At 30.5% G+C, this 287,036-nt stretch overlaps 2 protein-coding genes and 2 non-coding genes across 4 annotated transcripts; 3 read left to right on the top strand and 1 right to left on the bottom strand.

The window, feature by feature from the left end:
- Window positions 1-4,179: 4,179 nt before the first annotated feature.
- Window positions 4,180-4,251, top strand: TRNAE-UUC (transfer RNA glutamic acid (anticodon UUC)). Its single transcript has one exon. It is a non-coding gene; the product is annotated as a tRNA-Glu (tRNA).
- Window positions 4,252-4,255: 4 nt separating this feature from the next.
- On the top strand, window positions 4,256-4,327 carry TRNAQ-UUG (transfer RNA glutamine (anticodon UUG)). Its single transcript has one exon. It is a non-coding gene; the product is annotated as a tRNA-Gln (tRNA).
- A 4,632-nt stretch (window positions 4,328-8,959) lies between these two features.
- Window positions 8,960-18,177, top strand: LOC107449529 (muscle-specific protein 20). The gene is made up of 4 exons (XM_087165227.1): window positions 8,960-9,140; window positions 13,759-13,868; window positions 14,353-14,560; window positions 17,926-18,177. The coding sequence occupies exons 1-4, from the start codon at window positions 9,093-9,095 to the stop codon at window positions 18,124-18,126; spliced, it is 567 nt and encodes a 188-aa protein (XP_087021353.1). The 5' UTR covers window positions 8,960-9,092; the 3' UTR covers window positions 18,127-18,177.
- Window positions 18,178-64,193: 46,016 nt separating this feature from the next.
- On the bottom strand, window positions 64,194-263,132 carry LOC107449530 (monocarboxylate transporter 10). Its single transcript, XM_016065084.5, has 7 exons — window positions 261,436-263,132; window positions 127,413-127,570; window positions 123,466-123,641; window positions 120,759-121,035; window positions 74,714-75,095; window positions 70,232-70,433; window positions 64,194-64,640 (listed from the first exon to the last, which is right to left on the bottom strand). Exons 1-7 carry the CDS (start codon window positions 261,857-261,859, stop codon window positions 64,229-64,231), a joined length of 2,031 nt encoding a protein of 676 aa, XP_015920570.3. The 5' UTR covers window positions 261,860-263,132; the 3' UTR covers window positions 64,194-64,228.
- Window positions 263,133-287,036: the final 23,904 nt, after the last annotated feature.

The following is a 287,036-nucleotide window of genomic DNA, read 5'->3' as shown; positions in this document are numbered from 1 at the left end:
ATGCGTTAACAAGTATAAAATGTTCTGAAATATTTTGGGAAATAGGGAAAGTAGATCTCAAAGAAAAGTTCGTTAAATAGAAAATTCACTTCGCTATTTGGAAGTTATTTTACGAAGAAATTTCCAAAATGGAAGTTCGTTATATAGAAGTCCGACTGTATATATATATATATATATATATATATATATATATATATATATATATATATATATATATATATATATATATATATATATATATATATATATATATATATATATATATATATATATATATATATATATATATATATATATATAGCATTTGCCGCAAACGCTTATAAATCACTTACTAAATATTCCTGATTTCGTACGCTAGGCTTTTAATAAGTGCACTTCCTTGATAGATTTAAATAATCTTTATTCAAAACAAAGAAAATGTTTTTATTTTTTGTAGCAATGTTTCAACTTATCTTCTGTCAATCTGTCATACTTCGATATTTACGAACACAACATGATCCGCAAACTGTACCATAAAATATACATAAACTTCGTTCCAGTCAACCTTAGTTCAAATGGGCACTCTGATTTTGCAAAACAACTAACAAAACAATAATCAAATATCTTCACTGCTGCGAAACTTAGAAGCTTCTTCGCAAGATTATCAGTTTTTTTTTTTTACATTTGAATCGGATTGACTATATATTCTGTTTGAACTCCTTGTACGTAATAAGAATCAAAATTAAATTTAATATTCAAGAATGAAGTGTAAAAAAGCACCAATAATATTTACCATATGCAAACCTGATAATTCACTTATTTCATTATATATTGACCCATTGATTTGCTGATTCTTTGATTTCTAGATTCATAAATAGATTTCTATTGATTGATTTAAATTGATTACTAATTTGAATATTTAATGTAAAAACGGATTTTCGGCTTTTTGTGGTTAACATGCATAAACCACTTCATAATTTTTTTAACAGAAAAAAAAAGAATGGTAGGAAGCTCTGCAACCACCGAGATTGCTAATAATTTATTAAAAAAAAGAATGGTAGGAAGCTCTGCAACCACCGAGATTGCTGATAATTTATTTAAAAAAAAAAAATAAGAATGGCAGGAAGCTCTGCGACCATCAAGATTGCTGATAATTTATTTAAAAAAAAAGAAAAAAGAAACGGTAGGAAGCTCTGCAACCACTAAGATTGCTGATAATTTATTGTCTTTTTCTCCTCCAAAAAAGTTCAAATTTTTCACAAACGAAAAAAAAAAGAATATTAATAAAATATATACTTACTATTTTTAAAGCTCATAAGAATCATAAAAATTTATTAAAAAAATTCCTTTCACTTCAATTATTCCTTTTACTTCTGATTAAACCTGAATATATTATATTTTTTAAAATACTATTTAATTACGTTCACTATTACAGTTACATTAAATTCGTCAGACTCAGTTTTATATCACGATCTTAAAGTTGTAAAACAAATTGGAATACAAAAAAAAAAAAAAATTTAAATGGTTGATAACGCAATATGGCTTTATAATCTTTTTTAAAATCCATTGGTCTCGCAGTTTTGTTTTAATTTCTCTATCTCTAACTGTTATCTTCCGGAAAATGTTTTTCTTCTGCACTAATATCCTTTAGACATCAACGGCGACATTATTTTTGATTATCTGTATAAACTGATACAAAAGAATACAATTCCTCAACCAAAACAGACAAGTTTATTTCGATTTTCTTTAAGGAATTGTGAATTTGTCTATTCAAAACACTATAACGATTTTATCGTAAAAAAATACTACGCCCCCTCCGAAAAAGAAAGAAATTATTATCTTCCTTTAAAGAAAATTTCCATAAAATATCCCATACCTAAAAGGAATTTAAGAAATAACCCATTGTAAAATTAATTTCCCATCTCCGTTCAAGTAAAGGAATTCCGTAATTTCGTATTTAACTTGTAGTGTTGCATAAAAGATAAAATAAATTTGGCTGAAATATTTTTTAGCAAAATATAGCAAGTATCCCTTAAATAATCGAGAATATCTACTAAATTTTAATCTAAGAGCTACATGCATAATCAAGTTTTATGAAGGCATATGAAGTTGAAGCTGCATAATCAATGGCCAACAAAGAGGAGATTTGCCCTCTGCTTGTCATTTGCAAACATTCAGCTATAATTATTCAGCGGTTGCTGCACTAAATATTTAAAATTGAATTCAATCAGAAACAATAGAAAAGAAATTGCGACTGAAAAACAGAATTTATTATTGCAAAATTAAATCAATGAATGTTTGAATATTTTTTATAGAAGGCAGGCCACAGGAAAAACCGGTTTAAAATTATAGAACTATGATTAAAGATAACGTATAAGACTCCAACGGTGGGAAATTTTAAATTGTTCCTTATTTTATTAAAGAATATTTATTTTTTATTTATTGCACAAATATGAAGATAGAATAGCATCTCTCCCATAATTAACCTTTACAGATAAATTATGGGTTAACATGGGCTATTCCTTTGACGTGCCGATCAAAAAATCTTGCAAACGCCATGACTACAACAAAATAAATGTTATTTTCTTTATATGATTTCCTTTTTATTTCCGTTTGTATATTGAAGGTTTTATTGTTATTTATTTAATTAATTTTTATTCTCCAATGCACCAAGCCGCAATGCGTTATGTTTTTTACAGCCTATTATACAATGAAAAGTTAGATAATAGGAAGTGTTGTGCAAGATTATGTAATTCACATGAAAAAGCGTTATTTTGATTAATTTTTCATTTTTTTTATATTATTTCTAGTTTGATTATTAAATACAACCTTTTGAAATGCAATTTAAAACTACCAAAGTTAAGAATAAAAATTTAAATCAAAAGCTTTTAAAGAAACTCAAAGAAATTTAAATTGATTTATTTCATTTTTATCCGGTACCTTGAATTATCAAATTCAACATTAAGATATTTAAAAAAAAAAACATATACATATAAATGTTTAAAAATTGAAATAAAATGAATTAAAGAAAGGAGAAGGAAATGATGCTCTTACGTCACACAGGCGACGTCACTTACAGGCGAGGTGAAAAAGAAAACGAAAGCATAGAGGCAGATACAGAATCGAAAAAATCTCGATATTATATATAAGTGACACCGAGTCCCCTAATATTTCTAATAAAGGTAATAATTCTAATAAACAATTTTAAGAAAGGGGAGTATTTTGTTTTGACTCTGTCAAAATATAACAATAAATACATTCATAAAAGTGTATTATTTGTTAACCATCGAAGTTTTACAACATATTAACTCCTTTTATAAAACTTATTAAAACTATTATTTTTTTCTTATCTTCAGTCAAAAGGATACGTGAGTGCAAAAAGTTATAAAATTTTAGTGATTTCATTTATTTTACATTTAAAATAAAAATTACAAAAACGTCAGTATAAACTATTTAATCTCTCAAAAACTAATTCGAAATTTTAAAAACTGAGACGAACTATTCAATTTCAGAAACTATAAGAGTGGTTAGCTTCAAAACAATAATAATTCTCCGGCTAACAGTTTTCGCTGAACTGGTTTATGCGACGTAAAGCAGCAATTTTTATCGTGAAGTAAAATATGTCAGATAAATATTGTTGATTATGTAGTCATTATAAATGACTACATAATCAATATTTTGTAACCAAATTTTTTTAAAAACATCTTTATATAATTATGTTAAGTCTCATATTATTTTATCAACTAGTTTAGTATTTGAAGCATTTTATTACCTGTTTATTAATATGTTAATTTAAAGTATAAGAGATATTACTATAAAGCCAGGGTTATTCAACAAAGCGAGCTGAAATAAGCTGTCAAGCAATTAGTTCAGGTTTTCCTTTTTTCCGATTAAATGAAGATGCGTCAAATACGTCTTAGTTTATTCAAATTTTTAATATCTTTTGGAACAAAAATATTGCATAGCTACTGAATTCCCTGATTTTTTTCTTATAATTAAAATATAAACGAAATGAGCGCTTATTAACTATTTTCGTAGATTTATAGGATTTTTCTTAAATTAACAATGTTAATTTTTAATTTTTTCCATCACATATAACTCGTTTCAATAAATATAAAGCATACATACTTTCAAATTTTGAACTATTTAAAAAAACAAAATTATGTGAATTTATACTTTAAATAAATTTCTGATGTCAAGTCCCATGTGGTCTAGTGGTTAGGATTCCTGGCTTTCACCCAGGCGGCCCGGGTTCGATTCCCGGCATGGGAAGATGGGTTCCATGGTGTAATGGTTAGCACTCTGGACTTTGAATCCAGCGATCCGAGTTCAAATCTCGGTGGAACCTACTTTTTTAAAAATTTTATCAAATTTATTAAAATTTATTTATCATAAATTGTTATTTAATTTGTTTTAGTGTAAAATTATTATTTTCCCCCGAGAACTCCATAGCTTATTCTAAAGCTACAAAATATTTTCAATCAGTCGCTAATTGTTTACCTACTTACATAAAAATTAAACATTTGTTTGCATTATTAAAGCAGATCGCAGAATTTTTTTTTTTTAAATTCAAGCATACATGTGGTAGCATACTTTTTCGGTGTTAGAAATTTTAAAATTAAGTACAACGTTAATTTGACTTTACAAATCTTTTCATTGATTTTTAATTTTCATTTTATCTTCTATTATAGTTTACTAACAATAACTTATTAATTAGAATTGCATTCAATTAGAATGCCAGCACTAATTATTGTGTAACTCAAGGTACCCTAATTGCTGTCCTTCTTCGCTAACTTCATAATTCATGCGTATTCATACGTATATTTTTCTAGTTCATCATGATATGAATTGTATAATAAATAAGAAAAAATATAGTTATTTACATTAATTCCATTTAATGCGTAAAAAGAATATATATAAAAAAATACATTAAAAAGAAAATCGTGATAAATGAAAATTCTTTAATAACATTTAAAATTAAAAGATAACCTACTAAATGTACCTTCATGATAACCTTTAAATGTGAGCATTATAAAATGTACAGCCCCCTTTTAAGTGAAACCTTTTCCTTGATCAGTTCTTATGTTACATGGAGTTACATTGCATAACGCTACATTGCATTACAAGATGATTGGAGTGCTAGAGGAATCGAATTTAAAAAAACAAAATTTAAAATTGAATTAATAAATAAAGACTTTTGCATTAAAAAAGGTATAAAGAGCGAAAATTGAATTACATATTGTTAAAATAATATGCGGAATTAGAAAGAGCTTTAAAAAAAATAAAATTTAATGAACCTCGGTTAGGTTTAAACATGTCAGAAATGGGTACTAGTTTAAATCATTAAGTCTTAAAATTTTTGTGAACGTTAAAGATTTTTTTTTACGTTTTAAAATATTTTTATAAGAACAGTAATTTTAAAAAGTTAAATTAGTGTAGTTTCATTTTTATAAAAAAGGGGAGAACGGAAAAAGACATTAAAAAAATGCAACATGTGAAACAGGTTGTATCATTCTTTTAGTGTTAGAAGTTCGTGCATAGGGAATTTTCATAAAAATTTTAATAAAATTAAAAGGTAGGTTAGATTATTTAGATTATAAAGGATTTAGATTATATAGGCTAGATTTTATTATCAATATTTATCATTTTAAACTTTTTGGGCAGAGTGAATGTTTAAACACGCTATTAATTTGAATGAATTAAACACAACGCAATACATCATTTTAAAAATTATTGAATCTCCTGTATTTAGGACAAAAAACTAATTGCGTGAAAATAATAATAGTAATAAATAAGAAAAATTCAAACGAACCTAACAAACTCTGTTTTATACACACAAAAAAAAAGAAAAAAATCAGTAAAAAAATAATAATGTATTATCAACTTTGCGCCTTTTACATATTATTCTACCATCTTTTGCTACCTCAATTTGTAGTTTGAAAATATTTTAATAGATGACGCCAAAGCTTCAGCAAATTGAGTTTGAGGAAATGATTTCGTTATCAAGCTATCATTCTCTTTTCCGTACTTAAGTGTTTAATGCTGCCATCTGTCGACGTCTATATATTTACTGAAAACTAAAAGGGTTTTTTAAAAATCCATATCTTATTATTTGAAACTGAATTCATCATAAATCTTATTCTTATTTATCATAATAAGCAGGGGCGCCAGGATAGGATCTCCCAAACATTCCATTAATCGGCAAATTTAGTTTAGCGAGAATATTAAAAAAAAAAAGAAAAAAAGAATTATGAACAACGCGTCGTATTAGTTCAAATTTCTAAATTATTATGAGTAACTAATTGTAGGGCAAAAAATAGCAAAAGGCGTATTCAATAATGCAATTAAATGAAACACATCAAGACAAAAATATTTGGGTATTAAATAAAACTTCGAAGAAAAGAATGAGAAACTAAACTCGCTCGGAAGGAAACTATAAGAACTTTGTTCCAATAAAAATTACTTCCCCATTAAATTGGTGGGAGACTCTTACAAAATTCCTTCGATTTTATGCGAAAAAAAGAAAAAAAAATTAATTTAAACTTTGAATCATCAATAGCAATTTCAAAATAATTATTTTTATTATATTACTTGCTGGTTTGATTTTATTTATTGAATCATTATTAACTATGATTTATATATAAAGTGGAAAAATTCGAAGTTGAAGAGTCACGTTCTTTCCGTATCTTCTTTTCATTCTCTCTTTAATATCTTCACGTTCGCTTTTTAAATTCAACAAATAAATATTTTTTAAATAAGTTCAGCAATCTTTTTTATAATTTTTTTTTAAGCTTTTAACTTCTGAAACTTTATTTTCATTTTAAAGCACGATTTTCAGAATACCTACTTTACTTTTCTCCGTTATTCGACGAGATTAATTACTATTGTTATTTGATTCTCAGGTTTGTGAAAAATTTGCCTTCATCTTCGCTGAGAATGTATTTATTTCATTTTTCTTATACTTCTTTATCAAATGGTTAGTTATTTATTTTCTCTATTGACAAGAATAAATATAACGCATTCCCGCAATAGCCTTTTATGTTCTAGATGGTTCATGGAGGTTAAGGCTGCATGATTTGAAACTAGTAGCTGAGTGTGACAATATGGACAGCATTGCGCACGGGCAGCATTTATTTCCCAGACAAACTAGTACCCATCTATCTGAAGCTAAGTGGGCTTTAAGCTGACACTGAAGATCGAACCCCAGTTCTTCAAAATAGTTCAATGCTTTACTAATCGCACCTTATAACCGTCATTGAACAGCTGACCCAAATTTGGGTGAACGAATACTAGTGTTCAACTCCGTAGCCTAGTAATTTTGAACCCACTCCAAAAGACAAGGAAACTCTTGGATCAAGTATTGGGAGAAATTTGCATTCGCGTAAGACTTTATTGATGGAATTAACCCGCATTTGATTTACAGGAATAGGAAAACCACGAGAACCTCCCACGGTTTGTTAGTCAGACAGCAATGGGATTCTAACCCATAATCCGTCTACCACTGAGGATATTTCACGTCAGCACTGTGGTCGGTGTAAGCCGGATGCAGAATTCGTATAGACCAGCCATCGCTGAGATTCGAACCAGGTTCACCTCATTGGAAGGCTCTATCCCTTGAGCCATCGCCACTCAATATAATATATCGGAGGGAAAAATTAGCATTTTTTTGAAAATATTGGCAAATGAATTACATATTTACTAATGATTCGGTCAAATTCGGAAATTCCATCGGCAAATTTCAACCTTCCCCAAAACGCACCGCCCCTAATAATAAGTAGGAGTTATTAAAAAAAATTTTTATTTATATTATTTTATAGTAATTTCTGAAGTGAAATCATATTCTGCTCAGACTAATATTATACAAATTTTATAGAAAATAAACCGGAAATTATACTGATCTGCATTGATTGAAAGATGGGAAATTTAGTGGCAGGAAGTCAAATCTCAGTAAATTGCAATACTTTCATGTATAGTGAAGTTTTTATTTTCCCTCATTGCATCTATCTATCTTTCACCTAATAAAAACATTTGCAATGCTATTTTCGAATTTTTTTTTTCATATTTAAGCACAAAAATTTTAAGGAAGATTTCAAATATCATTTAATTATAGCTCAATATGCATTGAGTGAAACTGAGTATATATAAAATGCGTAATATTATTTCCGTGAATCTACACATATATATATATATATATTTCTTTTTACTAAAAGTCTGTTTTTATCCTACGGCAAAAAAAAATCTTTTACTGTTTTCTAATTATAATTTTAGTTTTAAGTGCAAACATTTTAAGAAAAATAATAAATATTATATGATTGAGCTTTAATACACGATGAGATCAAATTAGCAATTTCCAATATTGGAGGGAATATCTTTTATTTAAAAATATATTTTTTTAAGTAACAAATAAATATTACTATTTTCTGATAGTGATTCTATTTTTTTTAAATATTTTTTTCTAAAACTTAATATCTTATTAAAGGCAAAGTATTATCATCTTAGTCAAATTTTTATTTACTCTCTGAGATGAAATCATGATGAGTTTCAATCAAAGAAACAATTCGTGTACATTAAATACAGAAAATTTTTTTTTTCTTTTTTGTCAATAACTATGATTTAATCTGAAAAAAATTTTTTAAAAATGTGTACAGTTTGATAAACACATTTTTGCAACTGAAAATTTTTACATTCAATTTAATAATAATTTTTTTTTTTTTTTTAAATCTCGGAAGACAAAATCTTCATAAGAAAGATGCTAAAAATTTTTTTGTTTTATTAACGATAAAAATTTTATACCTTTTAATTCGAAATATTTCCCTTCCTTGAATAATGAAATAAAGAAAATATTATCACACGCTATGACCCGATTTAAAAAAAAATACCTTTCGATTTTATTTTCCCCACCCAGAAGTTTAGAATTGAAACAGCAATATTTTAACAGCCCCTTTGCATACTTCTTTGCGCTCTGTTGAATTTCTTTTTCTCTGAAGAAGTGCGCAAGCTTAACGATTCTAGTGGTTCGTAAAAACGCAGACAACACTCAATTCCATTAAGATTTTGGATAAACATTTCAAACTTTTACATTACAATTACATTTTAATTGTTATTTTCTAGTTATGCCTGAAGATAAGGAGGAAACTGTTCATAATCTGTTACCCCACGAGGTATGATATCTTTCCTTGATAAATTTATTTATTTTATATAAAACACATTTATAAATATCTTGCCCCTTAACCCTTTGACGCAGAATTTGTACTAAACATATTTCTCATATTTTTTTCATTATTTTGTATTTATTTAAGCCAAAATAAGTGAAAAAATATTGTATTTGGCAGTTTAATAATTTATGGTTATGAGACGCAGAATGTGTCTTTTTCTGCGTTAAAGGTAAAATCTTCCAAATAATAATTTTCCAATTTTGCACTTATTTAGATCTAAGAGAAGCAGTTATCCATTATTGAAATACCTTTAATTTACAAAATCAAATATTGATAAATTTTTGAACATAAAAGGCACAAAATTCCAACTATTTTTTTGGATTTTATATTTTCGTACAAATATAATTCCGATAATCTAACAGGTTTTTTTAGTAATTGTTAGACAGATTTTTATAATTAAAAAATACCAAAATTATAATTTTTCTTTAATTTAAAGCGTCAGAAAACATACATAAATGGAACACCAGTGTCCCATCTTTATCAAAGGGTTAAACAATCATTGATAACTAATAAAATATTTCAATACTATAATATTTCCAAAATTATACTATATTTGTTTACTTAAAAACAACATTGTTTTAATTTTTATACTTTGTCTGACTTACAAGACTCTATTGTTTCTTTCCTTATTTATTTTTCCAATTTTTTTTTATTTTTATATATAATATATTTGCTAACTTTTTTTCCTAACAATAGTTTATGATTGAAAAAAAGTATATATTCGCGGAATGATTTTTAAGCAAACAGAAATGCAAGATGTTTAACTAAACTTTGTTATTATATCAGTGTATTTTCTTAAACATGTAATTTAAAATTGCAAATAAAGTCAAAAATTGTTCACAATTTACTAAGAGAAATTTAATTTTATTTAAATAAATTATTATTATTTCTCCATCTCTCTTTGATTGTGAGAAAGTTTTTTCTTTTTATTTTATTTATTTATTTATTTTTTGTATTTTTTATTCTCCCAGATGTTAAACTAATCAACTTATAATTGTCATGCATTACTAATACAAAAAACAATATTCAGAAACATAAGAATTCGCTTCTAGCCTATACATCACATGCCCTATAGGCGTTTAAAGAATTATTTAATGAGCATTATAGGAATTAATTTTTATGACATTTCCATCTTCATTGTCATACAAATTTTAAATCAATTTATAGACATTTGATTCTAGTTCATATCTAAAAACAAAGGTTACAATAGTTCTGTACAATGTACTAATAGGGTGGCCCCATTCTGCAACATTTTATATTTAATGGGAAAGAAATAAGAAATAAAATGTTTTAACTAGAAAATAATAACTAAATATTAACACTGCTTTGAAGAATTCCTAAAATTAAAATAACATTAAAATCTATAAAATGCTCAGAAGACTGATGAAAAGATAGTCAGTTTATGTAAAATTTCACAGTGACTGGAATCATCTCAGCATTTTCTTTTGAAAAAAAAAATGTATCGCAAAGGGCAATTTCAATGAAAAAATTTACTGATATGTCTTGCAATTTTTTTCCCTCCATATTTATAAAAATCCGCCTTTCAAAAAGCTTCATTAAAAATGTACTCTCTGACGAATGAGTTACGATAAGTTTGAGACTAAATTCGTCAATCCTTAGCAATTTTAGAAGTCTTCTTTCACTTTTGTGAGCATGAGACAGTAAATATTACTAATATATTTTACAATTATTATCTTCATTTAATAAATGTTCGTAAAAAGTAAATGCTTAATAATTTCAGCAAGTCTTCTGGATAAGTTCAGTTATTATTGTTTTATTTTTCTTTCTTCTGTTATTTTTAGAAAATTTAAAAAAAAACGATTTTTGATTTTTTTTTAATGAAAGTAAAACTTACAAGCAATTATTTCCATCATTTTTGAAAGAAAAAAAATTAAAAATTGCCACGTACCATTTTTTACCTTCTCTGTAATTAGTTCACAATATTTTTTAATGTAACATTTTGACAAAAAATTTTTTATATGGTCAAATTTACCTAACATTGTTGGGAGGAAAATAGATAATACTTAATAGATTTTCGGAAATAGTTTTGAAATTTTAACTCTGTTTAGTCTAAAACATAAATTTAAATTTTTTTAAAAGAGTAGACATGAAATTTTTTTCAGTTCTCAGAGGATTCCTGAGAATTTCGAATTCTCAAAAAAAAAAAAAAGTTTAAAAAATGTAAAGAACTGTAAAAATTTATGATCCAATGAAATACTAAAAACGAAAACTTGAATATGAAAATGCATTTTTGCTCTTAAATGCAATCTTTATGTATACAGATTTTAGGTTAGATTATGCTTTTCATATGCGTTAAGAAAGATACATTTTAAAGATATGTCTTTTACTGTTACTTTACATTCTAAATATATTTATTTTTAAATTTAAAACCTAATTTTTTTAAAATGTAAAATTTTTTTTTATATCTATTTTTTTTTAAATTAATAATACGTCATTTGACCCTCAAAAAGCGAAATTTCCTCCACTGCGACCAAATATTTTTCAATTCAGCTGAAATATAGTGTAAGAAATCTGTGACGAATATCACACCTTTTTATTAACTTAAAATTTCGAAAAAAATAAAATAGTGAATCATGAGATTAATTCTATCTTACAGATTATTATTTATTGTTTCTTTTTAATTATTTGAATTAATAATTGCTTCAATTTACATAAATTGCATGTTCAACGAAAAAGTTGAGTTCCATCTGGAAGTAAACCAGAAGAGCAAGATCTCAAAATAGACTCTTACTTAGCTCTTTTCCCTTCCCTAAATTCAATCCCAAACAAAGATTGCGTCATCATTTTTAACGTTACGTACTTGATCACCTGACTGACAACTGGGGACTTTTCTCAAATAAATGATTTAATTTTTGAAAGATTTTTTGTCTGAAATAATTAGCCTTATTTAGTCTATTTCTCGTACAATATTTTCAAATTCTATAATTATTTTATAGTAGTAATTCAGGTATGAAAAACCTCATCTCGTTATTCAGACCAATAAAAATATTTAATTTTTTTGGAAGAAGAGAAAAAAAGTGAATGAGTTAAAGAAAAAATAAATTAAACTCTCCATTCACAAATTTTTATACAGATGAAATGTTTCTAAATTGATTGAACTTACTAGTTTGCTTATCTATATCTGCGATTATAAACTTTTTTTTTCTGTTATGGAACCCTTTTGGTGGTACCCCAATGTAGAGAAAATTGAATAGAAGGTATGAATATACTACCCCCCCCCCCAAAAAAAAGAAGGAGACTACGAATTATTTTGATATTATTTAATGTGAAGAATAATTATTTATGAATTTTTTCTTGGTATTTGCGTACGTGGAAAATTAATAAAATAAGCTGATTTATGGAATTAAAAATAAAAAAAGAAATCCTATAAATCTAATAAAATAATATATAAAATAATAAATCTAAATCTGTGATTATAAATTTTTTTTCGACTATGGAGCTCTTTTGGGGCTCTAAAAACAACTCACTGCACAAAAAAACTCTAAAAACAACTAAATAAAAAAAAAAATAAATAAATTAAAAAAAAAAAAAGGAGATTACTAATTATTTTGAAAATACTTAATGTGAAGAATAATTATTTATGAATTTTTTTCTTAGTATTTGCGTATGTAGAAAAAAGAAAAAATTCAAAAAAGGAAAAAATGTTATGAAAGTTCCGAATATTTATGAGAGATATGTATATCTTGAATTTAAATATTTTATTTCGAATTAAAATGCCTCCGTGAGAAATGATGATGATGCATATTATAGATGCATTTTTTTTTTCATAATTATTTCAATATATTGTTCTTTAATTTTTTTTTCTTTGAAAATTTTACTATTTTTTCATAGACATTTTAAATAATTAAAGTTATGAAAACAATTGAAATATTAAATAAATTGTAAATTATTGTTAGAATATAAATATAATTATATCTGGCTAAAAAAAAATCTTTAATTTCTGAAACCGTGGTTCTGTGGAACACTTTTTGGAACAACTGATATAAATATTTATGTAGTTGTATAAAACTAATTTTTTATTAGTTCAATTTTTTGCATTTGCAATTAACCATGAATAAAATATGTATCACAGTTCAAGTGCAAATAATTTATTTTTATTTTGCTGTTCCTTTCTTTTACGCCTTCATTTCATAGAATCGTTGTCGAATCGCTTTAATTATCGATAATCAATGCTTTTGTAATTTTTCGTAAATAATCGCTAATTTCTTTTAATTTCAATAATAAAGAGAATTTATATGAATAGATCATTTCTGAATCTTCCTGAATCTTTTCCTTCCCTGAAATATTCTTTTTTATTCATGGTCTTTTTGTGCTTTAAAATTAATAAATGTAAATAGAAGAATAAGAACCATGAAAAAGTAGAGATATTTTGTCAGAGTCAAAGATTTCAGTTTCAGTTGTCTAGTTTGTGGCCTGCTTTGCATTCTAAGTCACACCTCCGTTAAATCTAACACTTTTTTTTATTGATTCATTTATTTTAGGGAAGTTCAATTATAAAAATATTTATTTTTTACATAATTGTAATTTTGTTCTTTCCATACAGAGAGACAATACAAAAGAAAGTCAAATCCTGCTGTGGATTTGGAACTGTTTAGGAGAGATAAGTTGCTTCGATTTTGACCAGTACACCAGAGATGGAGTTGCTTTCTGTAGGTTGGTAAACAATATTATGTGTTGTCTATTGTGGGACATCTAGTATAGTGCGGTTTTCAGGAGAACTCCTCCACACACGTCTCGCGTCGTGGCGGTCACTATGGTTACGAGGAGAGGTCACTTCCAATAGGGGGGAGAGGTGAATAGTTTTGCCTTAATCTTAGCGTAAGTCGTCGTGAGTAAATCAATCGACGCTTTCTTTCCTCCATTTCACCCCCATTAGAAATGTGCTCTCACTTGTTACCATAGCAGCAGACAGCCCCAGACTTTCTGTCTGGAGGAGTTCTCCGCAAACCCGCACTATATATTTGTTAATATCATTCCTATTGTAATTTCTTATTGAATACTAATAGATATTTCCTTTTGACTACTAATAGATATTTTCTTTTGAATACTAATAGATATTTCCTACTGAATACTAATAGATATTTAATATTGAATGCCAATAAATATTTCCTGTTGAATACTATTTTTTTTATTAAAGGTTAATGAATTACATCAAATCAAATTCTATTCCGGGTGAAATCAAATCAGGTGGAAACTTGAAGCAAAAGAGAGAAAATATAGGCAAGTTCCTGAAAGCCTGTCAGAATTACGGAGTTCCCAAAGAGTATCTTTTCGAACCAGATGACTTGCTTTTGCTTCGTAACTTGCCCAAAGTCACAAGGTGCCTTTTCAAGCTAGGAAAACTGGTAAAATATTTTCTCTGTTAGAATAAACGTTCGAATCGTCTTTTTTTCTTTTATATTTATAGAGTGTAATAAAGGTGAACATTATCTTTGGAATTAATCAAAGAACCCGTTTCATAATTCAAAACAAATCCACATAAAATAATTCTGAAATAGAAATGTATTTTGTGTAACTGGAATTAGAGCTGCACAATGGGCTATTGGTGACAGTCAGGGAAACATCCCTGAGGTTAATCCGAGCACAAGTCATCACAATTTTGATCCTTCTTTTATAACTCGACAACCTGCGCGTGAAGTCGGCTACTTTACGATACAACAGTTTAACGACGATCGATACCTCCCACATTCGGTCACTTCGCAGGCTGATCAAAGTGGTCACCCACCTGCTCTCTGATAGCTGCCAGTGATACACTGGGAATCGTGTTCTTACGATTCTTTGACTGCAAAGTCACTGTGGGACAAATTAGTTCTAAGCTGTTGAAAACCAATTTCTTATGAAAAAATTCCCAATTTTTATAAAACTTCGAAAAATCGTTTAAATTTTTTTTATTATGAAGTTTTCATTTAGTTTCTTAATCTTGTAATTATTAATTATGTGTTAAATTATATCTTCGTTCGAACAATGTAGTTGATAAGGCTCAGTACATCTTTCGTGAAGTGTTTTCGTAATGTAAACTTTTCTAATTGTTTTATCTTTTTGTTTAAGCTAAAATGTTTCAGTTTCACAAGATTCAGGCAGGCTAAAAAACTTTTCATAAATATATTGCCCTAAAATGTCCCTGCACTAGGCATAAAAATGTTTTTAGAAGTCCAAGCAATTTAAATAGTTACTAGAAACTAGATTTTCTATGACATTTTTTGAAAAATTATAATTATATATATATATTTTTTTTATACAAGGAAACGCAAATTCTCATAACTGAAACTTCAAAAAAAAAAAGCAGCATTCAAAACTTTTTTTATCAATTTTTTTTTATTGTATTGAAAACAGCAAACCAGCTGCATGTAGTAAGTTTAATAATTAGGTGTTAAATACAGTGTCCAAATGAAAATTTATATTTTATTTTTTATTTCTGCAATTTTTTTCCCGCTAAAAAGAAAGATCTTTAATTATGAAGATAAAGACGGTTTCTGTTTAATGTTTTTTAATGATTTCTCTGTATTAAACTGCATAAATATTGAAAAATTAAAATAAATGACATGATGAGTAAAATTTAATATAGATTTATTTTTAAATTTTTCTATACAGATCTATCATTTAAAAAAGAGTTTTTTATCTGCAAAATATTTATTAATCATTACTGCTAAAAATCTTAAAATTATTTAGAGTATATACGAAAGATAAAACAAATTATTTAATATTAGTATTTGTATGTTCAGTTCCTAATAATATTTTTAATGGAACTGAAATTGTGAAGAAAAAAATTTTAAAGGTCTGAATACTTTGAAAACTGCTTAAGAGATGGCAGCACAACCTTTTCCTACGATCTCAGCTGGAGAATTTACAAGATGCATTTTTAAATTTGTTTTACAGTATATACTTGCGCCATCTTTGATCTGCTGATTTTACTAAAGTGTTTCAACTTTTGCTCTAATGAATCAGAGCTGCCTGATTTTTTTTTTCCATTCATATTCAAAAATTTATCAACAATTATTTCGTAAATTAAGGAAATATAAATGATGAATAACTGTTTCTCTTAAATCTTAAAAACTGCAAGTAAGTGAAAGTTTGAAAAATTATTGTTCTGAAGTGAGTTGCGTTTGGAAGATTTTACCTCTAACGCAGAAAAGGAAAACACTGCTTTTTCATATTGTATTTTATACCCATAAATTTTTTAAATGCTAAATATAATATTTTTTACTTATTTCGATCTAAATTAATGCAAAATAATGAAAAAAGTATGAAAAATATACTTAAAAATTATGCGTCAACGGGTTAACATCAATCTATACTTATTTAGTTTAACGTGAGTTAATGGTATATAGTTTAATGAGAGTAATTTTAAAAGATGCTGTTGATGTTTTGACAAAAAAGTTACAAATACATTTTTTTAGCTTCCGTTTTAAAAGCAAAGAAACTGCTAGATATATTCACAAAAATATATTGAGCGTAGTGGTGAATGCGAAATTATGAAAGCAAACATGTTCTCTTAATTTTATCACAATTTCTTTATATTTTAAGAGAACTATACAAACCCTGAAATTTTTGAAAAAAAAAACGAATTTAAGAGGGGGTAACGAAATTAAGAATAAAAATCCGTACGTTAAATGGTAAGTATTTAAAGTACTTAATAAAAGGAAGTTGTACTTACTTTTAAATTAAACTTTCTTAAGCAATCAATTGAAATCTTTTGTTTGAAATTTTTAATATTATAATATGGTCAACAACAAAAAGTAGAGTTTAAAAAAGTACCCAATGCTTAGTCAAGAATTATCATCTTATTTATATTATTTTATATTTTGAAAATATTTTTGATAAATTTAAAAATTATTTTATTTATATTTTAATTTTATATTTAATTTAAATCGTTTTTTTTTACACAATCTTAAAGTGTTAAAATAAGAATCTAAGAAATTCTTTTTCACATAAATTGCGTGTTTGTCTAAGTATGTTTGAATATTTTGGTTTGTATTTTTCACAAGAAATTGAGCTAGATTTTTACACTATTATTCCGAGGAAGTGATAGATTTTTGGGTCTTGTACTTTAGGGAGTTTTCAGAGAGAAGTTTCGATAGTTTAACTTGTCCCAAAAAAGGTTAAGTAAAAAAAAGGGGGGAGGAGATAAAAAGTTTTCAAATAATTCATGCAAGCACATTATTTTAATAATTCAAGACGCAATAAAAATTTAAAAAATTTGTAACGAGTAGTAAAACTTATTCAGAGATATTAAAAACCGAATGCTCTATCCTATGAGCCACCACTGCCCTTGCTGAACTTATTTAGTTATTTGTAAAAGAATTGCCACGAATAATTAGAATATTTTCTAATTAATTTCATTTTTAAATTTAATTTCCTTTTTAAATTTTTTTTAAAACCGATTGATGTAATTCCTGGTAGTTACGAACATATTCTTCTCTTATTCTTACTTCTCATTGAAATTTGATATTCACAACTCGAGAAGAAGTGAAATTACGCCTAAAAATGTAAATTAAATCGGATTTTATTGGACATCTAAAAACGACGTCACGCAGTGTGTCGATCCTGATTGGTTTCTGCATAGACAAGTGCCACGATTTAGCAATTATGACGTCACTTGCATGTATCCAATTATTGACGAAGTCCATGCTTCAAAATTTAATTACATTTATTTATTTTTCTACTATGCATATAATTTCATGCATTTACGTATCATTCTTTTTTTTTTCAGTCCGAACAGGATAGCTCCTTCAGTGGACCCTATTTAGGTGATGAGCCTTACGAAGCTGCCAACAAGTCTGGCCGCAGAAGAGGAGGATTGCCCGTTGGTGACGATATTTATATCGCTCATGTGAAATTAGAGAATGTCATTAAACAGTTACATACACCACCAAAGAAGATTATCGATTTTTACCGTCCCCTAATTTTTTAAACATTTTATCATGTATATTTTAAGAATTAAAAGCTTATTCTACAAAACTAATTATTCTTACAAACTTATTCTACAAAAACTTATTCTGCACCTCTATTTACGACCACTTTTGGGCTGCACAAATTTTTTTCCATAGGCTTTGTGTTGAAGAAACCTTTTAGGAGAGACCATCATAATCTTTCTCTGTTACTGGCAAAACATCTGTACCAAATGCGGTAATAAGGAAACATTAAAAAATATCAAAACAACAAATTTAACAAACTAATAAGTGGATTAAAATTTATTCAAAATATTTGTGTGAGGCTCTTATTTAGAGATCTCTTTTTGACGATATAACCTCATGTTGCAGTCACAGTGCAAAGACAATGCTATCAATGATTTATTATTAGAATTGAAAGTTAAATTAGAAAAAAAAGTTAGTTTAGAAAAAACGACCCTCTCAAATAAACTAACCTCTTCTCACTTTTTAAAGCTAACTAGCTATTATGACATAAAATTAAATGCAAACTTAAACGAAAAACATGATTGTTTAATTATTTAAAATAACTTTATCATTCATAATTGGTAAATCTGTTTTTACGCATAATTATATTAGTTGGGATCATTTTTATAGACGTTAAATTTTATTCATCCTTTTCATGACGCCTACAGAAGTGGCATAGGGTTATATGCACTATATAACCCTATCCTATGCATTATATAACCCTATTTTATGCACTTTATGTTTCAATTAAAAATATACATGTAATTGAAAAACAAAATTGTGTTTTCTATTTAATTCAAATCATGCGTAAATTCTGGGTCAACATCTATAAAAAATATAAAAAGAAAGTTCCCAAGCATATTTAGTTATCTGAAGAGCTGCCACTACGGATACACTAGCTTTACATAACGCTATTTATAAAATCATGGAAATTCAAATCCACGAAGAAAATTTTTTTTAAATTTTGCCAGTATTTTCTAACAGAAATAGTAAACACTGCATCATTGGATCTGCAACCGATGGCTGCACCTACAGTTCCATAACTGGGTATTCATTATTTATCTAATTTCATTACTCATACAATTATTCATTATAAAGTAAGTCGTTTTTAATCACAAAATGGGAAACGAATTTATTTAAATAGTCAAGACAAATTTGCAGTTTAAGCCGGACAGTTTTTCATGGCTGTATATCCGGCAGGCAGAACAATCAGTTACGAAATTCTCGCTTTCTATAATATTAATAGTGATAGTGAGCAAATAATTAAGTAAGTGCAAATTTTTTTTTCTACGCTTACATTATATTAATTACATTTTTCATTTACTCATTAATTATTTGATTATCCTGGTAGTCAAAATATTTGTGATTCAAGCGTCAAATCGTTAAATTGGCACTGTTTACTTTCGAGTTAAGAGTACAATGAAATATATATGAATTAAAAGTTAATGAAAGTTTTTTTTTTTTAGAAAATTCTGAGATAAAACGACTTTTTAAAAGTAACGGTACTTTAAACTTGTCGTAGAAATACAAAAAAGAGTACTGTTTTTTAAAAGCAAAAAAAATCATCATTGATTTATCTGTTCCGCTTTGACCCACATTTGAGGATTTTTAATTGAAATTTGATTTAAATAATTTTACAATAAGTAATCATAAATTTAAAAGAAAAAAATCGTTTTATTTTCAAAAAAGAATAACGAAATTGAAAGTTTACCCTAAGTTATAACATATTGAAAACACGAGCATAATTGACCATCATACATTTTCCATTTGCTTTATAGTAATCCATCAGTGTTCGATTTTCTATCAACTTAAATAAAATCATTAAAACTTTTATAAGAGAAAGGATAAATAAAAAAAAAAAGAACGACCGAAATTGAGTGTGACGAATCTGTAATCATCATAGAGGGACCTTTTTTTTCTTCGATTTGCCAAGAACCAGCTGTAATAAATTGTGGCTTTACCGAAACTTCATGCTGGCTTGGTCTGGTACTATTCGAAACGTGACTGTGCCATTGACAGAAAAGTAGGCGCAATCGATAATATTAATTCGTTTCTTTCAGAATTACACTGCGTAGGTCTACTCCCTTAAACAATACCTCCATTACATTAATCTTACTGTTAGAAGTTAAATGCAAGGTGGGTAAATTGTTTCATTTCTGCTTTAGATGATTAAGATATTCTCAGAGTTCGTATCTCGTTGTTTTGATTGTTCAATTCTGAGTACTTGATTGTCTGTGTGCAAACATTACCAGATAGAATCTAAGCTATCGTTTCACTTGTTCAAAAAATACAGGTTTTACAACATTTTAAATCTAAACTAGTAGCATTACTTGTGTTTTCTATTTAGTTTTTAAATACATAAATTTAAAATAAAATGATTTTGAGCATCATTATGTCTAAATAAATTAAATGTACTCATAAATGCATGATTATATCGTGAAATGCGGGAATGGCAACAGCTCTATTTTCAGCAAATTATTTTATAAGGTGGTAAAGTATTTGAGAATAAGATTTTTGGAATTTTGTTAAATTTTAGAAACTTTTTTAAATTACTTACGAGGTATTGGTAAAGAAAATTTACTCCCTTTTAATTTATTAGATAAAAGTTAAAATTTTTAATCTCAAATTTTGCTACATAACGAAAAATATTTTTCAAAAAGCTGATCATATTGTTATTGCTAATGTGTTTAGGCTCGGACATCTAGCATAATAAGAAAACATTTCTGTCTACAATTGGGTACTTGCACTTCAAGAAGAAGAAGATCACAAATACACACACTTGTGACCGATGATGTCAGCTCCAGCTGATCGTTTGTAAGCAAAATTGAGTTTTAAAGTGGAGTTAAGCTTCTCCACATAAGTTAGAATGTTAATTAATGTGAAGTTAATTTAATACATAGCCATGTCAAATTTATTATTTGTTTATATCTTTTATTGTAACCGTGATATATTTTTACTTTATATACCTGGCAACTTCGATACATAATTAATTTGTTTATGACTAAATGGCTTCGTGTCTGTCTTTGTGTTAAGAAATATATAGTGAAAGAATTGAAATATTTGGGAAAGAATCTTTGCGAAATGTAGAATGTGTCATTTAAGGGAGTAAATACCTGACGGGCTTGACTTACTCGAAATTGAATGAAAAGAACGGTTGCTAACGTAAACAAATGCCACGTTTCAGCAACAAATCAGGATCGAGAATCCCACACTACGTCTCTTGCAGGTATTCTAATTAACCAACCTATTGTAATTAACCAATAGCGCTCTGAAAAATAGAAAGTTCTCCCCCCCCCATATGCCCAGTTAAAAGATCAGGAAATATAATGGGCTTAATAAGAAATAATAATAAGCTTCATTATTTGATAGAAAAAAATATAAAAACGGATATAACTGCTTCAAAGTTTAACTTTTATTTTTGTTATGCCTACAAAATTATGCAAATACTTCTACACTAACTCTGTGTAAACAGTCTTTTTTCTTCTTCTTTTTTTTCGGCCACAGATATTATGGAAGATTTTACATGGCAAAACTCAGACTTACTACGAACTTTTCGTAGTTTCAGAAAATAATATTTTTGGTGGTAAAAAAGGAAATGTTATGATATTTTAATAAATTTAAATATTTTGGGTGCCCGCTAGGCACCCATGTTTATACTGTTGCTTCAAGCTAAGCATAACAATCTATGAATACTATTATTTGTTAAGATATAAAACTTATATATTTAGTGGTAAACATTCCTGATAAAGGGGTGCCGCTGGCAATTAAAGATGTACGAAGTGGTAGAAGTTCTTTTTTTTACTTTTATTTATTTAATGCATTTAATTTAAAAATCGTAACTACCCCCATGACTAACATTCCAACGTATTCAGGAGTAACGTACGCATAAGCTGCAAGTATACAGAATTCATAAAATGAGCTAAAAATGTAAAGAAAACATGAAAAATAATAAATATTAATGGAAAGAGAAGAAAAAAAGCGACTTAATAATTGACTTAAAATATTTTTAAAAGCTTTTATTTTTTTATTTAAAAAAATTATTAAAAAGCCGGAAAACAAAATAATGAAGAGATATAATCTCTTTATCAATTCACACGATTATATTCGCAAAAAAAGTGCTATATTGATACAATATTAGAAAGCACTCCCTTTTTGCGGATATAATCGTGTGAGATGATGAAGACATAATACCTTTTTATAATTTTGTTTTCCAAATTTTTAATAATGTTCTTAAATATATAAATAAAAGTTTTTTAAATATTTTAAAATTATTTTATTTATCTTTTCATCATTCTTTATTATTTTCTCAACATTTTTAACTTAAATATATATAAGGAATTATTGGAAAAGCTTACAATTAAATTTAAGGGGCAAAATTTTAAATTTTTTATTATTTGCAAAACTTTTAGCCATGTGAAAACACAAATTATAAGTAACCTTTTACTTATCTTTTTAATTGAAAATTTTTTTTCGTAAGTCTGCATCTCTGCGCAGAATATTTCACTCAAAAAAATATTGAATATTTAAAACTATCATGCTACAGACATTGTATCACTAATATTGTTGAATAGTTTGAATGCTTTAATCCTAATAGAGTACATTGTAATGGAAAACTAGAACACAAAATTTAACCTAAGCTTCAGTATGTGGAAAGTGGCCTTCATTTACCACATCTCCCTTTCTAGTCCTTCAATAGGCCCTTTTCAAATTAGGAAACCTGATTGAAAGATAAAATATAGCCCTGTTGAAAGAGGGGCAGTTAAGATAGTTCCCTATTTTCTGCTAGCCTATTAATCGCTCTGAGTGCCTCGAGAATTCATTAAATAAGGCGCGTGTCAAATGTACAGGGATTGGACTTGGAAAGTAATTACAAAGCAATGAAATAGGGTTCTTTTTCATCTCACAGAAAAGAGATTGAGTTTTTCAATCAGTATTTACGATAAGATTTATTTTGCTAATTAAGAAATTAAAAGGCATCATCTTTTACATTTCTGTGCTTGTTGAAGAAACAAAGGGTATTTTTAGCTGAAATAAATTTTTCTTTTCAATTATGAGTTAGATTGTGAAACATTTTTTTTTATGTTTTTGAACAAAATCTTAATATTACCATATATAGCTAAAAATCAATGGCTTTGATTAATAGCGTTAAACAATTAATCTTAGGTGTCGTTTTTTTAAAAATCTAAAGCTTTGTAATTGAATTTAATGCATTCATATATTTTTAAACTAAACTAACTTAACTAAACAATGTGACTTATTAAAGAAAAGTCATTTTTAATAATAATTATAATAAAAATGATTTGTTTTCAAATATTAAATTATGCAAAATAGAGCGTGGTTGAAAATTTAATTGATGGTGTTCACAGGCTATAATAGCTCTGGTTAATGGGTCAAAACGAAATATATATATATATATATATATATATATATATATATATATATATATATATATATATATATATATATATATATATATATATATATATATATATATATATATATATATATATATATATATATATATATATATATATATATATATATATATATATATATATATATATATATATATATATATATATATATATATATATATATATATATATATATATATATATATATATATCAGGGATCGAAAAACCACTTGTCCTCGGCGGTCAACAAATTTCTCGAATCCAGCGTCCGCGCGGGCGGCCATTTTCCCGTTAATGTTCGTGATACATTTTCTTTGTTATCTTTCAAGAGTCTAACGCCTCACTTCTAAAATGACCCTCTAATCTCGAAATACAGCAACATACTGCGCTTGGTGGAATTGATGTTTTCTCTGACTGAGAGTACTGCAGCGGTTGAATGGGGATTTTCAGCAATGAACTTACAAAAAAAAACACACTACTTACTGGTCTTAAACAAGAAGCGTTAAACGCATATATGAACATCTACCTAAATGGAAAACCTCTTTCAGATTTCGGTGCAGAAACCTCTGTAAATCATTGGCTTGATTGTGGAATTGGCAAACATCATATTTGATTCAGTTAAAAAACGCAGTACCATCGGATAAATTGATATGATAAATGACAGATAACTTAACCTTTGTAATTTAAATTATTTCATCAAAGAAATAAATTATTCCATAATAGAAATACTAGGTTTTACTATTATTAACATAGTATTTCTTTTATAACTGTATAATGTAATCCTAGTATTTGTAATCCTAGTAACTACTAACTCATTGTGCAATTTATATAAATGTTTGTAATAAATAAGAAAAATTATATTTTTATTTATTTAGAAGCGACGGGTTTGTTTCATAGGAGGACGGGTACATTGTTGGACTAGCCGCCCTCGGGGACGGGTAAAATTTCTAAGTTCTTTCGAGCCCTGATATATATATATTTATATATATATATATAACACTGAGAATTTAAATTCTAGATTTTGCCCCGTAGTTTTGCTTAGGGTAAGATAATATTATCTTTTTTTTTCAAAATCATTTCACGATTATTTTTTACACTTGCTCTTACTTTCAGAAATTATTTTATGGTTTTGAGCACAGTATAAATTAAATAGCGATTCGACTTCATTGTCCAATTGATATAATTAAAAAGTTATCAGATTTTTTAAAATTTCGTTTTCTTTCTTTTACTGTAGCGAATTTAATATCTTATTGAACAAGTGGTCAGACATCAGCTCAAAATTTATAAATCGAGTAAATAACCTATTATATAATTTAATGCTGAATCTAATGCTAAGCAGAATAATTCATCTTTTTTATTTCGTTTTATTATAGTCTAATTATATGGAAACTATAGGGTTTTGCTCTAAATTCCTATTATATTATTTTAAAATTTTAATCAGATTAAATTATAGTAAATAGTGATTAATAAGAAATAAAAATAAAAAATAAAGAAAATAAAATAAAAAATACAGTTGAACGGGAAAAGCGAAATAGGCCGAATCGAGAAATAACAAAGAAATATCGGACAATAACTTGTCCGATATTTATGTAAGGGAAGTGTCGGAAAAATCATTAGTGTTAAATCAGGTAGAGATATGACCTCACGGACGATTTCAATTGAAAAATTCGATTTAATTTATTATTTGTTGTACAGAAAAACATCCTGAATATACTAGAACAAAATTCAGAGCGTTAACTATGTTAAAAAGAAGAAAAGAGAACGGAAATAAAAATAAATCATAAAAATTTTCTCTTCGTTTAGGTAACAAAACGAAAGCTTAAGTGATAGAAAGTTAAAATTAAAAGAACAGCATATTATTAGCAATTAGCGTTGTCAAACGCATTGCAAAAAATTGCAGATTAAATTACGGTATAATATTCCGGCACTTTCTATGCATTTTTCAAAAACTCCATTTCACCCTAAAATCCATTTTTCCCTCATAATATTATACTATATATTATTATATATTTAAAGCAATAGTTATTTTATTATAATGATTCAGTGATTTCACTGTTATTATTGCTGTAAAAATTATGGTACATCATAATTTTTATTCCGTCACATGTTCTTGTAAAAATGGATTTTCCAGTAAAACGCATAGACACCCTGAGTGCCGGTACTTTTTACAATAACTTAATCTGGAAATCTTAACAGTGCAGTTGTTCTTTCACGTTATATTTCTTTTTATTTTATATAGCACCACTCAGTAGATAAATTCGAAATTGTTCTTTTTTATGGGGAACTTCCGCAGCATAATTTGCTAAATATTTTAAAGGATCTGATTCAATAGATCAGGAGCTTCGAATCTCCTAATACCTTTAATTACTTTATATACCTATCGTCGTAACAGTTTGATTTAAAATCAATTTACTTTGTTAATTAATTAAAATAATATAAACATCAACCAATCAACCATTTTTATCAATTACAAGCTTCAATTTATTATTAAACAAAATACTTAGTTAAAATAAAAGTATTTATCTAATGCGATAAGTCAAGTAAGTTTGTTATTAAATTAAAAGCATCGAATTTTTGCTTTAGTAAATGCACAAATGATAATTAATACTCTCAGCTTGAAAACATAAATTAAATTTCAGTATTGCGTTTCTTTATTAACTTAAGAGCATAACGAAATTGCTAAAGAAGAAGCAGTCTTTCTGTAATCATATTTAGTTACTCGCGAAACAATTAAGTTCTTTTGTGAACTTTATCTAGTCATTGTTGCAGTGTTTAATACTTGAATCCATCTTTTTTTTATAACAAAAAAAGAAAAGTTTTTTTCCCATTAGACTTATGCAGATTGTTCACACAACTATGTCATCAAATATACATATATATTAATAGAAATCTAATGTATTATAGAGAGGAGAAGGAATGTTTGGGGAGGGTATATAGATAGTTTTTGATATTTATCACACGCAATTTAATGAGTTTTGGCAGATTGACAATTCTGCGCTACACTTTTATATATACTTTCATGACAAAGTACTGTCAAGACGAAGTACTAGATTGTTAAGGGAAAAAAAGACAAGGTTTTAATGATGGAACAGTAGCTTCGTAATTTATTTTTTAATTGCCATATTAGACAATTTTCATTCAGTTAAAATAAATGAAAATGTTTATTGCATATTTAATAGTTTAATGTTTTGCTGTCGCTAATATTTAAATGTTTTGTTTGAAAAACAAATAATTAATTTAATGCAATTAGTAATTCTATAATAAATATAACTATTATAAAGATGATTCTTTCTTTTAAAAGTTTAATAAACCTTCCACTAATATATATATAAATTTAAGCAAAAACTTATAAAATGTATTGTTTATGCTTTACTTGAAAAGCAAAGAGTTAATTATCATAATTTATAACTAGTAATTCTCTTATAATTTTTTTATTTTAATTTTAAATAACCCATCATTTACGACAGAACAATATTTAGTCAAGAAGTTATAAATTTTAATAGTAATGTTTTGAGTAGAGAGCATTAAAATGGTATTATTGCGTAACTAGAAATTATTATTTTTTTAGACAATGTTCTACCATTTGTAAAAATTATATGTAAAATATTATGTGGAACGCAAAAGAAAAATAAATAAATAAATAAAATTTCAGAAATGATTGCCATGTACGTTTTTATTGTGAATTTTGGTACTCTAACTCATTATCGTACAGTGATTTATCATCGTTTATAATAATTGAAAGTCAATCAATTTCTATTTTATTCCATTTTTATAAATCTTTCTTTAGTTGAATCTCTCTTAAGAAATTGAATTACCGACATGTGTGGCATCATTTAAAGAGTTATGATTACCCTCAACTACTCATTTGCATAATATTTAAGATACTTTCATCCTTGTTCTATCCCACTTTTTAATTTCAATCACATCATATCCTTTTTTTCCTTCTATTTTGTGAATGGTAATGTGGGATTTTGATTTGTGACAGTTTATTATTGGGTGCGACTTAATAATCAAAGTATTAAAAGAGTCGAAAACGTAGATTATCATATCATTTGTTCTTCATTCTTCATCTTCGATGCTTAAAGCAACTCCGAAAAATTACACTCTTCCGATAAATAAATCGAGCTGTGACGCGCGTTTGCCTGAAGTCATATTCTTAGATATAGATGGCGCCACTGAAAAACAAGGAACGCACTCTCTGCCTTAAATTCGCTTGGTTTCAGACTTACTGATATTGGCAAGGGGCATTAGAAACAACAACAATTAAAATTTGAATAATTTTTGACCGTAATCTCTGAATTGCTACTTCCGCCAAACAGCAATCGCATCTCAGAAATCTTGATTAATGTAAGTCTTAGCTAGTAACAAAATTCGCCAAAATTTTTCCTCACATAACAAATATTGTAACATGACTTTTTAACTCACAGAACAACGAAAATCCATTAAAAATCATAATATTTATAATATATAATTAGTTATATATTTAGCAGATAAGAATATAATTTGTATATAATATTAAAATATAAAAAAATTTATGTAGTTTGAATAATTATTGATCGTAATCTTCGAATTTCTCCGCTAAAGCAGTATTCTCAACTATGAAATCCATCGTTAATGAACATCTCAGCAAGCGACAAAAGTCTCCAATAAATATCCTCACATTACGGACGGATATTGTAACATGACCGCTTTATCCACAGAACAACGAAAATCCATTAACAATCATAACATTTATAATATATAATTATGTAATTAGTATATAAGAATTAGTATATAATATTAACATATAATTTATTTGTGTAGTTCGAATAATTATTAATCTTAAATTTTGAATTCCTCCGCCAAAACAGTAATCACATCTATGAAATCCAGCATTAATGAAGATCTCAGCAACCGACAGAAGTCTCCAATAAATCTCCTCACATTACGGATATTGTAACATGACCTCTCAAATACAGAACAACGAAAAGCCATTAACAATCACAATATTTATAACAAATAATTAATAGATAAGAGGAAGTATATAATATTAATAATAAATTTATGTAGTTTGAATAATTATTAATCTTAAATTTCGAATTCCTCCGCCATAACAGTAATCACATGTATGAAACCCAGCGTCTCAGCAACCGACAGAAGTCTCCAATAAATCTCCTCACATAACGAATTGTAACATGACGTTTCAATTCACGGATTAACAAAAATCCGTACTCAGTCATGATTTTTATAATATATAATTAATATATAAGAATTAAATAGGTATAAGATATTTATATATAATTTTAATATGCAATATTAATATGCATTGAATTTATGTAGTTTTAATAATTATTTATCGTAATCTTCGAATTTCGCCGATAAAGCAGTAATCACATGTATGAAACCCAGCATTAATGAAGATCTCGGCAAACGACAGAAGTCTCCAATAAATATCCTCACATTACGGATATTGTAACATGACCTCTCAATCCACAGAACAACGAAAAGCCTTTAACTATCATAATATTTATAATAGATAATTAGTAGATAAGAATAAGTATATAATATTAATAAATAATTAATTTATGTAGTTTGAATAATTATTAATCTTAAATTTCGAATTCCTCCACTGAAACAGTAATCACATCTATGAAACCCAGCGTCTCAGCAACCGACAGAAGTCTCCAATAAATCTCCTCACATAACGAATTGTAACATGACGTTTCAATTCACGGATTAACAAAAATCCGTACTCAGTCATGATTTTTATAATATATAATTAATATATAAGAATCAAATAGGTATAAGATATTTATATATAATTTTAATATGCAATATTAATATGCATTAAATTTATGTAGTTTTAATAATTATTTATCGTAATCTTCGAATTTCACCGATAAAGCAGTAATCACATGTATGAAACCCAGCATTAATGAAGATCTCGGCAAACGACTGAAGTCTCCAATAAATATCCTCACATTACGGATATTGTAACATGACCTCTCAATCCACAGAACAACGAAAGGCCTTTAACTATCATAATATTTATAATAGATAATTAGTAGATAAGAATAAGTATATAATATTAATAAATAATTAATTTATGAAGTTTGAATAATTATTAATCTTCAATTTCGAATTCCTCCACCGAAACAGTAATCACATCTATGAAACCCAGCGTCTCAGCAACCGACAGAAATCTCCAAAAAATCTCCTCACATAACGAATTGTAACATGACCTCTCAATCCAGGGAGCAACGAAAATCCATTAACAATCATAATATATATAATAAATAATTAATAGATAAGAATAAGTATATAAGAATAAGTAAATAAGAATAAGTATATAAGAATAAGTATATAAGAATAAGTATATAAGAATAAGTGTATAATATTAACATATAATTAATTTGTGTAGTTTGAATAACTACTAATCCTAAATTTGGAATTCCTCGACCAAAACAGTAATCACATCTATAAATCACAGCATCTCAGCAACCGACAGAAGTCTCCAATAAATCTCTTCACATCAATCATAATATTTATAATAAATAATTAATAGATAAGAATAAGTATTGAAGAATAAGTATTGAAGAATAAGTATATAATGTTAACATATAATTAATTTGTGTAGTTTGAATAATTACTAATCCTAAATTTGGATTTCCTCGACCAAAACAATAATCACATCTATAAAACACAGCATCTCTGCAACCGACAGAAGTCTCCAATAAATCTCCTCACATCAATCATAATATTTATAATAAATAATTAATAGATAAGAATAAGTATAGAAGAATAAGTATATAATGTTAACATACAATTAATTTGTGTAGTTTGAATAATTACTAATCTTAAATTTGGATTTCCTCGACCAAAACAATAATCACATCTATAAAACACAGCATCTCTTCAACCGACAGAAGTCACCAATAAATCTCCTCACATCAATCATAATATTTATAATAAATAATTAATAGATAAGAATAAGTATAGAAGAATAAGTATATAATGTTAACATATAATTAATTTGTGTAGTTTGAATAATTATTAATCTTAAATTTGGAATTCTTCGACCAAAACAGTAATCACATCTATAAAACACAGCATCTCAGCAGCCGACAGAAGTCTCCAATAAATCTCCTCATATAAAGAATTGTAACATGACCTCTCAATCCTGGGAGCAACGAAAATCCATTAACAATCCAATAATATCCAATTGAAGGGTGAGAAAAAAGAAGGAAACTTAATTCATCATCTAATAAATGATTTTTTTCTGGGGGTGGGGGTGAGGAGAAGGTTGGTAATTCAGATAGATAAAATGCCTTTTTTTATGTTCAACGAGATGTGTTAAAAGAATAGTTATAAAAACAAAAAAATTTCTTTTGATGATTGAACAATTCGTTTTATTCATATATTTCATTTTATTCATATTCATATTTGAACAATTCATTTTCATTATATTTATTCTCTGAATTAAATGAAATGTAAAATAAATTAACTACAATTCGAATTTAATTCGTTTGATAGTCATTTTTTTCCCTGCTGATTGGCAAAGTGTTTTGTGACATTTTTATTTTGTAACAAAAAAATCCCTCTATTGTTGGAGCTTTGTTTAGACCAGATTGATAACCTTAGTAGTAAATAATTATCCTTTAAATTAATCTCATGCGCAGAACTGCCAACAGCTACGCTTTTTGCAAAATTTTTTATATTGTGATAGAAGTAAAATAAAATTAAAGCTTTAGAAAATTTCGGATAATTTGGCGGACATTTTAAAAATCTTTCTACGAAAGATCGGAATCAAAGTAGCTTTTTCATACGAACTTTTTAATCATTTGAGTATAGTGCTGGGTAAATAACTTTTAATCAAATTTACAAACCAAGGACTATACATTAAAATATAAACTTTGCTACCAATAAATTTTCCACAAAGAGCGTAATTGGGTTCCTTCATAGATTTTGTATTTCATTGCATAGATTAAATAACCTGAATTTGTTATAGTCACTTTAAAGTTGTCGTTTTTTGGACTTTTTCTCCATCTAGATTTTTTTTTATCAAAACGTCAAGTTTATTATAAGTTTTCAAATATATAAAAATATAGGATAGATAGCCATAGTTTTTTCAAAAAGAAATGAAAGCACTAAGAATAGCTATACAAGAAATGTTTATGCATATTTAAAATTCTCATACTTGCACTCCGGGGTCGAGATACCCAGGTTGGTAGGATGTTGGGCCCATGCCGAGAAGTCGTGAGTTCGATCCCCGCCCACCGAAAACTTTCATGTACAAAATGGTGACTGGTGCACGCAAAATCTGTCAGGGTCACAAAGTCCTCCGACTTCCCATTACAAATCAATACCACTAGGGATAGTGCATCGGAGATTGATTGTGCTCTGGTTCAGATCGAAATTCGGATGATGTGTGATTGTGCTCTCCCTGTAAAACGGGATGTGACGTATGTTGTCCCTGTAATACGGATGTGACGTATGTACGTATGCTGTCACCGAAGGATCATTATGTTATCTCCTTATCATCCCTTCCGAGAACGTCGCCAATAGCCCACTGTGCAACTCTAGTTTGACGTAAATGAACTACAAAAGCGTACATGCACTCAAAATATTTTGAGCAAAAAATAATAAAATATTCGAAGCAAAATATATAAAAAATGTATAAAACATAGAAGAGGTCATCTATCTTTCATGTGGCCATCGGATACTGTAATTAAAAAGTAAAGTCAAAATAAGGAAAATAGCATATTTTAATTATACAACTTAAATTTCGATGCTATTCAACTGATTTAGCTCATATTTGTATTTTGACATGTAAAATTATATACTTTAAAAAGATGCAAACAATTATATACCTTACAATTCAAAAATTACTGTTGTTAAATAAAGTAATAAATAATAACAACTAAATTTATTTTTTGCATGGAATTTTCTTTGGATAAACGAATCTTACAATTGTATACAAAAAATTTTAAATTCACTTATAAAGTTCTCGACATAGGGAGAAATAAGCAAGAAATGAAATTAACATTATAAGATCCAAACTTTGGACAGCTCTCCTGACCAAACCATGGGAGACCATATTTCCCAGATTGCGGTTACGCCGATATTTTGGGGAAGGGAAATCAGAATCCATTGAAAAAAAGGTATGTTTATTCAGAGAAAGTGCGTTTTTGTGTCTGATTTTGTAACTTAAAATATTGTCTGGACTAATTAATTAACATATTTGAGGTCATCCCTTCGAACCATTAAGATTAAGTCCTAAAACATGAAAATCCGATCTTCAGATCAAAAATTATTCAAGGCGGTTCATTTTTGTTTGTTTTTGGTGCACTTTACATGTTTCATGAAGTCACTGCATGCACCTTACCCTGTTATCATTTTTAGTAATGGTATTGTATTCTTCTCCACAACTAATAAACAGATATTCATTCAATTCTGAGTACATAGAATCGGATAATTTATAAGGTTTTATAGAATAATATGTTAGACCTGTAGAATCAGTATGTAATGTGTACGTTTTTATACGATACTTAAAAAAATTTAAAAAAGAGGATTCAATATTATTTTTCTAAAAAAAACTAAGGATTTTTTTTTATTTGCAATTATCGTAAAATCTCCAAACGAAATGAAACTATTAACGAAACTAATTAAACATGACTGAACTAAACGAGAATATCCTTGTGCTAGAAGTTTACCTGCCACCCTTTAATCATATATCCTGATCTGGATCGATGTGGTTGTTCGATGAGTTGGAGGGAACGCATAAAAAGAGTATTCTTGATGGCAGATAAGCATCAAAATATGAGTTACGTACAATCTGGTGGCAATACACGAAGCTAAAAACTTTGTAACTGGATTTATTTATAAAATATTAAGCGTCGCGGGAAAATGTATTTCATGCGCACCACGTTTTTCGTTTTTCAAATTTTGTCTTTTAATTATTATTCTCCACTACAAAAACGTGTTTTTAAAAAATATTGCTTTTTATTTCGATTCATTTGTACTCATTTCCAAAATTTCAATTTTTTCACTCACTGTACAGGCAAAAATTTTCAACTGACATGTGACACTAATTTGAAATAATTGAATTGACAACAGAAGACAATAGCGAAAATATTAATTTTTCTTTCATTTTATTTTACTTTGTATGTCTTTTTTCTCTTCATTTTCATACATTATCATCCAATTCTGAATTATGTGCCAAATTTGAAGTCAGTAGCTAGTCGGGAAGTTAGTTTTAAATCGATTACAAAATTCCACCTGAACAGACATACACGAAAGCAAGTTGATATAAACGTGGTAAAAACAACAAAATAAGAAATTCTCAAAACTGCTTGACACCTAAATAAAATAAATGATATTTTTTTAAAAATAATTTTCGCTGCCATGAAAAGCAACACTCTATAACCGTGGTTGAACAACCGACCCAATTTTAGGATTATGACTACTAATGTTCAACTCCGTAGCCTTGTCATTTTGAACCCAGCCCAAAAGACAAAGGAACTCCTGGATTGGAAGAAGTTTACTTCCACGGAGGACTAATCGGAACTAATCAAAAACTAAATCGGAACTAGACTAGATGTCGCTCCAGCTCATCGAATTCAATTGTCTGAAAGAAAATCTAATTTTAAAACAATTATTGGTAAACGATGAAAAAATCTCTCTCTTCAGGTAAAATATATTTTCAAAACAATTAGTAGTCCATTTAGAATAGTTGGTAGTACTACAATTAACTTATCTATTCATATATTCACAATTGATAATGGACTTGATAAATAAAATCGGGGTTCCGATGAAAGAAGGGTATTTATCTAGGGTTCCATAAACGAAATAAATTGGAAACCGCTCCTCTATGACCATAGAATTACCCTATACTTTGATTCTTTATATTTTATTTTTCACTCTGGAATTTAATTAAATTTTTACTCTTCCTATAACTTAATTCGTTATGACCCAAAATAAGTTGACATTTGAGGAAGAGTCGTTTTTTTTTTATTCAAAAAGGTAACTGGTATAAGAACCGCGATTCAATGGAGACAAATTTTTGTTTTAAACCCAGATATTACAATCAACATCTGATACCTTTTTACAATATTGCAATATAAATCTTCTGCCATTGAATATTTCATATGTTTCTTGACTATTCGACGGAAAATTAAATATTGCAAACATTTGATGAAAAATATCTCCGATGCTTGTTTGCTTAATTTAAATGAGAAATGCATTTTTTCTTTCAATTCATTTTCAATAAAAGTAAAAATACTTTATGCACAGTATTTAATACTTTAACCCCTTAACGCACAGATTTTTCGAAAAAAAAAAAACGGCCAAAAAAAACATCAATTTATTTTAATGTAAAAAAACACACTTTTCTTTTGGTGGACAATTTTGATATACTGCGCTTTTGTTCCATGGAAAAAGGCTATATTCAGAGATGCCAACTGCTCCGGACACGCCAAAATAATTTTAAAAAAAATAAGTAAATAACGACAACGTAAATTTTGCAAATATTTGACTATTTTTGCTTGCTTTTTAAAAGGCATGCATGAATACTATACAGCATGACATGAATACTATAACATTCTGCCAACTTTTACGCATTTGGCGTAAAATTTTATCTTTATATTTAAAGTGGTAGTAAAATGTATGCTTTCTATATATTCCTAGCATTTATAAACTTAATTTATAATCTTTCTGACCACCACTATTTTTTTAAAAAAATAAGCATATATACTAATATGTAATACTGCCATGTAGTTCGCATAAGCATTTTCGAATTACACCGTATGTTTCTGCCTACAATTGTAACTTAAAATCCATTTTACTACCACTGTGGAAAATCATCCTCGAAAGGATTGAAGATTGGCAGGTATACGATAGAGTGGTGAATTATATAAGCTTACAAATTATTTAGTATTAGTGGTGGATAAAAATCTATTAAATTGAATTTATTAAACCAGGAATCACAATTGCATAAATGCCAACTGCTCCGGATGCGCAAAAATAATTAAAAAAAACGGTAAATAGCTACAAAGTAAATTTTACAAATATTTGACTATTTTTGCTTGCTTTTTAAAAGGCATAGCATTACATAAGTACTATAAAGTGATGAATTATATAAGAAAACGAATTATTTAGAAATCGTGGTGGAAAAAAATCTACTAAATTGAATTTATTAAACCAAGTATCACAATTGATAAACTACCACTTTAAAATATATATCTGCTGTACGGAGCAAGTTGGCATCTCTGCAATTGATAAACTACCACTTTAAAATATATGTTTGCTGTTCGGAGCAAGTTGGCATGTCTGTCTTGAATAAATAAGTGTTATAGCTTAAAATCCTATGTAAATGATAAATATCAATAAAACAATTTATTATTTTTTTTTTGCTTTCACATTATTTTAAATTCTTGATTATATTCGAGAGTGAAAATTATAGCAGCATAAAATACAAAGTCGCTCGAAATATCTGGAGTGTGCACAGTTTGGCCTGTTTATCGCGCTCGAATTAACTCGAGAGCACAAGTTAAGGGGTTAATATTGAAGAAGCGCTCAAATTAATCTCTCATTTGAAAATACTCGTTTGTTTGCATAATTACACCTAAGTTTTATCGATGATTTAAGACATTAATTTTGTAATGATTATCTCCATTCGTCCAAAATCGCTTTAAGCAAAAACAAATATAGATTGATCATGATAGGAAGGAAAATAATTCATAGCACAGAACAGATCGCAATATAATGAAACACATGTTTCATACAATTTGTCAGAGATATTGTCATTGGCGCGGATATCATTCATGGTTGTCTCACTATTATTACACGTCACCACGTAGGTTAACAATGCATTAATCAAGACAAGACACAGATTTGGCGACATTTTAAACAACTATTTCTAGAAATTCTGATCAGGTCAAACCATTTAAGACCTTCCATGTGATCACCATGTAATGACAAAGTTCGATCTCGAAAGGAAGATAAAAAAGCAATGGGAGTGTGTCCCAAGATATCCGATCGAACTGTTGAAAAGTCATTTAAAGACAACCGACCAAATTGGCAGCAATTTTCTTGGCGATATCTGATCGCCGGCGAAGAGCTTAATTATAACAGGCTACTTTCGAACCTCGCCAATTAAGTCTGCGTTGTCCCCCCTGTTCTTTGTTTGATGGATCTGATGGGGAATTGGTGGGTATTTTTCAAGGTCAAAGACTGTGGGGTGCTGATTAGGTGTCGATCCGTGATCTGTAGCTTAGTTGAAGTTAATAGAGCTTAATAATGCCTTTGATGCACTTGAAACTATTTGAAAATTGTCTCGATGTAAACCTTAAATATAACCATCTATCTTATTTTTCGTATTTGTTGGTGTAAAATAGGATTTATTCTCATAAATCAGGGGAAAAAACTGATAAAATAAATTAAAAAGCCATTTTATTCGGTAATTATTTTTCTTCCTCTGTTTTCTATCAGTATTTAAAGCACATTTAAAGAACGCCAGTAAATAGTATTCATGCGAATATTATCATATAAATTTAAATTAAAAAAAAATCATTTGGCAAGATTTTTGGTAAAAACTGTGCCAAATTATCATAATTTTATTAACCCGCTCAGGAATATGATCATACGTGATCAAGCGATTCTCCCTTTGTGGCCCACGTAATCATTATGAGACAAGCATTTCTGTTTCCAGAGGCCCATGATCGCAAGCACGTGATCTCAATTTAGTTCTCTTAAATTGGTTCGTACACGTACTTTATATGAAGGTATGTTCTCTGTGGTGTCGTGTCTGGGAAACCTTTCACCGATCTTAAGGGCGCTAAACAGAAAAAAAAGAAAAATGTATTTGAGAAATCGTACAAAAATTTAAAATTATGTACAATAATTAGAATTGAATAATGTTCTTTAACACGTTGGATGCCACGCTAATTTTACATGGCTTTCCGTCTGGCCACAACGGTAAATAACTACAAACTATATTTGCAAATGTTAGACAGATTTTTGCTAGTTTTTAAAAGGTTTAGCATGATATATGAGAGAAAAGTGGTGAATTACAAAAGCCTACACATTGTTTAGAAATAATAGTGGATAAAAATCTACTAAATTAAATTTATTAAACCGAGAATCACAATTAATAAACAACCACTTGAAAATATTTATTCGCTGTCCGGAGCAAGTTGGCATCTCTGTATATATAAATAAAATTATTTTTGTATGTTCTATATTGCATTAATTTCTTCAAACCATTTTAATAGCGATGGTAATGTAAAAAATTTAAAAATTTACTCGAATTATGTGCTCCTAATAACCTTGGTTTCGCCGGTTACCGGTGACCCCCGTGGCGCTACGAACAAACTCAGTGCCGGTCACCGGTGACCCCCATGGCATTCAATGTGTTAAATACCTTACTCGATATTTATGTTACCACCAATTTATGAAATAAGTCGTTATATCGCCGTACTCCCAAACTTTTTATACTCCCATGATTAGTTAACGTTTCACAATTATGTAGCGGCCCTCCAAAGCGGGAAGACTTTGATTGTTTAGATTTAAATTGTTTTGATTTAACAATTTTAATTTAATTTGATTTAAACATGCTTGAAAAATAAAATACTATTGCATGCGTGGTTACAAGTGTAACCTCTCGTCCATGCAAAGTCGTGCAAACTTGAGAGAAATACACCACGGTAAGTAAAATGAAAATAATTTAATGTTCATTGAGCGATAGCCCGGGTATTGGAGACCACTGATCTGTAGTATGCCTAAAATCGACTGACGAACTAGCGATTCTATAGAATTGTTAAGGAAAAGTTGGAAAAATAGAGCCGTGGTGGTTAAGTCGATAGAGCGTTTGCCTTCCAATGATGTGGATTGGGTTTAAATCCCAGAGATGGCTGGTCGATACGAATTCCGCACTCAGCTCGCACCAACCACAGTACTGACGTTAAATATCCTCAGTGGTTGATGAATCATGGGTTAGAGTCCCCTCGCCGTCAGGTTACCGTGGTGGTTTTCGTGATTTTTCTCTCCATGTAACGCAAAAGCGGGTTAGTTCCATCAAAAAGTCGTGGAGGTCTATTGATGGAAACGAAGGGACGAAGGATGGATACGAAGGAAAATTTCTCCCAATACATGATTCAGGAGTTCCGTTGTCTTCTGGATTGGGTTCAAAATTACAAGGCAATGGAGTTGAGCATTAGTGGTCATAAACCCAAAGTAGAGCCAGCTGTTTAACGGCTGTTATAAGAAGTTGGAAAGGTAGAAAACATTTAATATTTTACACATTTTCTAGTCATTGTACAAAATCACAAGTATTCTATACACCGGGAAAGCATGATTAGTAGGGCACTGGGCCCATGTCCAAGATGTCGTGGGTTCGATCCCCACAGGCCGAAGACTTCCCGTGTAGAAAATGGTGACTGATACACTTTAAATCTGTCGAGTCACAAAGTCGTCCACGTTCCCATAACAAGTCATACCTCGGGTAGGGGGAGGGGTTCTGATCCAGGAGTTTCCTTGTCTTCTGGATTGGGTTCAAAATTTCAAGGCTACGGAATTGATCATTAGTTGTTGTAAACCCAAAATTAGGTCAGCTGTTCAACGACGGTTATAAAATAAAAAATAAAATGACTAGACAAAGTATATTATAATTCTCATTCATGATTAACTTGAAACAGCATTTCATACTGTGATGGTAACATATATTTTAAAATCATTGAAAGAATTATGTTCATTATTTGATAAAAATGAATCAAAAGTTTGTCGCAACAAAAAAAGAAATCGAAGACTTTTGAAAACTAACAAAGATTTTATTTTTAAATTAACTAAACAAAATCAAATAAGGCAGCCTTTCGACTGCATCTAAAAAATAAAATATCAACTACATTTTTATTCACTTTCTATGTCCATGCTAAAATAAGAAACAAACTGGATTTTATTACGACTTCAAATCTTAACTACGTGACTCAGAAAAGCTTAACTCTCCTCGACAGGAAATTTATCAAACATATCATGTTTTGATATCTTTATAAATTAGTAAATATGGAAACAGAGACGTGACGTTCAAAAAGAAGTATAGAAAGTAACGTTTCAGTTAAAATTGACAACATAATTTGATTTAAAATACTAAACTCTGATTTCTTGGCAGAATTTAGAGTTCGAGCCAAGGTTTTGAAATTGTGCCAAGCTTTTATTGTCAAGCTACGTTTCATACAAGAATTCTTATGAAACCTAAGTCTTGACGGAAATAATTGAATTAAGGAATAGGCATAATTTTTTTAAAAAATGACATTGATTTATTCCTGCATCAAAAATATTCATAACTTTTAGTAGACTTAGTGTGTGATTTTATTAAACTTTTCATTTTGTTGGAAAAAGTGTATTCGGTAGGTTAAATTATAACTGCGCAGAAAAAGAAAAAAAATAATCTTAGACGCTGTGCTTGCTGATTTTTATGCAAAATTGCCTCCTTATCCCGAAAATGATTCCCCCTTTTCTAGAAAGTCCCCATTCTACCTCACCGTTTTCTAGAATGCCTCTTCTCTCTACGTTTACCACTTTTCGATAATTGTACGGCGATAAACTTATTTTTAAGGGGGTAAAGTGAATTGTTTTAAACTTTATATTTCTTATAATGTGCTAAAGAGGAAAAACTATTCAAAAACATGGACAGATGTAATGAGGAGGGAGATTTCGGGAGAACTTTCTTCTTGGGGGTGGGGGAGAGATTTTGTTTCCAGACCTGCCAACTACTATGCTTTTTACAAAATATTCTATATAATGGTAAACATTCAAAAACCAAAGCTTTCTGAATTGTTGATAATTTTGACAACATTTTAAAAGCATCACCACGAAGAATCTCAAACAAAGTGGCATTGCATGTGAATTTTTGAATCATTTATATGTAGTGGTGTGGAAAATAAGTTCAAAGGAATTAAAATTAATACATAAAAACGTAAACTTAGTTACCACTACAATAAATTTTTACAAAAAGCGTAAAAAGTTAGCAGCCTAGTGTTTGCATTTTGTAAACTTATTTTTTATATATTTCAGGTTCCGGTCCCCCTTTTTTTAACCCATACCCCTAAGATTGAAAATAATTAGCGACAACAATCTCGGCTAATAGTGGGTGAAGCTTAATACGGTGAATTACGACTATCTAATATAAATTTTCTTTAAAGAGCTTCGGGGCTCTTTCAATGTGAGGAAACGATATAATAACTTTTACGGACTTTGCGAAGTATTTTATGTATGTGATATCAAAATTTATACATTCACGCTTCGTTCCTATTTTAACAATTTTGATTTGAGCCGCGATGGTTCAGGGGATAGAGCGTTCGCCTTCCAATGAGGTGAACCGAGTTCGAATCCCAGTCGATACGAATTCTGCACCCCTTTTGCACCGACCAGAGTACTGACGGGAAATATTCAGGCTAACCGTGGGAGGTTCTCGTGGCCTTCCTCTCCATGTAACGCAAACGCGGGTTAGCTCCATCAAAAAATTACAAGGCTACGAAGTAGAACATTAGTAGTCGTTAACCCATAAAATTGGGTCGGCTGTTCAACATTAGTAGTCGTAAACCCATAAAATTGGGTCAGCTGTTCAATGACAGTTATAATTATAATATAATATCACTACATTTAGGCTTGGATAGCCTGGTTGGTAAGGCACTGGAACCATGTCCAAGAGGGCGTGGATTCGATCCCCACCGACTGAAGTCTCCCCGTGTAGTAAATGGTGACTGATACACGTTAAATCTATCGAGTCACAAAGTCCTCCATGTTCCCATAAAAAACATACCTCTGAGGGTACTGATCCAGGGGCTTCCTCGTCTTCTGGATTGGTTCAAAATTACAAGTCTACGGAGTTGAACATAGACCCAAAAATTGGGTCGTCTGTTCAACGATGGTTATAAAATAAAATTAAATCACCTAACTTTGATTCTTTCCGCTTAATAGATAGAATCTTTGACAAAAATTGCAGCGAATAACATCTCTGGGCTTTTTTATTGAAGGAAATTAGAATACTGTAACTTTATTAGACTGGAACTAACTTTGTTTGATATGATCAAATATTATTAGCTTCGTAAATTTATTTCGCTTGAACAAATCTTAATAACTTAGGCAACTTTATTGGACTTGAAGTATCTTTACAAACTTTATTTGTCTTGAAATATGAAATGAATAAATTAATGAATAAGTAAACCAAAATGATGCTAAATTAAGTCTTAAACGTCTTCTACTTATTTATTTTCAAACTGATAAATTTTTATTGTTTATATTTTCTATCTATTTCATAAAATATAAATCCAATTTTCATTTGTTAAATGACACAGGTATAGGAACTCAACAATTATTAAAATATAAAAGAATATCTTTTTCAGCACTGCAAAGAGCATAAACTGCCTTGTTTATAGCAATATTGCATCTGATACCATCTTGGCTTCATTTCAGCCTTCGATACAATCTTTGATTCATTGTCTCATATTCTGGTTGGACAGCATAGAATAAGAGACAATTCGGATGGAGAGTCCAGTCATGGCACTCCATGTATCCATCTCCATTTGCATTTATTGTTTCCGGAAATACTCTTCATCAGATAGTGAAGATCTAGTTTCCCATTTGATAGATAGCTCATTTCACTTCAGGAAGTCACCCCCCTGCGTCCTTCATTTATCCAAAGGAAAGGAGGCAATAAATTTTGGAATATTGACCGCATCGTTTTTGTTTGAGAGTGTTTTAACTTATATTTATTATCCAGTTATGGAATGCTATTTTGAGTCAAATCTGACAAGACATGGTAAGAACTTACTGAACTATTGATCACTAAAAAATAATTAAGTCAGTTTAAGTGACTTTGAGTAGCGCTTAAATCCCTTTAATAGCTGTATTCTATTTAGAATTATTCCTTTTAAATATCTCACGCGAATAAATGCCATGATTCATACATGTAGAAAGCCTTGAAAAATAAAGTGAAAAAAAAGGTTGCAGCCATGTTTTTTTTTAATTTCCATTGTAATGCATGAGCATGCTTATCTTAAAATGGCAAGCAAATTACATTTAAACCATGATAAGTTTGGTAAAGGTTTGAAACAAGTTTTCAAAATATTTTTCAGAGTTAAATAGTATTTAATAGTCAGTATTTTGACTAGATGGCATTTTTAGTCAGAGTCATTATATGATTCCTTCAATTTTAACGCTTCCCTGGTGATAGTGATTTGTTTTTATCTGGTGATAGTGAAATGCTGATTGAGTTGACGTTGGGCTGAATTGTTCTGATTACTTAGTGCGAGCCCTGGTGGACCCTCACTGATTCATCGGGTCTGACATGACTCAGATAAGATTAGGACATGTCTAAGCATATAGTCTAGTATATGTACGACACAAATATTAATGAAAAATTGCAATGATATAGGTACCGGTGGACCAACCTCTTCAACGGCTGTTCTCAGCATCTGGTGGGTTGCTTCTGTGTTACACCAGTGAGATATGTAAGTATAGTAATAAAATGAAAAGAAAAGTATTGAACAATATCTACACTATTTACAACACTTCTGGGACAGTATACCATCCGCTAAGAAATAGGCTGTGGGTTGACGTTATAAGCAGGTTTATCACTTATAATTAACCACATTAATAATGAGGCTAGTAGTAGGCCATTGATAAATATGTCTGAATTACTGGATTGTGGTTGCGTGTCTTCCGATTTCGTAAAATCAACATGACTGAATCCAAAAGTTGTAATTGCATTAAAAATTATAAGAAAAATGTGTACATTGTATAGGAAAATCTTAACGTGAAGATGCGGATGATATGCAATGCTCTAAATATTTTGAAAAGCAGTGCTTTGAATATTTTAGAAAAAAACTTAGACACGAAAGAAACTGTTTTCCAAATGGGTGTCACGTTTGCTCCCCGTGGAACAAAAACAACAGCTTGTTCATGTTGATGATTCAGAATACTGTGTTGAACTGGATTAAATGAACAGTACTTTTTGCAGAAATCCGAAACACGCTACACTATACTACAAAAAAAAGTATAACAGATTTAAATAAAAAATGATTTTTATTTTCCGTACGCTTAAAAGTTATTTAAAAAAAAAGGACAGAAATTATGCTTAAATAAAATCCATTGAAAACAAACATTCTTTTAGTAAGGACATACAGTGGGAAGCAAAAGATGATAAGAAAAGGTACCAGCCAAGGACACAAGGACTGATGAAGATGTACTGTGCTTGGAAATTGCCACGCTGAATTCCACGCTAATTTTACATGCCTTGCCCGTCTGGACAAACGGCAAATAACTACAAACTAAATTTTCAAACATTAGACAAATTTTGCTTGTTTTTTAAAAGGTTTAGCATGACATATCTGAAAAAAGTGGTGAATTATACAAGTCTACGAATTGTTTAGAAATCGTGGAGGATTATGTATTTCTTATAATATTGGCTTCAACGGTCACCGGTGATCCCCGTGGAGCTACGAACAAGCTCAGTGCCGGTCATCGGTGACCCCCATGGCATTCAACTTGTTAACTTGCACTCAAGTGGAAAAATACTGGACTGAATACTCGAAGGTAAACAGTTGAAAGGAAGAGTAGAACCACTTTCTTTCATCATGCTTTGCTGAAATGAGAAAAAAATTAAGGTAGAAGAGATCTAACGATCTCGAAAACCTTTAGAGAGCCTAGTTAGAGCATTCCTGCCATATTTTAATGTTCTCAAGGATGATATTCGTAAGTGATAGTTAAAAGGCATTCGAATTTAAATAGTAGACGGAGATAACTTAACACTAGGTTTACGGGACGCGTCATTTTGACGCATTTCGAGTTTTGAAAGGAAAATTATAAAATCCGCTTGAAATTTTATTTTATATCTTGTAATGACTTTTAACCATTGATCGAGGTAAATATATATTGAAGGCTATTTTCCTCAAAAGCGTTGAAATATTGAAATTCTCTATGTGGTATACCTATCTCTACGGATATACGTCAATTTGAGGGGGGTCAGGACCCTTAAAACTCTCAAAAAATCGATTTTTCAAGAATCATTTTTTTTTTATTCCTTGCATTATTCTGCGCATTTTCATATCTTACATTTCGAAATCTTTCAATTGGTTCAAAAGTTATAAGGGTTAGAAGACAAGTCACTCACCAACAATTGCTTTAGTGGGCGTGGTCGCGAATTGCTTCATTTTGGGCTTATCTTATAGTTTCTAATAATAATCTGAGATTTAAAGTGTCTACAACTCAACTCTGCTCCAACCCTTTGCAGATTTTATTTGTTTATATTCGAATTGCATGCGTTTTTTAATCTTAGATTAATATTTGTACATTCGTCTATTAACTTTCATTTTAGTCAAAAATCTAGTTTCGGTTTGATTTATTTATTATAAATAATCATGAATAATCCTCGTAGATCTGGTCAGAGACCAAAAAAGAGAAGATTTCGTGGAAATCAATTTCGGCAAAGTGTAAATGTGGGCAGTTGCAATGTTTTTATTGAAAAAGAGGATTTTAAAAGTGCTTCTAAGAAAAAGCTTTCGATGTCATGTTCCAGTTTCAAGGATATCGAAACTGAAACTAAAGAGACTTTTGATGGTTATCGCCTTATTGATGTTGCTTCCTTGATAAGTTTTTTCAATAATGTAGCTGCTTGTGGAATTTGTCATGCTTCCTTGAAAATGACTGAGAAATCCCAGTGTGGATTGTTGTCTTCTTTTGAAATAACATGTCAAGCATGTCAGAAAAGGGATGTTTTTAAAAGCTGCAAACTGATAGGAGTGAATAAGAACATTCCAGAAGTAAACAGAAGATCTGTTTTTGCAATGCGGTGCATTGGTGGTGGACTTTCAAGTCTGCAGACATTTTGTTCTGTGATGTGCTTGCCCAAGCCCATAACTCAGAAATCTTATGATAAAATTAATTCTAAAATATTGGAAGTATCAAAAGAAGTTGCTTTGTCATCCATGGAACAGGCAGTTAACGAGGAAAAGTGTCTATCAGATAATCCAAACAGTCTAACCGTCAGTGGAGACGGCACCTGGAAAACCAGAGGTCATACGTCTTTAATAGGCGTATGTACCCTGGTAGGCGGCGAGACAGGAAAAGCTGTTGACATAGAAGTAATGTCGACATTCTGCAAAGGTTGTGCTTCGTACAAGGGTCCAAAGTTTGGCTTGAGATATCATAAGTGGCTATCTTCTCATAAAACAGTGTGCCAGAAAAATCATGCCGGCTCTTCTGGAAAAATGGAGGTTGACGGCATGAAGAGGATTTTCCAAAGATCTGAAGAAAAATATGACGTCAAGTATGAAACATACATTGGCGATGGTGATTGTAAAACTTTCCAGGCTATTTGTGAGGCAAAGCCATATGGAAAAGATGTTTCGATAACCAAAGTGGAGTGTGTGGGACACATACAGAAGAGAATGGGCACTCGTTTGCGAAAACTCAAAACTTCATATGGCAAAAAAAGGCTTTCAGATGGTAAGACGATAGGTGGTCGGGGAAGACTGACAGACGTAACAATAAATAGAATTACAAGTTATTATGGCAATGCAATTCGCCAAAACAGCAATAACTCAGTCAACATGCGAACAGCGATTTGGGCCATATGGGCTCATACTTGCAGCACGGATAAAGAGCCGATGCACTGGTTTTGTCCGAAAGGCGAAAATAGTTGGTGCAGCTATAATAAAGCTGTGCATAACAACAAAGTGCATGAGTATAAGCACCCAATGCTGGTTGCTAAAGTTGTTATGGAGGCAATAAAGCCAATATTTAAGGATCTGTCTCATCCGTCTCTTTTGAAAAGATGTTTGGGGGGTAAGACCCAAAACCCAAATGAGTCGTTGAACTCACTCATATGGAAGTTTTGCCCTAAATTTGCTAGTGCTGGCAAAAATGTTGCCGAAATAGCTGCATGTATGGGTGTTTGTGTTTTTAACGATGGAAAAAAGTCTTTGATGTCTACTATGAAACTGTTGGAGCTACAAATCAACAAAAAAGCAAAGCAAAACTTTCATGCTCAAGATAAACTCCGCGTAACAAAAGCTGAAAAGCGAGCTAGTGAACAGTCTATTGTAGCTCGTAGAGTGAAACGACAAAAAAAGATTTGTGAAAATGAGAGAATGAAAAAAAGTGAAGGGGGGGATATGTATATTTCTGGTGGCTTTTAATTTTTAAATGTTTTTTTTTATATTGATTTTATTATAAAATAATAAAATGTAAGAAATTTATTCCTTTATATCTATGTCTTTGAGGTTACTTAGGATTTCTAGATAAACATAAAAATGGATATTGTTATAATAATCAAAATTTTAACTTTGTGGTCATTTTTATAAACAATTTTTTAAAAGTTACTAATTTGAAAATCTTTTGTTTGCTTTTGAAAATTTATTTTAAAACATCGTCTTTTAGATTTTTATAAATCTCAAAAATCTATCATTTAGGTTGGTTTGGTTTTTGTATCAATCATTTCTAATGTTTGAAAAGTTGATTACTATTTGACTCGATGCTCGTTATGTGACAAGTCGTTGTGAAATGTTACTTTATTTTGTTTATAAGTCAAATTTAGTTAATGTATTACTGTTTAAGTTGTATGTAGGTATTGTAAAATGATTTATTTTATTTATTTAGGCATTTTTAGAAAAATATATTGAGTGGTATTCGAAAAAAACAAATTTTTAACTTTAAAGTCATTTTTCTCAAAATGTGATATGTTGAACTTGTGCGCACTGCGTACAAAGAACTAATTGATAGAATTGTACGAAACTTTAGGAAAAATTTTATGATATGGTTTGCTACAACTGGTACCTACTATAAAAACCATTACTCTCTTAAAATTTTTTTAAATAATTGTGTAATGTGCCAAAAATATAGAAATTTGAAAAACTTAAACTTTTTTAATTTTTAGAAAATTAAAATATATGTATATCAAAATAATATTAGGTAACACAGGTTTAGGGTAATTATAACTTTAATTTAAAATTAGTTTGACATTATTTTGATGATATTTGACTCGTACGCTTTGCGCGCAATGAAACTCACTTTTTCGAAAATAAAAAAATTTCACTATATTAAAAAAAGTCTGTAATTTTTTTTATGAATGATTTTTTTTGAATTTAGCTATTTAATTATATTGATAATAGTGCTAGTAAATGATAAAAAAAATTTCATAGCTTTAGGATAAATTCAAAGATAGTTACAGTGTGTCGAAAATATGGTATTTCATTGTATCGTTTAAGGCGTTAAAGGGTCCTGACCCCCCTTGACGCGATCATAATTTAGACAAAGTTTTGAGTACACAAGAAATTATCTCAAACGCAGAATGTCAATTGATGTCAGGTTTTGAAGGTTTCAGTTGCTTAGTTCGAGTATTGAAACATACAATACTAGAATATTTCATAAATATATATCTCATATCTTCATTTTTTTCTTATAGCATACAATTACATTGGTTTCTAAGTGCAGAGATGCCAACTGCTCCGGACCAACGCCTCCTATAACTGAAAGCCAGGGGTGAAAGCGAGACGGAAAAGAGAAAAGGCTGGTAGTAAAACCATTTCAGTTTACTCATTCTTTTTTTAAACTACTCTACAATATCTATTTTATCTCGGAAAAGAAGCAGTTTTATATATACATCACAATTATGAAAGAAATCTTGGTAGTTACAGGTATTTTATTTTTCTCGAATAAAATGCTATAATAAAATGTCTTTCGTACCAGTTTTTCATCTTTTCCGTCTTGCTATATAAGGGCTTTCACCCATGCTGAAAGCCTTCACACGGTTTTTTATAGGTAGTCTGATCAGACCACCATGAAGGATATCCACTTGCCGAACGAGTTATTTAATACAGAATATAGTTAAAATACGACTAAAAGTTTATTTTATTTATGAATATTATAAGTTTGCCTTATTCACTTGTCAACCACTACAGATTCAATTCTCAAATATATAAGATAAATTTCTCTCAATTACTTTTATAAAAGAGTTTGGGTTCATGTGCACAACTGGTTCACTTTTTAAACAGTGTGCGCGGACTACTTATAAAAGACCGTGTGGAGGCTTCTTGATGTTGGAGGTGATGTCCGGACACGCCAAAGTAATTAAAAAAATGGTCAGTAACAACTATGTAAATTTTGCAAATATGAAGTGGTGAATTATATAAGCCTACGAATTATTTAGAAATAGTGGTGGATAAAAATCTACTAAATTGAATTTATTAAATTAAGAATCACAATTATATGTATTCTTTCATGCGTCAAATTGACGCGTGTTCGTAGAGATAGGTATATAAGAAACGTCCGTAAACCTAGTGATGTATTGATTCATGCGTCAAATTGACGCGTGTTCGTAGAGATAGGTATATAAGAAACGTCCGTAAACCTAGTGATGTATTGATTCATGCGTCAAATTGACGCGTGTTCGTAGAGATAGGTATATAAGAAACGTCCGTAAACCTAGTGTTAAATACAAGAACCTCAACACACCATCGTAAGGTCATCAAATTTTATGTATTAGTTTAATTTATTAATGCGGAGAGCTGATTAAAATTATTTTAAATGAACATTATAAATTCAATATATGAGAGGATAAACAGTATACTCTCGATATCTGGAACTTATATAGCTCGAAAACCTTGTTATAATGTCAAAAAAATATTTTTCTCCTTGGCATTACATATCCACATAATGCTAATTTGAATTCCTATGTCGAAGAGATTCTTTTCAAAACCTTGTTATGTCGCATATTTTTCGAAATGGAATATGACTTTTTTCAGAAAAATAGCAATGTAAGCTTAAAGAAAACCAATTATTTTTGTTTTACTTTTAAAAATAAAGTTATCGTTACCGTATTTAGACTTATGCTCAACTATCATTACATATTTATCAGTAATTTTTTTTAATGTTTCATGACTCTACCCAACGCCTCCTATAACTGAAAGCCTCCACACGGTTTTTCATAGGTAGTCCGATCAGACCACTGTGAAGGATATCTACTTACTGAACTAGTCATTTAATACAGAATATAGTTAAAATAAGAAAGTGGTAGTAAATATATGACAAAAAATTTATTTTATTTATGAATATTACTGGTTTGCCTTATTCACTTGTCAACCACTACAGATACAATTCTCAAATATATAAGATAAATTTCTCTCAATTACTTTTATAAAAAACGAATTCACGGCCCTATATGCCGACGATACAGCAATTATCACGAAATCTATGAGTCATTTACAAGCCTTCAAATGCATGCAAAAGAAGATCTACAATATCGAAAAATGGTGCTCACAATGGAAGATAAAACTTCACCCGGATAAGTGCCAAATGATAATTTTCAATAGTAAAAAGAAAGGTAGAACTATTCCTGATATAGTCCTATACAAGCAGATCATTAAACCCACAAGGAGTGCAAAATATCTAGGAGTCACCATCACCTCTAATTTAAGTTGGAAACAACACATAAATATAATTATTAAAAAAGCGAATGGTGCCTATTGGGCCCTCAACTCCATATTTTATTTTATTTTATAACCGTCGTTGAACAGCCGACCCAATTTCATGGGTTTACGACTACTAACGTTCAACTCCGTAGCCTTGTAATTTTGAACCAATCCAGAAGACAAGGAAACTCCTGGATCAGTACCCCCAGAGGTATTGATTTGTTGTGGGAACATGGAGGACTTTGAGACTCGACAGATTTAACGTGCATCAGTCACCATTTACTACACGGGGAGTCTTCGGCCGGCGAGGATCGAACCCACGACCTCTTGGATATGGGCCCAGCGCCCTACCGACCAGGCTATCCCGGCTAACTTGAAGTCATCTTTAGACTTAAAATGCAAGCGCACTGTCTATCTAATGGCAATTAGGCCAATTCTAACTTATGCCTGCCCCGCCATTAACACTCTAAGTGATCATTTAAAAAATAAACTCTCTATGACAGAAGGGAAGATTATAAGAAGACTCGTCGGCGCCCCTAAATGCATTAGCAATAATAGTATAAAAAGGGATCTTAAAATTGATGACATCAACGTCTATATAAAAATTTTAAACAAAAATTTCAACGATGAAGCAAAAACCTGTACCACCAGCAATTTTAACTCATTCTTAGATATTGAATTAATTGACGACAACACTAAATATAGTCCAATCACTGCCTTTTTCCTTAGGAATATGATGTTGCCCTAGCACACGAAATACACTCTCGATTTTTGGTGCTAAGCACCCCCTCTTCCCCCCATCTCCATTCCACCTCACTACTCCTCATCATCCATTAAGTAATACAGATGAATCGGTTAATGCCGCTTCGCGGCAGCGCACCGAGATTTATATGATTTCTACCATTCTACTTTTATAAAAGGTTTTGGGTTCATGCGCACAACTGGTTCACTTTTTAAACAGTCTGCGCGGACTACTTATAAAAGACCGTGTGGAGGCTTCTTGATGTAGGAGGTGATGCTCTATCCCTTCAGAGTAATCTTAGAATATGTTTTTCTTTTTTAGAACATACTTAGTTTTGAATTTGTTATCTCGAAATTTTTTAGCGTACCTTAAACTTTGAGATATACTGCACGGTGTTTTAAACGAAACTATTCATTACCCTAAGACTGATGTTAGTCTTAGGTGTACCTATCCACGAAGCGAACACCTTATTTGGAGATAACCCTTCAGCGACCGCAACAAGTAGAAAATCTGTGTGTGAGTAATTTCTGAAAGATAAGCAGACACTAAGTTTATACCAATTGTCTGTCTTCAATTAGTTACAAAATGTTCTCTGCATGTAAAATGAAACAGTTCTTAATTAAAATAATGTTTTTATTTTAATATTCAGAGTGGTAGTAAATTTTGGAAATTAGGCATAGATATACATATAATTACAAATATATATACAGGGTGATTCTAAAAAGATGGGAAAATTTTGAGGAAGTGATAGTACACACCCAGACAAACAATTTTTATCAAAGAATGCTGTCGAAAACAAAACCCAAAACAGCTAGAGGGCGTCAAAGTTTATGTTCTTATATGAGGCAAAAACACACAAAGAACGATGAAGTTAAGTTATAAAAGCAAATTTAATGGCATGTGATTACAATAAGTGTTCAAAACAGTGGCCGGCAGCAGCTATGCTGGTACAACGGCGAAGAAAAGATAGGCGAACTTTCCCTGCAGCGGCCGAAAGCTTGGCGACAAATAACGTAGCACAGTAAATCGCAATAGGAATGGAGCTTTCTCGTTTGCATGAAAAAACTTTCCAAATGCGCCAGCACCTTTGCGTTTTGTTTTCGCAATGCATTCTTCGATAAAAATTGTTTGCTTGGGTGTGTACTATCACTTCCTAAAATTTTTCCCATCTTTTTAGAATCACTCTGTATATATTTTTTCCAATGCCCGCCTGTGTTAACATCCGTCAATTCAGGCATTTAAAGGGCAGATTTGTTGGTCTCTCTCTCAGGGGCACCGTATTAGGTGGGTCAACGTTGCTCCCACAGTAAGGACAGATAGTACAGAGAAGGAAAGAACATCCATGTCTTGCCCGGGATTCGAACCCATAACCTTTCTGATGTAAGAGCAGTTTCCTAACTCCTACACAGGCCAGTCGGCTTACATATATATATAAATTATGTTTACATAGCTGCGAACTATATATATATATATATATATATATATATATATATATATATATATATATATATATATATATATATATATATATATATATATATATATATATATATATAGTTTGCTGCTATGTAAACATAATTTTTCGAAAAATTCTTATAAGTTGACAATTATGACTTAGTATTCTTCATACTTCTTAAATTCAGGTTGTTAAAAAATTTCTTAAAATTCTAAGCATATCTTCTACGTTATAAGCTTAAGTTCAGTTTAATCAGCTACAATCTAACTTTGCAAATAGTAAACAGATTTTGCTAGTTTTTTAGAAAGGTTTAGCATGACATATTTGAGAAAAGTGGTGAATTATATAAGCCTACGAATTGTTTATAAATAATGGTAGATAAAAATCTACTAAATTGAATTTATTAAACCAAGATTCAGAATTAATGAACTAAAAAGAAACTTTTTTTTAGACTAAGCGGAAATGGTTAAAAAATTTTTAAATGATATCATAACAAAAATTTTAACAATTGAAAAATGCTCGTTGTTTTGAATGTCCAGTAATTTTGTGTCTAGTCTGCATTAATGTCCCGTCTAAAACTTTTGAATATAGTTACTATCACTCAATTTGTTTGAGTTTTGAGAAGGGAATACTTTAGTTTCATCACCCTAAACAAGATATTACTTGAAATAATTCCAGGAACATACAGCGTTTTCCGATCTTGATAGTCTCGTAAAGTATCGTCCCAGACTAAAATAATCCCTTTGTGGCGTTTAGACTATTTTATGAAATGGTAAATGACGCGACATCTATTTATAGTCATAAATTATGGGTGCTAATGGATTGAAATATTGGCAGTATATGTCAGCAGATTACATTCGAAAATGTCAAATCCAACTTATTTACATAAATATGCTGCTGCAAATACGAATAGAAAAATATTGCTTTCTAAATACTTTGTAGAATGCTTCTTATGAATGAATTATTTTTAAAATATATTGAAAATTCGTTTGGATAATTTGTTTGCAGTTATTAACAAATGTATAAATGAAACCATGTATAAATTCTGCAAAACAATTTTGGAGTCATTAAATTTTTGTTTTATAAACGCATGTATAAATTCTACTAAATAATTTCGGAATTATTAAATTTTTGAGTTATTAACGCATGTATAAATGAAAGCATGTATAAATTCTACTAAAAAGTATAATTTCTCTAATTTTGCAAGAGCAATAATGAAATGATTATTGATTTTAAAATGAAACATGGACATTTTTAAATGTTTAGGTGGAGAATAAAAACGAAAAATTCCCTGACACTAGTGTTTAATGTGCCTCAATTATATTTATGACTCAATCTAAAAACGAATGCCAAATAATTTAAAAGTATATTTGCTTTGAAAATTTAATTTTATGTTTTAACAACAAATTTTAACATAGAATGATATACATAAAAAAATAATAAATAAATAAAGTGAGAGAATGATATGTTGAAAAATTTTATTTTAATGTTCGAGAAAAGTAAGGTAAAAAAATGAAAAAAATAATTTAAAGAAACTGACATTTCTAAAAAGAAAATCAAATTAAAGAAAAGGAATAATAAAATAAAAAGATAATAACGAAGTAATTGATTATGTTAGGTACTAGAATATATACTTTTATGGGAATCCTCCATTAAAGGAAACATTATAGTAGTTTTATCTAATTGCACATCGAGACTTGCGCAACCATTGTTTGAGAAAATGGGTGCTCAACAAAAAAAAATTTCCTTCTCAGAATACCGATCTAAATCCCATCGAAGACTTTTAGAATGAAATAGAATGCAATTTACGTAGCCAGCCAAATTGACGATCCTCACTTCACTATAGTTCGTTCACCAGTAGTTGGCACTTGGCTACGCCTTCATCACGTGGTATCCAACGATACTATTTCGCTATTTTTGGGAGAAGGATGTGAACTATCCTGAACGAGGCGGCTATATGGCGATTGTATGACAAAAATATTTATTTTGCAATCTTTATGTTCATTTTTTTAACATTAAATACACACTATAACAAAAAAAATCGACGCACCAAGAACGCACTAAGACGCGCAAAATCGACTCTCGATCGGGCTGGAATGATGCCAACTGGGGACGTATAGTCTTTAGCGACGAATCCCGCTTCCAACTGCGTCCTGACGATCATCGAAGACGTGTTTGGAGACGCACAGGGCAGAGGGGGGATCCTGCCCTCACTATTACACGCCACACCGGCCCCCAACAAGGCATTATGGTCTGGGGTGCCATTTCCTTTGAAAGCCGGACCCCTTTGATCGTTATTAGAGGTACACTTACTGCACAGCGGTACGTCGACGACATCCTAAGACCTGTTTTAGTACCGCTCCTTTTGCAGCTCCTTGGGCTGGTTTTTCAGCAGGACAAATGCCAGACCACATACGGCACGTGTTGCTATGAACTGCCTGCAAGCTTGTCAAACTCTTCCTTGGCCTGCCAGATCACCAAATTTCTCTCCCATCGAGCATGTCTGGGATAGGATGGGAACGCGATTACATCTGGCACGGAATGTTGATGACCTCGTTCGACAATTGGATCGAATTTGGCAGGAAATACCGCAAGAGACCATCCGGGAACTTTATCGGTCGTTCTCACGCCGTGTGGCAGCTTGTATCCAGGCTAGAGACTGGTTAAAAAATGAACTATTTAAAAAGTGAACCAGGCGCAGACTATTTAAAAAGTGAACCAGTTGTGCGCATGAACCCAAAACCTTTTATAAAAGTAATTGAGAGGAATTTATGATATAGATTTGAGAATTGAATCTGTAGTGGTTGACAAGTGAACAAGGCAAACCAATAATATTCATAAATAAAACAAATTTTTGGTCATATATTTGCTACCGCTATCTTATTTTAACTAGATTTTGTATTAAGTGACTCGTTCGGTAAGTGGATATTCTTCACAGTGGTCTGATCGGACTGCCTATAAAAAACCGTGTGGAGGCTTTCTGTTATAGGAGGCGTTGTCCGGACACGCCATAACAATTTAAGAACGGCAAACAACTACATACTAAAATTTGTAAATATTTGACTAATTTTTGTTTACTTTTTAAACGGTGTCGCATGGCTTAAACGTAAAAAGTGGCGAATTATATAAGCCTTTGAATAATTTAGAAATAGTGGTGGATAAAAATCTAATAAATTGAATTTATTAAACCAAGATTCACACATTAATAAACTACCACTCGAAAATATTTATTTACTGTCCAGAGCAAGTTGATATGCTTATTTCTGTGACATTATGAATATGAATTTGGTTATTTCTGATTATCCTTCATTGCAAAAACAGCTTTAATTTGGGAAGCTCCTTTATTTCTTAGGGTTCCTTATTGCAATTCTCAAAACTATCTCTATAAAGACCCGCAGCTTAACGTCATGTTTCTGGTTTTCGATATGAATATGCTTATTTCTGAGACATCATATGCTGAATAATTGTGTAATCACCCTTGTAGTCTGTAATTTATAAATCATTAGCACGTGCCTGATTTGAAGTTCGGCAACGAACGTCCACTAAAAATAAGTTTTTAAATAAGCGGTTCGAATGAGAAATGAGAGCATTAACTTTTCCATAGACAGCGTTTTGCAAAATTTAGATATCAAGTTAGGTTATTTATTCTAATAAAGATAATCAGAGCTATTTTCTCCAAGACAGACAAAAACAATTTTCTTCGAGCACCCATCAGGGAAGTAATAATTTCCTGAAAAGTACATCTTCCTGCTTTTTAATTAAATACTTCCATTTTGTTAATAAGTATTTTAATGCCTTTCGTCGCGTTGTAATCACTCCTATGTGTGAATGTATGAATTAGATTGCGATTAAAATGGAGTAATTTCAGATCTTAATCGTTTAGATATTATAATCTACTTTCATAATCAGTTATCATATTTCTTTAATCATGGTGATTATTGAATAGTTTGGTTTGAGGCTTTTAATGATTTATTTGTTCTGGGTCTTAATGACTTTATGATTTCAGTTGGGTGTCATTCAGCAAATTGTTTGAATATATCAAGGAATCTAACTATCGAAACTGTTGCTAATGCAGATCAAATGCTTCGTATTTGTTTTGAGAAAAATTGATTTTTTCTTACGAAAAAATTTTAAAATAATGAAATACTTTGAATTTTATACTTTGTATTTCATACTTTGATACTTTGATATTTTATTTTTTGTTTAATAAATGTGATTAAAAAAAATTTGATCATCATTATACTTAGTTTAAACATATAATAACTATCAGGGGATAAATGGTGTGATTTTCACTACCACTAGAAATTACTCTTAGAAAGCTTACAACTAAGTATGGGTTGTCTAATATAGTATCAACAAACAAGCATATATTTTAAAGTCTAATCCATATTAAACCAAGTTAATTATACGAATTACATATAATTACTGATAAGAATTTCATTTATACATTATTCGAAAAATGAACAATGTGATGTTTAACGCATATTAAGTCCAAGTTCACTAACAGCTAAGGAAATAGATTTGCAATATCCGAAGTAAAATAATTTTTATGCGTAAAAGTCAATAAAACTTTTAAGAATTTCATTTATATATTATTCGAAAAATAACAATTTGATATTTAATGCATATTAAATCCAAGTTCACTAACAGCTAAGGAAATAGATTTGCAATATCCGAAGTAAAATAATTTTTATGCATAAAAATCAATAAAACTTTTAAGAATATCATTTAGATATTATTTGAAAAATGAACTAATATGTTAATGAAATGTTATTGAAATGAAAATGGACTTCTAAATGGCAAGGAGGAGTTGAGATTTGTTGAGGAATATATATGAATGGTGAAACGAGTAGTTGAAATGATACTTGTATTTTTCATCTCAATTTGAAAAACATTAAATAAAATTATAATAATAGCTTATTTCTTTTGTGTATTCGAAAATAAAGAGTAAATACACGAATGGTCAGACAAAATCTGTCGAACAGTGAAAATTCTTGGGAGGTCACAGTGACCTCCCACTCCGTCTCCCCTGTTTACATTCTCTTCCTTTAGAAATACCTCTCTTAATAAGGAAAAGAAGTTTACTTTTGCTACTTCTAAGATAAAGAATGAAAACCAAAACATGTCTAATGTAAGTCTCGTCTGTTTTATTAACAAAATATTACAACAGTGTAATTAATTAGACATGGTTTAATTTGATTTTCAAAGGTTAATTAGATATTTTAATGATAAATATTTGAAAAAAAATTGATGGGTGACAATGTTTGGGTCGCATAAAGGTTACACTAGCGTGCTATATTTACAATATATACATTGTTTTATTTTTTATCAGATTTTACAAGCGTGTTCCTTTCTGTGTTCAGGAGAACATTTGTTTTTGAATCAGTTATCAATAATCCTGATAAGTTTTAGAAATCAATTTCAAGCTTTGACATCGTTTATATTAGAAAATGTTTCCCACACGTAAACTAACAGGGTTTCTAGATTTTTTTTCTTTCGCTTTGGACTTGCCGACGCAAGTTTATTCGATTGACATTAAAATTAAAAGAGTTGAGTCAAGTTAATGAGTTAAGAGTTGAGTTAATGAAGTTAATTTAGATTATTAGAATTGCTATCAATGTGTTTTTTCACCAAATTAATTACATTCTTCATACTTGTTAAAATTTTCTTTTGCTGTGCATTAATTTCTAGATTTATCTAATCACTTCATAAAATAACGATTTGTTTAATTTCAGCTGTTTTGGTTCGAATACAGACAAAAGTACATTAATTTACCCAACAGTTCCAAGAAAAACCTTAAATTATCGCTTAAGACAACCTAACAAAATGAATATAGTGTTGCCATTAGATATAGAAATACCCGAGTTTATGGTGCCATTATAATTAAATATATAATTGTTTTTATTGAATTTTCAATTTACATTTCACTACCACTTCAGAAAATCAATTTTGAAAAAAACGAAAGTTGGCAAATTTGAGAATGTCTTGTTGTCTCGAATTAAATTTCAAAAAATAAAATAACTGAGTTACAAATCTGAATTAATCTGTAAAAGTCCTTAGAAACGATTTGATTACTAAAGCAGGGATGCCAACTGCTCCGCTTTTTACAGAAGTTTTATAAATTGGTAGCAAATTAAATAGTGAAACTTGTAGAATAAGTATCAGGGGTGAGAGCGAGACGGAAAACAGTAAAAGCTGGTAGCAAACCCATTTCAGTCACAGCCAGTTCCAGGAGGAGTAAATCTACTCCTTTTTTTTTCTCTAATCGTAAATCTACTCCGGCAACAGTGAGCCGTAATAGCTCAGAGGACTGAGCTTTCACTTCCAATGGGGGGGGGGTTCGAATCCCAGGGATTGCTTATTGATACGAATTCCGCATCCGGCTTGTACCGGCCACGGTGCTGTCGTGAAATATCCTCAGTGATAGACGGATCATGAATTAAAGTCCTCTTGCTGTTAGGCTAACCGTGGTAGGTTTTCCTCGTTATGTAACGCAAATGCGGGTTTGTTTCATCCACGAGTTCATCAAAAAGTCCTTCACGAAGGAAAATTTCTCCCAGTACTTGATCCAGGAGCTCCCTTGTCTTTTTTATTGGGTTTAAAATTACAAGGATACGGAGTTGAACCAGGGTTTAAGCTGAGTCTAAAAATTCATTAGCAAAAAAAGCTAAAATCTGAAAAAAAGTTTTAGCAAAATGCTAAAATGCCATTAGGCTTATAAAATTACTTTATATCAAACAAGTACTGTAAGTTATCTGACAAAGAATAGCTTAATGTACAAGAATATCAAAAAGAATACCTATAACAAAAAAAAAAACACATTTATTATTTATCAAAACATTTTGGTTTATAATTAACAATCTTCCTTTCTTTCATGTTTGCCCATTTTACAAATGCTTCTTGAAAGTTAAATGCACTTTCAGGGCCCTCAATATTAATCATTAACAAATTGTTTACATGGTTGATTAACAACCTGTTTCGAATATTAGTTTTAATCAAATTAAGGCAGCTAAAGCCCCTTTCGCAGTCAACAGTGTGCATTGGTATTGTTGCACAATACTCTATAACAGAAGTTATTAATGGGTACTGTTCAGACACATCATTGGTATATAAAAATAAAAGTAATTCATTAAATGACATGTTTTTACATCGTTGCATTAAGATGTGTTTAAATAATCCCCATTCACAAAGTAATTCAGTTTCTGTAAACTGAAAATCTTTTCTGGGAGATTCTGAAAACAAATTGAAAATGCAACGGATTTCCTTTACACCATAATGTTGTAATTCTTCCGAACTATGGGGCATCCTGCTAGGTATAAATATATTGAACATTTCGATTTTATCCAAATCTCCGAATCTATCAGTAATATTTTCAATGATACAGTTTAAAAAATTGTGCATCAAATTACGGAATCTTTCCCTCTGTTTCAGTCCATCTAAAATTATATGGCCCTGAAACTCAAATTTTTCACTTTCCTTCTTAGGCACATCATCTAAAAAACTCATATAATGAGTGCCGGTGCCATTTTTTATTTCTTCTAAACTTGAAATACAAGCCTTCACACTTGATTGAACATATTCAAAATTTAAATTAGATTTTTTGAAATATGAGGCTTAATTTAGTAATGTTGAACATGATATCATTCATGATGGCAGTGGTTGCTAAAAACAAAAAGTAGTTATATTTTTTAAGGGGCCTCCCTGGTCGAGCGGTATCGCCGGTCCAAACACTCTGTTAAGCGTGGAGGTAGCGGGTTCGAATCCCGCCGTAACCCTGGATGTATTCTTTGTGTTGTCTTTCTCTGAATTGTTCTATCTGTATTTTCTACTTGACAATGACTTATAAGCCTATATTGAGCACACAAGTCAGCAAATGTATGTAATTTCAATTCAATTCAATATTTTTTAACAACCCTTGAGCAACAGGACGTTTGTCTTCCATTAAAACACTAACAAGAGCTTGCCAGTTGCAATCCAGAGCTGTAACTGAATTCCCCAAATCCTTTAGCAAAAATGCGAAAATGCTTTGTTGAATTTTAGCATTTTTGAGGGGTCTTTTCGCATTTTGCGAAAAAAGCTACCGTAGCGGAAACCCTGAGTTGAACATTAGTAGACGTAAACCCACAAATTGGGTCGTTTGTTCAACGATAGTTATATAACTACTTAGCAGTAGAAAAATTACTGTTTTATGTATATGATATATTTGTATAAAAAAAACTTGATAGCTACAAAAATTTTTTTTTGTAAGAAATGTTAGTATGAAATATCTTCTGTACCAGTTTTAGCACTTTGACGTCTGGACATAACTACGCCTATTTTTTTTTAATATGTCACTGCAGGGCAGAAAGCCCATATATATCAAGACAGAAAAGAGTAAAAACTGGTAACAAATAAATTTCTATTTTTAGCTTTTTTTCGGAAATAATAAAAATACCGAACCACCAACTGTTTTTAAGGGATACAATTATCATATTGAATTGCTTCTTCGACGACAAATACTTAATTACAGTGAATTGTTTATTGTTGAGAATAAATTAACTCCTCCCGAATATTATGTAATATTGAAATAGTTCTATTACCAATATTTTTTCTTTTCCGTCTCGCTTTCAGGCCTGTGTCACCACTGAATAATTATAAAAAAATAGTTTTTAAAATGTTATTTTGAATTTTTAATATGTAGTGGTGACACAAATTAATTAAAATGAAAATTATGAACCGAAAAAAATTAACCTTCATTAACCCTTTCGCGCCGACTGTCACAAATACGTGCCAGCATAAAACCGTATCAATCAGGGTAAAAAGATAAAACTGGTAATCAAAGTATTTCTTTAGCAGTTTATTTGTGGGCGGAGTTATAATTGTTTGATTTATTTAATTCACCATTACTTTGTTCAAAATAAAACTATTTAGTTATACTTTGAATTAACATTGATTATATATATGATTAAACTGACAATAATTAAAGTAAAAGCAAAGTAAGTCTGTCAAATCAGCAACGACTGCATTTAAGTTACCGGTTTTAATTTAATTACAACTTGATTCTGATTTTGTACGAATGCTTTTCTGAATCACCAGTCCCCAAGGGGTTAAGTTACTATTAGAAAATATTTTTTAACAAAGCGAAGAAAGTAAACATTTTAACACGTTCACGCCGGGAAAAGTGAAAATACTGGTAGAAGAACTATTTCAATATTAGATAATATTCGGGGGGAGTTAATCTATTCTCAGCAATAACAATTCACTGTAAAGTAATTTATCACGGCGAAGTAGCATTTCAATATAAAAATTGTACCCGTTAAAAACAATTGGTAGTTATGGATTTTTATTATTCCCGGAAAAAAAACTAAAAAATGAAATTTATTGTTACCAGTTTTTACTCCGGTGCGCTGCCAAGATGAGCCAAACCAGCGTGACCCACCGGTGGGTCACCCCGGCGTAAACGTGTTAAGACAAAGATTTTTTTAGAAACGGCTTGAATGAAACTTATTAGATTTAATTAATGTAAAACTAGTAATATGTAATGTAAAACTCGTGATTAGTAAGGAAACGTTTAATAAACTGTATGTTAAAAGTAAAAACTATCTATCCATAATTATCCAAAAAGTATGATCCAACTTACACAGCAATATCAGTAACACACAGTAACTCGGGTGAGGCATTCTTTCGTTGAGAAACTTTTATTCCTTGTTTCACATAATGGTTTTTTTCTGTTCTTTTATAAGAGCAAACTAAACATTTACTTTGCCATCAGTTTTTTCTTGCTCCCCTTGAACTTTATCCCGTCTTCAAAACTTTTGTCTTTATTTTGATTTTAGAAAGCCTGCATTTGGTACGGCCGTTTTATATTCCCAGACAATCTTAGAAAGACAAATTAAGCGAACAATTTATAATTTTTTTGAAAAATAGTTTTATTATGAAGATGACAAAAAGCAAACATCCCATCTATTGTTTATCTTAATTTCCTTTATATCTTTTCGTGTAGAAATTAGTTTGCATATGTTGCTACAGTCTTGCTGTTTTATTGTGTTTTTTGTATAGAGTATAGTAATATGTAATGAAAACTTCTTACAAAATTTTTTATCCGTGAAATATAACAAATTTTTTAATAAGTTTAACTGGATTTACTTTTACTGGCAAAACACATTTTGAAGATACCTTTTTATGATTGGTCATTAGTAAAGTTTTACGTTTTGAAGGAAACTATTTGACTTTACATCACTAATGATTAGTTTAGGAAGTAAATAAAATCAATTGATCCGAAAAATTTATTGCTATCAAAAAAACTGGTTTACGATTAACCCAAAATATGGCTCAAATTTTTTGCCATCTTAATTAGGTGTTAAATTAAACCCTATTTCTATTTAAATTTAAGCGAAGTATTATATAAAAAAGTTTATAAATTGCTATAATATTGTTCAATGTATCGCAATAATAAAGTTACAGTAAATTTGAACGCTGCTGTGCACATACAATTTGATCATACTCAAAATTTCAAACAGTATGGAGGTTTATTTCCTTACTAAGAACATTAATATGTAGAATAAGGCAATATAAAAAATATTAAATATAAAGAAATATTTAATTGAAAATTTAAATATAAATAAAAGAAGAAGACATTTTAAAAATATGGTAATAAACTTCTTTTAAAAATTAAATTTAATAATTTTTTTTTTTTTTTTTTTTTTTTTTTTTTTTTTTTTTTTAAATCTTGACAAAACTTACTTGTTCTTACAAAATTTTATTAAATACATAATTTGTACTACGCTTTTTCTCAAGTAGCAACATTTTAATTGTATTGATTACATTTTAAATTATCACCGAATTCTTGTTCAATCCTTATACATGTGCTTCAATTTATTAACTTAATTAAGTAAATTTAATTATTACATAAGTACGTTTAATTATAACTTAATTACTAAATTAACTTAATTTACTAAGTAAACGTAATTGACTTAGTTAACTTAACGACCAAGTTAACTTAATTATCTAAGTTAACTTAACTGAACTTAGTAATTTTAATTATTTAATTTTACTCTTTTAATTTATCCGTTTAAGCAAGTTAACTTTATTACTAAGTTAACCTAATTTTCTAAGTCAGCTTACTTTTAGTTTGTGGAATTTTTTCTTACATAACTTGCATCAAAGACATAGTTTGTACCAACACTTACGTAAAAAGTTTCTTTTTTCAATAGTAGCAACAATTTCATTTGCATTGACAATATCTAAATTTATCATCGAATTCATATTCAAACCTCTCATACATGTGTTTTAATTTATTTATATTTCACTCTGAGCAAAATAATTGTAAACTATCCCTAATAAATTAATCGCCGGGGTGACCCACCGGTGGGTCACGCTAGATTGTCTCATTGGGCGGCGCACCGGAGTAAAAACTGGTAACAAATAAATTTTATTTTTTAGTTTTTTTCCGGGAATAATAAAAATCCATAACTACCAATTGTTTTTAACGGATGCAATTTTTATATTGAATTGCTTCTTCGCCGTGAAAAATTTCCTTACAGTGAATTGTTATTGTTGAGAATAGATTAACTCCTCCCGAATATTATCTAACATTGAAATAGTTCTTCTACCAGTATTTTCTCTTTTCCGTCCCGCTTTCAGGCGCAACACCCGGCGTGAACGTGTGAAAAAATCCAATATTGGTACATAAATTCTGATTCAATTTAGGAAAAATAGCAAAAAGAGAAAAGTTAGGCACATATAGAGTTACAAATGGAATAATGTAAGTGAATCTGTCTCAGAAAAAAGGTTATATTTTAACCTGAATTGATATTAACAGTATAGCATAATTTGGAATATTTAATTAGAGTTTTTTTTTCTATTTACATAGCATATGTAATTAAATTTCCCTCGTTTTTTTCCCTTAATGATGCTGCAGTGTCTGTTTTTATCGATTTTTCCTGGGAATTAATTTTGTAGCGAAATGTTTTTATGCCAACCAAGTTTATTAAATTTTTTTGTCAATCCGTTTAAAAAAAAGCTGTAACTTTGTTGTGAATATTCAAATAAATTTGAGCAAATGTACAATTTAATTTATTAAATACTTTATACACTACTGGTCACTTCTTCAATCACTGTCATTTGTCTTCTAGCTACAGGTGGGGCAATAGTGTCCACAAATTCATCCTCCAAATGTCCACACATATACCGATTCACAGGTTTCCTGTCTTCCAATATAACACCAGCATTGTTCATTGGTGTCTCTATATCTGTATCGTAACATATCACAATATTTTCGTCGATATTATCGACATCGACATTCTCCTCGACGACTTCCTCGGCCCAATTGTCCGGTATTGTGTTGTGTTGTGGTGCCAAGATGTCATTTTGGGATTCGAATCTCTTTCCTGTGTAGGGATATCGGCGTGGGCTTTCCTCATCGGCGACATCAACAGTGTCACTAAAAGATATCGTTTTCTGGCACTTTGGGTGGTGACTTCCGGATGACCCCGGGCGGCTGCAACACAAATACATATTCAGTTATTTTCAATAATAAATTTATTTTTTATTTAATAAAAATGTATTGCCTGTAACTACCCAAGTCAAAATTTTTGATGGTTTTACATTGATGGACCAACATAATCTTGATGGTAACCATCCAAAATTCCATCATGATGGTAAACAACTTATACTGTATTTTTTTTTTTGCTTATTGTTCATGGTATTACAAATTTATATAATATTTTCTCTAACAGGGAAGCCACAGGTGACTATAAATGTAAAAAGTGATAGATACTCAATTCACTTTTATTCATTTATTAGCTTTTAATTTAGTTAAGCGTAACTATCACTATGACTTACATTTTAAATTATTCATATTTTAAATAAAAGCATTCTTTTCATTCACTTTCAATACTAAACAAAAAAATATATGCAATAAAAATTGCTAATTTAAATTTCTTTTAATAAAATTTAGAATTTTGTTAGTCACCACTTTTGCATTTTTAGTCGCCTGTGACAATGCTGCCATAAAGTTTCATAATTTTACGATTCATCAGAAAAAGGTTGTCCCCTATCGTAAATATAATAAATTGATTACTAGAAGGCTACATATCAAATAAAATGTAAATGAATAGTTCACATTTCTTGTGTGAAATAAGATACATTTGCACACTAACACATAAACATTTTTGCCTCAAAATTTATTTAACACGTTGAGCGCCGCGTCAGCTATCGGTGGCTGACACTGGATTTTCCATTTAGACCGCGTCAACCACTGGTGGCTGACACTGAAATTACATTTAGGCCGCGTTAACCACCGGTGGCAGACACTGAAATTACATTTAGGCTGCGTCAACCACGGGTGGCTGACACTGAAATTACATTTACATGCCAACTCTTCCGGATTTTCCCGAAGATTTTATTTTCATATTTAAAGTGGTAGCAATACTCAGGTTATTCCAATTAACTTTTTGAATTATAAATGAGTTTGACCACCACTACATATAAATAATTTCAATAAACATATAAAAGCATAATAATCTTTGCGCAAACTCCTTTACCTTTTCAAAGAATATTATTATTTTTTAAATTTTATTTAATTTCGAGAATCTCTGTAAAAGTTGTTCTTTTCTCGGAATATCTCCATTATTTAATTGTGCAGGTAAAATAGCGAGTCTTTTAGTATTCTTTTAGAAATTTTACAACTAGTTTATATATATATATATATATTTCAGTTTTCCCGTCACATTGGACAACTTACTCAACCACTATCAAAGCTCAAAGGAGCACTGTGTCATTTTTTTCTTCAAAATATTCCGTATTTCTTTATTTCTTTGTGAAAAAGCGTTATTTTTATATTCAAAAACGTATCAGATTTAAAAAATTTATAATTTATACGATTTCAAATAAATTTTACCACTATTTCATCTAAAACATTTGATTGGAAAAATTCGAAAAGAAATATAATTAAAAAAAATTTGATTAGAAATATAACAAAAAAAAAGTCGAATAGAAATATAACAGGAATAGAAATACAGATATTTCAAATGCTCCGGATTCGAGAAAGTATTTTAAACCAAGGTATAGAACTGCAAACTAAAATTTGCTGATTTTTGGTTAACCAGTTAACGCCCAGCGTCATATATTTAGGACAGTTCCTTTTTTCAAAGACATTAATTGTGGTGGGAAACTTTTTTCAGCATTCTCATTAATCTGGGTGAATTAAAAGATTCTCAGATACCACAATGATTTAGTTATTTCTGACTAGATCTAGAATTATAAGGAGCAAGTACTTTTTGATCTATCAAAGACTTTTTGAATGCCCTAACAGTAAAACAATGAATTAATTTCGATAATATATTCTACCACTTTTTCCATAAAACCACTTTTTGTATCGTTTCAATATATAAATTCAGGACAAAACAGGTTAATTTTGCCAATTTTTCAAAAGATTCAACATCGCTTAATTGCATTCGAACATAGTTCAAATCTCAGTGCACTACCGCGAAGCAGCAGTAACTGATTCGTCAAATTTTTGAGGTATATAATTCGAGATATTCGTCAAATTTTTGAGATATTGGGGGAAGAAGGGGTGCTAAGCACCAAATACTAAAGTTGTGAGTGGGAAACCAATCGGTTGAGCGTGTAATGAAATGAATAGGAAATTAAACATAAATGAGATTTAAATTAAGTATATATAGGAGTCAGAACATTATTCAGATAAGCGTAGGTGTAAAAAAATAGAAAATATATACAAGTATTTACATAACACTTGAAATATCTACTTTTCTTTACTTGAAAGTAAAAAACTAACCTTAATATTTAAATATTGCTATTTTCATTTAACAATTTTATTCACCAGCACACTTTTAATGCCAGGAACGATTGCAATTAATATTAATTGGTTTTTTATCATCAACAACTAACAGAAAATTTAATTCTTTGATAAGTTATTTAGCAACTTTAAACTGGTAGATATTTTTACTTTTGACCAGAGAACTATGATTTTACCCAAGGTTGTTTGAGGAATTCTCACAAGAAAATGAAACTGAAGTCCATATTTTAAGACTTATGTAATTATCACTAAATATTTTTTCTCAATGATTACATGCACGCAAATCCTATTATACAAAATCCCTAAATAATGAAAAAGTAGCCTAAAGTATAAGCATGAGATTCTTGCAATTCTACGTATATAAATTTGCAACTATATTTATTTTACAAGAGACCCGCGGGTATTTTGGGTAATAAACCCTGAACTATGACAAAAACTGGTAGTAAAGCTATTTTATCCTTGTTCATTTTCAAAATTCCTTAACACATTGAGCACCGAGTCAGCCATCGGTGGCTGACACTGAACTTTTCATTTAGGCTGCTTCAATTACCCGGTGGCTGACAGTGAAATTAGATTTAGGCTGCGTCTGCCACCGCTTACTGACACTGACCTTTCACATAGGCCGCGAAAAACAGCTGGCTGACAGTGTATAACATGATATAGAACTATAAAATTTACTCTCTTTTATGGAATTGCAGAAAATTTATTAAAAATTTACTTAATTATTGTGATTATTTTTTTAATAAATTCAATTTAGTAGATTTTTATCCATCTCTATTTTTGAACAATTCGTAGTCCTATATAATTCACCACTTTTTTTTTGTTAATGTCATGCTAAACCTTCAAAAATTAGTAAAATCTGTCTAATATTTGCAATTTTAGTTTGTAGTTAATTACAGTTTGGTCAGACGGGCAAGCCATGTAATATTAGCTTGGCATTCGACGCGTTAACTTAGTAATGATGCATCTTCCATAGCTCTTTTTCTAAAACAAATGTAAATACTTTATGACTGAAATCTTTGTATTCGTATTTTCGTAAATTTATAACAAAGGGTTTAGTTAGGCTTTGATGGATTTCGATAGTGGTAGTAAGTTTAAGTTAGTGTTAGTAGAAATTTCGTTTTTCTAATTATCATTTTATTACTTAGTTAATTATATGGAACAATTCTTGTGCAAACATATTTTCTTTAAGAAATAATATTGAGAGAGAATGCTCATATATTAAAAAATCGACGTTTTTTTCTTCATATCGTTTTAAAACATTCAAGGCTCGTGGGAGGATTTACATTTTGTCATTTACATAAAATGTTTGTGGAAGTTTTCGTTACTTTTAATTATAAACTATCATCTGTTTTTCAAATGAAGAAACAGTCTTGCATACATTAGGGCTGCCAACTACTAAGTTTTAGCAAAATATTTTACAGAGAAGAAGACAACAAGAAACTACAGCTTTCAGTATTTTGATTAACATTTAAAAACCTCACCTAGAATGAACTGGAAAAATGTGGGTTTTTTTACGAACTTTTATATCCATCACATAAAATTGTGCAAAAAAATTTAAATCAGATCTTAATAAACAAAGGATCGTACATTGAAAAAGAAATTGCTAATACTCGAAAACCTTTTCAATAAATTGAAATGAAATTTGAATAAAGGATAACAGAGTCAAATGAATTGAAATGAATAAATGAAATTTGACAGCTGTGATATATGAGTTTTTAAATAATCAAAATTATTCAAAGGCCAAATTTTTTAATGAAATATTTATAACCATAGATACTTCATAAACCGAAAACATGTAACTACAAGTTTCTCATTAGCTCGCAGCGCTGTTTGTGTTCAACAAAGCTTAGAGAGTTAATTTCAAGCAGAATTATTCATATTTAGAATTAGTTGGTAGATCTATTATAATCGTTTTTTTTCCAATGCCTGTCTGGAGAATGACCTGGTCATACAGGCATCTGAAGGGCACTCCTTCAGGGGCACCATATTAGGTGGACCAACGTTGCTCCCACAGTAATGTCAGATAGTACAGAGAAGGAAAGAACATCCATGCCCTGGCGGGATTCTACCCCAGAACCTTTCTGGTGCAAGAACAGTTCCCTAACCCCTACACAAGCTGGTCGGCCTATTATAATCGTAAATGTCATTAAAATTACCGGACATCTACAAGAGATTGATGAAAAAAAATTTTCATCGACAAAAAAAAGGTTATACAAGCGATAGATAATCAGGCAACTACCTTGTCTGTAACCTTGTTGACTCTGTTATAGTGCTAACCAAGGAGTCTCGGCAATGCCACTCGCTTCTGGGTAGCTCATCTTACTAAATTTATCAATTTATCGTCCCCACGAATGTGACCTACTTGGGTTGCTCGCGACTGCTTACCGATGAACTGGCGTGCTTTAGACTGTGAGTGTTTATTTGAGACTAAAGAGTGAGAAATTTGGAAAAAGGGCCACGCCTGTATCACCTCAGGAAGCACGCTGGCATGTAGTTTAATTGCAAAAAAATGGTGAATTACATAAGCCTTTGAATTACTTGCAAGCAAAATCCCTATAAATCTAATTTACTGAACCAAGAATCATACATTAAAAAACTGCCACTCGAAAATAATTACAATTTTCAATTCGATTTTCATTTCCCTACCAATATGAAGAGTCTTTTTAGATTTGAGAGCAAAAGTAGGCAGCCATACATAACAGATACAATTAACACGTTGAATGCCACGCTAATTTTACATGGCTAGCCTGTCTGGCCAAGCATTAAATAACTTCAAACTAAATTTGCAAATATTTGATAGATTTTGCTAGTTTTTTATAAGGTTTAACACGACAAATTTATTTAAATTGGTGAATTACATAAGCCTTTGAATTGTTTAGAAATAGTGGTGGATAAAGATCTACTAAATTGAATTTATTAAACCAGGAATCACAATTAATAAACTACCGCTTGAAAAAATTTATTCGCTGTCCGGAGCAAATTGGCATCTCTGTGTTTTATAAATAAAACTATTTTTGTGTGTTCTGTATTGCATTAATCTCCTCAAACCATTTTGGTAACGATAATAATTAAAAATAATTTACAATTTACTCAAATTATGTGTTTCTAATAATCTTGGCTTCGCCAGTCACCGGTGACCCCGTGGCGCTGCGAACAAACTTAGTTCCGGTCAGCGCTGAACCCCATGGCATTCAACGTGTTAACATTCTGAACAATCAATTGTTGCCCTCACTCAATATGGAACTTAAGGATTCTAAACAATAAATCACCTTTGAATGTTGAATTCTTGAGTACTACAGCAGCAGGAGGGTGATTGAGATGCGCAGGTACTACAGGATCCTTGTCCCCTACTCCGACCTGCAGGAAATCTAGATGTGATATTGTTGAGCAGCAGAACTGCAGCTCCTGCAAATGAGCAGGCAGCAGTAAAATAAAATCCTGCTTTTGATCCTTGGCTGTTGTTTATGTAGCCTGTAACAGAACAAAGCAAAATTGAAACGGTTCTGAGGCAAATTTTTTTTTATTTGACATATAGTACAATGTATAAACACGACCACAATTATTGATCTCGATTTTTTTTTTCTTTAGCAGACTTCTTCTTTTCTATTGCGAAATTTTTGGTAATATTTATTCAATTAAAAATGAATGAAAAGTTTATTTCTTAAGATTAAAATGCTCTTAATCCTCTGCTTGCCCGTACGCTAATTTACAATCCAGCGGTCTTAAACGACAAGCTTCTTTTTTTTTTTTTTTTTTTTTTTTTTTTGGTTGTAGTTGGCCGAAATTATAACGCAAGCTTTTATTTCTTCAAAAATTTTTTACCTGACCTAAAAAAAATTCACGAATTGTTAAATTTTTTTTAATTAAGAAAATGTCATATGGAAGAGCTGGTCGTTAAACGCTGCTGCAGTGGAAAATAGCTACCCTCACAGTGCGCAAAAAAATTAAATAAATAAAAATACAGACCCCTCTTAATAACTTTTGATCTAATGATCGGATCTTCACGTTTAAGGACTCAATCTACATGGCTGGAGAGGGTGACCTCAAATATGCTAATTAATATGCGTGCGGACGACATTTTAAGTTACGAAACCAGACACAAAAACGTACTTTCTCTGAATAAACATGCCTTCTTTTTTCGACGGATTCTGATTTCTGACCCCAAAATATAGGTATATAACCCCAAAATAAATCAAAATCAATTTAAATGGAAATAAAAAATTTTAGAATTAGAAAAATATTATTTAATTGCAACTTTAAATACAAAAACGAAATACTGTGTGGAATTCGTAGTTGTTATCTCATGGCTGCTATGTTACTACCTTCAGTTGGCACCAACCGGCTTACCCGTGTGCTCTTTCTTTTTTTTTCTTTGCTGAAATTTCTGGCATATTTATGCTAAAATAATTGTCACAGAAATTTGATGTAGTACTTCTAAATTGAATTCGTAAAAACTGCATTTGATTGTATAATAATCATAATAACAAACTCATGCAATCACGAATATTTATCAATTCGATCCATCATTCTTCAATTGCTATACAAGAAGCTCTAACGAAACTTTAACCTTATTTGATATTGACGTATGCATATGCACGACAGTGCATGTTATTTTCTATACATAGAATTATGTTTATATTCTACATATAATGTTCTGAAACAGAAGAATTTTAATTACATATTATTACATTTGCGAAATAATGTAAATTATATTTACGTTTCCAACCTTATTTTGTAGTGAAAATGTGGCAACACGTCAAACAGTTCGTAGAATAAAGTTTCGATATTATCACCCTTGTATTACAGGTTTAGCAAAATTCATGTTATTAAAGAATCAATCCTTCTGAATCAGGATTGATCATTCGAACTGACTGCTAATGTCGGAATAGCTTGTTTATGTAATTCACACATAACAAAAGTTGATGATGGCCTGAGGGTAAAAAACCATTCCTTCTGCAGTTCCAAGGCTTAAAAGAATAATGACAGTACACACCTATCCCTCGGTAATAATTGAAGATAATTGTAATTTTCTTCCAATCAATTCTGCCTTTTTCCTTAACTGCTGCAGACGATCTGCCCACTTTTGGGTGTTAGGAAGAAAAAAAATAAGAGCAAAAAGAACTGAACTAGAAATCGTTACCCTTCGCTATCAGTAAAGCCGCGTGAAACAAAAAAGAGCAGACGATAAAAAAAAGTATTGATTATTGGATTAGCAGCATCTGGCATCATGCTGAACAAGTGAGAATGAGACTGCTATGAGAAAGGAATATACAAAACTAAAAATATGTCAGCCATAAATTCAACAGTCGTTTTCTAGTTAAGGAGGCGAAAAATCATTCTGCTATGTTGTGACAAAGAGAAGCAAATATATATTTGGTTAAATACTAACTAATATGGTTTAGAGACTATAAATGCGTGAGTAAAGCATGAGTGTGTTAGAGGTAACGTGTAAGTGTAAAATAATTACTATTTCAAGAAAATTTATTCTAGCATTGTTGTTTAGAACATTTTGGCCTTTCTATGAAATTAAACATTAGTAAATAGTCAATTTAGTATACTTTAGTTGTTATTCTGTTATTTTATTCCATTTTGTTTATTTAATGTTTCTGAATTCCTATTACAAGTTTAGCAAAGAATATATAAAATTTAAATCACACGCTTGCACTATATATTAAGAAAGAAACTTACTATATTAAAAAAGGAACTAAATAAAAAAAAGACATCTTCATTGCCAGAGTAGGAGAATTTCATTTACAAAATATGTTCCTTTTTTAAATATTCCTTGCAACAATTTTATCTTGACCTCAGTTGGGCTCAATACAGGTCTTATAAGAACATCCACCGATTAACCAATATTGGGATGTAAAGATTTTTTAATATTGACCCTAAAATGGCATATACAGGGCCTATATTGGTTGAATAATAAATATGAAATATCCAGTGAATCTGACTATTCTATATTATATACGATCAATATCGATTGTAGAGTAGCTGTAAAATATCAGGTGTTGTATTAACACGTTCACGCCGGATGTTGTGCCTGAAAGCGGGACGGAAAAGAGAAAATACTGGGAGAAGATCTGTTTCAATATTAGATAATATTCGGGAGGAATTATTCTATTCTCAGCAATAACAATTTACTGTGAGGATATTTATCATGGCGAAGAAGCAATTCAGTATAAAAATTGCATCCGTTAAAAACAATTGGTAGTTATGAATTTTCATTATTCCCGGAAAAAAACTAAAAAATGAAATTTATTTGTTACCATTTTTTACTCCGGTGCGCCGCCCGATGAGACAATCTAGCGTTACCCACCGGTGGGTCACCCCAGTGAGAACGTGTTAAAGTATCAAACTATGTAAAGTATCAGGCATCATATTTCACGCTATTTAAAAAGCTTCAGAGACGTATTTCACGAAAAACAAATTTTTCAAGTTCAATAATTTTCAAGTTGTTGAAATCCTTTACTTCTAACTCGGACAAATACACATTATCTGATTTCCAATGAAAATTGTATATTTAAAATGAAAATTGTATATTTAAAATGACATTACTAAGGAATTACGCAGATTTGTTTAACTTTTTATGTAGTTAAGATATAAAGAAATTTATAATAATTTGAGGGATTTCGATTGTCAAATTAGATAGTTTTAAGGAACTTCAATTTTATTAAAAAAATTGGAGCATAAAAGAAAATGCATACATTAAAACTTTTGGTTTTTCGATCCAAACTTAATATTCACTGAGGCTGCTGGTTTTCCCCCTTCCACAGCAAATAAAGCTTCATCTTAGAAAACTTATTCAGGCGACATTTTGCTTTATATTTTTATTATTGGACTTTTTTCAGAATTCAGATTTATTCCACAATCTAGGGGTGAAAAAATCTTAAAATTTACTTATTTTTCAGGCTTTAAATTAGCCTAACCGTTTAATTTTTAATAAATAATCATTTTATTGCCATGTAGTATATCGTCTATATGCATCGTATATGATGTGGAAAATAAAATTAACCCCTTAACGCACAGATTTTTTGAAAAAAACCGACCGAAAAAAATTCTTTTTTTTTTAATGTAAAAAACATACTTTAGAGCATTGTCTTCTCTTTTGGAGGACAATTTTGATACACTGCGCTTTTGTTCCATGGAAAAAGGGTTATATTCAGAGATGCCAACTGCTCCAGACATGCCAAAATAATTAAAATTACGGTAAATAACTACAAAGTAAATTTTGGAAATATTTGACAACTAATGCTTGCTTTTTAAAAGGTATAGCATGACATCTGTTACATAAAGTGGTAAAATATATAAGTCTACGAATTATTTCGAAATAGTGGCAGATTAAAATCTACTAAATTTACTTTATTAAACCAAGAATCACAATTGATAAATTACCACTTTACAATGTATATCTGCCGTCCGGAGCAAATTGGCATCTCTGTATACTATTTTATTCATGAATAAATAAGTGTTATAGCTTACAATCCTATGTAAATGATAAATATCAATAAAACGATTTTTTTTACTTAGCTTTCACATTCTTATTTTCAATTCTCGATTATATTCAAGTGTGAAAAATTATAGCAGCATAAAATACAATGCCGCTCTCGAGTGTACACTGTTTGGCCTGTTTAGCGAGCTTGAATTAACTCGAGGGCACAAATTAAGGGGTTAAAAAATAATTATTCAGAATCTCTTCACGAAAAAAAAGGGTATGAAAGAATTATATAATCTGAACTTCCGTATTTATGTACCTGTCACAGGAATTCCAATAAGAATTGGAATGCTCTGAGCCCATTCTACATAAGCCCAAGCTCTACTGAAACTCTTCGCTCTTATCTTCTCGAAGACCAACATTTTCAGGGAGTAATGTAGTCCTCCGCAAGGCACACCATACATCCAGGAAAATAACACAAAACCATAATAGTCCTGGGCTGTTTGGATTGACAGGAAACTCAAACCAATGGCGATCATGGCGGCCAGGCATAAATACTGTCTGCCAACTATACAGTCCGCGTTTCTTTTTATGAGTAGAAATCCAAATATACAGCAGCCTACCATGAAAGCGATGCCTAGATGTAAGTGGATGAGAAGTAAGGAATCTATCTCGAGGCCTTCGGACGAGACTAATAGCATCTGAAATGTAATGAAAGTATTTATTAATAATGGATTGCAATTAATTAATAAGTAATTTTATTATTAAAAAATTGTTTAAAATTAAAAGTTTTTTTCGATGAATTTTGTTTTGTGAGAAAATTATGCTTTGAGGCGGTTATCCGCAGTTTCAAACTGAACATAGATAGAGCGTCAACTTTCTGTTTCGTTTGTAAGCTTTTTTACTTCCATTATTATCCTGTTTTGCTTATAGCGTTGTTGTTTCCAACTTTAATGAACGATCTTCAATAGGGTTATGAACATGAAATAATATGAATATGAAATCCGGCATTCCATAGAATGCCTAGGTATTGTATATAATGCCTTAAAAATAGCCGGAAATGTATGAAAGGATTCATATTTCACACATTTCTAGGCATTCTATAGAATGCCAAATAAGAAACTAGCAAAGGATAAAATACATTTGCGATTCATTTCGAGTATCACGTGACTTTTAAGAAGCTCAGTCCAGTGGAAGCGGATTCGCCAAATGTATATGTAAAACAAAATAACAAAATATGAAATGTTTTTGTGTGAAAATGTTTTAAAATGTCATTTAAGTCTACCATGTTTAAACAAGTAGGTTAATTTTAATAAATTTTTTTAATGACAATTTTGTTACCCTTAATGAGAAAAGAATAAATTTTGCTTTGAACAACTTTCATTTTTTTTCATCTGTCACTTTCCTCAACAACTTTCAGTTGTATTTTTGAGAAGTACACATCATTTATACAATAGCCTTATCATGACCTTTTTTTCATACTCTGCCTAACCCTTCAAAAAAAAGTACGGGGTTTTCAAAGTTGTTTTGAGGTTAACAGATGTAAAAAATTACACCTTAATTAGAAAATGAGGTTATCATACCAAAAATAACCTCATTTATAAACATCAATTTCAACATCATTTACATCTCCTAAAATCATCCTCATATATAACTCAGCAATACTTTTAGTTGAGATTGGGTGAAATCTATATTTGTTCACACCTCAAAAATACTTATTCGCTTGAAGTGTAAAAAAAAGTAGTCTGTACACCTCAAAAATAATCTCTTTAAGCTGGTTGCTCTAAAGTAGATTTCCAACCCCATCAAATGTGAATAAAACAATTCATACACCTTGATTACACACCTTGAGAGGTTCATCCTTTAAGGTTGTTTTTAAAGTCAGCTTCAAATAAACCTTAAATAAACCTTGACACTTCAAAAAAGCCTCAAATAAACCTCAAAACGACCTAAAATTTTTGTAAGGGAAGTAGCATTTGTCATTCTATATAATGCCTATTTATTATATACCTGTACAATACCTAAGCATTCTGCATAATGACGGAGTTTCATACTTTGCCAGTAAGATATACATTAATGTTTCCATATGCATGCATAAACCTGTAAATATTAATCGCAGTGCTTAGCCGATAGTTGTTATTTGATAAATGAATAAAATAAACACTTTTTTTAAATAATAACAGGAAGGAACAAGCAGCGTATTATTTGGCAGAAAACATCGTCCACTACTTGATTGATTAACAAGGTCAATCACGAAAAGTGACATTCATTTTTCAAAGGAAAAAACCCACAAACACGAAAAGAAAATCAATTTCTCAGAAAAGAGTCCGGCGATTCTCCTTTTAAGAGAAGATCTTCCAAAGGAAGAATCTTGCCAAAGTAGATTTATGGTTCGCTTTATTTGATTTGGGTCACATTAAGATCCAAAAGAATTACCGAACCTTATTTATCAAAGAGCGAAAAAGTTGCAATTATCATACATTTCACACTTAATACATGTCTATTTTGGTGGCGCTTACACACCTTTCTTTTCTACAAAGCCCAACCCAAGGCTGAGATAAAGCGTTAATTTCTTTGACAGGATATTAAGTTCCTCCAGGCATTTATCGGTGCTTTATATACCCAAGCCGATAAGTTTGTCATATTCATGTCCTAACTAATCGGCAGTAAAGATGATTGCAGGTTTTGTGCCTGAATGTAAAAAACGAATAATGCAGTTCGTTATCATCATCGAATTCGCTTTCAAAGATTAGTTATTACACGCCTCGACATTTTAAGTAGAAACTTCTTATAAATATTTTAATTTCCAAAGTATTGCCTGAAACTTAATCATATATGATGAATTTTGATGTTCCATTAAAGTTAAGAAATGATTTCTGAACTTTGCCCGAAGAAAAAATCAAAAATTTCAGCGCAAAAGAAATATGTATGCTGATTTGTGTATATTAACTAAGGAGAAATCTGATGTTTATGTAAATTGAACATGTTCCTTCCAACTTGACTTATGGGAAATTACGAGTTTAAGTTCTTATAAATGACGGATTAAATACGATAACAAAAATATAAGCTTTTTAAAACAGATATTAGTTAAATGACTAAAAAATGATTCCGACTTAATATTGAATTTTTTTTAAAAATGATAACTGAGCTAGTTTTTAAGCTTTGTACTCTTGATATCTTCGGATTTCAAAAATTCAATGTTTTACTATCCCAGGACAAATAATAATCTTCAAATAATCTTAAAAACAATTTTGTTTTTATATTAACAAAAACAAATCGATGAGTATTACGAATCATTTCAGATTTATTAAGATCAGCTACAGCTGAGTAGAAAATTTATTTGTGAAAATGAAAACTATTTGGGATATTATTTTTTAATACTATAAGAAGTACTTCAACCCTGCATTGCTTGCCCGCACAGAAATACGCAAAAGCCAAGAATTATGTATCGGTTTTAATGACACATGAATTTTTAACCATTCGTAGGGTAGAAAAATGTGAACCAAATTTATGTTAGGAAGAGCTATAAGAATTGCAATCATCTTATGCACCCCAAAACTTAGGTGATCTTTGATTTTGTGATGAACTATACTTAGTTAAAAATTCATAACTTTATACCAAAAAACTCCTTAGTGTATCTACAAATCATTACAAATTCAGTGATTTGTATAGTTAGAAAGATTTCGTATTTTTACGTTACATTCCGTACCCTCTCCCGGATGCTAGATTTAAAAAAATTGCGCATGCACACTTAAAGTGCCCATGCGTCAATTCTGATGAAATTCGCATACCGTCGTGAAAAATATCCAACATATAAGAAGGAAAATATAGGTCATTTTGTAAAAACCCTTAAGTATTTATCGCTAGGTAGTGGATTATCTTAACTTCGATCACAAAATCAAAACAAACATTTGCAATGGATGTGGATCTTATGGAAGTTAAACTTCTTTCAACTAAATTGAATAAATGGAAAAAATGTATTCCATAATTTTAGATATAAAAAAAGATTTTCACTTTTTTATGGACCTAGTGCAATTAGAGAACTATAATTCTAAATTAAAACCAATTAAATTTTTTATAAAGTGCATTCATTAAATACTAATACTATTATTTGTAAAATCACACGATTCGTTTTAGCATTTCGTAATAACGAATCCTCCTTCTTCATTTGGCGTTGGCGTTCGCCTTAATCTATGAGCAACACATCATTTAATTTATTTTACCTGATAACCATCGTTGAACAACAGACCTAATTTTGATTTTACGACTACCAATGCTTTGTAATTTTGAACCCAATCCAGAAGACAAGGTTACTCGAGAACAAATAGTGACAGTAAGTTTGCCTTCGTGGGGGATTTTCTTGATTGAATTAACCACATTTGCGTTACACATGGAGAGAGAAACCACTAAAACCTCCCACGGTTAGTCTGATGGCAATGATTCGTTTACCACTGAAGATGTTTTACGTCAGCGCTGGTCGGTGTGAGCTGGGTGTGGAATTTGTATCGACCAGTCATCGCTAGGATTTGAGCCCGGTTGAGACGAACGCTGCAACCCATGAGCCACCACGGCTCCAGTAAAATATTATTAATGTTAATTTAGACTTAATCAAGCTTAAAGAGAAAACAACATTCAACAGCTATGCAGAGCATGCTTGTAGCTTTGTAAAAAGACCTCTACAAAACGTAAAAATACATAGGAACTTAAACTAAAAAGAAATGAAATAAAATAATAATAATAAAGCAAACATGCGCTGTAACTTCAAATTTTACGTATGGGAGCGTATGGAATCTAACGCGAATTTCCAAAATATCCCTATTATTAAGAGACATCTTTATCCCATCCCTCTAGAAAGGGTTTAAAGCTTTTAATGCTGAGTTGCTAGATTGAAAAACCTTACAAAATTTAGTTTTATTTTTTAAATTTTTTTAGCCATTTTTAACAATGTATATTTTTTAAAATTAAAACTTTACTACAAATTTAAGCTGTAGTTTTTTTAATATATTTGTTTACTCACTAATGAAAGGTCGGTTGTTTTCGAAAAACAATTGCATCAAATAAACCTCCAACTTTTGATCTGCTTTCATTAAAAAGTTTATAAGAGATCCTTTCAGCACATTTTGAGATAAAATTTATATAAAAAAAAGACATAATATAAAATAAAATACAAAAAAAAAATCAAGAAAAAAAATTGAAGAGCATTTTTAATGATGTTTATCCTACACGACGATTTTATTATGTATCAATTTTGTACGAATAAGTAGATAGCCGCTCTCAAGCAATTAGTACATAATTAACAATTTTTTGAAATATTCTATTACCGTATCATGTTTCACACAAAATTTATATTTTGTTATATTAATACCACACCACGTATTAGATCACAAAACAAAATTTGCAATTCATGTCTAGCAATTCAATACTAAAACAGCATCACTTTTGGCACAAAAATGCTTTGTAAATCACGTTTCAGCAATTATTGGCGATCATAAGAAACAAAAAATCACGTCTTATGAACAATAAAATTTAAATACTCTTTAATAAATACCCCTAATTTCGCCCTCTTATGAACAGTCCTACCTGAAGGCATCAAACGTTTATATACAAGTTCCCTATAATTCGCAGTTATTATGCCCGCCTTGGATAAACGTGACTGCCATACAGCATTGCATTTATACCATCCACAATAATCAGTCCCACACATAGTTTCAAACGGGTGAAGAAATTTATGGCACTCTTTATCTGTGAACTGTTCACTTAGTAAAGTCAGAGACATCTTTATAAAGAACTATCTTCAATGGTTTTCTTTGAAACCATCATTTGGCAAATAATTGCGAGTTTCGCGGATGGCTTTATCAATGGCCCGAATAGAAAAGAAATAGGTTTGATCCTGCAAAGACTTTAAAAGATAGGATTTATTTTTTAAACAATTATATTTATCTTGCAAGATTCATCAACAACAACTAAATTTTTGCCACTATTATTTATAGTTATCACTTTTTTTTCCAAGTTTTAAATTGTTTAGGTTTTAAATCGTTATAAGACAAATAAGTTGGGTTTTCTGTCTGGCTTAAATAGTCAGTTCTACCAGAAAGTTTTGCACGCGAAAGTACATGCCTCATTTTACAGTAATGCAAAATGTTGGTTTATAAAAGAAAGTGGTAAGGTATTTATCATTTTATGTTCCAGCTGAACCATTACCTCCTACATCGGAAAGCCTCCACACGGCTTTTTAAAAGTAGTCTGCGCAAACTATTTATAAAGTGAATCAGTTGTGCACATGAATCAAAATTCTTTTTTAACCCTTTCGCGCCGACTGTCACAAATACGTGACAGCAAAAAACCGTATCAATCAGGGTAAGAAGATAAAACTGGTAATCAAACTATTTCTTTAGCAGTTTATTTGTGGGCGGAGTTATAATTTTTTGATTTATTTAATTCACCATTACTTTGTTCAAAATAAAACTATTTAGTTATACTTTGAATTAACATTGATTATATATATGATTAAACTAACAATAATTAAAATAAAAGCAAAGTAAGTCTGTCAAATTAGTAACGACTACATTTAAGTTACCGTTTTTTATTTAATTGCAACTTGATTCTGATTTTGTACGAATGCTTTTCTGAATCACCCGTCCCCAAGGGGTTAAAAGTAGACTGTTGACTGTTGATGATGATGTGGGGGGATCTCTGCTACTCGCTTTTATCCCCCTTGCTGTAATTTTTAAAAGTACTTGAGAGAAATTTATGATACATATTTGAGAATTGAATCTGCAGTGGTAGACAAGTAAATAAGACAAACCAATCATGTTCAAAAATCAAACAAATTTTTAGATATATATTTACTACCACTATTGTATTTTTACTAGATTTTGTAATAAATGCTTGTTCCGTAAAATTGTTTACCTTCATAGTGGTCTGATCAGGCAATCTACAAATCACCGTGAGGAGGCTTTCAGTTATTAGACGCGTTGGCTGAACCATCACCTCTTATATCAGAAAGCCTCCACAAGGTATTTCATAAGTAGTCTGCGCAGACTACTTAAAATTGTAAACCAGTTGTGCGCATGAATCGAATTCTATTTTTAAAGTAATTGAGAGAAATTCATCACATGTATTTGAGAATTGAATCTGTAGTGGTTGACAAGTGAATAAGACAAATCAATTACATTAATATTTTTTTTTTTTAAATTTAGAAATATATTTGCTACAACTTTCTTATTTTCATTAGATTTTGTATTAAATGGCTCTTTCGTTAACTGGCTTGTCTTAATAGTGATCTATTTGTACTACCTATAAAAAAAAACGTGTGGAGGTTTTCAGTTGTAGGAGACGTTGGCTGAATCCTTTGACACAGGTGGGACACCGGTGTCCATTTTATACATATGTATTTTTCTTACGATCTAATTAAAAGCTAAAATATATAATTGTATATTTTAATTATAAATAATATTCTAATAGATTTCAAAAATAGGATTTCCTCTACCTGAAAAAAATTTGTGACAGCTTAAATTTTTAAAGACTACTGAAAAATGCAAGATTTCACTTTAGCATTACAAAATTATTTTCAAGGCATTTTTTGCAAACACCATACCTGCCAACTCTTCCGGATTTTCCGGAAGATTTTATTTTCATATTTAAAATGGTAGTAATTATATACTATTTTTTTCTTTTATAATCTTAATTTTTAAATGATATTGATCACCACTATTCTTACAAAAATTAAGCACTTATATTCATATGCGTTACCAGACCTGCCAACTTTTAATCCCTTCCATTATCATTTTTCCCAGTGGTATTAAAATGGAATTAAAACATCAATTTTAAGCAAACAAATACGCTGTATTTAAAATAAATTAAGTTGACAACCATGATAGTAACGCATATTAATATATAAGCTTAATTTTGTAAGAATAGTGGTGATCAAAATCATTTAAAAATTAAATTTATAAAAGAAAAAATAGTATATATTTACTACCACTTTAAATATGAAAATAAAATCTCCCGCAAAATCCGGGAGAGTTGGCAGGTATCCGTTACGAATTTGGTTGTGAAAATAAGTTTTCTCAAATACAACGTATTTGTTTTCTTAAAATTGAAGTTTTAATTCCATTTTAATACCACTGGGAAAAATAATAATGGAAGGGATTAAAAGTTGGCAGGTATGAAACACGAAATATTTCCTTGAAATTACAGATTTATTGGTAGGTAAAAACATCTAGAGTAATATCACTTTAGTCGCCACTTTCCAGACCATGGGAATCCCGTTTAAAAAACCGTAAGATTATCAGAATTATCTTTGTACTAAAATATAAATTCCAAAACAAATAGTTTGAAAAAATATTATTCATGTTCAATAATTTATCAATAATTGATTTCGCAAATTAAATATATTTCAATGATGAATAACTGTCTCTAAATAACTACAAAATTGAAAAAAATTTTCGTAGGAAGTGTGCAGCGTTTGGAAGATTTTACCTTTATATCAGCTTAGTTATATAGCTTAATTATATATATATATATATATATACAGGGAGGGAGAGAGCTCCTCCCCCCACTCTTGACATACCCTCGCGGTCACTGCATTTATAATGGATGTTGATTCCACATTAAAACAGAAATTTTCTCACAAACCCTCCAATAAGTGTAGAAAACGAGGGAGACTCAGACTGAAAAAGATGAAGTCAATGGAAACAGACTTTCTTGGAGTACGAGGAAAGAAATGGGGCACAAGTATCAAGAATAGAATTCTGTGGAGTGGAATTATAAGGAAGGCACTGTCCCTCCCAGGGCTGTGTGGCCAAACATACTGATGATGAATAACTCTAAAATGTGTGCTTATTAAGAAAACTTACGTTTGATGTCTAGTTTCGTACTATAAAAAGGATAATTAATACAAGTGATTAATTAGTACTTTTTAAATATCTTTCTCAAAATAAGAAAATTTTGAATCTTGATGGTTTAATCAAGTCTTGCAATCGATAAGCTATTAAAGTCTTGTGAGCTATTTGATTTTATGATTATAACTATAATTTTTTTAATTTAATGTATTACTTTTTTTTATCAGAGTAATGATAAAAATAATAAGGGCCGTAAGGCCTCAGACGCCCAGTTCCACTACAACGAACGAACGAATGATAAAAATAATAAAACATTAAATAACAATAAATAAAATAAAATTTTAATGATTCTTAATCACTAAGTAAATGAACTATTTTGATTTTATGATTTTAACTATAAACTTTTTATTTAATGTATTAATATTTTATAAAAGTAAATTAAGAAATAATAATACATTAAAAAAAATAATCCAATCGAATAAAAGTTTAATGGAAATTAATTTTTTATCAATTAGTTGCACTAAATCGTGAGAAAATAATGCCTTTGAAAAAAATTTTGGTTAACTTTTCAAATGCTTAACAGCGTATGTTGAAGAGGCCCTTGAAGTTTTCGACAGCAAAAAATTCCACGTATTTATTTTGGAGAAGAGCAAACTAAATTTTTTCAAAAATTATCATGCTTAGACGTTAGTAAGTTCACCAAGATACAGTGCTACCGACAGACTGGTTATGTAGCTAGATAGTATTCATGTACAAAATTCATGGTTTAATGTAATTTGAATTTATCAAAAGAAAAACAATTTTATTTACCATCGCAAATCAATAATTGAAACATATGTATGTAATGAGTTAAAAAAAATTAATTTAAATTGTTGGAAAGTTTCGTAATATTCGTAAAATTCTTCCATCTTTAGTTTTTTTTTCACTCTAAATCCTTCCCCCACAAGCATACAAGTTGGCAACTGTAAACCAATTCCAATATTAAAATTTTTTTTCTTCATGTAATGACTAGTTTCTGAGCATTCTTCAACGCTATGCTACACAAAGCAAATTAATTTAAAGTTCAATGCACTGAAAATCATTGAAAAATCGACGAAATGCTAAACTATTTAAGTATTTGATAAAATCAGTATTACAAATCATGATCAATTTTGCATGAAAAATAAGACATCACGATTCTACGCTTAATGTCGAAGAAAGCATACACTCGTTCTTCCAATCAAAACAAAAAAGATTTCAGTCTGAACTAGATTCACGATTCGGCAAGTATAATTGTAGGTTCCTTTCAGAAACTCTATCGATTACGATGCAAAATCAATCGATCATTCTCTTCCATCAAAATCAGCTCAGTTTTTTAATTCGTGTATTCGTTTGCAGTTTAAGTGTAATTTCATTGCTCAAAAGCGTTAAGCTTAACACCGTGAGTAGAATATGATTGAAGGAATCGAACAACTCAGCATTTGATTCGATGTCACGATATGGCTGTTGCCAGATGGCGGCGTTTAGAAAAAATAATAATCGTTTGGCATTCTTACTAATGATTACTTAGTGTCAGGATTATACATTTAAATGAATTCAAACGTAAAAGAGCATTAATGTTCGCTCAAAAAGAAATTGAATAAGGATGTGTTTTAGAAGGAAATTTAGAATTAATCTGGGATGTTGAGTTTAGTCGTTAAATCAAATATTCGACACGGGTCTTTTCAAAGCCCCGTCGCTCATTCCAAGAAGAATTTTTCTTACTCTTTTTATTATCTTGTACTATATCAATACATACAGGACTGCGAACTTTATACACATTTCGGGTAGGTTTCTTCTAGTTGTAGCTAAGTTTACGTATTTTTTACATTTATAACCATTGAACTGCCGACCCAATTTTGAATTTACGACTACTAATAACTAGCTTAGCCCCGCCAACGCCTCCTATAACTGAAATCCTCCACACGGCTTTTTATAGGTAGTCCGATCAGACCACTATGAAGTATATCCACTTACCGAACGAGTCATTAAATACAGAATATATTTAAAATAAGAAAGTGGTAGCACATATATGACTGAAAATTAATTTTATTTATGAATATTATTGGTTTGCCTTATTCACTTGTCAACCACTACAAATTCAATTCTCAAATATATAAGATACATTTCTCTCAATTACTTTTATAAAAGGTTTTGGGTTCATGCTCACAACTGGTTCGCTTTTTAAACAGTCTGCGCGGACTACTTATAAAAGACCGTGTGGAGGCTTCTTGATGTAGGAGGAGATGGCCCCGCCCGACCACGCAAGTTTGCATCCGGGTGACAGTTCAATCCCATAAGCAAATATATTAAAAAATTTTAGATTACAGTTTTAACAAATAGGAAGAATATTAAATATGAAATACAGAAGACAACGTTACTTAGAAATGAACTAAATACAAACAAACATTACAAAGAAAATAAACAGTATCAAACAGAAGAGATCAGTAGGGGTACAAAGTTAATAAAAAGAAATAATTAGACATGGCTAAATATAAGATGTTTGTAACTCAAAATATAATCACAGTTGACAGTTAAGGTATCAAATTCCAGGAAAAGATTTTTTTTAACACAATAAATGTATAATTAAAAGTACGTAAAAATGTACAAGCATAACAATGAGTATGTACATTGAAAGACAGGTGAATAATTTATGACGCCTGGTGCAAAGGCCAGCAGTCTCTCCTGAAGACAAAAATGTCATACTCTAGGAACACTAGTGATTAAAAGTTCAAAATGAGGAATCACGTAGGGGCAAAGATCGACAAAAAGCATGAAATTAAAATGCAAAAAAAAAAAAAACAACAAATAGTTTAAGAGAAAATTCAAGTAAAAATCAAACCATAACAGGTAAATCAATAAGAGATTTAAAGTATGTCTTTCCCGACAGTACGCAGCAAGAGGCCATCAAGATTCAGAGAGGTGCCTTACTACAAAACATTTTTCACACTATTTCCTCAATTACTTTTTTTAATTTTAGGGTTTGACCAATGTTGCCTAATAAACTCATAAGTGGTTTTCGAATGAAAAAATTTCTCTCTAGTGTGTTTAAAATTTGCACAATCGATTAATATATGTTCCCAATCCTCAACAAGTTGACAGGTACGGCACAGCTGAGCTCCCTCGAAAAACCTGGCCGGAGCTTACGACTACTAATGTTCAACTCCGTAGTTTGGTAACTTCGAATCCAATCCAGAAGACAAGGGAACTCCAGTATCAAGTATTGGGAGAAATTTGCCTTCGTGGAGAACATTTGGATGGAATTAACCAGCAGTTGCGTTACATGGAGAGTAGAACCAGGAAAACCTCCCGCGGTTAGTATGACAGCAACGGGACACTAGCCCATGATCTGTCTACCATTGAAGATATTTTATGTCAGAACTTTGTTTCCACTTGCCATCGCTGGGATTCGAGACCGTGTCTTCCATTGGAAGGCGAGCACTCTATCCCCAGAGTCACCACCACTACGTTATTAACATATGAATTTTAGTTTTATAAATCTAATTAAGCTATTTTTTAAACTTTATTCATACAACCGTCGTTGAACAGCCGACCCAATTTTGTGTGTTTACGACTACTAATGATTAACTCCGTAGATTTGCAATTTTGAACCCAACCCAGAAGACAAGAGAACTGGGAGAAATTTGCCTTCATGGAGGACTTTTTGATGGATGCGAACGCTATATCCCTTGAGCCATCGCGGCTCTAATTAAGTTATTGTCCACCCCACTGCATCAAAATGATTCAAAAATTCATATAAAAAGTTACTTTGTTTCAGATTTCTCGCGCCGAGGCTTTTAATTCACATTAGGCAATTCGCAATTCTTGCTGATGCTTTAAAGTTATCATGTTGATAATTTTGGCTACTCAGGAAAGGTAACTGTCGGCATTAACTCTTTCTGATGCAGGGTAGTCAGTCTGGCGACACTAAATCCACAAATGTTGCAAAGCATTAGAAATATGATACTAATTGCGTTTAAACGTTTAGTAACTTCTAAACTTTAAACAACAAAGAGATAAAGTTTGTTGGTTTACATAAAATGTATTGTTTAAAAGAGCACTTGCTTATGTCTTGCCTGACAAAAAGTTTCTTTCGAAATTTGTTGATCTGGAAAAGGACTAAGCAACTCAGCGCGATTCGAAAGTATGAAAATAAATTTTTTTCAAAGGATTACCTTTACGACGACAATTTTTCTTTCATTTAAACAATTAAAAAGTATTATCCTGATTTCAAATAGCTTTTAGCTCTATTTATTAAAGAATAAGTTTAATTGAGAGTCAATTGCACGTTTTTAATAATTATTCGTCTTCGGTTTCTTACGTCAAGTCAACAAAATTTAAATTAAGGCTCCTCTATTAGGAGAGCTGAACAATTCGCCATTATGAAGCAAACAAGTTCGCTAGTTAGGTAGTGCTAACATTAGCATGAGAGTTTGAAGACCATTTAGATACTTAAAAACGTTGATAAAGGTAGATGTGCAGCGATGAAAGAAGAGTAATTTCGTTGATGTCATGGATCACTTCGGCGTTGGCAATATATTTCAAAATCGCACCAAGCGTATAACGTATACCAGGGGGATTATTAAACAGCTTTCTGATTTTGAAATTGCGTTTAGAATTTTCTTTTAGGAAACTGTATTTATTTATTTACCATAATTACAATTTAAAAATGATAATTATTTTTTTTTCTAAGAGCTTATTTACATACTGTAGAAGATATAATTTAATATTTCTTTGTAAGTATGAATATACTCTTTCTTTATGAACTAAACCAATGGCCAAATTTTCCCGAATTCACGGAGAATCCATCGAGTAGGTAATTATCATGTCTTCCTTACTTAATAAATAGCCTTCGTGATCTTCACTAATTTTTGCTGACACAATTTTTTCGTTAACTCCTTTTTGTTCATTTTTTACTCGTTTTCAAACATGATATACCCATTATACGTCTATTTATTTTACTTCACCTTTTATGTTTCCATTTTGCTTGTAATGTGTCTTAGAAATGACATGAAAAAGGCCTCTTTATTTCTAGAATTTATCGGTTGTAATTTGGCGGTAAATAATTGGCAAGCATTTTTTTTCTTCTTCTGTGAAGCTTTTTTTTTCTCATCTACCAATTATGCGTATGAATACAATGATATATTGAATGGATAAATTTTACCTTCTGTTTCTGACATCTGCGTATTTTCTCATTTTCTGGGTTCGGCTCTAAGTTGTTATTATGTTATTTGTTACACCAAGTTTGTGATTAACTAGTTTTACCATGTTGCAACAATGACTCTATTATATTTCATAATTAATATTATGCATCAGAAATGGTTAAATACATTATATAACATTCATGAGCAATTTAGATTTGATATATGTCTCCATTAAACTCAGCATTATTCATATTATATATAAATATACACAGGTTTAAAAAGTTTAAAAGCCTCTTCTGTTGATTTATTTATGGCAATCAAATATGCAGATGGTAGATATGATGCCTAAATTTTTTAGTATTTTTAGCTACTTTCTGTTTTTAACATAAACGGTCAGCTAAAATTAAATAAAGATTTTTCGTACCAAGAACACTTGATATCTTAAATCATAATAACTTAATATTTTAGCGAAATAAAATATTTGAAAAAATAATAATAAATTTAAATGTTTACAATTTTTTTGTAAAAGGAATCATGTTTCGTATCTTTATAAAATATTTGGAGCTCAGTATTTTCAGGCAAAATTAGGAAGAAAAAGAAACATGCATACATTAAGATCTTAGTGGATGATGTAGGAAAGTTACATTTTTGAGAGTATTTATGAATCAGGGAAAATAACATAAAATGGTCGCATATATGGTTATGTTTAATGTAACGTAATTGATTTTGATTTCACTTTAATTTTAACATAACTAATCAGCATAAGTTTTGAATATGATTGCATGATTTTTATTTCCAATTAAGTAGTGGCAAATAAAGTAAGGCAAAGGATTAATAGTCCCGTCTTCTAATGAATTTATTTTATTATATAACCGGTATTAAACAGCCGACCGAATTCTGAGTTTACGATTACTAATGTTCAACTCCGTATCTTTGAAATTTTGAGCCCAATGTAGAAGACAAATATACTTCTGGATCAAGTATTGGGAGCATTTTGCCTTGGTGGAAAACTTTTTAATGGAACTAACCCCATTTGCTTTACATGGAAAGGAAAACCACGACAACCTTCTACGGTTATTCTAGTGGCAAGGGGACTGTTTAATACTACAGTCCACAGATGGCGCTTTGCGCATCCTAATTAATTATTCATTGAGCTTGAGAAAATAAATAGTGTATGTGTATCGATTCCTGTGTGTGGAGTGTTTCAATGTTTTCGATGTATATTTCAATATTCTAAGTCATCTCCGATTCCAGTAAATTGTGACAAATTCTAACTGATTTGTGAGATGTCTAAACGTTCCACCGTTAATTTTATAGTTCCAAGTCCATACAACAACCGAGTCAGGTAAAAATTTATGAAACATTCTTTTTCCCGCTATTTGCTAAATCATTTGGTCAAGTCTCGCCGGAACCCAGCTGAAATATTCTAATTCAAAATTCCTGGCTTGTTGTTGTTTCGGCAAATATTTTTTCTAAAATATTGTCATAATTCAATAAAAAAGTAACATTCGAATTTTATTCATACATGCTAAGCTTTAAAACGAAAGAAATGTTCGAAGTGTAATATTTCAAATTCAAGTGTATTCAAAAGGGTTTAATCTGCTTAAATGTGCTTATTTACTTATTTGATTGATTAATTACTTATGTGCTAAATTACTGATGTATTCTGCCATTGTCATTCCTGTAATATAATTTACAAAAAACTTTCGTTTTCCCCTTCCTTTTTATTATTGTTTTCTTTATTACTGTTTCGTTTTATACCGCTTTAATTCTTTTTGCAATTTCGCATTCTCCCCCGTTCACGTTCACAGGCGTCAGTGGAATCATTTTGTTTGGGCTAGACAGTTAGACTTTAATAAACAACTCTGTTCTGTGGTTTTGATTTAATAAATTATTTTTCTTATTCTAATATATTCTAATGGATATGGAAGCCTTGTTAAAGAAAAAAAAGAGTATTAAATCATCGATTACTAAATTGCAAAAGAAAACAGAAGAGGAAATTGGGAATTTAAACAATGCGGGTTTATTGGCTCGGAAAAATAGATTTTTGGAATTTAGAACTGAGGCAAAATATATTTTAGATTCTATTATAAGTATTTGCGAGGAAAAGGATGAGGAAACTTATTCTACGGAAAAGGACGACATTTTAGATGCGTTAGAGTCAGTACTTGTCGATATCGACACCCGGCTTTTGCCTCCCGTAGTGAATTCCAGTTTTGAGGTTAAAAACCAAAGTTCTGGCCAAGCTTCTGCCTCATCTCAGTTTGCTGAAGTGAAACTTCCTACGTTATCTTTACCTTCATTTTCTGGTGCAAATGAGGAGTGGCTTGCCTTTTCCGATCTTTTTGAAGCTGCAGTTTCGAACAATCAAAATTTGACGGGAGCGCAAAAATTGCAATATTTAAAGGGGAGTTTAAAATCAGATGCCTTAAAAATCGTAAACTCTTTATCCATTACAAATGATAATTTCGAAATCGCTTGGAAATTGCTAAAAGATAGATACTTTAACAAAAGAGAAATTATGTCCTCCTTAATGAAAAAGTTTATCAATATAACGCCCTTGAGTGGAGAATCATCCACACAAATTTTAAATTTGATAGATTCCACTAAGGAATTCGTAAGAATGTTAGAGTCCCTGGAATACAAGGTTGATCCAACTACAGATACCCTTTTAATGCACATGATATTGTTCAAGCTTGATGCAAATTCAAGAACTTGGTTTGAAAGAACCTTTCAAACTGACGTCATTCCAAAGTTGGACGAACTGTTGCAATTCCTTGCAACACAAGCTAGATCTATCCCGAGTTCAACTACTAAGAGAAACATTCAAAGAAAAGTGACTTTGGTCGCGTCCAACGCCCAGTCACGATGTCCTCTATGTAATGGAGATCATACATTGTCGAAATGTGATACGTTCTTAAAATTATCAGTTCAAGGCCGTTTAGATTTCGTTAAATCGAATAATGTTTGTTTTAACTGTTTAACTCGATTTCACAGTGTGAAAACTTGCAACAGCAAGTTTAGATGTAAAAGGTGCAAAAAAACCCCACCACTCTTTACTTCATATCGAAAATGTTAGCGATAGGGGAAAACAGGGTGCTATAAATAAGTCAAATTCTAGTGAACTTTCTATCAACGCTCCTGTGTTTTCGCCTGCCCTTATTCCAAGTACTAGTCAATTAAGTGATAATTCTAGAGTGGTAGATGTTACATCGTGTATTTCGGGTGTGGGGCCAGACGTTCAAACTCTCCTCTGCACTGCTCTGATTCAGGTGAGAGATATTTGGGGTAACTATCAGACCTGTAGATGTCTTCTGGACAGCGGTAGCCAGGCTTCGCTTATTACAAATGAGTGTATTGAGAAATTGGGCTTGCAAAAGGAAAAGGCCAATGTTCGCATTTCGTGCTTAGGCGCATCCAATACGCGTACAAATGGGTTTGCTGAGATTCAATTCACCTCACATTTTTCATCTCAAAATTCCTTTCATGCATCCGTCTATGTGATTAACAAAATTGTAGGCATGATTCCACATCACGACTTAGATTCCTCAATGCGCGAATTATTTGGGGATATTTCTCTGGCTGATCCAGCATTTTACAAGAGTGCTCCGATTGATGTACTCCTTGGTGTTGACCTTACTTTGCCATTGCTAAAGGGTCAAACATTATCGTTAGGTAAGGATAAGCCATTTGCCATTCGTTCAGAACTGGGTTGGATAATTGGTGGTAAGGCAAATTCTGGTGGTCAAAATTCTCTACATGTCAATTATATTCAGTTAGAATCGGATCTTCTAATCAATAAATTCTGGGAATTAGATTCTGTACCATGCGTCAAACCCTTAACTTCTTTAGAAGAGGCTTGTGAAGATCATTTCGTAAAGACACATTCTAGGGATGAGAATGGCAGATACACAGTAAGGTTGCCCTTTCACACTTCTCCCACGCGGTTAGGTAATTCAAAACAAAATGCAATTCGTAGGCTAATCAGCGTGGAACGTCATCTCATTTCTAATCCTGAGAAATACAACCTCTATCGAAAATTTATGAAGGAATACCGTGATTTAAATCACATGGAACTGGTTCCGGACTCTGACATTAATAAAATCGAAAGTTTATACCTTCCTCACCATGGAGTTGTCAGAGACACTAGCTGCACAACAAAGCTTCGTGTAGTTTTTGATGCTTCCAGTAAAACTTCATCCGGATTCTCTCTCAACGATCTGCTCCTGGTTGGTCCAAGAGTGCAACCAGAACTTTTCCCTATTCTCATCCAGTTTCGACTTTTCAGTGTAGCCATTTGCGCTGATGTTGAAAAGATGTTCCGCCAGATTAAAGTTCATGAGGAAGACGTAGACTGGCAAAGAATTCTTTGGAGGGATTCTCCAACCGAACAAATAAAGGAGTATCGTCTTATTACCGTTACGTACGGGACGTCCTCGGCACCATTCCTCTCCACGAGAACCTTACGACAGCTTGCCATAGACGAACAAGAAAATTATCCAAACGCTTCAAGAGCCACCCTTTGTCATTTTTACGTTGATGATTTGCTGAGCGGGAGTGCAACAAAGGAGGGAGCCATTCAACTGGTGTCCGAACTGCAGGAGATGATGAAGAGAGGAGGATTTTCTCTACGCAAATGGGTGTCAAATGATCCTGACGTACTAGCAAACGTTTCGGAAGAGTTAAAGACCGTTGATTCCAAACACATGATCAACGACGACCAACCGGTCAAGATTCTGGGAATAGCTTGGCTTCCAGATGTTGATACTTTCACCTTTACCATCACCGTCAATGAGAGCGACGTATGGACTAAACGCAAGGTACTTTCCGAAGTCGCAAAAATCTTTGACCCCTTGGGCTGGTTGGCACCTACAGTTATCACTTCCAAAATCTTCCTCCAAGAGCTTTGGAGTCATCATCTAGGCTGGGATGAGGAGCTACCAGACTCTCTGGCAAGTCAATGGAGAGTATTCCAGAAACAGCTTCCTCTACTTACAAATATCAAGATTCCACGCTATATCCTCATTGCACAGGCTACCGTCGTACAAGTACACGGATTCTGTGATTCTTCAGAAAAGGCCTACTGTGCTGCTATATACATTCGTTCCAAAGATGCAAACCAAGTCGTGACATCTAGACTGCTAACTTCCAAGACACGTGTCTCTCCAGTGAAACCACAGTCTCTACCTCGACTGGAACTCTGTTCTGCCTTACTTCTGGCCAATTTGTTACAAGCTACCTTGCCAACACTAACTGTACCAATCTCTGAGACATTTGCATGGTCTGATTCCAAGATCACACTGGCATGGTTGAAGTCCGAACCAAGAAGATGGCAACCGTTCGTAGCAAATCGAGTAGCACGAATTCAAGAGCTGACTCCTAACGTGCACTGGAACTTTGTGAGCGGTTTGGAGAATCCAGCTGATTGTGGAACGAGAGGGATACCACCAACTAAACTAGAAAAGTGCGACTTGTGGTTCAACGGACCTGATTGGTTAAATAGTTCTACCTTTCCTAATGGAAGGTTTGAAGATGATCCACAATTAAAAGAAAACATGACTGCCGAAGCCAAAATTACCAAGCTGGTAATGTTGAATGTAGTTGATGCTACTTTCAAGGCAGAGTTTTTTCAAAAATTCTCGTCTTGGAACAAACTGAAAAGAGTAGTTGCCTATTGTTTTAGATTCATGAAGAACTGTTCTGTCGCTGCAGATAAAAGAAACAAATCCTTCTTAACAACGGCAGAATTGAATGAAGCCGAGAAGAGAATTGTCAAATTCATCCAACAAGATCATTTTCCGACGGAAGTCTCCTATCTTTCAACAGGCAAGCAACTTCCTTCGAATAACAAGCTTATTCCCTTGACTCCGTTCTGCGATGATTCCGGAATAATTCGTGTCGGTGGTAGACTGAAAAATTCAATGCTTCCAGAATCAAGGAAGCATCCCATCCTGCTTCCTAAAACCGACCATGTTGTGAACTTACTTATCACGGATTATCACTTGAAACTTCTTCATGCCGGACCGCAACTTCTCCTAGCAACTCTCAGAGAGAAATTTTGGATTCTCTCAGCCAGAGATGCAGTTAGAAGAGTGGTGAGAACATGTATCCCATGCTTCAGAAATCGTCCAAGGCTCGCCGAGCAAATCATGGGAGATCTTCCAGAGTCCAGAGTTTGTCCCTCTTCTATTTTCCAACGAACTGGTCTGGACTTCGCCGGCCCATTCTTAATACGGAGCTCCAAGGGAAGAGGCAGCCGCAATACTAAGTGCTACATATGCGTCTTCGTCTGCCTCGCAACGAAGGCAGTTCACCTTGAAGTCGTCAGCGACTTAACCTCAAAAGCATTTATTGCTTGTGTAAAAAGATTTGTGGCACGCAGAGGTAGACCTTCAGATATCTTCTGCGATCAAGGGACCAATTTCTACGGAGCTAGCAGAGATCTCAAAAAGGAGTTCCGGCAGTTGATGAAGGAAGATGCCCTTCAACAATTCCTGGTAACAGACAACATCGCCTTTCACTTCAATCCTCCATCTGCTCCCCACTTCGGAGGCATTTGGGAGGCTACAGTGAAATCGTTCAAATTTCATTTGAAAAGAGTTGTTGGAGATGCTAGTCTCACCTTCGAAGAACTGGCCACGCTGTCATGCCAAATCGAGGCATGCCTTAACTCAAGACCACTATGTGCATTATCTAGCAGTCCAGATGATCCGTCTGTTCTGACACCTGGATATTTCCTGATAGGAAAGGCATTGACAGCTATTCCACAACCTACGGTTCCAGACGACATCCGTCAATGCGACCGTTGGCGATTACTTACAAGAATGACCCAACATTTTTGGAATAGATGGTCTTCTGAGTATTTGACATTGTTACAATCAAGATCGAAGTGGCGTATCTCTAAAAAGAACCTTGACATCGGAGATCTTGTCTTAATCAAAAACGACAACTTACCCCCACTACAATGGAAGTTAGGGAAAGTCACGGAAACGTTCCCTGGTAAGGACGATAAGGTTCGTGTGGTTAAAGTAAAAACTCATACTGGGGAACTTGTGAGACCTATAGCAAAACTGTGTCCTCTTCCTATAAACACTTGAACATTTGAAATTATGTATGTAAAACCAGTTGCCTAATTTTATTAATTGAAGTGTGCTTTATTGTCAATCGATTACTTAATTATTGTTTAACTAAATTCATTAATTTGAAACCCCTCCGTGTTTCAAGGGGGGCGGTATGTTTAATACTACAGTCCACAGATGGCGCTTTGCGCATCCTAATTAATTATTCATTGAGCTTGAGAAAATAAATAGTATATGTGTATCGATTCCTGTGTGTGGAGTGTTTCAATGTTTTCGATGTATATTTCAATATTCTAAGTCATCTCCGATTCCAGTAAATTGTGACAAATTCTAACTGATTTGTGAGATGTCTAAACGTTCCACCGTTAATTTTATAGTTCCAAGTCCATACAACAACCGAGTCAGGTAAAAATTTATGAAACATTCTTTTTCCCGCTATTTGCTAAATCAGGGACTCTAACCCATGATCCGTCTACCACTGGGGATATTTTAAGCCGGCGCTGTGGTCAGTGCGAGTCGGGTGCGGAATTCGTATTAACCAGCCATCGCTGGGATTCGTACCCGGTTCACCTCGTTGGGAGGCGAGCACTCTTTCCTCTGAACTACCACGGCTCTTATAAATCTGTTTTATAACCGTAATTGAATAGCCAACCCAATTTTGAGTTTACGACTACCAATGTTTAACTCTGCAGCCTTGTAATTTTGAACCGAATCTAGAAGACAAGGGAATTCATTGATTAACCCCTTGGGGACTGGTGATTCAGAAAAGCAGTCGTACAAAACCAGAATCAAGTTGTAATTAAATTAAAAACGGTAACTTAAATGCAGTCGTTGCTAATTTGACAGACTTACTTTGCTTTTACTTTAATTATTGTCAGTTTAATCATATATATAATCAATGTTAATTCAAAGTATAACTAAATTGTTTTATTTTGAACAAAGTAATGGTGAATTAAATAAATCAAACAATTATAGCTCCGCCCACAAATAAACTGCTAAAGAAATACTTTGATTACCAGTTTTATCTTTTTACCCTGATTGATACGGTTTTATGCTGGCACGTATTTGTGACAGTCGGCGCGAAAGGGTTAAGTATAGGGTGAAATTTGACTTCGTGGAAGACTTTTTGATGGAACTAAGTTTTCCTCCTCACGGTTTTTTGTAGGTAGTCCAATCAGAACACTGTGAAGGATATCGGCTTTCCGAACGAGTCACTTAATACAAAATCTAGTTTAAATAAGAAAGTGGTAGCAAATATATGACTAAAAATTTGTTTTATTTATGAATATTATTAGTTAGCCTTATTCACTTGTCAACTACTACAGATTCAATTCTCAAATATATATGATGAATTTCTCTCAATTACTTTTATAAAAGGCTTTGGGTTCATGCGCACATCTGGTGCACTTTTTAAACAGTCTGCGCGGACTACTTGGACCGTGTGGAGGCTTTTTGATGTAGGAGGTGATGGGCTGACGCTAAGATAACTATCACATATGAGAACGTGGTTCATTCATTCAGCTTTTCAAATCTTCAATACAAATAAGTAATATTTCAAGTCCTTTTTTTTCATACTTTTCAAATTTAAACTTGTGCTCCAATTAACGACATTGGCATACGTATTAGTTTATGCTTATTAACTTACTTATTTAAACTATTTCCATAATAATGTTCCAAAAACGATATTCTTCACGTCTCTTCGTGTTAAAATGACAATAGCTTCGTTATTAAACATGAATCAAAAATTTTAAAAAAGTTTTCTGGAATTCACGAAGAAAACTTTGATAAAACCAATATCATTTAAAAAATTATATTTTTCGATATTTTGCCCTCTGTGTGTGAGGAATTGTTATATTCTTATAAAAGTATTAAATTCAGGAGATTATATCTGAAGGATTATGAAATTTCCAAAAAAGAGTAACTGAAATAAAACCTGGTACTCCCAATCTAAAATAAAATAGCGCAGTTTATATCCTATAGTCAATAAAATTTTATGGTTTCTCTATTGATTGCTTCTTTTAGTTTTTAAGAACTTCTAAATGTAGATAAAAAAATTCTCTTAGGTTTTTCATTTTCATAGTAAACCTAAGGACGTGCAATACAGCTTTAAAGGGATAGAAATAGGCATACGTATATTTTAAATAACGGTCAGATCTGAAAATCAGGTGGAAGAGAGTAAAAAAAAATGGCGGTGAAGTGATTTTTAATTATATCTAGTTTTCTAAAGAAGTAAAATAAACTCCCGTTTTACTTTTAAAAAAATATTCCATAGTATTATTTACTTTTTCTTGGGTAAACAAAATTCCTGTATAAATGTTATTGCTGTTAAAATAATCTTGGTAGTCATATATATTTTACTCTGCCCTGTACAAAATAGAATGAAATGATTTTTTTTACCAGATTTTTGCTCTTTTCCGTCTTGATATATAATAAATATAAGTACCGATAATGAGTTAACTTATCGAAAGAAATTGAATGGATTTTTATGCCTGACAACTACATTATTGAAGTGATTTTGAAGACAAATGCTTAATTCATTTAAACGACAAAAACAAAACCAGCCTGTCTTCTTTATGTACTTTTAGGAAGGTTAGACAATTGCTTAATTCACTTGAATGACAAAAAATAATAGCCAGTCTTCTTTATGTAAGCTAGACAAATGCTTAAATCGTAACTTAAAACATCCAGACAACAACAAAACTAACCAGTCTTCTTTATGTACGTTTATGCATGTTAGACAAATGCTTCATTCATTTAAAAGACAATAACCAAACCATTCTTCTTTATGTACATTTAATCTATTTAAATGTTAGGGTTGTTAAAATTATAATAAATCAAATTTATTAAAACAGGTATCAAGTAGTAATATAAAAATTTTATTACCACATTAAATGTGAACGAAAAATCTTCCGGAAGAGTTGGCAGAGTTAATTGAAACTAAGTCCAAAGAAGGAGTGCACGGCTTTCAGCTACTAAACTTTTTGCAAAATATTTTATAGAGTGATAGACAATTAACGCCTAAAGCTTTCAGAATGCTGGACATTTTCTAACATATTCTGAGCCTCACAACGAAGGAGCGACACCAAAGTGATATTTTATATCAACTTTTGAATCAATTACATGTAATGATGTGAAAAAAAACTTTAAAATAAATTTCCTGGACCAAATATCACACATTAAAACATAAACTTAACCACCCCTAGAAGAAATTCTCCCTTAAAGTATAAAAAGTTGGCAGCCTTGGGAGTGTAGTTAGAGTATCTTGGATGAGTATAAAAATTGACCCATAGACAGATGTAATTCATTCTAGTTTTTGCTATAACGCAATGGGGGAACATTTTTATAGTTTTAGCATATATATATATATGACGAATATTTTTTTGCATGTGTTTTTCATCAAAATAAATCATGTAAATAATATTATTATTGGAATAATATTATTTACACGATTTATATTTTAGATAATGCACGCAACTTGAAAATTTTTCAAAAGTGAAAGGTGGCGTGAAAACATGTTAACCCTTTCATGTACCATTTATTTTTAGTAAAGATAAATTAAAGTATTTTTTGAATTGAAATTGTTTTAAGAATAGTAATTGATGTAAGAAAGAAAAAATCCATTTAGTTTATAAAAAGGCAATAAATTTTTTTGGTGGTAAATATATTTAACGCGACCTTATATTATTTATTGACTTTTATTTTTCTTTATTTATTAAAAAAATTTATAAATGCTACAAACTTCAAAAAGAATTATGTATTTTATAACTTTTATACGTTTTTTTAAAATAACAAATGACTACCAATTTAATTCAAACGCATTTCAGGAAAGCTGTAGTTATTAACAAATGGAAAACTAAATTAAAAGTGGTGGGAAGAATACTTCCCACGGCCTTCGAAAGGGTTAAAACAAGACATGAATTTGAAAAAAAGTATGCTTTGTCACATAACATCCAATATTCCTCAGTCAAAGCTTTTGACAGCGTATAACAAGTTAACAAACGATTTACATGTTGGCATACCATACATTTTCTTGCCAGCAAATTTGCATACCATGCACATTTTAGTCCTTACATTTGAGTGGAATCTTAAATAATGCTGTTTCTACAAAACTTACAACTGTATCGATCTGATTCAGAAAAAACAGTGTAAATTATGTAAAAAAAAATGTTGGCAAAAAATCACGCAGAGAATATATTATAATGTATTTCCTAAAAAAGTACGAACACATTCAAAGCTTATTTAATTAGACAATTTAAAATTCGAAAATGGGTTTAAATTTGATTTGAAATACAAAATTTGCATCACTGGGAATCTAAGCTTCATTAAAAAAGCAAAACTGAGATCTCAGCTCTTTTTTCTTCGTATTAAATCGGTGAACCAACCAATCCTTTGAACTGAAAAATTCGCTAACTCAAACCTTATAAAGTTTTACGTTTCTCTGGAACCATTTAACATTCTTTATAACTTTTCCCCACGTAGTATTTTATTACAACTTTTCATGTAAAAAGGAAGGAAGAGTAATTTCTCTTTTCCCCATAAAATCCCTTTTTAAATAGAACCCATTTATATTTTTATGGGTATCATGAACTACTTGGCTAAGGAACAGAATTTTAAATCATTTTCTTTTTCATATAAATTGTAACTTTTTCACTGGCCAAAAAATAAAATAAGATTTGAATAGATATTAAAATTTAAGTGAAAAAAAAATATATATATATAAGTTAAAAATATTATGAAAACAAGGAAAAATGTATAAAAATTTCCCCCAAATAAAGAAAAAATATTGCAAAAATATTTTTCAAAAATATTTTTTCGGAATTAAAAAGAAATTAATATTTAAAGATGAATTATAAATTTTTAAATTTGTGAATATTTTTTTAAAAAAAATTAAAAATGTTTTTTCTTTAACTTTGGGAAATCTTTATATCTTTTTCCATGTTTTCTCTATATTTTTAATTTATTTTATGAGCTCTATATTCTTGCAGCGTATGCGCAGTAAATGAAACTTATTATTTTTCTTAATTTTCTTCTTTAATATCTCCTTTGATTTATTATTTTTGTCTTTATTATGTTACTATATAAACACAGAATATATTAACTTATCCCTTCAAATTTCTTTTTCCTTGTACTAAATTCTCCTTTTCTTTACTTCTTTTACGTGTTTTATTCTTTTCTTATACTTAAAACATTATCAAAAATTTTGTTATTGGTGATGAATTCAATGTAACAAAATAAATTCAAAACTATTCTGACCTGTACTTTGTCCGATGCGTAAAATAAAAACTAAATAAATAAAATGAAACGGAACAACTGAAATAGCTTTTTATCTAGCAATCAGATTTTCACGTATTAAGTAATCTTAATGGAACAAATCTTAATTGTACATCTTAATGGTACCTTTACGTGAACGTGTACGTGGAGAATTTTAGCAGAGTCCTAATTTTTTCCGGTACTAAATGGATTTAACTGAATCATTGAAAAAGAATTATCTCCTCTGAGGAGTCACTATGGCTTTGGCGTCCAATCCTGAGAGTTCAAGTCACTCTTTAAATTTAACCTATGAGTAGCATTACTTATTTAAACATTAACTTGCGACAAGAACTTATGAGTGAATCGATTATTGCATCTTCCATTACTTTTCTCTTCTCACATTTTTGAGTAAAATATTGAGCAGACAACATTCCTGAGTTGGGAGCTTCTATCCTACAGACATCCAAAAGCGCCGTCTCCCTTAACAATTTTAAACTACTCGTTAAAGAAAGATGAAAGGATTTATTTTAAATCAACATTCTAATAACAATTTCCACAAACTCTATGCGTAAATAGCCTCCTTTATGTCCAAGGCGTTAAAACGTTTTCAAGTTTTACCCTTGTGCAAGCTCTGCGACTTTTGGTGGGAGATAGATTCTAGCCTCCTTCGTTGTTCGGTACAAACGACATTTATTCGACTATTTTGGCTGGACAAAGTAAATTTTTGGTTCCTAGATTTATCTGTCACCACGCTTGTTATATTTTATTTCTATCGTGTTCCGCTTCATATTGTTCCCTTTTACTTTCTGTTGTCTGCCTTGTTTACTTTTTGTTGTATGGAGCAGACATCTTCGGCAATCGGAAATAATAAGAATAAGAAGATTTCCATCATCAATTTGATTCTGAGAAGGAAAAAAAACATTCAGAAAGGATACAATTATCTAAAAGTAACATCTTTAAGGAGACTTGCGGGTGGGAAAATCCTTTGCGCTCAGCATTTTTGCAAAAATAATCGAGTTTTTCCTCGTAGCTAAATCTCATAACTTCTATAAATAACTATTTTCTTCAACATATCAGTACGATTGTTGTTGTTATTACCCATTGGAAAGATGGATGTTGTTCAAAGTTTTTTTCATGTCTGCACTTTTTGATTCGATCAACTACTGCGCCATAATCACAAAGAAAGTTTTGTAAGAGTCATTAAAAAATGATGCTAACATAAGCATTAACACAAGATCAAATAAAAAAAAATCAGACAATAATTTTAGAACTTTTTAGAGTTGATTGTTTTCCAGACTGAGTTTCGGATTTTTATTTTCCCCGCCGAACGTTCTTAATATTTTTACATAATGCTAGTTTAAACTATTATGGATCTTTCCGTATCGTGATCTATCGCACCAAATAGATTTAAAACTTGCAATTGGAGGGGGAAAAAACATGTAACGATTTACCCGGAGGTGGCTGGGAGTTAATATACCCTTCGCGTTGATCCCCTTCTGTGATGTTTTTTTTTTCTCTCTCTCTTTTTTAGTTTTTTGCAGGACGCTGACGGGAAGTTGCCAAGATTTGGCAATTATTTTGCTTCAAGACACAAAACAAAAATCATCTCTAACTATTTTTAAGTTACAGTTTATGATTAACTTAATCATAATTACTGCCTTAACAACGATTTGAATAAAAATTTGAATACCAAGGAAGGAATAGAGTTTTGTGACGTCTTAAACATATATAACGTGGAATTGAATACCGACCCAGCCCATTGTTCGACAAGAGTACAAACATTGATTGATGCAGCTTTTACATCCCATGACGAGAAATGTTTTAGCGTTTATGAAAGTCTATCCAGAACAAAAATAAAAAAAACATTTGACTAATAGGTATTGTGTTCTTTTGTGGTGGCATAAATTATGATAGCAATAATACAATAATGAGTTTATATCTTTTGGAATTTTCGTTGCTATTGTTGTGGCTTATCCTACAAATGCCTGACGAAGTCAGAAAAGGTCCATCAGACCGTTGACCCTAAGAAAATCGAGGACCACAGGAAGGGATGATCATAAGGAGGAGGAGAGGTGCAGCTTCTGTTGATCCGGGGATCTGAGCATCATATAGGTAGAAGTCTGTCTTGGCTCCTGTTGGTGTTCTTTTTCGTCTGGCACCTACCCTTCGGCCTATCCGGCTTGGGAGACTCTACCGGTAGCAAGCTACCACCGGCATAGCCCTTCGGGTCATTGGTACACGCAAGCCTCACCGGCCTGACAAGGCAGGAACACTATCAGGAGGCTTTGGAATTTTTTTTATTGCTAACCGTTTGCTTAGAGCGCTTAGCATGATGAAGTCATTCTGGTCCACTTATTATACCAACAAGTAGAAGGTTAAGTTTTTCTTTTCTTTTCGCAAAAAACGTGAAATGGTATTTTTTTTAAAATTCTTAGAGTAACATGGATGCAAATCTTGCTTTGTTATCCTGTTTCTATCCACAAAAAAAAGCACTTTATTTAGCTGCTATTTTTATTAGGCGAGATCTGACACAAAATCACGGTATTATTATTCCAATAACGAAAGAAATGCGAAACAATAACATCAGTGGGAGCAACAAAAAAAAAAAAAAAACATCAGCATAAAACTGGCTTTATCTGCAGGGGAATCTCCAGTCAAAGGCCAACCACAAAACAATATCTCATTTCTGATTCCAATTTCATCAAACCTTATTGCGAATCACCCCCGGAGCAGAAGTTCTTTTTGACTGATAGACCAAAAGAGCTACCAGCCATTACATTACATCCCAATCTTTCGTCCTAAAACCCTCTCGGAAAAAAAAGGGTAATTGAAGTACCCTGTCACAGTGCGTCATCTATTACAATACATCAAAGTTATAACTGGGGTCTATTTCTGATTGCCCGACAGTTGGGCCCCCGTTTCTCAATTCATCGCGAACTTCTTTTTAAAAGCTGCTTTCTCCTCAGATGACAATTTGACTTACGCCAAGAAATAAAAAAAAATACCAATAAAGAATATAAATAAGCTCAGAAATACGAGTTTTTATTTGTGTTTCATTTTTTGCTCGTGATACGGGGCTTTGTTCGATATTTTTTATTATGTATTTCGGGCACTGTCGGATTACGATTTTGAAGTTCGAATCGTGGAATCTGAATGGGCTAGATGCCAGTTTATTTTTTTTATTTTTATTTTTGCGAACACTCCTTTATTAGAAATGAGTGAAATAAAGCGAAATACTTTTAAAAGATGAAAATTTTATTGATGACTTTACTTTTCGCGTATATTTTGTTCCATTTGTAAGATTAGAATGTATTAATCATAGCTAACAAATCGTGCGCAATTTATTATTTACAGGTTACTGATGGTTTAACATTGTTCATCTTTAAAATCTCCCTTTTGTATAATGGATAATAAAATTGTAAAAATAAATAGTATAATTAATAACATCTATCAAGAAGGGTTTCTGTTTTCCATTTGCGTGTAATTTATAATAACTGAAAAACTTCAAATTTCAAAAAATCAAAAGTGAGAGAAAGAAAAGCAGATTATTGTAAACAATATTTTTTATTTAATCTAAAAAATTCCCTTAAAATTATTCATTTGATCTAACTATTAAATAATTATCATTTCTTTTTGTATTACATTGTATTTTACTATCACATTAATTCGAAGAATATTTTTTAAAAAAACTAATGAATCAATTAATAAAGTCATAAATAGAAAAAAATTTTTTTTTTGTGCGTAATTTCTAGCAAAAACTTTAAAACATGAGGTAATAATTAAATGTAATTATTAATCTGCATTATTATTTGTTTCAATCACAATAATTTAAGGATTACTTGAAAAATAAATCAACTAATTAGTAGATATGTAATAAACAGCAAACATATTTACAAATGAAAAGTACCAAAGAGCAATAGAGTTATTTATTTAATCTCGTTATTGAACTATATTGTAAATATTTTTGTTTTATGTTACAATCACAATAATTTGAGAAATACTCAAATTGAATGAAGTAATTATTTGAAATCTTATAAATAGTCAATATCTATTTTTGCGCATAATTACTAACTAAAAGCTCAAAGGTAATTCATCTAATTTAATAATTGATGATTATATATTTTTTATTATGTTGCAACTGCAATGGTACAAAGAATACTTAAAAAATTAATGAATTAATCAGTAGATATGTTTTAAATAGCCAAAATCTGTTTTTTTCCCTAACTGCTAGTAAAAAGCGCTTACTATGTATGCATATAATATTTATTATTGCATATAATATTACTATGTATGCATATATACAAAGCAATAATACAATGTATAGATATACTTTTTTAATTTACTCATTGAACTAATTTATCAGTAGTTTTTTGTAATATGGTACAATGACAATGGTTTGAGAAATACAACAAACATAAATACTTATAAGTAATGCAGATAATACTTTGTTTGCATTAAAGTTAAGCAAAAGAAATTCTACTATTTTGTCCTGCCCATATTTACGCTACTACACTTTACTCCCCCCCCCCAATTATCCCCACTCTGTTTAAAGCCTCACCGAGAAAGTTTCGCTATATTCATTTTTTAATAGTTTGTAGGAGAGCAAAATAACTTTTATTCAAATTTACTAAATCAAGAGTCGAATTTTTAAGCAGAAATTTGTTACCATGAGAAAAAGTCATTTCCCGAAATGGATCAAATGGAAACTCTGTAATTGGTTACGTGCACTTCATGAAGTAGAAGATCACATATACCCACACATGTGATCTATGACGCCAGTTCCAGTTGATCGTTCTCTTTCCTTCTGACCCTCGTTGAGCAGTCGACCCAATTTTGGTTTTACGACTATGTTATGTTCAACTCTGTAGCCTTGTAAAACCCTCAAGAAGAAATAAATATTCAATACTGGGAGAAAATTGCCTTCATAAAGGGCTTTTTGATGAAACTAATCCGCATTTGCATCACATGAAGAGGTTGTTGTAGATCATTTACGTCGCACTAGAGCTGCACACTGGGCTATTGACGACGGTCTGGGAAACATCCCGGAGGATGATCCGAAGACATGCCATCGCAATTTTGATCCTCTGCAGAGGGGATCACATGAAGAGGAAAACCACGAATAAGTTCCATGATTAGCCTGATGGCAACGGAACTCTAGCGGATCCGTCTACCTCTAAGAGTATTTTACGTCAGCACTGGGGTCGGTACGAGCCGCGTGCGGAATTCGTATCGATTAGCGATTGCTGAGATTTGAACCCGGTTTACCTCATTGGAAGGAAAACGTTCTATATCATGAGCCATCACTGCTACCAGATGATCATTTATAAGCAAAATGGCGTGTTGAAGGTGAGCTAAACTTCACCACATAAGTTAGAATGTGAATTAATGTGAAGTTAATTAAATACATAACAGTATCGCACATCGAATTTATTGAAATATAATTCCTTTTCGTCAACGTATTTTACTTAACTAAGATTTATTATTTATTTAAGTATTTTATTGTAACAGTGACATATTTTCGTTTCGTGTACCTGGCAACTTCGATGCCTAATTACTTTGTTTATGTTCTGCATGGCTTCCTGTCTGTCTTTATGTTAAGTAAGAACTATATAGTGAATGAATTGAAATCTTTGTGTAAGAATATAGAATGTGTCAATTACGAGAATTTATACTTGACGTGCTTGACTTACTCGAAATAGAATGAAAAGAACAGTTGCTCACGTAAACGAATGCCACGTTTCAGCAACCAATCAGGATTGAGATACCCACCCAAGTCACTTGCAGGTATCCCATTACTTCTGGTACTCTAATCATGTTATCCTCCTTTTTTTTCTTCCTTCTTTTTTTTTTCCTGTGTTTGACTTCCGAATATGTAAGCATTCTTTTAATTTTTATTGTTTATTTAATTATAGAAAACTTTTTTTTAAAAAATATATATAATTATAATTAATTTTATATGAAAATCTCATCGTAAAACAGTAGCTAAAAGATGGCCAACTGTAAAGATGAGAAATTAAAAACAAACTACTGTTGGTAAATTTAAATAAAAAAAAATGATTAGAAAGTACTTTATGAAAAGGTGATTGTTCGTTTTAACTACTAGCAAACTCTTTTGCTTTTCATAAACATATTCAGATGATCGATATAATTATTATTTCTTGAAAATAAATTATCTCAACTTATCATGATTAGTCAAATAGAGGGAATGAAAGTCTGTTTTCATAAAATAAAAGTATTGAAGATCAATACCTTTATTATGCTTCAATTTTATAAGAGGCTCAGCACGAAAATCAATGAATTTATTCATAATTGCGTGTTAAAATCATTCTAGACAATATTTTATAAAAATGGTAGACCTTGAAAGGACTTTGGAAATTGATCGAACTAAAAAATAAGTTTAGTTAATTTGGGGAAAAGATGTTCTTAACGCTTTTTGAATATCAGATACGTTTTCTTCTGCTTTATTGAATGCAATGAGTAGTTTATAGTTTAATTTTATTTCATGTTTGTTTTAAACCTGTTAGAATTCAAATTCTGAAAAGATTTCTTTTTAAGTTTTTTCTCTAAAAAATACTTAAATTATACGGCATTTATGAAAGAAAAGCATGTAAGTAATAAGCGAGCAAAAACAAGAAAAAAACTAAGAAAGTAATAGAGAAAGAAAGAAGGAAGAAAGGGGAAAGAAGGAAAAGGAGAAGAAAAAAGAAAAGGAAAGTAAGAAAGAAACGAATTTTAAAATTGGACCAAAGCAATTAAGTCTAAAATATTGCTGGATCTTTTGAAGTATGGAATATTTCTATAAATTTATATTTTTTGGATTTATTTTGAGTTTAACATTTTCTTTATTTAACAAACATAAATATCTTAATTGCATTAATATTATCTTTAATATAGTATTAATCGTCTGCTACTTTTACTCAGCTTTATTCAAATTTATTTACAAATCGCAAAATAATATGACGATCGGAAATATGGCCATAATTTTGACCATGAGTTTGTTCCGCATTGTTTTAATTTTCAAATTAAACTATATGAAGAAGATCATAAGCACATTTAATTACTTGAGTTTTCGAATCAAACGAGTGACCAGATACATAATCATTATCTGGATCATAACCATCTTAATTTTACATACCTTTATCATACTTTATTCCATAAATTCTTTGAAAGAAACTGAGGTTATTCCTTTATATTTAAGTAATGAAGATAAATATGAAGGAGTTAGAGTAACTTCGGTGATCTATATTGTTGTAGAAGTGATAAGTCTAATGTTGCCGCTAAGTCTATTTGCTGTATTTTATGTTATAATTTGTATTCAAGTTATTCTTTATTTACAGTCTTTCGAAAAGACGCTATCTTTACACAAGACTGCACACTATAAGAGATTGCTACAATCATACAACTTCGTTAAATATTCAGTGCATGATATGGATGATATGCTTTCGTCTTTGGTATTTATGGAATTCTCTTTTCTGTCAACAATTATGTACTTTTCCCTTTCAACTATCCTTCATCCAGATATATTTAAGAATAGTTTTATACTTGTGTCTTTGTGGGCTCTGTTTATAAACAGTCTTTTATCCTTCATAAGCATGACTGTGTGCGCTTCCATGGTATCGGAAGGTTTTCAAAGAATCAAAAAAGCAGTCAATGTAATGTGTGAAAATTGCTACAGAGAGAGTTTTCCTCACCAGAAGTTTCTATTATCGGTTAAGGACGATATATATTTCACAGTTTGGAAAATTATGCCCATTAAAAGAAACTTTATATTAGGAACCATTGGGACACTTTTTACTTATATTATTCTATTGGACGGTATTCGTTCTCGATCTTAGGAATGTATTTATTGACTTTGTTTTGTTTATTATTCAGGATGGGCACTAAAGTGCGCATACATTCTCTTAACTTTCGAACTACTTTAGCTATAGTTATGAAATTGATCTCAAAATTTAGTAGACTTTCTATGTGTTACAAGGCAAGCACTCAGCTAAAAACTGTTGAATGAGATCCTTCGAAAACGTTACTTAGTTATAGATTATCAATGATTTTTTTTAGTATAAACAAACACGCTGTGGACTATAATATTAAGAAAATAACTCCAAAATCACTCGTTTGTTTTTTCGCCATTTCCTACACTGTTAAATAACGAAATAATCTTTTTTTTTTAAAAATAAAAAAACTATTACGTTAGTTGTACAATGATGTTTCAAAAAGGGCTAAATAAGATCTTATTTTCTTTCACAGTCTAAGAATATCTTTTTTAAAGTATGAGTAATGTTTAACTACTTTCAGTGATAGAGGTTGTTAACAAATTAAATATTAAGGCATTATTCAACCATTGTAAAAAAGTTAACTTCAATTGCGAAATTATTTTTAGAATTTCTTGATAATCATAAAGTTAGGCTATTTTGGGACACTTTTTATTTTCTAATGATATCTTTTCTAAACTGAAATTTAGAGCTATGAATATTTTACAATATTCAATTATTTTTTAAGGTGGTAGATAAAACTTATTTCTGAATTGCAAAGAATAATAAAAAACCCAGACAGTCATCACCTGGTCACTTCAGTTACCTAGGGTGGGGTAACTTTGGGATGCCTAACTTTAATAAACTAAACCATACTAAATTATATCACATAGCAAGCCTTGATAGCGAAGATAGACAAAAAATTTCAAACTATCTCTAAATATTTTCAATGAGTAATCTTTATGAAAATATATTCAGGAGGAAATAAAACAAAAATCCGAAATAAAAGTATTACATTTATATTTATAGATATGAGTAATTTTATTGTTATTATTCCTATCATTATTATTAATTCTATCAATGGTTTGAATTTTACTATAATAATAAAATTAAGAATAAACATATTGCTATTATTTAAAATTAAACTTTAAAATTAACATCCAACAAATTTTTAGAAATATTTCGTCACAGAGGGATTGTTTTTTATTTGATTTCTTTTGTACTGGGCAGAAATTAGTTGCTCGGTGTACAATGTAATGCTCTTGTTATTCCTTTTTTTTTTCAATCACAATAATTTCAGGATTACTTGAAAAATAAATGAACCAATTAACAGATATGTTATAACCAGCAAAATATTTTACATATGACTAGTACTTAAAAGCACTGGAGTTATTTATTTAATCACATTATTGAACTATATTGTAAATATTTTTGTTTTATGTTACAATCACAATAATTTGAGAAATACTTAAAATGAATGAAGTAATTATTTGAAATCTTATAAATAGTCAATATCTATTTTTGCGCATAATTGCTAACTAAAAGCTCAAAGGTTATTCATCTAATTTAATAATTGATGATTATATTTTGTTTATTATGTTGCAATTGCAATGGTACAAAGAATACTTAAAAAATTAATGAATTAATCAGTAAATATGTTTTAAATAGCCAAAATCTGTTTTTTTCCCTAACTGCTAGTAAAAAGCTTACTATGTATGCATATAATATTTATTATTGCATATAATATTACTATGTATGCATATATACAAAGTAATAATACAATGTATAGATATACTTTTTTAATCTACTCATTGAACTAATTTATCAGTAGTTTTTTGTAATATGGTACAATGACAATGGTTTGAGAAATACTACAAACATAAATACTTATAAGTAATGCAGATAATACTTTGTTTGCATTAAAGTTAAGCAAAAGAAATTCTACTATTTTGTCATACCCATATTTACGCTACTACACTTTACTCCCCCCCCCCCAATTATCCCCACTCTGTTTAAAGCCTCACCGAGAAAGTTTCGCTATATTCATTTTTTAATAGTTTGTAGGAGAGTAAAATAACTTTTATTCAAATTTACTAAATCAAGAGTCGAATTTTTAAACAGAAATTTGTTACCATGAGAAAAAGTCTTTTCCCGAAATGGATCAAATGGAAACTCTGTAATTGGTTACGTGCACTTCATGAAGTAGAAGATCACATGTACCCACACATGTGATCTATGACGCCAGTTCCAGTTGATCGTTCTCTTTCCTTCTGACCCTCGTTGAGCAGTCGACCCAATTTTGATTTTACGACTATGTTATGTTCAACTCTGTAGCCTTGTAAAACCCTCAAGAAGAAATAAATATTCAATACTGGGAGAAAATTGCCTTCATAAAGGGCTTTTTGATGAAACTAATCCGCATTTGCATCACATGAAGAGGAAAACCACGAATAAGTTCCATGATTAGCCTGATGGCAACGGAACTCTAACGGATCGGTCTACCTCTGAGGGTATTTTACGTCAGCACTGGGATCGGTACGAGCCGCGTGTGGAATTCGTATCGATTAGCGATTGCTGAGATTTGAACCCGGTTTACCTCATTGGAAGGAAAACGTTCTATATCATGAACCATCACTGTTACCAGTTGATCATTTATAAGCAAAATGGCGTGTTGAAGTTGAGCTAAATTTCACCACATAAGTTAGAATGTGAATTAATGTGAAGTTAATTAAATACATAACAGTATCGCACATCGATATTATTGAAATATAATTCCTTTTCGTCAACGTATTTTACTTAACTAAGATTTATTATTTATTTAAGTATTTTATTGTAACAGTGACATATTTTCGTTTCGTGTACATGGCAACTTCGATGCCTAATTACTTTGTTTATGTTCTGCGTGGCTTCATGTCTGTCTTTATGTTAAGTAAGAACTATGTAGTGAAAGAATTGAAATCTTTGTGTAACAATATAGAATGTGTCAATTAAGAGAATTTATACTTGACGGGCTTGACTTACTCGAAATAGAATGGAAAGAACAGTTGCTAACGTAAACAAATGCCACGTTTCAACAACCAATCAGGATCGAGATACCAACACAAGTCACTTGCAGGTATCCCATTACTTCTGGTACTTTAATCATGTTATCCTCCTTTTTTTTCTTCTTTCTTTTTTTTTTCCTGTGTTTGACTTCCGAATTTCTATGTAAGCATTATTTTAATTTTTATTGTTTATTTAATTATAGAAAGCTTTTTTTTAAAAAAATATATATATTATTATAATTAATTTTATATGAAAACCTCCTCGTGAAACAGTAGCTAAAAGATGGCCAACTGTAAGGATGAGAAATTAAAAACAAACGACTGTTGGTAAATTTATAAAAAAAAAAAATGATTACAAAGTACTTTAAGAAAAGGTAATAGCTCGTTTTAACTACTAGCAAGCTCTTTTGCTTTTCATAAACATATTCAGATGATCGATATAATTATTATTTCTTGAAAATAAATTATCTCAACTTATCCTGATTAGTCATATAGAGGGAATAAAAGTCTGTTTTCATAAAATAAAAGTATTGAAGATCAATACCTTTATTATGCTTCAATTTTATAAGAGGCTAAGCACGAAAATCAATGAATTTATTCATAATTGCGTTTTAAAATCATTCTAGACAATATTTTATAAAAATGGTAGACCTTGAAAGGACTTTGGAAATTGATCGAACTAAAAAATTAGTTTAGTTAATTTGGGAAAAAGATGTTCTTAACACTTTTTAAAAATCTTTTATGAATATCAGATACGTTTTCTTCTGCTTTATTGAATGCAATGTATAGTTTATAGTTTAATTTTATTTTATGTTTCTTTTAAACCTGTGAGAGTTCAAATTCTGGAAAGATTTTTCACTAAAAAATACATAAACTATACGCGATTTATAAAAGAAAAGCGCGTAAGTAATAACCAGGCAAAGGTAAGAAAGAAAAAAGAAGGAAAGAAAAAGAAAGAACGAGAAAGAAAGAAAAAGAAAGAAAGAAAAAGAAAGAAAGAAAGTAATAGAGAAAGAAGGATAGAAGGAAGAAAGGAGAAAGAAAGAAAAGGAGAGGAAAAAAGAAAAAGAAAGTAAGAAAGAAAAGGAAAGTAAGAAAGAAAAGAATTTTAAAATTGGACCAAAGCAATTAAGTCTAAAATATTGCTGGATCTTTTGAAGCATGGAATATTTCTATAAATTTATATTTTTTGGATTTATTTTGTGCTTAACATTTTCTTATTTTAACAAACATAAATATCTTAATTACATTAATATTATCTTTAATGTATCAATCATCGTCTGCTACTTTTACTCAGCCCTACTTATGTTTATTTACAAATCGCAAAATAATATGACAATCGGAAATATGGCCTTAATTTTGACCATGAGTTTGTTCCGCAGTGTTTTAATTTACAAATCAAACGATTTGAAGAAGATCATAAGCACATTTAATTACTTGAGTTTTCGAATCAAACGAGTGACCAGATACATAATCATTATCTGGATCATAACCATCTTAATTTTACATACCTTTATCATATTTTATTCAATAAATTCTTTGAAAGAAACTAATGTTATGCTTTTATATTTAAGTAATAAAGATACATATGAAGAAGTTGCTTCGATAATCTATGTTATTGTAGAAGTGATGTGTCTTATGTTGCCGCTAAGCCTATTTGCTGTATTTTATGTTTTAATTTGTGTTCAAGTTATTCTTTACTTGCAGTCCTTTGAAAAGACGCTATCTTTGCACAAGACTACACACTATAAGAGATGGCTTCAATCGTATAACTTCGTTAAATACTCAGTGTATGACATGGATGATATTCTTTCGTCTTTGGCATTTATGGAATTCACTTTTCTGTCAACAATTATGTACTTTTCTCTTTCAACTATCCTTCATCCAGATATATTTAAGAATAGTTTTACGCATGTGTCTTTGTGGGCTCTGTTTATAAATAGTTTCTTATCCTTCATAAACATGACTGTGGGTGCTTCAATGGTATCGGAAAGTTTTGAACGAATCAAAAAAGCAGTCAATGTAATGTGTGAAAATTGCTATAGTGAGAGTTTTCCTCACCAGAAGTTTCTATTAGCGGTTAAGGACGATATATATTTCACAGTTTGGAAAATTATGCCCATCAAAAGAAACTTTATATTAGGAACCATTGGGACACTTTTTACTTATATTATTCTATTGGACGGTATTCATTCACGATCTTAAGAATGTATTTATTGATATTGTTTTGTTTATTATTCAGGGTGGGCACTAAAGTACGCATACATTCTCTTAACTTTCGAACTGCTTTAGCAACAGTTCTGAAATTGGTCACAAGGTTTAGTAAAGTGACTATCTATGTGTTACAAGGTAAGCACTCAGCTAAAAACTGTTGAATGAGATGTTCCAAAAACGTTACTAAGTTGTAGATCATCAACGATTTTTTTTAGTATAAACAAGCACGCTGTGGGCTATAATATTAAGAAAATCACTCCAAAATCGCGCTTTTGTTTGTTCACCATTTCCTAGACTGTTAAAGAACGAAATAGTAATCTTTTTTTAAAAATTAAAAAAAACTGTTATATTAGCTGTACAATGATTTTTTGATGAAACTAATCCGCATTTGCATTACATGGAGAGGAAAACCACGAATAAGTTCCATGATTAGCCTGATGGCAATGGAACTCTAATCCGTCCTTTAAGGGTATTTTACGTCAGCACTGTGGTCGGGACTAGCCGGGTGCGAATTCGAATCGATCAGCGATCGCTGGCATTTGAACCACTTCATTGGAAGGAGAACATTCTATATTCTGACCTACGACGACTTCCAGATGATCGTTAATAAGCAAAATGGCGTGTTGAAGTTGTGCTAAGTTTCACCACATAAGTTAGAATGTTAACCAATGTGAAGTTAATTAAATACGTAACCGTATCACACATCGAATTTGTTGAAATATAATTCGTTCTCGTCTACATCTTTAACTTAACTTAAATTTATTATTTGTTTACGTATTTTTCTGTAATTCTGATGTATTTTTGTTTCGTGTACCTAGCAACGTCGATGCCGAATAGTTTGCATATGTTCTACGTGGCTTCATGTCTGTCTTTGTGTTAAGTAAGAAATATATAGTGAAAGAATCTTTGTGTTAGAATATAGCATGTGGCACTTAAGAGAATTGCATATTGTCAGGCTTGGCTTACTCGAAATAAAATAGAAAGAGTAGTTGCTAACGTGAACAAATGCCGTATTTTAATAACCAATCAGGATCAAGATTCCCGCACTACGTCACCTCCAGGTTTCCCATTACGTGACAAGAATTATTTTTTAAAATACATTAGACTCAATTCAATAAAATTCACTTCTAAGTACTACAGACTAGCTTCAATATACCCATGGCTCAATTATTTATATGGAAAGGTAGCAAAAGCACTTTAAATCTTATTTATTAAATGAAGAAAGAACTATCAAAGTATACATTTTGGTACAACTTATACTATAAAACTGAAACCTACTGAAAAACTGAGACAGTTGACAGCCATGTTTCTTTTTATTCAAATAACATAATTAGAGCAGCATTTGAAATTTAAGCAGCACTTCAGAAAGCACAAATTAAGTTATAATTTAGCATTTAGAGAAAACTAGAGAAAGTTATTTTTTAGAACTTAAAAAAATGTATTTCTTTCTCAAAAGTATTCAGGACATAAACTACATTAATACTTAATCTATTTCAAATGCTCGCGAAATCCGTATATATTAAAACTCATTCGAAATTACTTAAGCTTAAAATAAAATCAATAACTTAAAATATGTTGAAAACGTTTTTTAACTTGACGTATGCCTACACTTTCTGCCAAATACAACAGCACCATAGGGATTTTTCACCATTTTGTACTACAGCAACATCGCCTGAACACTGATTTATTTGTCTTTGGCATTTGAACAAAGATAAATAGTCATGCAAATTGATAAACAGTATAAAAACAGTATAAAGTTGAATCATGATTGTTATAAAGTATTAAACCATTATAAAATATAGATTTCTCTGTTGTTTAACAATGAAAAAAATATATATATAAACGAACCACAACGAAGTAACATTTTACAAACGACAACCATGAAAACAGAAATTAACACAAAGTGATTTAAAGGGATCAAACAATCATCTTTTGTACCATACACACCTTTCAGGTTTTTTTTTTATGATTCCCTTGCTGTTATACCAACGCCTTTTGATTTCCAAAGGCAACAAAATTTACGACCAGGGCGAATTTTCAATCGCAGCAGGCGGTCTACAATAAATACTAAAATATATGAACACCGTAGAAAAAACGAAAGGAAAAATTTTTCATCCGTCAGCTAAGAAAGTGAGAGTTTTGTTACTTCTTTACTGGAATTCGTTTATGGCAGACTGTAAAATTGTGTAATTCAGGAAGGCCAAGGAACTAAATCAAAGAACACGGTGTGGAATTGGTGTTTTCATTGGAATGACATACACTGAATGATATATAGTGTATTTTCCAGTGGAGATGATTTATGGAAGAATATTTTCAAAGGAGTGATACTTGCCAAGAAGATGAAAATGGTGATTGAAAAAAATGAAACATGGTTTGTTTTAATTTATTGCCATGATGGTCTATAAATTTTTTAAGATAAATTCAACACCAATGTTACGAACTACAACTAGCGAAAGTAATTTCAGTGTTGTTTCTAGCTGTTAAAGTTTTTTCCCTATTTATTTTTATTTTTTTCGAAAATATTTGTTAGAAATCCCTAATAAATAAATGTAAAATTGTAGGAATCTGGTCTATTTTTTTCCAACATCAAAGTAACTGATGTTTACAAGCATACGGGAAAACCAGACTGTTAAAGTATTGGTAAATAAATAAATATTTCACCTGTCAGGAAACAGTTTAAAGTTTTGTTACTTCACTCCTGGAATTGGTTTATGGCCAAAATTAAAATTGTGTAATTTTGGAAGACCAAGAAACTAAATCAAAGAGCATGGTATGCAAATGTTATTTTCAAAAGAAAGACATACACTAAATGATATATAGTGCATTTTCAGGTAACGATAATTTACGGAGAATAAAAGAAAAATATTTTTATAAAAATGACGCGTTTTAAATAAGAAATTGGCTATTGTGATTGAATGATGAAATATAATCAGTTTAATTTATTCTCAAGCTGTTCTATATTTTTGGAGATAAATTTAACACTACAGAAAGATAAATTTATATAATAATATTTCATGAATATTATTGCCTACTTTTTTATTTATGCGAAAATCTTTTCTGATTTATCTGCTGTCTGGAGCAAGCTAGTAGCCATGAAACTTGTACATTATGACAAAAAATAGACTAAAAGTGTCATTCTAAAAAATCTGTAACCTTAGGATCAACAAAACAAAAATTTGATTTGAAATTCCGACTGCCGAATTAAGTAAGATCAAGTATTTGTATAAATGCAACCAAAAACTTGTTCCCTAGTGTCACTAGTTAGGGTGATTCGTCAAATATTGTTTTCATTTCTCAACTTGATAATCTGCGTACTACCTAAATACTCTAAACATTACCCACTCATTACATTACCATTACCAGAAGATTACATTAAGTATACGTTAAAGTGATAAAATAACAGTTATGTTTCTGCACGCTTAAATTAGCATTATATTATGCATGTACTTTTCATTATCTAAAACAAATCAAGTTAATACAATCAAGCTATCAACAAATTTGTTGATAGAACCAATCATCAATCAAATTTAGAATTATAAAGCCGAGAATTAACCCTTTAACGCAGAATTTTTATTAAAAATATTTTTTCATACTTTTCGCATTGATATGTATTAATTTAGGTCAAAATGAGTAAAAAATATTAAATTTACCATTATAGTAATTTATTGTTATGTAATACAGCATGAAACACTGGTGTCTTTTTTTCTGCGTTAAAGGTAAAATCTTCCAAACACGGATCACTTCCAAACAATAATTTCTCAAATTTGCAATTATTTAGATCAAAGAGAAAAAGTTATTCTTCATTGAAATTTTTTTAATTTGCAAAATCAATTATTAAAATTTTTTGAATATTAATGAAAAAAATTTATGCTATTTTTATTGGATTTTATATTTTAGTAAAAATATAATTCCGATAAAATAACATATATTTCAGTAACTCTAAGACAGTTTTTTTATAAGTAAAATATACAAAAAATATATTTTTGCTTGTAAGTAGAGAGTCAGAAATATACATAACAATATGTAAATTTCCTTAATTGTAATATTATTTTGATCTGTATATAATATATATAGATAGATAGATAAGGGTCAGTCCAATCTACGTAAAATATTACAATTAAGGAAATTTACACATTGTTATTTATTTACTTTTCAGTGTTTAAAGAGCCAAATCAAAATATGAAACTAATAAGATGACAAAATGACGAAAAAATACTTTTGAAACGTTACGGAAGCCGTCAATGTGCACATAACTTAGATAAAATGCGAATAACACTCTTGATACCGCACTTTAACGGAACAAATCAATTAATCTGCAGAGTAGCTAGGATGAGCATATTAAAAACTTTCGCGATCCTCAGCGCCGTGCCAACATACACATTGGCGCTTTAACCTTTTCAAAGGCAGTGAAAATTTTTAATGTCCATGTTAACTTTTCTACCACTTTTAGCTTATGTTTCCATATGTTAATAATTTCAATTTTCTTGAATTGCGTTTGAATAATATTGGCAACCATTTTATAGTATGAGAAAACATATAAAAGTTATAGCATTTATAAAATTTATTTTATAAATAAAGAAAAATAGGAGTCAATAAGTCCCTAATAGATCATGGTAAATATACTTAGCACGAAAAAAAAGGGCGTTAAAATTTAAATTAATTTTTGCAGGCTAAATAAATTTTCCTTTTCTTATATCAATTACTATTATTATATGAATTTCAATTACGAAAAATCTTTAATTTACTTTTACTAGAAATAAATGGCCCGCTAAAGGATTAAATAAAACATATGAAGTACCTGCTGCATACCTTCCAACTACTACGGAATTTCAGTAATTTTAGAAATCTGGATTTCCAGTGGTAACAAAAGTAATATCATATTGTAATAAATTAGATTTTAAAAAAATCTGCCCGACACTACTAATGAATAGTTTTGTAGCGTATCTACCACAACAAAATTACAACTACAATTCACTAGTATATAAGACATGTTAACTCGACTCTATGTCGGGGTACCTTTTCATAGATGACGGTTGACATTGTCGAATTTAACTCTCCCCACATTGGTGACCCGGACGTGATGTGAACACGCCTACCTTGGCAGTAACGCCCTCTTCGATATGAAGATGCCTACCTAGACTGTAACGCCTACTTCGATGGATGATCTACATTGAACAGTTGACTCGCTACTTGTGACTGAGACATTATCCACCTCCTCGCACTGTTGCTACTCAGTCTCGTCTCGATCACGCACAACGTCGGCTTGCATACTTGTGATTACTCGACTGCTAACGGCAACAGAGGAGCGACTACGATCGTGAAGTTAATACACCTCTCACATTCAGCACTCAAAAAATACGGTGATCTTAATGCAGCTCTCCCGGCTTCTCACAAAACAGCAATGAATCAACTAGTGGTATTCGTTCATCGAAATCTATCACAGACATAATTCTAGTGGGGGAGTACTGTAGCGTATCTACCACTACAAAATTACAACTGCAATTCACTAGTATATAAGACATGTTAACTCGACTCTATGTCGGGGTACCTTTTCATAGATGACGGTTGACATTGTCGAATTTAACTCTCCCCACAGTTTCAACAAACATAAACTGTTCATGTTAAGTTCCTATAAGAGTTTTAATAAAAATTCGTTATGTCAACAGTCTTTGGTGAGAAGGAAGATAGGGTATTAAAACCATTTCAGTTATAGATAGACTTAACCTGTTCATTTCTCTAAACTATTCAATAGTACAGTATTTACTCTTCAAGGAAATAAATGCAGTTTTATCTAAATCCGTAGTTGAAGAAATAAAAAAACATTTATTAGTTAGAGACATTTTAATTTTCTCGAAAAAAGTACTAAAATTAAATGTCTTTCGTACCAGTTTTTGCTCTATTCCGTCATGATATATATACGTTTTCATCCCTAACTTGCTCCGAATAGCAGATGATAAATGTTTTCGAAAAGTAATACTTTTAATGTATCATTTTTGGTTTAGTGAAGTTCCATTTATAAGGTTTTTACTCACCATTACTTCTGAATAATTCTCAGGCTTAAGTGATACGATACTTTCAGGGCTGCAAACTTGCTCCACTTTATAAAAAAAAAAATATTTTCAAGTGCTTTCGAAATTTAAGTAAATTTTATTTCAGTATTTTTTCCGTTAAAGTAATTTTTTCTCCGCTACAAATCAAGAACTTAAAGTACGGTATGAAATGCAACTTTATTGCAAGTATCTCGTGGTGACATTTTCAAAGTCAAAGTAATTATCCATTTTTTACCATTTCCTTCGCTACAAATTTATTAAAACTTTAGCAAAAAGAGCAGTTGGCATGCCTGCACTTTGTTAAAGCTGAGCATTTTAAAAAGTTGGTAAAATTAAACGAAAATCCGCAACTTTTAATTTGTACTCCTCTACCGTTTTTTTCTAAACATTCTACCGAATACGGAGGAGATGGCATTTCTGCTGTTATGTTTTAAAAACTTCTGTTTCGGTTTATTGCAGCTGGAAAAAAATAATTCTCAAAAACTTCAAATGCTGAACAGTAGGACAAAAATCCATAAAACGAATAAAATGTTCCGAGATTTTTTTCATTCTCACAAACTTATATATATCAATTGTAAATCGATATGAAATCGGTAAAAACAGATTTGAGTAAAGTTTTACATGATTTATCAAATGGAAAAAAGGGGCGTAGTGTCCAAATGTTGGACAGAATGTCAAGAACTCTTGGAACGAAGAAAATATACCACGATCTTTTTTTTTCATTCCTGCAAACTTATGTAGAACAATTATAAATCGATATGAAATCAGTAAAAACAGAATTGAGTAAAATTTTATAAGGTTTACCAAATGAAAAAAAGGTGACTTGACTCCAAATGTTGGACGGTATGGGAAGAACTCATGGAATGAATGAAATATACCACTATTTTTTTTCATTCTCACAAATTGATGTAGAACAATCATAAATCGATATGAAATGGGGAAAATAAAATTGAGTAAAATTATATATGATTTACCAAATGAAAAAAAGGTGCGTAGAGTCCAAAAGCACACAAAGCAGCTGAGAACATGGTGAGAAGGATGGGTCGGCTACGTAGGGGTGCCCAATCGAAGAAAGGGGGCTTGTCTGATACTCCTGATTTATCTTTGATCTTCTTCCTCTGATTTTTTAAGTGAAGGATTGCTCTTCGTTGAGGATGGTAAAGTGATGCTGATCTGTAGCAGATGCCGATGAAAAATGGAGCAACAGCCATTCCCGTGATCGCATGGAGTCCTAATCTCCATCCTAATGTTCTGGAAAAAATTAACAAGCAATAATTATAATTAATAAAAATTTAACAAGTAACAATGCTCTGAATAAAATTTACCAAATTACAATAATAATTAATAAAATTTAACAAATAATAATGTTCTGAATAAAATTTAACAAGTAATAATGTTTTGAATAAAATTTAACAAGTAATAATGTTCTGAATAAAATTTAACAAGTAATAATGTTCTGAATAAAATTTAACAAGTAATTATTGAAACTAATAAAATTTCACTAGTAATAATATTCTGAAATAAAATCAAATAATAATGTTCTGAAAAAAATTAACAATTATTAATTATAATTAATAAAATTTAACGTGTAATGGTGTTATGAATAAACTGTAACAAGAAATAATTATAATTAATAAAATTTAACGAGTAGCATTGTTCTGAACATAGCTTTTAAATAAGCAACAATATTTACGGAAAACAACAGTATTTTATGTAAACAACGATAAGTACAGTGGTTGGAAAATGTTGGAAACACTTCTGAACTATCTAACTTTTTCCTATATCTCAAGAAATGTTTAAACAATTATTTTAAAACTTTAGAAGTGTTTAAAGCGTGTGATTTCTTGTATATATCAATAAAGTTTAAAACCTTTAGAGGTTAAAGGGTCCGGCAATAAATTAGAAACGTTAAGGAATGTTTTCAAATACCCTATACCAAAAAATACAACGATAAGCTTGTAATTCAATTACATTGATTATCATATGAAATAACTGCACAAAATTTCAACCTAGCACAAGTCTAGTTTAAATATTATTGAGATATGGACATTTTTATAAAAAAAAAATTGCTTCCTTTTTTTTTACTATAACAAAAGAAATATTCAATGAAATTAAACAAAATTTCTAAAGTAATTTAATTAATAATAAAAATATCATTTTAAAATAAAAATTGTTCAAGATATGAGTATTTAAAGTAATAATGATGTTTTTATTGTTAAAATTGTTAATGGTTTTTTGTTAAAATAAAAGGACGTCTTTATTATTAATTAAAAATTAATCGAAAAATTTTGCTTAATTTTATTGGATGTTTCTGCAACTGTAGTAATATTTTAAATATTTAAAAATATTTTAGTTTAATAATTCTTCTTCTTTTATTATTAATCTTTATTATATTTTTTCATGTTTGTCATATATATCAAGCGACACTTATACTGAAAAGTTGAACTAAAAATTTAAAACTGATTGCTTCTAAATGTTTACCGTTACAACTACTGTTCTTTAAACACCATACAGTATATCACTTGATTTAGAATTCACAGTCTATGGCAGAGATGCCAACTTGGTTCGCTTTGTAAAAGAATAGTGATAATGAATAATCGAGTGATAATGAAACTTCAGTTATTTTCAGTTAATTATATTTCATTTTAAGTCATTGTTCCACCACTAAATTTCAAACATTCAAAGTACCACACGAAGTGTAACTTTATTGCAGTTACCTAGTAGCTACCATAAGGATGCTAAAAAAAATATGTTTATAATTCAATGTATTTAATACCTTCATGATATAGGGGATATGGGCCGCTGCGTGGCCCAGGTTCCCAGTTTTTGATAAATAAAGGAAAGGTACAGTTACCTAGTGATGGCACATTTAAAGAGCAGGAGTTGTTATCCATATTCTGTAAGTTTTGCTATTCAATTCATCACCAATTCATTAAAGGTTTGAAGACGGTGGACCAATTGGTATCTCCGGTCTATGGTCACAAAAGCCAATATGATCCCAGTGTCAAATTTTCGATCAAATTTTGCTGTTCCGGAAATCTAGCTCTGGAAAACTAAAACACTGGCAGTGAAAATATTTAGAGAGTCTGCTATATCTTATCAATTTAACTGCTTCAGCGTTGTTTCCTCTTTGATAAAAGATAAATAAACGTTCTAAAAGTGTTCACTCTTTCAAATTATAAATTAATAATTTGAGTGCATTCTATTCTTTACTCATTTTGGCAACACCAAGTTCGTTTGAAATGTTAGTTTACAAGTATAGAAAAGCACCGTCGTGGCGCTTTTGCTTTAAATTATGTGATGGAAGGAGGCTCTTTTATAAAGCTGTAACAGCTTAAAAAACGTTATGTATGTTTCAAGACTTTAAATCTTGAATGATTAAGAGGTGATGCTTCAAATATCGTTTAAAAAATTTTATTATCTGTGTTTTAGATATCTTAAAACACTATTAGGCCTAAGTATGATAACAATCAATTTAAGAAATAAAAATATTCATTTTGAAAACAAATCATATTCACATATTAATTTAGAAAAAGAACTAAGCATTTTAAACATTCGCTTTGTAAATTCAATTTATTATTAAACATTTTGTTAAATGAAATACTACTTTTCCATAGTTTAATTTTTATTTTAACTACAATGTGTTTTGTTTTCTTTAGTGTTGTTGATGTTTAAAATTACCTAATGATGCTTGAAAAACTGTATGAGAAAACAATGACTCCACATCCTGTTCCTGATGTAACGATGATTTCCACTTTTTCTCGCCTTCTCTTGAAATACTGTCCTATCATCAATGATGATGTCACTCGAGCTAGACTAAGTCCTAAGGCCATAACAAGTCCATAACTAACAAACACCTATAAGACAATTTATAAATAAGAACTAGATCCAACAGTTTAGCATGATACAGTGCAAATGTATTCGTTATTCTGAGCAAACAGTACAGGGCTCGAAAAAACTCAGAAATTTTACCCGTCCCCGAGGACGGCTTGTCCAACAATGCACCCGTCCTCCGTTGAAACTAACCCGTCGCTTTTAAATAAATAAAAATATAATTTTCTCCTATTTATAACAAACATTTATATAAATTGTACAATGAATTAGTCGTTACTAGGATTACATTATACAGTAATAAAGGAAATACTAGGTTACTGATAGTAACCTAGTATTTCTTTTATGAAATAATTTAAATGACAAGGGTCAAGTTATCTGGAATGTCAAGTCATCCGAGTGTACTGCGTTTTTTAAATGAACCGAATATGACGTTTGCCAGTTCCACAATCAAGCCAATGATTTACAGAGGTTTCTGAACAGAAATCTGAAAGAGGTTTTCCATTTAGGTAGATGTTCATAAATGCTTTTAAAGCTTCTTGTTTAAGACCAGTACGTATTGTGTTTTTTTGTAAGTTTATTGCTGCAAAGCCCCTTTCAACCGCTGCAGTTCTCCCAGACAGAGAAAACATCAATATATGCGCAGTATGTTGCTGTATTGTGGGTCATTTTGCTGCCTTGTAACTTACAAGACTCTTGTAAGATAACAAAAATTGAAAATGTATCACGAACATTAACGGGAAAATGGCCGTCCGCGCGAACGTCGGATTCGAGAAATTCGTTGTCCGCGGAGATTTTTTGACCGTCGAGGACGGGCGGACGGGCTGTTTTTCGAGCCCTGGAACAGTAGCTTTAATCGATTAGTTCGTGAAAGCATACGAGATAATTTAGTTGTTTTAAAAGATAGTTTGACTGTAGATTCCATAAGAACTGCAACATATTACTATGGCACTCTCTCTCAAAACTGACAATACGCAAATGATGAAAACATAGTTAGTTTGTAATATAAAATAATATAATAAAGGGCTCAATTCCCAACGAAAATAATTAAGAAAGAAAATAGATACAAATCAAAAATTAAATTAATTTCCCTTAAGGCTGTTTTCTCCCAAGAATCCGTCGTAAAATAAATCGATACTTTTTTTGCGAATAATATGCTATTTTTATAACTGCTTTGAGTCTGAAACTGTTACTCCTGACTGTTAGATCAAGTTTAGCCCATCTAAATTAGCCCGTCTCTATTTGCCTCTGTAACCTGTTAGCCAGTCTACGCTTATTTTGAAAATGGAGCAAAACGCCAAGATGGAGAAAAGCTGCAGATTTGTGAAAAGGAAAAGCGCTTGTGGTTCAATTTTTTAATCTTTAAAAACTTACTCCAATGCTGCATTAGCAGAACTCATAAAAATTTGAAAAAACTGAGAATAAGGCAGTAATTTTGATAATTTTTTAGTAGGTGGAAAAAGGCAGCCAAATCGCCAATATTTAAAAATGTGTAATAACTTTTAAAATTTTTTAAATTATTTGTCTGCTTTAAAGCCCAGATAATTTCACGGCAATATTATATATATAGTATAAAATAATTGCATTGCTTCATGGGCAAGGCACTTAAACTATGGCTGTTTAATTTTCTTTCACAACAGAACTTTGAAAAACAGCGATCATATCAGTATACAAAAATCGATGGAGTATTCACCAATAGACCTTGACTTGGTAACACGCGACAGACTAAGCGCGATATAAATTTAAATTGGGGGATCACCACGGGCATATACATCATCAAGAGTTTGAAAAGTCATCGATTGCCGCTCTTTGTTGATTTCTTAGACCTAAATTTTTGTCTATAACGTCATATTTGTTTTTCCATTCCTGACTATTAAAGATAATTTATTTATTACTCTCAATTATATAACTCTCCAAATCAGGTAAATATTCTCCAACCTACCTGATCATTTCTTAAAAATTCATTAATCAACAATTCATTGCTTTTTTTAACAATTAATGTAGTGTAGATTTTTTAAACTATTTGACAGTTCCGACTGTGTTACTTCTTTGCTCTGAAGCAGTTTAAGGTAAAAAAAAAATTAAAAAAACAAACAAACTATGAACCAACCATATAACTGATTAAATCATTTGGGTCATAACCATAAATAACTTATACAATCGTTGTAATCTTAATTTTGTCTGAGGCGACTGACTGAGGTGAGATACTAAGAAGTACTTGTTAAAAATAAGTAACAACTGCTAGTAACTGATATAAGTTTAAAGATCTTTATAATTCAGTCCTTACTATTCTAACTTTCATACTAGGGCGTCAAAACAATATTTTCTTCCATTTTAATTTAAAATTTTAAGAATAATAGCTTTTTTTTCTTAATTAATATTTTAATTTAAGAGTACTCCGTACCTCTGACTTCTAAACAAAAATGCTTATGCATGAAAAAAATTGTTTTAGGTATTTAAAGACACAAACTTGGATAAGTAATTTTCAGTCTCTAAAATTTACAATAAAAGCTCATAAAATGTTTCTAATGAAATTTATTTCTGATAAAACATTTATGTATATGAGGTTTGATTGTCATTTATTACTTACATTTCGAACTAATACACAATATGTTATAAAAAGCAACCACCGAACAAATGTTGTTAGGACAAATTCATTATCATAAGAATATTTAAATTAAATGTCATAAGTATTTTGCGTTGTAAACTAAGTAGAGTTGTTAATTGCTTGCTAATTATTGTAAAATAATATAATGGAAATTCTAACTTCAATATTTGATAACTTAAGGGAGTTAAAACTAAAACCGTATTTCAGGCTCCACTCGAGAGTTTGTTTTTGGAAGAATGATTAAAAAATATTTCTATTGATGTAAATTGATTGAAAAATATTTCTATTGATGTAAATTGATTGAAAAATGTTTCTATCAATTTCAATAAAAGAGATGTTTCAAATTTATAATCCAAGTAATTTTTTTTTGATTAATTATTTTGGTATTTGTCAAAAACACAAATGTGAAGTTTCTTTTATTAGTTTTGATTTTTATTTTCGAAATTTTTAATACGTTATGTATGTGGTAAAAAAGGTCATTAGTGAAGAAACTTTTATTAATTTCTCTTCCTAAGCGCAACTTTAGATAACTAGATAAAAGTGCTTTTACTAAGCGTTTGTATTGCGTTAACCGTAACGTTAACTTTATTTCCTCTCCCTTAGAGACACGGTGTTACTAAAGAAAATTTTCGGGCATGAGCTGTGAAGTTCATATTGCGCTAATGTTAGAGATAAGGGGAACTTCAATCTTATGCAAAATCTCTCTAATAAAGAGATTTTGAGATAGTATAGGGTTAATCTTACAGTGACCACAATGCCAAACACATTTTATACCTCAAAGCGATTCTACAATTTGTAGAAACATTTTCGTCCGTCCGTTGTGAAACGTTAGAGTCAAGGAAAATTGTAACTCTATACAAAATCTCTCTAATATTTACTTCAAGGCTTCTATATTAAAGAATTTTTTCCTTTCCAATGCCCATCCGATTGACATTCGTCATTCAGGTATTAGTAAGGCAAATTTGTTAGCCACCTTTATAGGAGCACTATATTTCCTGGGACAATGTTGCTCTCACAGTAAGGACAGATAATACAGAGAATGAAAAAACATCCATGCCTTGTCCGGGATTCAAACCCAAGATGCAAGGCCTTCTGATGCAAGGTCAGCTCGCTGACCACTACACAATTCGTTCGACACATATTGAAGTTATAAATGGTGAATTTAATAAATGGAAACTAAATGTATTACTTGATGCATTTGAGATGCAAATGAAGTGAAAAGACAACCCAAAGCAGCAGTCAATCCTCCAAATACAGCGGTCAGTCGAGTGCTCTTCCGGCGACAAAAGGCCACGATTAGGGGTGCAAGGAAGTATCCCATTGCCAGAGCTAACGATCCGAGCCATACTGTAAAGATAAAAATAATAAATCATGTAATAAAATGTAATAAAATTTGACATAACAATAAAAAAATTTATAAAAATTAGGTTAGGCTTTTTCTATATAAGAACTATACATCGTATTTTGAATCCTCTGGTTTTGCTTAAATTATCAACAAACATTGTCCCGTTATCATTTTTCGTTGTTTTTGTTTTCTATTACCCTTCCAAACTTTATTACGTTTGTTTAAATTATCTTGTTTAACGTTACTTCACGATCAAGATCACAAATGGGTATTAAAATTTACCGGATCAAGACCAGATGGCGTTGCTAAATGATCTCCCCCATGTTCGCCTATGACCAACCCATAGTATTGCGGATGACGTCTTGTTTTGAAAGGTTTAATTTTTACCTCCTGATACCATCCAGGTACGTATTGAATATGCTATTAATATGCAATTGTACTAATTGCGTAAACTTATAATTCATGATATCCCAATTAATGACATCACACAATCAAACTTATATTATTTAGAAAACCAATATTAGTTCTCCCTCTCGTTTTGACTTTCAATTATAGAAATATTTTAATCACATTAATTATGTTTACGTATGATTTGAGTATGCTAATTTAAGCTGCACCCATTATCGTACGGTCTATTGTGTTCAAAATTACCGTAATTTTATTAACGTCATAACCAACTGAATTTAAATATTCTATGACTATCCCTACAAGTTTTAACGGTGTTAATAAATTTATGTTCTTTACATTTTTTTGGAAAAAAGAAAACAGCGCAAAAATAAATTAAAAAATGAATTCAATCAAAGAACTACTTAGTATCAGTTCGGACAAACTGAAAGTTGAAAATACATCTCCTAATATTTTGCATTTTTTTTGGTATTTTATCTTAACATAGCCGGTTGTAAAAAAATAACACAATTCACTTCTCGTTGATGTATTTCATTATCCTATCAGCGAGGAAGATTCAACATTAAATGACCATCAAACAGAAATTAACTCCAGGAAAGCACTCAAAACGAAAATCGTTTAACCCTTAATATTTTCCACTTAATTTCTGTTCGTAAGGCGTAAACAACAACAGCCATCCGATAACACTGCAAGATAAATGGGCAAAAGCAAACGATGGAAAAGGTTCATAGAATGCAGTTAATTAATCCTTTTAATGCTTATCGACGATTGCAGTTATAAAAAGAATTAAGAAAGAAAATAAAAATGGCGGCCGGCAATGTGATTGAATACCATTATCTCTGACGTCATACAGATACCGTTGCCACGTAATGAAACTAAATTGCTATGTTAAATTTAGATCTTTATTTCTTTCGAATTAAATTCCATTTGTGTAGATCTCGTTAATAATTAGAATAATAGTTGTTAATACATTATCCCTTATTTTTTATAAAAATATTATTTTTATACATTCTCATATTTTTTTAAGATTTACTAAGAAAATAAAATCTACAGGAACATATTTTTCTATATTCTTACTACAAAATTATTTTATTTGATTCGTTTGTACGCTATTTTAGAGTTTATCTAACATATAAAAGTAATGGGAGAATATATTTGTTTTAAATAGAGTTCAAATTTCAGAAAAAAAAGAACACACTGAGCACTTTTTTACCTTTGAATAGTTTTAATTTGTAACTATAATTATATCTGTAAATTTACACAGAAATTTAACTAACTAAATTTGTCAGTTTAATTCAATCGAATATTAAAACTAAACCGTTCCACATTTATAACAATTTAGATACACATGAAGGAGTTTAATGAGTGTGCAATGCATTAAAACTATCGAACACCGAAGAGTTCAATCAAACTATCGCATTGATTTTGTATTGTGTAATTTGTCACTTTCTTAAAACAAAATTCCAAACTTTGAAATCTTTCTTGATACATGAGTTCTAATAAGTCATGTCCATTTTACTCTTCGAAAATAAGTTTTATGTTTTGAATTTCTCGAACATTCTAAAACATGGTACGAGGGGAAAAAGATCCCATTTATAAAGACTTAAAAAGAGGCGTTCTTAACAATTTATTACATTCTTTATAAAAGTGAAAATATTACTCCATTCAATGTAAGAAACTTTTTCTTCAGATTGATAATTTCTTCCCCTACTAGTATATAAATGGTTTTAGAGATACAGCATGTTCTTTTTGGCGGAAAGTGAAGAAAAAAAAGGTACCCACCCTCCGTATTCTCCGGATTTCATTCAGTTTAACCCTTGGATCCCAAGAAATAAGGGATGAAAAATGATGTTCAATGTGTAAGTGGAGCATTTCCCGTCAATGTAACGTTTTCCCGGTCTACCATTTCTACGCCAGTGACTGGAATCATTTTTCACAAATAACAGATGTAATAGTCAACGGCCCGTGACAGGTTCTTAACTATTTCCTCCTCTTACCCTTTTCTTGTTGGACCAGATATATCACAGTGTGTCCCGAACACGGTATTAAAGGCTTAAGCATTCAAAATGAAATGGCTCTTTTATTCGAGTGTTTTCAGTTAGATCAGTTTTTTTATATCATTTCAGAATTGGTTCTGAAACATATTCATTTGTTTTATTAGGTATCATTAATGGCGAAGTGACTTATTGTTAGCTTAATTTTTTAATGGAAAATGAATTTGACAACTTGAAATTCAATTCGAGCATTATTGATTATTCTATTCAGTTTAATTTATTTCTTCTACAGTGGAAGTTCATTTTCACAACTAAAAATACAACTCGAGTGTTTTCAGTTAAATCAGTTTTTTTAATATTATTTCAGAATTGGTTCTGAAACATATTCATTTGTTTTATTTGGTATCATTAATGGCGAATTTGCTTCTTGTTAGCTAAATTTTTTGCCCATTCAGTGGAAAATGAATTTGACAACTAGAAATTCAATTCGAGCGTTTTCAACATGGAGTAGTTATCGGTTAGATCTGGTTTATTTCACTTTGAAATGATTTATTTGGTTTTGAAACATAGTCATTCGTTCTATTTGATATCATTATCGACTATTCTATTCAGTTTATTTATTTCTTCCACAGTGAAAGTTCACTTTCGTAACTAAAACTTCAATTCGAGTGTTTTCAGTTAAATCAGTTTTTTATATCCTTTCAGAATTGGTTCCGAAACATATTCATTTGTTTTATTTGGTATCATTATATCGACTATCCTATTCAGCTTATTCATTTAGTCTGCATTCAATGAAAGCTCAATTTAGCAACTAAAAATTCAACTCGAGTGTTTCCAGTTTGATCATTTCAGAATTGGTTCTGAAACACATTCATTTGTTTTATTTGGTATCATTAATAGCGAATTTACTTCTTGATACCTTAATTTTTTCTTGCCCATTCAGTGAAAAATTAATTTGGCAACTAGAAATTCAATTAGAGTATTTTCATCATGAAGTAGTTATTAGTTAGATCAGGATGAAATCGGGATCACTTAGAAAGGATTTATTTGGTTCTATAACATAGTCATTTGTTTTATTTGATATCATTATATCGACTATTCTATTTAGTTATTCTGTTTAGTTCATTTCTTCCACATTCAATGGAAGCTAAATTTATTAACTAAAAATTTAACTAGAGTGTTTTCAGTTAGATCAGTTTTTTAGATCATTTCTGAATTGGTTCTAAAACATATTCCTTTGTTTTATTTGGTATCATTAATGACAAATTTACTTCTTGCTTGCTTAATTTCTTTCTTGCCCATTTAGTAGAAAATTAATTGGACAACTAGAAATTCAATTTCAGTATTTTCAACATGGAGTAATTTTCAGTTAGATAGGGGCTTATTTAACTTTGAAATTATTTATTTGGTTCCGAAACATAGTCATTTGTTTTATTTGATGTAATTATAGACTATTCTATTCATTTCATTTATCATTATTAAGTTCAATTTAACAACTAAACATTCAGCGCGTGTGTTTTCAGTTAGCTCAGTTTTTAATGATGTTTTTGATTCATTTGGTCTAAAAAGGTTAATATTTGTTTTATTTGATATCATTTTCGAGATAATTTATTTCTATTAGTTTAATTTCCCTATGATATTCTATGGGATATTAATGTGAAACCTAAAAATTCCTTTTTGAGTGTTTTCTGATTTTAAATTTATTAAGTTCTGAAACGTATTAATTAGTATTAATTTATTTCAAAATACCGTCTAAATTATTTCTTTTTCATTTTTCTTCTATCACATCTAACTTCAAATTATATTTGACAACTTTAAATTCAATTCGAGTGTTTTCAGTTGCATGAGTTTTTTTTTATTATTTAAGATTTAAGTGGTCGTTAAATGCAATCATTTATTTTATTTTATATCCACATTATCGATTCATCTACTTCTGTTTATTTTTCTTCTACATTCAGTGGAAAGTTTTAATTTGAGAACGAAAAATTAAATCGACTGTTTTCAGTTTGATCGTTTATTTTTTAACCTCATTTTCGATTTATTTGATGCTGAAAGGTAATCAATTGTTTAATTTTATTACATAGTCGATTAATTTACTTCTGTTAATTTTTTACTCCTTCCTCTAATATAGAAAATTAATTAGAAAGGTAAAAATTAGATTTTAATGTTTATATTTAGGCCGAATCCTTATATCATTCCAGATTTCAAACGGTACTGAAATGCAACCATTTGTATCAATTTACGTCATTATCAACTAATTGGCTTCTATTTAGTCTATATTTTCTTTCACATTCAGTTTAAAATTAGTTTTACTACTGAAAATTCCACTCCAGTGTTTTTAGTTATATTAGGTTCTTAAGTGCTTTCAGTTTTATTTAATCGTTAACATAATCATTCGTTATATTATATAACATTATCGACAAAGTTTTATTAAGTTTACTTTTTTTTCTTCGTGTATCTTCCTATAGTTCGTATCGATGATACTAGATTAGAATATGGAGAAAAAAAAAATTTTTTTTTAATTTTCCCCGACCAGCCCTTATTTAGGGCATATGGGTAAATGTTTATTAAAATAATAAAAAAATCTAGAAAACAGTACAAACATAAAATACATATCAGCCATGGCAAGCAGCCCATGAACATGGCGGGCGCAGAGCAGCAAAAATAATGTAAGGTGATGAAACATTAAAACAGCAATATATTAAAAATTAAAAATAATAATTATTAATTATAACTAGATTTGAATATATACTTCTTTATTCGGTTTAAAGCAATATTTAGAACCCAAAGATAATGTTATTTTTAGGATAAGCTAGTCCTAGTGTAGTCTTGTGTAATCATTGTGTCTCAGAATTATATCAAGATAATCGCTTCAACAATAATATGTGAAATGAAAAATTTTCTTCTTGTGTATTTGCAACATTCACTTTCAAAAATCTATGAAATTCCCTTTAAAGTCCGTAGATTGGTTATTAATTCATAGCTCCCATCCATTCAAATGAGTGCAGAGATCGTAATTGTAACGAACTTTAACAAACTTCGTATTGCTGACCATCAAACTAAACGATCGGTTTAAAGTTTCTAAATTTAATTTGGAAGGCTCCTTCGTTTCCGCAGTGGTTACAGCATAAATCTATAGGTACCGGGTTCGATCACATCTTTCACCAAAAAAAAAAAAAAACTCGCTAGCACTCTCTTCCCATTGGTAACTACGGACAACGGCCACGCAACTCCTTTACTCCTCGACACATGACAGCGCTACTCTATTTTGCTTCTTTACACGGTTTGCCTAGATTTGTCAAACAAATCCTGGGTCTCAAGCAATGTGAAGGGGATCAAATTGAAAATATCTTTTGCGTGCATAACATTCATTTACAGTTAGTGGCCATATATTTTATGAAAAGAAATTATTGAAAAAAATCTCAATGGCACAAAAGCACGAGTTAACCAAAACGTAATACAGTTTATTACTAACGATATCAAGATACTAGCTGTTTCGAACTCTGGTTTCGCTCGAACCCGAACACATTGCAGACGTAAAATATCCTCAGTGGTAAGCGGATCATGGATGTAAATCCCCATGCAGCCAGGTTAACCGTGGGAGGTTTTTTTCAGTGTTTCTTTCCGTGTAACGCAAATGCGAATTTGTTCCATCGAAAAATCCCCCCACGAATGCTAGTTACTCTCAATGCTTGATCCAAGAGCTCCCTTGTCTCTTGAGTTAGGTTCGAAATAACAAGGTTACGGAGTTGAGCATTGATAGTCGTAAATTCAAGATTGAATCAAGAGCTATGGAGTTGCATTACAATCAATATCTCGTATATTACTGTAGTTAATTAAGAGAACCTTATAGATTAATTAAAAAATGCACTTCATCAGTCAAAACAAAATTTTTCGACACCAGTATTACAAATAAACATTTTAAAAAAACAGAAATGATTTTGTGACAACATAAATAAAGAATGAAAAATGGCTTCAACGAAAAAAAATGTCTAATACATTCTATAAACTTTATTTTTCTAATAAATGTTTCTACACATTATTATAAAAATATTTTGGTACTAAATTTTTCATTTTATACTCTACAATAAATATTATTAATGCCTGAATTTACATAACTGAAGATATAAAAGCTTAAAAGGCATCTTTAAAAGCTTTTAAAAGAGCTACCATTTTGACAATACATCGCATGATTTAGAACGGCATATTTTTTGTAATAATCGCATATTTCGACCTGTCACAAACTTCTCATATTTCATAGAGTCATCTTGCAAATTCAACAACAACACAAAAGATGTAAGAACACAAAAATAAAGAAATTTCTCTCAATCACAACATCCCACGCTCTGCAGAAGTGTTCTCCATTTCTGTATGGCGCATTCTTTTCTGTATGTTTTTATTTGCAGTTCTGGGGATAAAAAATTTCTTGGCCCAAAGCCCGGTGGTTAAGATATCAAAGTAAAGGGGATGAGTAGGGAATAGGTTTCATAAACTGAAGATGTCAGCTCTTTTCATTGTGACGGAAATGCAAGATTCTCCAATAAAAGAAGAACGGACTTAGCAACTTAAAAGATGAGGCAAGATACATTAAAAGATTGCTGTTTCAGTACAAAGTAGTTAAACCACATCCGATTGGGAACATTTTGTTTTATTATTGAGGGATGGGGTTTTTTTAATTAAAAAATAATATATTAATAGAATAATACATGTATCAAAAGTATAATACTTATTGTTCCGTGAAATTTTTCGGTCTGATGTATTTTCAGAAATTTAAAAAGTTATAAGTTTTGTGAACAAGGCTCATTTAAAATTCTTAATTATAATTTTGAAAAACTATTCACAGAGTCAAAAGCTCGAGTTTCATTATTTATTATCTTTTCAGTTAGTAAGTCTCTTACATTATGTATTATAGTTTCGTTTAGTAAGTCTCTTATATTTTTTTTATTATCCTTTCATTTAGTAAGTCTCTTACATTATGTATTATAGTTTAATTTATTAAGTCTCTTATATTATTTATTATCTTTTCAGTTAGTATATATCTTACATTATGTATTATATTTTCAAGTAGTAAGTCTCTAACATAATTTATTATCTTTTCAGTTAGTAAGTCTCTTATATTATGTATTATAGTTTCGTTCAGTAAGTCTCTAATATTTTTTTATTATCCTTTCATTTAGTAAGTCTATAACATTAATTAAGTATTATAGTTTCATTTAGAAAGTCTCTTACATTATTTATTATCTTTTCAGTTAGAGTAAGTCTCTTACATTATGTATTATATTTTCATCTAGTAAGTCTCTTACATTATGTATTACAGTTACGTTTAATAAGTGTCTTATATTATTTATTATTTTTTCAGTTAGTAAGTCTCTTACATTATGTATTATATTTTAATTTAGTAAATCTCTTATATTATTTATTATCTTTGCATTTACTATGTCTCTTACATTATGTATTATATTTTCAAGTAGTAAGTCTCTTACATTATTTATTATCTTTTCAGTTAGTAAGTCTCTTACATTATGTATTATAGTTTCGTTTAGTAAGTCTCTTATATTTTTTTATTATCCTTTCATTTAGTAAGTCTCTTACATTATGTATTATATTTTAATTTAGTAAGTCTCTTATACTATTTATTATCTTTTCAGTAACTATGTCTCTTTCATGATGTATTATATTTTCAAATAATAAGTCTCTTGCGTTATTTATTATCTTTTCAGTTAGAAAGTCTCTTACATTAAGTATTATAGTTTCGTTTAGTAAGTCTCTTACATTATTTATAATCTTTTCGGTTAGTATGTCTCTTATATTGTGTATCATATTTTCAAGTAGTAAGTCTCTTACATTATTTATTATCTTTTCAGTTAGTATACATTATGTATTATAGTTTCAATAAGTCATCTCTTACATTACTTACTATATTTTCAATTAGTCTCTATTGGATATAATATCCACACCATTGCTGTTTTGAAGCCAATAATTTGATATCATTCATGACTTTCCGTTAACGAAAACTCTGACTAAAAAGTTCAGTCAAGAGTTTCAACTCCACGTTATTCCTGAAAATAGTTATTAGTAAAAAACTATTGTTGACCTGGCATCAGAATAATTAGAGCACAGTTATAAGCGAAAGTGATTAATTGTAGCAAATAAACGTAGTGTGGGACTTCACAAGTAAAGCAACACAATCAGCGACTGCTGCTTTGAAGTCAGGAACAAGAATGATAATATTTTAGAAAACTGTACGATTATTTAAATAACGCTTCAGCATGTGAAATGGTGAAAAAAAAGAAGGAATTTAAGATTGTTTTTCAAAGGTTTCGTCGTCATATGAAATGGTGCTTTTTTTTTTAGAATAATAAACTATTTTCCTAACTCTTGTGAGTTTGCAACAGCTACTTATGACTGTTAAGACAAGTTTTGCCTATCTTTAGATAGCGCTTCTTCTTCTACTACTTCTTTCGGCATGACAGCCTTTTGTGGGCCAGAGCCTTACCTAGAACATTTCTCCATTCTGCTATTTTCTTGGCGATTGTTCTATAGTTACTGATTCCTAGGATTTTGAAATCCTCTTCCACACAGTCAAGCCATCCGGTCTTAGGCCTATCTCTAACGCTAGTTCCCATTGGTTTGTAACCGATTTCTTGTTCGTTGGATGTCGTAACATTATATTTTTACGGGATAAAGTCATTAGCCTGATGCACAACACCCAACCTGAAGAACCAGGATGTTACTCTTTGTCTGGTGCCTATGCTTATGATGAAAATGGCGCAACACGTCAATATGGAGAAAAGCCAGAGTTTAGTGGAAATGAAAAGCATTTTTGGTCTAAATTTTCTTCTTAAAAGCCTGCTTCAATGCTGCATTATCTGGCTCATAAAAATTTGCAAAAACTGAGAATAAGGCAGTGATTTTAATAATTTTCCTCTAAATGAGAAAATGTCACCAAATTGGCAATTTTTAAAAAAGTTTAATAACTATTAAAATATTTTTATTCGTCCAGATAGTTCTTCATGGCAAGATGATATATATATAGTTCAAAAACATCTTTTTGCTTGAAGTGAAAGGTACTTAAACTGCAGCTTTTTTATTTTCCTTGGCGACAGAGCTTCGGAAATTCATGTTAAATAAAGGAAAGGAGAATCGAATTTCCACACTGGTGAACTTTTTCAAAATAATTGTTTTAAAATCTCATGTAATATATAATCATTTGGCCACAATCTTTAATATATAATCTTTAAGTAATATATAATCTTTTGGCGCGCATGTTCAGGCTTCAAATGTAAAGTTTTTCTAATCTTCAGTATAAATCAGACACCTCTTAAACTGTTTGAATGGGATGTTTCTAAATTCGTTACTAAAAATGTCATTGAAATCAGCCGAAACTGCCCAAGAATTTCTGATCAAATGTGGTTCTGAGATATGTATCACAGGACATGTTGTATGTACTATGTAAGTTGATATTTGAAATACTATATTTATTTTTAAACTCATATGTTATCATAAACGTATTTATTCTAAACTTTTTGATGCATCATTTAACAATTATAAAAAAAATGAACACAATTTCGAGATCTCTTTTCTAATGTTTGAAATTGAAAAGAATTCTTTTTTTAATCTTGATAAAATTAACTTCCAGATATAACAGAAATAGATTTAGTTGTTTAAACGTTAACCTACTTCATTTACTTTATTAAACATTAATTTACTTTTTGACATATGATTAAAATATTAAGATTCTTAATATTTAAATTTAATCTTATTGCGTTTATTATGCAAATAAATCTGATTACTTTATAGAGAAAACAAAGCAAAATCATATTTGCTAAGCCTCTTCACAATAACACTCAAGATGAACGACCAAAAACCTAATTGGTATCCCACAAAGTATTATAAAACATTTTATATGTTTAAGAAATAATGGATGATGACGGTTATGTACCATTTATACCATTTTCTCGATCGTTGTGACTAAACGCATTTTGGGCGTCCATAATTTACCCTTAGATCACGGTTGCTTCAGATTCAGATTTTATTCTTCGTTTTATTAAAGTCCCTCAACATTCCGAAACTATGCATATTTAATTTGGTTCCTAAATAATTATAGTTTTTAATTCCGAGATTTAGAATGGCATCATATTTAATCAAAAATATTTCTTTTCCATACTTTGTTTATATTTGTTTGTTGATTTAAAATGGTTTGTAATGACAATTATGTTAAAAGACTAAAAAGGCAATTTTTTATTGTTTTCATTAATCTATTTAAATTAAATAGTCATACTTCATGAATAAAAATTAATATTTTTTGCCTTGTCTCTTAAAATAATTAATTAGATTCAAAGAATATTGATAAATTATTCTTATTGATTTCTTATTTCAAAATAAAAGAATTATTAATATTTACAGCACAATTTTAAAGTATTTTTATGTTGCAAATAAATTAGGCAATTACTTGGGTGACAATTTTTATTCTGTTTTCAAAAAATACTTCTTAGGAAAAAAAATTTGGATTGCTAGCAATTGCACACAGCCTTTTTTTTAGCACAGAAGTACTTTGACTTCAGTTATAACTGTTTTCAGGAGATGTCAGCCCTATTTTCAAAGCTCTCTATGTATTGCGTTTTAGTAATAATCTGACCGGCGTGCATTAAATCACACAAACCACAATAAATAAAATTGCGGATCATAACAGAATAGTAGGCAGCAGAAATATTAAAATTACTTCCATCTCTGGTGGGAGATAAAATAGGAAAGTTCATCGCAATGATCTATTACATGCTGTACTACTTCCTCACGCACCTCACACAAGCCTGTGAATTATTTAGAAGTAGTGGTAAGTAAAACCCGATAAATCGAATTTACTTAACCAAAAGTACCACTCGAAAACATTTATCCGCCGTCCTTAGCAAGTAGGCATCTCTGGAACTGTCAGAGAAAATGGAATGCTCTCATACGTATAACATGGTGATTTACCTGCAAACTGTTGTAAATGGACCTGGTCCGGTCGCAGAGTCTGGTACAAGAGTGCCACAACTGGACAGGTAAACCAGACCGAAAGCCAGTTATAATTAATCATTAGAGGTAGACTAATCGTTGTTCAAAAACCTCTTTTTTTCCCGTTTTTTTCTTCTTTTTTTTTCTTAGAGTAAACACTCTAAGTTTATTTTAAAAAAGGGGGTGCGGCACAGAACCGGTTGAAATTTGTAGATTTGATTGAATGTATGGTTTAAGGGTACAATGGCTATAATCAGCAATACTGTGTCAAATGTTAAGGGTTTCACGTTGCTTCAGTAAACTAGTTAAACTATACGAAGTCTAACGAAAACAGACGAAATAAAGAAGGAACATCATCTCGGATCGTGAGATTGCAGAAGAGAAAAATCTCTTGAGGGAATAATTAATATACAAGCTCTTAACACTTATTTATTGCTAGAGCCAATAGGTTCCAATAAGAGTGAGAATAACTCTGCTTTTCCTAAATCCAACAGACCTTTTGTTCGTTTCTTGTGCCAAAGTTAAATCAATTGTCAGTACTTTCATTTAACAATCAAAAAATTATGGCTTCATCATATTATTAGACTAACGAGATCACTTAGTTAGATTTAGCAATCCAATTATTAGAGCTAACATCAGTTAAATAATACAATGTCCTCATCCCATTATTTGACTGATGATGTTACTCAGTTAGATTTAGCATTTAAGCTACTTAGATTTAGCAATCATCAGTCAAATAACAGGATCATTTCATCAATAGCATTTTTTTTTTAAAAAAATACTTCGTACAAAAATTTGCATTTGTCTGTAAAAAATTTGCCATCTTACTTGAGTGTCAACAGCATGAAATATATATTTCAGCGAATTTTAGGAAAATATTTCCTCTTTAATAGTTTTATTTTATTTTATAACCATCGTAGAACGGCAGATCCAATTTTGAGTTTACGACTACCAGTGTACAGCTTGACTTCGGTATTAAGACTACCTTGTAATTTAGAACCAAATCCAGAAGACAAGAGAACTCCTGAATCAAGTCTATGGAGAAATTTTCCTTCGTGGGGGACTTTTTGATGGAAGTAAACCACATTTGCGTTACATGGAGGAGAAAACTACGAAAACCTCCCACAGTTTGTCTGACGGCAAGGGGACCCTAACCCATGATCCGTCTTCCACTGAGAATATCTTACGTGAGAACTGGGGTCGGTGCGAGCCGAGTACGGAATCAACCAGCCATCACAGGGATTCTCACCCAGGTCATCTCATTGGGAAGAGAGCGCTCTATCATCGGAACCACCACGGCTCTCTGAAAAGCTATAGTTCGCTGAAAAGCATTGATAGTTTGAAAAGTGGTGATACCACAGTGGGTAAAACATTAAGCTTTCAATGTGCTGAGATTGCGTATGACCCAGTGAGGGTTTTGAACTCCGCCAAGCTTCGTATCGATGAGCACCAGATGGTCTTGGAATTAAGGAGATCGGTGCAAAATGCTGACGGTATTGCCGTTGATCATGAAATTCTGGAACCTTAAGCTCCATGACACTCTAACAAATCGAAAATATATTCTCAATAATTTCCCCTCATCTCATATTTGTGTTATTCTAAAATGCAAACACAATTCATGTAGCATATATAGTGCTATAAAAAGAAAACTCTCCAACGCTCATAAATATTGCTAAGCTCCACCAATAAACTTAAACACCATCAAAAAGTTTCGAGAATGACAGTCAAAGAAAAAAAAATTCTTAAAGTTTAAAACGAATGCAAGTTATTTCGTATTCTTAGAAGAGAAGAGTCTAGAAAAAAGTGGAGGTGGTCTTACATATAATTTTAAATAATTTTAAAAAAACAAGTGAAGTGGAAAAATAGAAACATTCCCTTTCATACTCTGAAGAAAAGAAGTGGTTTATTGGCGCGATTTTTGGCATTAAAGACCACTTTCTTTCATTTGAAGACTTTTCCTGGATTCAAAAAGGCTGACTCAGACAATTTATTGTGAGTGGAGTGGTCATAAACTGAAGTTGATTTAAATAGGAAAGTTCCAAAATTACGAACGGAAACTTTTTTGCTGGATTATATTTGTGTATGGATACTTAATTCTTTTTGCCGAATAAACTTTGGGGAGCTTATTTAACGAGCAGGTAAATGACATTTACAATAAATAAACCAAGAAAAATGACATAACGTGGTCACATCACTATGGGTATGTTTAATGTCACCCAATTGTTCTTGCTTTCACTTTAATTTTAGCGTAACTAATCCACTTTACTTTAGAGTATGATTACGGGATTTTTATTTTAAATTAGGAAGTGGTAAATAAAATAAGGCCAAGAATTTTTAGTCCCTCGTTCAAGAAAATCTGTAATAAAATAGTTCGGATACCACTGTTTGGGGGCTGGGATAGCCTGTTTGGTAGGGAGCTGAACTCCCGTTCGTGGGAACGGGGGTTCGAATCCATCAGGGCGAAGATTCCCTGTGTAGTAAATGGTGAGTGTCGCACGTTACCTCTGTCAGGTCACAAAGTCCTCCATACTACCATATGAAATTATACTTCTGGGGGTACTGAATTGGAGGTTGATAGTTCTCTGGTTCAGGTCAAAATTACGATTTGTGGATGAATGAATGGGTGTATGAATGGGACCGCCCTTTAACTGGGTGTTACGTGTGAGTGTGACAGAAGTCGAATTCTCGACCATAGAGGGCGCCACTGGAAAACAAAAAAAATCACACCCCTTGCCTTAATGACCTACGACAACAATAACAACCACTTTATTTCTACTCGAATTATAGCTGCTCCAAAAATGTCACTCACTTGCTCCATTCACTAAGCTCTTAATTTATAATGCCAAATGCAAATTAAAGTCTGATGGGACGTCATAAAATACTTTATAGTAGCATTAATGGCACCATCTGCTTTTTTCCTCTGATTTGTCACCAGCCAAAAGTATAGGACTTGCGACAGCTGGACGATAAGTGCCTCTAGCGGCGCCTTTTTTTTTTCTTTCTTGGCCAATTTCATCCAAATTCTCAAGTACCTTTTCCATCTTCCGTGGCTGCTCATTCTGGCGAAGGGGAAAAAAATTATCGACTTAATCCATACCGTCAGCACCCCGAAAACAGAAAACATCGCCAAGGCAGCAGAAAGAGACAAATGATATAAAAAAGAAAAATTGAAATTTTTTATATTACAGAAGAATAAGTCTCAGAGAGAAGAGTGTGAGAGAATAAAAAAAATAAAAAAAGAATTCTACAGAAGCAGCAAAGGATTCTTTTCCAGTCAATGTATTTGATGGATTAGTACTCAATTGCCTTCCCCCCCCCTGTTTCGAGAGGGTGAACCAAGAATGAAGGAATCATCGGAAGAATTTCGAAGATTTTTGAAGGCCCTAAAATATGTCTGGCGGTTGAAAGAGATGATAGCAAAAAAATCCTTAAATCTTAGGGATTTTTTTTTTATTTCTTTCGAAGGATTTCATTTATGTGCCCTGCAAAGATGCTTGGTGAAATATGAGAAGAATCTTTAAGTTCCAGAAGATTCGAAACGGGGTGGGGGAAAAAAGGAGAGTTCTTTATTTTTGATTTCTTCTGAGCAATTCTAAATTCAAGGAACTCTCAACTAACTGCTGCCGAAAAGTTATAGTTAAATATAGTTTTTTTTTAATAAACTAGCATGATTGCTTCGCCTAATCTAAAATGCTAGCAAGAATTTCCTTTTAAGAGTTGGAAAGCTCCATCAATAACTTCGATATAAAGTGTTCCATATTTTAGTGTACCTCATTCTAAACAATTTTTTGAAGTTATCTAAATTTTATATGGAAGTTTTTTTTCTATTTTTATTTTCGCTGCATCAAAAGTTTCATTTGTTAATTTTTTGAAGAGTTCAATATTTTATTTGACAGGTTTAAAATTTCCTTGTAATTAACAACTTTTGTATTGATTTTTAAGAAACGAGTCTTCAAAAAGTTTCTTAAATAAATTATGTTTGTGAAAATTGCAACACCAAGAAGGAATCGTCATAATTGAATGAAATTTAATACACAGTTGAATGGTAGTGGTACAAATAAATGATTAAACTTTCAAAACAAACAAACAATAACTAGAGATCGAAATCAGTATTTTGTGTATCCACCTCGTGCCGCAATAAGCGCTGCTACACGACGTGGCATGGAGTCAAGCAAATTTTGAATGTCTGTCTGAGGAAGCGCATTCCATATTGCTTGTATGCCTACCCAAAGTTCGTTTGTAGAAGCATCAGGACGAGGATCACGAGCGAGACGCCGACCAACGAAATCCCACACATGTTCAATCTGTGACATATCCGGGGAATACGCAGGACAAGGAAGAAGCTGTGCCTTCCGCGATGCAAGGAAGGATTGAACAGTCCTAGCAACATGAGGGCGGGCATTGTCCTGTTGAAATACAGCTCCTGGCAAGGCTTGAAGGAAGGGAACAGCTTGGGGCTGTAGAACTTAACTGCTGTACCGGTTGCTGTTCAGATTACAAACAATTCGTAGCAATTGAGATCGTCCATGATATGCTATGGCACCCCAGACCATAACTCCGGGCATTCATCCACTGTGGCGTTCGATAATGCACTCCGGAAGGTGGCGTCCACCGGCATAGCGTCTGACACGAATGCGGCCATCATGGTACCACAAATTAGAGCTGGATTTGTCAGAAAACACGACATGCTGCCAATCAGCACACCAGTTCCTATACTGATTGACCCAGTGCAGCCGCAGGCTGCGATGGTTTAGCGTGAAGGTGATCCTGTATAAAGGAGAGCTTGTGCGCAGTCCACGCAGCAGCAGACGTCTACGAATTGATGAAGCACGCAATGAAACACCTGTAGCTATTGACCACTGTGCTGCCAGTTGTCTAGAGGGAGCCGTACGGTCCGTCAGCGCCATGCGGACCAGGTGTCCATCATCGCGAGCTGACGTGACATTTCGGGGTCCACTCCTGGATTTCCGAGTTGTCCTACACTCGTCCGTCCACTGCTTCCAAACACGCATCACTGTGCAGCTGTTACGCTGCACACGAGCGGCTACTGCACGAAAAGACAATCCAGCTTCACGAAGACTGATGATTCTCCCCCATTCAAACTCCGTAAAATGTTGTAATCTCACTCTCTTTCGTCGAAGAGGCATAAGTAACGACTGAGTTAACGTTTACCACTAGCAGATAACAACTGATAACCATACACGCCTCGCTACAACCGTCTATTTATTCGGATCTATCCGCCGTTCAGAGGGCGCTGCTCAGCATGCGCATACGCTACAGATATGAATTCTAATCATTTGCATCTCATGCTCTACATTGCATTTCCTGAAAATTTCAGCTCACTCGCGTAAGTCCTCCATGGTGTTGCAATTTTTACAAACATGAGTTTACATCACAGCCTACTTGCTATTTTTTTCACTTTGTGTCTCAGATTTTTAAATATTATTTCGAGAAAATTGATCTTCAAAGTTTCTCAAACATATCATAACCAACTTGCTATTTTTTTCACTTTGTGTCTCAGATTTTTAAATATTATTTCGAAAATATTGGTCTTGTTTCTCAAACATATCACAACCTATGCTATTTTTTTTCACTTTGTGTCTCAGATTTTTAAATATTGTTTCGAAAATATTGGTCTGGTTTCTCAAACATATCATAACCTACTTGCTGTGTTTTTTCACTTTGTGTCACAGATTTTTAAATATTATTTCGAAAATATTGGTCTTGTTTCTCAAACATATCACAACCTACTTCCTATTTTTTCTTACTTTGTGTCTCAGATTTTTAAATATTATTTCGAAAATATTGGTCTTGTTTCTCAAACATATCACAACCTACTTCCTATTTTTTCTTACTTTGTGTCTCAGATTTTTAAATATTATTTCGAAAATATTGGTCTTGTTTCTCAAACATATCACAACCTACTTGTTATTTTTTTTTCACTTTGTGTCTCAGATTTTTAAATATTGTTTCGAAAATATTGGTCAACAAAGTTTCTTAAACACATCACAACCTTCTTGCTATATTTTTTCCACTCTGTCTCAGAATTTTAAATATTATTTCGAAAAATTGGAAAAAGGGAAAAAAAAAATTTAACTCACAGGTCATGGAATGAAACATTACAATATATTTCATGTTGAGATAAATCGGTTTCCATTCCAACAGTACTCAAGGGGCGTGGTTGATGTTTTCTCTTTCTGATTTCATGTTTTGCAATGGCAAGGGCAATTAATTTTCCATTAAATAGGGTTCAAAGTAATTGGTTTCTCTCAAAGATGAAAAGTTAATAATTTCGATGGATTTATTTTAAGATTAATGCTTTAATAACTCAATTAAGTTTTCCGAAATACTAAGACTTATTGTTTTTTTAATTGAATCTTTCATCATTTGATGATGGTTCAAAAATTAATAACGTTGTAATTACAGTGAATTTTTTCCAAGTCATAATCAATCGATGCTGAACAAAATTTCTATTTTTAGCAATTCTTTCAAAAGCGTACATTTTTATTGAAAATAAAGACTCAGATAATATTATATTAATATATTTAAATCAGTGGGGTGCGATGAGAAGAAGGGGCAGTTTTCGTAGACGATCCATCAAAGGCACATCCAAATGGCAACTTGGATGTGACTTTAGCCATCCTTTAAATCCGTAGTATTGTTTTTAAATTCATAGTATTGTTTTTGAAATTAAATTAAATTTATTCTGTGCATATTTTTAAGTGAAGAAAATTATTTTATGGACTCATTCAAATACGGCGTAAGCACCTAACTCTAGGAGGTGTAACATTTTAATTATTACAGTAAAAGTCGGAGCAGAAAAACGATGGGATGTTTCTATTTTCTTGCTTATAGATCTGCTTAGTTGTGATGACAAGAAGGAATGGTGTTATAAAATTAGCAAAAACATGTTATCATATTTGGGGGGACCGGAAAGTAATGTCATTTCGGGGCATTAAATATTCGTTAGTCTTAAAAAACCAATTGATTTTTTTTTCCGATTCATTTTCGATCCGGCATTGAAAGGTTGTTGCTAACGAGGGTGAATATATTATTGATTAAAAATAAAATCTTGATAACAAACATCAAATGCACTGAAATGACATTACTTTCCGGTCTACCTAATGATATTTTAACTGCTCTTATGAAGAATAAATATGATCTTTCAAATAAATTTTTAAAAAAACTTATCGGTCATTAAAATTTAAGAAAAATTGAGAATATTTTATTTGACATAATAAATTTTTTCCCCGAGAATAATTCTGGTACACATTTACATAAAAATAAATTTAAAGTATGGATCTAGATTTTTAATAAAAAAAATATATCTCCAATGTTCATTTTTTCTTTTTCTTTTTTTTAAATTTTCTTATTATCCTTTAATGACACTTCTCTTTTTAAAGCATCTAAATAAAAAAAATTCCGGGAATCTTTTCCCGTAATCTCTTCTGAAAATTCTTTTTTTTTTTCAGGAATTCAAATTATGCACTAACTTAAGTAATCTTTAAAATGTGGAAAGAGAAGCCTCTTAAAAGGATTTCAAAAACATTTCTTATAGCTAAATTAAGTATTTAATTATATTACAATGTATATTACAATCTCTGTTTTAGTATCTTTTGATTTGTGGGGAATAATATTTTAATTCTGAAGAATACATCTTTGATCGACGTTTTCATTTGTTTCCTGTTTATAACATACCTGTTTTGCATATTGTTAGTCCGATATGCGGTGGACCAAACTTCTACATTTTGCTTATTAAGTAAAAAAAATTATAGCCACATTTAATATTTTAAAACCGTCATTTGAAGTGTTCATATGCTGCTAACGTCCACATCTTTTTCTGTGTCGTAAGATATTATTTTTACTGTCCTCTTCTTCTTCGCATTGTTAATTTGCAAAATTTACGAAATATACAACTGAGCAGCACAAATTTCGTCATTAAATTTTAAATAAATAAATAAATATTCGTGTAAGAGAAATAAGTAAAAATTTATAGCAAAAATAAAGAAGCGAATAAATTTACATGTAACACTTTTAAATTGTAGCTTTTAAGTTTTACCGTCGTAAAATTTTATCCAGTAATTAATCAAACATAAAAGTCTTTTTCATTATGTGTCTTAATCCTTGTTATAATTTTTCTTCGTGCTTTACAAAGAAATCTCTAAACTTTCCCCCTAAATAATCGATTATATTTAGTTAGTAATAGTAAAATAATTATGAAAATAAAAACAGAATTTCTTTCAAAAGAAACTTAAGAAGAATATTTTTTGAAATTTTCAAACCTATTCTTAATAACTTATGGATAAAAAATATTATGATATACCAGAAAATCGCTCAAGACTTTTGCTCAAGAAGTAAAGTATTTTTTCTAAATTTGATTAATTCCTCTGTAGATAATGATTTCATATCAAAATTTTAAAGCAAAAAACATAAAAACACACGATTTCTCTTTTTCCGAATAATAATCTAACACAAACATTAATCTCTGATAGGCTACAATGCAGGCATAAGAATTCACAATTTAACTTAAAATACAGCCTAAATGACCATTATTAGAATTAAAATACAGCCTAAATGGCCGTTATTAGAATTAAAATACAGCCAATGTTATTATTATTTAAAATAACAGTGAGTGTGATATAAATACCACCCAGGTAGATACTTGTCTCATTAACAATAGAGGGTACATAATAGTTTGTTCACATATATGGTCACGTGTTTACCAACAAAGCAACAACTTTTAATATCTCTGACTAGACCCAAAGATAATTATAGACAGCTCTTAAACTATCAGTAACTATATCTATAGTAATTACACATGCTTACAAGAATTTTAATCCATTTTTCGATCACTGTTATAAAATCATTTTTTACCATGATTACATAAACAGATGTCTTATCATAGTGCTAAAAGGAAAAGAATAATTGCTGTAATCACCTTTATCTGGCAACGTAATTGTGCATGCTTTTGCGCACCTTTAAAAAAAATGCCTCATTGAAAATTATAATTGCTAGAATGTAACTTGTGGCAATCGTAATAGGGATCGAAGAACCGCATATTTAAAGATCCCAACAAAAGAGAAAAGTAGAGTGAATTGTTTTTATCGTCCCACAATCGAATATTTCTTCTTGAACAAATGGCATTAGACATGCCTTTCATCAAACTGAAGGTGCTGCCATTCGCCGAAGGTGAAATAATGAAGAATAAGTTCCGATAACGTCCCACTATCTATCTCGACTTTATCAAAGTTGCTTCTTCTTTGGTTGGCAACACCCTAGCTATTGTAAAAAGACACCGAATTCCAATGCTGTGTATTTTTCATTATCTACCATGTAAAGACTAGCACGTGAACATTTTGGAGCCCGATAGCAATTTAGATAAGGTGCGGTAATTCTTTTTTTGTGCTTATTTTATTTTCACGTTTGGCAACAGCTCCACGCCAATTAGCCTCCGCCAGCTACTAAACTTTCAATGCAAGTCAGGCGTTTCGTAAATACTCTACGCAACCCACAAACAGGGGATCTTCCATTAAATTCGGAGACTTGTTTTTGTTATTATTTATTCATTGCCCAACACAGATTTCCATTTATAATGTCAATTAAGGAAATAAGTTCCTTTTTGCTTAGCTTAAAGGCATTGATTTTTCAATCTTCAAATCTTCTCAGACCACCTATCAGCAAAGATTAAGTCTTTGATTAGTTCCTATATCTCTTTAGGAAAAGGGAAGGTAAAAAGTTTGTTCGTGATTCTTTGAATTTGTATTTCATTCACCTTTTTAAATTATCACGATAACAAATTTCTCTTAAACATTATTCTATAGAATTAGGATAATTTTTAGATATTTTTTTTTCCTCTTTATTTTCAACTTTTTTAAAAAGGCAGAGTTAATTGTCTAATAATGTTCTAATACATTTCTATTGGTTTGAAAAATGGATTGTATTGTGAACAAATTAGAGAACAATAATATTGCAAAAGTACAACATTTAAACATTGATTGTGCATTAACCGAAGTCTATATATTTATTATTAGAAAAATATTACAAAAATATAATCTTGAATTGTCTAATAATGTTCTAATTAAATTCTTTTGGTTAAAAAAATTGATTGTTTCGTGAGAAAGTTAAAGAATATAACTACAAAAAGATAAAATTTAATCCCTGATTGATTAACCAAAGTCCATATATTTATTAAAAATTTTAATTGTTTCACTTATTATGTTAACTGCAGTGTGTAAAGTCAGTGTAATCTTTATCCTATTTCCTTCTTTGCTAGCTTTTAGAAAAATTTCGAACTATGTTCTTTAATTGTCTAATAATGTTCTAATTGAATTCTATTTATTAAAAAAATTATCAAGTTAGATTATATAATTTTAAAAGGACAAAAATAAATCCCTGATTGCATACTAACAGAGGTCTATATATTTATTAAAAATTTTAATTGTTACGTTTATTCACTTATTATGTTAACTATAAAATCTAAACTTATTTACTTGTAACTAATGGAAAATACCGAACTATGTTCTTTAATTGCCTAATAATCTTCTAATTGAATTCTATTGGTTTAAAAAATGTATCGTTCTGTGAGCAAGTTAGAGAATATAATTACAAAAGGACAAAATTCAAACCATGATTGCGCATGAAGTATTTTAGTTTAAATACAATTTTAAATTAAATTCATGTTTTTATCATATCTTTAAGCATTTTTAACAATTCCAAAAAATTTTTCAGTCTATTAGCATAAACTAAGATTATCAGATTTTCATTTTGCAATGATTGTTAAAAAATCTAGAGATTTTTATAAAATTGATAAATTTTTAATTTTGCATGATTTACAGTAAATAAATTTAGCAAAAAAAACTTAAATTTTTTATTTTACTTTCAATTCTATTTTCGCAGATGTTCTATATATTAAAATTGACAGTTTCTACTTTAAAAAAAATTATAACGCCGAGTTTTTAAATAATACCTGCAAATTTTTATTAGAACCAAAAAACATGTAGAAAGACCTTGCTCGCAATTTTACTGCTGGTGCAGGTGAAATTACTTTCCGAAGAGCCAAATATAACTTTTAAATAATACCTATGCATTTTTTTTTCATAAACAGGAAACATGTAGAAAGATCTTGATGGTGCTTTTGTTATGGTCAAAAATAGCCAGTGTGACAAAAAATAAATTACGTTATCAAAATCAACTAATAGTTTTAAAGTAGAACTCCCCAGAGACTTATGAAAACTTCATAAGTAATAATACCTCGATCATTTAATACATTTGTGCCCCCAGAACTATATATTATTTTGCAACAAAAATATGTCTGTAGGAAAACTTGATCCTTGAAATTTTAACCTCTAAACTATAAAGCAATAAATAAACTATATAAAATAAACTATATAAAAATAAAATTGCTGCTTGTACTATCACTATTAAATCTTTTTAAAACCCAAGGGAAACTTGTAAATTTAAAGGAAAGGTAGTTTTTAAAGGAGAAAAATAACAATTCGAGAAATAACATTTGACGGACGTAGACTTAACAAATTTGACAGTCATTCGAAATTTATTAATACTGATATTGAATTATTTAAATAAAAATGTTCTGTAGACATATATACATAAACATTTTCCATGTCTTTAAAATATATTTTCTACATTATTCTAATTAAATTAATATTTAATTAATTGATGTGAGCAAAAATCACGGTCTCATCTTGTAAAATTTCCTGAAATTCACAATTTTTTTTTTCTTTTTTGATATTTTTTAAAAACTAATCTTGTTAAAAAATTTCATTCTTTACCACGCACCCAAAGTTTCATTTCGAAATAAGATCTGAAGTACTTTTTTTATAACTTTTCTGCATTCAAATACAATAGAAATATTTAAAACTCAAGTTCAAACATTAGGTATAAATAACATTCGTATTTATTGAATGCAATTTTTAATATTTATATAATCCCTACAATGTCACAACTATAAACGATAATTAACACGCAAGGCAAGCAGATAATGATTTTACTCAGCTGAATGTTAATTAAATATTAATCTATATTATTCTTATAAAATTAATATTTAATTAAATTATGTGACCAAAAACTTCTGTTTTATCTTGTAAAAGTTTCTGAAATTCACAATTCTTTTTTTCTTCTTGATATTTTTTAAAAACTAATCTTGTTAAAAAATTTCATTCTTTACCACGCACTCTAAGTTTCATTTCGAAATAAGATCTAAAGTACTTCTTATAATTTATCTGTATTCAAATACGGTCGAAACTCAAGTTCAAACATAAGGTATAAATAACATTCGTATTTATTGAATGCAGTTTTTAATATTTATATAATCCCTACAATGTCACAACTATAAACGATAATTAACACGCAAGGCAAGCTGATAATAATTTTACTCAGCTGAATGCGAACATTATATTCCCCCAACGACCGAAACCACCTAGGTGCGCATTGAGACCTAACACGAAAAATGATTTTATGACCAGACTTTGAAAAAAAAAAATTTTGTTTTCGCATATTCGGAAGTAACCAAAAAAAATTACAAATAAGGAATCACGAAAAACTAATTTAGGACAAAAAGGGGCATAATTTTGTGATTAAATCAGAAATAATTTGAGCTTGACTAGACGTACTAAAAGATTTCTTTTGAACCGGATTTTGAGGTTAACTTCCCTATCTTTGCTTTTCAGTCTGTCACACGCAGTCCATAATCTTCTGTTTATGGTTAATATTCTTCTGCCTTAATGTACTGTCATTTGTAGAAATTTCTGGTATTTATGTAGTAAATTACAATAATTAGAAAAACTTCTTTCAAAGCTTTGGTTGTCCGAAACGAAAATACAAAGCCTGCATTAAAGCGACTCTTGCGCACGTAAATTTACTTCAAGAGTATGAATTCCTTTAACTCTTTTCATATTTGATCAATTAAGGTGCAATATATGTACAGATTCACAAATTGTTGATGAAGTATTCTAAAATGTGACCAAATGAATTATTTAAAAAATTTTACCAACTTTCTCAAATTCAACCAATTAAGAAGCATTGACAAAGTAAGTTGATGCTGTGACAGCAAAGTAAGACCAGATTCACAAAGTGTTGGTTAAATATTCTCTTATTTAACCAATTAAATTCATTTGAAAATTAAACCTATTTCCTCAAACTTAACTAATTAAGGAATATTGACAAAGTAAGTTTATGGAATAACAACGTAAGCCCAGATTCACAAACTGTTGGTGAGATTTTCTAATAATTAGACAATTGAATTTATTTGAAAATTTCACCGATTCTCTCAAATTGAACCAATTAATGAGCATTGACCAAGTGAGTTGATGCAATGACAAAGTAAGCCCAGATTCGCAAACTGTTGGTTAAATATTCTTATATTCAACCAATTAAATTCCTTTGAAAATTTTACCAATTTTCTCAAATTTAACCAATTAAGGAGCATTGGCAAATTTAGTTGTAAAGTAAATTGATGCAAAGATTAAATGATGCAACAGTACAATTAATGATGCAATTAACCAACAGTTTGAGAACATTCACAAACTGTTGTTTAAATATTCTCCTATTTAACCAATTAAATTCATTTGAAAATTTTACCAATTTCTTCAAATTTAACCAATAAAAGGGCAATGAGAAAGTAAGTCCAGATTTACAAATTGTAGATGAGGCGTTCTCATATTCAACCAACAGAATTCATTTGAAAATTTAATTAATTTTCATTTAACCAATTGAGAGGCTTACTGCGAATCCACAATAAGTCCACAAATTGCTAGTGAGAGGCAAAAGAAATTAAAAAGGTTAAGAAATTTACAGTTTTAATCCACCGATGGGACTGCTTTCACATTCACACTATGTTCTTGCACAATAACCAAAACTCAACAAACTCTTTACCAACAAGCCAATAATAATCAACAAACCCATCTATTATTATAATACAAGTACGACTGATTAATTATGCTTTATTTATGACCAATATTAAAAGACAAAGATAGTTTTCTAAAAAAAAAATCTTACAAAAATAATTTTTTACATGAAATATTTATAAATTAGTGACTTATAATTTTGTAAAAAAGTTTTTGACTGTAGCATTTATTATTTAAAACGATAGTGGCGAACCTTTTACCTTTAAGACCTACGGGTCATATACTTTATAACCGTCGTTGAACAGCCGAACCCATTTTGGGTTTACGACTACTGATGTTCAACTCCATAGCTTTGTACTTTTGAATCCAATCCAGAAGACAAGGGAACTCCTAAATCAAGTAATGGTAGAAATTTGCCATCGTGGAAGATTATATGATGGAACTAACCCGTATTTATGTTACATGGAGAGTAAGGCCACGGGAATCTCCCACAGTCAAGGGGTCTCTGACGGCAAGGGGACTCTAATCCATGATCTGTCTTCCACTGAGTCGAAAATTTTTTATACACAATAACTAAATTCGTTTATCTTAAGTTAATTCAGCGCAAAATATAAATACATTTTTATAATTATTTATTTATTTTTTTGATTTAATAATAGTCGAAATAATTTTGAATAGTAAGGTCATACAAACTTTTACATCATTTTAAGAAATGTAGTTTTATATGGCAAAAAAAACAAAATTTGAATCAAATCGGTCGAATAGTTCCTTAGAAATAGAATTTTAAATTCGACTTCTCAGGAACGGCAGTGAAAAAACTCATGGAATATTTCTCAAAATATTTAAACAGTATCATCAAAAAATAAATTACACAAAAATAAAAAATAGGCAACAAAATTCCCCTTTGAAACTACATAGAATATAAATAAATAAATACATCCTTATTCATAATTTTTGGCGGAGTAATACGAATAGCGTTGTAAACGATTTAAAATGTAATTCTTATGCAGGCTTATAAATAAAAACTTAACCTTTTTGAGAGTAAAACTTAAAGTCTGAGAACATTAATTAAGTTTGCCATGTTGGCAACACATTCGGAAACGCGTCGGTAGCAATTGAATGTGTTGCATATCCGTTATTTTCCGGTAAGAAACCTAAACCTCAAGCCGGCTGCTCTTAAAACATATGACATCTGTTATGAGCAATGACTTTATAATTGGGTAGCTGTTACTTCGGCTACGGTCGCAGCTAATTTTGTCTTACCTTCTTTGCCTCCAAACGATTTTCTTTTTTTATAATTATTTCTCGTTTTCTTTTTCTAAAGTTATTTGCTAATCTTTTTTAACAGGTTATTTCTCTTTTTAATGGCTTTTTTATTTTTAGAATCATTCTGGAAATGTTTTAGAAAAATTGAAAGAAGTTAGTCATTTTTTTTTCTAAAAGTGATTATCATTACACCGTTGTAAATGGCGTGGAAAAATGTTTCAGCAATACACAGTTGTGAATGTTACTTGAATTTTTTTTTCGCACCGCTTTTAATGACTTCAATACAAAAATTGCTTGCATTTTTTGAGTGTGTTATGAAGTAATCTTGTTTTTCCTACACTCATGTTTTTTTGTTTTATTTCTTTCAATTGTTTTATCATAGAATTTCGACTTTTTGATGGGCTTTTATTTTGTATTCTAAACTCCCACTGAATTACAGTCTTTTAAAAGTTCTATATATCGTCAAAAAGTATTGAAAAGTATTTTCATTAATCCATTTTATTCCAACTTTTTGTCCGTGGAATATTAGGAAAAAAGCCTTTATTAATAAAAGATGCTACGCACACTTTAAATTAAGTGGATATTTTTTTCTCATAGCTACCATTCTATTTTCAAAAGATCATGTATTTTTGTATCATTAATTATTACTGTGAAAAAAATTGTTTCGTAATTATGAGAAAAATATCAATGAGAAAACACTTGAACAATTTTACCACCACTTATTATTTACTAAAAAAACGTTATTGTATAAATATTAAAATGTGCTCTCTTTAATAGGGCCTACCTGGTCAAGCGGGATCACTCGCCAAACATTGTGCTAAGCGTGGAGGTAACGGGTTCGTATCCCTCTGTAAACTGGATGCATTCTTCGTGATGTCTTTCTCTGAGTTTTTCTATCTGTTCTTCCGTATCCCAAAGGCTTCTATGCCTAAATAGAGCACCCAAGCCTGCAAATACACGTAATTTCAAGAAAGCAATGCTCTCCTTAGAATATTTCTAAGTTGTTACAAGTCTTCGATGCTCTCCTTAGAATATTTCTAAGCTGTTAGATTTCTTCGATGCTCTCCTTAGAATATTTCTAAGCTGTTAGATTTCTTCGATGCTCTCCTTAGAATACTTCTAAGTTGTTAGATTTCTTCGATGCTCTCCTTAGAATATTTCTAAGTTGTAAGATTTCTTCGATGCTCTCCTTAGAATATTTCTAAGTTGTTAGATTTCTTCGATGCTCTCCTTAGAATATTTTTAGGTTGTTAGATTTCTTCGATGCTCTCCTTAGAATATTTCTAGGTTATTAGATTTCTTCTATTTTTTCCCATTGACACTCTTTACATCGCTACAAAGTGTTGTCTTCGTGCAACTGCAGCAGAGAATAGGTCTAATTTTACACTTAATTATTTTTTACATTTGTTTAATTAAATAAAAAAATAATGGTTATTAATATTTCAAACTTATGAAAAGATTTTCACTGTAATCATCTATTGCAATATTTGATGAAGAGATTTTTGATAACAAAGATTCTGAGCAGTTGGCATTATTCGGTATTTACTTGCTAACAAGATAATGTGGTTCAATCTACACAATAAAACATCTTTATAATTAAAATAAAGGTGCAGTGTTATTTAAATAATAATAACATAAAATATACCGATATTAAAGTCAAACGCGAGCAAAATATTTTATAATTTATAATAGCCCAAAACATCAAATTTAAAATCAATCTAGAGATTTTAATTAAGCGTCTCTAACGCACTGTATAAGATAATCAAACAACTACGAGAAACATTAATTTAATATTAATAAAACTCACAACTGAAAAGTTGCCAACAAAAACAAAGTAATAAGATAAATAGTGTTCTGACAATGCCCTATTCCACCTACAAGGGTCATTATGATTCCGGAAAGCGCAGCAAATGCGATTTGAATCGCCCTATCAGTAGTATGGAAACTTCCTTATTACACGATTTTAAACAGTTCGCCCATGCGATTTAACCTCTCGCTTTAAACCATTAATTACAAACGTTTTAACGTTGAACTCGATGCTTTTTTTCCGTAACTAACTGTCCGACCTTAAGATGATTTGGCGTCTGTTGAAGATAATTAATCTTTTTTACCCCCTGTTGATTTAGGTTCTTTTTTAAAATTGATAATATAAATGCTATTTATAATATTGTATTGTGCATGAAGGTCTCTCTTTGGAATTATATCTATATTTGGTAATGTTTCACATATGGGATATACGCCGATAGCAGGGCTGCCAGTTACTAGGCGTTTTGAAAACTATTTTATAGAGCAGTTTAAAATTAAAAACGAAACTAAATGGTAATTTTACCGACATTTTGAAAGCTTCACTGCGTAAGAACTGAATGAATTTAAATTTTAAACAAGATATATTTTACATTTTTTGAAAGTTTGAGTGGCTGTTTCTACTAAAAGCATTGATAACTTAGGATAGTGCTGGGTTCCAAAGCTTGTCCTAATAGTAAATTTTAAAATTTAATAAAGAAATTATTGCTCTGCTGTTGTTTAACCAAGATTTTCAGGGTAGGAAACCGCCAAAAACTGTGTTTTTCACTAACTTTGACCGTGCATAACTCTGAAAAGTAACAATATCCCATTAAATACTAATATATATATATATATACTAATATATATATATACACTAATAATGTAGCAAAACAAAAGTTAGGGGGTTATTGTTGCTTTCTTCAAATAAATCCCTTAAAGCATGCTTATATTTCACTTTTAAAGAAATGACCTCGAACCTTGAAATTTTCTATAGGGAAGGGAAAATTTTTAGGCGCTCAAATTTACCAATTATCTATTTTTCATAACTTACTTCAATGTAATAAAAAACCAAGTCAATTAAAAAATACAAGTATCAAAATTTCAGATTTTTGTCTGATTTTCAAATTAATGGTTCCTAAAACAAATAAAACTTTTACAGAATTTTTATCAAAACTTTAAAATATGCCCATTTGATCCAACATTCCATGTTTGTTGAATTTGAATTTATGTCCAAATGACAAGGTAGTCATATTTTACCGAAAATAGTCTGTTTCTTTTTGTAAGTAATGATGGTCAAAAAAATTTTTCAATCTAATTTATTAAAATATTAAGACATTGCCTTTGCTAAAATTAGAAATAAAGATTTCTAAAAATACGGAAATGGAACTCCCTCCTTAGTATGGAAGAAGGTAGGTAAACAAAGCAGTTGTAGTTTCTTTCGAAACATAATAATTACTATCAAAGATGTCAACTGATCCTGATAGAAAATATTTAATAATAATTTAGAAAAATATTTACAAATAATTTATGTAACAAAATATTTTAGAAAAACGGTAAAAAAAAAAACTACAAACGAAAATTTGCAGATTTTCAGTTAATTTTGCAAACTTTTTAGAAGGCTCAACATGACTTAGCTGTAGCAAAGTGGCGTATCACATGAGCCTTCGAATTATTTTGTAGTAGTAAATAAGTAAAAACCCTATAAATCGAATTTACTCAACCAGGAATCATATATGAAAATACTACCACTCGAAAATATTTATCCGTTGTCTGAAGCAAGTCGACATCACTGAGAACTAAGTTGCAACTAAATTACAATGCTATCTAATCTATTATCAATCAATTATCAATTATCAATGCTATCTAATCTAATCTAATCTATCAATGCTATCTATTACAATGCTGCAGATTTTCAGTTAATTTTGCAAACTTTTTAGAAGGCTCAACATGACTTAGCTGTAGCAAAGTGGCGTATCACATGAGCCTTCGAATTATTTTGTAGTAGTAAATAAGTAAAAACCCTATAAATCGAATTTACTCAACCAGGAATCATATATGAAAATACTACCACTCGAAAATATTTATCCGTTGTCTGAAGCAAGTCGACATCACTGAGAACTAAGTTGCAACTAAATTACAATGCTATCTAATCTATTATCAATCAATTATCAATGCTATCTAATCTAATCTAATCTATCAATGCTATCTATTACAATGCTGCAGATTTTCAGTTAATTTTGCAAACTTTTTAGAAGGCTCAACATGACTTAGCTGTAGCAAAGTGGCGTATCACATGAGCCTTCGAATTATTTTGTAGTAGTAAATAAGTAAAAACCCTATAAATCGAATTTACTCAACCAGGAATCATATATGAAAATACTACCACTCGAAAATATTTATCCGTTGTCTGAAGCAAGTCGACATCACTGAGAACTAAGTTGCAACTAAATTACAATGCTATCTAATCTATTATCAATCAATTATCAATGCTATCTAATCTAATCTAATCTATCAATGCTATCTATTACAATGCTGCAGATTTTCAGTTAATTTTGCAAACTTTTTAGAAGGCTCAACATGACTTAGCTGTAGCAAAGTGGCGTATCACATGAGCCTTCGAATTATTTTGTAGTAGTAAATAAGTAAAAACCCTATAAATCGAATTTACTCAACCAAGAATCATATATGAAAATACTACCACTCGAAAATATTTATCCGTTGTCTGAAGCAAGTCGACATCACTGAGAACTAAGTTGCAACTAAATTACAATGCTATCTAAAGCTAAAATGTATTATTAGTAATGTGTTAAACACACTTTTATTCAACTAAAACCATTGATGCTGACATGTATTATTAATAATGCATAAAATACTCATTTCACTAACTAAAAGCAATAATGCTGACATGTACTATTCAATATTATTGACATGTATTATTAAATAATGCTAACATTTTTTTATTAATAATGCGTTAATACATTTATCCAACTAAAAGCATTGATGCTGACATGTATTATTAAATAATGATGACATATTTTATTAATAATGCGTTAATACATTTATCCAACTAAAAGCATTGGTGCTGAGATGCATTATCAATAATGCGTTAAATACACATTTATCCAACTAAAGGCGTTGATGCTGACATATACTATTAAATATTACTGACATGCATCATTAAATAATGCCGACGTGTATTATTAATAATGCATTTAATACATATTTATCCAACTAAAAGCATTGATGCTGACATGCATTATTAAGTTTATTTTTGTTCAAAATCAGCAATAATGTCTTCTTGTGTAGAAACTAGATGATCTTATCTAATTCTTAAACTTTGTCACACAACTTCAAAATAAACATTAGTTAACATTTGCTACTTTTACGGTAAAGTGCTTTGATGAAAGAAGTATAGAAACTCCCATCTTAGAAAAAAAATGCTCCACGGTAGCTGATAGACATCTAATGGGTGGAAATTTTTGTCACTCATAAAAAAAAATCCCTTTGTGTTTGCTTTGGCGAATTTTCTGTCGATGATACACTGTTGGCGAGTTTATATAGAAAAAAGAATTTTTCACCTCGTATTTCAAAACTAAATTTCTACTTCAGTTCTATTATGTTTCGAGCTTTTTCTCACTTGCAGTGAATGACCTCATATTTTACAGCAGCTATTTTAGAAACTGCTACTATTTTTTTTCTTTTAAAATCCGCTTAATGAGTTACTTTTGCTTGCATTTTCTAATTCGTCGTCTGTGGTTGACACAAAATGAGATAACAAGACGTTCGTAATGAATGAGTGTTGTTAAGGAAGAGGGTTGAAGTCGAATAACTCGAAATTGGGTGCCGTATCTTGAGCATAGTGCTCTATTTTTTGAAAGATTGTTTGTAAACTTACTGTTATCACTGATTAAGCTAGAGATTTATCATTTCCGTTTGCTTATTTTGAATTTTTCAGTCAAAATTACTTCACTTAAACTGCGCTACTTAAAAACATGTTTTTGAAAACGAACCAGCGTCTGCTTTTGATTTTGAAAAAAAATAAACATTCTAAAAATGTTTAAGTAAAATAAATATTGCGTATTTACTAAATAATTTAAATTTTATTTAAAAAAAATGATTCCGATAAAGCAATTAAATTGATAAAATTTCTTGCACATAGATGTAAGTTCTCTCATTTTAAAGCGAGATTACTTTAATGTTTTAAAATAACAAATTTTACAATTTTGTTTTCAATTTTATAATTTAATTATAAAATTATAAATTTTAAATTTAAAATTTAATTTACAACGATTCTGACCACTGCTACAAACAATCAATTTAAACAAATATGTAACACCAGCTATGGGCACCCTATTGGAAAAAATTCCCAGTACAAAAAATTTTATACCGGCTTATGAAACACCGGTTCCGGTATGATACTGGATCCAGTATAATACCAGTCCCAGTACCATACCGGAAAAGGTGTTTCATAAACCGGTATCAAATTGATCCCAGTATGATACTGGAACCAGTATCATACCGGAACCGGTGTTTCATAAACCAGTATCAAATTAATCCCAGTATGATACTGGAATCAGTATCATACCGGAACCGATGTTTCATAAACCAGTATCAAATTGATCCCAGTATGATACTGGAACCAGTATCAATGCATTGATGTTTTTTAAATGATGTCCAAAATTAAAGAGATCATGATTATTTAAATTGTAATTTCACTGCAGCTTTTAACACATTAGTGTAGGAGGACAGTCATGTTGGCATCTATAATTGCTTAGTTGTAAGAATTTTAAAATAAAAATTTCATGTAAACAATAGTTAACATTAAAAGTCTTCAGAGTGAAAAGTTTCCACAATGAATCAGCTTTCAATACAGTAGTTTCAATATAGTAACTTGCAATATATAGTAATACTCCCATGTTGTCTTTTATGATTGCATTGAAGAATTTAAAAATAAAAATTTCATGTAAGAGTTAACATTGACGACCTTCTTCAGAGAATAAAGTGATTCCATAATAAATTTTTCTCATCAAATTAATATTATAGATTTGAGTCTTATGTTATTGTTAACTTAATCGAAAACTACATTGAAATTTTAAAAAAAAGAAATTTGGTAGAATGTTTTTTTCGTTCCATTTATACACTGTTTTTAAAACTAATTCTTTCATTGAAGTAAACTAGTTTTATTAAAATAGTAAGATATATGTCGAGCACATTTTAAACTGTATAATTAACCCCTTAACTTGCGCACTCAAGTTAATTCGAGAGCGCTAAACAGGTCAAACTGTGCACACTCGAGATAATTCCAGCGGAGCTGTATTTTATGCTGATACAATTTTATCAATTGCGATTCTTGATATTATAAATTCCATTTAGTAGATTTTTATCCACCACTCTTTCAAAATAATTCGTATGCTTATATAATTCACCCCTTCATAATGCTTACATCGTGCTATGCATTTTAAAAAGCAAGCAAAAATAGTCAAATATTTGCAAAATTTGGTTTGTAGTTATTTACCGTTTTTTTAAATTGTTTTGGCGTGTCTGGAGCAGTTGGCATCTCTGAATATAGCCTTTTTCCATGGAACAAAAGCGCAGTATATCAAAACTGTGTCCACCAAAAGAAAAGACAATGCCCTAAAGTGTGTTCTTTTACATAAAAAAAAAAATTTTTTTTAGCCGGTTTTTTTACAATAAATCCGTGCGTAAAGGGTTAATTACTATAACCTGAATTTAAATTTTTCTTTCAAGTGAAAAACCAAACGCTTTTTCTAAATTATCTTTTGGAAAGAATGGAGTTACGCAATCACCTATATGGATAGTTATATATTAGAAGGAATAAACTTAGCTTTTCAATAACATGATTTGGTAACAAATTGCGAAAAAGACGCAATTAGGAAATTTTAAAGATTATCAAATTGAAAGCAAAAATGTTAGATAAGAAAATTTGAACATAATATATTCATGTATATAATTTCATATAGCCATCACTTTATTTTAACTAAGTGCCATTTCCTATTTTTTATATCTCCCCAATGTAATCAGCTATATTATAATTATCCATTATTTTACGATACATGAACCTAGCTTTTCAATAATATTCTAATTAGTCATCACACAAAATTAGATTTTCAACTTCTTTCGTAATCGAGAAACATAATTAAAACAAAAGAGGAAAACACACAATACATCTCTGTCAAATGAAAATTACAATATCTATGTACAAAAATTTAAATAGTTTTAGTGTAATGAGGCATTAAATTGGGAGCAGATCCATCAACTTAAAAGAATACGTTTCAAGCCTCAATTTAAATGGGTTTTAACTTTGGGAAAATTGATTGCCTTGTTGACGTCTAATTCACTTTTGGAACAAATTGCTTTTTCTGTTTTCAACTTACGGATAATAAAAAAGGTTTTTTTTTTAGGTTTTCCTAATATATATTTATAAACTAAAATTTTTTAAGCTTCTAGGAGTTATTTTAGGCATTTTGTAAGAGTCCTATTTTTGTGAAAACAAAAAGCACGAAAACAGAGATGCCAACTTGCTCCGGACAGTAAATTCTAAAGTGGTAGTTTAGCAACTGTGATTCTTGATTTAATAAATTCAATTTAGTAAATTTTTATCCACCACTATTTCTAAATAATTCGTAGGCTTATATAATTCACCACTTAGTAGTACTTAAGTCATGCTATACCTTTTAAAAGGTAAGGAAAAATAGTCAAAAATTTACAAAATTTACTTTGCAGTTATTTACCGTTTTTTTAATTATTGTGGCGTGTCCGGAGCAATTGGCGTCTCTGCAAAAATCAGAGTGGTCTGTTCAGACTTTTTGTGAAAAGTCCTGTTATTTCACGAACTGGCTACCAATCTAATCATACTTTTATGAAACTAAAATTACCATTCAATCCGATTTTACCTGCCTGTTTTTATGAAAAGAAACATATCTTTTTAAAAAAAAAAAATTTACAGTAATAATGATTTAAGTTTTTGTTTTTACAGCTCACAAAAAATAATGAAAAATTTTTTCATTGCATTTTTTTTTCAATTCCAGTTTGATACATGTCCATTTTTCGAAACGTAAAATATTTTAACACGTTGAATGCCATGGGAGTCACCGGTGGTGACAGGTGAAGCCGAGATTATTGGAAACACATAATTCGAGTAAATTTTTAATATTTTTATATTATTATCGTTAATAAAATGGTTCGAAGAAATTAATGCAATATAGAACACACAAAAATAGTTTAATTTATATACACAGAGATGCCAACTTGCACCAGACAGCGAAAAAATATTTTAAAGTGGTAGTTTATCAATTGTGATTCTTGGTTTAATAAATTCAATTTAGTAGATTTTTATCCACTATTATTTCTAAACGATTCGTTGGCTCATATAATTCACCACTTTTTTTCACATATATCATGCTAAACCTTTTAAAGAACTAGCAAAATCTGTCTAATGCTTACAAACTTAGTTTGTAGTTATTTACCATTGTGGCCAGACGGGCAAGCCATGTAAAATTAGCGTGGCATGCAACGTGTTAACCTTATTTTATTTGATAGAGAATCAATTATTTTTAAGCTAATTGTAGGACATTTACTTCTGTTAGCTACCATTTTGTTTTCGATTGGTCGCGGATCCATGCGCATGACAAAATAATTAGACTGGTTTGTCTAACATTTTTATAATTATTCAAAGTACTGCTATTTAACTCTTATAAATTGATGTGAAAATATTTTTACCACCATTAGGGGGAAAAGAATTAATCTTATTTAATGTCTTATATTATATGTTTCTCTTCCTCACATCGATCACGAACAATGGGTAAAAGGTCGCAAGCAACCTCAGACACCTAGATAATCTTATACAGATCAGTACAACTCAAGTTTCTCTTCATATAACCATACTGTGTACGTACGATGGTATGATTATACGAAGTTAATTGAATTAAAATAAAGAAATATACATATTTCTGCTTACATCCGTAATTTGTCAGTTTGGACAAATGATACTAGGGAAAAAAAGTTCTCCTTTTCCATTAAATTTAAACTGATCTTAAATACTTTTGCATCGCTGATTTCGAATCTGCAATCGGTTTCTCTGTACTAGCTACAGCCAGAGATGCCAACTATAGCTTGTTCACCAGGAGTTGGCACTTGGCTCCGCCTTCATCACGTGGTATGCGACGATACTATATCGCTATTTTTGGGAGAAGGTTGTGAGCAATCCTGAACAATGTTGCTATTTGGCGATCGTTTGGCAAAAATATTTATTTCGCAAACTTAATGTGCATTTTTTTAACAATGAATATTTCATAAATTTGATGATATTTTACACTATTTTTTATGATATTTCTTTCTTTTGAGTGAATAGTTTGTCCTTTATGAGACATTTCACTGGGAGAACAACAGTTTTTAAATTTAAACTACATTTAATTAGCTAGTGTAACAAAAGGTATATTAGCAGATGATAAAGCAAAGTAAGTGAAAAAGAATTCACTTTCTGTGTTTGGCGCAAATTAACCCCTTGGGGACGGGTGATTCAGAAAAGCATTCGTGCAAAATCAGAATCAAGTTGTATTTAAATAAAAAACGGTAACTTAAATGTAGTCGTTGCTGATTTGACAGACTTACTTTGCTTTTACTTTAATTATTGTTAGTTTAAACATATATATAATCAATGTTAATTCAAAGTATAACTAAATAGTTTTATTTTGAACAAAGTAATGGTGAATTGAATAAATCAAACAATTATAACTCCGCCCACAAATAAACTACTAAAGAAATACTTTGATTACCAGTTTTATATTTTTACCCTAATTGATACGGTCTTATGCTGTCACGTATTTGTGACAGTCGGCGCGAAAGGGTTAAGGGTTGTCTCAATTTCAACAACGGAGATGTTTTTCCTCTTACTCCCCCGCGCTGAAATGAACTCTGCGTCCGAGGAGGTGGAGCCAAGTCTCAACTCCTGGTGAACGAACTATACTCCGGATACGCCAAAACAGTTTAAAAAACGGTAGGAAACTACAAACTAAAATTTGAAAATTTTCGGTTAATTCTACCATTTTTTTTAAAACGCTCAACACTGTCAAACTATAACACTGTAACACAATTGTATCACTTAGCTTTTGAATTATTTAAAAATAATAGTGAGTAAAAACCCTACAAATCGTCTTTACTAAATGAAGAATCATGCATTAAAGAACTACCACTGCTCGCAGCAAGGTGACATCTCTACAGCTATAATGCAATGAATACATTCCTTAACAGGATCTTTTTATCTTTTTTAAATTCACTCAAGTGTCTCCATTTCTCTGCTATGAAGGGAATGATAGAATACTAATAGTATATTTTAGTTTAAGATACAACACGTTCAGATCACAGTTTTTTTTTCTTCTTAAACAGGGTTGCCAAGGGTGACAAAAAATGCAAATTTTATCGAGTGTTAGATCAACTCTCTTATAACTACAGACCACCACACGGTTTCTTATAGGCAGGCCTGCCAACTCCTACGCTTTTTGCTAAGTATTTTATGGAGAAGACATTAAAACACCAAAACTTTCAAATTTTTTAGTAATTATGCAAACATTTTATAAGCCTAACTACGTAAAGCTGGAACAAAGTTGCGTTTCATATGAGCTTTTAAATCATTTATATGTAGTGATGAGGAAAATAAGTTTAACTAAACAAAAAAATAATACATTAATGCATATTCTTTTTAAAGAATATGTAATTTAAGAACAGCATATATTTTTTTTAAATTTTAAAAACGGATGGAAATGCTGTTAAAGTAATTTTTTTTAATGAAAAGAAAACTTTTATAAGCATATAGCTCCCAGTTTTTCAAAATTTCAAAAATTATTATCAATAAAAAAAAAACATTTATGTAAATTAGAGACTTCTTTAATTCAACTCTAGAATTCCCTAATTTGTTTTTATTATTCCTCTGTTGACACATCCTTCTCAACCAATTAGCAATAACAGAAAAAAAGAAAGCTACTTTGAAGTAACTCACGAAGTAACAAGGTGCAAACGATCTTGAAAGATTCTATACAAGGTCAGCCATTAAGTGGTCACCGGTTAGAAAATTTATTTGCTTTTTCTCAGTGGGAATCGAAAACGAACGAAAATGAATAAAACTGAATTTACTTATCTCTCGAGGCTGCCTCATTGTTTGAACAGCTTTGCACGATCTTCGTTACTTATGATGAATTCGTTTTTTTTTTCTCTTTATAAGAACATGAATTGTATTTTTTATGAAACTATTCAATATGCTTCTTCTTACCTTTCTTTTCCTAAGAGATTGCCTATATGTTCGAAAACAGTTTTTAGTTTTTGTTTCAAATAAATTCGAAAAGAGAATTTTAAAAATATAAAATGTCATTTTCAACTCAAATACTTATCGGATCCCGGCTAGCTAATTTTTTATCTCTCTTAGCTAACTTAATTTTTTACTGTAATTAAAAAAATTATACTCTTGATATTAAATTTGTTTTTAGATTTATGATTTAATTATCTATTAATTAATGATTTAATTATCTCTAATCTTCACGAATATATAATTTTATTAAATAATACTTACTCCGAGGAATTAATCTTGCTTCGTAATCATGATGATAATTTTAATTTCTTGGATTTGGGTATTATGAAGGAAAAAAATATCTGCTTTGTTGATTTATACGATGAAAGAAATTATTTTAATATAAGTAAACTAATTACTTGAAATTCTAATGTTTCTAAGAACATTTATTTAAATACCATTTTTAATCAAATGAATAGAATTGAAAGAATATGTGGTAATGTTTATTTATCCAAAAAACAACTAGACAAACTCTTTCCAAATTTGATTTTAAAAAATACAATGGATACCCAACTAAAGTAATTAAATTCTACATAAAACCATTGAGTTAATTGTATGTTGTTTTAAATAAATTTACTGCCTTGTTTATTTATATAATTTTTACAATGTGCAAATACTTTTCGGGCAAATCCGTGGCTTTCTCTCTCTCCATCTCTAAGAAACTCAAAATTATAAGGGGTTTTCTACAAATATTACTTAGTATCATAAGACAAAACTAAATAACAAATGATTATATCTTGAAATAAATGTTCATACACCGAAATATAATTGTATAAGGAATGAAAACACGCAAAAAAGATACTTTTAAGGATCCTCAATAATGCCGGTGTCATTTTTAATACATCTTGTTAAACAGTGCAAAATAAAATTTGTGGAGAACCCTTTATCATTTTGAGCTTTCTTTTTTAAAGTACGAAAACTACTTAGAAAATGGCATGGAAAGTGGCTTGGAAAATGGCTTTTTTTATTAGTTGCTAAATACGATTCCCTACAAAATTAAGAAAAAAACAAATTTTAAATATTAAAATTTTTTCCACGCCTGATCAGTATGAAAAAACTCCTTTAATTACACAGTTTTTAACAATATTTTTTTTTTCAAATTTTAAAGCAATAATTTTGTAATTCATTTTAAATTGCTCCAAAAAATTTCTTTTTTAAATTTTCTTCAATATTTTTAAAGTTATGGCAAAAAAGAAACGTAAAACAAATAAATTAGTTTTTTTTTACGAAAAAATGTCCATATCTCCATAAATATTTAGGTTAGGCATCGCATTACTAAACACTTCCAAATTTATAATATATATATATATAGTTCATACGTTTGTTACATTACACATTACACGTGCATTAGGTAGGCAATTATAGCTTCTTACTGTTGACAAAGTCACTAAATTTTTAGAAGATTCTTAATACTTTAATTATTATTATACATCCCATTTTGAAAAAATTTTAACTACCGTACAATTTGGCAGCTGTGCGTTTAATTTAACGGTCAAACAATCACGATAAACAAACCTAATTAACGACCTTTTTGTAACGTTCAGAATTAATGCATCCTAAGAGTTGATAAAAAAAAAGATAACAAAATAAATAAAAGAAACTGAATTTCATTCATCCCTGGACAGTGTTAATCGATAGAAATGTGTCACTTTCTTGTGGGAATTATGTCCAAAGAGGAAGGTATAAAAGTGTCACTTTCTTGTGAATGATAGGCTTAATTTCTGAGAGGGAAGCGATGAAATTGCAAACGATCTCTTAAATAAAATGAGATGGACAAATTTACGAGCAACGGGTACAAAGATAGTAAGTTAATGTTAAGGAAGCCGAAGCATTAGATTATCATACTGATAAACAATTTTACCTAGAAAAAAAAATCCGATGGATGCAGGCACTCGTAAATTATTTTCATTAAAATATGATAATTTAGGAAAGCTAAACAGAAAGTCCATTGAAATGTTTGAGGAATTTTCGCTAATTAAAAAAAAGACATCAAACTTTTTAATTTTACTGTTAGAGATAAAACATTTATTTTCCCAGAAAAAGAATATAATCACTTAAAGTATAAAAGCTTTATACGCAAATTATTTGAATTAATTAAAGATATTTTTTTCACGTGGATGACTCACATTCGAAAAAGCACATTAAATAAATTATCAGTTCAGGCTAAATTAAATAAATTATTGTGAATGCTTATCGTTTTAAAATGCACGAGTCGTTTCAGAGAATTGGTGAAAATAAGCTTTAAAGTTTTTACGGTTCTCGTTTTTGTTACTTCGTTAATCCATGATTTTTTTAATATTTATGAGGAAATAACCAATAAAAGCTTTTGGAGTATAATTATTTGACCATAACTCTTTAATGAAGGAGGATTTTGAATGATTTTTGAGTGTGACTCTGCATTTTTTCATAGTGGATTCTTAATGTTTCTTAACAAATATAACTTAGTTAGAAAATATAAAATAAATATTCGTATATTAAAGCATAAATTCACGAAATAAAATTTGAGCAAAATCAATTTGGGACATCAAGTTTTATCTAGCCGTGGTATTCCAAAAAGTGTTCGAAAACGATCCAGGCAGCGTCCACTATACATTCGCAGTGTAGTAGTTTTTTCGGTATTTATCTCTTTAATTGGCGAAAAGTCTGAAATTATTGAATTAAAAAATAAATTTACTTTATAAAACAAAACATCATACATTAAACCATGAACTTAGTTACCGCTGGAAGGAATTTTCTCAAAAAAACACGAAAAGTTGGCAGCTCTGCAAATCTTGGCGGAATTAAGAACTGCAAAACGTACAAACATATCAACCAATAATTCAATTTACATTTTACTACTATCTGGCAAAACTATTTTTGGAAAGAGCAAAAGTTTGGACATATCCCTGTATGTAGGCACGTTGAGAAATAATTTTCTTAGTTGTAGCAAAAATCAGCAAAAATAGCAAAAAATCATCAATCAAGTTCAAAGTTTCAAAAAAAAAATTTAAAACTACCACAACTAGTCAATAATTTAAAAAAAAAAGTATGTAGCTCAGATCTGTTGTTTTATTATGCTTATATAGTTTTAATTAATTAAAAGTTTTGTCAATGCTTACGTATAATGCTTTTATAGTTAATAATTTTGATTTTAGAAAATTATCCTAAGCTGTTCTTTTACAACCACTTGGCAAAATCTCTTTCAACGACAGTACAAGTTGTTAAGTATGCTATAGGTAATTTTCAATATTTATTAAAATGAATTCACTAAACAAGATATTATTCTAATTATATGAATTTAAAAACACGAGAAAAAATAATATAAATCAAATTAAATAGATTGGAAGAAAATAAACATAGGGAAAAAATCAAGCTTTTTCTTCCTTCAAAATGTCTGAATGATGTTCTTTCTTTTTTTAGGATAAAATAAATATGAAATAATTTCTTGAAAAAATGACGAATGAATATCTATGTTAACGAGATATTTAAATGACGTGAAAATAATATAACCGCAAGTAAACGGAAGCTTAAAATAATTGTTGAAACAACTTACAAGAGAAATAGATTAATTCTGATAGATACGATCAAAATTAATGATTGATGACTTAAATGATTAATCGCGATATTTTCAAAACAGTTCTATATTATATGAAACTTTATAAACACAATCCTATTTTTCATTTAATGAAAATTGTTTTGATGTTAATCTGAATTTTTTCAGTAAAAGGATTGCCTGCAATTTTATATGAATTTGAAATGAAAAAATGATTCTAAAGCAACTTTAAAGCTCTCGTAACTATTTAATCCTTTTCCTGCCAAAATCTTAAATTGCAGCTATGGGAAATGTGTCTTTATGAAAAAATTGACAGCAAATTTACATATAAATCGAAAAATAATTTTCGTTTGTAACCACTTGTTGGGGAAAATAGAATAACAACTATTTGATTTTAAAAGCAAATATATATTTTCATATAATTGATATATTTTGATAGATATTTTATAACCATCGTGGAACAACAGTCCCAATTTTGGGTTTACCACTACTAATTTTCAACTCCGTAACCTTGTAATTTTGAACCTAATCCGGAAGACAAGGAGACTCCTGGATCAAGTATTGCGAGAAATTTGCCTTCATGGAGGGACTTTTGGATGACACTAAACCGAATTTGCGTTACATGGACAGGAAAACCACGGAAACATCCCACTGTTAGCCTGATGGTAAGTGGACTCTAACCCATGATTCATATACCACTGAGGATATTTTACGTCAGCACTGCGATCGATACGAGCACTACGTCAGCGCCGTTATCGATAAAAATTCTTATCCAAAAGTCATCGCTGGGACTCGAATCCAGAGCACCTCATTGGGATGGGAGGTAAGCACTCTATCCCCTGAGCCACCAGAGTTTACAACTGACCTACTGAATTCCTAAATTTGACGTAAAATTAAAGTCAATAAAATTTACAGTAACCTCATTAAACATTTGTCTTAATTTTTATCAAATTTGCTTGTTCTTTTTGCGACTATAATTAATTTTGCCTTAAAGAGAATTAACTGTATTAAATACGACGCAGATGCTATCGAAGAAAAACACAGATTTCTAAATTTTAGATGAATAATACATATTTATTTTCAGTAACTTCCAAACATTTACGCATTTCAGTGCAGAGTTGATTTATAGAGAATTAACTGTATTAAATACGATGCAGATGCTATCGAAGAAAAATACAGATTTCTAAATTTTAGATGAATAATACATACTTATTTTCAGTAACTTCCAAACATTTATGCATTTCAGTGCAGAGTTGATTTATAGCATCGTTACGAAATGCACGATATCATCAACCATTAAATCATGCTGCAATTTTTTTTTCTTTTCTTCCATAGCCAGAAAAGTCTCATTTTTTGAATTACATCATCGCATGAAAGTTTTATTTTATTTTTTTCCATTACTTTAATCAATAAAAAGAAATGAAAAATGTTACACTATCATGCATAAAAACAATTTAAATCGCCAATTACACATTGTTCTTGACCATAAGCAATTTACCATTCCTTGTCAACAATAGTTCCATAACTCAAACAAAAAGCCGCCAAAAAAAGAACAGAGCAATGCATCAAAATCCTTCTATTTCACCAAAAGCAGTATGGAATTAAGTAGTTCTCAACAGGAGCATTGTCCGGGAAACTTGGATGGGAAGAGAAAAAAAACCAGAACTGAGAAAAAATTATTCCCTTGACAACCCTTTGAAAAGGTAAAAACATTGTTAAGCGCGTGCTTGGATTGTGCCTTGGAGGATCTCTTGATGAAATACTCTCGTCCGACCCACAACATTCTGAGATTTATGGTTATACCTATCATGAACAGAGAGGTGACCACCACGCCTTGTAGCTGCGTTCGTTCCAGGTTTGTTAATTAAGTGGGATGGTCGCGCGGCCGAAACATGAAGTTAATTGTTCCAATGTTCCATTAGTGTTCGATGGTCGAAGTTCAATATTTTTTTTTTTTCACTTTGTTGACGGGTATCAGCCAACGACTTGAGATTTAGAGTTGGAAATTGGAAAAGTGTCATTCTGACAAATTGATGATTCATTTAGTTTTGCAACTTAAAACGATGGGAAAGCTAAGAATAATTGCGCGTAGAAAAATGGCGTCGTTTTGTTTGTTAAAATCCGTGATTAATGATGCGAGCAAAAAGTATAAATTATTTTAAAGCTAAATTTATTATTTTCGTATGCTAATTCTTATTGGGCTTATTCTGAAAATATAAATCGAAATATTTGCTACCCAACATGCCAAAGGTTTAACACCAAACATGCCAAACGTTTAACAGAGTTTGATGCTGAACCTGAGTTTCATAAGTGGTTTTTAACGCTAAAAAGCAGCAATATGGAATTTTGAAATGTTAAAAGCATGGGAATATTTCTGATCTCCTAATTTACTGATATTTTTGTACTGTGGTGACTTTTAATAATATTTCGATAACATTGGAAACATTCGAAAAAAATTTAACCTCTTCCGAACTTATGCAACGCCTCCTATAACTGAAAGCCTCCACGCGGTTTTTTATAGATAGTCCGATCAGACCACTGTAAAGGATAGCCACATTCCAAAAGAGTCACTTAATATAAAATCTAGTTAAAATAAGAAAGTGGTAGCAAATATATGACTGAAAATTTATTTTACTTAAGAATATTATTGGTTTGTCTTATTCACTTGTCAACCACTACAGATTCAATTCTCAAATATATATGGTAAATTTCTCTCAATTACTTTTATAAATGGTTTTGGGTTCATGCGCACAACTGATTCACCGTTTAAATAGTCTGCGCGGACTACTTATAAAAGACAGTGTGGAGGCTTTTTGATGTAGGAGGTGATGACTTATGCCCCGCTACCCAAATACGGCTTGGAAATTTTTTAAAAAGTCATAGCTAAAATTTAAATACTTTGACGTAATCATAACTGCAAAAAGTACTTTGATTTCATCAATAGTGGTCTGAAAACTTCAAAGCTGATTTTATAAAACTAAATTGGATAAAAACCTTTTTGAAATTTTCGGCAGTCTTTAGGAAAAGTTCGTCACCACTCTTCAATACTTCCAGCTAACTTAGGTCAGAAGAGGTTAAACTAATATCCGCGTTTTTTGACAATAAACGTGTTTCAGTTTTTCATTTTCTACATTTTTTGTAGTTTTCATCTCCAAAAGGTTTATCCTACGTCTGTTAACATTTAAAAAAAATATTTGGATTTTCTGTGAAAATAGTGGCGAGCAAACATTTTTAGTTTAAATATTATTTTGGAACTGAAATTTCATGCCCTATGTTACACTCTGAGTTCTTTTAACATACTAATTAAGGCAATGTAATCACTAAAATATACTGTACAGAACACAGTCCTAACGAATTTTTCTATTATAATAACTGATGCTCATAGTATAAAGTCGTTACATTTTTATTAGGTTATAAAAGTTTCAGAATTCACGGTGGTGCCCAACGATGTCCTTTCAAAGGGAAAATCAAAGTTCAAAATTATTCGATTGATTTTTCAATTATTCTCAAAAATAACTGATCTTAGATCTCTGGTTTTAAAACTGAAATTGGTTTTTCTCTCTAAGCAACACATTTTTTGAAATGACATTTTCAGTTTATTTTTTGTTGAAATGTGGAAGTTTAAAAACATAATAAAGGGATCTTGTAAGTATTGGGACAAATTTCTACGAAATTTTAGGCATCAGGACTACAATTACTTAGGAATCCATGCTTGTAAATGTCATCTTACGCCGCTTGGGGCACTTATAAACTATTTTTTCGCTTGCTTATCTGAACAAGTTATGATAAGGAAGTGCTCACAGTGGTTGACATTGTCAGGTATAGATTGCTATCCAATTTCAATCCTGATGACGTGCCTCAACTCCCAACTAATGTTCAATTCCGTTGCCTTGTAGTTTTGAACCCAATCCAGAAGACAATGTAACTCCTGGATTGAGTATTGGGAGAAATTTTGCCTTCGTGGAGGACTTTTTGATGGAGCTAACCTGCATTAGAGTTACATGGAGAGGAAGAGCACGAGAACCTCCCACTGTTACCCTGACGGCAAGGGGACTCTAACCCATGACCCGTCTTCGACTGAGAATATTTTACGTCACCACTGTGGTCGGCGCGAGTTGGGTTCAGAATTCGTATCGACCAGCCATTCCGGTATTCGAACCCGGTTCAACTCATTGGAAGGCGAACGTTCTATCCCCTGAGCCATCGCTGTTTAAGAATGACGTATGAAACAATTTCTTATTTACTTTCGATATTTATATTACTTAAATATTTCCTGTACCCGAAAATCACAGTGATCAAAACCGATACTCGCACTAGAACCGATACTAGAAAATATTCAGAGCAAGTTTCAAAAATTATTCGTAACAAAATAAAAACCTTTTTTTTATTTCCAATAAGCTGCACAAGTGCGCACACATGAGCGTTTTCCACTCTTTCAGGACCACCACAATGGGTGAGATACCGTTGGCCATGTTAATTTGGACGTCTAGTTTCTGCCACACTAGATGCCAGCACCGAGACTCTTATTTGGATACTAAAGGGCACTAGGAATTTTAATTTTACCGGAAATGCCATGAGCCAATAAGGCACTCCAGGGATCTTTTACATGCCGCATAATCATACGACATGGCTGCTGAGGATTTTCTGCATCCCGAAAATCCGGTGTCTGGGCCGCGGTTCGAACCAGCAGACTAGGGCTCAGAAGGCCGACGACAAACCAGCTGCGCCACCCAGCCACATATAAAAACCTAAAACTATGAATTGATATATTTTTTTTTAAATTATCGATTTTCAATTCATAAAAACCTAAAACTATGAATTGAAAATTTATGACCTAAAAAAATATTTTTCTTTTTAAAATTTATGTGAGAAACTTGTTTATTTATAGAATCTCTTAAACAAAGTTTTTTAATTAATAAATAAGTTATTAAATTAATATTTTCCTTGCACACTTGATTTTTTTAAAGGTATTTAATATAACTCGTAACTCAATAAAATTAATATTTGACCATCTCAGGCCAAATGTCTATCTTGGTTTTTCTTATCCAAGAGAGCTAGGCAAAACATTAGCGCAACAGTTCGTTTTAGCCAAAAGGATCATGGAAGTTGAGGCTCCAGAATTTCATGACCAACAACATCGCCACTTAGAATCAAACCCAGGTTCTTCCAAAAGGCAGATCAACGCTTTAAGCACTGAACCATCACGGCAAGAATAATATGAGATTCTTATAAATCAATATAGAAATTTGGTTTCGAATTAAACGTAATTTATATATAACAGTGCATGTTTAGTATATTTTAAATCTATAAAATTCAAATCCATTGTTTGCGAAATTACTCATTGACATTAAGAAATAAAGCATGGGTTTAAATAACCAAACTTTAAGACATCTTGAACCAAATAATAATTTTTTTTTTAAATTATTAAATGCAAAAATATTATGATAATTGGATTGAAGATGTCATCTGAAAACGCTTTTCATGTTATAAAAAAATAAGATTATTAAATTCTCCATCAAAACAATCATTTAATTCCCTTCATTAATCCTAACATAAGAAGAAAAAAAATGCATTCGCGTGTTAAGCAGACGCCTCATTAATTAGTGACCCTTCAATCAGCGTGACCACTGATGGAACATGTCACGACAAAAGTTGATACACATCTTTAATGACAAGAAAAAGACACGGCATCTTAACACACCGTGGCTGATGAAAATCATTAAGATGTCATCTATGAATTCAAACTGCAAAACACACTGGCGGAGAGATTCGGGCAAGGTGATTAGACCCATCAAAGTCAAACAAAGCCACCTGACACTAAACAAAATTTTTTGTTCTCCAAACTTTAGATTAAGCACGTATGACCTCTGTGATTTTAAGTGGATGTGAATCATATGAGTCAAAAGCTAAGATATGAAAAAAAATAATAGAAAAAAAAACACAAACTGTGATTGTTTAAAGGATTAGGCTTAAGAGTTAAATAAACATTTGTTCACTTAAGGCTAATTAAGAGCTTTAAAAATTCCTCATATTATGGATTACAAAATATACCTTCATGATCAAATAGGTTAATGACTTATTAAGAAAGTTGTGTTCTAATTGAATTTATATAAAATGATATGGACAAGGTATGGATAAGTAATTGTAAAAAGCAAATCGCAAGTGGCTGTAGTAGTTAAAATTCGTAATAACACTAACAATATTGACAATAATAATTTAACATAACATGTGTCGTGTGTTTTAAGCCTAAGCTTATAAATTGTGATATAAAGCTACTGCACTTGTACTGTAACCGAAGATGCACTCAAAACACTGTAACACTAGCAGATTATTTATGTAGGGATATTAATTTCTTGAAATCAATTTCTGGCTCGTAATCTTTTACAATTCATAAGATACAAAAAAAAAATCTTATGACTTCAACTACTATTTCTTCTTCTTCTTCTCACGGGCACGACAGCCCAGGATGGGCCTTGGCCTTCTCAACAAGCCTATGCCAAGACATTCTTTCCTTAGCCAAGGTTCTCCAGTTTATAATCCTTAAAACTTGTAGGTCCTTTTCAAGGCAGTCTAAAAATCTTAGGTTTGGCCGTCCTCTTTTTCTTGTACCTGTTGGCCTGGCACTGAAAACTTTTTTGGTTGTTCTGCTATCTTCCATTCTTATAATGTGGCCTGCCTATTTAATCCTTTGAATTTTGATAAATTTAGTGACATCAGGTTCTTTATATGCTTTGTAAAGTCAACTACTATTTACAATAATAAGCTTCCGATAATAGCATGCTTGTTCAAACGTCGTACTGAATTCCGTTTCAGTTTTAGAATCTTGTCATTGTTTGCAGTCAGTTAACTATCTGTAGAAAAAGGATTAAAATTATTTTTAATTTAGCACTGTTATCCCAATAAGGTCCTTTCTCAAAATATTTAAAACAAAAAAAAAGTACCTCATACGTTATTTTCCAATCCAGCTGCTTCCTGTTAAGTAATTTCTTAAATAACAAGAAACTTGATTTTTCACTTCTTTTTAGTTCATCTAACAAATTTCAAAAGAAATAAGAGCTTGCATTAGAATTTGGACCAACTACATCAAGAGGTAAAGCTCTAAAAAAATAGAGTAAGTCGTTAAAAGCCACGGAATTGTAAATTAACCTCCAGTAATCACAGTCAATAATATTCAGGGTGAATGCAAATTAGTTTTCCAAAACTAGTGGCGTAATAGTACTGGACGGGCAATATTTACCGTGAAAAATAGGGTCTTATTTCACTCTGAGAGGCAGAGAAAGGTAAGGATGAATCTGTGGCTCACTTCCCTACTGCTTGAACTTCAACTGCTTTTGAGGTACATTAAATCTTCAGAATATGAGACACCTATGGACTCAGTTGAAGATTTTGTTGCGAAAATCGTTGTTGACACCGACAAAATGAGCACACATGGAATATTCGAAAAGTTAACGCAGTCAATTTTTCACCAGGGTGAACTGCGCTACGACAAGTGCAGCCGCCTTGTGATCTTTTTCTGCGAATTTTTCACTAATCAATGAATCAGAGTTGTATTTTTTTCCCCATTGGCAAAATGGGTGTTGATTTGGGTTTGACGGCGTGCTCACCTTATTTGGACGTCATCACACTTTTCAACTGTCTTCAAAAGTAATAGTAAACAATGCGCATGCGTCGTCATCGCATGCGTTGCTATGGCGACCGCTGCTGTTTGATAATTTTTTTTTAAATTCCTTTTTTCACTTTTAATTTTGTCATGCATTAAATTGGTGAGTTTATTTCTTCTTCTTTTTACCAGCGTGTATTTTTATTGTCACATAATAATTTTAAGAATTTTCATGTCCTGTTTATGATCAACTTTTTCATAATTACTGTCTTGGTAACGGTTTTAATATAAATATGAATACTGAAGAATGAAAAGAATATTGGGACGTCTTAAGAAACATGTATTTGGCTCGAGTTAAAAACCAATCCAGCCCTTTGGACGGCAAGAGGGCAAAAATCATTTGATGCAGTTTTTTCAAACCATGACTTGAAACGTTGAGGCAATTATGACCGTCTGTCCAGGGAAACAAAATTGACCAATGTGTAACCAATGATTGCAATAATGCGATCACAATTTCTGAGCCATTATTCTTAAAACAGGTTTTACATTACCTTTAAAATATACTAAGCCTTTTATTGATTTTTTTTTCAGTAAAACAAAAATTTTCTATCAAAGTAGGTTTTTCTTTGACAGATATCTTTTCTTTTTTTAAAAATATTTTGTCGAATCCGGAACTGTTGGAATTGTCTTGTAGGCATCATTTGAACTCGATGAACACATTACTTATCCAAGTTAAATCTTAAAAAAATTATTTCTAATAAATAAAATTATACTTTTAAATTACATTTTTGAAATAGTGATCTTGTCACAAACTGAAAATACGCATAAATCTTTTCCCACTGTTCTCACAAACAAGACTTCTTTTATTTCATTTCTTGAATAAATCCATTATACCCTATAGTTTTAAAGCATATGAAATAGTAATCGTCTCACAAAATGTAAATACACTTATACCTTTTTCATATTAATCCCACAACCAAAAAAAAAAATTTTTTTTTTTAATATTCCTTAATAAATCTATGGTAACAACACAAAATTTTATTGCTTGTCTTCAAATGTTGTCATGTAAGTATAAATTGAAGGCCATAAAACCATCGACAGCAATTTATCATTCTAACAAGCATATTTCTCAAAACATAAAACCTTTTCAAATGCAGATGTACTGAGCAGTTGTTCAATCTTGTCAGTATGTTCAGAAGCAATGCAAGGTATGAGAAATGACTAGAATAGCTGAATCTAATAAGGGAAGAAAAGAAGGAAAAAAAATATTTTAAACGTTCTTGGCAGAATGGTTGCGGAGGTGCGGTCTCAGCACCGGAAACGACAACAACATGATGGATTGTTCCACAACACTCTTGTTTGTGTTTGTTTACTTATTTACGCACTCATCCAATTCCCGTGTTCTTCTCAGGAAGGGGATTGCTCATTTTCAGTTTTCTAACATCAACAAGTTTTCAGAAAATGCGTTTTCTTCGAACTATCGTTCTATATTTGTTCCTTCTATTCAGAGCGGAGAATATTTTTTGCCTTCATTTTATAATGCAGATATACTTTTTATTACTCCATACTGTACTATTCTGCATTATATTATATTATATTATATTATATTATATTATATTATATTATATTATATTATATTATATTATATTATATTATATTATATTATATTATATTATATTATATTAAATTATATTATATTATATTATATTATATTATATTATATTATATTATATTATATTATATTATATTATACTATATTACATTACATCACATTACATCACATCACATTACATTATATTATATTATATTATATTATATTATATTTTAATTGAGACAGCAGCTGTTAGTTAAAGTAATGAATTATAATTTTATTTTTGCTTAAATATTTCAAATCAGTTCTTCGCATGATAAAAATTAAAAGAATCAAAACACGATAATATTTTACTTAATACTATTTATTAAAGTTTTTTTTCTTCGTATTTTTGATAAAACTTCTGTTTTTATATTTAAAGAAGTATATAAACAATCAAAATTTTTGTTTATATCATAATATTTGTAGCTAAAATTTCAAAACAAGTTTTTAAACAACAGTTCATATTTTAGGAACAAAAAACTTTTCCCAAGTTGAGGGTGTGAATGAAAACAAAGACGAATTTCTACGTCAAGATATTTTTAAAAGCTAAGTGCTAAAAGCTTCTTTCATCTGTCACAGCCTGACATCGATTGGAATTAGATGACACTTTGAAACTTTTCATTTGCCATCTTTTTATAATCGTAAAATAAAACTTCATCCCATACTGTAAAAAGATTTCAATAAAAACAATTAAACCTAAAAATTTAAACTAACAATTTTTCTTGCAGAAAATTATTATAAAACAGATGGCATTTCGAATTTATTAAAGTGATTGTAAATTTACCTCAATCAGTGGTTGCAGCGTCCTATAAAAAATTAAGAAGTAGCCAATATACTTTAGACCAACGCGCAAATTTTAATTAAATTTTAAATAACAAATTACTTCTGCTTTAGATATTATTTTGATTTAGTTGCAGCAGTTCTAGAACTAAATATAGTCACCTAATTTACTAGCCTACCCTGGTAGTTAACTACCTCGTTTTAACCACAAATAGACCAAAAAAGTAATAGTTTAAAGATGCCAACTTGCTCCAAAGAGCGGATAAATATTTTTAAATGGAAATCTTTTAATATATGATTCTTGGTTTAATAAATGCGATTTATAGGTTTTTTACTCACCACCTCTTCTGAATAATATTAAGGCATATGTGATACGCGACTTTGGTTTAAATAAACCGTATTGAACATTTTAAAAAGTTTACAAAATCAACTAATATTCTGTAGATTTCAGTTGTTTTGATCTGGTCAGAAATGTGCTAAAATATTAACACGTTGAATGCCATGGGGATCACAGGTAACCGGCACTGAGTTTGTTCGTAGCCCCACGGTGGTGACCAGCGAAGCCAAGATTATTAAAAGCACATAATGCTAGTAAATTTTTAATTTTTTTATATTATTATCGTTACTAAAATGGCTTGAAGAAATTAATGCAATGTAGAGCACACAAAAATAGTTTTATTTATATACACAGAGATGCCAACTTGCTCCGGACAGCGAATAAATATTTTCAAGTGGTAGTTTATTAATTGTGGTTTAATAAATTCAATTTAGTAGGTTTTTATCCACCACTATTTCTAAACAGTTTGTAGATAATTCACCTCTTCTTTTCAGATAAGTCATGCTAAAACATTTTAAAAAAACTAGCAAAATCTGTCAAATTTGAAAATATAGTTTGTAGTTATTTACCGCTGTGGCCAGACGGGTAAGCCATGTAAAATCAGCGTGGCATTCAACGTGTTAACACATGTTTCACTTTCATCCCCGATTTTGAAAATTTGTACTCTGTTTTAACCATTTCTGGAACAGCACATTTCAATAGAAAATTGTAGTCAGCATCTCACTAGATATTGTAATCTTAGAAAATACATTCTTAGTGACGCTACATACTTTAGCTCTTTTTTGCTTGAAGTTGGTAAAAGTTTAAAGATGGTAGCTTCCTTTTCTAATGGTTTGTAACATTTGTTGAATTAAAGTATCCATGCTGGCTATACAGCACCGGAATGGGTTAAACTATAATTGCCTTTTTCTTTAAATAAAAGCAAAAATTACATTTGAAGGTAAGAGGTTTGCAAAGTATGAACCAGGCAATATCAAAAAATAAAATAATAATAGAAATATGAAGCGATAAATTTCAAGAAAACTAATGCGAAATATATTGCTTGAAAAAATAGATACTTTATTTGCCCCAAAGTTGAAAAGGAATAAAATTTTAGAACCCTAACTTTACGACGCTCTTCGCCAGAATAACAAAATTAGAAATAAGTTATTAAAGAAAATATAGGGTTGCCATCGAAATAATGTAATGGAAGAATTAAAGTGGGTTTTCCTGTTTGTCCCCCCATTAGCATTTCGTAAACACTCATTTCGAGCTGTGTCTACTTTCGTAAACACTCATTTCGAGCTGTGTCTACTTTCGTAAACACTCATTTCGAGCTGTGTCTACTTTCGTAAACACTCATTTCGAGATGTGTCTACTTTCGTAAACACTCATTTCGAGATGTGTCTACTTTCGTAAACACTCATTTCGAGAGGGTCCAAATTTAAAAACTCATAATGATATATAAATAGAGCGATATATTTTTGTTTATCGAGGACAAAAACAAGAAATATTTTAAGTGCGCGACTTGATTTTATTTATTTATTTATTTTTGCTTTTGAATGCTGTCCTGAAAAGGTGGACATTGAAACGTATTATTTAAATGATGCAATCCTATCTGAATAAATAAAAATATTAATTATAAAATAATAATATATAAGAACAACTTTACATTCGTTTTAATGGGTGCCAACTAGAATACGTAACATGCTGCTTTCCATCTGGATGCAATGTAATTCGAGGGTAAACAGAAGCGGAAGCTGACCTATTACACTTAATTCCCTAGACAATGTAATTAATTCTTAACTCAGAGAAGATTACAGCAGAATCGGTTCTGGCCATTTTCAAATTAATCAACGCTTTGTTCGGGGATTAATTACAAGAACGCTTATAATTGTTATCAGTTGGAAATTTACTAGCATGGATGTATTTACTTTTTCGCGAATTATTATTTAAATTTATGTAGGTATACTATAAAACATTGAGCTTCAAATTCAATCCAATTAATATAGTCACAATATATATCTTTAAAGATGAATAGTAATTTAATTTTTAATCACAAAGCAGTGCAATAATAGATTAATCATGAAACGCACACACATTTATTAAAACAAAATCACTTCTCCATTACTTTAGAAACATTAAAAATTGTTAGTTAGTAAAGATAAACGGAAAGTCATATCACAAGGACAGGCAAATTAAGATGAGATATTTTATTGCAATTCAAGCCATACGGAAATAATATTGGTGGGATTTAAAATTTTCAGTCGTTACATAAAGATTAATCTATTAATTAGATTTTCAATTTAAACATACTACTTTCGTCTTTTAAGAAGGAAAAAAAACGTTTTTTGTTGTTGCCAGTTAATATTTTCTTCTCCCTTTCATAGAATGATATAAAAAGATTGATTTACGAAATCCTTTTCTCATTTCCACTCTATTTTACGAGTTAAAAATATCTGAGCAAATGCTTTTGAGAGCCTTTTCACATCCATTTTGCAGTGAGAGCCAAGCAACATAATATGCTAATTACTATTCATAAGGCTCAAATTTCTAACGGAACATCACTTTTTTGAACGAATTTAACGAGTCAGTAAAAGGTAATTGTAGTTTAATAGCTTTGACGGGAGATATAAACTCATTTATTCCGATGACATTCACCCATTAAAACTGAAATCTCAAACCACAATTTTCTGGAAAAGATTTGAACGAAGTCCAAAGCGACGGATGTAAAATTACTTCGCTTTTACAGCCTGTTTAGCGAAATGATATTCTGAGTTATATTTGAGTTTCAACCAATTGTTGTGCAATAATATTACACAGTTTATTCATATTTCTGAGTCAAATAAGCATTTTCATATCCACTAAATCTTCCGATTTAATTACGAGAGTTTATTTTTATGATTAAAGAAGTAACAATTAATGTACTTAAATATCTTTAGGTTTAACTAAGTTTATTTACAATGATTTTCGTCACCATTACACACAAATAAATTAATCAATACCTAACATCATTTTTTTAAAACTATTAAGTGTTTGAAAAGTTTAAATAATTCTAGATTATAATTGTATGTTTAATTGTTCGTTAGATGCAAAAAATCTTAATCAATAAGAGTAAAAAATGGCAGCAATCTGCTCTTTTAATTGCATGTGCAATTGCTTGAACTGTACAAAGTATCTTAATCAAAAAGCGTAGAGATGCCAAGGAGTTTCATTGCTGTCGTTTATAATTGTATGTTCAATTGTTCGTTCGATGCAAAGAATCTTAATCAATAAGCGTAAAAAATGGCAGCAATCTATCATTTTAATTGTATGTGTAATTGTTTGATCGGTACAAAGTATCTTAATCAGAAAGCGCAATGAAACGGTAAGGAGTTTAATTGCTGTCGTTTATAATTGTATGTTCAATTGTTCGTTCGATGCAAAGAATTTTAATCAATAAGCGTAAAAAATGGTAGCAATCTACCATTTTAATTGTATGTGTAATTGTTTGATCGGTACAAAGTATCTTAATCGAAAAGCGTAAAGAAACGGCAAAGGAGTTTGATTGCTGTCGTTTATAATTGTATGTTCGTTCGGTGCAAAGAATCTTAATCAATAAGCGTAAAAAAAGGCAACAATCTACCATTTTAATTGTATATGTGTAATTGTTTGATCTGTGCAAATTATCGTAATCAAAAAGCGTAAAGGAACTGCAAGGAGTTTGATTGCTTTCGTTTATAAATTTCTGTTCAATTGTTCGATCAATAGAAAGTATCTTAATCAAAAAGTCTTAGAAAACGGCAGCAATGAGTTCGATTTCTGCCGTTTATAGTTGGATGTTTAATTATTCGATCGATACACAGAAGCTTAACAAAAAAGTGTAAAAAATAGAGCAATAATGAGTTTGTTATTGCCATTCATAATAGTATTTTTAATTGCTCAATTGATTCAAGGAATATTTACCGAAAATGGCAACAATGAGTTTAGTCTAAATGATTGATCACCATTATTTCTAATTATCTTACTCATCTAACTAAATATCTAATATTTAAATATCTAACCAGTCATCATATCAGAAAGTCATTAAATATCTAATATTTCAAAACTTTCCGCTTTTAGATATGAATGCACTTCATCTTTAGCTTCGAATGGAGAAAAAAAGTTAATCAAAAAATACAAATCCATGCATTCAGGATAATAATAGGCGTTGACTAAATTTCACAAAATTATTAGCAAACTTTAATTACTATTTCAAAACTACTTTCAAAATATTACTTTGAAAATTTGAAAAATTGCATCCCAAAACCTGAGCAAAATGGTAACTATTAAAATATCAACAAAATGTCAAAGTTTTTATTGAGAATAGAAAGAAAAAACTTTGCATAAATAATCGCCATCGCTTGCAATATAGCTTACATTTCTCAAACGTTTTACACGATTTCCTAACTAAGATATTTGTTGACTTTATGAAAGCTATGAAGATACTATAAAAATTAATTTTAGTAATACAAAAATATTCAAATTTTGAATAATTTGTAGACAAGAGATTTTTTTTGTTTAGCCTAAAATTTGATTTTGAAAAATCATAGCATGACATTATCAAAAATTCAACTTTCAAAAATTATAATGAAACTAACTATTTTCACTTCAATGCTTTTGAGGTTTTACATTGCTATTAATCAAACGTAAATAAATTTATTAATTAATTAATAATAAATGTATGTATTATTTATACATAAATATATTACAAAAAGCGAAATAAGTGTAAACATCTCTTTATCTTATATTTTCATGTTATATAAAATTATTAAAAAACGAATTTCCTTGGTTCGCTTCCGCCATTTTAATTGAACATCTACCAGCGTTTACGATTGTTGACAAAAGAAGTAGCTAATAGTAGCTAAGTTGATATTAAATGTATTATTCCTTGTTTTATAAATTTGATTTAAAGCTATTTTAAACACCATTACATATAAATGATTCAAAAGTTCACATGAAAAGTTATTTTGTTCCAGCTCTCTAGAGATCATGATTTTTAAAACTTTGACAAAATTATCGAAAATTCAAAAAGCTTCAGTTTCTGATTGTCTGCAACTCCGTATAATATTTTACAAAAAGCACAGTAGTTGGCAGCCCAGAATGTATATACATTAAAACCGGAGATTGTATTGTATTTGAATCTTTCAGGAATTCCTAAAATAAATTACCAGTTTACTATTGGTTCTTAAGCCAGTGGGATAAATAATAAATTTCTGGGTTCAGTTTAATTCACATTAAAATAAATAAATAAATAAAAAGATTTTTCCGAGAAAATTACTTAAATGCACCCTAACCTAAATGGTTGCATAGGCTATGTAATAAATAAGTTAAAAGTATTTTATTATCGAATGTAACAATTCCACAAAAAGTTATTCTGTTTAATACCTTTTTTCTTAAGTAAAACAAGCAGAATTATATCTTTACTAAGTAACAGTCTACGTTTAAGTAACCTGAGTATTTTCTGAAAGCTGTAAAGTCAAAGTTTGGGATGAGGCCATTATTTCTCATTCACCGTAATTTTCCGTCAAAATGTTGAAAGGAACAAGTGGAACGATGTCAGGTAATTGGAGTGAGTGGAGATGAGCTTCTAAGCTCCCGTATAGCAAGATTTATTGTTGGGTGAATTTACCTTATTGATGGTTCAGTAGTAGAAAAAAAATACTGTTTTATAGGAGCGGATACAGAAAAAAAAATCAATAACAAAACAGATTCTGTTCTTGATCTTATATTTAACTTATTCAAGGAGCTTTTCTCTTATAAACATGTCTATTTAAACTACTATCTTCAATATAAATGTGTTTTATTACAAAATGTCACATGCAATTTAGCTGAGAATTCAATTTGCTCAGTAACCATATAAATTACCATGGAACAAAAAAGTAGTTTTCTTATCACAGTGCATTCAGTATTAATCACTTACCGGAATCTTGTTTTGCACCACTGGAATAAGTGCCTTTATGAAAAACGCGATAGCAGGTTTGCATAGAAATTAAATTGGAATTTTTTTCAGCTGGCAACTAACTCTGCTGAAAAATGCATCAACTGTTTGATTGCAGAAAAGATATATATCGCAAGATAAATAATTTCTAATATATAATATCAATAATTAACTAAAATATGTTATTTTGCATAATATATAATATCCTACTTTGCACTAATGGAAAAAGTACCTTTATGAAAAACGTGGTTGCAGGTTATAAATCGCAGGTACCCCAGGATAATATAATTAATAGATTTTTGCACATAAGAATATTCTGTTTTTCTAATTGTAACTTCTAAGAATAAAATATTTGAATAACTTGTCTTTAACTTGTCCGTTTCAAATATGACTTGCTCCGTTAATGGAACATTGGCAAATAAACGGTTTAGTAGGGCATACATTTGTTTAAATTCGTATTGTAAATGTTATGGAGAATGGATGAGCCCAACAAATATGACCAATAATATTTTAGAATTTCCAGATGATATTATAGTTGGTCGTAAGGGCTATTTAATTTCTAGGTGAGCATAATTTATTTAATTTTTAACCTCTCCCTTTGTCAACAACAAATAAGTGAATTCCATAATTCTATGCTTAAACAAGTTCTTTTTTTCAAACTTTAAACAATATTTTTAAATTTAATAGCATATGCAATTTACAAGGCGATTCATTTATTTATTTATTTATCACTCCAAAACAGATTTAGTGTTTTATGTAAGAATTTCTGGTACTCCTTTCTCATAACCAACAAAAATTAGAAAATTGCACCCCCTGTTCAAAAAAGATGTTCGGATTGAGTTCCACACTCAAACTTGCCTGCTCTTTCGAAAATAATGTATCGCATCATAAAGAAAAATTCTTCCTACCACACCTCACGTAGCAGAGAAATGGTGATACTTAGTATTCACTTGAGTGAATTTTTAAAATACCTGGTTAGAAAAATGTTATTCAATTGCATAAAAACGGTAGCTTGTAGTGAGAAACATATCATAAGAACTTTTAAATAATTTACATGTAGTGCTGTTGAAAATAACTGTAAATCAAATTTACAAAATTAATAATCATTCTTAAAAATATAAATTTAGCTACCACTAGAATAAATATTCCCTAAAGAGTCGGGAAGTTGGCAGCCCTATATTTAACCTCTTCAGACCTGTTATGACACGCCCCAAACTCGGCCTTAATTTTGTTTTAAAGTGGTAGCTAAATTTTGAAAAATATACACGCCTTGAAGCATTTATCTGTGCAAAATATATTTTTATTTACTTTATCACGGGGAAAGAACGTCAAAACTTATTTCCTAAATATAATTGAAAATTAACTTTATGAATGTTTTAAGCAATCTTGAGAAAAGTTCGTCACCACTTTTTAATTTTTCCAGGTTGTGGGTATCCTATGTTTGCTGAGATATCACAATGGGTACCTTGGATGTAAAGATATAAAGGAACCTCGTGAATTTCCAGTGCTTCGATGATAAGTTGAAAACCACTATAACCATTATGGGGAACCACTAGACCCCTGATTAACAGCTTTTATCTTTACAGGCTTTAGAGATAGTAATATTGGTGCTATTGAAATAAATATAGAGGTCAATATATTGCAAAGTTTCTAAATAAAAAGTCACAAAGTTATTTGTAGCATTACTTAACAATTCAAGTAAATGTCTAATTTTAAACAAATTATTATTCTATAAAAATGATTTTTTTTCTCTTTTAAATTAATGTTACAGTATAATTTATATCATGCGAATGTTAAAATGCTCTTTTAAAGTTAAAAGTTTCATTCTACGAATGAAACAAGAAAGCTCCGAAGCACATGAAAACAAAACTTTTCTTTTTGCATAACTCAAGTTGAATTTCACAGAAAGCATACCATTTCATTTTCGTTCCTTCTCATTCACAGTTTTCATGATGAAAAGATATGCTTTGTTTTTTTATTAAATCTTCCTTTTTATCTCTTCAGCAATTTTCTGTTTTTATAATATATCAACGTATGAATAAAAGCTTTTCATAAAATTTAGGTGACAAATTAAGAAAGTCTGCGTGATGAAGAAAAGCTACTAAATTTCATGAAAGAAGTCTTTGACAAAACGATCCTGGGCAAAAAATAAGCAAAAAACAACCGACAAGTGTTGTTACGAAGTGAAGAGAAGCGCCAGCGGTAATTATTCTCTTCTTTTTTTTCTTTTTTTTTACCTGGAAGTCTTTTCAGACTTGTATATAGCGTTTCCTTCTTTATCGAACAAATGTTTCATATATAAAGAGAGAGGAGAGGTATGTTCTCTTAAGTTCTTTTTTCATCTAAATGAAAGACAGAAATTTTCATCAATCCATGTTTCAAGCATGTGTTAAAAATGCACAATAAAGGTATTTCTGCCTGTAAAAATCGCAATGCATTTTTCAATTGTTATAAACGATTAAAATTTTATTTATAAATGTATAACTTTTTTCGTTAAGCAATATTCTCTTAAAAATAAAAGAGAATTTTTCTCCTTTAAACATTTTTGCCATGAACATTTACCAAGGTATTTAATTCAGGACGTTTAAAGGCGAACTAGGTAATAAAAAAAAAACAACTTTTGTTTGCTTGTTTGTGCCACGCGTCCTTTTAAATGGTCGGTTCCTTTTTTCCGAACAGAAAATTATGGAAATTGTACTTCATTATTATAACATCTATTTTGTACAAAACAGCATATTTCAACCTTCAATTTTATTTTATAAAAACTAATGCGTATATTGCTTAAAAATAAATTTTTTTAAAAAAACCGATGAAATTGATGAAATCTATTTTTTGCGTTGGTAACAAAGAGATGAAAACCTAGATATTAAGTGAGTGAGCATTCGTAAACATAAACACTGAAATACAGCGTGAAACACCAGCGTCTTTTTCTGCGTTAAAGGCAAAATCTTTCAAACATAGCTCACCTCTAAACGATAATTTTTCAAATTTGCAGTTATTTAGATCTAAGAGAAACTGTTATTCATGATTAAAAGATACCAAAATATATTTTTCCTTGCAATGAAAGCGTCAGATATATATATATATATATATATATATATATATATATATATATATATATATATATATATATATATATATATATATATATATATATATATATATATATATATATATATATGTAATGTTACGTCTTTAAAGGCTAGATAATTGAAGAGACTTAGGCTACTTCTGCTAAAAAGGCATTTTATTTCGTTAGATGGAGTATTGCAAACATTATGCGTTGGATATTTACATCAGGTTGACAGCACAACGGCTCCTATAACTGAAAGCCTCCACACGGTTTTTTATAGGTAGTCCGATTAGACCATTGTGAAGGATATCTACTTTCCGAACGAGTCACTTAATACAAAATCTAGTTAAAATAAGAAAGCGGTAGCAAATATATGACTAAAAATTTGTTTTATTTATGAATTTTATTGGTTTGCCTTATTCACTTGTCAACCACTACAGATTCAATTTTCAAATTTATATGATGAATTTCTCTCAATTATTTTTATAAAAAGTTTTGGGTTCATGCGCACAACTGGTTTACTTTTTAAATAGTCTGCACGGACTACTTCTAAAAGACCGTGTGGAGGCTTTTTGATGTAGGAGGTGATGGATGGCACCCCCGCTTCGGTAGCCCGATGACCTGCACGCGAAGTCGAGCACTTTACGGCAGAACAGTTTAACGAGGACCAATACTACACACCCTCGGTCCCTACGCAGACTGATCCAAGTGGTCACCCACCCGCACACTGACCGCAGCCAGTGATGCTTGACTTCGGTGATCTGCTGGGAACCGTGTCTTAGCGATCAATCCACTGCCGGACTAATCGTCACTGCGGGGATATATATATATATATATATATATATATATATATATATATATATATATATATATATATTTTGTTGCGGTAAGAATAATTTAATAAGCCGGTTAAAAGAATAAGTTAATGCAATATTTCTCACTTTAGCCAAAAGAATGGTGATATTTAATTTTGTCCGGTTAGTATTAATAATAACCGGATTTATCACTTTAACCGTAACACATGTTCATAGAGGCACACCCATGTCCCAATGCTATATAAGCCGTTTAATCACGTTGACCAAACTTCATTAGTTAATATTAATAATAACCGGTTAAAGTTAATAATTTGCGGTATTTCTCACTTTGGCCAAAAGAAGAGGTTATTATTAATATTGGCCTATTAGTATTAGTTATAACCGGATTTATCACTTTAACCGCAACATATATATATAAAAGAGACATTGGTGCCCTATCTGCTTAACCCCTTAACTGCCGTGGGCGTATATATACGCTTTCCCGAAGTGCGATGCTCTGCATTGCGCTGATATAAATAGAATTACACCCCCTACTTCAGAATGCATTAAAATGACCTTGAAAGTGTTTGCTTTGCGAATGTATTACTAATTTCGGAAGAGGGGGAATGGGAAAAAGATGGTATGGAAAAGTGATATCGTATTAATAGCTTGTGTGTATTTATTTGAGTAAGGTCGGGATTATTCTTTTTTCGCTTTCGTTTCCCGTATGTATTTGGTGCTTTTTATTCCTTCCATCGTCTTCAAAGAAAAATGCATCGCGAAAATGTGCTGTTTGTTCAAGAAAAAAAAAGAAAAAACACCGTGAATCCCGCTATCAGTACGATGAATGTGATGTTGGTTTATGTGTTCAACCATTCTTCAGGATTTATCATACAACAGCTAAGTTTTAACATCTTTTATATTGTATTTTTATTATTTAATTAAAACTTTGTATTTTTTTTCTTGTCTTGTAAAAGTAAACTATTTTTAAATTGCAAAGCGTGAATCATTCCCCCCCCCACCAAAAACACTGTGTAAGAAAGCGCACTTGAGCGAAAAACGGTGGCACTGGGGAGTGAATCACGTTAATTTTACTCGGCAGTTAAGGGGTTAAAAGGGGTAAAGTGCCAGAAAGATCGTTCAAGTAATATTTCTATGACATACTTGTAAAAATGTAATGTAATCTAAACATGCGTTGCTATAATGAAGGGTAATCTAAATCTTTAGTAATTCGAGTAATCACGCATAATATCATTTCTTTCGGTTCAGCAATCTAATCTAAAAAATAAAAACAACTAAAAAAAAAGAGTAATCAAAGCGAAGCTTAATCTTAGTTAATGAAACATAATCATTAATTACAATTGTAATTAAAAAAATTTTACTTTCGAACAGGAGCAGGTGTTTCACTACTGCACACCTCGTATTTGTTGGTTGTCGTGAGAAAATATAGAGATTTTATAACAGTTATTGACAACAGTGATGACTGTAATAAATGAATGTGATAAATTGATGTTTTAATCGTGCACCTAATCTAGCTTTCGTTCATGTACAATCCCTTCAGCCTTCATTTTTAAAATTTGATATGGGACTTTCCAATGTTGTTTGAGTCAACAACTCTTATAATCTTAGGAAGATTAAGGTTGTTGCCCGTTTATGTTTAAGTGTAGAAAGCTTCCTCATCTTTATTTTCTAAGGTAAACTTTCCAACTTTTAAATTTATGCTGATAATAATTATGCTTATAATTATTTGCTTTCCAAAATCTATCTTGTTGCAATTTATAATATTTAAAATAAAATAATTGGAAAAAAATAATAAAACTAATATAAATAAACTTATTACAATTATTGCAGTAGTGATAACTATAATAAATGAATATGATAAATTGATGTTTTTATCGTGCACCTAATCTAGCTTGGTTCGCGTGCAATGCTTCAGTCCTTTATTTCTAAAATTTGATATGGGACTTTTCAATATGTTTGAGTTAAAAACTCTTATAATCTTAGGAAGATTAAAATTGTTGCCCGTTTATGTTTAAGCATAAGCAACTACCGCATCTATATTTTCTAGGATAAATATTCTTACTTTAACTTTCCAACTTCTAAATTTATGTTACAAAATAATTTGCTGTTCAAAATCTATTTGTTGCAATTTATTATATTTGAAAAAGTAAGGGAATGAAGAAATAAATAAATAAAATGAAATATTTTTTTCTGTAAAGAAATCATTAAAAATAAAATTAAATAAGCATTTCCTTTCCATTGTTAGCTAAATTATTTTTAAAAAATAACATCATTTAATAATTTGTAAATTATTCCGTGTTTTTGATTTAGACACACTACCGCAGTAAAATTAGACGAATTTCTTTTTCAATTTCGTTTTCCGTTTTCTTTCCTTTTAAATTAATTTTAAAAAATGACCTCATTCAATTATTTTTAATTATTCAGTGTTTCGGCTTAGACCACGCAAAAATTCCAGAAGACTACCTCCATTAGACCATCACCTCCTACATCAGAAAGCCACCACACGGTTTCTTACAAGTAGTCTGATCAGATAATTTAAAAAGCAAACCACTTGTGCGCATGAACCCAAATTCTATTTTAAAAGTACTTGAGAGAAATTTATCTTATATAGTTGAGAATTGAATCTGTAGTGGTTGACAAGTAAATAAAACAAACCAATTATATTCATAAATTAAACAAATTTTTAGGCATATATTTGCTACCACTTTCTAATTTTTAATAGATATGATATTACATGGTTCTTTCACTACTTGGTTTTCCTTCATAGTGGTCTGATCGGACTACCTACAAAAAACCGTGTGGAGGCTTTCAGTTACAGGAGGCGTTGATTAGATACCTCCTATAACTGAAAGCCTCCACACGGTTTTTTATAGATAGTCCGATCAGACAACTATAAAGGATATCCACTTTCCGAACGAGTCATTTAATACAAAATCTAGTTAAAATAAGAAGGTGGTAGCAAATATATGACAAAAAAGAAATTTCATTTATGAATATTATTGGTTTGCCTTATTTACTTTTCAACCACTACAGATTCAATTCTACAATATATGTGATACATTTATCTCAATTACTTATATAAAACTACTATAAGCAACAACCTAAAAAAGAAGCTATCTACAACTAAAGGTAAATTTTTACACACAATGTCTGGCGCCCCAAGGGCGATTAGCAATAGATTACTCAGAAAAGACTTAAACATTGATGATATCAATTGCTTTATAGCTAAATTGACCACAAAATTTTATGGCGACGCAAAAACATGCACCACATCAGATTTCAATAACTTGTTCGATATTGATGTAATCCGTGATAATTCGAATTTCAACCCAATTACCGCCTTTTTATGCTCAGACTGTATACTATCAAAATACTATTAACTTTATCACATAACTCTACTCAAGGGGATCTCCCCATCCCAATGATGATTTTCACTTCTAAACTCAAGATTTACTTCTTTAAGGACTTGATTTGATGTTACAACATACTACAACTTCATTGATATTTAGGACCTCCTAGAATACGACAAAACAGATTCGATGAATCGGTTAATGGCGCTTCGCGCCAAACGCCGAGATAACCTCAATATCCAGCATACTTATATAAAAGGTTTTGGGTTCATGCGCACAACTGGTTCACTTTTCAAATAGTCTACGCGGACTACTTATAAAAAACCGTGTGGAGGCTTTTTGATGTAGGAGGTGATGGCTATTTTTTCTCCGTGTTCTTGACCTTTAAAAATACGAGGCCATGCAGTCTCAGTAGTTTAGATTAGAGTTCGCTTGTAGGACACCACCTTTTACATATTTAGCTGCAATTTTCTTCACATTTAATTTATGTTCTAATTCGTAGGTGGAAACATTTTTATATTCTCCTGTAACATTTTTTGAATTAGTGTTGCCAGACTGGCTACTCTGCACCGTTAAACGTTAACGGCCATGTAAATTTGATAATTTTGACCCTAGCTACATGACATTGACAGCGCCTAAGCTTGTACCGTGTTCTCCAAAATTCTACACACCAACCAACCATAAGACATTCAGTAACGATAGATTTAACCTTGTTAGGTATACACGCTGCTTGTTGGGTCAGCCTCCAGGATCGAACTCACTACCAACTGTGCTTTCCAACCAGCGGTGAGAGCTACGCTTTAACCGATTGCGCGACCGGAGAGCATTTTGAAAAGAACAAGTTTAACACGTTCAATGCCACGCTAATTTTGCATGGCTTGCCAGCCTGCCACAATGTAAATTACTACAATCAAAATTTGCAAATATTAGACAGATTTTGCAAGTTTTTTAAAAGGTTTATCATGACATTGCTGGAAAAAGTGGCGAGTTTGCCATTTCCTGCTAAAAGCCTTATGAACTAAATCTATAACAATAATTTCGTGGAAATAAAATATTTTTATCTACCAACCAAAATATATTTTCAAATTATTAAAATTTTATCTAAAATCCGTATTACTGAAATTCTGAAAATAAATTAAAACTCAAATTTCTAACAGCCACTTGAAATACTAGCAGAGATACCAACATGCTCTGTTTTATAAAAAAAGTATTTTCAAGTGGTATCGAATTTCAAATTATTTTTGGTTTAGTATTTTTCATTTTAAATAATTTTTACACTACTGCCTATCGAAAATTCTATATATCATATAAAATGCAACTTTTACTTAACTGTGGTTACTCTCTTCAAAAGTAGGGGTACTTATCCTTTTTCTACGTGTTTTACTACTTAATTATCTACCAATTTATTAAAACTTCCACAGAAAGCGGAGCAGTTGGCATCCCTGTATTTGTTGCCAATTTTATACAGATGTGTCTAAGATGAAAATCAATCTAATAACGAATCTTCAAATTAATGAATGAGAGTATCAATAAATATAAAAATGAGGGAATCGTTGAATCTATAAGTCAACAAGCTAATGGTAAGCAAATGGACGAATTAGCTACTCAATTAATCAGTCAATCTAATAATTAGACACGTAAGCCACAGCAACAACAATTCATCAATGACTTAATCATTAATTCACCTTTTCCTTTATATTTTTTATTTGCCGTCTCATTACATTACTAATTCATTGATTTTCACATTCATTTATTTAATATTCCATGTATTTCTTTACCTACTGATTTGTTCATTCTATTATTTTAACTCGATGATTGATTTTTCCATACATTAATTTTCTTATTGATATATTTTCTTATTCAATTATTCGCTGATTCATTTTTTCCAATTGATTAATTGACTGATTCATTTATCAGTCATATATCAGATATTATATATTTCATTTATTCTCCAATTTATTCATCAATAGGCTTATTCGTTTTAATTCTATGCCTAAATCTAGACACAATAGGATTAAATAAATAGAACGTGGTAGCAGGATTTGATAATAAAATTTAGTTTGTACTATTGGTTACATATATCGCTGCAATGACGTGAACCTAATTGTAATTTTTCAAATATTTAAGTTAATACTTTGATACCATTCAACTACGACGGAATTTCTAAGGATCCAAAATATATTTTTCATATTGATCGCAAAGGTAATGTATTAATATTTTAATAAATTCGAAATAAAATAATCCTTTTTCCCACTATAAATAATTTAAACAGATTTATGAGAGATCAGATCGCCCTCTGGGGGGGGAGGCCACAGGCGACTTAAAATGCTAAAAGTGGTGGTTAATAAACAGCAAAAAGAAAGGAGTGAGAGTAATACGAAGACTTGACATGATCTGGTAGCTGGCACCAAACTTCTTAATCTATAATTTGCCCTAGGGCAACTGTGACTAAATAGCAGCATAGGGTGATACGAAGAATGATTTTGTTTTAAATGTGAATAATTTGCTATGTAAGGCATGATGGTAGTTAGGATTATAAAATTAACTAAATAAAGAGGAATTGAGTTTCTATCACTTCTTACATTTTTAGTCACATGTGGCATCCCTGCCTATGGTCATGTTATTAATCTGTTTAACATGGCTTGCCCGTTTGGCCAAACGGTAAATAACTACAAACTAAATTTGCAAATTTTGACAGATTTTGAAAGGTTTAGCATGACGTATCTGAAAAAATTTGTGAATTGTATGAGCCTGCGAATTATTTAGAAATAGTGGTGGATAAAAATCTACTAAATTGAATTCATTAAACAAAGAATCACAATTAATAAACTACCACTAGGCGTGTGTTTATGCTGTACACGCTTCAGTAGACCTAATATACTTAGTCCAATATTTAATTATTTGTCTAATATACCAAATATTTCCAATATACTTAATATACTTTAAAGATTGAATTCAAAGATATATTTCAATAAAGAAAATAATTGAGTTACCAGAGTTTATTTTTCTGAAAAAAACTCTTGGGGGAAAGTTGGTTCCTAATCCACTTTTGTCCAGCGTCCTATTTAAAGAACAGTTACTCTTTCAAAACATAAAAAAGGCAGTAGTGCGAGCAGTTCATAGCTAGAATTAATTTCGCAAATATTTAAGTTTAAAAATATTAAGTGCTTTACTTTTTAAAACTTAAAGTGGTAGGTAGAAAAAAGCAATATCAATTTGGTATAAATAAATGCATACTACCACTGTTTTCAGATAATTTTTTTCTTTCTTTTTTTAACGATAGTCACTGAACTTGCGTTCTTCAACATGGAAGAGTTGCGTATTTAACGTTAACCAATGGGCACTTAGTAACCTCAGTCACGGAGGCGAGCAACTTTACCCACGCCACACTGCCACAGATACCCGTTCAAAGGGTGGGCCACATTTACACATCACCATACCTGCCAACTTTACGCATTTGGAGTAAAATTTTATTTCTATCTCTAAAGTGGTAGTAAAATGTATGTTTTTTATATATTTCTTGCATTTATAAACTTAATTAACAATCTTTTTCACTACCACTAATTTTAAAAATATTAAGCATATTATATAAACGTGAAATGCATCGGAAGAGTCCTTCGTAAACATTATCAACATGCAGCTTATGCTTCTGTCTAAAATTGTAATTTAAATTCCTTCTTACTACCACTGGTGAAAATGATCCTCGAAAGGATTAAAAGTTGGCAGGTATGCATCACGCAATAGAAAACAATACGCAGAGAGTAAATTGTAATTCTTGGTTTAATAAGTTCGATTTAGTAGATTTTAATCCACCACTATTTCTAAACAAGGCGTAGGCTTATATAATTCACCACTTCATGTAGTACTTATTACATGCTTTTCATTTTTAAAAGCAAGCAAATATTGTCAACTATTTGCAAAATTTACTTTGTAGTTATTTACCGTTTTTTGAATTTGGTGTGTCCGGCGCAGTTGGCATTTCTGTAATAACATAACTAATACTAACATAACGCTAACTTGCGAACTTGTTTGCTCCAATATTGCTTGATAGGTCAGCTCTGATAGTATAAGAGCCTTAGCAGAGAGTAACATCCATGCCATGAGCGGAATTCGAACCCGCAGCCATTGGCCTGGCACGCTGACCGCTCGGCCACCTGGCCGGCTGTTTTCAAATTATATTTTTTCTCATATCGACCACTTTTAGTGACTAGGCATAAATGAGTTAAATCTCCTAAGAGTTTGATTATGGAGTTGAATAATAGTTTGATAAATGAATCACTTAAAATTTTTTGATTTGCTTAAATAATGTCCAGTACCACTAGAAAAAGATTTTGCTTGAATTTATAGTGCTCATTAGGTTTGGTTATACGCGCAGTAAGTAGGCTTCTGCATTGAAAATTACTTCAAAAAGCTTATTTCTGTTCTAATCTAAGCATGAAATTGCAAATGCTTGCCGTTAGTTCGCATTTCCACTTGTAATTTCGCGTAAATTCGGATCTCGGTCCTCAAAGAAAAACTTGATATGAATGCTGAAAATATTTTTAAAGGATAAGCAATATCGAATTTCATCCTAAGTGTACAATAGGAATTAAATAGTGTTACCTTTTAGCTATGCAACAATTCATCAGAAGCAACACTTTTTTTTTCTTTTTATTTACCATACAAGCTACAAAATGTTTAGGTGTCACTAACCACATCAAATCAAACACTTATATGTAAGAAGTGTCACAATTTTCCTGTCAAAGTCCCTGTCATCAAAACTACCGCATTGTGGTGGGCATGCTCTTCGATTGACAGTTTGACATTGTAATAGACCACTTAAGTGATTTATGCCGCATTTGTTGGACAACTATGACGTAAATTACCTTTTGATGGAATTAATGAAAACCATAAAAGATTTTTAAAGCTCGCAGAAGTTATTTTGCAAATACCTTTGTATATGCTGCAGCGTGTACAAAGTTTAGTTAGCTTGGAATAATTTTTTTTAACAAAATGTGTAGATTGCAAACAAATGAATTATAAACTAAATAAATAAACGCTATATGCGTTATAATAGGCAAATTATTTGCTAAATAAAATATTGTGAGATAATTCTGCACCACATTGTACATTGTCTTTTGAAAACAAATATATTTTTTAAAATAGCTTTATATGCATTAAATTGAAACGTAAAATGTTTTAAAAGAAGTTCCTCCATTTTTCTTTACGTAAAGATATTTTATTTGATTAGGGATATCTTTCATGAGATTATAGATACCTGATAAAAAAAAATATCTTTCATAAAATTATAAATATCTGTTTAAAATTTTGAAAAAATTCTGTTTGCTTTAAAAGTTTCTGTTTTCATGCACTTCCACTAAAAAAAAATTTTGAACGAGTTAAATATAAAAAAAATTCATCTATTTGTGTTTGTGTAGGTATATTATTGAATTAATTTAAAATTCAATGTCATTTACACTTGGAATTCCAGTGGTCGATGACATTCAATCATGAAAAAAAGTCAAATTTATGATTTTTAAAAAAACATTATAATTAATGACTTTAGAACATGCGGAACAAATGATTTTTTTTTTAATAAATTCTTTACGAAAAGTTTGTTTTAATCCTTACACTTCAACATAAAGCGATATTTTCTCGATTACAATATAACAATAGATATCACGACTAACTGAAAATAAAATAACATCGAACAACAACTGAAAAAGCGATTCATTTTTATGAAGAAATCATTTATCACAAGCATCGCCGTAAGAGCTTTGTTAGCAACAACGGAACAAAAGAGCGGTCAAAATGGGAGAAAAGAAAAAAAAAACATTTCCATCAAAAGCTGCAGATATACAACTCCTTTTCACCACATAAATCGACTATTTCTCGCCAAATTAATTGATTAACTCAACGCCAACTATGAAAAATCTTACACGGCAAAGTGATGCCATGGATGAAGAGCATGATTAAACAAAAGGCGGCTCATCTTCCTTATTGGCTCCCCAGCGAAAAGTGTTTAATGAATCTAATGTTTGAAAAACCACGCCTACCACGGAAGTTGCAGATGATTGTTTGGTGTCTGAACCACTTATCCTGACACAAAGCGGACGCTTAACAACATTACTTCAGCAGCAATAAGCTGAAATATAAAGAGAACAAGGTTAAACAATATCGATCTGGTATTTGTTTTGATCGTTTTCTTTAGAAATTTTGTTACGTATCCTGTTCTGACGTATTTTTTACTTTAAATTTTTTCTTCTTCTCAGCTTCCATTTCTGAATTGAATTCAACTGGAACATTTTTTTTGCTGCCAAACGATATTTACATAATAGTTTAGCTATGCTAATTTAACATACTGTGGGAAATCGTTTGCAACAAAATAAAAGATCTACAGATGGTAATGGCGAGAAATATATTATCGTAGTTTAGAATTCTTTTAACCATGCGTAATTAAGCTGAAATATTCATTACAGGATAATACTCATATCATTAAGCTTTTTTTTTTTTTTTTTAGTATATCTGTGTTAAAGTTTAAATGAAGATAGTTAAGAGTAACAAAGTTATTAACCGAAACTGTCAGACTTCTAAAATATGTTAACCATTCATTTCTTAGTAAAAAAATCGAATGTCACGAAAAGCAACTTAGAGAAAGTTTGTTTTCAGCTTACATTATATAACTGAATTTTAATCACAAAATATTTTACATAAATTGTCAGTTTTCTTTTTTGAGCTAAGTTTTCTTTAGTTTAAATAATGTGTTAGTTCTTTGTATGATGAAACTATTTTTTAAGGAATATATAGAAATAATTAGCCGTAATTTATGTTAATTCTTGTGGATAACATAATGTGATAACTTTCTGTAAATATGCAGGATTCCGCTTTTTGCCTTTTATCCGTCAAGAGATTTATTTAACAATTCTTAGAAAAAGCAGACATTTTATAAGTTGAACTGGGGGTCATCCACAAAGTGTCCAGAAATTATTATAGAATCTTATCTATTATACCAGATTTCTTTCCAGATTTTGAGAATTCTTGAATAATATTATAAAAGAAAACTAATTAATTAAGTTTCAATAAAGATTAGTTGTTTCGAGAATATAAATTCATCTCCTGAATTCAAGAATTTGAATTGATCTCAAGGCTTCTTATTTATCTAACTAAATTTCTGGTTTAAAGAATTTTCATTCTTTTATGGAGTGAAAGACAAATTTTGGAGATTATAACAAATTTTTTAAAAATTTCATTTATCTAATACAAATTATTAACAAATGCAGCGATAAATATTACCTGATTTAGATTTTTTATGGGACAAAAATTTGGATAGTTACTTTTTCATTTCAATTAATAAAAACAATTGAAATTGGCAATTCAGTTATCCTCCTATATAGGTTTTTATTTCAAACTAGGAGGCTCCGCCCCCTGCTCGCTAACGCTCGCCAACCCCCGAGAATAGCTGCGCAATCCTATGTGGTTCACGCAGTGAACCATGGCTCGCTGCTCTCGCTCGCCAATGAACACAATGTTCTAGCACAAAGACATAATATATTATCATCAAAGACATAGTATTTTATCATCAAAGACATAGTATTGTACTTATTTAGAAGAATTCTACCAATGTTCTTATTGGCTTTTAAAAAAGTATATTAGCTATTTAGATTGTACATGGTGAAAAAATCAAAACATTAGCTAAATAAGAAACATATTAGCAAAATAAATTCGCGATCGCAACGCTCGAGTACGCCGTCTAGCGGGAGCCTGTAAATATCGGACATTAATTTATCACGTTTTCATTTAGTTCCATCGAAATCATTGACTGAATCAGACGCCATTTTTTAGCAGCAAATAAGAAACAAAATTTCCCTAAGGAAAAGGCCGAAGAACTTGAAAAAAATCTCCAGAATATTAGTAAATCTTTCAGGAACAGAACACGCCAAACATTTGAAGAAAAATTCCGCAATAATTTTTAATTTCTATTATCAACATACTTGCAACTGATGACTTCCGATTTCGGATACTGTTACAGATGTGTGTATTAAGGTAAAATGCATTTCTTCTGTCTTCAATTCATTACGAATTAAAGTGAAGTCAACATTGCTTTCGTCATTCCAGTGAATAAATATGAATTCAGAACATACAGAATTGTAATAGTTATAACATATTCTTCTTCGTTATAGAATAGTATATATTTCTGTATCCATATAATTCGGAAAACAACAATAAAAAATTATCCAAGTTACTTGAAATAGTGCCATTTGTGCTGATTCTTAATTAATTTTAATCGCTTTCTTGGTAAGTATTTTTTAGTTTTGAAAGAATAAGTTCAACTAGAATTCAGCTATTCTGTTTTTAGCTACATATTCAATTTCATATCTATTATAAAATTTTGCTGTGTAGTATGTTATCTAAAAGTAATGAAGGGATAAACTATGTATCTATTATTTGAGAATAAAGTTTTCAAACAAGGAACTTATCATTTTGGAATTCTCCGGGAATTATAAATCAGGTAAGTGCAATGATTTTTACAATAAAAAATTTGCTTGTAAATATTTTTTTTTTCATTTGATGATGGTTCTCTACAGAATGGTTTTTTACGTCTGATTAAGAACTATAAGAATAATAAAAAAAGAAACAATATGAAAGTTTTTATTTCAATGTAAAGAATTCTTGAAATCGTTTTTTTATCCTAAGAATTCTTTATTTTCCGTTTTTTAGTTTATAATTTTTTGATAAAAATTGTTCTCAAAATACTTTTTTTGTAAAATTAAATGGTATAACATTATGTGTTTATGTATACTTCTTGTATATTCCAATGTTTGAAGTAATATGATTCAGAAAAGTATGGAATAAAAATTCGGTACTTACTTATTAACGCCACCGCCGCTACAGATTTGGCGGTTTTTAAGTGCCGCTAATCTACACTTAAAATTTTTGCGACAATTCATAAAATAAAACACTTTATTTAAAATCAAAATAGTCAATCGGATTTCGGTGGAAAATGAGCCGATATAGAGTTTAGCAAAGATTCAAAACAATCATATCGCCATATGAACTCTGATAAATAAGATTCCAAATGAAATAATATTTCCAAAACGTACGTTTACCAAGATAAAGTTTTATGTTGTGGGAATTGGTACATTTTCGTTTTTTCGGTAAAATATTTCCCTCCTAAAAAAATACAATTGCATCTTGTTTTGTTTTTGGCAAATCCCAAAGACGAATTTTTGTAGCACTAAAAATGGCGACAAAAAAGAATTGTTCATTTGTTTTTGTTTCGTCAGCATTCTTTATTTTACGTTTCTTAGTTTCTAAATAATGATTTTTATTGAAACTTGAAATTTTTTGATAAAAATTGTTGTCAAAAAACTTTGTTTACAAAATTAAATTTCATAAAATTATGAGGCTTATGTATACTTTTTGTTCATTTTAATTTTTGAACTAATATGATTCTTAAAACTATAGAATGTAAAGTTTAAATGGGCCTTTCATGTTATATCATTAAATTTAGTAATACTATTTCTCGGGCATTAGGTTTTAACTCTTATAAGAATATACATATTTTTTTCTGTTAATGTACAAATATTTTTCCGATGTGTTTTGGATATTCCTTCTCTAATAAAAAGAGATACCATTTTGTTTTCGGTTGTACAAGAAAGAAGATCAAGCATTTTTCTTTTTTAAATTTAATAAGCCACATTAAAGAAGGAACGTTGCAATGCTACACGCTACATTAACGACGTCTCCAGAGTAACTGAATGACGGTTCATATGGAAATCGCAGGTAAGCGTCTCATACAACAACGCCCCCTATAGTTCGTTGCGATCGCGAATTGTATACTTTTTTGAACACTGAAGTTCCGAAAACTTTAACTGTAGAAAATTCTAAACCTGTGCATTTCAATATTAATTTGAAATTGCAAACAGTTCAGATATTTTTCTTAATCACACTATTCTAAATTTCAGTTGTTGAGAAAAGTAACTTTTGTTTTAAAGTCTTTCCCACCAGAAGGCTAAAACCATGTGTTGTAAAACAATATGAAATAGTACTGAAAGCCGGATGTAAAGCATCGGCTTCGATGAAGATAATTTTGTGAGAATTTTTTTGATAATTCGGTGAGAATTCACCAGATTAGACATATTTATGATATGCGCACTACGTGCTCTTGCTCGCCGATGCCTATCAATTAAAACGCATTAGCGTTTTATACAATATAGATCAGCCATATGATGCTCACTACGTGCTCTTGCGCGCCGAAGCCTATCAATTAAAAATGAAAACAGTTGCCAACGCGAGAAAAGAAATATCATCGGTCTTATTGATACATACGTATTAGCGTTTTATATAATATAGATAGATTCGTTTTCTCTCTCACTGCATAACTCTCAATCAGAGGACGTATTTTATAAGCCTTTGAATTATTTAGAAATGTTATGAGTGACCTTATAAATCAAACTTTTACTAAACTATGAATCACACGTTGAATGCCACGCTAATTTTACATGGCTCGCCCGTCTGGCCAACCGGTAAATAACTACAAACTAAATTTGCAAATATTAGACAGATCTTGCTAGTTTTTTAAAAAGGTTTAACATGACATTCCTTAAGAAGTGGTGAATTATATAAACATACGAATTTTTTAGAAATAGTGGTGGATAAAAGTCTATTAAATTGAATTTATTAAACCAAGAATTAATAAACTACCACTTGAAAATATTTATTCACTGTCCGGAGCAAGTTGGCATCTCTGTGTATATAAATAAAGCTATTTTTGTGTGTTCTATATTACATTAATTTTTTCAAACCATTTTAGTTAAGATAATAATATTTTAAAAAAATTTAAAAATTTACTCGAACTATGCGTTTCTAATAATCTTGGCTTCACCGGTCACCCCCGCGGTCCTACGAACAAATTCAGTGCCGATCACCGGTGACCCCCGTGACATTCAACGTGTTAACTGGTTAACGCCCAGCGTCATATATTTAGGACAGTTCCTTTTTTCAAAGACATTCATTGTGGTGGGAAACTTTTTTCAGTATTTTCATTTATCTGGGTGAATTAAGAGATTCTCAGATACCACAATGATTTAGTTATTTCTGATTAGATTTAGAATTATAAGGAGCAAGTACTTTTTGATCTATCAAAGACTTTTTGAATGCTCTAACTGAAGAAAAACCAATTAATTTAGATAATATATTATACCACTTTTTCCATAAAACCCCTTTTTATATAATTTCTATACATGTATTCGGGACAAAACCAGAGATGCCAACTTGCTCCAGACAGCAAAAAAATATTTTCGAATTGTAGTTTATTAATGTGTGATTATCTATATTTTATAAAACACTAATACGTACGTATGTATGTATCAATAAAACCGATGATATTTCTTTTCTCGCGCTGGCAACAGTTTTCATTTTTAATTGATTGGATTCGGCGCGCAAGAGCACGTAGTGAGCAACCAGATAACAATAACCAGAGTGAGCATTATCAGGTTGTTCAATTCAGATTCATGCACTAAAAACATGGCAATATTTAATTTAAACTCAATTAGGAATTAATCAATTAATTGAAGTGAGAATGCTTTAAAAGGCTGCTGTTGAATTGATATTTTTCTACTAGGAGCTACCTAAACGTCTAAACAACGTTTAAGTGTTTGTATTGAATGCATTGAATTTTTTTTATATTTCGCGTTTATTTCTGCATTGAATTTTCACGCTTTAAAATGCAGAATATTAGTGAAGCAATATTTGATAATTTATTTTGCTAATATGTTTCTGATTTAGCTAATGTTTTGATTTTTTCACCATGTACAATCTAAATAGCTAATATACTTTTTTAAAAGCCAATAAGAACATTGGTAGAATTCTTCTACATAAGTACAATACTATGTCTTTGATGATAAAATACTATGTCTTTGATGATAATATATTATGTCTTTGTGCTAGAACATTGTGTTCATTGGCGAGCGAGCGCAGCGTGCCATGGTTCACGGCGTGAACCACATAGGATTGCGTAGCAATTCTCGGGGGTTGGCGAGCGGTAGCGAGCAGGGGGCGGAGCCTCCTAGTTAGTTTAATAAATTCACTTCATTAGGTTTCTATTCACCACTATTTCTAAATAATCCAAAAGCTTGTATAATTCGCCGCTTTGCAAAGTTAAATTATGCTATCTCCTTTAAAAAGTAAGCAAAATTAGTAAAATATAAGCAAATTTTAGTTTGTAGTTGTATACCGTTTTTTAAATTATTAAGGCTCGTCCGGAGCAGTTGGCATCTCTGCAAAACGGGTTAAGAGACTACCACACGAAAATATTTATCAGCTGACAGGAGCGAGCTGGTATCTCTGGTACACCGGCAAGGTTTTTATTTCAAATAGATAATGGCAAATAAAGCAAAGATTTATTATCTCTGTCTTCTTAAAAAATATATAATAAAATTTTCCGGATACCACTTTTCTACTTGCTCTGATTATAGCTACACTGAAAACGTCACTTACCTGGTTCATCAACTAAGCTTTTGAATATTAACCCATTAATGCAAAACAACCAAGAGTCTTTTTTTTTTTTTTTTTAATTGATGCTTTTTTTTTCTTTTCTTTTCTTTTCTTTTTTTGAAAAATACACTTATGTAAAAAAAGTTATAGCACATGTTTTGGTTTTTGGCTATTAAGATATAACTTTCTCTTAACTACTATTTTACCTTTCAAACTGCACTGTGATCCAATTATAAATATTCTAATTATGAATTGCATTCAAATCTAATTATAAATATTATTATAATTAATACATTATGATAGATAGAACGGTCTGGTTTTTTCGAAATAAATCATAAGCACTTGAACGGCGATTTCTTTCACTTTTGAAAAAAAAAATAACGCTAGTCGGAAATGGGTGAAAAGAAATTATTTTGAGAGACTTCTTCAATATATAAACGAAACAAGAACTATTTGTGTTTTCTTCGAAACTTCATCCAGTCTTTGGGACAGATTCTTACCAGACCAAAATTTATTGCATAATAATTAGAGTAAGGAAGCACAAATCTAAAAAGCGTTTAAAAAGCTTCCAAGATAATTTTTAATCGCAAAATGATGGCTTTCAAATGTCCCCATCCTACTTTTTTAACCAATTAAACGTCTCATTTTACGCTTGATAACGCTTAAAACCAATTTCAAACCGGAAAACCTTATGAAGGCGTCCGCTTAAGTTATTACTCAATCATTACGGGTTTTAACCTATCCAAAGTTGGTGGTCATATCATCAACGAAACCGTTTAAATAGTGCAGCGTGAACGTCTCAGGTTCGAATCTCTAATGATGGATTGTGACGCATGTTCTGTCACGCAGAAAGGCAACGCCATCAAAAAAGGCTAGGAAATGGGAGTGATTTTCAAATAGTGTGATGCATCAAAGGCGTGCATTCTTTTAACTTACTGATATAAATTAAATAGTTGTTATGGTTATTAGATATGTCTTATAGGACGATTTCTAACAACGATGCTATCTAGATTGATTTTAAATTGAGCATTAAAAAATAAGAATGATTGAAATAATTCAGAAAGAAATTTTTGACAAGCAGGTTATCAGATGTTAGAATGTATTCTATTAACGAGAAAACTATAAAAGAAAACAATTGTAGAATTGAAGATGTTGAAATGTAGGAAAGAGAAAAAGAATATTTCAAACAAATTTAACTGCTTATAATCACTCAACTTTTTCACACAAAAAAAATTTAAATACTTCTTTTCATAAGAATTATGTATGTGTGTTTCTTTTTGAGTGATTTTTACTGGGATGTTATTAAGATTGATAATTGAAGGAACGCAGTAAAAAATTCTTGACAAGTGTAATGTTAAATTTTAGTTTCAGAATGCGTTTGTTAACAGGAATTACTAATTATTCACTTTTTCAAAAACAACTTAAATTAGTTGATCAGGTTATTACATAAGTCTTAATTTCTAACGAAGGGGCTATCTGGATCGAAAATAAATTGCACATTAATAAATTAGAATAATTTAAATAACTCAATCGGAAATTTTTGACAAGAATGATATCAAATTTTTGAATTTAGTTTCAAAACAGGCAATGTTTACAGAAGAAAAAGTTTTAGATTGAGGAATTCATTGAATAAATTTAATAACTAACAATTATTCAATTTCTTTCAGGAAAGCTTTTAAAAATAGAAATTGTGGATTTCAAAGGCAATTTTCTAATCAAAAAAATTATTTTTTTTTAAATTAATAGCCAGCTTAAATCCTTTTTAAAAACTATTTACGATAAAAAGCATAGAGTTTTTATTCAGGTATATTATTTTTGATAAATATTTTCAATGCTTCTTTTTAAGGTTCATGATTACATAAAAGTAGTGTTCATCCTGTAAACAGCTTAGGTGACCTATAAGTTACTTTACACGTATGTGTCGAACATAATTGGCTTTTGAATCAACAAATGCTACGATTTACTAACAATGACGTCACTTGCAGGTATCGAAATGAAAAAAACTGCGTAAGTGCTTTACGATAGACTTTCAAAAAAAGCGGCAGGAAATCTATTTTCTTCTCTCTTTCTATTACTATCATTGCTAAAACAGAATTTAAGGAAACTGATAAAAAGCTGATTTTTTATATTTGTAACTTCCTATATTTATTTTCTTTCACTAAACTTCAAAATCATACTCAGTACTCAGTGGTAATTTTTCCGTGCAATTGGTTATAATATAGCCTACGTTACAGGTTGTGTTGTTCCTACTAAATTTAACCCATGAACGGCATTTTCTGCGAGCCTAACTTCAAGCCACAAATAAACAAACGAAGTGTTCGATCGTTTAAATAGCTGCTCGCCAGATTTTATTGCATTATAAAGAAAAGTTATTGAAACTAAATACAACTAAATAAACAACAACAACTAAAACAAATAACAACAACTACTAATAACAATAACTAATTAAACAACAACTAAATTCCATTCGTTTAGCATTGCGTCATATGTTGTTCCTACTAAATCGAAGTAGTTGTGTTTTTTTCATATTATACCCAATTGGGTACTTCCACTCGAAACGAAGTGAAGTTATTATGTCTAACCATGCGATTTAACTCTTTAATTGGGTTCTGTAAGCAACGTCACGCATACATGTTGAACCTGATTGGATTCTAAATCAACAAATGCCACGATTTGCCTACGATGACGTCACTTATATATCCGAATGAAAAAAACAACGTAAATGCTTGCGGATAGATTTTGAGAAAAGCCCCGGCTGAACAACTATTTTCTTTCTCTTTCGATTACTGTCAACACTGAAAATATTTAAGAAAACTGATAAAAAAAATTGATTTCTCAATAAAAAAAAAAAAAAATTGCAAAATCTCAAGAGAATACCAAATATATAATAAGCTCAATTTTGTATTTTTAGTTACTTCCGTTGATTTTTCCATGGCACAACAAAATTGATTTTATTTAAGTTATTTTGGGAAATAATCTACATCATAGAGTAACGCATTTAACGTATTATTAATTTTCTGTGTATTTAATAATTTTCTTTAATCCTTTAATGCAGATAAGGCACCAGTTTCCCTTTTATATATTTTTTTATTACATTGACATATTTTTATTATATTGACTCTATTTTCAAGCAAAAAAATTATTTTGGTTTACTTTAATTATAAAAAACAATATAATAGTTACTAAAAAAAAATCTGTCAGATTATCAAAAATTTTATTTGTACTAAAATATAAAATTCAAAAGAAGAAGTTGGAAATTTCTTTTCATTCATATTCAAATATTTATCAAAACTTGATATAGTAAATTAAAGAAATTAAGAAAAGAATAACTGTTTCTCTTAGATATAAATAAGTGCAATTTTGAAAAATTATTGTTTAGAAATGAGCCGTGTTTGAAAGATTTTAACTTAAACTCAGAAAAAGACACCTGTGCTTCATGCTGTATTTCGTATCCATAAACTTTTAAAATGCAAAATATAAAACTTCTCACTTATTTTAATGTAAATTAATAGAAAATATGAAAAATATGTTTATAAAATTTCTGCGTCAAAGGGTTAAACACTTTGTTGAAAATATTATCACTATAGATCGATTTTATGATAACATTTGATAACATTTGCTCCTTTAAGAAAAGTGAATCAACATTTACAAAGTTTCTTTTTGATACAAGAGTCAATTGCCTGGGGCGTCTTCTTTATTAATATATTCGTTACATTGATAAGAAATAAGTGAAACGAAAAAATGCACAAAAAAGTGCAATGAACCAGTACTTTAGTTATCTATAACACTGGAGAAGCAGAGATATAAGACCTTCGAACTGGCATTCTATTTCTAGCTTTATGAGATTTTGGAAGAACTTATTGTTCCCGGGTGTTGCCAATGTCTTAAACAGTAATTCCTTTATCTAATCCTGAGTTCCCAAACGACACTTTTGTTTCTTATGCTTGACTAAAAGCACTTTTTGCTCTTAGTATTTTTCTTACTCATTTTATCGCTTGCTCTCGAATTCATCAATGTGTATGTTAGAGCACTTTTTTTTGCTGTTTGGCTTCGTTTCTTTTGAATTAACGGTGCTCTGATTAAATTAGTGATGTCCCATTCTCGCCAGCGAGACTATCACTTTGGATTCTTTATCTGACACATTCTTTAACTCTTTCGCTTAAGATGAAATATTTCAAATAGTTTTAAAAATAATGCTCTGACTTAGAGAACGTGAACTAAAAAGACTCAAACAATAATAAAATCGAAGGAAAAAATTAAAATCCTTTTCATAGTAATTAGTCGCGAATAGTAAGTTTTGATTTAAATTTTAAAGTCGCTATGACTTTTCATAAGACAGATGTTGAATAAAGATTTATTCAAGCTATAAAATTAAATACATCTCCAATATTTTATGTTGCTATCGAAACGTATAAAATAAATAATTAAGATAATGTTTCATAAAACCACATCAATATCCGCGACAAAGCAGGGTTACCACGGGCGACTAAAAATGCAGAAAGTGGTGACTAATAAAATTCAAAGTTTTATTAATAGAGATTAAAATTAGTAACTTTTTTATGGCACATTTTTCTCGGTTCATTATTGAAAGAAAATACAAAGAATGTTTTTGTTTTAAATATCAATGATTTAAAATGTAACTCATAGCTGTAGTTACAATTGAATAATTAAAGAGATAATTTATTGATAATAAAATGAATATCTGTCTGTTTATCTGACCTTTATAGACTTCTAAACTATCCGACCGAAAGCGATGAAATTTGGCATACAGATAGTTCGACACACGAGGTAGGTCACTGATGACTATAGAACATTTTACGACAAATCGTTCGAGCAGGAATAGCGAGAAACCAAATGGAAATTTCTGATTAGATAAGCGTCAGCCATTGTTTAAAATTTAACTATAGATGATTCAATTTTTTAAATATTTTAAAGATAACATCAGTGATATTTGCTAGCTTATAATGATATTTGCTTTATTATGATATTTACTAGCTGCTTTTTTATTCGCTATGTTATATAAATTCAACTAATGACATTAACAAGGTAGCATTCGGGGCCTACGTCCCCAAATTAATATTTTTAAAGTTATCTGATATCGCGTGCTTATTATGTTCATAGAACATGGACATAGCTCAAAATGAGTACTACTTTATGTGCGTGTTTAAGAAAAGAGGCACAGCTTAAAAAGCTAGTGGAACAAAATGAGCATAGCTCAAAAAACGTGTTTAAGAAAATGCACATAGCTCAAAAAGCGTGTTTAAGAAAATGCACATAGCTCAAAAAACGTGTTTAACCCTTTCGCGCCGACTGTCACAAATACGTGCCAGCATAAAACCGTATCTATCAGGGTAAAAAGATAAAACTGGTAATCAAAGTATTTCTTTAGCAGTTTATTTGTGGGCGGAGTTATAATTATTTGATTTATTTAATTCCCCATTACTTTGTTCAAAATAAAACTATTTAGTTATACTTTGAATTAACATTGATTATATATATGATTAAACTAACAATAATTAAAATAAAAGCAAAGCAAGTCTGTCAAATTAGCAAAGACTACATTTAAGTTACCGTTTTTTATTTAATTGCAACTTGATTCTGATTTTGTACAAATGCTTTTCTGAATCACCCGTCCCCAAGGGGTTAAGAAAATGCACATAGTTCAAAATGAGTGTTTAAAAAATAGACACAGCTAAAAATGCGTATTTAAGAAAATGAAAGTAACTCGAATTACGTGTTAAAGAAAATGAACATATCTCAAAAAGCGCATTTGAGGAAATGGACATCACTCAAAATGCGTGTTTTAGAAACACGCATTTTGAATTATGCATAATCCAAACACATTATGGGCATAACCCATACCTGCCATCTTTTAATCCCTTCCATTATCATTTTTCCCAGTGGTACTAAAATGGAATTAAAACTTTAGTTTTAAGCAAACAAATACATTGCATTTGAAAAAACTTAAGTTGACAACCATGGTAGTACCGCATATTAATATATGTGCTTAATTTTTGAAAGAATAGTGGTGATAAAAATCATTTAAAAATTAAGTTTTTAAAGGAAAAAAAGTATATATTTACTATCCACTTTAAATATGAAAATAAAATCTTCCGGAAAATCCGGAAGAGTTGGCAGGTATGGCATAACCCATAATGTGTGCTTAAAAAAAAGGACATTGCTCAAAATGTATATTAACGAAAGTGGAGATAACTCAAAATGCGCGTGTAAAAAATGAACTCACCTTCAAAATGCGTATTTAAGAAATTGAACATAACTTAAAATGCGTGTTAAAAGTAAAAAGTTTAGTAAAAATGTTACCTCCCTTTTTTAATTAAATAGATTCTTCCAGTACCTTTACGACACTCTTATCTGACCAATTTTATAGAGTAAATATTGCTATAAAAAGAAAACAGAATGCTTATTTAGAAATTCTACAGTTATGTCTAGGGAGATAAGTATCACAATATTACTAAAGTTAATTAACTAGAAGTTCCGGTGAAAAAATATTTATTTTTGGGTGTAACGTTAAATTTCTGCCACTCCATAATTCTTCAGCGATAACACTGCCATTTCAGCTGCTATTCATTTTAGATATTTAAAATTCATTATTTGAAACATCATATTTGAACTGGCTTTAGTTGGAATACGTATAATTTGCTATCATCGTTAAATATTTACTCTATTTCTTCTCAAATCGGGACAACGCCTGAATGAAAACATAAATGATTAGTTTCTCCTGAAATAATGATTAGTTTTAAACTTGGAAATAAAAACGTAAAGCGTTCAAATGTTTCACAACGTTTATATAAAATGAGTTGTGTAAAAATTTAAAAAATGGGAAAGAATTATGATTTTTTCTTTAATATTTAGAAAAACAAGTTGTTGTTGGCACATCTTATTATTATAAAGATATGTTAATAATTTTTATGTTTCAATTTTGAGCTTAAACTATAGACTGTGTTCGTTAATTTTCCGTCCGTGCCTATCCGTAAGCGCTATTTTAGTAGCGCCCTCGTGTGTCGAGTATTGTCGGTGCTCAATGATGAAAGGACGTATTATGAGAGTAACAATTACAGAATAATTAATATGAAAATTAAAAATAAACTGTTACACTCCATTAATATTGCGAATTTCATTATTTTTTTACGTGACAGCTGTTAAAATGGAAAGATTTGTCTAACTCTTTACCAAATTAAAGCAAAATCGTGAGAGCTTTAATTGAATTCTCAGAATTCTTCGATTTTAACTCTTTTGCGGAGCAGGAAATTTTGTTCCAAAAAGTAATTCGCTTTATTTCTCAGTTTTAAAAAATCAAATTGGTTGATTGTTGCTAAAAAGAGAACAGCGTTGTTTAAGCCATAGAAACTGCTAATATTTTAGCTTTTATTTATTATTGCAGAAAAAGAAGTGAGACAGTTTTTATCCACCAGGCCCTAAAAGGTGAATGATTAACGTGAATTATTATTATGATGCTTAAAAGCAAAATTCAAAAAATAAAATTCCCTTTTAAAGCTATTTTAAAAACAAGAACTCATGAAAAAAACTAAATGAAATAGCTATAAAATATATCTTGTTTTACCTTATTTACTTGTTAAAAGGAAAGCTAGTGTTGCAAAATTCGAAAAAAAATAGTTCATGTAACTATTATTTTCGAAAGGTATCTTCTTTTTTTTATGGGACAAATTATTTTATTCATATAAATATAAAATGTAAGAACTAAATGTAAATGTTAAGAAATTCATTATATATAGTTCAAAATTTAAATAATACTAAATTCTAGCAGACGTGATTTACTAAATAAGCATATTTAGTTTGAAATTTCAACTGTAAAAATCGTACATTGCATTAATTTTTTTTTTTTTAACACTAAGTGTTTTTATTTTCCCACCAATTTAAAGAATTCATAAAATTTTATTAGTTTTTACTAAAGAAGTTGCTTCTCTAAATAGAAAAAAAAGTGAAAATAAAAATAAAAAATTGAAGAAGTGATAAAGTATTACAAATAATTCCTTCGAAATAAACTTGCTGACCACCATTCAATCTTTTTGTAAATAACATTTACTGAATGAAAAAAGTTTAATTCGTGATCGAAACAAGTTTTTGTTCATAAAAGAAGAATTTTTCAATAACTAGTATTTCAAAATTTGCCACAATCATTCAAGGTAACTGACCTTCAAATGTTAGCAACCATTAATTATTCTGAAATAAGCATGATCAAATTTCGTGCATATCATTAAAAATAACAATAATGCTAATTCAAAATCATGCAGAAAAACAAAGTTACGATAGGGCATTCAAATGGCCATCTTCGGGGAAAAAAAGAGTCACAACCACTACTTTGGCAATGGACAAACCACAGAAAAATGAGTTTCAAAGTTAAAATCCGACATGACCATTTAGCAAAATCGGTAAACAGTGTTGCCACCGTATAAAAAGAAATATTATAAATTAACTGCGGAAACGAGGAGGCGTAAAACAATGCCAACGCTTTTAATCATTCAGAAAAATCTGAGCATCCCTGTCACAAAAACATACGTTCGCAATCCATTATCATCGGAGAAGTAAAAGAGCCGATTTTTTTTGTTTTCAACCCCATAGTCGCAAAAACCGGCTTGAAATGCGTCGATGATTATATTCTTGCTTTCTAACCCGATCTAGAATTTTTGTGGTGCTGCCAAAATCCTTTTCTAATGTTTGGTGGGAAAAAGAAGGAGGATCGTTTGCATTCATTTTTGAATGCCGCTTCCTGGATGAGAGGGAATTTATAAAAGGAAAATAAAGGATAAGGAAAAAGGATAATAAATTGTGTGTTTGTTGCGTTGTCTTGGAATGATCATTAAAGTGTGTTATTTTTCTAATGGATAAAGCGGTTGAAGTTAGAGCTCAGTGGGGGTTTAATTTGAGATAATGAGGGGGCTGTACTGACTTTTGTGGGCTTTGGCTGTCATCATGTAAAGGCGAAAAGTAAACTTCATAAATCTTTGGTTCTGCACTGATTAACAGTACTTTTCGAATTTTTTTAAAAAAAAAGTATTTTCTTATGTTTTTAAGCATTCATTAATTATTCTTGAAAGGAGAATTTCTCCTTTAATTAAAATAGCCGTGAAAAAGACAGCTGTAATTATACATAATTTGTCTCTTATTTGCTTTTATGGGTTTATTGCAGTTGTCTTCGATAGTTAAATTTAAAAACTCTTTCTAAATAAAGTATGTATAGAGTTGCCATACTTTAACGATACTGTGTTAAAGCTTATTAAATAAGCTGAAATTAATATCGATGAATAAACGGAACATTTACATCTGAAATTTTTCTTTTCATTATACATCGTAGTTTTAAAAAAATAATTAAATCTGACAGAAATTGCTATGAAAAGATACATTGTAAGAATGTGTATTGCTATACTTTTAGAAATGCAGTCGAACTCGTTTATAACGACCCTTGATTTAATGAGAACCCGGATTTAATGAAAAAATCGGAAATACATGTACAATGATGGTACAATGTTACGTCTATTGGAGCATAACTCGCTTTTAACGAGCAATTAACTTTTAACATGTAAATAATTTCTATTTAATTCCACCTTTCCAGCTCAGCTGATCCTTTTATTAAAAAAATTCCTTTTTTAATGTTTGTCGGATTGAGGAATTCCTTTTTTATGCCAACGGCTTTTTTCAAACCATGAGGCTTATCGGAAAAACAAGAATACAACAAGGAGACAATCGACAGTTAAAATCGTCTTTGGGCTATACAGAAATAAAAAAAGCGAGTACTATATTTCTAATTTATTAAGTGTGTATGTAGTTATACGTTTTTTTTCATGAACCCATTTTTAACAAGCACTCTGTTGTAACGACTAAATATTTTGGTCCCTTCCGCTCATTATGAGGGACTTAAAAACGCATGAGCATCATACTTTGTCTATCTTTTGTTCAGGAAAACGTATTTGAATCGCTATATAAAATTTAAATCTGAAGTTTAAAAATACATCTATGCTTTTTTTGTTGCAGCTTGCAAATATGTGCATACATAAGTAAATTTTATGATGCTCTTAAGCTTGAACCTATACTAGGATTCTCTAATATTATACGTAAATTAGGTTCAATTATCTTAGATACACAAAAAATTTATTTCTACCTATGTCTAAAAAATAAAAACAATAAAATTTCTTAATAAACTTTTGACTTTATTTTTTGATTAGGAATCTACAGTGCATTTTTTTTTCAATTTTGCAGAAAAAGAAGCAGAATCTTTTAGTTCATTAAGCGGAATCGTTTAGTACATTTAAGTTCAGTTTTATCTTTACTCGAATTCTGGAAATTCTAGCAATAAAATGCTTTAACGAAATATTAATTAAAGTGCGTTTTAAAAATGTTCAGCTGTGCGAAATAAAACCCCATACTTTCATTCAGGAATAAAACGAAAAATTAAAACTCAAAACATTTAATTTTGGAATGGATATATTAAAATATCTAAGATCCATATTCTATTCCACAACTTTTCTACTCCTTTGTAACAACTGGAAAGTTGTATCTTCTCAGAATCTCTCAGATCTAGCTTCGAGACATTTTTCTTTATTAGGTTTTATATCGATCAAAGAGTTTAAACTTTTAATATTAAAATTCTTTTGAAATGATCTATATGCATCAAGCGATTTAAATGCACAAGGTTTTTAAATATGGATATCTTGTGAAGATAGAACATCTCAAACAACTCTAGTAACTTTGAATTCCGATATCTTGTGAAACATTGTTAAAGGCTCTAGTTACTTTGAATATGGATATCTTGAGAAGATAAAACATCTTTGAATATTTGCCTCGTGTCTTTGAATATTTGTCTTGAACAATTGTCTTGTGAAGATAAAACATCTTTAAAAAAACTCTAGAAGCTTTGAATATGAATATTTTGTGAAGATAGAAAATCTTAAAAAACTCTAGTAACCTTAAATATGGATATCTTGTAAAGCTAAAACATCTTTGAATATGCATATCTTGTGACGATAAAACATTTTTGAATATGGATATCTTGTAATTGTAGAATTTCTTAAGAAACTCCAGTAACTTTGAATATGGATATCTTGAGTAGACAGAACTAGTAACTTTTGTTGAGTTGCCTAAGTCACTTGAGTTTTTTACAAACTCCTCCAGTTTCGCCACTTTCTTTCTATTAAATTTGTTTTGTCTAATTAGGAACAGATTCCAGAGTTTATTACAAGCTCGCATATAATTTGCTTTCAATCACGCAGATGTATTAAAGCCGCTATCTGTACGCCGACTGCCAAAAATCACTCTTAATTTGCTATTTCTCACTATTCATTTATTTAGTCTAATTGAGAGCAGATTCCATTGTTTATAACATGTACACTTATAGTTTGCTTCCATTTATGATGATCTATTTGAACCTCTATCTAAAAACGTCGTCTACCAATAATCAGTTCTAACTATCCGGACTATGCAAATACAAATATTTTTTATCTATACAATATACTCTAACAGTACAAATATTTGTCAGAAAATCTATTTCTCGATTAAGAAATAATACAATGATCGACGTTATTATTCTGTGCTTCTATTGCTATTTTTGTTCGTTCAATATTTTTGTGAAAAACTTAAAAATAGTATTATATTCAGGGTGGTCGGAGTCTGGAAAATTTTTAAAAAGTGATAACTTTTTCATGGGGTAATCTTTACTTTTAGAGGTTTTAATTTCAGGTCAATTTTTAAAATATGGTTAGTTAATTGTAACACAGATATTTTTGTTCGATGGTATTTAGTTAAAACATTCTGTTTCTTCGTTATTTTTCTGCCAATTTATAATTTTTTCTGGAAAGTAGGTTATCCTGATGTTTTTTACCCTAGTTTTAGATCAAAAAATTACATCAGTTACTTGATTAAAAAAACTTCATTCATTTCTAATATAGTTATATACAGATTGGATATAACAGTCAATATGTTTCAAGCTCTCAAAATGGGAGTCCGTTTTCAAGATTGGCCAGACATGAAGGAGAAGAAACAAAAGTTATTCAAAATGAAATGATAAAAAGTGATTTAAAAAGTTAAGTTGCCAACGAAAAATGAAAATAAAGGAGAGTAACAAAACGTAATAAACCTCAATAGTCCGGAGTGAATAAGAATAATGACGAAACTGAACAAGAAAAACCACTATGACTGAGAAGGGCTAATCAGGGTAAAATGCATTTCCACGTGCCATGGAGAGGTGACGAGGAACAAATGTTGTTAACAAAGGAATCAGCCTTAATGTGAATATAAAACAAGATTCCAGGGTATCAAGATGAGCTGATATGATAAGTCCGAGCTGTATATTTTTGAAGCGAATGAAGTTGTTTGATCAAATAATATCTTATTGTCTCAGTTTCTTGGGATTATTTCTTTAATTATATTAATTATATTTCTTTAATTATAACAGTTATTTAAAGATTTTTGAAAGGAAACAAAAATACTTATTTTTTTTATTCTTAAATGTCTTTAAATATCCAATATAACAACAATTGAATTTTGTCGGAAATGGTGTAGAAATAAAAAATAGTGAGCAAAAAATTCTTTTCTTAATTATTTTGTGTGTAGAAATTCAAGTCTATGACCAGAGGAATCGTCACTTGTGCCTTTTAAAGAAAAAAGGAGATAAAATAGTGTGGAAAGTTTTGGAAACATTCTGATTGGATTAGTCATTGGGGAATCACAATTTTATGGTCACGTGACATTTCTATAGCAACAGCTCTCACAGAGAGTCAGTATATTGATGATGAAGACTTTCAAATTTTAGACATTGTTACTTTACTGCTTAACGCATAATACAATTTTAAGATTGTGACAAAAAATCGGATAACAAATTGGCCTCAAATTATTTTTTAACCCCACCTTGCCTAAAACAAGTAAGATCTTCTATTAGTTATGAAAAGCTTTTGTAAAGACACTATTTTAAAAACAATGTTTTCTTATTATGATTTAAGAATAAAAATATTTGTAACTATTATAACTATTATATAAATATGAGGATCGAGTTTTATATATATTTTTCTGGTCAGTGGAGAAAAAAAATTATTCACCACTATTTCGCTAAAACGCAATTTTATTCGCCAAATGTACGAATTTATCACTTTTGGTGAGGTGGCAATTGCTTAGCGCGGGCCCTGACTATACTATTTACTTCAAATATAGTATTTACTTCAGAATATATTTATAGTAAATATATTATGTATAGTAAAATATTATAATATGGAAATACATTAACTCTCAATGGTCTTTATCAGATTAGTTATTTTTCATTCAAATAAATAATGATAATTTGACTTCCTAAAAATATCAAGGGAAATATTATATTGTTCATGTTATATCATTTTGGTCATGAAATTATTTTACAGTATTATTTTACACTCTCAACTGTTTGCCCTGGTAAAAACACAGAAATTCCGCATAAGTGGCAACTCATGATGAAGACTGCAATAAGATAAAAAACTAAGTTTTCGTTCAAACCCTTTGATCTATTGGTATGCTAAAAATGTATATTGTTTAAATATCATTGTTTGAGTTATCGTAGAAGTATCATTCAAATAAATAATGATGATTTGACTTCTTTAAAATATCAAGGGAAATATTATATTGTTCATGCTATATCATTTTGGTCATGAAATTATTTTAAAGAATTATTTTACACTCTCAACTGTTTTCCCAGATAAAACCCACAGAAATTCCGCATAAGTGGGAACTCATGATGAAGACTGCAATAAGATAAAAAACTAAGGTTTCGTTCAAATCCTTTGATCTATTGGTATGCTAAAAATGTATATTGTTTAAATATCATTGTTTGAGTTATCGTAGAAGTATCATTCAAATAAATAATGATGATTTGACTTCTTTAAAATATCAAGGGAAATATTATATTGTTCATGCTATATCATTTTGGTCATGAAATTATTTTAAAGAATTATTTTACACTCTCAACTGTTTTCCCAGATAAAACCCACAGAAATTCCGCATAAGTGGGAACTCATGATGAAGACTGCAATAAGATAAAAAACTAAGTTTTCGTTCAAATCCTTTGATCTATTTGTATGCTAAAAATGTATATTGTTTAAATATCATTGTTTGAGTTATCGTAGAAGTATCATTCAAATAAATAATGATGATTTGACTTCTTTAAAATATCAAGGGAAATATTATATTGTTCATGCCAGGGTTTCCGCTACGGTAGCTTTTTTCGCAAAATGCGAAAAGACCCCTCAAAAATGCTAAAATTCAACAAAGCATTTTCGCATTTTTGCTAAAGGATTTTACTAAATTCCATTTAAAAAAAAGCTTCCGCGAAAAACCATGACGCTAACATCCATGAAAAAAACTTGATCAAACAAGAAGGAGAAAAAATCTAAATATCTTGAATGAAAATATTACTGATAGATTGGGAGATTTGGATAAAATCGAAATGTTCAATATATTTATACCTAGCAGGATGCCCCATAGTTCGGAAGAATTACAGCATTATGGTGTAAAAGAAATCCGTTGCATTTTCAATTTGTTTTCGGAATCTCCCAGAAAAGATTTTCAGTTTACAGAAACTGAGTTACTTTGTGAATGGGGATTATTTAAACACATCTTAATGCAACGATGTAAAAAAATGTCATTTAATGAATTACTTTTATTTTTATATACCAATGATGTGTCTGAACAGTACCCATTAATAACTTCTGTTATAAAGTATTGTGCAACAATACTAATGCACACTGTTGACTGTGAAAGGGGCTTTAGCTGCCTTAATTTGATTAAAAATAATATTCGAAACAGGTTGTTAATCAACCAAGTAAACAATTTGTTAATGATTAATATTGAGGGCCCTGAAAGTGCATTTAACTTTCAAGAAGCATTTGTAAAATATGCAAACATGAAAGAAAGGAAGATTGTTAATTATAAACCAAAATGTTTTGATAAATAATAAATGTTATTTTTTGTTGTTGTAGGTATTCTTTTTGATATTCTTGTACATTAAGCTATTCTTTGTCAGATAACTAACAGTACTTGTTTGATATAAAGTAATTTTATAAGCCTAATAGCATTTTAGCATTTTGCTAAAACTTTTTTTCAGATTTTAGCTTTTTTGCTAATGAATTTTTAGACTCAGCTTAAACCCTGGTTCATGCTATATCATTTTGGTCATGAAATTATTTTAAAGAATTATTTTACACTCTCAACTGTTTTCCCAGATAAAACCCACAGAAATTCCGCATAAATGGGAACTCATGATGAAGACTGCAATAAGATAAAAAACTAAGGTTTCGTTCAAATCCTTTGATCTATTGGTATGCTAAAAATGTATATTGTTTAAATATCATTGTTCGAGTTATCGTAGAAGTATCATTCAAATAAATAATGATGATTTGACTTCTTTAAAATATCAAGGGAAATATTATATTGTTCATGCTATATCATTTTGGTCATGAAATTATTTCCAGAAAACCCACAGAAATTCCGCATAAGTGGGAACTCATGATGAAGACTGCAATAAGATAAAAAACTAAGGTTTCGTTCAAATCCTTTGATCTATTGGTATGCTAAAAATGTATATTGTTTAAATATCATTGTTTGAGTTATCGTAGAAGTATCATTCAAATAAATAATGATGATTTGACTTCTTTAAAATATCATGGGAAATATTATATTGTTCATGCTATATCATTTTGGTCATGAAATTATTTTAAAGAATTATTTTACACTCTCAACTGTTTTCCCAGATAAAACCCACAGAAATTCCTCATAAGTGGGAACTCATGATGAAGACTGCAATAAGATAAAAAACTAAGTTTTCGTTCAAATCCTTTGATCTATTGGTATGCTAAAAATGTATATTGTTTAAATATCATTGTTTGAGTTATCGTAGAAGTATCATTCAAATAAATAATGATGATTTGACTTCTTTAAAATATCAAGGGAAATATTATATTGTTCATGCTATATCATTTTGGTCATGAAATTATTTTAAAGAATTATTTTACACTCTCAACTGTTTTCCCAGATAAAACCCACAGAAATTCCGCATAAGTGGGAACTCATGATGAAGACTGCAATAAGATAAAAAACTAAGTTTTCGTTCAAACCCTTTGATCTATTGGTATGCTAAAAATGTATATTGTTTAAATATCATTGTTTGAGTTATCGTAGAAGTATCATTCAAATAAATAATGATGATTTGACTTCTTTAAAATATCAAGGGAAATATTATATTGTTCATGTTATATCATTTTGGTCATGAAATTATTTTAAAGAATTATTTTACACTCTCAACTGTTTTCCCAGATAAAACCCACAGAACTTCCGCATAAGTGGGAACTCATGATGAAGACTGCAATAAGATAAAAAACTAAGTTTTCGTTCAAACCCTTTGATCTATTGGTATGCTAAAAATGTATATTGTTTAAATATCATTGTTTGAGTTATCGTAGAAGTATCATTCAAATAAATAATGATGATTTGACTTCTTTAAAATATCAAGGGAAATATTATATTGTTCATGTTATATCATTTTGGTCATGAAATTATTTTAAAGAATTATTTTACACTCTCAACTGTTTTCCCAGATAAAACCCACAGAACTTCCGTACAAGTGGGAACTCATGATTAACCCTTTGGGAACGGGTGATTCATGAAAGCACTTGTACAAAATCAGACTCAGGGTGTAAATAAATAAAAAACGGTAACTTAAATGTAGCCGTTGCTAATTTGGCAGACTTACTTTGCTTTTAATTTAATTATTGTTAGTTTAATCATATATATAATCAATGTTTGTTCAAAGTATAACTAAGTAATTTTATTTTGAACTAAAGTAATGGTGAATTAAATAAATCAAACAATTATAACCCCGCCCACAAATAAACTGCTAAAGAACCACTTTGATTACCAGTTTTATCTTTTTACCCTGGTTGATACGGTTTTATGCTGGCACGTATTTGTGACAGTTGGTGCGAAAGGGTTAAGACTGCAATAAGAAACTGCTAACTTTTCGTTCAAACCCTTTGATCTATTGGTATGCTAAAAGTGTATATTATTTAAATATCCCAACCACTCAAAAATGTAAAGTATATCAGGAGCCATTTTAATGATTGAAATCAGCGCACTTAATTCTTTCTGGAAACAATTAGAATTCCTATTTATCAGCATCATACTATTACAGATTTGTAAAATCCACTTAATTTGAATTTAATCTTTGAAGCAGAGATGATTTATTCGTTTGTGGACAGAAAGAAATATTTTAATTACGGCATTAGAGTAGGTGAGCAAAGTAATTTGGTTTGACAAACGAGCGTTTCAGGATGGTTATCAATAATTAGTTGAAGAGGTTCGCTAATGCGCGTCGAAATGCCGGCTAATCAAAAAGGATTGCAATTACCCAGAAAATGGAAAACATTTGTTATTTTGAAGCTCGTGGCGTAGTTTCATGATTGAGTTGATTGTAATGTATACTTGCTTTAGTTTTCCACCAACTTGAATAAATTAGAAGCGTATAATAGCGGAATTGGAAAATAAGTTCATGTAGAATATTTATTTAATAGATGTATTTTTAATTACACATTTTTTGTATGTGCACATTTTACAATTTAATTTCACTCCAAAGACAAGAAAAATTTAACACTTCCCCATTTAAGTCAGTCTGACATCACTTAATTTAAAAGGGGTACAAACCACTAGAAATGTAGAACTATTAGCTTCTGTATGACTACCAATTTTTAGCAACCCTTATTCTTTGAGCTACAACGCTTTAATAAGAATACACTGCTAATGCGTTTCCCGTTTAAAAATGTACAACCGAAATTTGTCTGCAAAGTGTTGGTGAAATTTTTAATAAACAATGTTGAACATTTATTAAGCATTAACATTTATTTAATATAGCTGAACTTTTAAGAAGCATGAACACTTATTAAGTATTGATCAATATTAATCAAGCACTAACACTTATTAAGTATTGATCATCATTAATCAGGCACTAACACTTATTAGGTATTGATCAACACTAATCAGGCACTAACACTTATCAAGTATTGATCAACATTAATCAAGCACTAACATTTATCAAGTATTGATCAACATTAACCCCTTGGGGACGGGTGATTCAGAAAAGCATTCGTACAAAACCAGAATCAAGTTGTAATTAAATAAAAAGCGGTAACTTAAATGTAGTCGTTGCTAATTTGACAGACTTACTTTGCTTTTTCTTTAATTATTGTTAGTTTAATCATATATATAATCAATGTTAGTTCAAAGTATAACTAAATAGTTTTATTTTGAACAAAGTAATGGTGAATTAAATAAATCAAACAATTATAACTCCTCCCACAAATAAACTGCTAAAGAATTACTTTGATTACCAGTTTTATCTTTTTATCCTGATTGATACAGTTTCATGCTGTCACGTATTTGTGACAGTCGGCGCGAAAGGGTTAATCAAGTATTAACACTAATCAAGTATTGATCAGCATTAATCAAGCACTAATATTTATAAAGTATTGATCAACATTAATCAAATATTAACACTAATCAAGTATTGATCAACATTAATCAAGCACTAACACTTATCAAGTATTAATCAACGTTAATCAAGCACTAACGCTAATCAAGTATTGATCAACATTAATCAAGCACTAACACTTATTAAGTATTGATCGACATTAATCAAGCACTAACCCTTATTAAGTATTGATCGACATTAATCAAACACTAACACTTAATAAAAATTTCTCTACAGCCATTTGTGAAGTGAGGTAAGAGTAAGTAGACATAAGCTTCCATTAAAAGCATTATCACTTATTATTTTGTACTGTGCTCAGTAGTCATTGGACGTATGGTTGATAGACAAAACCTGAACGCAACTATTGTGGTTATACAAGAGATCTCACTCGTGCATTCATTACATTACTTAATACTAACTTAATTTTAACAAGTAAAAATACATTTTGCAAAAAAAAAAAAAAAAAACTCTTTTTAACGAAAAAAAGAACTGACTTTCTTTACAAATAATAATGCAGAATTTTTTTTTTTTTTTATGCAGCGAAAGTAAAAACATCCCCAGTATGATTGCATCTTTACAGAAGTCCACAGTCTCTTTTAACCTGGCTCAATGTTAACATTTTGACCCAGAGTTTTTATTAAACAAATTTTTCATGCTCTTTTTTTTCCTTATTTGGTATTAATATAAGTAAAAAAAAAGTACGAAATATAATATACAGCATTTTAATAATTTTTGAATGAAATACAGCTATGAAATACAGCTTGAAGTACAGTTGTCTTTTTAGGCGGTAAAGGTAAAATCTTCCAAACACGGCTCACTTCTAACCAATTATTTTTCAGTTTTGTAGTTATTTAAACCAAAGAGAAATAGTTATTCATCATTGAAATTTCGCTAATTTCGCAAAATCAATTAGTGATACATTTTTTAATATTATTGAAAAAAATTTTAACTACTTTTTTGATTTTTGTATTTCCGAGAAAATATAATTTTATTAATCTAACAGAATTTTTAGTAACTATTAGACTGTTTTCTATAATAAAAAATAACAAAGTTAATTTTTGCTTGTAATTAAAGCGTCAGAAAAAAAATAGATAAAACGGACGCCGATGTATCATCTGCGTGAAAAGGTTAAGAGAATAAAGCAAGTGATTAGTTACATGTTTCTCTGATTTGAAATTGAAAACCTTACATAAGATAATATTAAGGGACTTTAAGAATATTAAAAATTGTAACTAAATATGAACTTTAAAAATATATATGGAAAAAAAAATCTCAGATAAGCACAAACTAGTTTTTATACGAGCTAATTTGAGCTTGACTATCACATCAAATTTCCAAAGCATTATAATTTTTTAAATTTTCTGATAAATTATCAGACATTTTTTTTTAATTTAGATACATTTTACATTCTGTTAAAGATCAAGATACTCATATTTGCACGCATATATAAGAAAGAAAATATTTTGTTTCGAGTCAAGTTGAGTTGAGAAATAAAATCGCTGCTCAATTTTTTTCTTACTTGAAACTTATTTTCTTAAATAAAATAATGATATTTTTAGCTGCATCAGATCTGACACGTTGTCTAAAGCCTTATGAAATTAACGGTCCAATAATTTCGAAAGAGAAGACTTGAGTAGGGATATAGGGATCATGAAAAGGGAGGGGGGGCATAAAGCAAGAATAGCTCTTGATTTGCTGCATTTTTTATCGGGGGTGTGGAAGGCGCGAGTCGTGAAACTCGACTCTCTTGACTACTGTCCTGCTGTTGCCAGAAGTTTATTGAGGCGGAAAAGAAAAACCAGGCCTTCACACATAGTTCTCATCAATGCATTGCGAAAAAAAAAAGAAAAATGAATGAACACAAACAAGGGACGAATTCGATAAGAAATATGTGAGAGAGAGAAGAAAGAAAAAAAAGAGTACAAAATACAACTTGTCATAATTCTTTCATTCTTACCCGGAATTTTCTGCGCGATGGCAACTCAAAAGAACGCAGACGAGAAATAAAAATTACGGAAAACATCGAACTTCTAATGGATTTCAGTCGTAAATCTAGTACTATAAAGACTGGCGAAAAAGACAATAAAAACGGAGAATTAAACGAAAGAAGAAGAAAATATGACGGCACTGTTTGAGCCAGACATTTTTTTATAATTTTTTTGGCACTAAAACGGTTCCTATGTAGGTAATATTGCGATGGATTCGATAAAGTTCGAAACCAATTGTCACGACGCTTGCTTGCTTGGAACACTAATGTCGAAAGTGATTTCGGAATTTTGAAAGGATTTGGTTCAAAACACTTCATTACCTAGTCTAAAAACATCTAGAATTTTCTGCGCTGTGTTTGTATAAAAGAGCCATTGAAAAAGGTTAACGCCATGCGCTACAATAGGCGGAAATGTATAATGGTTGAAAATGGAGTTAGAATCATATTATTGGGCGCTGCTTTAGATAAATTACCATTAAATGAAGTCGGTTTTTCTAGCTCAAAGTATAAGGAATTCAGAGGAAATGCAGTTTTTTAATGATACTAGAGTTTATGGTAACTTTTTCTCACAGTTCTCTAACCCTTAATGTAGTTTTTTTATGGACATTAAACCATATCAGTAATCTGCTTTACATAGACAGTTACTTTTCTTTTTGGATCATAAAATATAAGTCGCAGGAGATGTTTGTGAAATTGAGGAACCAGTTATGTTTTTTTAACGATAGCGAAGCAAGTAAATGTTAGAATTTTGGTATTTAATCATGTTTTTATCTACGACTTGATTTTTTCTATTTTTTATCCACATGTCCTATAAGGAATAAATAATGTAGAAGCCCTGATACTGTGTCATTGAACTGAGCCGCAATTGCTTAGAACCAGGGTTGTATCTCCGTTGGCAGCTTGAGGTCTTCTCAGCTTCAGATCGATAGGAGACTTTTTTTATCATTTTTTATCCGTGATAACACAGTGGTTAAGAAACTGAGCTGTCATTGATTAGGACCAAGGTTTTATACTTGGTTGCGACTTGATCTACCTGCTCATACTTGGTCTATCCAGCTCAGACATCGTCTTCTACATTAGCCTCCCCATGGTTTTTTATAAGTAGGCTGCGCAGATCAGTAAAAATTGAACCAGTTATGCGCATGAACCCAAATTCTTATTTAAAAGTAATTAGGGGAAATTTATAAACTTATCATATATATTTGAGAACTGAATTCGTGGTAGTTGATAAGTAAATAAGACAAACCAATCATATTCATAAATTTAACAAATTTTTAAAGATATATTTGCAACCATTTTTTGAATTCTGCTAGATTTTTTATTGAATGGCTTTTTTGAAAACTGTACCTTCATACTGGGTTGATCTGATTACCTATAAAAAACCGGGTGGAGGCTTTCAGTTATAGGAGGCGGTGGCTCAGATCGATGGGTGACTATTTTTAATTAACGTTGGGCCGTAATGGCACCATGATTAAGGCATTGAGCTTTCATTGTATAAGATCAAGGTTCTATCTTCGTTGGCATCTTGAGATATACCCAGCTCAAGAACGGTGGGTGGTCTTTTATCTACATTGAACAGTAATGGTACAATAGTTCAGAAACTGAGCAACCATTATGTAGGCTCTGGGTTCTACCCTCGGTGGCGGCTTGAGACCTTTCCAAATTCAAATGAATGGATGATAATTTTTTTATCAACATTGGGCAGCAATAGCAGAGTGACTACGGCATTGAGCTGTCATTGTGTAGAACCAGGGTTCTATCTTCGATGACATCTTGGGTCTAATCACCTTCAGATAGTTGGATACCAGCTTTTTTGAAAAGTACAGATGGCTGGTGCGCATACTGACCACATCTATAGAATCATACTTTTAGTGTCTAAATTGCAATGCCTAGACCCCCATAACCTTCTTAGCCAACAACTGGTATGATAGTACTTTGCAGAAACAAATAAAGAAGAATTACTCAAAACTGTATTAATTAAAAGCTCTATTTAAAATATATTATTTCATTAAATATTTTAGTTCCACGTGTCTTGCATTCTTTTCTACGAAATAAATAATTATATTCGCATAAAAGTAAGTAAATTTGGTAACCATTATTCTAAATTCAATTAAAAATGTTGAAGTATTTTAAAAGTGTAGTTTAAAGTATTTCATTAAGTTTATAATGCAGCAGTTTTAAAGTATCATTGTTTCATTCAGTGTGCATATTTTTTTCAGTAATTGATTCAATCATTAAATCAAATTAATAATTTCAATGATTGACACAATATGAGTTGTTGTTGTTTTTTTTTTTTTAAATTAGCATTTTTAAACTCAATATATGAAAATATTCCACAAATTTCAAAATATATTATGCTTACATGTTTGGTGACTGAAGTCTTTCAATAAATTCATATTGCAATAGTTTTAAACTATAATTATCTCCTTCAGTAAACAACATTTTTCAATAATTAAAAGCACTAAAGAGGAGTGCTTAAGAACTTGAAAAACCTATAAACTGCAGCTGTTCCTTGTAAAACAATGTCCAACTAGTTATTTACTCCAAGTAATGAATTATTCTAAGAATTTCTGGGCTACGAAATTTAACCCTAATGGTTCTAGCTCGTAAATTCCATTTAAGTAAATTACGTTCTCCCAGCCATAGCATCGAAAATGCTGCAGTTTTACGATAATTCATCTCTTTTAATAAAGTTATCAAAATGGCGGGGTAAATACGTTCCCAACATTCGTGATGGGCGGGAAAAGGGTATTAATTGATATCTTGTCCTGAGTCGGCGTGATATTTCTATGGTAATACGCAGGGCAGTAAAAATTAAGAAGTCTGATTTATTAGAGCGAATAGTTTCTGGTGCTTGTGAAGTTCGTTGATAACGCGTAACATAACTTCCAACTTCTACAGAATTTCGGTAAAAATTTATCTCATATTTAAAGTAACGGTAAAATGTATGTTTTTCTTTAAAATTATTGGATTTTTAAATAGAATTTTGCGCATTGTATCAACGCTTCCTATAACTGAAAGCCTCCACACGGTTTTTTATAGGTAGTCCGATCAAACCACTGTGAAGGATATCCACTTTCCGAACGAGTCACTTAATATAAAATCTATTTAAAATAAGAAAGTGGTAGCAAATATATGACTAAAAATTTTTTTTATTTATGAATATTATTGGTTTGCCTTATTCACTTGTCAACCACTACAGATTCATTTCTCAAATATGAGATGAATTTCTCTCAATTACTTTTATAAAGGGTTTTGGGTTCATGCGCACAACTGGTTCACTTTTTAAATAGTCTGCGCGGACTACTTATAAAAGACCGTGTTGAGGCTTTTTGATGTTGGAGGTGATGATTGTATGCGGATCACGCAAATTTACGTTCTTGAGGAAGTAAGGAGATTATCATAGGTCTCGATGTATAACTCGAACCCTATTTTGATTAACCCTTTCCACTCGAGAGGTGACAGTCAGTCACCACTGTCATCCGTAAATTAACCACCTCTCTAATTGTGAAATTTCTCAAATTAAAACTTTTCACATTGTTTTCTCTGGACATTTGCCCTAAAATAAAGGTACATTAAAAAAATTTGCGAAACGACCAGTTAATCTGGTCATGTGTAAAATAATATTTGAGACGTGACTAAAATGTGGAGTCAGATATTGAAAAATCTTTTAAGAAGTGTGGAATTTTGAATTCTCCGGATAAAGGTAAAAACGATTTTTTGTGGGACTCACAAAAAATCGCTGATGATGAGCTTTGCCCGGGCCTAATACGGGGTTGGTAAAAAAGAGTATCGGGATCAGACTCATGATAAAATTTTTATAAACTCTTTTACTTCTTTTAAATATTTGCTTGTATCAGTTATTAAGCATAAAAAATTTAAAATTTTAAGATTAAAAAAAATTCTACCACTCCGCTACTTCTGTTCGGTTTCTTTTACTTTATGAGGCTATACTAATTGTCAAATTACTTTTTCTTAGTTTTAGATTTTGATTACTATACTTGGAGTTGGACGTCGTACTTTGGCGGGTAGAGAGCTAAGTGTAAATAAAGTTAATGTGGCGAACTTACGATATTCAAATGACACAGTAAGAGATTATGGTAAGTCCAGCAATAAAAAATAATATTCGATGTCAAGAGTTATTATTGGTAGTCTATTTTTTTTTCTCATTTTTTTGCGCACTGTACATCTTGAGCTTGAGTAGACTCGGGTTATAAGTTCTCCTAATGGATGTCGGGCTCGGAAGAACTGAGACCTCCAAAAGTGAAACCGAACTCATTTTTAAATTCAACAAATGAGGATGAATTAGACTCCATTGCTTATTTGTAACCTAATGTCGACATTGCTGACGTTATTGAAACCGAGTTAATCTTTAAATTTGTAACTTAATGGTTCTTTTTAAAAGTTCTATCATCTGCTACTAATCATCTAGTACTAATCAACAGTACTATTGTATAAATGGTCGCTACCTATTTGGGAAAGAAAAACTGATAGTAAAATTATTTCACACTACAAATTTTTGGGAGAAATTGTTACAATATTTTTTTTCTTTATAATAGCATTTACATTTACATGTAAAATTTCTTATGTTTTATCCATGTTATGATTGTTTGTAATTCGAGGTAATTACGTATATTTTAATAACTCTGGAAATAAGTTCGAAATAAGGAAGTTTTACTACAGCTAGAAGTCTTTCTAGTGTTAGTTACAACCCTATCTGCATGCATGTTTTGAAAAAAATTAGTAATTTATACAAAAAAAATCAAGAAATTTTTTTTTTTTCAGAATATTATTCACCACTTTTTATTTCAAAAACCCTGCCTCGATTTATCGGAACAGGGCGATGACTCTTATAAAATGTTGACTTTGCCTTTGAAACTTTTGATTATGCAAATCACCCTTGATACAATCTATCTCAATCAATACTATCTTTAAAGTAGTATTTATTTATTATATTGAGCATTTTTGATCTCAACTTACAACAGTTTTCAAAAGCAACGTTTAATTATTATTTTATTTGTTATTTTTCATATGTTTGAAAACCCAAATACTCTATTTGAACTGCTAATATTAATTAAACCTCAGTCGTGTCTGGAGCTGATTGGTCTATTTCACTCTATAATTACCCCTGACAGCCACCATAAGGATTTGATGGTCACCCTAAAACCAAATAATGCGGATATAAAACTACTCAAAAGATCATTGAATGAGGGGAAGTATTTCGCATAATTTCTTCCAACCTTCTCTTTAAGTTGTTTGCATTATCTTTTTATCCTTTACAAATGAAAAAGATTATACCTGCACTTGTTGGACTACAGGTGTGTTCTATACGTTTAATAATACACCCCATTCTTCTTTTTAAATTTCTAGATGCAAGGCAGCCAGAGTATCTTTTCAAAAACTAGCTCAATGGGTGTGGATAATTATACATTGCAAAAGATAACTACGGGTTTTTATGATGAGAGGGAACAAAAAAATAAATAAATAATGAGACAGAACGAAGCCGGGGATGTTATATTGTTAGATATTCTTAATAAATGCGAAGGGCTTTGCTTACAATGGGAGATATTAAAACAGATCGAAGCCTTTCGGGATTATGACAGAGTGCTACAACCACACATATTATGACTCCTTGAGGAAGTAAAAGATGACAAATGTGTTCTGAAGTGGTAAAAAAACAGCTCAATTTGGATATGAAGATGAAAATGTTAACTTGAGTTTTTTAAATTGAGGGCTTGCATTGGAATGATAATTCTAAAACGATTGCAATAGCGATAAAACGCCAACATAGTTTGTTTCATTAATGGGAGTATCGTTTGAGCTCGTGTTAAATGATTATTTTTATTACAGTTTTTAATAAATTTTTTTACTTCATTATTTTGCTTCTGTAAACATGCCTTTTTAAAAGCATTTTATGTAGCATGAACCTTATTTGTGAGCAAAAATTAAAGAAAAAAAACAGTTATTATTTTAAAAATTTGCTGCGCAGCGAGAGATAAATATTTTATTTTATAACAATCGTTGAACAGCCGACCCAATTTCGGATTTACGACAGCTAATTTTTGAACCTTATAATTTTGAATCCAACTCAGAAAACAAGGAAACTCCTGGATCAAGTATTGGGAAAAATTTGCCTTCGGGGGGAACTTTTAATGGAACTAACCCACATTTGCGTTACATGGAAAGGGAAAATCATGAAAACCTCCCACCGTTAGCCTGACGGCAAAGGGACTCTAACCCGGGATTCGTCTACCACTGAGGATATTTTACGTCAGCACTGTGGTCGGAGAGATCCAGGGTGCGGAATTCGTATTGACTTGCCATCGCTGGGATTCGAACCTGGTTCACCTTATTGGAAGGCGTATGCACTGAGACACCATGGCTCTGCACTAAATATTAAAAAGTTTTTTTTAATTGATAGCTATACACAATAACTCTATAAAATATTAACAACTCTTTAAAAAACTTGGTACATAAAATACCTGCAAATGTATAAAATAAGCCTTCAAATGTATGTTGTTATCAATAAACCTCTCACTTCTCGATCGTTCGTATATATGTAAAAGTAATACACAGTTTTTCCCCAATCCCAGTTTATTTTGTGTAAGTATGAACTAAGTGTTATTTCATTATCTTATCATGCTTACTATTATTATACTAGGGGGACCAGAAAGTAATGGCGTTTCGGCGCATTAAATATCCGTTAGTCTTAAAAACTAATTCACTTTTTTCGATTCATTCTCGATACGGCATTGAAAAGTTGTTGCAAACGAGGGTGAATATATTATTGATCAAAAATTTAAATTTTGATAACAAACATCAAATGCACCGAAGCGACATTACTTTCCGGTCCCCCTAATATTATCTTTAACCCTTTATATCACCGTGTTGCATATCTGCAACATACACAAAAAGCCTCTGTCTTTGCCCCAACATATTTTGAAGGACGATTTCGGCGATTGTCGGCCAAAACCAGTGCGCCAAGATGAAATTGGGCAATTGGGCACTGTCCTAATTGGGCTAACAAAAGAATCAGATGCAAATACCTAAAATGCAAGGAATTTACATAAACTATTTGTGAGAAATGTGGTGTAGGACTTTGTTACAACAAAAGTAACAACTGTTTTAAAAAATTTCGTATTAATTAAAATTTTTGAATCTTTCAATCTTAGTGCCATTTTTCACAATGTTGCAGGAATGCAACAAGCACTTTTTGTCAGTTTGCATAAGGGTGCAGAAATGCAACAATCAATTTTTTTCCAATAATTTTTCTTACTTTATGTTGTAAATTTTTTTATTATTTTTTACATGCTTAGAAAGATGTATTCTAATGTATGAGTAATTTTTATTAAAATCAGAGATGTTGAGATATAAAGGGTTAACTTACATACGTAAGTTTCTCACCCTCTTCCCTCATTTCATTTTATTCAATTTCGATGAAGGAGCAGATGGCTTTTCTGGCTAGATACTCCGTACCCTATGTTTAGAACTATAAATTGGTTATCTATCTTCTAGAACAATTTAAATGGGTATAAATACCATTATAAGAATAGTATTTGTGACTGGGACCGATTTAACCTTTTTTAGACGGGCGCGTCATAAATATTCGTATGGAATCAGAAACAGGATGGAAAAAATAAAAAGTGGTAGCTTAAGTTGGGGCATGGCTAATTTGACGACCTTATTTTTGCTTTCACTTTAAATCCAATACATCCAATCTATGTTTGTTAAAAGTGTAGCTATATAATTTTAATTTGAATTAAATCTTGGTTATATAAATAAAGCAAACTATCATTACCCCACCCACAAATAAACTGCCATAAAAATAGTTTGGCTACCAGTTTCATCATTTTTACCGTGATTGTCGCCAACCTGAGAATACATATACATACCTGCCAACTTTTAATCCTTTCCATTATAATTTTTCCCAGTGGTATTAACATGGAATTAAAACTTCAATTTTAAGCAAACGAATACGTTGTATTTGAGAAAACTTAAGTTGACAAGCATGATAGTAACGCATATTAATATATGTGCTTAATTTTCGTAAGAATAGTGGTGATCAAAACCATTTAAAAATTAAAATTATGAAAGAAAAAATAGTATATATTTACTACCACTTTAAATATGAAAATAAAATCTTCCGGAAAATCCGGAAGAGTTGGCAGGTATGCATGTATGGCTCACCAGTCCCGAAGAGGTTAACAAGGCGACGCATACGGAAAACGAACGTTGGATCGAGGCTCGATTATCATAATATTAATGCTTTTGTGTGTAACTGTTAAGTTATAAACTAGTTCTTAAAAAACGCAAATATTTTTCTTTAATAATTGGATTAATTTCAAATCATGCAGAAGAGTGTTTTGGGTATTAAAAAAAAGACACCTAAAATGTATCTAAGAAGTTCTGTGCATTATGATTTTATCATGTACAAATTCTGAAAAGCTTTAAAAAATTCGCTACCACCTTTTATTAAAATTTTTTATTTATATTAAAAATATTTCGAACAGAGTAGATGTTTGCGTGGCAAGGCCAAATGCCAATTATTTGTTTTAAAAAATGCTGAAAACAAACAGCATATAATTATTATAGTTAGTTATTCTGAATACTCATGCAGGTCTACCAACTACTCCGCTTATTGAGTAATATTTTGGAGTGGTAGATCATTAAGAACTAAAATTCAAGAATTTCTGATAATTTCGTCAACATTGTAAAAGCTTCTCCACGAACATTTAGTAATTTCTGACTAGATCTAGAATTAAAAGAAGCAAGTACTTTTTGATCTATCAAAGACTTTCTGAATGCCCTAACAGTGGAAAAACCAATTAATTTCGATAATATATTATACCACCTTTTCTATAAAACCACTTCTTGTATCATTTCAATATATAAAGTAGGGACAAAACGGGTTAACTGAAGGAAAATGAAGATAAAACAAGAAAGGCTTTAGCAACTTACAGCCCCGAGAATCACGGGTGAAGCGAAAGAACTGGACGATAGGCGTCACGTATGAACTTAAGAATCATTTCACGAGGAAAATAATTTTATATAAAATTTACGAAACGCATTAAAACGTAAACTTAGCTACCATTAGAAGAAATTTTCCCATAAAGCGTAGAAAAATGGCAGTTATGGTTATACGTTGCAATTACTTTTAATAAATATAAATTTAGCTCTAGTTCTGACAATCTAGTTTAGACAGTTAACCCACTCAACTGTGGTATGTATAAAAAAATTTCAGAAGAAACGATTCATGAAATAAATTTTTATTTCTGTTGAACTAATAACGGACTGGACAAGCAAATTAACCCCTTGACCATAACATTTTTTGGTATAGAAATGATCTTTGATTGCACTGTAAACAACAACTCGCAACGGAATGTTGACACAAAGGGATGCCAACTGCTCCGGACACGTCAAAATAATTAAAAAAAACGGTAAATAACTACAAACTAAATTTTGCAAATATTGGACTATTATTGCTTGGACTATTATTGCGTAAGACCATACCTGCTAACTTTTACGCATTTGGCGTAAAAAAAATTTTCTATATTTAAAGTGGTAGTAAATATATACTATTTTTTCTTTTATGAACCTAATTTTTAAATGACTTTGATCACCACTATTCTTAAAAAATTAAGCATATATATTAATATGTGTACATTCATGGTTGTTAAGTTAATATTTTTCTAATACAGCGTATTTCTTTGCTTAAAATAGAAATTTTAATTTCGTTTTACTACCACTGGGAAAAATCATAATGGAAAGAATTAAAAGTTGGTAGGTATGTCAGAGGTAGGTGAAGTATATAAGCCTACGAATTGCTTAGAAATAGTGGTGGATAAAAATTTACTAAATTGAATTTATTAAACCAAGAATCACAATTAATAAACTACCACTTTAAAATATTTATTTGCAGTCCGGAGCAAGTTGGCATCTCTGTCTTGAAGACGTCTGAGACACGCGAATTATTTTTTTGACACAAGAAACAAATGATGCCTCCCAGACGTCTTCGTATTGCGCCAACTTCTTGTAAGTGTCACAGCGAGGTAACTGTAATAAAGTTGCATTTCATATGATACTTTTAATTTTTGTTATGTATTGGTGGTACTTAAAATGAAAAAATACTAAACTTAAAATAATTCAAATTTCGTTACCACTAGAAAATACTTTTCTACGAAGCCGAGCAAGTTGGCATCTTTGCTATGACATTGCTGGGTGCTAATGATCAGGGCTAAAGAGAATAGAAGGGCTGGTTCACTCCTTTGAAGTATCTCTGGCACCGCCGATCCTCCGACGTCACTCTAGTGACGTCACTTTGGCGCAAAGCTCGCACTTTTACTTCAAGAACGGAGCGTTTGGCCGTACTAGCTCTAACTAATATTGGATCATTTCTTTTTGCGAGATATTCTAAGGCATTTGTTATTTTCTATAATGACTTTCCACAGTTTTTGCAGTGAATTTACAAGAATTTAAAACTATTATCGAAATGCCAGTTTGCGCGATTGCAACTTGCAAAAATTCTGATATAAAAACAAGAGGAAAAAGTATAATTTTTCGCGTGTTCCCTTAAGTAAATGAACAACTATGTAAAGAATGGATTCCGAAATGACACAGTTAATATAAAACAGCAATACGTTTATTCTGTCGTAAAGAACTTTTATAAAAATTCATTATCTAAATAGAAACCGCCTCGTTACTTCATAAAGAAAGGCAGGTGAAAAGAATTAAAAAATAGATAAAGTCAAAGAAAATTAAAATGTAAGTAAAAAGTATAAATAAATTATATAGTATATAGTTGAAATTCTCCTAATTTCATAACATATTTTTTAATGTAGTTATTCTAAATATTTATGATTATTTTTAAAAATTATATTCTCTTCAATTTAAATATCTATAAATTATATCATCGTAAATTTAAATGTCTATAAATAATGTCATTATGAACCTAAATTATCATTTTGTTTCAGTAATTAGCGTTTAAGTTTGATGTTTCCTAAGGATTAAGTATGAACAAATTGCTGTTAACGACATATTTTAAAATCAGGGATTCTAAATTTAACTTAACTTATCTTTATAAAAGAATATGTAGATAAAAAAAGTGTCGATATATGCCTTCATTTTTCTTAATAGTTAAAGTTGAAACTGAACTTTTTAAAATAAAGTATTTAGCGCGTCATTTTCACCAACTAGCAGAACATTTTTATAAGTTTAAAATGGTATTTTTTTAATATAATAACCAAGAAAGTTTTTTTTTTGAACTATGTTTATGAACGGAAATAATGTGTTAATTACGTAAAGTTTGAAGGTTAATAACCAGAAAAAGTCGAACTTATTTTTACAAAGAGAAAGATGCAAAGTTATCATATCTTTGCTTGCGATCTCCGAGATCTGTGGACACAGTGACGTCATGAGGAGGGAAATCGTAGCTTCAGCTCTAAGAGCGGAGTGAACTAGCCCTTGTATTCTCTTTAGCCCTGGCTAATGATAACGTATTAGCGCATAGCAATCTATAAAAACCAAGTCAGTTTTTTTTTTCCTTAAATGGTTATCGATGATATGATAACTGTATCAAAAGCAATTTTTTAAGAAACAAGACATTGACAGAGATGTCAACTTGCACCGGACAGCGGATAAATATTTTCGAGTGGAAAATTTTTAAAAAGCTTACAAAATTAACCGAAAATCTGCGAAGTTTAATTTGTAGTTCTCCATCGTTTATTAAAATATTTTGTAGAAGACGGAACAGTTTGCATCTTTGTATTGAAAATAACTTAAGGCTGCTCACCAATGATGTAAAAGTGCTTGTGATGGTTAAGCAGTGTTGAGAACTTTAAAATGTTTACAAAATTAACCGATAATCTGCAAAGTTTAATTTGTTGTTCTCCAGCGTTTTTTAAAATATTTTGTGGAAGCCCGCGTAGTTCTTGACTCTGCATTGAAAGTAATTGAAACTTGTTTATCAACAATATCAAATTGTTTGTTACAGTAAAGCCGTGTTGAGCCCTTCAAAATGTTTACAAAATTAATCGAAAATCTGCAATGTTTAATTTGTAATTCTCTATCGGTTTTTAAATTATTTTGTGGAAACCGGATCAGTTTGCATCTGTGCTTTGCGAATAACTGAAACTTTCTTACTAAAAAATAAAAGTGTTTAATTAAATCTGAAATTATCCCTGCTTTTGCTATAGTATTTTAAACTAAATTTTTCAAATGTTTGTTTTAAATTCCTCCTTGGGTATATGTTTAAAGGTTTGCTTTTATTATTCAGATCAGCACTTTAATATTATTTAACAGTATCTACTGGAAAATTATACATTTTTTCTTCAATTTCGAGCTGAATTAATAAACATTACATTTCAAAAAAAAGTTTCATTTTTTGTTTCATTATTTTTATCTCTGAAAGTTCCTTAAGTGGGATTAACGTTCTGAACGAACATAACAGAGCAAATACCACTGTTATTAACAGCACAAAACTTGAAAAAGAACTATCATATGTAGCAACTGGTAGTTATCTCTAGACACAAAGTTTCTTTTAAATCACTAAATAATGGCCCTTGTAATGTATAGCGGGAGTTGAAGTGTAATCTGGTCACGTGTTGAAAATCCATCTCTCCAAAGGGAATTCAACCGGAAGAATTATATCAGGGGAGGCTGAATCCTCAAATGTAACTTTGGGCGATAAATCCAACCAGAAACTTTGCGCGAAGAACAAAAATAGATTTATCATTGCTTCTGAAGTTTGGAATTTCGAAAATGTTTTTATTTCTGGCTTACATCGATTGCGAAATAGATACTGCCTTTTTGAATTTTTTTTTTATTATTATTATTATTATTATTATAAGTTTTAATACCGTGCATATTTTTTTCATGCAATAACAGGATCTTTATTTGTTTTTAACGGTTCTAATTTTAACATAGATAATAAATTAATATTTCGCGTCATTCGTTTCTATAAGTATGCATCTTTACCGGTCACATATGTTTAACAGATTGAGAGTTACTGGCATACCTGCTAACTCTAAATCCCTCCGAGGATAATTTTCCCCAGTGGTAGTAAAATGAAATTTTAATTACAATTTTAGGCAGAAACATACGCTATATTTTTAAAAAGCTGAAGCAGAACACTAAGACAGCATTACATAATTATGCCTGATTTTTTAAAAAATACTGGTTGTTATAAAGATTATAAATTAAGTTTACAAATGCAAGGAATCTATAGAAAGCATACATTTTACTACCACTTTAAATATAAAAATAAAATTTTTCGCCAAATGCGTAAAAGCTGGCAGGTATGTACAGGGTATGTCCAAATCTGACTGAAAACATTATTTAAAAATAATATTAATTAAATTGCAGTTATTTAAAAAGAATTACAGCTTGTATTAACAGACTTTTGTTGTTAAATAGAACATTTCTAAAATTTCGTGCCATTAACCTATACAGCGTGGTTACTAATGCTAACTGCTAAGTTCTTTGATAAGTATTTTATAGTTAGTTATTTTTCTGTACAAGAGTCAAAAAGGCTATACCGCGCCGGGTCAATGTAAAACCATAGTTTAAATTAAGGAGAAGTATCCAGTAATTTTAAGAAAGTCAATAAGATTTGAGGGTGGAATTAAAATTTTATCGATTGGTAACAATTAAAAAGCAAAGTTTTTAGAATTTTTGGTACTTTCCTAATATTTTAAAATTCTTACCGCGAGAGAGCAGTGAATTGAATTGTATCAAATATCTGGGTACTTGAAGCAACGCTTCCTATAACTGAAAGCCTCCACACGGTATTTTATTGGTAGTCCGATCAGATCACTAAGAATGTAAACTAGTTTACGAAAGAACCATTTAATAGAAAATCTAATAAAAATAGGAAGTGATAGCAAATGTACATCTAAATTTTTTTTTAATTTATGAATATAATTGTTTAGTCTTATTAACTTGTCTACCTCCAAAGATTAAATTCTAAAATATATTCATAAACTAAACAAACTTTAAGACATATATTTGCTACCACTTTCTTATTCTTACTAGAATTTCTATTAAATGGCTCTTTTGTAAACTGGTTTACCTTCATGATGGTCCGATTAGACAACCTTTAAGAAACCGTGCGGAGGCTTTCAGTTATAAGAGTAGTTGGGTTACCCAAGCTTGATAAGCGACATTTACTTAACACGTTCACGCCGGTGTGACCCACCGGTGGGTCACGCTAGATCTCATCTTGGCAGCACACCGGAGTAAAAACTGGTAACAATAAATATCATTTTTTAGTTTTTTTCCGGGAATAATAAAAATTCACAACTACCAATTGTTTTTAACGGATGCAGTCCTTATATTGAATTGCTTCTTCGCCGTGATAAAGTTCCTTACAGTGAAGACTAAATTACTGAGAGTAGATTGCTGAGAATTACCGTGAAATAGTTCTTCTACCAGTATTTTCTTTTTTCCCATACCAGTATTTTCACTTTTCCCGGCGTGAACGTGTTAAACTTAGAATGATCAGAAGTACCAATTTCTCTCTATTTTATTAAGTGATATTATCTAGTTTATTTATTGATTAATTTATGCATTATACAATTAATACAGCATTTGTAAAAAAATTTGCTTCTTTCATATTTTTTAATAAACCTCGGTAACCATCTCTTCGATCCAAATTTGATGAAAATAATTTGAAAAATCATGACATGAAACACATCTATTTGTTATTTCTTTACCCTTTTCTTAACTAGAAATGCAACTAATACAACATTAGTTGAAGTAAAGGAATGAGATAAATGAATTATGAGTAAGGATGTGGATGGAATAGAATTATTCGATCCTGGTTAATGTTGCAGCAAAAGAAGTAAATCTTGACTAATGCGGAAAAAAACATGTTGTTTTCGAGATATTATATGGAACTTAATTAGGTTTAGAAAATAAATTTTATTTGGTTTTTCCTAAGAGATGTATTGTGTCAAATAAGTTTTAAGCTCAAGAAATTGCAAATTTTTAATAAGTTAAGAATATTTTTATTAGAAAATTTGCTATTTTTTAAATTTAACACGTGAGGAACTTAGACGAAAGTAAATATACTCTCGCTATATTTACACCATGAGATTTCTCGTTAAAAAATTCTATTCTACGGAAATGCTGATTCCAAAAATCGAGCATAAATTTTCTGTTTTAAATAGTCACTATCGAACAATACAATCGAACGAAATGTGGAGAAAAAATAGTTCTCTAATGGCATTAGTTTAAAAAATTACAATTGATGCTAAGAATTATAGCAATTCACATTTCGTTGTTTGTCTGTGAATGTCTGTGATGTTGCAATTTTGAAACTAAGACTTAGCAAATTTATCATAATAAAATTTAAGATGTTAATATTGATAAGAGGGATATAATGCATGTTACAAAAAATTGTTAAAAAAAATAGGGCGATTTTATATCATCTAAGAAAATATTTGTCTTTACAATATTTAAAAAATTTATCGAATCAATTTTATGAAAGTACGTGAGTACACCTTTGTAATAAAATTTAAATTCATTAAATACTTGCAATTTAGTGAATACCCGAAACTGACGTAAGCGTGTGTATAGATCCTGATGGGCTGTTGAAGTATGGCATACTGTTTATGTTCGCTAGTGTACTGTCAGTTCCATTCTATTTCGAGGAAGCCTAACCAGTCAAATCTGATTTCTCGTAAGTGTCACATTCTATATTCTTTCACAAAGAAAGATTTCGTTTATTTATTGCTTAATACAAAAACAGGTCCGAAGCTATGTAGAACATAATCGAACTAATTATGCAATGAAGTTGCATTGATACACAAAATAAAAGTAATCACGGTTACAATAAAATACATAAACAAATAATAAATCTAGGTTCTATAAAAGACGTAGACAAGAAAATATTATATTTTAGCAAATCATCTGAGTTATAGGGCATTGTATCTAATAAACTTCACGTTAGTTAACATTCTAATTCTCCAATTCTAATTATCTGATTGGAGAAACTTATCTTAGCCAGCAATATTAAAAATATTAATCGCCATCTTGTTTAGCCAGTTAGCGCTGAGGTCATGGGTCGGGTGTCTGTGCATCAGAGATCTTCTTCTTCTTGAGTTGAAAGCACCCAATTGACTAAAAACGACGAATTAAATCACAATTAATAAAATATATTACAAACATATACCCCTTACGGTGTCATTCAGATAATTCTTTATCAGTAGAACAAATGGTAAAGATCAGAAAACAGAGATTAATTCAACGAGAGAGACATAATTAAACAGAGGTTAAAAGAGACGTATAATTCCTCAAAGGTTGAAAGAGAGACATAATTCAACACTGGTTAAAAGAGAGATATAAATCGACAGAGGTTAAAAGAGACATATAATTTCGTAAAGGTTGAAAGAGAGACATAATTCGACACTGGTTACAAGAGAGATATAAATCGACAGAGGTTAAAAGAGACGTATAATTTCGTAAAGGTTGAAAGCGAGACATAATTCGACTCTGGTTAAAAGACAGATATAAATCGACAGAGGTTAAAAGAGACGTATAATTCCGTAAAGGTTGAAAGAGAGACATAATTCGACACTGGTTAAAAGAGAGATATAAATCGACAGAGGTTAAAAGAGACATATAATTTCGTAAAGGTTGAAAGAGAGACATAATTCGACACTGGTTACAAGAGAGATATAAATCGACAGAGGTTAAAAGAGACGTATAATTTCGTAAAGGTTGAAAGCGAGACATAACTCGACACTGGTTAAAAGAGAGATATAAATCGACAGAGGTTAAAAGAGAAATATTATTCGGCCGAGCTTACGTCACAATTATTGAGATAAAGATACAATTAAAGAGTAACAATATTAAATTAAAAGTAAATTTTTCAGAGATTTCAGTCTGCTATGCTATCAATCAACAATACCTACAAAAAATTCCCTCCTTAAATCAGTACCAATTTTATTTTCGAAGACAAGGGCTCGCATGCTCTAAAGTCAAGCTCCATTTTGTAAGGAGTCTTCGACACGTAATCGAATAAAACTATCTGCTAACTAATGAATCGTAAATTCATTAGTAATATTATTTTGCTGGTGTCGATCGACTAATTTGCATCGGAAATTATTTATGACTCCATCTACTTGTAATCTTGGAACTAATTTGAGACAAAATTTTTGACCTAAATGTGGCAACCAATTTGGGAAGGAGGAAGTATTAGAATATGACAGATTTTTTTCCCGCTAAGTGATAGTACTTGCCACTATTATAAATTGAAAAAATAGATCCTTTAGCAAAATACGGAAAACATAAAATTTATTTTATCTTTTATTTGGTAATAAAATAAGTTAAAATGTGTAAGTATGCAAAGTTAATACTAATGATTTGCATTAAATGTTTCCCGGCCAAATCAACAGTTTGTAACAATGGAAACACATTTGTCATTAAAATAATTAAATATCTTATTCATTTACTTGCTATGTTGGTTTTATAATATAAAAACGGGTGAATTCAAATAGATTTAAGCATCATTAAAATATTTTGATAACTGCAAATATTTTATGCATCCATAATTAATCTTAACATTGAAATAAATGAGTTTGTCATTTTCACAAAAGGACATGTCCCAAAAATAGAACATTAAACTATTAAAATTAATTAAACAAATAATTAGATTAATTAGAATTAATGTTAAAAACAATTGAAATTAAAAAAACTTATAATCTTATATTCACGCATACAGTAATTTAATACATTAAAAAAATTCTCTCGTTAACAAATAAAGCAATCACGAAAAAAAAAAATACAAGAAAGGCTGCATTCATATTTGTCTCAAAAATTTAATTCTATCGTAAAACACTTTTTATTACTGTAATAAATTGAAATATTCCATTTCGGTGAATATTAACCCCTTTCTACGTATGCATATTAAGTATAAGTCTGGTATGTCTTTCATCTGGACTTGGAGAACAGATAGAATATTGTTTTTCATCAGTCGTTATAAACATGATGCCATGAAGACAAGGATCCTTTAACCCTTTCGCGCCGACTGTCACAAATACGTGACAGCATAAAACCGTATCAATCAGGGTAAAAATATAAAACTGGTAATCAAAGTATTTCTTTAGCAGTTTATTTGTGGGCGGAGTTATAATTGTTTGATTTATTTAATTCACCAATACTTTGTTCAAAATAAAACTATTTAGTTATACTTTGAATTAACATTGATTATATATATGATTAAACTAACAATAATTAGTGTAAAAGCAAAGTAAGTCTGTCAAATTAGCAACGACTACATTTAAGTTACCGTTTTTTATTTAATTACAACTTGATTCTGATTTTGTACGAATGCTTTTCTGAATCAACCGTCCCCAAGGGGTTAATCGAGTATGTCTCAACACCTAAAACAAACTCCAAACATCTTTAAAGCAAACTTTGTCTCAGGATTAAAAATATAAAACGCGGTTTCTTTATAGTTTTTGAAACATCCGCAAAGCCACACTTTCCGGTTTCAATGTAAACATAGAACTTGTTCCCAATGGACTCAAAATGTGCATACCAGTTGCTCCCGACAGCAAATATATATTTTAAAGTGGTAGTTTATCAATTGTGATTCTTGGTTTAATAAATTCAATTTAATAGATTTTTATCCACCACTATTTCTAAATAATTCGCAGGCTCATAAAATTCAACACTTTGTTATGCTTATGACAATCCCTTGTGGGTCTAATCAGGGAGAGATAATAACCAGGACGGTCGGGTCTCTACTTTAACAGACGTACACTTTATTGTGAGTGAATTTTTTCATGATATTGTAGTTTCTCATCTTGAATTTTGCTAACTCTTTTCATATTTTGTAAATAGTTATTCTTCTTGTTAATATATATATTGTATTTTTCTATACGTTCAATTATTTGTTTCTTATTTCCATGGCAAAGTGCTATTCTTTTTTCTCTACCTTAACATGTGCCATTTAATTGTTTTTGCTTAAGTTCTCATTACAGGATGAATGGGAAAAGGGCCATTATTGGCCTCAGGAGCCCAGCTAGACTAAACAGAACAGTGCTTATGCATACCTGCCAACTCTTCCGGATTTTCCGGAAGATTTTATTTTCATATTTAAAGTGGCAGTAAACATATACTATTTTTTCTTTTATAAACTTAATTTTTAAATGATTTTGATCACCACTATTCTTTCAAAAATTAAGCACATATATTAATATGCAGTACTATCATGGTTGTCAACCTAAGTTTTTTCAAATGCAACGTTTTTGTTTGCTTAAAATTGAAGTTTTAATACCACTAGGAAAAATGATAATGGAAGGGATTAAAAGTTGGCAGGTATGCTTATGTCGTGCTATACCTTTTAAAAAGCAAGCAAAAATAGTCAAATATTTGCACAATTTACTGTAAAGTTGTTTACTGTTTTTTTTTTCACATTATTTTGGCGGGTCCGGAGCAGTTGGCATCTCTGCACCGTTAACATTTTAACGTATTAAATCCTAAAGTTTAAAATTTCAAAATAAAAATTTACACTACCACTACGAATAAATAATTTAAAAAAAGATATATAAAAAATCTTTCGGTGTGCTATAGAGTATATATAATTATAGATGCTTTTATAAAATGCTGCGATGCCAACATGCACCGAACAGCAGATAAATATATACGAGTGGAAGTTATGTGTGTTTGGTTAAATTCTATTGATTACGTTTTATTCCACGAGTATTTCTAAATAATTCGAAAGCTTATATAATTCGTTACTTATAAAATAGTGACTAAGATCATTCTTTTAAAAAGTAAGAATATTTAGCTAAATACCTGCGAAATATAGTTTGTAGTTATTTACCGTTTTTTTTTTAAATTACATTGTTGTGTCAGCGGTGCACCTGGCATCTCTGAGTTATGTTTTTAGAAAATTTCTTCCCCCTAACTTAATTCGTGTCTTACTACCGTTGTCTTAAATATTTTTCAACATACAAGTAGGCAGGCATGCCCATGGGTGTCTTTGAAGTTAAGTGTTAAAATATTATTATGGACAACATATATAAGAATCTGTAGAGTTAACATTTTAAAATAAATTTATAGCTTTTACGTTGAATTTTTATGTAACTTATGAAAACTTTGATAACCTTTGTTTCCTCCCTTTGCGTTAATCAATTCTGTTTTTTTTTTTTTTTTTTAAATTTATGATCGAAAACTTAATCTTACACAGAATTGTTTGTGTATATTTCTTATTACACCATTTTTATTTCCGATAATGTTTACATAATGTATGCTCGAAGTGAATGCATAACTGAAAATAAATAAAAGATATTTCTGTATCAATTAAAAAATTGTGTAATTACCTTAGCTTGTAAAGAAAGGCGAATAGAATGCAAAATTAAGGCAATGAATTATGAGCTCCTTCGTTATCACTTTAATTATTCAACAAATGTATATATTTTACTCAGTTAAAACGCGTTTGTCAAAAGAAAGAGATCCAAGTTCAAATCTTTGTTTCTAGCTCGCACCGGCTGCGGGTCAACAAAATATCTTCAGTGCAGGAATGCCACAGGCGAATAAAGTGTAGAAAGAGGTAGAAACTAAATTCGTAGTTAATTATTTTTTCTATAATTAGCGAATTGTAACTACAGCTAGGATCGTGGCAAAAGGCCCTTATATAGCTAAACGGAAAAGGGCAAAAACTAGTACAAAAAGACGTTTCATTCTAGCATTTTTTCGAGAAAAATAAAATATCTCTAACTATCAAGACTTCTTTTATGATTGTAGTATACAGAGTGTCACAGTTAAGCGTTTCAGAACTTCTAAGAGGGGTAGGGGGCATCCTGACGACTCGAAATCATATAGCAATGTGGGGTCGGAAATGCTTTCCTGAAACGGTGACGTACACAGAAGCACCAGAAAGAAAAGAGAACGTAAGTGAAAAATCGCTATAATAATACATTGAAAAAATTATATGGCCTCCTCGGTCACCCGACCTATCATGTCTTGATTTCTGGAGTCATATGAAAACACTGGTTTATTACACCCCTGTTGACAATGCTGGTTGCAAGAACCCCAGTAGCTGCCTGCGAGATATGCCTGGAGTATTGCGGAATGTTTGAATGTCCATGCGCCGGAGATGTGAGGTGTACATTGTAGCCGGTGGCAGAAACTTCGAACGCTTACTTTGGCCCATGTACCATATAATTTTTTCAATGTATTATTTTAGCGATTTTTCACTTACGGTCTCTTTTCTTTGTGGTGCTTCTGTGTACGTCACCGCTTCAGGAAAGCATTTCCGACCCCACATTGCTATGTGATTTCAAGTCGTAAGGATGCCCCCTACCCCTCTTTGAAGTTCTGAAGCGCTTAACTGAGACACCCTGTATAAAACTGCGTCTATTCCGAGTTAAAGTAGATATTGTTGAATAGTTTGAAAAATAAAATGTTAACTCCTCCCGAAAACTAGTTAAAACTGAAATGGTTTTACTACCACCCTTTCCTCTCTTCCGTCTGGCTTTCACCAACGCCTCCTATAACTGAAAGACTCCACACGGTTTTTTGTATGTAGTCCGATCAGACCACTATGCAGATTAACCTATTAGTGAAAGAACCATTTAATGTGAAATCTATTAAAAATTAGAAAGTGGTAGCAAATAATGTCAAAATATTTTTTAAATTAATGAATGTAAGTGATTCGTTTTATTTACTTGTCTACCGCTACAGATTCAATTCTCAAATATATATGATAAATTTCTCTCAAGTACTTTTAAATTAGAATTCGGGTTCATGCGCAGAAGCGGTTCGCTTTTTAAATAATCTGCTCAGACTACTTATAAGAAATCGTGTGGAGGCTAGAACTTAAACTGCTGTTTGTAGAAAATGCAACACCATGAAAGAATCATCAGAATCAAATGAAATTTAATGCAGAAGCGACTTGTACTGATACAAATAAATGATGAAATTTTCAAAACAAAAGAAACAAATTAAGCGTCCGAAATCAGTATTTGGTGCAGCCACCACGCGCTGCAATAAGTGCTGCTATACGACGTGGCATGGAGTCAAACAGATGTTGAATATCTGCTTGAGGAAGAGAATTCCATATCGCTTGTATGCGCAACCAAAGTTCGTCTTTGGAAACTGCAGGACGCGGATCACGAGTGAGACGCCGACCAACCATATCCCACACGTGCTCAATAGGCGACATATCCGGCGAATAAGCAGGCCAAGGAAGAAGTTGCATGCGTTGTGCTGAACAGAAGTCTCTAACAGTCCGCGCAACATGTGGGCGTGCATTATCCTGCTGAAAGATAGCTCCAGGGATGCCTTGAAGGAAAGGAACGACTTCGGGCTGTAGCACTTCACGGACGTATCTGTTGCTATTGAGATTACCCTCAATTCGTATCAAATTGGATCGTCCATGATACGAAATCGCACCCCAGACCATAACTCCGGGTGTTCGACCACTATGTCGTTCAATAATACACTCAGGAAGGCAGCGTTGACCGGCATAACGTCTAACACGAACACGGCCATCATGGGTCCACAAATTGAAGCGTGATTCATCTGAAAAGACAACTTGGTGCCAATCAGCTCGCCAGTCTCTGTGCTCAAGAGCCCACTGCCGACGCAGCCGTCGATGATCCGCCGTGAGGGGAATCCTGTATAATGGCACCCTTGCACGCAATCCACGGCGCAGCAGACGACGACGAATTGACGAAGCCGACAATTGTACACCTGTAGCAGTAGACCAATGTGCTGCCAGCTGCCTGGAGGAAGCTGTGCGATCATTCACCGCCATGCGGAGCAGGTGTCGATCATCGCGCTCTGACGTCACTTTCTGTCGTCCAGTGCCTGTTTTTCGAGTTGTTCGGTGCTCGTCGGTCCACTGCTTCCAAACTCGCATCACTGTGGAACTGTTCCGCTGCATACGAGCTGCTATTGCGCGATAGGGAAATCCTCCTTCTCGAAGGCCGATTATCCTCCCTCGTTCAAACTCCGTAAGTTGCTTGAATTTCTTATTCTTCCGTCGTGGAGGCATACTCAGGTCTCACTAAACGTTTGCCACTAACAAATAATCATAGACTATTTTCAACGTCCCGCTACAGCACTTTATTTACACGCTTTCAGCATCAATTCAGAGGGCGCTGCGCGCGCCACGCACGCGCGATGGCTCTGAAACTTTATTAATTTGCATAATATCCTATAATTGACATTTGCTGCGAATTTCATTTGATTCTGATGATTCCTTCATGGTGTTGCATTTTCTACAAACAGCAGTTTACATTTCAAATTATTCATATTTAAAGCTAAAGCATTCTTTGTATTCAATTTCAACAGTAAACTCAAGACATTTTGCTATAAGAAGTTGCTAATTTTATACTTTTTTAATAAATTTTTAATTTTCTGAGTCGCGGCATTTTCCATTCTTAGTCGCCCATAACAACCCTGTCTGTGATGGACGGATCAGGAGTTCGATTCCCAGTCCGTCGAGCTAACCGTGCGTGTGCGAGTTTTTCATTGCTTTTTTCTACTTGTAACGTGGATGATAAGGACGTAACGGATAATTAAATCAAAAGGCTGAGCTGTCATATACAACGCTTTCTGCAAAATGTTTTGTTGAGTGGAATATAATTGAAGTGTAGAGCTTTCAGAATTTTTGGTAATTTTGCGAACATTTTATGCGCCTCTCCACGAAAAAGGTGGAACAAAGTCGCTGTTTTAAATAATTTGCGTGTAATTTCTCTTAATTTAATTGAAATTAATTAGCACAACTATATTATATTTGCAAAGCAAAGAACGATACACGGAAACATAAAACTAGCTAGACCTGGCACAATTTTTCCAAAAGTTGGGTAAAAGGTCTATAGGCCTTGAAAGGTAATATCTCCCTGAAATTCAGTTTCTTTAATTGTGAGTTATATTGAGAAATGTATTGCATATTGTTAAACAAACAAAATACCATTACTAAAAGTAACTAAAAATAAATATGTTGATTAAAATTGTCAAGTAATTAATCACTGGGGTTCCCATTCTGGCAATATGTCATTTTTACGAAAAGCTAAAGAGTGTAACATACATACAATTTATGATAAACTAATATAACAAAACAATGTGGGTTAAAAGAGATTATTTAAATTATTAACATGTTGTAATACGGAAAATAACTTTAAAATCAGATTTGCTAAACAAAGAATAATGCATTAAAACATAAACTTAGCTCGCAGTAGAAGAAAAATTACCATACGCAAGTAGAATCATCTTCGTATTGAAGAATTATTATTTGTTTGACAGAAACTTAAGTTACAATACAACAAAAGAATATGATCGGCCTTCAAAAAAAAATTTAATAACACTGAATCAACAATAGCATTAAGAATAAAATAATAATAATAAAAGTATCTCTATTCCTCATAACAAAAGTGGTTGCCACTGGCGAAAGTTTAAAATCTTCCTTATTTTAATCCGATTCATTTCCTTTTTACAATCGTTGCCATATCTGAAGTTGGCGGAATTTTCCGATCGTCTGCGTAATAAGTCGTAAAAAATAATTAGAATTTTCTGACGAATGGTGTTATTGTTCTCAGATACAGGGATTTTCAAAGGTGATAGATCACAAAGATAGTTCTAACAACCGAAAACTTTTGTTTGAAAAATTGATTTCGAATTTCCGTCGACAGTTCGGCGACTTTCTGAGGGTAAAATTTATTCCTTTACACAATTTTTGCCATTTTTAGAAGAGATGGTTTAGCTTTTTTTATCTTTTGCTTAGTTCCATTTTTTTATACTTTATTCACTTCTTGATAATGGCAACTGCGACCGCGACAACTGGTGTAGAAATATTTTCAACTTCCATTAAAGAAGAGCTGTCTTCTTTTGTATGATAAGTTTCATTACTAAAAATAGAAAAAAGGGGAGAACTAATGGTGCAGCTCTCCCTTCTTTCCTGCAAGAGAAAGAAAATACAATGCAGTAGTATTTTTGGTTTTTATGAATGCTAATCTTTTCAAGTTTTCATTGAAGAAATTTCATACTGTTAAGAAAGTTATCTTTTTTCATTGAAGAAATTTTACACTGTTATGAAAGTTACCTTTTTTTTTAACCTGTGCCATCAGAATAAATTATTTTATTTCAAATGGATCTATGTGAAATTGAAGACGTAGGGAAAGATTTATTCCCTTCATTAAAGATTTATTCCCTTCAATTCTTCGATCTCATATATCCGTAAGCTTTATAATAGATAAAAAAAATTATAAATAGATAGTCATAGTCATAAAGAAAGAACTGTCAAAGTTATAATACATGAACTTGGAGCTATTGGATGATACCACTTAAAATGTTATCTAGAGCTTAATTCATACTTATTGTTTGTATAATTTCGTAAAAAGTAAAAAAGAACAAGATTTAGAACGTATAGTTATGAAACTAACTCCTTAAATGACGCGTATCATACGCATAATTTTTTGAACTGTAGTGTAGTTTTTTTTTTCATTAATATTTTTTTTATTTATTTATTAGGTTTATTATTAGTATTGTACTAAAATGAGAATCTTTAACTTTAGAGCCCTGGTGACTCAGGGGATAGAGCGTTCGCACTCCAATGAGGTGAAATGGATTCGAATCCCAGCCATGACTGGTCGATACGAATTCCGCACTTGGCTGGCACTAACCACAGTGCTGACGTAAATATCCTCAGTGGTAGACGGATCATGGGTTAGAGTCCCTTTGCCATTAGACTAACCGTGGGAGATTTTCGTGGTTTTTCTCTCCATGTAAGGCAAGTGCGGGTTAGTTCCAACAAAAAGTCAGGCAAAGAGACATTAGTAAAGGCAAATGAAGGCGAATTTCTCCCAATACTTAATCCAATAGTCCCCTTGTATCTCGGATTGGATTCAAAATTATAAGACTACGGAGTTGAACATTAGTAGTCGTAAACCTGAATTTGAGTCGACTGTTCAACGAAGGTTATTAATTAAAATAAAATAAAATCTTTAACTTAGTAATTGATTTTTTTAAGTAAGTAATTGAGTAATCTTAGTAATTGATTTCTTCCTTGTATATCAAACGATTTGCAATGTAGAAACGATAATTCAAAGTTTAGGCGATAGATGGGACTTTATATTGTTACAAGGAGTAGCTCATGGTCATTTTACTGTAGTTGGACATTTTTTATGTCTATAGCTGTAGCCACAACAAAATTAAAAAGTGTAAGTCTTATAAAATGATTGAGCTGAAACACACTTGTACTTTCCAATACATGGAAGATTATTCTTCAACGATCAACTTATTTGGCTTGATGTGCACCAAAGTTAAGTAGAGTTCGATCCGCAGTTGCTATTTGGAGCTCTCCAGATCAAGAAATGCCAGCTTGTCCAGAAGTACAGACGGTTTGAGTCCAATACTGACAACGTTGCCACAATCGGGCAGTTGGTGAAGAAAATGAAGAGCCTTAACCTCCATGAATCCAGAGATGCCGCCTGCTCAGGTTTCGACAAAATGTTTTAAGAAACTGTATAGAACTACAGACTAAAATTGGCATATTTCTGGTTAATTTTACAAACTATTAAGAAGGTTCTACACTGCTCTACTGTAGAAAAGCAGCTTATTACATAAGCATTTGAATTATATAGAAGTATTGGTGAATAAAAACCCTATAAATCGAATTTACTAACCACAGAATTACACCCTAAAAGATTACCACTTCAAAATATTTATCCCCTGTCCGGAGCACGGTGTAAACTCTCTGAACTTTTTAACTACAGTAAGCTGTTTTATCGCTTTTGTTCAAGTGGCGTTTTATATAAACTTTTGAATCATTTGAATGTACTGGTAAGGAAAATAACTTTACATCAAATTTACGAAGCAAAACCAAACATTGAAACATAAACTTAGCTTCTACTACTTTGCAAATTTTTTGCTGAAGAGATTTTCTCCAAAAGTTTAGAAAGTTGTCACTCCTGAACCAACTATAATGCGCTAAAAGGAACTAGAAAATGCAATCATTGCCAGTTTTCCTACCCACGCACAAACTCAGAATATCGAAACTTTCTTTAAAATTGTTCGTATGATTTAAAACAAAAGGGCCAACTTGAGACGAAATCGGTACAACATTGAGCACAAAATTATTAAAGTCTTGCCCACATCGCTTCTCTAGAAATTTTTCACAATGTTTGCAATCACACTTTTTATCAATAAGAGCTTTATAACGTTTATTTTAATATCACCAAAAGGTTCCTGCAATGACCACCCGCACTTATAATCGGTTGCTGTCCTATAAACCCTTCTCAAATATATATGATAAATTTCTCTCAATTACTTTTAAAAAAGAATTTGGGTTCATGCGAACAACTGGTTCCCTTTTTTAATAGTCTGCGCAGACAACTTATACGAAACCATGTGGAAGCTTTCTGGAGTAGGGGGTGATGATAAGGGCCGCTTGGCGGCCCATGTGACCAACTTCAACAATATACTAGGCCTATTAGTTCTGAGTATGCCATAGCTTTTATTTCAAGTTAAGTAGTGTCAATACTACCCAAAAAAATCAAAATAAAAAGTAATATTTTTAAAAAACACATTTTTGTAGTAGAGAATAATAATTAAAAAAACGAAAAACGTGGGGCGCATGAAATACATAACAGTACTGTTATATTAGTGTGTGTATGTGTGCTCATGATAATATGTATGTAATACAAAAATTAAATACTTTTGTATTAATAAAAGCATTAAAACTTCATTCGTTTTCATAAAATATCTTTAGTAAAAGATAAGGGTAGAAATTCTATTTTGGGACTTCAAGGCTAAAAACATGCCAATGAATAATAATTAGATTTATACTTCAAAAGATCTTTCACTTCCATATATGGAAAGATTAAACGATTTGCTATGAGTAATAAATAATTGATGAGGCGTAAGAATACACAGAAAAAGGCAATATGACTAACCTCTTCACAACCTTTAATCATCCTATATAATGCAGGAGCAATGTTTTAGCGTGGCTTTTTGTTGTTTATCATGCTTAACTAAAATCCGTCTGCTTAGACGGGACATGGGTCTCCCCACATCGCCAGCGGGAGGAGGCTAAAATGTGTATGCTTTCACCATAGCTTCTAAATAAACAGATAATGCACAACTGGACTCTTTAATCATGCTTTTTTCACGCAATTAACTAAGAAATATCGGTGTGGATACACCGCATATTTCATGTATATGTATATCTGTTATTGTAATTGTATCTGAATGTGGATGTGGAATATGCATGTGTATGAGGATGTTTATGTGGAGGTGTATGTGGCTGTGCATGTGTATGAGTAAGAAAATGTGTATATGTACTGTTATGTATTTCATGCCCACCACGTTTTTCGTTTCTCAAATTTTTGTTTTTTAATTATTATTCTCCACTATGAAAACGTGGCTTTAAAAAATATAACTTTTTATTTTTTTTTGTACTCACTTCCAAAATCTCAATTTTTTTCGCTCACTGTACACAAAACTTTTCAACTGACATGTGACACTAATTTGAAATAATCGAATCGACAACAAAAGACAATCACGAAAATATTAATTTTTCTTTGATTTTATTTTATTTTGTATGTCTTTTTTCTCTTAATTTTCATGCATTGCCATCCAATTCTGAACTATGTGCCAAATTTGAAGTCTGTAGTTAGTCGGGAAGTTAGTTTAAAATCGATTACAAAATTCCACCCGAACAGATATACACGAAGGCAAGTTGATATAAACGTGGTAATAAAATAATTAGTCAGAAAAATTTATTTGCCCGGCCTTTTTAAAAATCTTTAATATAATAGCTCGGATATCACTTTTGTTTTGTACTACTTGATTATAACCAATCTGAAAATGTCATTTCTTACCTTGTTCTTCCACTAAGCTCTTCAATTGTTTGGCCGGAGAAGAAAAAAACAATTACATTAAATAGGTAAAAATATAAATAATTTTAAAAAAAAACTTTATTACATTTTCTATGTTCGTACACTTTTACTAATGTCTCTTGATTACAGCAACTCAATTCAAGATCATTAAAATCGCCTTACCAAAGGACATGCATCGCTACATCGGATACATACAATGAAAATTAACCCATTAACTGCAATTTAGATAAGAAGAACACTTTAATGGGCTACAGTGCTTACATGTATCCTTTACCGAGACACAATACGAACTATTGTTTAAAAAAACTCTCATCGGAAATTAGATTTCCATTAGAGTAAAAAATAAAGTTGATCTTTGAACAAACTGCTTTGAATAATGATTTATGAATAACAATGAGTAAAAGCGCAGGTGATTTTTTTTCCATACAATGCTTTACTTTTCGCCAAATTTACGTGAATATTTGTATAAGTAAGGATTGTTCTCCTCGAAATCGATCAAAATACTTTTTTTTTGCCACACATGCAAATGTCATCAACCTGTCAAAGTGGCAAACACGCATTGCGTACGTGACTATAATGTAAGAGACTTAAATTTTGTGCATGCAATGTTGTGACTAATTTTTAGTGCTTTGAACTATAAATCAGCATTTTTCACTACTTACTTTTTAACATATATTTATAATACCTAGTAATAATATAATAAATATTTTTTTTCAATTTAGAAACATGAATTCTTTATGTGTTTTATTTTTTAAATATTTTTTTACTTAGTAATTATTTTTACGTATTTTATTTACTATTTAAATCAAATTAAGATGCCTTTGTTTTAAAGAGAGGGGAAAAAATGAAATCTAGAGAAATTAAAACGTGAATCGAAAAAAGTTTCATACCCGATAATTGCTAGCAAGATAGGTGTGAGAATAAAATTATTGAATGTAGTATTGTGTCTTCTAGAATAACATTTCGAGAATTCAATAAAAGATATAATACTCAGTGAAATATAACATTTATAAACAACATGGAAACACATATTGATGAAATATTGTGATGCTTTACAAGATGCTTACAGTTACAGTTACGTGTTTCTTCCATTTAAAACTTTGTATAACAATTAGCTACACTTTAACCTCCTTTTTTAAGAAAGTTAAATAAAAAAATTCTTTTTAATTGAGGCACTCAGAATGTAAAGCTACAGATACGGCGAATTATCAGCTAAATGCAGAAAAATATATGACAATATACTCCTGCCATCTATATTTCACACTAACTATGTACCCAGTCTTCGTAGGGTGTAAGAAAAAGTAAATAATCAACCAATCGGTATTAATCAATAATGCGCAATCATACAAAGGACTGAAAGGTATTTATAGATTCATATAAAAAAGTAAATTTTTTTAGGATTATTGTAACTCTTTGTTACTCTTCACAACGACTTAATTTTATAAGATTAAGAAAACCGGGTTTTTAAAAGAACTCAACATAATATTGTTATCAAAGGATCTCCTTCTTTACTGGCGTGACAGCCTAGAGTGAGCCATCACCTCCTACATCAGAAAGCCTCCTCACGGTTTTTGATAAGTAGTCTGAGCAGACTATTTAAAAAGTGAACCAGTTATGCGCCTGAAAGCAAATTATATTTTAAAAGTAATTGAGAAAAAATTGTCCTGTATATTTGAAAATTGAATCTGTTATTGTTGGCAAATAAACAAGACAAACCAATTAGAGTCATTAAACCAATTTTTAAGCACATATTTACTATCACTTTCTTATTTTTGCTGGATTTTCTATTAAATGGCTCCTTCGTAAGGTGGGTTACCTTCCTAGTGGTCGAAGCGGACTATCTATCAAAAACCATGTGGAGGCTTTCTGCTATAGGAGACGATTGCTACACGCGAGTCAAAGTCATTGCAAGCCACTAAAATTATAAAACTATTTGCTTTTAAACATCCACCGATTTTCTAGCAAACACTATTCTGTAAACATCATAGTGGTCAAGCATTTTTAAAAATTATGAAGCAAAATTATGAAGCAAAAATTATGAAGGTTGCAAATTGACTGATCATCTGTAGTTGTTGTTGTTTTCGCATGCCTGTTAAGACAGGGGGTTGCGATTGTTCTTGTTTTCCAGTGGCGCCATCTTTGGCCAAGAATTCGACTTCTTCCACATCATACGTCACGCCCGTTTATAGGGCGGACCCATTCATACACAGACCGTAATTTTGACCTGAATCAGAGAACGGTCCATCTCCAATCCAGTACCCCAAGAGGTATTGATTTGTTGTGGGAACATGGAGGACTTTGCGATTCGATAGATTTAACGTGCATCAGTCACCATTTTACTACACGGGGAATCTTCGGCCAGCGGGGTTTTAACCCCCGAACTCTCGGACACTGGCCCAGTGCCCTACCGACTAGGCTATCCCGGCCATGACTGACCATCTAAAATTTTCAATCAAAATTTGCTGCTTTTTAAAGGTAAACTGGTGTATATGACTTGATAACTATTGTCAATAATGTAACGCTTTGATTGTGAATTGATAATCTGCAGTACAATGAAAGACAAGTATTCTATTGAATTATTAATAAATAATTTAAATGTTAATCACAGATTTTTTTTATTCGGAAAGTTCGTTTTTATCAGATAAGTTATAAATTCAGGGCTGGCAACATTCTAAGCTTTTCAGGAAAATTTCTTTTAGTTGTAACTATATGTATGTTAAAATGTAAGATTTTTTGTTTTCAAAATTTAATTTAAAGTTATTTTCCATGCTACTACATGCAAATAATTCAAAAGTTCACGTGAGACGCCACTTTGTTACATCTTTCTTAAGGTGCGACTTTTAAAGTGTTGACAAAATTAAAAAAAATTCTGTAAGCTTTAGCTTTTAATTGTCTACCATTTCTGCAAAATATTTTGCAAAAAGCGTAGTAGTTGGCAACTCTATAAATTATGTTAAAATTTTGCTTACGGCACCTGATAGCCCCTGCTATTCTGGACCATCAGTTGTACCAGCCATAAGAAAAAGGTTAAATTAGTGACAACAGAAAAAAGTTTGTCATGCCATTATTAACCCCTTAACTTATGTCCTCGAGTTATTTCGAGCACGCTAAACAGTCCAAACTGTACACATTCGAGATAATTCGAGCGGCGTTGTATTTTATGCTGCTATAATTTTTCACACTCAAATTTAATCAAGAATTGAAAATAACAATGTGAAAGCTAAGAAAAAAAAATCGTTTATTGATGTTTCTCATTTACATAGGATTGCATGCTATAGCACTTATTTATTCAAGAATAAAATATACAGAGATGCCAACTTGCTCCGGACAGCAAATAAATATTTTAAAGTGGTAGTTTATCAATTGTGATTCTTGGTTTAATAAATTCAATTTAGTAGATTTTTATCCACCACTATTTCTAAATAATTCGTAGGCTTATAAAATTCACCACTTTTTTAGTACTTTTGACATGCTAGAACTTTTTAAAAAACAAGCATAAATAGTCAAATATTTGCAATGTTTACTTTGTAGTTGTTCACAATTTTTTTTAAAATTATTTTGGCGTGTCCGGAGCAGTTGGCATCTCTGAATATAGCCTTTTTCCATGGAACAAAAGTGCAGTATATCAAAATTGTCCACCAAAATGGAAGACAATGTTCTAAAATGTGTTTTTTTACACAAAAAAATGATTTTTTTTTTTTTCGGCCTGTTTTTTTTTCAAAAAATCTGTGATTAAGTGGTTAAATCCAATTTTTAATTTTGTATATTTAAAAAGTCCTATCGCAAATTAAATTACTATTATCATAATCTATCAATTCAATTTATAAATTTCTAAACTGGAACATAAGTGATCTTAATACTACCAGTGCATCTGATTTGAAAACCTTTGTCAGCAATATAATAAACAGACTACGAATTGATGATCTGAAAATCCATGAGAGGCCATTAAATATTCCATTCATACTTAAAAAATAATTTAAATTACAACTTCAAATTTCTGCAATCGGAAATCTCGTTGTATTTATCAAATGAGTTAAATTATAAATTATTTTAAATCAGTGGCAGAATAAAAAATTTATTATGTTACTGATAAATCTAAGAGAAATCAATATTAAATACGTCAACAACAATTTTTGATAAATTCATTTTATACTCTGATGAATTGTAAAATATCAATCTTGTCGGCTCATGAAATTTCTTTACAGCATCAGTAATTTATAACATTTCAAAAACGTGACTCCAGGGTAAAATTATTCTCACCTTACCTCGAGAAAAACAAAATTAACTGTATAAAATCAAGCATTCGAGTCCAAATATTAATTAAGCCGCTCCCAATTGTATCAAATATGCATACAAGTGAACTAGTCGATCAATGTACATATAAAGTATAAGGTGGCCATACTATGCACAAAATACATTATTGAAAATCTAATTAACATTAATGTGATTATATTCACGTAAGGGTTGTTTTTTTTTTTCCTTTTTGAATAATATATTTAAAATTTTAGTGTTGCACCGTTATATAATTTTTAGGCTCTTTTGCCAATACCGTTATAATTAAAAAAGAATTTTAATGTAATATAAATTTCTATTTTATTTTATTTAAATCTGCTGGTATTAAAGGTAAAAATAAGTTTTTAACTCTTCTATTTTCTAAAAATGACCTAAAAGCTTCAAGAAAATTTCAAATTGTGCCAACAGTTCAGCCAAGTAAAATCTTCCTAAACTTTTACTGCGAAAAGAAAGTCTGCTTACTTTGGGTTATAGGAAGTGTTTCCACAATTATTAATTTTTATCTTATGAAACATTTAATGCAATTTTTAAAGAAAATGTGATAAATTATTATTTTTCTTTAAATCACAGAAAGTTTCAAGCAATTTATAGAGTGGTGTAGATGCATGCATTTCATACATTTTTTTCTTCATGTTATGGTAGATTTAATGCACTTTTTTTAGACTATACAAGACCTTATGCATTTCATTTTAAATGTTGGAAATCCTACATGTATTTTCTTAAGAAGTAAAATCTTTAAAATGTTGGCGATCTTAAATGTTTTTCCATAAGAAGTCGATTATTTAACACATTACGGTAAATCGAAATGCCATAGCTTTATTTGTATTATTCTTGTGCTGTCGATAAATTCATGAATAATAGTGCGTGAATAATATTCATGAATAGTAGTCATGAATAATTAAGTATTATAATTTAAAACGCTTCTTGAACTGTCATCATTTTCGTTACGATTATATGAAGACAATATATTTATCATTATTATTATATAATCTTACATATATTTTCTTAAGAAGTCGATTCTTTCACAAATTACCGTAAATAGAAATTCCATAGCATTATTTAGATTATTCTTATATTATCGATAAATTCATGAATGATAGTGCATGAATAATAATTCATGTATAGTAGTCATGAATATATAGGTTATGAATATGTAATTATATTATACTTATAATATTACTTAATATATAGTATAAGTATTATTACTAATTACATATTATAATAAATTATTCTTATGCTATCGATAAATTCAGGAATAATAATAATTCATTATTCATAATATTCATGAATTATACATTTCATGAATTTATGATACATTTCATGAATTCATCATAGATATTTCATGAATAAATTCATGAGTTATTATTCATAATATCATAACTTATTATAATCTAAAGTGCGTGTTGCACTATCGTTACTATTTTCATTACGACTATTTAAAGAGCTTGGGCAATATACAGGGTATATTTTTTTATCGTTACCCCAATCTGTTTTTTTTTTCTTTTTGGTATTACCTATTGGCGTTTACCGGAATTTCCGCTAAAAAGCACAGCACAATACGTAGAAACATCGTATTGCCAATTGCAAAATCGTTATGTTTATGTCTAAACATGCACTTATTAATTCAAAAAATTTCACATCAAACTGTTCCTGATGTTTCCCTATAGGATGACACTTACAAAAATTTCCAAATTCTTATACACAAAAGCATTTTAGTGCTCCTCATAAGAATCTTAGTTTTTTTTTTTTTTTTTTTTTTTTTTTAACAAAAACCGATGTCATGACCCTTTGGATTAAGTACAATATCAATATACCCTGAACCTTTCTTTTAAATTCTTAGCTCTTGCGACATCATTGACTTTTGAAAAATATTAATTTTTATAAACGTCTTTAAATCCAAGAAAACCTTTATAAGCGTTCAAGGAAGCAAACCTGTTTTTAATTTCATTTGAAGTATAGACGATTTTTACATATTTGCATTTCACATACTTTTACGAACAAAAAAATTTAAACAAAATTATTACTTACTCGCTTTTTCTGCATGTTCCTCGCCAAATTCCTTCAACACTTCTTGGTATAAAATTCCATAGGATAGTAATAATCCACTTGTCAGCATATTAATAGCAAAAGCACAACCACAAATGACCCAGCCCCATCCACCTTCCGGATAATAATGTTGCCGGATAGTTGAAATCTTTAGATTGTCCAGCCTGCTGGACAAAGAAGGTTTTGTGGAAGATCCAGAACTAGATGCTCCGGATCGAGTTTTTCGAACTTGAGCTCCTTCATTGCCATTTCTTTCCAGGAGTTCAACTCCTTCAATTAGGAGTCCATTTGGGGCTTCTTGGGTCACGATGTCCATAATGGGTGGCACATTAAGCACGGGTTGCTGACAATCCCCTGACGATAATTCGTCAGTGTCAGCAACGATTGGTGCGATGACGTCACTCATGTTTATCAAGTGATGTGGTTGACAAATTTCATATTTTGATTCATGTTTTTATGATTTCTTGAACAAATTTAGGAACATTCTTTATCTGATTTTGGAGATTTTATAATTTGTTCATGTTGAGCAACATGTTTTTTTTAAAGAAATTGCCAATTTATATCGTATTAATTTAGGATTGTGTGAGCGAAACAAGTTTAATTATTATAATCTAAAACATAGATGTAGCATATGTTCAGTTTTTTGTTTAATAATAAATATATCAAGATTTAAAATTCCGGAGCACTGTATAATGAAGGTTTTTTAGTTTTTTACTTTGAATTGTTAGTAGCTAATTTTTTCTTAATTTTTGTCTTTTTCTAATAATAGAAAAAAAAATTCTTATTTCTTCCTAATTTGTAATAACTATGTATCAAACTTAATTAATTAATAAACGCAATCACTATTTTCTAACAATAAATTTTTTAATAAAATGCCTTTATCAAAAGAAAATACATAAATATTTCTAACGCATACTTCTTGTAAGAACGTAAACTATATAAATTTATTTTTGTTTTGTTAATTTATGTACAATATCATTAATTTAATTCATAAGTCGAAATAATAAATTTTAAGGAATCCGCTTATTTAATGTATTCTTTACTAATCATAACGAGGTGGCAATGTTCATTTCTAAATGGAATTGCATAAATTTGTTTTTTTTTTTAAATAGTTAAATTTTTAAAACCTGATCCCTTCTATATGTAAATTTCAAAACATGTAGTTTTCTACTATAGTTTTCTACTGTAGTTTTCTATTATAACTTCTCATAAAGTTTATTAATATTTTAGTATTTAATCATTTTTATGAAAAAGCCTTAATATTGATTAAATTTTTTCACTATATCTTATAATATCTTTCAATTAATTAAAATTTTTATTCATATTTTTATGAACTTGTGTAGTTAACCAATTTACTCAAACATATTCATTTCTTTTCTTTCATTTTTTTCTCTGCATTAAATAGAGTCATAAAATTTATATTAGCAGGTTGAATTAACAACTAAATTTCAAATTCGTTTAAATTTTTCAGGCTTTATACCAGCTATTTTTTAAATGTAGTTAACGTAATTAATTCAAATTTTTATATATGTTAACCCTTTATTAGTATTAAAAGTAACTAATGAGTATTAAAAGCAATTAATTTGAACCTTCACATACTTTAAACTTACATTAGTACTAAAAGTTATTAATTAGCATAAAAAGTAATTAATTTGAATTTTTACAAACTTTAAGCCTTCTTTAATATTAAAAGTGATTAATTAGTATTAAAAGTAATTAATTTGAATTTTGACATACTTTAAACCTACATTAGTGTTATAAGTAATTAATTAAAGGTAATTAAATTGAATTTTGACATCCTTGAAACCGTTATTAGTATTAAAATTAATTAATTAGTATTAAAGTCGATTAAATTAAAATTTTACATGCTTATTTCCTACTTTAGATTTAATTACAATAAATATAATTAATTAGACTTCTCTTATATAATTAATTAGTCTTAATCTGACCTTATAATTAATTAGACTTAATCTGATCTTACATTAGTGTGAAATGTATTTCTAAAATTTACCTTTCACTATTACCCTCGTATAATTCCGCACTGTTCTTTTTAATCCTTTAAGCAATTTTATTACTTCACGCTCCAATGAAAAACTTTTAGAAAACATCTCACAATAGTGGCATACTTCATATCTTTATAGTTGCTATTTTGATATTTAATCGTGAATTTATCGTTTTTTGAAATATATTTATTTTAAATATTTAAAAATAAGAACTGGTACTAGATAAATACAAAAATGAAGAATATAAAAGTTTGAATGTTAACCACGTGTTGTTGTGATCACATTGGAAAAGCGCCGACGTTCCCAACGTTGCAAGCTCATCCCGAGTGTGAGAATGATCGGAGAGAGATGCTAGCAGACGATGTTTTGGAGGCGGCAGACGACTTGCACGCGAGTCAGGGGTTGTCGAGCATGCCGAGGAGAATGAAACGCCCTCATCGGCCGTAGTTGTTTCCAGTTGGCTGTTTCATTTTCATTCACCGATGCTTCTTTTACTTTTCGAGGAAAAATGGTGCTGCCATTTTTTGTTAGTTTCAAAAACTTTACATTGCCACGAAGAATAATAGGAAATATTCTATTTCTTGGTATTCTATTTCCGAAGAAAAAAGTTGCCATCGTTGCATTGATTTTAAATTCTAAGTTGCTATCATTACATACTTAAAAATCTGGTAAAAAATAATTTGTAAAATTAAACTTTGTTTTTTCAGCAAGCGATCGTGCACTGCTACTACTTCATATGAGTAAAACTGTTTTTAGAGTAGGTATCAGATCATAAATGAAGAGTTTATTTGATGAGTGAAATTACATTTTCAGGATATATCTAGAATTATAAGGAGCAAGTACTTTTTGATCTATCAAAGACTTTTTAAATGCCCTAACAGTAGAAAAAACAATTAATTTCGAAAATATCTTATACCACTTTCTCCATAAAACGACTTTTTGTATTATTTCAATATATGAACTCGGGACAAAACGGGTTAATGTCACAGAATTATTTTGCTTTCACTTCAATTTTAACGTAACTCTTTCACATTAGTTTTGAGTTTGCTTTCATAAATATTATTTTTAATTAAATTGCGACAAATAAAATAAGGGAAGAATTATTAGCTCCACTTTCTAATAAATCTAAATTAAAAAGTTTGGATACCACTTTTTTCCCTCTTGCCCTGATTATAGCCACGCTGAAAACGTCACTTACCTGGTTCATGCACTAAGCCATCACCTCCTACATCAAAAAGCCTCCACATGGTTTTTTATAAGTAGTCCGGGCAGACTATTTAAAAAGTGAACCGGTTGTGTGCATGGAACCCATATTCTATTTTAAAGTTGACTGAGAGAAATGTGTCATATATATTTGAGAATTGAATCTGTAGTGGTAGACAAGTGAATAAGACAAACCAATCATATTCATAAATTTAAAAAAATTTTAGATATATATTTGCTACCACTCTCTTATTTTTACTAGATTTTCTATTAAAGGGCGGCTCTTTCGTAAACTGGTCTACTTTCATTGTGGTTTGATCGGACTACCTATAAAAAAACCATGTGGAGGCTTTCAGTTGTAGGAGGCGTTGACTAAGCTCTTCAAATTTTGATTGAATGTCCAATGGCATTTCATTATCACACGAAAATATTTCTTTGAATACGTAAAAGTTGGAGGGTAGTTTGAGTCCCCTCTATTTAGTTCTTAAATTTTTTACTATTCCCCTAAAAAGATTCCATTCATTCTTACAACAAAAAAATTACTTCCAGTTTTAAATGTGTTTAAAAATTTCATTCAGTGTGTCAATAATTAATAATCTAACTTAATTAACGACACACGTAATTTCTACAGTACTGCTCACATCATAAAAAATTAAGCTTATAATTAATGAAAGTACAACGAGAACATGTTTTATTACTTCCCAATTCTTAATCATTTAAACATTCGTTTTAACTTTGAGAAAGAAATTTCCAGAAAATTCAATCTGATTCAATTTATGGAAACTCGTTCACGCCGGGGTGGCCCACCGGTGGGTCACTCTAGATTGTCTCATCGGGCGGCGCAATGGAGTAAAAACTGGTGACAAATAAATTTCATTGTTTAGTTTTTTTCCGGGAATTATAAAAATCCATAACAACTAATTGTATTTAACGGATGCAATTCTTATATTGAATTCCTTCTTCGCCGTGATAAATTTCCTTACAGTGAATTGTTATTGTTGATAATAGATTAACTCCTCCCGAATATTATCTAATATTGAAATAGTTCTTCTACCAGTATTTTCTCTTTTCCGTCCCGCTTTCAGGAGCAACATCCGGCGTCAACGTGTTAATGGTCTACCACTCAATGAAATATTTTGCAAAAAGCGTAGTATTTTTTAGCCCTGCTAACTTATTTATCGTTTTACTACCACTTTGTGAAATCTTTTTCAACATCCGTACAAGTTGGCAGGTATGCTGTTGTGGTATTTAAGAGGATTAGAGTTTTTAATATGATCTTTTTATTTATGTTTACACATTTTTGAACTATAAAACTTCAGTAGTAAAACAATTACACACTACTTTAATGTCTCACATTTTTCCAAGTTTTATTTGCTTACATTTCAAACAACCATACTGAATTACATCTCAACAACTAAAATAATAATCGATTGCAGCTGTGCAATTCCTAAAGCCTTAATGTAGTCGTGACTGAAACTTTTCAACGTCACAGTTCATTTTACAAAGTTTCAAATTTCTTAACACATTCGTACTGATAAAAAAGAAGGAAACGTTTCATATATGTCATCTAAATTATTGTATTCTTCAGACATTTACTACCTATTTCTTTTCAAAAATTTATATTTATCTCTTCTCGATCATTTATTTCTTCCTATTTCTTTCTTTACATGAAGATTTCTTCTGGTCGGATATAAAGAAAATGGTATTATTAATTAGATACAAAAGTAGAATTCAAATAAATATATTTTTGTCACTTTTTATTTAATAGAACAAATCATCTTATACATTTACTTGATATGATTCTTCAACTTCGGAGCCATTTTCCAAAACTTAATTTTATTTATGATTGCCAAAGTTATAATTTTTTTTTCCCAAAAGATAAAGGCTTTCAATTATTTCAATTTATTTTAAAGAAACAAGACATGAATGTTAACCATAACATAATAATTTCATAAATATCTATATTTTAATCTGAAAGTTTTAAAAATGTTTATAATTTAAAACTAAAGTAATGAATGACACAAACGATCGAGTCTGCAAACGATATTTGGCTCTTAAAAGTTTTATCATTTAAAGTAAATAATTTTAAAAAAACCATACCACTTTAAATATTAAAAATATATAAGCGGTATTTTATTTTATATTATTTGGTACCAAAATCCTTACATATAACATAATAAAAAATGTTTCTACGTCAGAGACTGCTACACATTCAAGCAAAGCTGTGCAAATTTTAATATTTTCAAACAAGAGCTCCAACATGACAGCTCTCTTGTTGTCGAATGGAATCCTCTCCGAATTCTATTATAAATGGTATGTAAATAATTTGTTAACGTTGCGAATGCAATGGGGGTCACCGGTGACCGGCGAAGCCAAGATTATTAGAAACACATAGAGGGTGTACACACATAGGTAAACACATAGAGGGTCATTATAGAGGGTGTTATTTCTGACGAACCAGGGAGCCCCAGTGATTCGTCTTAGGGTTTGGTGTTCGAAGACTCTGAGTCTCTTTCTTTGTGTATTTGTAAGCGTCCCCCATGCCGGGGATGCATAGCTGAGGATTGGTCTTATGCACATTAGATAAATGTGCCTTTTCGTGTTTAAAGTCATTTTGCTATTGCTATTTAAAATAGGTTTCAAAGCTTGATAAGCAGCTTCAGCTTTTTTAAGTATATTAGAGACGTGATATTTCCAATTTAGGGTGCAGTTTATAGTGATACCCAAATAGTTTGCTTTAGAGACTTTGGGAACTTCTTCGTTGAATAATAAGATTTTTTCGTAGTTGATAATTTTCTTTTTATATGTTTTGCGAATAATGAGTAGGTTTGATTTGGAGCTATTGATTTTAACCTTCCATCTGCTGCACCAGGTTTCAATATCTTTTACATTGTTTTGTAGTCTTTTAATTGCATTATTTACATTTAAGGATCGGCTGAGTATCGCGGTATCATCCGCATAGAAGGCTGTTTGAATATTTATATCTCCCCTGTTAACTGGGAAGTCTGAGCAGTATATTAGGAAGAGAATGGGCCCCAGAATAGAGCCTTGTGGTACGCCTGCTTGTATTTTTCTCCTTGTAGAGAAATGGTCATTAATTTTTATTTGAAATGTTCTATTGATTAAATAATTATAAATAATATGAACAAGATCATCAGGAATATTTTGCTGTATCATTTTATATATAAGACCAGTATGCCATACTCTGTCGAACGCTTATTTCTATACACAGAAATGCCAACTTGCCCCCGGACAACGAATAAATATTTTCAAGTGGTAGTTTATTAACTGTAATTCTTGGTTTAATAAATTCAATTCGGTAAATTTTTATCCACCACTATTTCTAAGCAATTCGTAAGCTTATATAATTCACCACTTTTCCTACTTACGTCATACTAAACTTTTTAAAAAACTGGCAAAATTTGTCTAATATTTGCAAATTTAGTTTGAAATTCAACGTGTTAATAGTGCATCTTAATGTTATTTACATCATGTGTTATTCAAATCATATATACCAAACCTGTGACTCTGCGTATAACTTTTCCGTCGTTTAAATTTCATGATTGTCCTCCCATATTAGTTTATTTCATACCAAGTTTTTATTTTCTATTGTTCTCATATCAGATGAATCGGCTAGAGCCTACAGGCTGGTACCAAGAATAATTGGCAAAGGAAAGAATAAAAATTGGTTAAAATAATTTTAAATTTATTCTTTATTTATTGGTTAAAATAGTTCTGAACCCTCCCCTTCCTCAAAAAAAAAGTTATAAAAGTTGGCAGACATGCATAGAGGTATTGTATTTACATGAAATATGGCTGAAATATCTAGAATAAAGCTTCGAAAAACATATTCATACGCAAATATTACCCTTTATCTCACTCGCTTTCATAGTTTCTTCAAACCATAAAGCAGGTGGTTTAATGGTACCATAACAAGACAAAAATAAAACAAGAAGAATTTTCCAACCCACGCCATATCCCGCCCTCCGAAATTCATGCAAATCATAGTGTTTCGGGTAATTGTTAATAATATTTTTATTTCCCAAAACTGTAACTTTCACGTCGACCTCACCTCTGTTCCGAAACTATTAACCGGTCATCGGCTTTGGTTTTTCAATATACACGCCAAAGCTCTTTCATTAAGCATATAAGTAACTTTCAAGAATGTTGAGATGGATATTATGGGCTCGACCAAAAGGGTTCTAGTATCCACCCACGGTCAGTCTTAACCGACAAAGAACGACAATATTGCTCTACTTGTGAAAGAAAGATGCATACTTCTGTATGTGTTAGCTCACGCAATTGTTACTTTTAGCCTTGAAATGTAGTTCATAGTTTATTCTTAAATCAATAAGTATACTCTCCAACGATTGAAGATTTTGAAAATTAATTTTCCCAGTGGTAATAAACAAAAGAAGAAATTTTTATAAAAAATAGAATTTTAAAAAATTGGCTGATTACTAAACAAATCTTTTATATGCCTGATTAAATTATTTATATCCAGTGGTAAGGTATTCATTTATTTTAAATTTATTAAAAATTATTAAATTACCGGAGGGGGATGCAAACTTTCTGTGCTTTTAGGGAAAATGTCTTGTTATGGTAGCTAAGTCCATGTGTCAATGTATTATTCCTTGCTTTGTAAGTTTTATTTGAAATTATTTCACACACCAAATCATGTTAAATGCTTCAGAAGTTTATGTGTTACGCAACTTTTTTCCAGCTCTCTCGTCGTAAAGCTTTCAAATCGTTGACAAAATTACCAAAAATTCTTGAAGCTTTAGTTTTTAATTGTCTAACACTTTTTAAAAAATTTTGCTAAAAGGAAAATAATTGGAATCCCTGCATTCCCTTGCTACCAATAGGGAATATGTTTTCTTTAACTAAGGAAACTTCTTTAGTAGTCTTTAATGTTAAGTTTTCTTAAATGTCAAGAATAAATTAATTTCGTAAGAAACATATCAACAATTTTTTTTAAAAAATTACTCACCAGTCAAAATTATATAAATATTATTAAAGAATTTTTTTAGAATAAACATGTTTTTCCAACGGAATATTTGCGTTATAACTAATAAAATAAATTTCTAAAACTGACGTAAAATTAAAGTTTGTAAAATTTGCGACAACCTTATGAAACGTTTTTCACCACTGTTATAAAGTTTTTCAGATTGTGGCCACCGAGATTAAGATTTTTTTTATTTTATAATAAAAAAAAACTTAATATTCATTTTTAAAAAAAAGTAAAATTGATATAAACCAACGCCTCCTGTTACTGAAAGCCTCCACACGGTTTTTTGTAGGTAGTCCGATAAGACCACTATGAAGGTAAACCAATAGTTAAAGAACCATTTAAAATGAAACGCATTAAAAATTAGAAAGTGGTAGGAAATATATGTCTAAAAATTTCTTTAATTTATGAATATAATTAGTTTGTCTTATTTACTTGTCAGCCACTACAGATTCAATTCTCAAATATATATGATAAATTTCTCTGAAGTACTTTTAAAATAGAATTTTGGTTCATGCTCACAAGTGGTTCGCTTTTTTCTTCAATCTGCGCAGACTACTTATAAGAAACCGTGTGGAGGCTTTCTTATGTAGGAGGTGATGTATAAACCGAAGTTGTTAATATAAATTGGGAACTAAATTGTAAGGATGCCACATGATACTGAAAATGTAATTAGTGGTAGATGCTCAATTCATTTTTATTTATTTATTCTTATCCCTTTGATTATTAAATCGTAACTACCACCATAAATTATATGTCGAATTATTCATAATTATTACAAAAACAAATTAAATTTCAAAACGAAATAAAAATTAATATCTGTTAAAAGTTACAATTTTCATGGCTATTTCAAAAATTTCGAATATTGCAAGTCGCTTAAAATTGAGTTATAAAAAAAAAAACCTGGAAGTAAGAAATTTCACATTCAATAACTAAAGTAAATAATTTAAATAAAATAATATAAATGTAATAATCTGATATCTATAATTCGTTATTATCTATTTAATTTCGGATGCAAGAACTTTGTGGTCCAAATGTAAAAATTGAAGCACGGGATGATGCTTTAGGTAAGATTCGAAATTTGTTTAATTTGGACAATTTAATGAGGAGAAAAGAAAAAGTCTAAGCCGTGAAAAGTAGAGGATAAAAATAAATCAAACAAGAAGAAAAAAGTTACAATTTTATTAAGAACTAATGAATTACAAATCCGTAAAAACTTGCAATATATCTTTCCAGCTTTATTTTTAAAAATTAATATATATAAAAAAAATAACACTTTTTGTTTATAGGTATTTACCTGCATTTACTTCCTTGTAAATAAATGCTAGTTCTTGTTATAACTGGCATGTGATTTAAATACGAAATGATTACAAATTGCTGTCTTAAGCACGAAAGTTATGTTAAAAAGTATGCTACAATGTGTTGCTACAATGTTCATACCTGACAGTGTTGAAACAATAAAAAAAAACTCTATTTTTTCTTTAACACGTTCACGCCGGGGTAACCCACCGGTGGGTCACGCTAGATTGTCTCATCTTGGCAGAGCACCGGAGTAAAAACTGGTAACAATACTGTTCATTTTTTAGCATTTTTCTGGGAATAATAAAAATCCATAACTACCAATTGTTTTTAACGGATGCAATTTTTATATTGAATCGCATCTTCGCCATGATTAATTTGATATCATTACAGGCGCCCACGGGCATTACCTCAGATTTAGAAGTCAATTGCATACCTGCCAACTTTTACGCTTTTGGCGTAAAATTTTATTTCTATATTTAAAGTGGTAGTAAAATGCATGCTTTATATATATTTCTCGCATTTGTAAACTAAATTTATAATCTTTATGATCACCACTATTTTTAAAAAAATAAAGTATATATATAAATATAAAATACTGTTATGATAGGCTGCAGAAGTCCTCACAAAATACAACGTATGTTTCTGCCTAAAATTGTAATTTACATTCCATATTACTACCACTGGGGAAAATCATTTTCGACAGGATTAAAAGTTGGCAGGTATGCAATTGTCCGCTTCGCGGACAGGCACTTTGTTCTCTACTCCAGTTCAAGTTCCGTGATAAATTTCCTTACAGTGAATTGTTATTGTTGAGAATAGATTAACTCCTCCCGAATATTATCTAATATTGAAATAGTTATTCTACCAGTATTTTCTCTTTTCCCGTACCAGTATTTTCACTTTTCCCGACGTGAACGTGTTAATATTGCTCAAATTTTTGACAGAGTCCACGAAAAGTTTAAAAAAAATTCATCGCCATCACATTAAATATAAAAATAAATTTTTTACAGAAAATGCAGATTAAGGGTTAGGTAAGATTTAATAAGCTAAATAAATCAATGCAAAGTTCAAAAATTAGTAGTATTAGAATAAGCATTTCTATTAAAAATTACTCCTTTCATGAATTATTTGACACTCTGTGTCTTTACAGCAATATATTTAACCCCTTAACGCACAGATTTTTTGAAAAAAATCGGCCAAAAAAGCAATTATTTTATGTAAAAAAATACATTTTAGATCATAGTCTTTTCTATTGGTGGACAATTTGTATATACTACGCTTTCGTTCCATGAGAAAAGGCTATATTCAGAGATGCCAACTGTTCCGGACATACCAAATAATTAAAAAAATCTATAAATAACTACATAGTAAATTTTGCAAATACTTGACTCTTTCTGCCTGCTCTTTGATTGATGCAGCACGAAATAATAACAATTAAGTGGTGAATTATATAAGCCTACAAATTATTTAGAAATAGTGGTGGATAAAAATCTACCAAATTGGATTTATTAAATCGAGAATCACATTTGATAACTACCACTTTAAAATATATATTTGCTGTCCGGAGCAAGTTGTCTTCTCTAGATATATATTTTTAGAATAATTCTTATTTTTAAACTAATAATGTACTACATCATGGTTGAAATTTATGTCACAGTGCACAAAAAAAAATTAACGGAACACGCTGAATAACTTTTGATCTAATGATCAGATCTTCATGTTCTAGAATTCAATCTTAATTGTTCGAGGTGGTGACCTCAATTGTGCTAATTAATTAGTGCACATGATGTTTACATGTGCACATGAAGTTACGAAATCAGACACAAAAACGCACTTTCTCTGAATAAATATACCTTTATTGCGATAGATTCAGATCTCTGACCAACAAAATATAGTGGGTAACCGCAATTTGTGAAGCATGGTCCCGAAAATTTGGTGAGGAAAGTGGTCCAAAACTAGAACACCTTAATGATAATTTCACTTCTTGCGTACTTCACCTTGTCTCGAGAACTCATTTAAGCTAATTGAAAAAATTTTGCATCAAATCATAAAAGGCATTTATCCAAAGATAATTTCATACAAAAAATAATTTTTAATAAAAATTTATTATTTTACTTAACACTAGTCGAAGAAATTTTGAACGGTAAGGTATAGAATTTTTTTTTTGCATAATTTTAATCGGTCGAATAGTCTCTGAAAAATTGAATTTTAAATTAGTTGTATACTTAAAATTTGATTTCTCTGCCCGATTTTTGCTTAAATTTTGCATTTTGTCACGTAAAATTAACATTAAAGGGTCTACACTTTCAACTGCTCTCCTGACCAAACTATTGAGACCATATTTCCCAGATTGCGGATACCCCCTATATTTTGGCGGTCAGAAATATGAATCCATCGAAAGCAAGCATACCCTCCAACTGCTACGGAATTTCCGTAGTTTCAGAAATCTTCTTTTCAGACGGTAGCAAAATTAATGTCTTAATATTTAAAAAAAAATTATTTTAGCGTAACTTGTCCACTATTATTTATAAAAGTGCAGGCCATATGGCTAGATTCTTAAGTTCTGATAAAAGTTTTATGAGAGATCCATTTGCTTTAAAAATTTCTACTTTGGTTCGCTACCACTAGAAAGAATTATTTTCAAAATCCTCATAAGTTGGAAGGTATGAGCAAGGTATATTTATTCAGAAAAAGTACGTTTTTGTGTCTCATTTCGTAATTTAAAATATTTTATTCGTAACTAAAAATAACACTTATTAATTATTATATTTGTAACTAAAAATAACACTTATTAATTACTGTATTCGTAACTAAAAATAACACTTATTAAATATTGTATTTCTAACTAAAAATAACACTTATTAATTATTGTATTTGTAACTAAAAATAACACTTATTAATTATTGTATTCGTAACTAAAAATAACACTTATTGAATATTGTATTTGTAACTAAAAATAACACTTATTAATTATTGTATTTGTAACTAAAAATAACACTTATTAAACATTGTATGTGCAACTAAAAATAACACTTATTAATTATTGTATTCGTAACTGAAAATATCGCGTATTAATTAGCATATTTAAAATCACCCCCTTGAACTATTAAGATTGAGTCCTAGAACGTAAAGATCCAATTATTTGTACAAACGTTATTCACGGGGCTCGTTTATTTTTTTGCACATTGTTCAAAAATCAGTAAATGTAAAACCCTAAATTTTATATTTGTCTATTCCACTTTAAATAGTTTGAAAAACAGCTAGCTTTTTAAAACCAATTGTAAATTCTTATTCTGTGTAATATAAGTTCACTAGTTTTTTATCTATTTGCTCTCAGTTATTCATCTCACAATCTAAGCATGTAGTTTCTTCGAAATAGAAGTTAGTCGCCTTGTATCGATTATTCTGGAATATAAATGATTCCTTTCGTATCCCTACTCAGAATGTGACGGCTTACAGCTCAATTTTGATTCATCAACTTCGTTTCGTATAGAGAGCAAAGAAAGGAATTACTGGGGAAATAAGTTGTCGATGGCAACCATGCTCGCTACTTAACCGGCAAATTACTGTAATTTTCTATATAATTTCTGGTTACAGATTCCGCAGCCAAAGCGATAAAGACGAATAAATTGCACTAAATGCGATAAATTTGTGCAGCAGAAATGCTTGTAGAATTTCGAATTGTAACGCGATTATTTTGTTTCAGTTGGTAACTCCTTACATTTTCAGATTCATGAAAACTAAAAATGTTGAAATTTTTTTTCGTTTAAAAAATGCTTAAATGTATATATCACACACACAGCTTTTACTTTTAAAATTAATTACAAATGTGAAAAACTGTGCAAAACGATGAATCATAATTTTTAAAATATCAGATATGTCAACTGCTCCGGACAAGACAAACTATTTTAAAAAACGATAGAGAACTACAAACTTAAATTTGCAGATTTTTGGCTAATTTTACCGACTTTTTAAAACGTTCAACTCAGCTAAATCGCATCAAAGAGACCGATCACATAAACGTTTGAATTATTTTGGAAGCAGTGGTGAGTAAAAACCCTATAAATCTAATTTACTAAACCAAGAATCCTATATTAAAAGACTACCATTCAAAACTATTTATCCGCGCTGTCCTGAGAAAGTTGGCATTTCTGGAATATATTCGTACTTCAAAATATAAGGATAGCATCAATCAAAGGCCCTAATTTAACCCATTTGTGTTTAGCGTGCCTTAAAAAGGACGATTTTTCTTTATGACAAAAGAAAAAAATTGGTATTAACCATGTTTCATTATTAAGATTCATTTCGCCTCAACAAAGTAGTGCCGTGCCATCTACGATAATATATTAATAATATAATTACTTATTATTTATCTGAAGTGAATTCACGGTGTTTTTATTACAGTTAAATTGGTAGGTAGCAAAACGAATTATCCCTTTTGGAGAAAGAAAATATGAACTATCACTTAGGCATCATTCATATATATGCCACTTTTTGTGGCTAGGCATTAATGGCAAGGTTGCCACTGCTGTCTAAAATTGTAAAAAAGTAGGTACTAATAAAATTCTAAATTTTATAAAACGAGATTAAAATGGGCAACTTTTTATAACATTTTTTTTTAAGTTGACTATTGAATATAAATACAAGGAAGGTTTTTCATTTAAATGTTAACAATTTGAAATGTAATTCAGTGGTAGTTAGGATTTAATAATTAAAGAGATAGTAAAAAAATAAAAATGAATTGAGTTTCTACAACCTTTTAAATTTTTAGTTGCTTGTGGCATCCCGGTACTGAATTAAATATTCAGATTTTTGCATCTTTTACGCTAATGAAGCTCATGCAATAACTAATGAAGTACCATTTTTTCAATTGCAAATATTCGATGTTTATTATATGATAAACATCTAACCAAGTTAGTTCCAATATTTTAAAGTTTCACACTGCCCCTGATTTGTAAAGCCGCACCAATGCGTTCTTTAAGTTTATGCAGTTCTTCTCATCGTCGAAGAGTCCCATTTTTATTTAATCATTGTCGCCGAACTGCCGATCCAATTTTTGGGTTTACGACTACCAATGTTCAACTCCATAGCCTTGTAATTTTGAACCCTATCCAGAAGACAAGGGAACTTCTGGATCAAGTTTTGGGAGAAAGGACTTCGAGGAGGACTTTTCGTTGGAACTAAATTGCATTTGCGTTAGATGTAGAAGAAAATCACGAAAACCTCCCTCGGTTAGCCTTACGGCAAGGGGATTCTAACCCATGATCGGTCTAATACTGAGAATATTTCACGTCAGCACTGTGGTCGGTGCGAACCGAGTGTGATCGAATCGATCAGCCGTCTCTGGATTTCGGACCCATTCACCTCATTTGGAAGGCGAACACTCTATCCCCTGAGCCACCGCGACTCTGGTGGGTCATATACAAAGTTTTGGACGTGCGATTATGAAGTACTTGTTCTGCCATTTTTTACTTTTTTGAAGAAAGGAAGTTCACTTTTGAAGAAGGGATGCTAAACAAAAATGCGTCAAACATGAGCAAAATTTATTCTTTATGCTTTAACATTTCATCATAAATATATTTTCCCCCATTACAAATGACTTGATAAGCATTTTTTGTGCTTTTAAATGCTAGAAGGAAAAAAAATTTAAAAACAAAAAGAAAAAAAAAAAGAAAAACATTTCCTTTTGTAACCTGTTAACCCGGAAATAAACTTTTGCTCAATTTGTAAATATATTATGATAGGCGGAACCATCACCTCTTACCTCAGAAAGCCACCAAACTGTTTTTTATAAGTAGTCTGCGCAGACTATTTAAAAAGGGAATCAGTTGTGCTCATGAACCGAAATTCTATTTTAAAATTAATTGAAAGAAATTTATCATATACATTTGAGAATTGAATCTGTAGTGGTCGACATGTAAATAAGACAAACCAATCATATCCACAAATTAAACAAATTTTTAGACATATATTTGCTACTACTTTCGTATTTTTACTAGATTTTCTATTATATGACTCTTTCGTTGTTTACGCTTGTTTACATTATGAACTGATCGAATAATCTGTAGGAAACTGTGTAAGAGCGTTCAGTTTTAGGAGGCGTTGACAGAGCTAACTGGTTTGAGTAAAATATAACACGATGTGGAAAAACTTGTGCTACTAATATAACTCTTTCATATAAAAAAGAAATTGCATTTTTAAAAAATAACTCTAGTCAAAATTGTATTAGGTTTAATTTAATTTCGATCCGCTTAAAGAATTTTATGCACCGTCTATATAATTTTATTTTAATACCAAATACTTTAAAATGTTGATAAATTAACAAAAAAGTGTCTTTAAAGTTAGTAAATAGAGTAATTCATGCCATTATTTTCTACAATCGCTCTCAACGCTTCATTAACTTTGCGTGGGTTTTAAACTTCCTTTAAAATTAATTGATATCATTGTTTAACTCCCTTTCAAATAAGAACACTAATGATGTATTCGTTCAATCTAAACCAAAACTCTAAGCCGAACTTCTACGACTTTCATGTATTACAAAATGTCCATCCTCTTTAATACTTATCTTGAAATCTTTCCATCAGCGTCTCCGGACAGAAGAATTAATTCGATATCTATCTAGCTTGACGCTCTCTTTGTGCGAGCGCGGTGGCTCGTCTTTCCAACTTCGCTCCCGAATAATACGAAGGCGTATACGACGATATCAGCTTTCTCTTTCAAAAGCTGTGCGCCATTTTGTGACTTCAATTTCAATATACGCATCGTTTGTTTTCTTCGTCCGTTGCCAAAACGTTTCTGACTAAAAGGGAAAGAAATCAAAAATTCGTTTGGTAACACAAGGCTGGAATGATAGCGAGTAACTGTAGCAGACGACAGTCTGATTTGTTTGCTTAATGCTCTTCACGGTTCAAAGATCAATAGTTTTGATATGAAAATGGTTTGTTTTGTTGGAATATCATTTATCACCAGTTAAATGCGAAGTACAAATTTTTGGAGCTAGCAAGTTAAAGCAGTCTGACCATCCAGAAAATAAGGTCTCTGACAAATACTGAAATGAAATATTTACTTTTCTAAAATTTTAACTTTCTAAAGTATTGAAATAAAAATGTTTAAAAATTTTAAATAAAACGAGTTTAAGAGTTTAAAATCGTTATTTTGAAACATAATTACAAATAATTAAAGTTCTATAAAAAATTTTACAGCATTTTTTTAAATTACTATTTGTTTATTCAAAGCGTTTCAAATCAGTTTAATAATTTTTTTTCTTTAAATTAAAGTATAATTCGAATGGTGAAGATTATTTGCAACTATTAAAAATTAGACGAGGACATATCTCATTTTTGCATTCAAATTAAAACCAATTAACATTCAACAAACTGCATATAATATATTCCGTACAAGCGATGTCACACGTGGGTAAATCGTGGCATTTGCTTATATGCCGCGATTCAGAAGCCAATCAGATTAAACAAATACGAACGACTTCGCTTACCGATATCCTATTAAATCTGATCTGAAAATTGATAAAGCGTCATAAAAAAGTGAGCCTAATATCTGTAACTTTAATACGCCATGCACAACCATGTGATTTGTCACAACCATTTGATTTAAAGGGTATTCTTCTTCGCGAATTGTAACTACCCAATTCATGACTTTAAAGATGCATTGCAAAATTAATATTTATTAACAATCTTTTAAATAGAAAAAATTGAACCATGATATATTTTCGAGAAGCAAAATGTTACTCAAGTTTACGGTAAGAAGGGAAAGAGTTAACATAATGAAAAGTCACCAGAGATGAAAATGTACCATTAAAAGGAAAAAAATAAAAACTACCCTCACAAAAAAAGCAACTTAGCTTTCGAGAGATTTTGATTCTTCCGATAGAAAAATTTAAAATAGTATTTTTAATTACGCAATAGTTATAATTTCTATGCCAGCAATGCACTTCGGGAACTAATTATTTACCCATTAAAAGCCACAAAAAGTTACTAATGTCTAAAAAAGATTTATTATTAAAAGTCATACATATTTATTTAGCTTAAGTGGTATTTATTTATTTAGCTATATTTTTAAACAATGAACTGCGTCTTTACTTCAGATCAAAGTATAAATATCTTTTTATTAATATATGATATAGTTGTCAGAGTTGTCTTGTTTCTGCAAAATTAAAGATAATGATGAATTACTTGCTACCACTTTGGATTTACATTAGGTTGAGTAGAAAATTATATCGTAATTATAAAGTTTTCTATTTTAAACTGATGGAAAACTACCTTAATAAAAAAAAAGTAATAGGCCCTTTTTGCTGAACGTTGAAGTCTCTCCATTATTTTAAAGTGTCCGTTAATCACAGAGTAGAAAGTCTGGTAACACCAATTCAACAAATGTTACAAACCACTAGGAATACACTAGTAATTGCTTTAAACGTTTAGAAACCACTATTCCAGAGTTGCCAACTGCTCCGGACACGCCAAAATAATTTAAATAACGGTAAATAACTACTAAGTAAACTTTGCAAATATTTGACTATTTTCGCTTGCTTATTAGAGGGCATAGCATGTCATAAATAATGGTAGAATGGTAGAAATCATGTAAATCTCGGTGCGCTGCCGCGAAGCGGCATTAACCGATTCATCTGTAGTAGTAATTCGATGATGAGGAGTAGTGAGGTGGAATGGAGATGGGGGGAAGAGGTGGTGCTTAGCACCAAAAATCGAGAGTGTATTTCGTGTTTTAGTACTACGTCATATCCCTGAGGAAAAAGGCAGTGATTGGGCTAAATTTAGTGTTGTCGTCAATTAATTCAATATCTAGGAGTGAGTTAAAATTGCTGGTGGTACAGGTTTTTGCTTCATCGTAGAAATTTTGGTTTAAATTTTTTATATAGACGTTGATGTCATCAATTTTAAGATCCCTTTTTATACTATTATTGCTAATGCATTTAGGGGCGCCGACGAGTCTTCTAATAATCTTCCCTTCTGCCATAGAGAGTTTATTTTTTAAGTGATCACTTAGAGTGTTAATGGCGGGGCAGGCATAAGTTAGAATTGGCCTAATTGCCATTAGGTAGACAGTGCGCTTGCATTTTAAGTCTAAAGATGACTTCGAGTGTCATAAATAATATTAAGTGGTGAATTATATAAGCCAACGAATTATTTCGAAATAGTGGCTGATAAAAATCTACTAAAGTGAATTTATTAAACCATGATTTACAATTGATAAACTACCACTTTAAAATATATATTTTCTGTCCGTAGCAAGTTGGCATCTCTGCTATTCTTGAAGCAGCTCAGACGTAGTGTATGACATTTCACTTACAGGGCTTCCAATTTTCAACGCTTTACGGGAAAATTTATTCTAGTGGTAGCTATGTTTATGCTTTAATGTATTAGTTTTGACTTATTTAATCTGTGAGATTCCGACCCAAAAGAAGTATTTCTTTTATTGCTGAAAATCAATGTATATTCTATCCTAAATGCAAATTATTTTTGTCAGCAAGCAGTTATTTGCTTAGCCTATTAGTGGTGAAATATATGATGTTATGTCCACTGATCTCCTATTTTCCCTGTAATGCACCCAAGTTTTATCTTAAAAGAACACACTGAAGAAATACTTATTAACTGCAATGCTTTGAAGTGTTTGAGTTAAATATATCATACCTGCCAACTCTTCCGGATTTTCCGGAAGATTTTATTTTCATATTTAAAGTGGTAATAAATATATACTATTTTTTTCTTTTATAAACTTAATTTTTAAATGATTTTGATCACCACTTTTCTTACAAAAATGAGGAAGATATATTAATATGCGTTACTATTATGGTTGTCAACTTAAGTTTTTTCAAATACAACGTATTTGTTTGCTTAAAATTGAAGTTTTAATTCCACTATAATACCACTGGGAAAAATGATAATGGAAAGAATTAAAAGTTGGCAGGTATGATATATGCGTCAAACATTATATATTTATTGTCTTTCTTTTTTAAGGAATAGTGATTGCTATAAATCCTAAAATTTTTAGATAATATTATACACTTCTGTTGCTTTGTTACATTTTTGTCATTTGACAGACTGACTCGACTGCATTGAGTGGGAAAGGTTAAACTCATTTCTTACTGAGGCAGCGTAAGTGCAGCATTTTGCAAGATAGCCAACTACTACGCTTTTTGCAAAATATTAAATAAAGTGGTAGCCATTTAAATACCAAAGCTTTCAGAATTCTTGGTAATTTTGTCAGCATTTTAAGAGCCTCGAAATAACTAGAACAAAGTAGCGTTGCATATGAACTTTTAAATCATTTATAGGCAGTGGTGAGGAAAATAAGTTTACAAAACTATTAAGACACCTGTAAGCATTATTAGCCAACAAATAGATCTTTATCTACATATTTTTTAAATTGTTGATTCGCCTTGGTAGTTTAATTTTTTTTTTTTTTTTTGAAACTTTAAGATTTAATACGTCAAAATGCTAAAGTTGTAATTACTAAGAAAATTATTTCTGAACGGCTGTACAACTTCGCAGCTATGCAACTGCAAGTCTGCCAACTACTACGCTTTTTGCAAAAAAATTTATAGAGTGGTAGTACCACTAGAATAAATTTTTACACTAAGCATAGAACGTTGACAGCCCTGATTTGGAAGGGACAAGAAATCCGAATTTTTTTTAAAGAAAAGGGTAGACCTTAGTATTTGAACTAAGTTGATAATTTCCATTCAGCATTTGACTTAAAAAAATCGCAATAAAATTATTTGAAATCTATGTAAAGAATTTTATTGTACTAACAGAGAATGGCCACAGTCTAGAAGAATTTAAAAAGTGGTGAAAAAAGTTTTATAACGTACATTTTGTAGGCGTAAATTCAGTCGGTCATTTATTTATAACAGAAATGTTTAACTTACAAAAATTTTTGTTCGATATTAGTTAAAACTTTTTGCTTCCTCGATCTTTTCCTACAAGTGTTTAAATTTTTCTGGAGCGTGACTACCCAGTAATAATACATCATATTTTGCACAAATGTCATTTTATTGGAAAAAAAATTAGCATTTTTAGTTTAGTATTTTTTTGGCTTAGCATTTTGGGGGGGGGGACTTATTTGAAGAATGGAAAAGTAACCAAGTATGTGTATTATGTAATTTAATTTATGTGAAGCTTTTTTTTTTTTATTATTATTATACCCGTTGAACAGCTTACTCAATTTTCAGTCAACGATTAATATTCACCTCCATAGCCCTGGAATGCCACAGGTGAATAAAAATGTAAGAAGTGGTAAAAACTCATTTCATTTTTTAATTATATAATTTATAAAAATATTCAATCGCAACCATGATATTCCGTTGCCTATTGGGCAAATATTTTCGCTGAAGAGGCACGCGCCGCAAGGCAGGTACCTCTTATAATACAATTACATTAATGCATGAAAACGAAAAAAAAAACTCTTCGCGATAACCTTCGATAGTAGATTGAAAGAAATATACTGGAAAAAGTTGCTAATTTTATTTTTTTAACGGAATTTCGCTTTGTATTTATCATTACTTTTTACATTTTTAGTCGACTACGGCATCTCTGGTAACCTTGTAATTTTGAACCCAGAACACAAGGGAATTCCTGGAGCAAGTATTGTTCGAAATTTTATTTTACGCAGGGTTGCCACGGAAGACTAAAAATGTAAAAGAATAACAAAATTCAATAATTTTTCATTGAAAATTCGTCTACTAGTTTGAAAATTCGGATCCTAGTTTAATTAGTTGTCACGAATAAGGAGCAGTCTTCATTTCAAACTAGCTCATTTTTTACATTCCTTTAAGTTTTATTATTAAAAATGAATATTCAATGAATGAAGAATTAAATGCAGAAATCTATACTTAATTAAATAATACAATAATAATGCAATACTATTGATACAACAATATTAATGTAATTATACGCTAAAATATTATAATTACACTACAATACTAACGAATTACAACATTAATAATACAATAATGAATGAATTCCCTCCCCTTTATTATTTTTAGGCCCATTTTCCACCCTTACATTCTTCCATAAGCCCTAATAGTAAATGATTAAGCTACCGCGAAAAGGCGTAGCATTAATTATTGAATTTAAAGTTGAGTACACTGAAAGTAATAACCTGAAACAAATGAAGCAAATAACAATAACAAAGTGTGTTTTCTTCAGAGACCAATTGAAGAAGCAAAATGCTATCTCCTTGGCAACTTACTCATTATAAGAATAACTCCCGAGTTAATGCTTTGTTGCCTCATTTTGATCGATCAGCTTAGGCGCTATATTTGACAACAAGAAGCGAATAAATACAAATTCTTAAGACTCCTCGTGTGACTGTACTACGCGAGTTACTTAAGCCTATTTTTGTTTCTACATATTTGAGGAATAATATAAGATATTGTTTCCTCTTGCCGCAACAATGGTATATTCATATTTATTTGTTTGATTTGTTTAAATTGAACTTATATGTTGGTGACACTAATAAAAAGTTTATTTGGTGGCATTATTTCACTTGAAGTTGAGTTAGAAAATTGAGTTAGAATTGCTTTCGCACAATTCATTTTTATCTTATTTTAAAGATAAACCTCGAATTTTTTCTGTTGCCAAACGTAGGACAAAATTATTAAGCAAATAATCTAAAAATAATACCCTCATTAGAACTGTGTTACTCAAATTAAGAGTTTTACCCTCTGTTCCTAGAAGACAGGGGTTGTCAAACGGGAGGGGATGTAGAAGAATTTCAAGAAAGGATAGATGATTTTTTTTTTTTTTTAAGTAAAACGAGGTAAAATTATTTATAATGTAATGTTGAGGTCACACGTAAATATTTTCACGCTTTTTGTGCACTTTCAGAGCTGCCAACTTTCTATGCTTCTTATAAAAACTTATTCTAGTGGTACCTAAGTTAATGTTTTAATGAGTTATTCATTTAAACTTATTTTCCACACCACTACACATAAATGATTTAAAAGTGCAAATGCAACTCCATTTTGATCCAGCTCTTACAAGGTGAGGCTTTTAAAATATTAGCAAAATTACCAACAATTCTGAAAACTTTAGTTTTTAAAAGGCTACCACTCTATAAAATGTTTCACAAAAAGCGTTGAAGTTGGCAGGCCTGCGTTTTATTCGAACTTTCCGCTATTGTAAAAACACGATAATTGCCTGATATTATATGCCAACTTCACCTTAACACTTTACCGACCGGCCGTCGATTAATCGACGTTTTGTTCTCAGCGCTTACCGACCGGTCGTCGAGTAATCGACGTTTTGTTCTCATCGTATACCGACCGGCCGTCGATTATTCGACGTTTGCTCCCCAGCGCTTACCGACCGGTCGTCGATTAATCGACGTTTTGTTCTCATCGTATACCGACCGGCCGTAGATTATTCAGCGTTTGCTCCCCAGCGCTTACCGACCGGTCGTCGATTAATCGACTTTTGACCGATCTGTGGTGACTACGTTTTCCACCAATTCAGCATGCCCTGAAAAAATTTCAGCTGTCGTTTTCTCGAGTGCAGCTGGGTGCTACCAGATTTTCCTGCGAAAAGAGTCGGGATTTTTCATCGTGCAGCTGGGTGCGACTAGACTTTCCTGCGAGGAAAGTCGGGATTTTTTCATCGATATGAAGGCAGGGATGCCAACTGCTCCGCTTTCTGGAAAAGTTCTAATAAAGTGGTAGCAAAATATTTTGTAAGATTAGTTAAAGAAAGATAGTTACGCCTACTTTTTAATACAGTAACCAGTATATTGATGATTTAACGTTGCATTTTATATCATATTTGTAATTTTTGATATTTAGTGGTGAAGTCCGCGCGTCAGTCTAGGCCGAAACCGAGCCGGTGTCTCGGACGATCTGCAGCTGAACGGGCGGTGAAAGGGCATAGTATGTTCGAACCGCTACCGGTAGGTAAAGTGTTAATGGTAAATTACCTCATGTATGAAGAGCTTAGAGGAAGAAGCAGAAAAAAGACAATTCTTAGGGTATTTATTAATCAGGGAAAATAACATAAAATGATCACATCAATATGCATATGTTTAATGTAACGGAATTGTTTTTGTTCTTACTTTTAAGTTTTACGCAACTAATGCGCATTAGTTTTGAGTATGCTTCCATGATTTTTATTCTAAATTAGGTTGTGGCATATAAAATAAGGCAAAGAATTATTAGTCCCGCCTTTTAATAAATCTAAAATAAATTTTATGATGAAGACTGCACTACCATTTTAAATTTGGAAGACCATTAGCACCACTTCCAAATTTTTTTAAAAATTTTACGAGCCCTGCTACAATTCATCTCCCCAACTTTTATCCCAATAATGAACTATATTTGTTATTATATATAACTTCTATTGGTGAATGCATGTTGTTGTTTTGTCAAGAAATTTTTTCCGCCTAAAGAATATTAAACATTGTTTTTCCATTAAACTATTTCCTCGGTAAGAAAATATCTGAAGGAATTATTTTTAATGCATTTAACGATAGGTTAGGTTACTCATCTATCTTTTTAATCACCTTCATATCGAAGTTTCGTGCAGATTATTAAAAACAAAAATTTATAACAACAAAACATTTCGGTAGAAAGATAATCTAATAAATTCTGCTTATATAAGCTGCTCTAAAAATAACAAAGAAAACCGGTTTATTAATTAAAGTTGAACAGAATCAAGCTTACTGATCACAATTATTAATTAGTAAGTTTCTAAAGTACGTAAGTTTCTAAATTATCAAGCGTCTCCTTCCTCAAACAAGATCTTTAACCTAAGATAAATTTACTTTTACTATTAAAAACCAAGTAAGTGTCCGAGAAACTATTACTGTAATCTCTTTTAATCACAACTTTAACTTGTGAAGGATTAGGAACCCTCAAAAAACGTTCAGTGCGGGGAAAAAATAACGTTTAATCGAATGATCGGATTTTGACGCTGTAAGACTCGTATCTTAATCGTTCGAAATGACTCAAATATGTTAATTAGTTATTGCAGACGATATTTTAAGTTACGAAATCAGACACAGAAATGTACTTTCTCTAAATAAACATACTTTTCTCTCGATCCTCAAAATATCCGCAATCTGGGTCTCAATAATTTGGTGAGGAGAGCTGTCGAAAGTGTCCAACTAATGTAACAATGATCAACTAATGTTAATTGTAATTTTTGCATACTTACCTAGAATATCTTGATAAATTTTCGAGTGAATCGAAAATTTTTCGAGCCCAATTTTAAAATGCGTTTGATCAAAAATAAATCCGCAAAAAAAAAAAAAAAAATTTTAAATAATGATTTATTATTTTTTTATCATTTTTTTTAATTTTTCATTTTTGTCAAAACATTTTTGAATTGTAAGGTATAAAAAATTTTAAAATCATTCAAAAAAATGCTATTTTATTTGGCAAAATACAAATTGTGAACGATATTGGGCGAATAGTTTCTGAGAAATTGAATTTTAAAAAAGTTATAATTTGAAATATTTTATTTAAAATTTCTCAGGAATTCTTCGACCGATTTCGTTCAATTTTTCTTTACAAAATTACATTTCTTAAAATGATGTAAAAATTTACAATTCAGAAATTTTTCGAATGTTATTAAAAAAAAATAATAATAATTACACAAATAATAAGTAATTTTTAAAAAAATATATTAAAACATGGAATCGCTTTTGGGTAGATAAATTTTACAATAGCATACCTGCCAACTTTTCCGGATTTTCCGGAAGATTCTATTTTTATATTTAAAGTGGTAGTTATTATATACTATTTTTTCTTTTATAAACTTAATTATTAAATGATTTTGATCACCACTATTCTTACAAAAAGTAAGCACATATATTAATATGCGTTACTATCATGGTTGTCAACTTAAGTTTTCTCAAATACAACGTATTCAGAGACGCCAACTTGCTCCGGAGAGCAAATATATATTTTAAAGTGGTAGTTTATCAATTGTAATTCTTGGTTTAATAAATTCAATTTAGTAGATTTTGATCCACCACTATTTCTAAATAATTCGTAGGCTTTTTATAGTACTTTAGTCATGCTGTACGCGTTAAAAAGCAAGTAA

The sequence above is a fragment of the Parasteatoda tepidariorum genome, chromosome 5 (assembly GCF_982258835.1).
Source record: "Parasteatoda tepidariorum strain Cologne lab strain chromosome 5, Ptep-v5.0, whole genome shotgun sequence".
Lineage (NCBI taxonomy): Eukaryota > Metazoa > Arthropoda > Arachnida > Araneae > Theridiidae > Parasteatoda > Parasteatoda tepidariorum.
This window is presented reverse-complemented; position numbering and strand designations above follow the sequence as displayed.

Coding starts and splice junctions, on each gene's coding strand:
- LOC107449529 (XM_087165227.1), top strand. CDS start 9,093: ATGCCTGAAGATAAGGAGGAAACTGTTCATAATCTGTTACCCCACGAG. Junction 9,141..13,758: donor ATAATCTGTTACCCCACGAG/GTATGATATCTT, acceptor CTTTCCATACAG/AGAGACAATACAAAAGAAAG. Junction 14,561..17,925: donor TTTTCAAGCTAGGAAAACTG/GTAAAATATTTT, acceptor TTTTTTTTTCAG/TCCGAACAGGATAGCTCCTT.
- LOC107449530 (XM_016065084.5), bottom strand. CDS start 261,859: ATGAGTGACGTCATCGCACCAATCGTTGCTGACACTGACGAATTATCG. Junction 75,096..120,758: donor ACGCACCTTTTTTTCATTTG/GTAAATCATATA, acceptor ATTACATTTCAG/ATGCTATTAGTCTCGTCCGA. Junction 64,641..70,231: donor CAAGAATTCAACATTCAAAG/GTGATTTATTGT, acceptor TTTGTGTTGCAG/CCGCCCGGGGTCATCCGGAA.